The following is a 204,018-nucleotide window of genomic DNA, read 5'->3' as shown; positions in this document are numbered from 1 at the left end:
TAATTTTTACAGTCAATTATCTAGGGACATGGCAGCTGATATAAAGCGTGTGGCCAAATCAACTGGCTGTACAAGACCAACTGGACTCTCTAACATCAGTAATTTTACAAAACCAAAGAGAACTAGATTTAATTACAGCTAATAAAGGAGAACTGTGCTTCTTCTCAAATGAAGAATGCTGTTTTTTACGTAAGCCAGTCTGAAATAGTCAGATATATAGCCCAACAATTAAAAGAGAGGGTTACAAAAAGGAGATAAGAATTATCTAATTCATGGAGCATTTGGAGCAATCTTTGGAGCTGGACTTCTTGGCTCCTACTGCTGGCTGGACCCCTTCTCCTGATCCCCCAGCACTCCTGCATTCTTAACATGCTTACCCAATTTGTCTCCTCCCACTTAGCAGCTATAAAATCCCCAGTGGTTCTCCAGAGTTACGAGCGGCTTCGTTTGTAGGACATAGACAGAGGTGATGCCCCTTAAAGGATTTATGGGGGGGCATCAGAAGTGGGGATATGTAGTGGGTAACTGACCCAGGTCTGGATATAAAGTAAATTGAGGACACTGCCCAGGAGAGAGCTGCCCTTCCCCTGTTCCCACCAGCTGGGCTTCAGGAGAACTAATTAGCACCATTTACTCCTTCCTTTTAGAATGTAAAGGACTTTCCCTGGGACCTAACCACGTCCCTTTGAAGTGTAAATGCCCCTGTGAAATCTCAGAGCTCAAGGCTAGAAATACAGAAGACCTCGTGAGCCAGCTTCCCTCATCGTGCAGTCTGTTTTTGTAAACAGTTTCCACTCTGAGACCCTTATACCCAATCATGTTGTTTTTTGAAAACTTGTGTCCAATTATGTACTATTTTCAACTAGAAAATTTAGCACACTAGACAGCCTATAAATGCTATGAAAAATTGGTCAGCGGGGCTCAGAATTTTGGAGTGCTAACCTCCTCTGGGCCCGCTGGTGTAAAATAAAGCTTGGTTTCTCTGCTGTCTTGTTTCCACAACAATATGACATGCAACATTTTTCTCCACTGATCATTATGGAGGTGGCCATTTCCAGGTCCAGAAACTTTAATGCCAATAACAAGAAATTCCCAGACTTTGATCTGAAGTTGCTCTAAGTGCAGTCTCTAAATAAGAGTCCTCACCAATAGTTTCGTCATAGAGGTTTGCACCCACTTAGTTGGTTAGAAGGTGCCTCTGCCTGGCTTTGTGTAGTTTCATTAGAGAAAGGCAACGCTATATGGCTATTTTCCTCTCTCTGATTTCATGTCATCATTTGCTGTATCTTTGTTTGTGTTGTCTCCTGGTCATGGACATGGATGGATTTTATAATTGTTGGCTTTTGTTTATGCATGTCCTAGGACAATGCTATGGTTTGAATATACTGTGTCCTTACCAAAACTCATGTTGAGGTTTGTTTCCCTGTGAGGCAGTATTGGGAAGAGGATCCTGGCAGAAGATGTTTGGGTCCATGGTCCTTTGTCACATGGTTTCCTTCTTCCGGGATTGGATTGCTCACCAGGACAGCAGATTGTTATAAAGGGTGTTCCTTTTCCTTGTTTTTTTTTTTTTTTTTTTTTTTTTTTTTTTTGTTTGTTTGTTTGTTTGTTTGTTTGTTTGTTGTTTTTTGTTGGTTTGTTTTTTTTTTTTTTTTTTTTTTTTACTCTCTTCTGGACACTCTCACTTGTCCTTCTGCTTTCCACCCTGAGTTGAAGCAGCACGAGGTTCTTTCTGGTACCATGCTCTTGAACTTCCCAGTCTCCAGAACCATAAACCACAATAAAGCTCTTTCCTTATAAATTGGGGTCTCGGGTATTTTATTACAGCAATAGAAAATGGACCAAGACAGTTTCCCTAGAAGCAGAGCCTGGAGCAGAATTTTAGAGGATAATTTATTAAGAGAGTGTTCTCAGAAGAAATGAAACAAAGGAAGAAGGATCAGGAAAGGGAACTGAGCAAGAATGTGGTCTTGTCTGGAAGCAAGCTTCAGATCACCATGAGTAGTTCTGGAACATCAATCATACCAAAGAGTTGAAACTACCTTGAGGTAAGGAAGCAGCATTTTGAACACATCCCATGCTCATTTAGCAGTCAACACTTATAGCACCAAGAAGGATCCAGCATAGAAAACTTGGGAGAAGTTCCAGCAGTATATTTTTGTGTGTCTACTACATATAACACCTGCTATATATCAAGCATAGAATTTTGCCCTGGCAAGATCTGATTGGCCATCTGACCGTCCCCAGTCCTCGTCAAGCTGTTTTTGCACTATCTGAAACATCAACATGTCTCAATGGTCTCTTTTTACTTTAGTCTACATGGAACCATTCAGGTCTCTGATTATAGATGTCAGGAGCTCACTAAGCAGGCAAAGTACTTGCTGTGTTGCCTGTGAAAAAGGTTGAACCTTGAAGTTTGGAACAAGCAATTGGGAGGGTCCCAAGTAGGCATTAAGCTCTGTCAGAAATTTTATTGGGTATCCTGTGCGAGGGAAGGGTCAACTTAGAAACATAAGTTCCCATCTAGTCCTTGGCAGGTTCTAAGGGGACGTATTTAGGAGTCATTGATCTGAGAGTGCAGGATTAGCCCCTTGAGGTGTTGACAGAGATCCCAGGGCCCCACAAGTGTAGGAAGTGGCCTTTAAATCAGTTCAGAGGACACAGTCCAGAACTGAGCTCATCAATTTAAAATAGGAGAACTTGAAATTTCTATTGGATGAGCTAAACTCATGCCCCTTCTTCCAAATTTCTACAATAGAAAACAAAAAGGTTTTCTTGTATATAGATAAGACATCTTGAAAACAGTAAGATTCTTAGAAGGGAGATGGCCTTGCTAAATATGGCCATGAAGAAGGACTTCAAATTAGAAGTCCCCAAACTGAAGTCATCTTTTTGGATAACCTCCACCTATAAAGTATACTTAAAAAAAATAAAACCCTCTTTGCTATAGTATAACACAGATGCAGGAAGGTGAAGAGAGTCATACATATACAGCCCAATAAATATTCATGAAGTAAACACATCCAAATAAGCAGCACTCAGATCAAGAAATATGACATCATCAGGACCTCTCTGCCCCACTCCCCGTCACCAACTCCACAAGAGAACAACTCTCTTGACTTCTTGTACAATAGATTGGTTTTTACCAGTTTCGTTTTGTTTGTTTGTTTGTTTACTTTGTGTAAATTGAATCCTACAGTATGGATTTTTTTGTGTCTCTGGCTTCTTTCACTCAGCATTATATTTGTGAGATTCTTCCATATTTTTGTACATAGTAGGTATTTATTTTCATTGCTATTTTCTATCATATAAAAATATAAAAACCATAATATGACAAATTACTGTTTTATTCTATTGCTGGTGGACACTTGGACAGTTTCTAGTTTGGAGATACTATGAATATTAATGTTATGAACAGCCTAGGAATTCAATACAGGTCTCTTGGTGCACAATATAGCCCAGCGGTATGCTGATAGCTCACTGGGGACAGAAACGCCCTCATGTGTGGCATTAGTTGATTTCTATGGTGTAAATATTCCCACCATGACCTCTGTCAAGCTACCAACATGTCATGGAGAGCAGATTGGGAAGAGTGGTTCCCAAGCAGTGGGAACCAGTGCCAGCACTGAGTGTGCCTGGGAGGTCCACTGAGAAACAGATGCCAGAACAGAATTAGACATTGCAAGAGATTTATTAGGGGAAGCGTCTGTGAAGGATAAGAGAGAAGGAAGCCAGAAAAGCAAAGAGAGGACTCAGACTGGAATAAATATCTAACAGCTGTGAAGGAAAGGAAGAAGGAAGGAAGTGGCACACACCTGCAATCCCCGCTGCTCAGGAGGCTGAGGCAGGAGGATTGCAAGTTCAAGGACAGACTGAGCAACTTAGTGAGACCCTGTTTCAAAATGACATTTTAAAAAGGGTGGGGGATGTAATTTGGTAGTAGAGCACTGGCCTGGGATGCAAGGCCCTGGGTTAAAACCCACTACCACACATGCACAGACAAAAAGCTCAGACCTCAGAGCAGGTCCAAGAAAGTCTCTCCCCAGCCAATGTAGAGTCCTAGAGTCAAGTAGCTAGTTGGAGCAGTCCTGTATCTCTGGGAAATCAGCCTGCATTAGCACAAAAACAGTGGCAGAACCAGAGGAGCTGCAGCTGGTGCTGCCAATTAAGCTCCCCACAGCAGGAGGTCTGAGCAATGCATTGTACATTGTCACCCTCACCCTGCAAACACGGGATGGTTCTCAGTGTCCCCTCTAGCTTCCATTTTTCACAAGTTAGATGACACTGGCTTGGCTAACTTGTTTTCAAGCTGAACTGGCCACTTAAGATGGAATAAGTCCCAGGTTTCTTGGGTCATTCTGTAGAGAAGAGAGGGGATTCAGGAAGACACTGAATTTCTTCCTAAGGAGCACAGGTTGGCATTCTAATGATTAAAGAAACAGGAGTTGACCATACTACAGGCATGTGTTGGTTAACCACAGGGTATCTTCTGAGAAATGCATTATTAGGCCACTATGTCATTGTGCAAACATCCATGTGCAACTGCACAAACTAAAATGGCTGTATCACTGGGTGATAGAATCTTATGGACCACCATTGTAGTGTGGTGCATGATGGGATATATATATATATATATATATATATATATATATATATATATATACACGTATTGATTATTTATATCCCTAATTGATTATCTTACCTTATTTTCATTTATTTATTTATTTATTTAGTGCTGGGGATCAAACTAGGACCTCACACATGCTAAGAAGTACTCTCCCAGCCCAATTGTTTATTTGATTATATAGGAAAAGCAAAGACAGTGGAATGAATTTGACATAATTTTCCCATGTACATATATATGAAGACAACATAGTGAATTCCACTATCATGTTTGTCCATAAGAATGGGGTCCTAACTAGAATAAGATATATTTCATGCTTGTATAATCACATCAAAATGGATTCTGCTGTCAGATATAACTAAAAAGAACCAATGAAGTTTTTGAAAACTATTCAGAAAGAAGAAAATTACCCTGTACATACCATTTCTCTACCCTGTATTACACTCTTTCCCTGTTGCATGTTAGAGCTCTGTTCTCTTGAGTGGAGGAATTTGCTCTGGACAGTTTCTTGAGGCTTTAAAATGTTAATACTGTGTAGGTGTTTAAAAAAAATAATGAGGTGGAGTGGTCACCCCTGTAACCCCAGCGATTCTGGAGGCAAAAGCAGGCTGATGACAAGTTAAAGGCCAGGATCAACAATTCACTCTCAAAATTTTAATTCTCAAAATTAAAAGGGCAGGGAATACAGCTCAGTGGTAGAGAGCACCTGGGTTCAATCCCTTGGTCTCCCAAAATCAGACATCAGACAAGATTTCAAAATGATCCTTTGAGTACTCAGGGGACCCTAGAGATGAGAGATTGAGGCCGCTGGCCAGCTTAGAGAGGGATTTCCAGCCTGTATTAAGGTGTACCAGTGTCACTCCCTGGGCTTCTGGATGGCTTCAGTTCTGGTAAATAGCAGGCTGACCTTTCAAGCCCTTTTCCTTAGACAGTGTGGACCCTGAACTGTATGAAGCAGTGATCCAATCTGAACCAAATCACAGCTCCACCAAAAGGAGAATGATTTTCATTTATGAAATGAAAAAATGATAAGTCAGTAAAACAGGTAGAGAAGTCTCTTAAGAGATGCTCATGTGGGCTGGGGTTGTAGCTCAGTGGTAGAGTGCTTGACCTAGCATGTGTGAGGCAATGCATTCAATTCTCAGCAACACATATAAATAATAGAATAAAGATCCATTGACAACTAAAAAAACTTCTTTTAAAAAAGAAAGAGATGTTTATTTCTGCCCCATAATTTTTGTCATTATTTCTAGTTACCATGGTGGGTTTGTTTCCTTTAAGGACAAATGTCATTCGATATTGTGAACAAACTATCCTTGATTGTATCATTAGGAGTTTTCGTTTGTTTTGTTTTTTATCACGCACTTTCCTAATGATACCTAGACAACTTGAACTCAGGGACCTTTCTTTTCTCCAATTATGTGAAATTCTGTGCACAAATTGCTTGGATTTCTGTTTTTTTCATAAATTGTACTTTTGCCTACTTCATGATAAAAAGCCAGTTTCCAAACTGACCATTAGAATCTGTAAGTTTGTGTCTCGGTCATGTGGGTTCGTTCATGGATCCATCTGGGGAGAAAAACAGCGTGGAGTGGTGAGCACAAAGTGGAATGGTTTGGACCTCGTGGATTATAGGATGGGATGCCCACTTCATGTGCTGGGATTTGGTTAAACTGCTAGTTAAAAGTAGTTCTTTGGTAGTGCAGCCACTCTGGAAAGCAGTGTGGAGATTCCTTAGAAAGCTTGGAATGGAACCACCATTTGACCCAGCTATCCCACTCCTTGGCCTATACCCAAAGGACTTAAAATCAGCATACTACAGAGATACAGCCACATCAATGTTCATAGCTGCTCAATTCACAATAGCCAGACTATGGAACCAACCTAGATGTCCTTCAATTGATGAATGGATAAAGAAACTGTGGCATATATATACAATGGACTATTACTCAGCTATAAAGAATGATAAAATTATGGCATTTGCAGGCAAATGGATGAAATTGGAGAATATCATGCTAAGTGAGATAAGCCAATCTCAAAAAACCAAAGGTCGAATGATATCACCAATAAGTGGATGGGGGGGGGGCTGGGGAGATAGCTCAGTTGGTAAAGTGCTTGCCTTACAAGCACAGGGCCCTGGGTTCAATCCCCAGCACCGCTAAAAAAAAAAAAAAAAAAAAAAAAAAAAAAACAAAAAACAAAAAAAATAAGTGGATGAGGACACATAATGGGGGGAGGGAGGGGTTAGTGTTAGGGTTAGAGTTAGGGTTAGGGAGGGGGGCAAGAATGGAGGAAGGAAGGACTGTATAGAGGGAAAAGAGGGGTGGGAGGGGTGGGAGGGGTGGGGGGAAGGGAAAAAATAACAGAATGAATCAAACAACATTACCCTATGTAAATTTATGATTACACAAATGGTATACCTTTACGCCATGTACAAATAGAGAAACAACATGTATCCCATTTGTTTACAATACAAAAAAAAAAAAGTAGTTCTTTGGGGAAGCATCTGCAACCACTCTAATTATAAACCCGACATCTCTTCTAACAATCATTAGTAAAATGCTACCTGTTTATCAGGCAGTTATGATGGAAAACCTAATGAATGGTTCTGAAAATAATTTCATAATCCCAGATAATGTAGTTTCCCTTTCCAGAACTTGTGTTATAAAAAGCCCTCTAAGCCCGATGTGTTTTAATGTATGAATTCACTCTTTTAGAGCTATCATTTCTAGAGAATAAAATTCCTTTAATTAAAAAAAGAAGAAGAGGGGCTGGGGATATAGCTCAGTGGCTTGCCTAGCACGTGTGAAGCACTTGGTAGCACTACATAAAAATAAGGAATATAAAGGCATTCTGTCCATCTACAACAACAAAAATTTGTAAAAAGAAGATAATTGAGCAAGTTGGTTAGAAATGAAGCTGGAAAGGATTTCATAATCCATGTTACAGCTGGCTATTGAACTAAAAGCACGGTGGTGCTTTTTTTTTAAAGTTCCCAAATTCTTTGACACTCCCTTAGAAGTTGAAGTTGAATTCCTCCCCTCTATAATATAGGCCAGAATTAGCAACTCAAGTCTAACGAACACAATGTGGTGGCATTCTTCTGTGTGGCCTCTGAAATAAGGTCCTACAAAGGATAACTTCTACTTCTCTCTCTCTCTTCCCCATCACTTTCTTTGGGGAAAATAGCCACCATGATATGAGGACACTCAAACAGCCTGTGGAGAGGTTTAGGTGGGGAGGAACTGAGGCCCCCCACCTAGAGTCAGGACAACTTGCCAAGCATGTGCGTGAACCAGTTTGGAAGTGCATCCTCCAACCCCAGTCAAGTCTTCAGATGAGCGCAGCCCAGGCCGACATCTTGACGACAACCTCAATGAGAGACCCTGAGCCGTAATCACCTAGTTAAGGCACCCATGAATTCCTGATCCACAGAAACTTTGGGGATAATAAACTAATGTCGTTGTTGTAAACTAAATTTTGATGTCTCACAGTGAAAGAAAACGAATACAGGCACCAAGAATTTTGAAGTGACCGTACCCACACCCCAGTATCCTAGCAGGAGATAGTACCACTGAAAGTATATGGCAACTCCATGGGAATGTTCATTCCCTCATTTTCTGCTTTGGCTCATTGAAAAGTCCACCCTTCTCCAAGATGATTCCCATCAAAGCTCACTGTCCTGGCACCACCAGAATCACTGTTTCTAGTGCTCGTCCAAGGCCCTGATACAGACCCCTGCCAGGGTTGCCACCTTTTGAAAAGATACAGAGGCCCTAGGACAGCATGTCTTACTTCCGACCCACCCCTCCACAACTTCTGATGGAGAGCTAGAAATGGGTTTGGGGACCAAGGAAAAGTCTAGGATATAAGGAGATAGGAAAGAAGTTCCCAAAGATTATGCTTGTTTGTTTGCTTGCTTTGCTGGCAGGGGCCAGGACTAAAGTGTGGAATAAAATCTGAAAGGCAGGCCTCAGGAATCTCTGCCCTCCACAGAGCTGCATCTGGGGAAAACAGGAGACACAGCCAGGCTCCCAGGACAAAGGTTTCTGGGTGTCCAATGTGACTCAGCCTCCCCTGGTGGGAGAGGTTGGGGACTATAGGACCTTTACTCCTTTGCTGATGGATTTTTGGGGTGGAGGATGTACCCAGAATGCCCTAGCTCTCAGGGTTGGGAACAACATAGCAGAGGTAACTTCTGATAAGGCTTTAGGGTCCTGGAGTAGGTGGGGCAGAGCTCAACTGGCAGAAGAAACTAAAAGGCTGCAGAAGGTGAAGGAAATCACTCAGAGCCTTCTGGCTTTGCCCTTGGAGTCCAAGTTCTTGGAGTGATTGTCAATGGTCACTTGTCTTTAATTCTTATCTTAGGAGTCACCTCTCCCCAGACACAGGATCTCGGTTTCTGGACTTATCCTGCTGAGAATGGAATGGAGGAACCGGGAGTTATTCCCTGAGGGCTAGGGCCCCAGGCTACATGTCATGAGGGAGAGACACCCTGTCTTCTCTCAGTGAGGACCCATGACCCAAGAAGAACCACAGCTTTTCCTGCCCCTACCCCAGGGGCTTTCAGCATCCTGGTCTCCATGCCAACAGCTTCTCTGAGAGGTCTGTCCCTTTTCCATGTGAACCCAAGCCCAGAAATCTGTGTAGGGAGTATGAAGCTAAGGGAAGAAAGAGGCAGGTGCTAAGTAATGGGCATAGCGTCAGGGTCCCCACCTACCTTAGGGATCAGGCAGGGCGATGGGATACAGGCTTCTCAGAGTGGCTGTTGGGCTCTGGCAGGGTCACAGGGTCTGGGAGAATGGTGGAGGATGAATGCTAAGAACACAGCTGGCAGGAGTCCCTGTGGCTGGGGCAGGGACTCAAGGTGGCTAGGGATTAAATGGAGAGGAGGTGGCCTATCTAGAGAGAAGCAGAGAGCAGGAGCTCACTCCTTCACTTCCCTCCCCATGTCCCCTGCTGCTTCACTCACCTAGGACCTGGGACTCTCCAGTGGCTGTGGGGCCCAACTCCATGGGGTCAACGCTGTCCAGGGGGTTGTCTTTGCATGGGCCATCTTTGGGCCTGAGCACCAGAATCAGAGGCCAGGAGGTTGGAAGAATGACCCCAAGCAAGGGACCCAGGAACTGCTTCCCCACAGCATGAAGCCCAGCTGTAGTTCTGCATTGACTGTGTTCACCCTTCTGCTCCAAGCATTCTCTCTGGCTCCTTCTTGCTCCCACCTGAGAGGAGCCCATGGGCCCCAGGATTCACTTGGAACCCACGCCCTCCAGGTCCCCTTCTCTCCAGTCCTGATGTTTCTTCCAAGCTCTGGTGTCATCCCAGCCTCCTGGAACCCTCTAGATGTTGGCATCCTTCATGTTCCATTGAGGACTGGATGTCCCCTGCCCCTGCCCAGTGGAAGCTTGCCTGCACTCCTTGCTGGTGGGGGCCTTGCTGCCCTTTATAACCCCAAGCCATCTCCCAGGGTCTTGCCACTTTGTTTGCAGTGCTCATGCTAGGTGAATGTTCAAGTGGGACCTAATTGGTGCCCTGCCCCTACCAGGGTGCCCTCTGCCCTGTTTAAAATCCAAAATCTGCTGTCTCCTTCCACTGCTGAACTACACCACCAGCCCTTGCCACTTCCTTTGATGTCTCATCTGAATAGTCAGTCACTGCCCTCAAGGCCACACCCTGGCAATGAGATGCAACTGCCACCCCTGTGCAGTGCCCCTGACATGCCAAGCTCTGCCCACTTTTCTCCTCTGCCCACAGGCCACGGTCAAGGCCCTCTCAACTGGTAGTTGGTACCCTGCCCCTGCTGGGGATGCCCTCTGCCCCCTCTCCAATCCAAACCCTGCTCTCTTCTTCCACTGGTTCAGAGCACTTCGAGGTCAAGCTATGTCAGACACGATACTGGATCCCAGCAAAGGGGCAGCCCTAGGTGGACCACGCTTAGTGTTATGCAACCCTCCTCCCAGATCACAGAGAACTGGATTTGGGGCATAAGAGCAGACAGCACCAAAGCTGGCCAGTGGCATGGAGGGCAAACGTGTGCAGACCAGCACTGGGGAACTTGAAGGGAGTGATAGAAGTGATATGGGCAGAGGAAGTAGCAGAGGACTGAAAATTCAGGGGACAGAGAGCCTGGAGAGGCCTCCAGGGGCACGACGGAGCATGAACTGTGGGAGCTGGTGAGAAAATAAGGCAAAGTCGAAGGTAAGGTAACTACCTGGTGGGCGAAGCTGAGGATGTGGCCAAGAAAGGCTGTTATGGAGGGAGGATGGGAGGGTCATGCCCTGAATGCTGGTGAGAGCAAGGATTCACACCCTGGTCTTGCCTGGAAGGCCAAGATTTCTTTCCAAATGACTCAGATATCTCTCTGCACCTGCGGACAAGGCTGAGGCCCCTGCCTAATTTCTCTGCAGCCCCAGCAGAATTCCGAGGAGTAGGAATCACTGAAGTACCTCAGAAGGAAGAACCAGAACCCTCAGAGACTGGGTACTCAAGAGCCTACCGGCTGCACCGGAGATTCCTCCTACAGTCCCAGGGGCACTGCTGTAGATGGAATCCTGGGAGCCGGTAGTAGCACCAGGCCAGGCCTGCCCCAGGGAGCAGAGGCAGTAGAAAGCTGAGGAGCATGGCTAGCAGGAAGGCATCTGTCTCTGCAGAGGACAAGGGCGCTGAGTCCTGAGCAGGTGCACCATCCCTGGCCCTATCTGCCAGCCCCCCAACCCCACTGGCATACTTTCAGGCTGCACAGGGCCACTGTCCACACTACCACCAAAGCCTGGTTTGTCGCAGAAAGGTGGGGCCCAGCCTGGAGCACAGTGGCAGTTATGGTTGCTATTGCAAACCTGCAAAGGAGAAGAGGAATGAAGGAGGGTCACCAGGGATCAGGGACCCCAAGGGCACCTCCACCCCTCAGGCTACTCACCCCTCGGTTGTGGCAGGCAATCAGGCAGCCCTCCAACTCCTGGAATGTAGCATTCTGGCAGCGCCTGTCCTGACACACCTATGGGCAATGTACCAATTGGGCAATGAGTGGGGGGGGCGGGGCTTTGGTTTGCAGGACTCAAGTGGCCAGGAGGTGGTGGGATGGGCAGGGCTCACCATTCTAGGTCCACACTGGGTCCCCGCCTCTACTAGGCCCAAGTCAAGTAGGTCCAGCTGGGTTTCTGGAAGTGCAAAGGCTCCACGACAGGCCACCTCACCATCCTCCAAGGGAACCATGGAGTCCACGGGCACAATGTGTGGCACCCGAGGACTTGGATCCCCACCTTGGCACTGCAGCTTCCCACACTGAGCATCCCTGGGGAGGAAGTGGAGGATGGTCAGCAGTGTGGAGTTTCCCTCTTCCCACAATTTACTTCGCAGCTTTGGTTGCTCCACTCCACTCCTCACTTCTGGGCACAAGACAGGAAGCGGCCCTCGCTGTCCTGGCCACAGTTCCCATGGGCATCTCCTGCAGAGTTCACCACCTGGAAACAGGCCTCTGGGGCTGGGCGGGACCCTGAAGAAGAATGGGCAGGACAGGGCTGGCAATCAGGTTGCCTCAGTATCTCTGCCCTGTATCGTCCCCACAGTGAACAACTGGGCAGAGTCCAGGAGGGATCAGGGTGAGGGCGCGCGCATGGTCTTACCAGGCCCCCAGAGCTGCTGGCACTGCTGCTCCAGCGTGGGACATGCGCCGTCCTGGCAGTAGCCTCGGCCATTGGCGCAGGGCGAGCCATCCAGTAGGTAAATGTCCGGGGGACAGTGTGGGGAGGTGCCCGTGCAGAATTCCGGGAGGTCACAGTGGCCCGCAGCCGGGCGGCACGGCGTGCCTGCTGGCTTCAGCTGCCGTAGGTAACACAGTTAGGGAAGCGCAGAGAGACACTAGACCGTCAGAGGACCATGCCAAGAACTCGGCTCAGAGTGGAGGACCCGGCAGGAGATCCAAAGGGACTCACACAGACAGCCAAGCCCTCTGCACCCAATAGGGGAAGCAGAGGGCACCAATTAGCCAAGACCTACTGGCCGGCCAAGCACCCCAAGTGGTCATTCCTGGGCTTTCCATTCTCTCACCAGGCAGCGCGCGCAACAGTCCCCGTGGGCGCACTGGGCCCCTGCACGCAGCGAACAGTTATGCGCGATGCAGCAGGGGTCCGGGCACTCCTGGGATTAGAAAGGTGAGAATGGAACAGTGAGGGCACAGCGCCCCATACCTCGGGGGAGGGGACGAGCGGGGTCCAGCCTTGGTCCCGCGAGGCCGGGCAAGAGAACCTGACCTGGCTGGAACCACAGTCGCACTCTTCGTCTGCCTCCACGAAGCCGTTCCCGCAGCGCGCCGACGGCACCAGGTGCCTGGGATCCGGGGCATCCGAGAGGCACGAGCCACCTCCTTTTCGGAAGAAGGCGCGCAGCTGGCGGCGGCTGCAGGAGCTGAACACACGCGGGAACGGATGCCTACGGACCGAGAAGGGTGTCGGACATGCGAGAATCAACCCCACAAAAGCCGACTGGAGTTGGATTCTTACCCCTGGAGTTAGCCACAAAGCTGCCAGATGCGCCAGATGCGCAAACATCTCCTGATCAGTGGGAGGCCTGAATCCTCCAGAGTCTGAGTTCAGAAAAGGGAAACCACTTGGGCCATTTGGCGGGAGCCTGATTCGGGAGAGTGTGACGCCTAGAGTGGGTAAGCCAAGGACCCATGATGGAATAGCGACCCAGCGGTGCTATTCCAGAGTTGGAGTAAACTTGGTAGGTTGTTCCAAAACTAATCTTTATATATTCCCGAGAAACCACTTTCCATTGAGGCCTCATAACCCCTAGGGGCAGGTAGTTATCATCATCCCCATTATACAGCAAAGGAAACTGAGGGATAACCAAAGAAACGCAAAGAGAAACGTGCCCAGATCCAGCGGCTCCTGCCCTACGCGCGTACCCAGTGTCCGCTGCCATCACGCAGCCGCCCTCGTCCGCCGTGGCCTCCACGCAGCAACCGTCCGCGTCATGGCTGAGGCCCAGGCTGTGGCCTATCTCGTGGGCCATGGTGGCCGCAGGGCCAATGGGGAGCTCCGAGTGGTCCTGGGAGAGTGTGGGGACATCATTGTGGGCCGTGATCCTGACTCCCAGCAGCTCTGCTCTCCTGGGTCCCTGGGAGGACTCACTGTGCTCACGCCTCCAGAACTTTCGACGCAGCACATGCCCTTGATGGGCGCCAGGCCCACAGTGGTACCCTGGAAGGTACGGCCCCTGAGGGTGGAGCACGGCGTGACCCTGCGGGACCGTGAGTCGGGATCTCCCGGCCCGCGATCCGCAATAGAGTTAGGGGCGCCCACGTGAGCAACTGCGCAGAGTCGTGGGGCCGCCGAGTCCACAACCCCCGGCGCCACTGCAGGAAGGCCCAGAGCGTGGCGTTTGCGTCTGGCGTGATGGGGCTGTGGTCCTGCTCAGTCCACACTTCCAGGCCTGTCAGCACCACCCGAAGGTCCAGAGTCCTGAGAATCTGAGGGTGGAACGGCGGGATTGAGGGCGGGAACCAGGCACCAGTTTTCTTGGTGGCTGCGACCCTCTCCTCCCGCTCTACACCATGCTGCCCTGTCCCCGCGATCCCCAACCTGGTCCACATAACTGGCGACCTGCAGTAGACGCTGTTTGGTGTGGTTCAAGTTCCGGTGCTGGATCAAGAACTGGGAGGGCAGAATTGCCCTGGAGTGAAGGCTGAGCTGGCCTCATGCCAGGCCCTGCCAAACCCCTTGGGTCTCCCCTCACCAGGGTGTGGTCAGCCACTGTGTACAGCTCCAGGTACCTCGGATTCCTGCGGTACTCTCGCCTCTCCTACGGAGGGACAAATAATGAAGCTAAGTGACAAGATGGATGCTGGGCTTGAGTCGTGACCACTGACCCCAATTTCCAGAAAGAAGAGTTTTTAAATTTTGCTAGGATTTGTTTCTTCAGCCTCTGAGTTAAAATATCAGGACAGGTGGCCCTGGTCTGGGCCTACATTCCTGTCTCCTCTGAATTGGAGTACTACAGATACTGCATTCCCACTTCCAACTGGATCTGTGTCCCTGACCCTGCTCTGGGGGGCAGGAAGAAGGCTGGCCATTTCTAGTTTATCCTTGAGTTCCCTGTAGCCACAGGCCCCTTTCCAAGTGAGCAGTTGATCCACGCGGAAGATCTTGTGGGTTGAGAGGTCCTCAGAATCCCCAGGTGGCCAAGGATGCAGATAGTAGCTGGCATTGCTGCTGAGCCTGATCAGGCCACTAGGGTACAGAGGGGTGCAGAGGGGGATGTGAGGGAGCTCTTATTTCAGCCCCATCCCAGTCCCCTCCCCCAGTGCTGCTCACCTCATCCCAGAGCAGGTGCTGAGGACTACCCAGGAGTGAGGGAAGCCTCTCACACGCCCATGGTAGTGACAATGATCCTGGAGAGGAAGGAACCCAACCCCACATCTCAGCCAGGGCTGAAGCAGGAGGAGCAAAGGGAAGGAAGAGAGGAAAACTGGCTCCAACCTTCCTTAGGAATGGGAATTGGGGAATGGGTAGGAATAGCAGCACATCCCCAGCACCCAGCACCCTGTCTTCCGAGCCCCTGGAAGCATCTCACCGTGTGGCTGGGGATGAGCACCACTGGCTGCCCATCTGGGCTGTAGTGGGTTTCTGTGTATCCAGGGGCCAACAGCCTGCTGGGAAGGGGTGTTTTAGGAATTAGCCCACCTCCTCAAAGTTGCCCTCCACCATCCTCCCCGAATGCTAATTAAGCAGCTCTACAGGGTGCACCCAGTGTGTGTGTTAGGGAAGGGACAGGAGAGGCTGTGCATTGTCCAGCTCAGAAAAACCCTGAGCTAGAGAGAAAGGTGAAGGTCAGGTTTCATCGTGGCTTAGAAGTGGGAGGTGGGAGTATGGAAAGCACCAGGGAGGAACAGGCAGAGGAAGGGTTTGTGGTCCTGTGGGGCCTGCAGCAGGCAGCTGGATCTGTAGGTCAAAAGGGGAGGATTCTGGAGACACTGCTGCGGAGGTAAGACTGGGAGCCAAAGAAGTGTGGTAAACTCCCTGAATACCCCTGCCTCTGCCTACCTTGTTGGCCATCTAGTCAATCCTCTTGCCTCCCTCCGCCCTAAATTCTCCAAATCTTCTCCTCAAAAGGCCTCCAGACCCCACATGTCTCCCATCTGTCCCTCAGTGATGCTCACGTCTTGCTTCCAGAGGAAAAAGAAATCCACCTGCCTATATCTGTTTCTGCCCTGACCACCTGGGTAGGCATCCCCCTCCCCACCTTCTCCAGACCCTATTCCATGAGGACAGATCAAGCATAAGCCAATCATTCTTCTTTAAAAAAAATCCTTGATTCCAACCTCACCTCAACCTCTTTACCTGCATTCTACCTCCAAACACCTGTCATTCCTGCTTTTCCTACTCCTAGTCATTCCTCCACCTTCTCCAGCTTTGCTCCCCTATTACATATGCACACACGTGTGCCCCCCCACACACACACACCATTAATAGGTAGGGACATTGAACCCCAAGGTAACTGTGGTTTGGCATGGTGGAATTCGAGTTTGTTCCCAGTCTGACTCCACTGGAGAAAATAAAATATGTGTAGAAGGCTCAGAACCGTCAATGCAATGAAACTACTACTCACTAAGTGATATCTATTGAAAATATAGACTGAAGGGTTCCAAGACCCCGCTCTCCATCTTGGACACCCAGCCCACTCAGCCAAGGGCACCATCCTGAGCCCCTCTCTGCCTGATAATTCACCAGCTCAAATTTTTTGGCTCTTCATATGCAGGACACAGCAGGAAATTGCCTTTGGTGATTGGCCCTACTGAGAGTCTCCACATTCATTTCCCCCTGCTTTCTTCCCTGCAGATGGAGACTGTCCAGAAAGTCCAAATTGCCACCCCTGAATGTGCTTTGACTCCTGTAGCCATTGAACCTTTGTCCCTGCCATCTCTTCTACCTGGAATGCTGTCCCATCTGTGGAATTCTAAGATTCTTCTGGCTCCACACGTCCTGGGAATCCCCACTAGGTGGTGCTCATTCATCACCAGCAGGGAGCTGCCAAGCAAAGCAGCTCCTGAGGTTGGGACACATGATATGCCCACAGCAGGGCTGACCCAGCTTCAACAGTCCACCTCAGTCTCTTCCTGTCACCGGTACCCCTTCTGAGGCTCTCTCTCTAACTAGTTAGTTCCTGTCCCCAGGACTGATCCCCTCCAGAGAAAGTGTCTGTTTTTGGCTCCCAAACACCCCTACCAGGTACTCACTGGTTCTTCTCCAGCTCAAGCAGGAGCTCCTGGCCTTCAGCCTCCAAGACCACCAGCCCTGAGTTGAGTTTCAAGATCTGAGCAAGAAGGAGGACAGGCTGTGATGGAGGCCTCTGAGTCGCCTGCCTGCCAGGGAGCAGGTAGGGGTTAGAGCTGGCTGGTGAACGAGTTCATGGGTACAGTAGACCCCGTGGGTCATGGAGAATGTAGAGGGTGTGGAGTGGGAACATATAAAGATATTCCCAAACTGAGATGTTTGTTGATGTGACAACAGCCACTCAAAGGTGCACAAACCTTCCAGGGCACACCATGTCATCCCTAGAGATGAGGGGACCCAGAAAGGTGCCCTGCTTCTCCCACAGTCACTGGGCCTTCCCCCTTGATCTTCCCTCTTCTTTCATTCCCAGGAAGCATGAAAAGCAAAAACAGGCATTGAGTAGCCGTGGTCTGGGTCCCCTCACAGCCCCTGTGCTATCTGGGGGTTTGTTTCTGTTTCTGTTTCTGTTTCTGCTGGGAATTGAACCTAGAGCTCTATGCATGCTGGACAAGTGCTCCATCACTGAACTACACCCCCAGCCCCTTCTTTCTGTATCTTGCTGCCCCTCGTTTCCTGTAGAATTCAGACTTTATTCCTCCACCTCCAATTCTGGCAAACTGCCCCCATCTTTCAAAGTTTTTCGTGGCTTCCAGCAGGCCTGCCTCATACCTGAGCTCACAAAGTAAACATGGACTCCATCCAGGCAGAGAGAACTCTGACTTTCTCAGATAGATGTCAGGGGTTGCGGGGCTGGCCTCAGCCAGCCAGCCCTCCTCCCCTTCCCCTCACCCTCTTCCCCCCTTGAACCCCATGGGAACACCCCATCTTCCCTCCCTTGTCTGCTCAGCCTGGCTGGGGGCCCAGAGTTGGACCGAGTCCAGGAGAGTCCTGGGGGGTGTATCTTCAGAGTGTTTTCCCCCACCCTGCTGGCCCTCCCCTTTATCCTAAAATGCACTGGGCTGGGGCCCTGGCCAAGGAACTCAGAGTCTTGGAGGCAGGCTCTTTCCCTGCAGGTGGGGAGCAGATGGCCCTCACTTCCCCAGTCACAGGCTCCACAAGGACCCAAGCATGAGCTCATATGGCTGGAATGCCACTTGCTTTATTGGGGAAAGGTTTGCACTGGGAGAAAGGCTGTGGCCCACAGATGGAAGAACACATTGGAGGTCCCTGCCCCTCTACAGCCCCTGCTGCCTTTGCTTCTTGCCCTCCTGATGATATTGCCCACCTACCCTGTGCCCCATCTACACCCTGAAATGTGAGTGTGCCCTGACTGTTGAAGAGGACACCCTGTCAAAGCTTAGTCTCCTGTCCTGAGCCATCCTGGACTGGCAGGCTTCCTGGGGGCAGAGGCCAGAATCAGCTAAAGCAGGGCCCTATGGGATCCTAGTCTTAGTCACAGCCCAGGACAGACAGAGAAGGAAGCCCACAGTCAGGGTGACCCCAACCTGTGTCCAGCCTTCACCTCCACCAGGTATCAACAATCTCAAAGTGCAGGCCAGCACTGTGCTTGACCTGTTGAATGGGGGCCCTGGAGGTCTGTGGGACCCAAATGAAGGCCCTGGGTTGGGAGTCACTGGCCTTCCAGTAACCCCAACCCACATGGTAGTACTCTCCTTAAACAGTGGAGCTGCCCTCTCTTGCCTGGAAATTCAGACCTCTGTGCTCTCTAGGCTTGGGTGGGGGTGACCAGTGGTCTAAGGTCTTTCAGACCTTAACTGGTCTTGGCCTATCTGACCATGGATGATTTTCTAACTTCTCTGGGCTTCAGTTTACCCTTCTGTAAAATGGACATATTGAGGCTACTAGCCTCAGTCTGTGGTACAGATGTTGTGGCAACAGATGGGAGATGATTATTCTGGAAGATACTATGGACAGAGGTTGGGAGGAGGCCAGGCAGAGTGTTCTGGAGAAGCAAGATGGGATGGGCTTGCATCTGGAGGTACTAGGAGAGTTGGGGCCCCTCAGTGGCAGGGTCCTGGGAGGAACAATAAGCAATGTATCTACAGAGTCACATGTTCTGGTAAATTTGGCCAAAGGAAGATATTTTGTTTTCTTCTTAAAGCAGTTCCTGAAAAGCTTCAGGCCCCACAAACTCTGGACCCATTTCTGCCTGGTGGGGGTGGGGGTAGCCTGGATAATACGGGGAGGGAGGGAAGAAGGAAGGTGAGGGAGGAAACTGAAAATGACTTCCATGTGTGCAGGCTCAGCCATCTAGATATCTCCCACCCCACCGCCTGCCTGGTGGGGAGGGGCCTAAGGAAGCAGTAAGTTGATGGTTCTGAGACCCCAGGAAAATGGCCATGCTGCAAATGGGGGAAGGGCAAAACGCTGGGAGACCCGGGCCCCTGCTGAACATGCGGTATTCTGGCACTGACCGGCTCTTCCAGGGTAACTTTGTGCCAGGGTCGTCCATCCAAGACCCACTCGGGGGTAACAGGCTCTCCACAGGTGTTTCCTGGGATGAAGACAGAGCACAGAGTGAGGGGGACCTGAGGTGTCTGGGAAGGAGGGAGGGGAGGTCCTAGGGGCAGGCACCATCTTCAATAATCCTGGGCTCAGCCTGGGGAAGAAAGAGTGGGCACTCATGGGGAAACCCTGGAACTGAGGAGCCACCAGAGAGATGGCAGGAGAGAGACAGAGGAGCCTGGGAGGGAATAACTCAGCTGGGGATTTGGGAGCTGCCTGACCCGGGGGTGGGGGGGAGTCAGAGGTCACAAGGAAGAGGCCTGAAGTACAGAGGGGAAGGGAAAAAAAGGGAAGGAGGAGGCACCCTCTGTATTTTTAGACTGGGCAGCAGATGCCTTTAGGATGAGAGATTTGTGAGAAGAGGCTGCCTGTGTCTCCCCCACCATCTGAGAAAAACAACAACCAGATGTTGGATCTCACAAGGTCCACTATGCCCAGTGTTCCCTTAGGGTCTTGGTGACAGGCACAAGGACCCTGGCCCAGAAGTCCCCTCTTTTTGTCTTCAAATAGAAAGCCAGGGGACAGAGCCTCAGTGCTCCTGTGGCAGTGTGCCTAAGGGGGCTCTAGGAGGAATCCCAGAGCCAAATATTACTCAAAGGGTGCCTGGAATTCTCCCCTGGAATGCTCCCTCCCCTCCCTTCCCCATAACTGGCCTCAGCAACTCTCACCCAACCAACCCTGCAGCAACCACCCAGAGCCAGCAGCTGGCCCTCCCACCCTTCTGATCCTCAATCCCTAAGGCAAGCCCATCTCCTAGAAAAGCAGTCCCCTGTTTACCAGCCCTGGCCCTAATCCTGCTGCTCAAGCTGATGGTTGCTTATGGAGGTGGCTCAGCTACTCCCAGGCCACCCCAACTTCTTCCTCCTCCATCTCCTCTCCTAGACTGCAGACATCAAAGACCTAGAGCGACAGCAGCTCCAGGAGCAACCTTTCCTTAAGAAACTTTCTTTAATTGATGACCAAGTTGCCATCAGGCAGATGGCAGGTTTGGGGAGAGACTGTTTCAGAACAGAGGCTAAAGGAGCTAATTGTAGGGAGGGGTTGGGTGAGAAGCAGCATTTTTCAGCCCAGAGAGAGCTTAACTGGTATGGAGAAACAAGCTTTCTGGTTCCAGGCCTCGGAAGGTGCAATGTATAGAAGTGGGTGTGAGTGTTAGCCATGTGGCCTGCATACACTTGCTGACCATTTGCACATCGGCAAAGCAAAGATGGAGCTGGTGCCTGGGTGCATGGGAGCAGAAACCACGGGATCATGTCTGAGCTGAAGAATAGAGCCCCTCTCTCCAGGAGTCCCATCACCATTCCCTGACTCCAGGCTAGAGCTCTGAGGGTAGACAACAGTGAAATCCCTAGGGCTTGTTCCCAAAAGTATGACAACTGTTGTCCCTTTCTTTCTGGCCAGAACAGAGCAGGAGCAATACCTCGGGGGTCCCTCAGTTCAGAGTTGTAGAACCTGAAGCTCCTAGGCTTCCCATTCCAGTCTTTGGTGCTCCCAACTGCTCCAGTTGCCAGTTCAGCCTCTTGTTAAGCACTTGTACAGGCTCTGAAAAATTCCCCCATGTTCCTGGAGGGACTATTGTGAACAGCCCATACCTACAGGGAGCTTGCAGAGGTCTCTGGGAAGAGAGAGCTGCAGTCTTCCCCAGGCACTTCCATTTGGAGAAGTCCCAGTCTCTCTGACCAAACTAGGCAACTCCATCAACAATATACACACTGCCCCAGTCCCTGGGAGGAGGGGAGGAAGAAGCGCGATGGGACCAGCTGGTTCTGAGGGCACAGCAGGACTCTAGGGACACAGCAGGACTCAGTGGGCCTAGGGGCTTCTTGGAGGAGTGAGACCTGTTGACCCTGGAGACTGGAGGCACAGAAGCCAATCTCCTTGGCAGTTGGGGACTGGAAGGTTTTGAGAGAAGAGAATTCAGGCAAAAGGGGTTGGGGGGCTGGATGTCAGCAGAGGGAGGAATTTAGCTTGCCCCTCTGCTTTACAGGGTACGAAGTGTGGGCAATTTGGGCCCCGAGGCCACCCCAAGCATTCAGAGCCTCTAGACAGGTCTCGAGACGCCTGCCTAAATTCTGCATTGTCCTCTTAGCCAGGTGGTCTCAGATTTTCATAACCTCCATCTGCTGACCAGAGCTGGATGGACCCATCACCACCAACTACCTCATCTGCGCCAGGGGCATACCCCCCATGCGTCCTCACCTGGAAGCACCAAGGCATTTGGCACTGGCCAAGGCGATAGCAGCAGGAGCAGCGGCAGCACCAGCACCAGCGACCCCCGAGCTCTCGGGGACCCCCAGCCCATGGCTGAGAGCGCCTGGGTCTCCAATCTCTAGCAGCTGGCTGCGGGCTCCGCCCCGGCGAGATAGAGGCCGACCCACGCCCCGCGCGCAGCCTGGCCCTCAGCCTCCCAACGCTCCCGCGCGACCTTGCGCGGAGCAGCCACCGCAGCGGATCCTGTCCAGACGCAGTCTCGGGGGAATCGACCTTGTGCGTGCCGGGGAGCCAGGACGACCAGCGCGGGGAAGAAGCGGCCGTCGAGGGACAGAGCCAAGCCGCGCCGGGCGGAGGCAGGAATCCAGCCCGCGCGGTCCCTCAGCGTCCCTACTCTTGGGGGCGGGGGGTGGGGATGGGGCGGGAACGCGGGGAAGGTTCTCCGAGGACCGCAGCTGCTCAGGTCGGTCCCGAGACGCCCCTCTCGGTGGTCTTCTGGGGTCGACCTCTATCCCCACCCTGACTTAATACGTGTCCTGCCCAGAGGCACCTAGGGGAGAACCCCCGGGAGGGTTCATCCATCTGCGCCGGGTGCCCCCAGGGAGAGAGGGACTGTCAGGTGTAGCTGCCTCTGAACTGCAGTGGCTGCCAGCCTCCGTCCCTGAGGCGCGCTGGCGGGGTGGTGGTGGTAGTTGCAGGGCGTGGGGGGAGTGGCAGAGGCTGTGGTCTTGGGTACGGAGCAAAGGCGACACTTCAGGGCAGGCGCAGGTTGGGGCACCTTTGTCCCAGGCCATGGCCGGAGGAAAGAATTGTACAAAGTCATAGACTCCCAGACGCTGGGGTGGGGATGTTGGGGCGGGGGAGTCACCTTTCCGTGTCAGTAACATGTTTGGGGGCCGTGGATCCTTTTGGTGTCAGTAGCTTCTAGTAGAAAGACTGGTTGGTTTGAGTACTAGGTGTACATTCAGATAGGGAGGGATGTTAACTTTTAAACCAATCTGTTTCCAAGATTTTGGAGTTAGTAATGTAGTCAGTAAAAATTCCAGCTTCGAGAGAATCCTACATTTGTATGATTCCAGCATCAAAAAGTATAATGGATCCTGGCACAGTGACTCCCATCTGTAGTTGCAGCTACTCAGGAAGTTGAACAATTACTTGAACCCAAGAGCCTGATGCCAGACTGGACAATACAGCAAGACCCGGTCTCAAAAAACTAAATAAATAAATATAAAAATTAAGGAATGATAAAATGCTTAGGAAAAAGTCTTTCTAACTCTTCTGTCTCTATCCTTTCAACCCTCATCAGCCAACAGGAAGCTGCTATTAGTTTCTTATACAGGTTTTATACATACCCAGACAGTAAAGACATTTCTTGCTTAACCTTTTTCTGCAGCTTGGTTTTGTTTTCTTTTTAATATACCCTTGATGTCAGAGCTCTGAGAAGAGCTATGTCCAAGTGCGTCAGAGAACTTTTCTGCCAAAATCTCAGAGCAACTGTAAATTTACTTCTGAATTTGCAGAGGAGGACATGAAGGTGTTGGATCAAAGTTGAGGGAGGTGGATCCTAGAAAGTCACCAATCAGCCCAGTGTTCATGTCCAGTAATATGGGAAAGATAATTTGTCAAATGATTTGTTGGTGTTTCTCTCTGAGGAGCATCGGGAAGTGTCCTGGAAACAAGATAGAACAAGTGCTTGTGGTGGGTAACATTCACAAACTAACAGGACTCTGCCTGAAAGAGTGATCCAGCAGAGGTTGTCCTGGAGAAACACTGCCAATTCCACTCACCCACATGTCCAGGGTGGCACCTGGAGATGCCAGGCCATGGTTGAGTGCATCAGAAAAAGCAATGCGTGTGAATGGAGTATCCCAAAGTCACAGTCAAGGCACCATCCCTGACACCCTGGTACAACCAAAGGGAAATATACTGTCCCTTGATAAGGTGAAGGGCTTGCTTAGAAAACCGATTAATCAGCCAGGATTCGATTTGGGTAAACTGATTATCAAGCATAAAAGGTGGGAGTTTTCTGGTGGTAGTGGTGGTGGGGTTTTTGTTGTTGATGTTGTTATTGTTGTTATTTTAAGAAAATGGGGTCTCGCCAGGTGTGGTGGCCCATGCCTATAATCCCAGCAACTCCGGAGGCAGAGGCAGGATGATCACAAGTTCAAAGCCAGCCTCAGCAACTTAGGAACTAAAGTAACTCCTTGAGGCCCCGACTGCAAATAAAATACAAATAAGCTGATAATGTGGTTCAATAGTTAAGCGACCCTGGGTTCACTCCCCGTACCAAAAAAAAAAAAAAAGAAAGAAAGAAAGAAAGAAAGAAAAAAATGAGGTCTTACTGTGTTGCCCAGGTTGGCCTTTAACTCCTAGATTCAAGTAGTCCTCTAGCTTTAACCTCTCAAGTACCTGGGACAAGTACCCACCACCATGCCCAGCTAAGTGGAAGATTTCTTTTAAACTTTCTTACTGAAATATAACATATATTCAGAAAAGTAAGCCATTCAATGAATTTTCACAAAGTAAACACCCCCATACAACATGCACCCAGACCCAGACAGAGCACATTCCCAGGCCCCCTGAAAGCTCCTTCATGGCCCATTTCAATCATTTCCCCCTTTGGTAACCACCATTTTGACTTATATCACCATTAATTAGTTTTGCCCATCCTTTAATTTCACAAAAATGGAATCACACGGTGTTAATGGTTTGGATCTTCACTGTCTGCTCCAAAGTTCCATGTATTGAATGAAGGCTTGGTCCCCAGTGCAGTGATGTCCAGAGGTGGGGCTTTGGGAAAGTGATTGGATCACAAGGGCTCTTACCTCGTGGATTTATAACTGGATGACATTATTAAGAGGTGGGACATAGTTGAAGGAGTGAGTCCTTGAGGGTGTGCCCTTGGGTACTCTGTCTTGTCCCTGGCCCCTTCTCCTCTCTCTGCTTCCTGACTGCCAAGAGCTGAGTTGCTTTCCTCTGCCACACCCTTCTGCCATGATGTCCACTTTGCCTCCGGGACAAAGCAATGGAGCTAGCCAACTTTCTAGTGACCAGAACATCTAGTGATGTTGTAGTTTTGCATTGCTGTGACCAAGAGACCTAGCAAGATCGACCTTACAGGAGGAAAAGTTTATTTTGGCTTATAGTTTCAGAGGTTCAGTTCCGGGTTGGCTGACTCTATGTAGCACTGGGCCACAGGTGAAGCAGAACATCTTGATGAAAGGACATAGCACAGGAAAGCAGCTCAGGATGTAGCAATCGGGAAGTAGAGAGAGCTGTGCTCACCAAAGACAAAATAAAACCCCAAAGGCACACCCCTGTGACCCACTTCCTCCTGCTGCCCCTACTTACCTGAGTTACTGCCCAGTTAACCTAGCTATACCTTTCATAATCTAGTCATTTCACTTCTGATAATTCTTGCATTGTCTCCCACCTGAGCGTTAGGGGGACACCTTAACAACAACCGTGGACTGAATCCTCTAAAACCATGAGCCAAAATAAATCTTTCCTCCTCTAAGTTTTCTTTTTGGTGTTTATTTATTTATTTATTTATTTATTTATTTATTTTGGTACTAGTGATTTGAACCCAGGGGCATTTAACCACTGGGACACATTCCCATCCCTTTTTATTTTTCATTTTGAGACAGGGTCTCCCTAAGTTGCTTAGGTCCTTGCCAAATTGCTGAGGCTGGCTTTGAATTTGCAATCCTCCTGCCTCAGCCTCCTGAGCCACTGGAATCTAAGTTGTTTTTCTCAGGCATTTTGGCCACAGAGACAGAACTGATTAATGCATACAGCCTGTGTTCTTAGCATCTGGCTCCTTTCGCTGAACATTGTTTGAGAGCATCGCCCATTTTTTTCCTGCTCACTGTTATAATATTCCATTTTGTGAACATAGCACAATTTTTTTAGCCACTCCACTGCTGTTGTGCATTCATTGTTTCTAATTTTTGGCCATGAGTAGTGTTTATGTGAACATTCTAGTACAAGTCTTATGGTGACATAAGCCCTCATTTTCTTAAGTAAATACCCAGGGGAGAAATGTTAAGGTCATGGGAGGGATATTTTAATCTCAATAGATATTTTCAAACTGTTTTCCAAAGTTGTCACACACACTGAATGATATCATTTATATAAAGTTCAAAAATAGGCAAATCAAATTTATGGTGGCAGAAATCAAGATAGTAGCTGCCCTTGGAGAGTACAGAGGGGCCGTGGAGGGACTCTGGGGTTCTGGTGATGTTCTGTCTCTTGATCTGACACTGGTGGCATGTGTGTGTTCACTTTTGGAAAAGTCACTGAGCTGTACACACCTATACTATGTGCATTTTTCTGTGTGTATGTTATACTTCAATTACAAGTTTATTTCAAAAGTCTAAGAGGGGGCTTCAGATCACTAGGGATGGACCCAATAAAATGCTCTGAGCACTATGCAACCCAAGGTGGACATGCATCCCTTGGAGGGACACAGAAGCAGATGAAGACTCTCACATTATATGTCCCCAGACCCCCCAGAAGTCACCCCTCACCCCTCCTGCAGCCATCTGAGGTTCTCCCCTCTCTCTCTCTCTCTCTCTCTCTCTCTCTCTCTCTCTCTCTCTCTCTCTCTCTTCCCTAGACAGCCCCCAAACATCTGGCTGCATTTGGTTTTCTCTCTCCCTCTCCCACCTATGGATTTAGCCCATTCTTTCCACCCTCCTACTCAACAATAATTCAGAAGAAACCATGCCAAGCACTGTGCTGGTGACCGGGGGTGAACATCACATAACCAGAGCCTCAAGGAGCAAGGAGGGACAGAAATTGTTTCAACAGAAGGCAGTTAGTGATAAGTGTCATGTGATGTGCACTCCCTGGCCACCTCGCTAATATTCCCCAAGAATAAAACCCACCAATGTTTGAATCCTCTGTGTTCCAGCCCAGAAGTTTGAGTTACAAGAAACTCACTCCAGTTGCATCATTGGATGGAAGTTTATTGGAGGGACATGCTGGACAGATTCCAAGGAAGAGTGTGGCAATCAGGCACAAAGAAATGGGGTTTGGAATGAGGGTGGGTGCAATGTCAGCTGCACAAAGCTTAACTGGCATTCAATTTCTTTCCAATCTGTTAACCCCCATGCCAATGCCCCACTATTTACCATGCTTTCTAGCCCAAATCCTAGGCCCAGATCAGTCCTTTTACTTCTCCCACTCTCTGATACAGGCTACCAGGAGCAGGAGTCACCAGCCCACCTGAAAACTGGTTCCCCTCAATCCCTGATTTCCCAAGAGCACTTTATTCCTTCTTGGTAACCCTCATTCACTTCAATGTGGTACACAAGCCCACAGGAAAAGGACAGGAGCTCACTCAATCAAGAAGAGGGATGCACCTGTCAGCAACAAAGATGCTGACGACATCTGTCTGCGCCTCGTTCATGCTTGAGAGAGCCAGTTAAGCAGGGCCCGACCCCTGGAGTTGGGTGGGAATGGAAGCATCTCTTCTTCCGGGGGCCAGATCTGTTACAAAGATGTCTGTTCAGGCACCCTCACAGCCTGGCATGTCCTCACCATAGGGACCACCAAATCTTGCTTTCCTCAGTTCTGAGAGCCGAGAAGGACTACCTCCTCCAGGAAGCCCATGACAAGAATGGCTTGGGTCACTGTGACAGAACTGGCCTGCTGCCAGCATTTCCATCAATGTCAAAAGTTCCAGGCATGAGTCATTAGTTGGGAGTCCTTTGGAAATAGACGTTCCAAATGTACTTTGGACTCAGAATAAAAACTCCATTGCCCAGGCTCCCTTGCAGCTTGGAGTGGTCACATGACTAGCCAATGGGAAGGGAGTGCAATTGACATGTGCCACTTCTGAGTTTGATTGACCAAAGACCTTCCATTTCCATTTTTCCCTCTTCTCACTGTAGGGCTGTAGACACAGTGGGGCCATAGTGAACCTCACAATCATAAGACAACCTTTTAGGGATGGAGAAAAGTAAGATAGAAGAATCTCAAGCCCCAACACCTTATATCACCATAGCATACCCAAACTAGTATGCAAGAGAAAAAATAATATCGTATCATGTTGATATCACAGTATTTGATCTCTTATAAGAGAAGCCTGAGTTGTATTCCATCTGGTACAAAGTTTCTGGAAAAGTCTCTGTGGTCTCAGATACTCTTCTATTCTAATCCATCCAAAAGGTCCAGGGTGGGGTTTGAGAAGAAAGATGTGAAGGAGCAGTGCCCCCTTTGGAAAAGAAATGGAGAGACAAAAAGAGACCCAGAGAAAAGATAGAGACAGAGAGAGAAGTAGACAGCATGATCAACTTGATTCTCTTCAGAATCCCACAGAGTCCACACAGTCCTGGGGTAGACTGGGTTTCATCATCACCTCTTACCACCCATTTTTCTTGGGGGCAAGAGACTTGGAGCTAGTCATAGAAAGTCAGAGGTCACTGCTCTATTTGCACAGAGGTAGAACGCTGCCTCCTTCACAGTTCCAGATTCGTTACAGATGCCAGCGACCTCCTCTTCCTGAGGGCAGGTAATACCACGGGTCAGCTCAGGGGTAGAGCACAGGATGAAGTTCCACATGTGGCTGCATCAGGATCAATGAGCTTCTCACAAAGAAAATCCCGGTCACAGGACTGTGGGTCCATTCCCCACCCCTAGCCCCCAGCCCTTGGTAGGAGTCCCGAGGGAATTGGTAGGAGTTTTGAATGACTGAAACTGGTTTAAGAGCTATGACCCACCAGATGGGTCATCAGAAGAAGGGGCATATCCCAGGGGAGGGGAAACAGACTTTCACCCTTGATCAGGTGACAGGCAGACTCAGGAGGTGGGAAGAGACCTCAAAACAAAAGTCAAAGAATCTTGGAAGTGGGGGGTAATGCTGCTTAGTCCAGTCTACCAGAATCAGGGAGCCAGTCACCCAGGGAGCCAGTTACCCAGGGAGAAAACACGTGGCAACTCTTAACCCTGATTAGAACCCTGCTCTCCCCATCTCCCAAGGGATCCTGGTTCCCGGTACTCCCTCCCCAACTCACCCTGGGTCCCAGGCACCATCCTATCAATGAGCATAGCCTCCAGATGCCAGCCAGGCACTGTGGCCCAGACCTCATGCCTGCAGGTGCCTGTGTGTTGAATAATTACCTGTGTGGTGTCTTTCTGAGGAGCCATCTCCACCGAATTCTCGCCCACATTCAGTTTATCAGAACGCCTCCTCCTACATGTAGGAATGGAGTCAGAGAGGCTCCCTCCTCCCCACCACCTGCCCCCAACCTCCCTCCGGTCCCCACATGCTGGCCCAAGACTGCCCACTATACAGAGGAGGGGAAGCCCTGGGTCGCATGGGACACCTTATCTTGCTTCTTCCCCAGCCTTTTCTTTAACCCAAACAGTGTAGGGAGAAGGAAAGAAAAAAGAAATATGGGTGTAGAGGCAATTCTGGAAGAGATCTCCAAGTTTGGAGGAGGTGGGCTAAGAAGTATGTGGCCTGTGAACTTGGTAAGAGGAAGGTTCCCCTAAAGGATATGGGGCAATGTTGGGGGAAAAGGGTATAGAAAGGTGGCCAACCCTCTCTTGCTCTGGACCCACCTCCAATTATGGTAGGCCCCCAGGCCCAACAGCAGGCACAGGCAGCCCACCAGCAGTCCCAGAACCCAGAGGAGCCACTGGAACAGATGTAGCCTATGTAGAGCTGGAACGTGGAGGAGGTAGTCAGGGGGAGGCTATGGCTCATAGCCCCATCGCTCCCTCCAAACACATTGGCCCACCCAAGATGAAACCTTCTAGTCTAACTTTCATTTCATTTCCAACCTCCCAACCCTGGCCATGCAAGGGAACTCTAAGCAATCTGTTTAGACTAGAAAGATAGTCTGTATGGTAGCCAAACAGATTCAGGGAAGGCAAACTTTGGACCTGAGAACTGTGCCTTTCTGCAGAGTGGCCTGGAGATCAAGCCCCCTCCCCTCACCTCTGACCCCGAAGTAGGTGGAGGCAGAGGCAGAGCCCAAGGCATTGGAGGCAGAGCACACATATTCCCCCTGGTCACTGGGCCGTAACTCCTTGATGTCCACCCTCAGGGCATTAGGGGAGGCTGAGACATGGATGTGTGACTCAGTGGGAGCTTCCTGAGGTTTGCTGGAGGCCACCAGTCGGCTGCCAAGGTGAAGGGTCAGGCTGGCAAAGGGCTCACTGTCCACTTGGCAGTCCAGGATGCCCTGGAGGCCACCCTCAGGCTCCACAAAGACTGTCATGGTGGGAATCTTGGGAGGGTCTGTGGGGAGGTAAAGAGTATGGTGAATGTAGGAAACGACCACAAATTCCACCCTTCCTGCACATAAACAGCTTATCTGCTGCACATCTCATGAAGCGGTAGAGCCTGTTTCCTAACTTTTTGACTCTGTAACTCATTTCAACCAATTAAAAGCAAAAGTGACATTGTGGGACTTCAGAGATAGACCTCAAGAGACCTTGAAGCGTCCACTCTGCCTCCTGAAATGCAACCATGTGGGAAGCTCAGGCCAACATGCTAGGCACATGTAGTCTAATCACAGCCATGAGTGAGACCATCTTAAACAATCCAGCTTTAGTGAAGCCACTGAACAACTACAGCACATAAGGCGAGAACAGCAGAAGAACTTCCCAACTAAGCCCAGCTCAAATTTTTGACCCACAGAATTATGAGTTTGGGGGTAGCTTGTTATGTAGCAGTAGCTGACTGATGTAGAGGTGGCTTGTTACACAGCAACAGCTGACTGATGCAGCATGGGTGCTGGTAAAGACTGGAGTGGGAGACCAAGGCTGACAAGGGTACCCTGTATGCCAGGCACTCAGAATATGCCCCATTTCACAGATGAGGAAATCATGGCACAGGTGCACAAGGGCATACAATCAATTGATGGAAGAGCCCAGATTCCAACCCAGGATTCCATTCCTGTAAAGCCTTTGCTTTTGGCAGATAGAAGAGGAGGAAGACCAAGGCTGATGGGAGGGGATTCACACTCACAGAGCACACGAAGCAAGACTGGAGCAGAGGTTGTGGCCCCAGAGGGGAGGTCAGCCCAGCAGTGGTACAGCCCAGCCTGGGCACGGGCCACGTGGGTGAAAGTGAGAGTGGGCACAGACTCAGTGTGTAGTGGCCGGCCATTCCAGAACCATGTGAAGGTGGAGTTGCTTGGGAGCCCAGAGCCACCAGGGAGGTGGCAGCTCAAGTTCAGTGCTGCACCCTCAGGCACATCCAAGCCTGGCTCAGCTACCACATGCACACCTGTGGGCCAAGGATGGGAAGGTGGTCAGGGAGTGGTATCCTGCCTCTGTGCATTACAGGGAGGTCACAATCTATCTTGGGATCTGGTCCTTGCAAGGTGGGACTGTCTCTTCCTTCACAATGAGGGCAAGGAGAGGGCCGTTCTACATCCATACTCTGGGGCTCCCAGGACAGGGCTGTACCTCCATTATAGACAGGCTCTCTGATGCATCCAATCTGAGAATAAGGCTCTGTCTCTCTCCCTGCTCCAGGCTTTCCCAGGGCAGGTCTGTCACCCCAGATTGGGCTCTATGAGGGCGGGGTTATCTCCTCTCCATTCCCACTTCCCTTGGGCATTCCAATACCTCCCCCTTGCTGTATCCTCACCATCAGACTGGGCAACCCCCTCCATTGGTCTAGACTTCTCAGGGCAGGACTCTCTTATACACCTTCAGGCCGGACAGCCCCCTCTAATGGAAATCCTAGTCCCTCACATAGACTCTGGCCTCATAGTGCCCAAACTCCAAGCCCAAGCTCTGTTCCTGCTCCAACTTTCCTACTCACCTTCTGCCTGCAACTGCCCAGTGGTGCTGACTGAGCCCAGCAAGTTGCGGGCTGTGCAAACGTAGACATCATCGCCTGCATGCACATCTTGCACCTGCAGCCGCAGCATGTTGCGGGTCACCTGCACGTGGCCCATCCCTGATGCTGAGTCATGGAGCCCATTGCTGGTGGCTAACACCTTGCTGTTGTGGGACAGGGTCAGCTCGGCAGCAGGTTCACTGTCCACAGTGCACTGTATCACAATCATGGGTCTGGCCCTGGAGTCCCGGAAGGAGGACAGGACGGCATCTCGAGGGGCATCTAGGGGTGAGGCAGGGCACAGTTGGGGGCCTTGCCTGTGCGCTGCCCATTGACCACCTGCCTGATGTTATTGAGGCTGAAGCCTCTGGACAAATGGTCACTTCCTAAAACAAACACCTTCTCAGGAGTCCTGCAGGCAGAGTCCTGCAGGGCCATAGGGTCTCTTTGCTCGTTACCTATATCCTTGTTTCCCCAAGTGCCCATTCCTGAGCCCACCACAGTCCCATGCCCTCTCTCACTGGATCCCAGAAGCACCTCCCACCACCTTCGTCCTGGGCAGCCCCAATCAGCTTCTCTCACTCACAGAGGACTTGCAGGGCCGTAGGCCGGGAGCTGCGTGTGCCCTGGGCATCCTGCACCTGGCAGGAGTAGGAACCCGCATGAGCCCTTGTGGCCATTGGGAACTCAAGAGTGGTGCCTGGCCCCTCCTGAAGCCAATGGCCATTATGGTACCAGATGTAGAGACTGGGTGGGCTGGCTGCGGTGTCCTCACAGGTCACTGTGATGGGATTCCCCTCAGGCACAGTAGCCGAGGGAATGAGTGTCACCCGTATACCTGAAACAAGAAAGTCAGGGTCAGTTGGGGCCAGCCAGACACCACAGCTGATTCCCACACCTGTGGCCCCAACCTGGCCCCGCTCACCCTCTAGCTGCAGCTCCAGGGATGTGTTGGCCTGGCCCAGGGGGCTGTGGGCAGAGCAGCTGTAGAGCCCCTCATCTCTTGGCTGTGGCTCCTGTAGTTCCAGGCGTAAAGTGTTTGGGACAGAAGCAACAGTTGAGGAGGCCAGGAGGCGGCCGGCGTGGCTAAGGGCCATTTGGGCAGGTGGGCGACTATCCACAGTGCACAGTATCAGGGCCAGCTGTCCACCATGGCTCTCTAGGAGGTAGGTCAGACGCAGGCTGCGGGGCGCGTCTGTAGAGACCCAGGAGGCAGACAAGTTTAAATGACAGCCTTGCAAAGGCTAGTTTGCAGGTGCATAGGGACTGAGGAGGGCCCTGCTCCCTGCCCCACAGGCCCTCTAATTATCCAATCTGGGGCACTGCTCCTCTGCCCAAAAAAGACCTGTCCCTATTGCTCCCCGCTCTAATGCCCCTTGTCCAGCACTCCATCAGCTGGCTGGGTATTGAGTCCTTGGGCTAAACCCCTGTGAGACTCTGGCCATTCCCTGATTCCTGTGAGCTGCTATCATTCCTTCCAAGCCCACCCTGCATCCAGCCGGACTCACAGAGGATGTCTAGGGTGGCAGGTCTGGAGAGGCGGGGTGCCTGGCCAAGGAGCCCTACACCACAGCGATAGGAGGCAGCATCTGTGACCGTGACGTTGGGCAAGGAGATGGAGCGGGCGCCAAGACGCTGCTGCCCATCTTGGTACCACGTGTAGGTGAGCTGGGCCAGGTTGGTGGCCCACACAAGGCAGGTCAGGTTCACCTGCTGTCCCTCCTGCACCACAGCCTTGGGCCATACCTGCACGCTCACAGCTGGGGAGAGAGGGAGGGCACAAGGACACCAGTGAGGGTCTTGAGCTGAGCTTCAGAAATAGCTCACTATTTCTTAGGTGGTCCCTAGTGGAGCTCTGCAGAGTCCTAGAAGGGCCCAAGCCCCTCCTCCCTGACTCTGGCGGGAGGCAAATGGGGTGAACACTATAAATCCTACACTGTGGTGGTTTCCCCTTGAGAGGCCCTTTCTGATTAGTTTTATCCACTGGGCATCCATGAAAAATTCTGTTTAAAAAGGCTCTTCAGTGAAACCTAAGCCTGAGACCACTGGCCTCAGGCAGGATGGGAATGGGAAGCCCCCTATGTTCCCAGGCTTCTAGAGCCCTCTCCCTCCTTCTCTCCCCAGTTCCAGGAGACACACGTGCACAGACACACACAAATGCACGCGCACACACACACACACACACACACACACACACACACACACTGACCCTGGGCATCGAAGTTGGCCGAGGCTGAGGCCTTGCCTAGAGTGTTGGTGGCCTCACAGGTGTAGATGCCCTCATCTTCCAGCACTGTGTTGTGAATCTCCAGGCGCAGAGTGTTGGGGGCCACAGCCACCTTCAGCCGAGGAGAGTTGCTTGCAGGTTCTGCCACACCTTGTAGTGTGGAGGCCACAAGGCGGTCCCCGTGGAGCAGCCGCAGCTGGGCTGGAGGGTCACTGTCCACACGGCAGAGGAGGAGGCCCAGTCGCCCCGGGCCCGTGTCCATCAGGGTGGTGAGTATGGCCTGGCGTGGAGAGTCTACACCAGGTGGGGAATGGTCAGGATGTGGCCCTGGGTCCCTCATCCAGGGCTCTGTCATGGTGGCAGAGTCCAGGACCAGGGAATGCATCCTCTCCCCCACGTGTGAATGGGAAAACACCCTTACAGGACACACGGAGGCTGACTGGAGTGGCCAGGCTGGTGGTTGCTGAGCCTGGGGCCTGGGCTTGGCAATGGTAGGCCCCAGCTTGCTTCAGAGTTATGGCTGCAAAACGGAGTGTGGCAGTGTTCGACTCCTGGAGAAGCTGGCCATCTCGATACCAGTGATATGAGGTCCCTTCAGGGACCCCTGTGGGCACCTGGCAGCTCAGGACCACAGCCTGACCCTCCTGGAGCTCAGGCGATGGTGAGACCTGGACCCAGGCACCTGCAGAGAGAAACCAAGGTCAGATGAGGGCTTGCCGACACCCACGCAGTCTGGGACCCCCCACAGTCTGGGACTGTTTATATCTCTGCACAGGACTGCACGACCCTACCCATACATCTGGGAGCCATAGCTTTCCTCCAGACCACTTCCCAGGATCCACCTTCAGCTCCATGCTTCTGCTTTTCTACCAGACTTGCCTGCACAAGCTGTATCCTGGCATTTACCACCCACCACCTGGAATTATGGTTTTGCTCTGTCAGTCAATCTTGCCTACCAGAGCGTAGGCCTCATAGGAACCAGGCTGGTGTGACCTATAACCCCATTGCCAGGCATAGCACCTCATGTGTCAGCTCTTGACAAATGTTGGATTGACCCATGAAGCACTGAAGGAGCTTAGGTCATGGCGAGGGACATTGTCCTGACTGAATGGGACTGTGTGGGTAGCCGAGAACTGGAAGGAGAGGTTGGCAGCTGTGTGACCTTGAGTTCTTTCTGCCATCTCCAGCCCAGTCCAGCACCCAGGCTCCAGGTCACAAGAGTCCAGGTACTGGGCAGTGAGCAAAGGTCAGTTTCTTGGCAGTCCCTGGCTCTAGAGCAGGAGACCAGGGTGGGGGTGAGAAGGAGGGACAGCTGGGTTGGTAACTGAGAGCAGAGGCCATATCAAGACCAGAACCAAGTTGGTCCAGAGTTCAGGGCCCACTAGTCATACGCCCATGATCAAGCTCCTAAGACTCTGACCCTCAATTTCTCTGCCTATGAAATGGGTATAATAACTAAGAAAATATACACAGAACCAAGGTCCAAAGTAAATGCCCCCAAATTGCTGCTGTTTGTCATTATAGAAGAAGAAACACTTATTTTTCTTTGGGGCCTTTTCTTTGCAGGTATCATCTTTCATTTTTTCTGTTTTATTTGCCTAGGGAGAATTTTTATAGAGAATATTTACATACATACATACTTATATAAATATGTATACATGTATATGAATAAAGAATATGAATAGGAATACACACAGGTATGAGTATATGTGCATGTATGCATAATACACATACATATTCAGTTTCGTATGAGAATACCTACTATGTAACAAAATTATAGTATTACAATAAAGTGCTCCAACCAAGCAAACCATCTTGTGCAATTGCCACTGCCTCCTAGTGGTTGCTACAGTTATTACAGGTGAAAATATTTAGTGGAAGCCAGGCATGGTGGCACATACCTGCAATCCCAGCTATTAGGGAGACTGAGGTAGGAGCATTGCAGTTCGAGGCCAGCCTCAGCAACTTAGCAAAATTCTGTCTCAAAATTTTAAAAGAACTGGAGGCATAGCCCTGAGTTCAATCATTAGTTTCAACAACAACAACAATAAAAACCTAGTAGGAGGCATTCTGCTGGCTGGTTGGAAACTGTCCCCTAACCAATGCTAAAAGACACATTTCTGTACAAAATTGATAGCTCCCAGACCCAAGTCTGACCTAAGTAGCCTTCCTGGGCATCAATGTCATTCACTCTGTGAGAGTACTGACACTCACCTCGGACCTGGAAGAAGAGCGAGGTGTTGGCTGATCCAAGAACATTTGTGGCCTCACAGCGGTAGCTTCCAGAATCCCCAAGACCCAGTTCTCGAATCTCTAGCTGTAGGGAGTTGGTCGTGGCCTTGGCCTGCAGCCTACCATGGGATGGGAGCTGTGGTCCCAGACTGCTGACCAGGAGGCGCTCCCCATGGAACAGGGCTAACTGAGCCAGGGGACGACTGTCCACAGTGCAAACAAACACAGCCATGTGGCCCTGACCCATGTCCAGGAGGGCTGACAGCTTTGGTGGGTCTGGGGGATCTGCAGGAACAGGGAGAACTCAGGGACTGCAGCCCAGCTCACCACATTCCAACTGCCACCCTACGGTCCCTTCTTCTGGCACACGCACAGCCCAGGCCCAATCTGGCCCATGGCCAGACCAGGCTCTCGCCTCCCCAAACCCTAGTCCCAGCCCTTTTTGCCCCTGGGACCCTCCACCCTGCAAGCCCCCGGCTGCTCGTGGCCAGCACTCACAGAGCACACTCAGGATCACAGGAGCAGAGAGCTGGGCACCATCCTCTGTGATGAGGTGACAGGTGTAGAGGGCAGCATCGGTTCTGGCCACGGGCAGCAGTCTCATAGTTTCCACGGGGCCCTGGGCCCACAGTGCCCCATTTCGGAACCAGGAGAAGTTGGCAGGGCTGCCTGTGGTTTCCCGGCTCACATTGCAAGTCAGGTTGGCCTCTGAGCCCTCCCGAAGCGTGTTGGATGGTGCGATGACCAGGACGGTGGCTGGACAGCAGGCAGCACCAGCTCATTGGAGACAGGCCTCACTTTGACCACCCCCTGCCCTACCCAGGGGCCTGGAGCAGGGAGGGAAGAAGACCCCCTGGGGTGCCCACAGTGTGGGGAGGAAAGCAAATGAGCTCACGAGAGAGCCCATGACAAGTGGGTCCTAGAGGACATGGGACCCAGGTCAGAGAGGCAGGGCGTAATAAAGGAGAAAGAAGATAAGACAGCCCTACTGTCCTTTGCTCAGAGATCAACCTCACGGTTCCAGGCCTGTCCCTTGACCAAAACTGAGCATGGGAAGGACCTGAAGCTTTGGCTTCCCTCAGTGTGGGGGCCCCGGGACCCCCTCTTCTGTCACTGGGAGCAGCTTTGCCTCCCACTGCTCAACAGGAGTGGTTTTGCCTGATCAGCCCCTCCCCCAGCAGGGGAGGTGGAGGTGGGAGCTCCACCCCAGTCCCCCGTCCACCTGTTCCCTGCACCCACTCACCCTGGGCATTGAAGGTGGCCGAGGCTGAGGCGTTGCCCAGTGCGTTGCTGGCCTCACACAGGTACACGCCCTCGTCCTCCAACACTGGATTGTGGATCTCCACCCGCAGCAAGTTGGGGGCTTTGGTGACTTTTGCCCTCTGGGAGCAGCCCCCACAGGTGCTGCAGCCACTGTGTGATGACAGGGAAGTGGCCACAACATGGTCCTTGTGGAGCAGGCGTAACTGGGCAGGAGGGTCACTTTCCACGCGGCACAAGAGGAGGCCGTGCCGTCCGGCCCCAGCTCCGGCAGCACTGAGGTCCAGCTGGGCGGTGAACAGAGGCTGGCGTGGAGGGTCTGTGGGGAGGAAGAGCATGGCCACTCATCCCAGGGCCCCAGATCCACTCCAGGCTGGCTAGGCCTCCAGGACACACTGAACAATCCATGTCCCCAGAGTGACCTCAAACACCTGTGTACATTGTGCACTGCACGAGGGCAACCAGACCAGGGTGGGTGGGATTCAGCCCACGCTCCTGGCTCTAACCTGTACCCTGGTACTGTATTTAATCATCCCCGAAGGAGAGACATTTGCTAGCTGGGGCCAAGATGCCATATGGGCTAGAGACCACTCTGTATAAGTCCCATCTGCTTCTGAGCCCAACACCCTCAGAGCAGTCCCTTGGAGTCTTGATTTTGGTTCCATTGAGCGTTGCCTCAGGGTCCTTCCTACCTCCTCCCTGATCTCCAACCAGGCTCCCGTGACATTGGATAATGCCTAAAAAAGCCTCTTCCTAGAGGTTTCCCATGACAGCTATCAGTCAATACCCCGCACCTGACCCCCTCAGAAACCCCTGGTAAGGTGCTGCCCTCACAACAATCCTGAGACATTGTCCCTGCACACACTGGGCAGGGGAGATTTTCTGGAACTTAAGCATGCTCTAAATATTATGCAGCCCCTCCAGATAATACGGAGCATCGCCTCTTGGTGGGGTATGGAAGGGCTGGTGCAGAGGCCCTGAGGGGTTCTGACCTAGAGTCTACAGGAGCCTGGGAGGGCTCAGCCTAGGGGGTATGTGCACATGTATAGGAGTACAACAGCCCTGAGTCACCCAGGAAGGCAGTTTGGATATGGGTCCATGGTGGCTTTGAGAGTAGGGGCAAAGGGATTGGGATTGGAGGGCAGGACTCAGGAAGCAGAGGAGGTCCCAAATCATTTCCCCAGTCCAGGGTGGAGAGGGCCACTGTGGCCAGGCCTGTGACCACTCTCCTGATGTAGATCCCAGGGCAGGACTTGGGGGCAGCTGGCAGTCCCAGTGGGTTGATCCTCCCCACTGCAGGCGGTGGCTGGTGGCAAGGCTACTCACGGAGCACGGTGAGGATGACAGGCAAGGAGGGGCCGCTGGCACTGTGGCTGTCCTGGGCCCGACAGTGGTATGAGCCGGCATCGCTGCTGGAGGCAGCAGGAAGCAGGAGGTTGCTGCTGTGTCCCTCGAGAAGCAGGACTCCGTTCCGGTACCAGGAGAAGCGGGTGTCCAGAGTCGGGCTCAGGCCACTTCTGCAGCTCAGAGTCACGGCCTGCCCTTCCACCACCTTGGCTGCCGGACTGATGGTGAGGCGGGCCGCTGGCAGGAGGAGGAGAGAGGAGGCTTGGAGAGGCTGTGAGGTCCCCACCCCTCCACGTCACCTGCTGCAGGAAACCCTCCAGGTTCTTTCCCCACATGACTGTGGGTAGGTGTGAGCTTTGTGGTGGATCAGGAGGACTTGGCCTTGATGCTGCCACACAGTTGAGAAGGTCTCTGAGCAAGAGCCCAGGCTTGTGTCAAAAGCCTCGCTTGATGAATTGGCTACATCTCCCATGGCCTCAGAAGGGAAAAGCAGCATTGGGAAGACCTCGCTTCTCTATTTCACTTTCTGCATCTTAGCACAGAGCCTGCCCCAAGAGTTTAACAAATAAAAAAACAAAGAAATGTCCATAAAGGACCCTCCAAGTTCAGAGTCAGAGTGTAATCTGCAAAAGTAATGATGTGCATTGCCACATTTCCCTTTTTGCCTTGGCTTCTAGGACTCTCTAAGGTTGGGATGACCAGATAGCTCAGGTTTTTGATAGGACCTAACAAACTAGTTCAGCCTCTCAGTTGAGTCCGCTAGACTTTTAAGGGAAGAAGTCAGAGCATGCCTCCTTTTGAGGGCTCCCCCTCCCCACTCTCCTGCAATCTGTGCCTGTGTTACCATTGGCTTGGAAGTCCAAGATGGAGGTTGAATTTCCAAGGGAGTTGGTGGCTGAGCACTCATACTCTCCACTGTCAGCTTCTTGCAGGTCTTGGATCTCCAGTCGCAGGGAGTTAGATGCAGAGGAGATGCTGAAGCGGGGGTTGTAATCCCTCTCCCCAGAACTGGAGGCCAAGATGTGTCTGCCATGTGACAGCACCAGTGTGGCCACTGGCTCACTGACCACGGAGCAGTGGAGGATGCCCATGAGCCCAGCCTGTGTCTCCAGGAAGGCGGTCAGGTCTGGAGCAAGGGGTGGGTCTGTGTGGAGACGAGAGGTGGGCCTGTCACCCTCAGGGGGAGAAACCCTGTTATAACCTATGTCCCTGCACCCTTTTGGCCCATAATGGTCCAGGACAAGGGGCAATCCCAGAAGCTCCTGAGCACCTGCCAAATGCCCTTTTGCTCCTGGGTCAGGCAAATCACTCTGTTGTCCCAGACAGTCCTCATGGTAAAATTGCAAGCAGGGACTGGGGCCCCACTTCAAAGATGAAAAAAAAAAAAAAAAAGATAAAGACCAGGAGGTGGACAGCGCCCTAACCAAGCCATTGAGAGGGACATTACCAGCACGGGACAAACTGACACCAGGTGCCTCCCAATAGGATGCACGGGGACTGGGGAGATAGCTCAGTTGGTAGAGTGCTTGCCTTGCAAGCACAAGGCCCTGGGTTCAATCCCCAGCACCGTAAAAAAAAAAAAAAAAAAAAAAAAAAAAAACAATAGGATGCACGGGGGTTGACGCAGCATCACACCTGCGACCTTCAGCCCAAGCTCAGGGTCTCAGGCTGTTTGAGTCAGACAAATGCAAACTGAGGGACAGCACAGAACAACTGTCCTGCGCTCTTTAAGCTTCAATGTCATGAAAGATTAGGGAAGACTGAGGAACTGTCCTAGAGAGACACAACAGAAAAATAAAGAGACATGTATGACAACCAAATGCAATGTGTGTGCCCAGATCTTGGACCAGAAAAATATTTGCCATAAAAGACATTGTGGAGTCAATCGCTAAAATTGGGATATGGACTATTGGTTAGATAATCATCTTGGATCAATGTCACGCTTTCTGATTGTGATCTTTGTACTGGGGCTACATAAGTGATTGTTCTTAGGAAATACTCACTAAGAAAGTGGGGGTAAAGAGATATCATGTTTGCAACTGCAGCGATATAAATCAAGATGGTCCTCAATTTACAATTAGTCCAACATTATAATGGTGTGAAAGTGATACACATTCATGAGAAACCGCATTTTGAAGCTGGGTGCAGTGGTGCACACCCATAATCCCAGCAACTCAGGAGGTTGAGACCGGAGGATCTAGAATACAAAGCTAGCCTCAGCAACAGCAAGGCGCTAAGCCACTCAGTGAGACTGTCTCTAAATAAAATACAAAAAATAGGGCTGGGGATGGGGCTCAGTAGTCAAGTGCCCCTGAGTTCAGTCCCCAGTACTAAAAAAAAAAAAAAAAAAGAAACTGAACTTTGAATTTGGAATTTTGATCTTTTTCCAACCTAGCAATTTTGTGGTGTGATTCTTTCTCGTGCTGGGCGGTGCAGCCCCTAGTCAGTCCTGAGACCATGAGAGGAAGCTACTGACACCCTACCATATGCTGTGTGGCCAAAATTTTGGGGATACAGCATTCCATTAATTCCAAGAACTAGTCAACACTTTATTATAAAGTAGGATTCACATTAGATGTATTTGCCTAACTGTAGGCTAATTTGTTTCGAGCACCTATGTTGAAGGTAGGTGAAGCTAGAAGCTAAGCTACACTGTTCAGTAGCTTCTTGACTTCGACATTTTCAATTTATGAAAGGTTTATTTGAGATGTAGCCTCATCAAAAAGTGAGGAGCATCTGTATGAAGGTGGATAAATAGCATATACATGCATTGTGCATGTACTTGGAGAGTGCATGTGTTTACATAGAGAGTAAATGTGTGTACGACATGAACATATCAGTGCATACATATTTTACATATATATATATATATGCATGTGTGTGTGCAAAGAGAGAGAAAAAGATAAAGTAACATACCCAAATATTAATAAGTGGGGACTTGAGGTTGAAGATATATAATTCTTTCTACCATTCTTGCAACTTTTCATAAATTTGAACTTTTTTCCAAATAAGACATTTTTTAAAAGTAGGAGGAGGGTGGGGAGAAAGGGAAAAAAATAACAGAATGAATCAAACAACATTACCCTATGTAAATTTATGATTACACAAACAGTATGCCTTGACTCCATGTACAAACAGAGAAACGACATGTATCCCATTTGTTTACAATAAAAAAAAATGAAAAAAAACGTAGGAGGAAACTGAGGCCCAGAGAGGTCAAAGCCTTGCCAAAGTCAAGGTGTGCAGAACTGGTATGTGAGTTCAAGGCCACTGAGCTGTGACCTCAGAGCCCCAGGCCCACGACCCCAAGCCTCCCATGGGGCTCCGCCCTCAGGGTCTGCCCTGGTAGTATCCAGTGCTACCCAACCCTGGCCACTTACGGTTGACCACAACACTGACAGGGCCAGAGCGTTCACTGCCCTGGGTGTTGTGCACCTCACAGAAGTAGAAGCCAGTGTCAGCCCTGGTGACTGAGGGCAGCAGGAGAGTGGGACTTCGCGCTTCCTCTAGCAGGATATTGTTCTTGTACCACGTATAGCGGAGCTCACTGGGCGCCTCTTTGGGAGTGCCACAGGACAGCGTCACAGTCTGGTTCTCCAGAATGGAGCCTGCTGGGCTCACCTTGACCTCAGCCACTATGAGGGAAGCAAAGGGCATGCTAGAGCGACACCCAGCCAACTTGGAGCCCCAACCCCTCAGAGGTCCAGATTGCAAGTCAATCAGCTTCAATCTCTACAGATTCTACTGCACCCCTCCCCAAGCAGGGAAGCCTCCTGGAATTGTCCAGCATCTCTGTCCTATTGACGGGGGTCCTCATGACATCCCACCCTGTCATGTGTCTCACAGTGAGGCAGAGCTGGGATCCACACGTGCGTCCCAGAGGCACAGAGCTATGCCAGCCTCTAGATCTGCCCTGGCCTGGCTCTCCCCAGTCCCCTGCCTAGACCCCATCCCACCCTCTGACTAGATCCAGCCTCACCCAGGACTCACTGAACACATGGAGGCTGACTGGGGGTGAGACCGAAGAACCAATGCCGTTTCCAGCTTTGCAGGTGTAGACGCCAGCATCGCTCCAGGCTGCCTGGGACAACTGCAGCACGCGACCATTGGCTTCCAGGAGCACCCCGTCCTTGAGCCACTGCACAGAACTGACCTCAGGGTAGCTGCTGTTCACTTGGCAGGTGAGTGTGACCAGATCACCTGGAAGGATGTTCCGCCCCGCAGGGCTGAGGCGGACCTCCACGCCTCTAGGGGCATCTGCAAGTCATGATGCAGGTGTTGGTAAGGCAGGGGGTAGCGCACCTCTCATTTCCTGTCAAAACTCTGCTTTACGGAAGGTCACCCAGAGCAAACATCGGTCCCAAGAGTTCCCCTGTCCTGTCCTCCCCTATCCCAGACTCCCTTCCTTTTCCACTGAGACTCTAATAATGTGATGCTTGGCCTGGCGTCCAGCTTATGCTGCCTTCTAGGGTTTTCTGCTTCAGGATAATGCCTGCTGCCCCTGTTCTGTTTGGGGGTGAGTTGCATGAACAAGGTCATGGACACCACTTTGCTTGCATTAGTGGCCTGTGGTGGATGTTGGTGAGGGACCAGTTACCTACTGGCAGGAGCCAAAGGGTTTGTAAGGAAGGAACCAGCCATACTTAGAAACTACATTTCTTTAAATCTTGTTCCAAGGTCTCTTTTTATGTCAACACACTAACAAATGCTAATATTTCAAGTGCCCAGCACTCTTCTAACTACATACCTGTGTCAGCTCCTTTCATTTTCGTTCAATTCTGTGAGACAGGAATGAGGTATTAGCTCCACTAAGCAGATGAGAAAACAGATGGGAAACAAGTGGCTGGCCCAGTGTTTACTCATCTGGTGGATGGGGGCCAGCGGCCCGGTGCCTGTGCATAGTAATTGTTCTAGAACAGCTGCCCCATTTTATTGAGATGGGATGATGCCTAACCAGTGGAAACCCAGGCTTTCCCCGCATTGATTCAGCCAGGCCCCTGTGATACCCTGTTCATCATGACCAGGAGCAGCTTAAAGCAGAGAAGGGGTAGACTCCATCTCACCAGCATCCTCCAGAGCGGAACTGAATCCCGGGGCTCTTGTCACCAACCCCCAAAGCCACATGGAGGCTTCTGTTCCTTGACCTTTTGTGTTTCCCCTTCTCTGCCCAGTCTGGCCTTGAGGATAGACCCTTCTGAGGCCAACAGAGGTGGAAGGGAGTCATTAAACGTGGCTCTCAGAGCATAACACTCTCTCCATCAGCACTGCCCTGACTGTATGCCTGGTTTTGCCCCAGGGACACAGTCTCTGTTTTTCACTGGGGAGCCACAGACGTGGGCTCAGTAACGAAGGTATGACCCCTTGCACACTCACACTGCACTTGGAGGTGAATCTCACTCTGACTCCTGAGGCTGGCCACTGAGACCTCACAGCGCAGTGTCCGGCCATGGTCCTGCTGTGACAGAACCATGTGAAGCGTCTCCAGGTGGCCAACACCATTGGGTTCAAGCTTCTGGAAGCTGGTGATGACAGAACGAGCGGGGTCCTGGCCCTGCCATGTCAGGCTGACTGGCTCCTGCAGGCACGAGTAGGGCGTGGAACAGTTGAAGTTCACTTCCATGCCTTCTCGCAGCTCCATGGGGGAGGTAATGACGGGCTTACTGGGCTTCTCTGAGGACAGAGACAGGTGGGTTCAGGACTCCCCTTTGCCACACCTGAGACCTCTTGCCCTGGAAACCCCAGCTGAGAGAGGAGACTAGATTAGGGGACTTAATGGCAAAGAAAGGCTACTTTCAACCCCTAGCCCTACTTTGGTGAATGCAAAGTGTGGCTGGGGCTCAGACCAGGTTGGGGGGCTGGAACAGAGGCTGAGAAAGGACCAGGGCAAAGTTTAGGACAAAGTCTGGGGCTATGAGCCAGTGGGTTCAGATGCAGCTTGGAAGTTCTTTCCAGGCAATAGCCAGACTACCCTACTCCTCACCTGTCACAGAGACCAAGGTGCCTGTGGCATCTACCCAGCTGTTGGTGACACTGATCTCAAAGCGGAAGCTGTAGGTGCCTGAGTCCTCAGGCTGCAGGTCCTTCAGCAATAGGTTGCAGACGTTGCGTTCCACATTCCCCAGAAGCTGGGCACGGTCGCGAAAACGAGCCTCCACCTTCGCGGGCTCCGCAGAGTGAGTCACCACCTGCCGCTGGCCCCGGTATTCAAAGTACCAGATGGCTGTGATGCCATTAGGCACTTCCACATCGGCAGGGAAGCTGAAGATGCAGGGGATGAGCAGGCAAGACCCCTTCACTCCCTGCGCAGTCTTAGGACTAGAGACACCCCATGAGGTGTGGCCTGGGGGGAGGATGGGAGAGTGACATAGAGGAGGGTGATACAGGCCTGGGGACACCACATGCCCTACCATTCACCCCAGAAAAGATGCCTCAGGTAAATCCCCCAAACCCTGTCCTGCCCTGCCCTCACAGTGCCCCCATAGCTCAGGCCCACTCAGTGCCCTAAGGATGGGGGTATCCCTTGAGGGCTGTCAGAGGCCCGGCAGGGTGACTTCAAGAGAAAACTTGGCCTCCTGGTCAGCATCCTGCCACTGCCTGCCTGTGACCTCCCTTGATCTCAGCAGCCAAACTTGACCAAGGCATAACCAGTCTTCAGAGGCCTGGACCTTCCAAGGCTGGGCCCTGTGACATAGGCTTACCTGGTGGGAAGAATGAGACCAGAAGGAGCAGCCAGAGCAGGAAGCCCATAGTAGGTCCTCAGGTGGGTTCCAGTGCCTGAGAGGTGGTACACAGGGATGGCTGAGCACTCAGGGGCACCTCCGGGCACCGAGGGTCCAGCCCTGTGTCTCTACCTGCTGTGCTTACCTGCCTAGGGAGAGGACAAGTTTCCTAATGATGTCTCAGGTGGCCACCAGCAGGGAGCCAGGAGCCCACGTTTCTGGTCCAGGCTATGCCCACAAATATCCTCACTTGGTGGCGTGTCCAAGAAAACTTTCTGCTCCCCTTGGCTCAAATTTAAGTTCTGCTTTTCCCCGCCCCTCAAGGATCAGGGCAATTGCTGGCAGATGAGCAGCTGTTTCTCCCTCCTCCCCTACTTCTCTGCACCATCCATGCCACCCAAAGTATCAGGAACTAGAGCCCAGAGAGATCCAGAGCACCCAGTGAGAATGAGAGTTTTTGTTTGTTTTTTTCACCTGAGAGTTGTCTCCCTATCACTAGCTTTACCAGCTCCAGGCCATAATGGGGTTTGATTGAATTTAACCTAAGTGCTGCCTTTAAGAATCATTCCTCTGTTCAAAAACCTTCTGTGGCTCCCAATTGTCAGCAAGATGTGAAAGGGACCCCTTTCTTGCTTACTGCTCCATCCTATTCCCTCTTCCCACAGACCCACCCTGGGGTCAGTCCTTCTGCTCAGTGGCTCCCTAGCTACCCAGTTCTATCTCTACCACAGATGGTCTTTGCCTGCTGAAACCTTATTCTGCCTTCCATGCGCAACACCCGTGGCCTTTACACTGGAACTTCTCCGGGGTCCTTGTAGTCACCTGAGCACTCTCTCTGTGTCTGCCCTGTTCTTGGCAGCCTCCATTTGGAAATCCTGGGATTGAGGATATGTGATCCACGGCAGCACAGAGCCCCCAGGCACACAAGGATCCCCCTTAGTTGGTGAGAAAGGTCCTTAGGGGTTCGGAGCAGAGGCAGGGAGGTGACAGAGCAAGTCTAGGTATAACAGGTGGCACAAGGGTCCTACATTACACATATCCCATAAATATGAGTTAAGTACCTGCTGTATACTATGCACAAGAAGGCAGGCTCTGTGCCATGGAATGGGAGAGAACTCCAAGACACCAGAAGTTCTAAAACTCTTAGAGAATATAACATGGATGAAAATCTCTACCACTTTAAATCAGTTTTTGAGAATGTCATCAAAAACACAGGGGAAAAAAAAAAAAAAACAGAAGCTGGGTATGAGGGTATGTGCCTGTACATCCAAGTTACTCTGGAGGCTGAGGCAGGAAGATCATGAGTTCAAGGCCAAGGCCAGGCTGGGCAGCATAGCAAGACCTCAGTCTTGAAAAAGAGAGAGAAAAAGGAAGAAAGGGAGAGAGATGGGGGGAGAGGGAGAGAGAAAGAGAAAGAGAGAGAGAGAGAAGAAGGAAGGAAAACAGACAACTTAAACTTCATCAAAATGAAGAAATTTTGAGGTGGGCATAGTGGGTCATGCCTGTTGTCCCCACTACCTGGGAGGCTGAAGCAGGAAGATCAATTGAGCCCAGGAGTTTAAGGCCAGACTAGACAACATAGTAAGATTCTATCTCAAAAAAGACCAAAAAAAAAAAAAAAAAGGAATAGAGAAGAAAAAAAAAGAAAAACTTATGTACATCAAAGGGCACTATTCATAGATTAAATAATAATAATAATAGAATAGGAGAAAATATTCACAAATCATTGCTTATCAGGGATTAATATCCAGACTACATAAAGAATTCTTACAACTCAAAAGAAAAAAAAACTAACTCAGAAAATAGACAAAGGACTTGAATAGACATTTCTCCAATGAAAATAAGCACGTAGGGGCTGGGGATATAGCTCACTTGGTAGAGTGCTTGCCTTGCAAGCACAAAGCCCTGGGTTCAAATCCCCAGCACCAAAAAAAAAAAAAAAAAAAAAAAAAGAAAAGAAAATAAGCACATGGAGCTGGGCACAGTGGTGCACACCTACAGCCCTAGTACCTCGGGAGGCTGAGGCAGGAGGGTTGTGAGTTCAATGGCAGCCTCAGCAAAAATGAGGCACTAAGCAACTCAGTGAGACCCTGTCCCTAAAAAAAATACAAAATAGGGTTTGGGATGTGGCTAGGTGGTCGAGTGTCCCTGAGTTCAATCCCCAGTACCAAAAAAAAAAAAAGAAAAGAAAAGAAAAAGAAAGGAAGGAAGGATGGAAGGAAGGAAGGAAGGAAAGAAGGAAGGAAGGAAGGAAGGAAGGAAGGAGGAAAAAAATAATAAGCACGTGGTCAATAAACAGAAAAAGATACTCATCATTAGCCATTAAAGAGATGCAAACCAAAACCACAATGAGCTACCAGTTCACATCCATTTGGAATGGCTATCAATGAACCAAGAAAGCAGAAAATGAAAAATGTTGATGAGGATGTAAAGAAATTGGTACCCTGTGCATTATTACTCGGTGGGAATATAATGGTATAAAAAACAATTTGGAGTTTCTTCAAGAAGTCAACAGGGGGGCTGGGGTTGTGGCTCAGTGGTAGAGTGCTTGCCTAGCATGCATGAGGCACTGGTTTCGATTCTCAGCACCACATATAAATAAATGGATAAAATAAAGGTCTATCAACATCTAAAAAAATTTTTTTAAAAAGTCAATAGGGAGTTACAATGTGGCCCAGTAATTCCATTCCTAGGCATATAACCAAAAAGCATTAAAAACAATTCAAACCGGTACTTGTACATCAAGGTTCACAGCAGTATTATTTACAATAGCTGAAAGGTAGAAACTACCCAAGTGCCCATCAACAGAAGAATGGATAAACAAAATATGTTTTGTGCATACAATGAAATATTAATCTATCATAATAAGGGATGAAATTTTGACACTTGTTATAACACACATGAAACTCAAAATCGTTACGTTGAGTGAAATCAACCAGACACAAAAGGGCAAATATTGTATAGTTCCACTTACGCGAAACATCTAGAAAGCACAAATTCCTAGAGGCAGAAAGTGAAATAGAGGTTACCAGGGGAGGAGGGAATGGGTAGTTAGTATTAATGGATACCAAGACTCTGTTGTGGATGATGAGAAAGTTCTAGAAAGACACAGTGGTGATGGTTACACAACATTGTAAATGCCACTGAATTGCACACTCAATGAATAAACTTTATACTATGTATATTTTACCATATACACTGCTGTCAACTCTGCAATCCTCCCTAGTTCCTGCTGACTCTGCAGAGTGGCAGAAGGGCCTGGGGAGGTTGGACATGGGGACAGGAAACTCATGACCTCTCCCAGCCCCCAGTCCATCCGCCTCAAGGATTGGGTGCTGCTGACTCTGCTATCTCCAGGGGCACACCTGGGGAGGGCTGAGCAGATGCCCAGGCCTGGACCAGTTCTGAGTTGCCATCAGGATGCCCAAGCAGTACTCAGCTCAGTGCAGAAGGCAGAAGGGATGTTCCGGAAGGTAGCACAGCAAAGGGCATGGGCAGGTCAGGAATTCTGCACCCCAAGAGACCCAGGTCATTTGCACTGATCTAACATCTCGTCCTCAGTTTCTGACATCCCTAGACCTACTCCCCTTCCAGGAAGATATATCTGCAGCCTGTATAGGAGATGGACCCAAAGGATAAAATAGGATAGGATAGGACTCTGAGGCCCAAAGTTGTACTTCTCACTTGGAGAAAAAGCAACCTACTGGGCACATTGGGGTAGGCATGGCCAGACCTACACAGGGTGTCAAGGTCATTTCTCTGCAGCAGGGGACATTTGCAAGTTATGTCCATGTTGTCCCTATCACTGGCAGCCAAGCCAAGGAAACTACCTGGATTCCAGCTAGTTGGACTTGGCCATCTACCCACATACATGATGTAAAAAGGAAAAATGAGTGTAATGATGTTTTATCAAACTGCAGAGAAGCAGCTTATTCTTATGCAGGTGGACAGCTGAGTCTAGCCAGCTGGGGTCAGCTGCAGGTAACATCCCCAGTTCCCTGGTTTTTCCCATTTGGGGTCCTAGAATGGATAACACTGAACCTCACAGAGGAATGGTAGGATTTGGACAGGTGGAGAATGTGGGAGAACCTTTCTGGACCCACCTAGCTCACATCCTGCAGATGTCACCAGAACGTAGCTCAGCCCTTACACCAAAGGCCAGCTTATTGGCTCAGTTGGTCCATTCCAAAAACCAACCTTGGCCCAGAGAACTTTCCTGGAAAAAAGAAAGAGCAGAAACAACCCCAGAAAGAAAGACCCTCATCTCTGTTTGAAAGGCTGGTATGGAGGAGAAGGAGCCCCCTGAGCTTGGAATGGAGCTGGTTGGCCTAGTGGGCACCTAGTGCCCCTGGTGGTAGAGGAACCATTTCAGTCCTAGGGAAGGGAGCCATTGATGTACTGGAGGACAAGGAGCCCTGCCGCTCTGAAAAACCTTCTCTTGGACGAGGACTCTTCTGGACAGCACTGCCCTCCAGACCGAAGTCCCTGATGTTCATCCTTGTGTCTCCAATTCTTGGGTGCTCCAAGGGCAGGGTTTTAAATCCCCAGAACTGGCATGTGGCAGGTTGGATGGACTGGTGCCCTGTAGGCACCTGTGTTTGCTGCATGTGAGACCAAATACCCAAGGGTAGACCAGGGCCCCAAGCCCCTGACCTCTGATCCCAGAGGCAAGTCTAGTCAGAAAGAAAGGGCCAAGCAGTTTCGCTATAGGTAGGATTCAGTTTCTGTTTCCTGACACCAGGCCTTCCCCCCAACTTCCCTCTTGAGCTGTGAAAGGGGGGACAGGGGGTGATAAGGCCAGCTGGAGGGCTCTGGCTCAAAGAAAGGAAGTCAGGGTACTGTCGGGCAATTCCAGGAGTAGCTTATTCTCAAAATAGAGAAAAGTTCAAAACACAAGTCCAACATTAATTCTACAAGCCACAGATTTCATACATAATATCCATGGGCTTTGATGGGAGCATTAGAAATTTCACATTTTGGGGGCTGGGGATATAGCTCAGTTGGTAGAGCGCTTGCCTGTCAAGCACAAGGTCCTGGGTTCAATCCCCAGCACCGGAAAAAAAAAAAAAAAAATTTCACATTTCATTCCTTAAGCTGGCTCTAAATGTCCCCAACTGGAGCCACCCCTTCCTGAGCTGCTACCGACAGTACTGAGGGTCCCTCTTGCAGTAGATGAGGTGATGGAAGGAGTGGAGTGGGATTGGGTTAGAACAAAGAGGAGATTAAGACTGGGCTGAGCTTGGATGGGGATGGGGGATGATGGTTGGGAATTGGAATGGAATCCGGGCTGGGATTGGGGTTGCCAGGTGAGAAAGGTGTCTGGGGTGAGGGTGAAAGGTGGAGATGGGTACAGGTGAGGTTAGGATGAGGCGACCCCTGGGTTAGGATGAGGGTGACAGGGTTGGGGTTATGATGGTGGATCATCTGAGATTAGATGAGGAAGATGACTTGTGAATGGTTGGGGTTGCCACGCAAGAGAGATGAGGTTGGGACAGGAACTGAGGCCGTGCAGGCTTAGGGTTAGGGCTGGGACTGTGCTCTGCATTGCGGAAGATTTAGGGTGGTGGAGGGATTTGAGTTCTGATTACAGCTGTGGTTGGTGTCTTGGGTTTGGGGTGGTTTGGGGTCTAGCACTCATACCCAGATGACCCCAGTAAGTCTCAGCCTCTCCCTACTCCCTACATTCCCACTCCTCCCCTCTCCCCGCCCTCCAGGCCCAGGGTTGGGGAGTACCTGCTCCACGGTAGGAAGTGACTGCGGGCTTGGCAGACCTGCCAAGAAGAAACGGAAGAAAGACCAGGAGCTCTTGGTGCAGCTGGTTCCCCTGGGTTCTGCTACCCCAAGAGAGGAGGATCCAGTCTCTGGGGCTGCTTCCTCTTTCCCAAAGCCCTAGGCTCTTCTCCCCAGCCCAGAATTTGGCCAGGGAGGCAGCTGCAGGCCTTGCACAATACCAGGACAGGAAAGACCTAAGCAGGGGAGGACCCCAGTAGGCCCAGGACCTAGAGGCTTAAGCAAGCAGAAATGGGACCTTGGGCCACACTGGTGACTCTTCCCAGGCAAAGTGAAAAATGGGGGTGGAGTTTCCTGTTCACCAGCCATGCCCACACCCCTCTCTCTGGGTCAACTAGCCTTTGGAGGGAGTCAGAGAGAGACCAAGGGGAGTGGTCTTCCCTGATGACCAGGAAGGAAGCGATCTGGCCTGGGGTGGGGCAGCATCACAAAGTACCCAGACCAGAGCATTTATTCTCCAAGCCCTTTGGGAGATTCTCTGTACCCCACTGCCACCTGGATACTCTCAGAGCTTCCCTAGAAGCAGGCCCTAGTTGTGGGGAACACAAGCTCCAACATCCGGGACATTCCACAGGCTGATTCCTCTCTCTCCCTCACTGTCCTACACCCTCACTCCCTGAAGACAGAAAAGGAAAGACCCCACCAATCCTGGTTCTAATACTGGAGTCCATTTTTGAGGGCCTACTACGTGCACCTGAGATATGGGATAGATGCTAAATGCTTCAAGAAATCTCAGATACACTTTTTTTTTTCCCATTTCTCAATTCAAAGTCAATTCAACTCAGTCCCTGCCTGCTGTCTTGGTGGGAAGCCCAGCTATAGCAGATGAGGTCCCTGTCCCTGTACACAAACTTGCATGTGCAGATCCAAAAGGAGGTGAAACCCTAAATCAGAGCAGATTCGAGATTCCAGACCATGGTGACCCAGAGTAGAGGTCTGGTGACATTCTATGCGAAATCCTCAGAGATTCATTCTCTGTCACTCTGTCCTCCATTATGGTTCCTCTATCTACTCCTAAGCTTGGGTAATTTCCTCTTTCAACCAAAGGGTTCGTGCCATTGCTTCCTTCCTTGACAACTGGTCTGGGGACTCCAGCTGTAGGCCTAAGGGATGGTGACCTATTGGTACTAACCCTTCAGTCCTCCAGAGACTACATATCCATCTGCCCCACTGCTTCATGGTGGAGAAAGCACATTCCCCTGGCCCTGGATTTTGGCCTTAGCCCTGTGACTTACTCTGCCACTGGAGGTAAGTGGACAAGACGTAAGCAAGGTCTTGAAATGTACTTATGTGCTTGACCTTCCCACATGTGTCTCTGCTGATGTCATACAAAGGACAGACTCCAGCTAGCCAGCAGGTCCAAAGAGGATGAGAGACACACGAAGAGGACCAGAACCACACCTCTAGCCTGGAACAAAGCCCCGATAGGCCCAGCCTATATCAGCAGACCTGAACCACCCTAGATGTACAGGCTTATCATTGGATGCCCCTGGGAATTTTTTTTTTTTTTTTTTTTTTTTTTTTTTTTTTTTTTTTTTGTGGTGCTGGGGATTGAACCCAGGGCCTTGTGCTTGTGAGGCAAGCACTCTACCAACTGAGCTATCTCCCCAGACCCCTGGGAATTCTGTGGTAGTTCATTTTACTGCATCAGCAACTTTATGTAAGACCTAAGTCTTACATAAACTTTATGTAAGACAACATGCACAGAACTTGCTTACCTCTGTAGGGTAAAGAGATTTGTCTACCTTGCCCAGTCAGGGAACACTGCTTTTCCTCATTTCTTTCAGTCTACAGCAGCCTTACTAAATTTCAAAAAAAAAAAAAGGTACACAGAGATTTCTTCATAAGTAACATTACTACACATACATTTAACCTTCATGAGCACACTCTGTGAGGTGGGTACTATTATTCTCACCCTAGATATAAGAAACAAAGTATAGAGAGGTTAGAGAATTTTCCCAAAGCAAAACTTTTGGGATGCAAAAAAAATAAATAAATAAGTTTGACTACAAGTACCAAAACCCCAAAATACCAGTGGTGTAAATAAAATAGTAGTATACCTCCCTTCCCCTCCAGTTACCATTGGCATCAAATATCGATATGGCTACTCCATGATCATTGTGAAACTAATGCTATTACATTCATAAAACAAAAAGAGACAATTAGAAAAGGAAAGAAAAAAATTCTTGGAAATTTAAAATAGAATTTCCCTTCCTTTTGCCAGTCATCAGTAGATTGCTTCTACTCCTAGTCCAAGATGGATGCTTGAGCCTCAGCCATTATAGCTGGTTCCTGCAGGAGGGAGAAAGGGGAAAAGGAGGTCATGCCTCCTGCTTCATGATAACTCCTTCATTTGCACAGTTTTGCTTCTATCCTACTAACCAGAAGTTAGTCACAAGGTCTTATGACTTTATTCTAATAAAGGGTGTGTACTGGTAAGTACTGTGGACTCATTATTGAGAAGCAGGGGGAAATGAAGGCCTGCCCTCATATGGAGCAACAAAGATGCTAATGAAGTCATTTATTCTTTGAACCTACCTGGATTTCAATCCCAAGCCCCTGCTCACTCTGCAGAACCTCCTATCTCCTCCAGAGGGAGCCAAAGTCCTCTGCTTCCTCTGCCTTTAGACACACACACACACACACACACACACACACACACACACACACACACACACACACACACACACACACACACACACACACACACACACTCTTCAGGACTATGCTCCAGTCATGTGGGAGCAGAAGAAATCATACAGCTTGATGGTTAAGAGGCTCAGTCCTAGTCGGGCATTAGCACACATCTGTAATTGCAGCAATTCAGGAGAACGAGGCAGGAGGATCACCTGTTTGAGGTCAGCCTCAGCAACTTGGAGAAGCCATAAGCAATTCAGCAAGACTCCATCTCAAAATAAAAAATAAAAAGGGCTGGGATGGAGCTCAGTAGTAGAACTCTCCTGGGTCCATCCCCAATGCTGCAAAAAGAAAAGAAAAGAAGGATTGATTAATAAATGAATGGCAAATAGCTATTGAGGACGTACTAAGGGTTGTCTCCATTTATAATAAAATGAGTCGCAGGCAGGTAAAGTAACTTGAGAAGATTTACACAGCTATTAAGGGACAGAGAGATGGAATTTGAATGCCAAAGCCTGTTTCCTGAGATGTGCTCTGAATCAATCAACTATGCTGCACCTCTCATTGGTTGGTTGTGTGGTATTGGGATTGAACCTAGGGCCTCCCAAGCTCAACCCTGCTATCTTCTTTTTTTTTTTTTTTTTTTTTTTTTAAGGTAGGAATATATTTATTGTATTTCACCAAGATTTTTTGTGATTTTTCATAAAGTTTGGGTATGTGACAGCAAGATTTAATTGTTGGGAAAATCTGTCCCCTCACGGAACCAGATAAGAAATCCAGCGCTTCACAGGCTGGATGATTCTTCTCAGCTTCTCACAGTCCTCCTGCCTCCACACACTGCTCAGAATCAGACACCCCAGCTGAACCTCAGGAAGGGAACCTTGAGTTGCGTGAACCAGAAGATACTGGGGGAACTTAAACCCAAACTTTCTTTTTCAGGAGTAAGGTCTTTCTTTTTTTTAATTTTAAAATACAGTTTTTAGATGTTGCTAGACCTTTATTTTATTCATTTATTTACATGTGGTGCTGAGAATCAAACCCAGGGCCTCACACATGCTAGTCAAGTGCTCTACCACTGAGCCGCAACCCCAGCCCCAGGAGTAAGGTCTTTCTAATGAATAGATTTCATGCTTCGGATCATAAATAAAAGTTTATTTATCCCTCGGGTCACGTCCACTTGTGGATGGAGGTGGCACTGCAGTCCCGGTTGTCAGTATTTCTCCCATGGCTCAAGCTCATTGATGAAGGCTGTCTAGTCAGACTTCTAGAACAAAAAAGCTTCTCCATCAGTTTTTGAGAGCAAATAATCCTGGAAGTCATTTGCAAGAGAAGAAACAGTCCTTAGTCCCTCCTGCGTGGCATGGCATCAGACTTACCCACCGTAGTTTTCACATAACCATCGTTTCCGTCCTCACTCATTGTACTTGGACAGTTTTAACCTGGGGATGATGTTCATGGACTGTAGTTCCTGGAAGAGCAGCTTGCAGGCATACGGAATGCGGAGGGAAGACATGTGGCACGATGACTTGCAGTAATGGCACCAGTGGGAGTACCCCAGAAGTCCACACTGCCCACAGACATCAACCTCAAAGGCATCACTTGAAATCATCAGTCTCTCTAGCAGAAGCATACTGGCTCCATAGCCAATTAAACAGTCACGTTCCATTTCTCTAAGATGCAAGCCACCATCATGAGATTGCCCTTCAGTGGGCTGCCTAGTAAGGACGGCTCATGGTTCCCGGGCCCGGGCATGCATTTTATCCAGCACCATGTGTTTCAGTTTCTGATAGTACACAGGGCCAAAATAGATGTAGGCTTCTAAGGGTTCGCCTGTGATGCCAGATGTGACATAGTCCTTCCCTAAGTAGTTATAACCATGGCGAACGAGGTCCTCACACACGTCCTTCACTTTACTCCCTCCGAATGCAGTGCCATAGTGGAACCTGCCATCTAACACACCCACTTTGCCGGCCAGCAGCTCAATTAACATTCCCACCGTCATTCTCGATGGGAAGCCATGTGGGTTCATTATGATGTCCGGACAGATGCCAGAATCACAAAATGGCATGTCCTCCTGGGGGACGATCAAACCACAAACACCTTTTTGTCCATGACGACTGCTGAATTTGTCTCCGATCTCTGGTCGCCTTGTCTGTCTCAGCAGCATTTTAATCAGAAAGGCATCTTCAGCATTGGACGATATCATCACCTTCTCAATGTATGAATCTGTTGCCCCTTTGTAAGTTATGGGCACATCTTTGTACTGTGGTTGCTGTGGCACATTACTTCCTTCCAAAGGAATCTGAGTCACTGTGGGCATAGACTTGTTTACAAGCACTTGTTTGTTTTCTACTTTTTCACCTGGAGAACAAATACCATCTGCATCTAAAATTTCATGTCGCCAGATGGGCTTCCTTGTAGCAGCATCCAACATGGGTCCCATGACTTTATCAAAAGTCTGATTGGTGTACCGTTTCAATGTGCACTTAGCATTTTTATACACAAGGCAACGTCCAAAGCCTCTGTCCAAGGAGGCCTTGTTTAAAACAAGTGCATCTTCAATATCATAACCACTGTAACTCATCACAGCAACTGTTGCATTCTGTCCAGCAGGCAATTTCTCAAATTCTATCAACTCAATAGTTTTTGTTTTAACCATGGGCTTTTGTGGATATGCTAGCAGATACATGAGAGTATCAATTCTGTTTCTCTGGTTGTATCCAATGGTACCCATGGCTTGTTTCCCCATGGCACACTGATAGGTGTTTCTTGGGGACTGGTTATGATGAGGATAAGGGATCAGGCCAGCACAGATGCCAAGAAGAGTGAAGGGTTCAATCTCCAAGTGGGTGGTATCTTTATTAATTGTATGTTCATAGAGTGCAATGTTACATTCGTTTTCTTCATTCACATCTAAATATTCTACCAGACTCTCATGTAAGAAATCTTCAAAATTCCTGTACCCCTGAGCCAGCTCTTCCATGTGCTTGTTCGTGACTGCTGGCTTCTGTTTCTTAACAATTATGTAAGGTCTGCACAGCCTTCCTCCATCAGAGGATATATAAACACACCGATCTGTAAGATTTGTTGAGATGGAAACAAATTCATTGATATATCCTGCTCTTCGCATCAGTCGGAATGTATTCACTAGCTTTTTATGATCTCGAATGACACCCAACATGTTACCATTGAGAAAAACAAGAAACACATTTGGGTAAGAGAGCTCTTCTCCATATAGTAAATTCACATCTTCCACTCCCAGATTGCTGGCTAATTTAACAATGGGTCCATCTTCCATGTCGGTTGTGATATATGTCATAAGGGCCAAATTTTTAACCAAACCACAGGCCTCTCCTTCAGGAGTGTCCGAAGGACAGAGCATTCCCCACTGAGATGGCTGGAGGGAACGAGGACCACTCACTTTTCTGGTTTTTTCAAACTGGGAAGAGATTCTTGTCATCATGCCCAGTGCAGATATATATGATAAGCGAGACAGGACTTGGGTCACACCTTGGCGGTCCATTTTAAATCTCTTTAGAAACCAATTTCCGGTGGAAATGGCATTCACCATGCCATTGGTAATCTGGTCTTGGCGCATGTGTTTCACAACATCAAACTGGGCTGCTCTTTGTTTAGGAATCACCTGGTCTGCAATCTTCTTCATTTCAGAATTAAATTTTTTGAACAAATCTTCAAAAAGAAGAGATAAAAGCTGTCCTGCCAATTCCAACCGCTTGTTACCATAATAGTCTCTGTCGTCAACTTTATTATCACCTTGGGCCAGAATTACTCTTCGCACCATCACTGCAGTATAGATACATTTGGCTCGAAAATTGAATTCCTTAACTGGCACATGGGTCAGGATGGTAGAAGCCAGGAGCCCTCTTGCTTCTTCTATTTTGGTTTTCTTTGGTCCACCTCCCCACAGCCTTTGCCTTCTTACTTTATTTCCTATGTATTTTAATGCCTGCATCTGTGTGAAAATCTGAGCTTTCTGGCACTCCTCCAAACTGGGCCCAAATGCAGCCATCACGTGCTCCTCTGTTCCAATCATCTGCACAATTTCCTGGTCACTCTCAACACCCATGGCCTTAAATATGATGACAATGGGTATATCCTCGGACAAAGTGTTAAGCCTCAGGTAAAACCGCCCCTGCTCACAGCCATGTTGGTCCTACTTTTCTTCTCAGGGTGGAGCTGGTAACGGAAGCTCCCACGGCCCCTTTCCTATCCGCCTCCACAATGATTCTGTTCTTCGATAGCTGCTCTTGGATAAAATGACTTTTTCAACTCCTTTAACAATGAAGTAGCCACCTGGGTCTAATGGACATTCATTCAGTTTGGCAAATTCTGCTGGTGTTTTCCCTGTAAGAACACAATTTGAACTTCGAAGCATTATGAGCATCCTGCCAATGGGCAAGGCATTTAGGATGATCCTTTGGCTGCCCCGGGTGTACTCAATATCCACCGTAATGGGGGCAGAATAGGTCATGTCCCTCAAACGGCACTCATGAGGAGACACTGGTCTGGTTACATTGAAGCTTTCTTCAACATCAGGAAGCCCAACATAGATATTAAGATATTTTAAGTACCACATGGGGTCAGCATAACTTGTAACTTTTTCATTGGCTTTCATTATCTTCTTTATCTCTACATTAATGAAATAGTTAAATGAGTCTATATGCTGTTTCACAAGGCCTTTCACCTTTAAAAATGCTGGAAGCAGCCTCCATTTTTCCTCTACAGTCGGGATCGGCGCTGCCGGCTGCTCCGGGGTTAGGTTTCCAAACTCCTGCGCTAGCACCTCCATGCCGTTCACGACAAAGGAAGAAGCAGACAGAACTCTCACGCACGCCTTGACTGCCCCAGCAAGCTGCAGCACCGCTGTCTTCTTAATAAACTAAAAGAAGGTGGGCAAACCAGTCCTAGAGGAAATAAGAGAACTATATAGAGAAAAACACTCTGATGCTATTACATTCATAAAACAAAAAGACAGTTATGAAAGGAAGAAAAAAATTCTTGGAAATTTAAAATAGAATTGCTAGCATAAAAAACTTCATAGAGATGTGAACAAAAAAAAAAAAGAGAGAGATGTGAACATTTGTGGTTTGGATCTTCAAAATTAATTCACTCTTCTTCTACTAAAAAAAAGAAACCTGATTTCTCTCCTGTATGATTTCCCACCTTGATGGGTGGGATTGACTCCTGCCCGGTTTACAACACAAGAAGATCATGCTGCTCTGATAGTCCACTAGGAGGAGCCAGGGGACAAAGACAACACAGGGCAGAGGAAAGGTACATAGGGACCCTGGATTCTTAATAACATCATTGAGTCCCTGGATCAAGCCTTACCTGAAGCTAAAGAGTGAGTGCTTCACTTAATATCCACTGACTTAATCCCACAGAAGGACTCAAATTATCCTTTAGTTGTGTCCAGCCCTCAGATGAATCATCATCAAGATAAACTGCCAGACCTTGGTTACAAGATCCCCACCGAGTTTGCAACTGGGGAAAAACACCTAAATCACAGTATTAGACTAGGAGAGCAGAAGTTCATGAAAAGAAAGGGGAGGAGAAGTCTGGGGTGTAGCTCAGTGGTACAGTGTGTGCTCAGCACAGCCACGCCCTGGGTTCCATCCCCAGCACCAAAAAAAGGGGGGTCATGGGGGGGCAGGGGTAGGAATGCTGGATAAACCCAACAACAGCTCCATCATCTCACTTCACTCACAAAGGACCTGGCATGAGAAGGTGCACATGGCAAATAGGCTTTCTGGTGACAAAATGGAGATGACATCTGTTTCTTCTCTCAGGGGGAAAAAAAAAAAGAAGAAGAAGAAAGAAAAGCAATTAGAAAACCAGAGACAACAAAAGTCTATTCCAGGAACCAAATATGAAGCAACACGTGTGAGGCATGATTTTGAGCAATTAGTGTAGTATAAGAAGAGAGAATGTGATCGACCTTGACTTTGGAACAGCAACTATTCTCCTCCCAGCAGCACTGGGTGGAGGAAAGGGAATTAGATTTCCTTCTCAAAGGAGCTCTCTCATTACTTGGTGCTGCAGTAAATAATGGTTATATAATCAGGGCATTGGTTGGCTTTCAACTTTCCAAACCAACCTGAAGACAGAGCGTGGAGGATTTCATTATGATTCCAGAACAGGATGTCATTGTTATAAATGTTGACCATGGCGATGTAAAGAGAAAACCAACCGAAATTAGAAGGTGGGGAGAGGGGTGTCGGGTGGCATGGGGAGCTCTTTTTTCTTACCTAGCAATCGAGCTCAAGAAATCTTGTCTGAAGGGCTTGGGTAGAGCACCTGCCTAGCATGTGCAGGGCCCTGAGTTCAATCCCCAAAGCTGCAAAAACAAATAAATAAGGAACTTCCGTTTGAAGTTGATGAACCAGGAACTAAATTTTAAATTTTACAGATTGTTTAGAACTGTATGTAACACCAACATAGAACTGCAATAATACAGCAAACGAAACTGAGACAGCAGACCTGGGGGGAGATGAGAGATAATGTGATTTAAATCCCTTGCTCAGCCAGGTACACTGGAACACATTGACCTGTAGTTCTTGCTCCTCAGGAGGCTGAGGAAGGAGGATCACTTGAATCTAGGAATTGGAGGCCAGCCTGGGCAACACAAGACCCCATCTCTTAATTAAATAAATTTCTTGCTTAAATAATGAGGTATCCGCGGGTAATCTCTCAAGTTACTAAATCAAGAAACAGAGGGAAAGCATATTTAAAACCATGATGTTAAAATTCCAGAAAATCTAAAAAAGGACAAAGTTCTGAGGAGTGAGGCTGGAAGTAGGAAATTTTGCTTTTCACTTCATCCTGTTTTGTAATGGCTGCATATCTTTACCTCCATGTCCCACATCACACCATCAGCCCTCCCTCCATCCACAGGGCTCTACCCCTTGTGTTTACATGAAAAACTGAAGGCTGGGCATGATGGTGCATGCCTGAAATCCCAGTAACTCAGGAGGCTGAGGCAGGAGGATCGCAAGTGACAGGACTTCCTTGGCAACTTAGTAACGAGGCTGTTTCAAAATAGAAAATAAAAAGGGGTCAGGGGGTTGGGGTTGTGGCTCAGTGGTACAGCGCTTGCCTAGCATGTGCGAGGCACTGGGTTTGATTCTCAGCACCACATATAACAACTGAATAAAATAAAGGTCCATCAATATCTTAAAAAAAATTTTTTTTAAAGGGCTAAGGATGTAGCTCAATGGTGAAGCACCCCTGGGTTCAATCCCTGATCTTAAAAAAAAAAAAAAAAATTGACACTCAGGATTCATTCCCACTCCTTTTAGTTTGTCTTCCTGTGTTGCACAGGCTGGAAAACTAGATTTCTATTTCCCAGACTCTCTCCAGCTGCCTAATGCCATCACGCCATCCAGTCATAACTAATTTCCCACATCACTAAACTAGTCAAATAAGAGTCTCCTGGAAATTTGGGAGGCTAAGAGATTGTATTTGGGACAGTATTTGGCATCTTTGAGTAGCTGGAATCAGGCAAATAGATTCAGGAGATGTGGAATGATTCTATTCACAGAGAAGAACAAATAAATTAAAAATGCAATCTGTGAAGAAAATGAACAGAGGAGTCACAGGTGGGGGGCACATTTGCAAAACACAATTCTGACAAAGAACCGTCATCCAAAATAGACAAAGTACTCTTAAAACACAAAAACAAATCAAACAACCCTATTAAAACTGGACAAAAGCCAGGCTTAGTGGCACATGCCTGTAATTCCAGCAACTCAGGAGGCTGAGGCAGGAGTAACTCAAGTTCAAGGCCTGCCTGGGCATTTTAGTGAGACCCTACTTCAAAATAAAAATCTAAAAATGGCTGTGGGTGTAGCTCAGTGGTAAAGCACCCCTGGGTTCAATCCCCAGTACTTGATAGTAATAGCAATAATTTTTAAACTGTGCAAAATATGTGAACATATACCTCACCAATGAAGAGATACGCGTTGTAGGTAAACATTAAAAAAGATGCTCAATATCATATGTCATTAGAGAATTGCACATGAAAATGAGATGCCACTAAACCTAAAATCCACAACACTGAAACCACCGAAGACTGATAAGCATGTGACACAGAACCTTCATGGATGACTGGTGAAAAGGTAAAATAGAATGGTCACTTTTGAAGACAGTTTGTTTCTTACAAAACTAAACATAGTTTTATCATTGAACCTAGTGATTGCACTCTTAGATATTTATCAAACTGAGCTGAAAGCGTCCACACAAAACACTGCAGAGGAATGTTTACAGAAACTTTATCCATAATTACTAGAACCCTGGAGACTACCAAGATATCCTCCAGTGAGTGAATAGATAAAATGGAACATCGACACCACAGAGTAGTAGTCGGCAGTGAGAGAGTTGTCCAAAAAAGACATGGAGAATCTCAAATGTGTATCATTAAGTGAAAGAAGCCAGTCAAACAGGTATATGCTAAATGATTCCAACTATTTGACATTCTGGAAAAGGCAAAACTACAGAGACAGTAAAAAAAAAGCAGTAGGTCCCAAGAGTTCTGGGGACAGGAAAGGTGGAGCACAGGAAATTTTTTAGAGCGGTGAAACTATTCTATATGATACTGTAGTGGTGGTTACATGGTATTATGTATTTGTCAAAACCCACAGAAAGTACGACACAGAGTTAACCCTTGTTAACTCTGGTATAGTGGCATGTGCCTGTAGTCCTAGCTTCTAGGGAGACTTAGGCAAGAGAATTCTTTGCGCCCAGGAATTCAAGGCCAACCTGGGCAACATAGTGAGATCCTGTCACAAAAAGAGAGGGGAAAGGAAATGGGCAGATACTTCACAGGAGAAGATATACAGGTGATCAATGAATATATGAAAATTCTCATCATCTCTAGTAATTAGAGAAATGCAAATTAAAACCACCCTAAGATTTCATCTAACTCCAATTAGAATGGCTATTATCAAGAACACAAGCAAATAATAAGTGTTGGCGTGGATGTGGGGAAAAAGGCACACTCATACATTGCTGGTGGAGTTGCAAATTGGTGCAGTCACTCTGGAAAGCAGTATGGAGACTCCTCAGAAAGCTTGGAATGGACCCACCATTTGACCCAGCTATCCCACTCCTCAGTTTATACCCAAAGGACTTAAAATCAGCACACTACAGGAATGCAGCCACATCAATGTTCATAGCTGCTCAATTCACAATAGCTAGATTGTGGAACCAAACTAGATGCCCCTCAGTTGATGAATGGATAAAGAAACTGTGGTATATATACACAATGGAATATTACTTAGTCATAAAGAAGAATAAAATTATGGCATCTGCTAGTAAATGGATGAAGTTGAAAAATATCATGCTAAGTGAAATAGGCCAAGCCCAAAAAACCAAAAGCCAAATGTTTTCTCTGATAAGTGCATGACAATATATAACGAGGGGGTGTGATGGGGGGAAGAGAAGAATGAAGTAATTTTGGAAGGTGTAGAGAAAAATGGAGTAGAAGAGGATAGAGGACAGAAAGATAGAATGAAACAGACAGTATTACCCCATGTATATGTATGATTACATGAATGGTGTGAATTATATTGTGTACAACCACAGAAATGAAAAGTTGTACCCCATTTGTGTACAGTAAATCAAAATGCAGTCTGAAAAAAATAAAAAATATTTTAATAATGAAAAAGAGGGGGGAGGGGAGAAACTTCATTAATGAAAGCTATAGACTTCAGTTAATAATGTATCAATATTGGTTCACTAATTTTAACAAATGTATTATATCAATCCAAGATGTTAAGAGTAGGGGAAACTTTGTGTGAGGGAAGAGATGCATGGGAACTGTACATACTATCACTTAATAATTTTGTAAATCTAAAACTGTTTTTAAAAATAAAATCTAGGAGCCTGATGTGGTGGTTCACACCTGTAATCCCAGCAACTTGGGAGGCCGAGGCAGGAGGATCTCAAGTTTGAGGTCAGCCTCAACAACTTTGCAAGGCCCTAAGCAACTTTGTGAGATCCTTTCTCAAAATAAATGAAAAGGATTGGGGATGTGGCTCAGTGGTAAAATGCCCCTGGGTTCAGTCCTATACTAAAACAAAAAACAAACTTATACAACCTATTCCATACACTTCTTGTCCTCCCCCCACCACCCCCTCCATTCAATTCCACATTATAAAAACCAAAAAATATTCTAAGAAGACAGAAACTTCTTTTTTTTTTTTTTTTTTCTTTTAAACTGGGGACTGAACCCGGGGTACTTTACCTCTGAGTTCATCCCCACCTCTCACTAAGTTACACAAGCTGGCCTCTAACTTGCAATCCTCCTGCCTCAGCCTCCCCAGTAGCTGGGATTCGAGGTGTGCACCACCCCGCCAGCTGGCAGAAGCCTCCTTGTGTGATATTGGAAGGTGGTGGATGAAACTGAGTGGACAAAGGCTCTTTCGTGGGTAAGAGGAGACAGTGCAATGGCAGAGGGGAGCAGGCCGGCCTCCTGAGCAGCCCTCATCTTTTCTCTTTCATACCACACACTGCCTGAGTGAGCTCATCTATCCTTATGTCTTCAATTTCCACCTCCTTGAGAATGGCTGCCAAATTTCTACCCACAACCCAAAACTCCACTTTGAGCTCCAGTTCCATGGACCAACTGCCTAGTCAACATTTCCCTGTGGTGTTGAATTAGATAGGATTACATTCCACTGTGAGTAATAGAGACCAAAATGCAGTGTCCTAAACAAAAGAGTTTCTCTTACATTTAAAAGTCTGGAACTACCCAGTCTGGGGCTAGCATGGGGACACTGCTCCAGGGCTCAGTCTCCTTGAAGGTCACTGCTTTTCTGTTGTTCAGGTTTGTCCTTTAAACTCATGGTCCAAAGTGGGGGTGAAAGCTCCAGTCATCCCATTGACAATCCAGGCTACAGGATGGAGCAGAGCAGGAACAAGGATCAATGGGCACCCAACCAGTTGTTTCAAGGAAAAATTCTGGAAAAGGCCACAAAACAGTTCTGCTTACATATCATTAGCTTAATCATGTGGCCACAGTTTGCAGCAAGGGAAGCTGGGAGATATATTCTTTGTGCTGAGTGAGAGTAGGGATGAGGATGCAGCTCAGGAGTAGAGCTCTTGTCCAGCATGTGCAAAGCCCTGGGTTTGACCCCTACACAGCTAGAAAAGAGAAAGAAAAGAAAAACCGAGAGTTGATATTGGGGTAGGGAGCAACCAACATTGACCAGTCCGCAGCCCTGCAATCTCCTCAGGGGAAATCTCATCTTCTCCAGTTTCCTTTTCCCTTCATCTTGCTCTTTTTTATACTGCCCCCACCCCTGACCTCAGAGAAGAGCAATTCTGTGGGGCAGGGGCTGGCAAGAGGAAGGTCTCACCCAAACTAAGTTGAAGGATTGGGCAATGAAGCCCAACTCCTAGGGTCACAAATGGAAAGAGAAGACCCCCCCCCAACAGAAGACACTCAAGTGGAACAAGTGGGATTGGGGGTTCTGTGCGAAGACCAGAATGCCCGTGGGGTAGGAAATGGGTAGGTCTGTAATCAAAAGCAGCAGGGACAAGAGCCCAGCTCTTCATCAGGCTGGTTGCCAACTACGTCGACTCCATTCTGCCTCCGGCTGGCACCGCCCGCCATGCCTCTGCACTGCCTCTTCCCCTTGGAATACCCTTTCTACTTCATGTGGCTCTCAGTCACCCTGTGGGGCTCAGATCAGAGACCACCTCCTCCAAGAAGCCTTTTCAGTGTCCCTGTGGCAAGCTCTAATGCAGCATTGAGAGAAGGACTTGCAAGTGAGAGGGGTCAGTACAGAGTTTTGGAGGAAAGTCCATTCCTGGTCCTTTGGGTGCCATTTGGGGCAGGGCAAGGGGAGGCTCAGCTGGAAGATGGGACCCCAAGTCTATCTTTTTATGAAGAAGGAGGCACCAGCTGCCAACAGCAAGAGTCACCAAGGTTTAGCCTGGAGCTCCCAGCCACCAACCTACCACGAGCAATGGAGGAGGGGTTGGGTCTCCCACAGGCCCATTTCCAGTGAGGAAAATGATGCTGTCCGAGGTCTGAGGCTGTGGGCCAGGGAGAGGAAGTTCATCTGGGTGGGGGCAGGCAGAGTAATTCCTGGAAGGAAGCTCACACCTCAGGAATCTGGGAGAGGAACATTCTAGAGGTCTCTGTCCCAAGAGCTGCTCACCTCCCCATCTCCAGGACCAAGCAGGCAGAGCTGGGCAACCAAAGGGAGCGTATCACCTGAGCTGGGGTGCTGAGGTACCAAGTCCCATCTCCAGGCCCCTTCAACTGTGGCACACAAGAGCACAGGCCGGGAGGTGGCCTGTTGAATAAGGTTGGGCAATTTCCCATTCTCTCTCAGCTTTCTCATCCGAGAGAAGCAGTGAGGCCTTCTTTCTATGAGTGTGCTGAGGGTAACTGAGGCTGCAGAGGAAGGTCCCCAGCTTGGCACCTGCCCACCATGTGATTCATTTAACTGTGAAAAAGCCTTGTCTGCTCTTCGCACACGCATGTGTGTGTGTGTGTGCGTGTGTGTGTGTGTGTGCCCCAAGTTCTGGGACACAGGCAGGAGGTGGAGGGGAGACTTTGAAGTCCCCTCCACAGCCCCCCAGCATCAACAGGCTTAGGTGGCAGGATGGCACATCCTAAAAACTTTACCCTCTGCCCTAAAGCCACCTACTGCTCTCCATGTCCTGAGTACCAGGAAAGGGGAGTCTACACCTTCCTGCCTTCCAAATCCAGTCTCCTTGGATCCCCACCTGGCACTTCTTAGGGTTGGGGACTTTCTAAGCAAACACAGCACCCACAATAGGGTTCAAGGAGCCAGTTTCTCCCAAAGGCCTGAGAAGGGAAGGATGCTGACCAGCAGATCAAAGCTGGGGGCTGGCCAAGGTGGAGCAAAGGTTCAGAAGGTCAGAAGGGAAGCTGTGCCACAAGGGCAGGACAGACACTGATGGTTAGGGCTGGGAAAGGGAGTTTGAGAGGTCAGCCAAGGACAGTCCAAGCACTGAATCATTCGGCTCTTCTCTTGTAGGTCCTGGGCAGCCATGGAAAGTGTTGGAGTGGAAATGATGGGCCAGATTTCACCTTCGAAAATCTCCAGTTACACACTAGAGATGGCCTGAAGGGGCAGGGCTGGGGGCTAGGGCATCCCCCGGGAGGGGAAGGCCCCAGGCAGAGGACCAGAGAAGGGAGGTTCTGCCTGGCAAGAGGCCGTGGCTGGGGAGGACACACTCGGGCTGATCTTTGTTTGTGCTTTCCCCACCCGGATAGAGGGAGGAAACTCGGTGAGGTCAGTGGGTGGGCCCACAGTGGCACTGGAAAGGAGCAGGAGGGAGACTTGAGACCACAGAGAGGCGAAGGGCAGAGATTCTGCAGAACCCTCTGGGGCCCAACTTTATGTGGTAATTGAACTTCCTCTAACATGGATCAAGGATTCACTGGGATCATTTGCTGTCCTTCTCTTGTCGGATTGGAGGATGCCCAAGGGTGGAGCCTGTGACTCCTGAATCAGACTGAAGGGGGCCTGATGTTGCGAGAATCAGGGAGCTTCCAAATAAGAAGGCATCCTCAAGTCCTGCTTGGAGCTTGCTGCTGTGGCATCAGAGACAAGCCCATCCTTGGGATTGGGGGATGGAAGTGTAAGGCAAGAATGATAAACAAGGGGCGCGCGTGTGCGAATCCATCCTCTTCACCCGCTGCCCATACACTCACTACACTCGTACTTCAGTCCTTCCTGGCTTGACTCAGTCTCAAATGAGATGGAGGTCTGCTAGCCCCTGATCAAGGACTCCTGTTACACACTCACAAACACGCACAGACACAAGGACACAAGACACAGTGACACACATACACAATACACAGATAACACACTCAGGCAGCCAGTGCAGACTGCTCTTTAGATACTTCGCTGGCTTGTCACTGACAAGCACTGACATCCAGAATTGTCGGTGCATTGCAACCCCCAGTGTGATCTCATTACAAAGGTCCTCAGGCTGAAGGCAGTGGTGCCTGCCTATAATCTCAGCTACTCAGGGGGCTGAGACTGGAGGATCTCAAGTTCAAGGCCAGCCTGGGCAACTTAGTGAGCTCTCTCAAAATAAAAATAAAAAGGACTGGGATGTAGCTCAGTGGAATAGTGCTTACCTAGCATGTGTGAAACGCTAGATTTGATCCCCAGTACAGAGGGAGGTGTGTGTGTGGGAGGGGAACACCTCTGGGACAGTAGCCCTGATAATAAGGAGAGGTGATACTGTAGCTGAGAGCATTGTGGCTGGGCAGAAAGCAGGCCAGGGAAAGTAGTCCAAGAGGGAAAATAGCCCCTGCCCAAGTTTTGGGTTGGGGAGAGCATAAGTGGTGTTCCCTGAAGTGCGGGGTCTTGTCTGATGGGGCAAGAGGAGCAGACACAAAGAGACATAGATGGATAAGCTGCCAGGCACAATGAGAGGAGGCAAGGGGTCTAGGCCCTGCCAGGTCCAGGAGGGTAAGGCAGGGGTAAGTCAGCTGCTTATGAAGCTCCATAAGGGGCCCAGCAGAACCAGGTCTCAGCTCCACAAACTCCTTATTCAGAAGCCACATTCTGGCATCCCTAAGAGAACCTGGGTTAAGACAAGAAGGCAGGTATGAGCTCCACTTAAAAGAGACTGAGTGTTGCGTGTTGCTGAGACGGGTTGAGTTCTGAGTGGTTCCTTGACCAGGCAGGAGTGGGGCCCTGGTAGGTGAGAGGCCCTGCCTTGCTGTCCCCAATTTAAGCAAGGACGGGACTGGGTCACAGTGAGGGACCTGAGGGCCTCCTCACCCTCAGTTCGGCCTCTTCCAACACGGGAGACCCGGCTAGGAAACTGCAGACTAAGCGGGGGTCTGCTTCTGGGTCTAGACACTGGAGGGGTCTGGGGCGGAATGCTCCCTCCGCTGGTGCTAGGCCTGGACACATGCAGATGGGCTGGCCAAGGCTGAGCCCCAAGGTGGGCTGTTGGGGCGGGGCCGGGGAGCCGCAGGAGGCCGACGAGGGGTCTGGAATTCCTCTTCCCCTTTCTCCTCCGCCCTCCTCGGCCTTCTCCCACCCCCTGGTCTGCGGGCGGAGCGGGGGAGGCGCCGCGGACCCGCCGACCCGCCGCTAAGCGCAGGAGGGGCGCAGGGAGGGGCCCTGGACGCGGCGGGGCTGGGCCCCTCGGCAGAGGCCCGCGCAGGCAGGCCCCGCCCCGGCCTCGCACATCTGGGCCGGGAGCGCGGCCATCCGGCCTGGGGGAGGGGGCGCGGGCCAGAGCAGAGCCGGAGGCCGCTGGCCGGGCGCACGTCGAGGGCTGCGGCAGGCACTGCCGTCCGCTGCGGGTCGGGATCCAGGCGGCAGGACCCGGGCCGAGCTGTCGGGAGGGCGGAGGTGAGCAGTAGGGCGGAGGCTGCTGGACTCCTGGAGCGGAGAGAGGCGCAGAGGTTGGCCTTCCCGGGCTGTCTGCGGAGACCCCACGAGAACGGCTCCTGACTCCGGTGAGACAGTTCTGCAAGCCCTTATCTCCAGCGGGGCCGTGGTGAGCGGGCTCCTACTTGGGCTGTAGGGCCCCACACCGCTGCGCGGAGGCTCTGCCAGGAGGATTGGAGAGACTCCTGTGCCTGGGGGCTGGCAGGAGAGCCAGTGTGGGCTGGGGCCTGCTCTGGGGAAGCAGTTGTGAGGACATGGTGCCCAGGCCTGGGATGGAGACTGGAGGTTAAATGTAAGTGTGTTTGGGGAGTTGCCTCAGAGCCCCCAGGCCCTGTGGTCTGGGCTGCAAGAAAGTGGCTGGGTGGTCAGGGTTCTGGTGTCCCGGCCTTGGGTTTCTCTCTTGAGGTGGCATCTGGGCTCCCATAGGGGTCCTGGGGCTGTCTGTGGAGCAAACTTGTGTTGGGGAGAGATGGGAAGAAGGGAAATCTTAGCCAGGACTCCAGGGAACAGACCCACCCAGGAGTTATGGAAAGTGAGGGATGTGATGGAGACTGATGGAGCAGAGATGGAAGGACTTCATGATCCTGTGGGACAGGGGTTGTTTGTGAACTGACTGTTCCCATGATGAGGACCCAAGGGGGTGGGGCAGGTGGGGCAAAGTTGAGGACAGGGAGGTTTTATGGGAGGCCGTTTCTGTCACCCTTGCCCAGGCACAGGAGGGGGCAGCCCCTTCACCTCACAACCTCCCTATAGTTCCCTTCTTGAGTGCTCCTCTCCAGATTCAGGGTGGGGCAGTCTTTTGGGTGCCATTTCTGATCTGACCCTTGGACCCTGGTTGGTTGGCCCATTCTGTGAATTGAATAAATGCCTGTGGCCTCACTTAGCCCGCTGACAGAGTCCTGTTCCATTAAAGGGCCTGCAGTATGCTGAGCAGGCAGCAGTGGACAAGAGAGGTAAGGTCCCACGGAGGAGGGAAATTGTAAAGATGTGGAGGGCTCTTTGTCCTCATGGACACTGTGTGGATTCCTGAAATCCAATATACCACACAACTGCAGAGATGGGGGGCGGGGGGCATAGGTGCCCAGACTAAACACCCCTAACACAGGAAGAGACCCTCAGAGAATTCTTTCCATCAGGTAAAAAAGGCCTAAGCTACTATGAACCTAGGGAGCACTCTAGGCAGTCTCTGGTGTAAGTCCCTACTTGGCCACACCCTGTCCTGGTCCCCAGTGACTGATAGAGCATGGCTGTTGGGTAGAAATCAGGACCAGGGGTGAGAGAGAATCTGTAGATTAGAGGTCAATATGAGACCAAGAATTAGGAGTCATCCATGAGCAAAGTGAAGGGTCTGTCTATGGGTAGGGTAGGGATCAGATTGGGGCCAGAATTTGGCATGTGCTTTCAGCCAGGAAATGGAGGTACTTTCTGTGTAAAATCAAACTGTCCCAGCCAAATATTCTCAAACCCATAGACATCACTCTTGGAATTGTGGGCCCCTGGAATAGGGGTCTGCCTCCCTCATTTTCAGCTGTAGATTCTGTCTAGACCTAACTTTTGGGAACTAGATTGTCCTGAGCCTCCTGGTCAGCATTCCATTTAAATGTCTGGGTGCATTTGCATGGTGGGAGGTCAGTGGGAGGTCCCAGAGACACATGGGGCATGTGTGCATGTTTTATGGCTGCCATCCTCTTCTACCTACAACTCTCAGGGAATCAGTAGGAAACTCCTTCTTTAGCACAAATTGATTTGGTTCCTACCTCCTTGACAAAGAACTCAGGATGACTAAATAAAATTCTCAGTAAGACTAGAAACTTCTAAAAAGCCAAAGTTCAAAATTTACATGGAGCTATGAAAGAAAGAACACTGCTCATACATGCCCAACTCTGCCTTTATCAACACCTTCCATACCTAGATTTATTGATCCTCTGAAGTCCCCCGTGTCACCCATTTTATAGGAAAGTACATTGAGGTGCAGAGAGGTGACATGACGTATTCATGCAAGGTGCCATGATGTACTCACATCAGGTACTCAAGCCCCTGCCATCCCTGAGAGACCAGTGTAGGGGCACTCCATGCATGACACTCTCAAAGATAGGTGATAGCAAACTTCAGAACTGAGGAGATTATAGGCACATGGTTGGGGAATGAAATTCAGCTTAGAGTGATGAACAACTCAGTTTTTTTTCTTTTTTCTGAGTTCCTGGTTGTTTCTTTGGTTCAAGTAGCATTGATCCACCCATCCATCCATCCATCCATCCATTCATCCATCCATCCATCCAACAAAGTGGTTCCCAACACTTAGCACAGAGACTGGCACAAAGAAACACCTAATATGTATTTTCAGAAGACCCAAACATGCCAGGAGTGATGGTGTATGTCTATAATTCCAGAAACTCCAGACTAAAGCAGAAGCATGGCAAGTTCAAGGCTAACCTCAGCAACGTACCTAGAGTCTTTCTCAAAATAAAAAAAATAAAAATGGCTGGGAATGTAACTCAGTAGTTGAGAGTCCCAGGGTTTAATCCCTACTATTGCAAACAACAACAAAGACCATACAAATGGGACTGCCAGCTTCTTTATTGTGCCTGGATCCAGTGAAATGCTGGTCAATGTTTTACAGTCAAATCTCTGAGAGGGAGAAAAATCTGATTTTGTAGTGTTTGCCAATTCCCATTGTATAAATATTCCCACCATGACTGATTTCAAGCTACCAACATGATATCAATGAATACAAATTGAGAGAAGAGACACAATGTCAGCTCTGGGGAGCTTGTGGGATCCAGCTCTAGCATGCCACTCTGAGCTGGGCTCCTGTCCCTGGTGATCAGGATTCCTTTCAATGCTATCTATTGGCTTTCCCTTTTCTGGTCATCATCTGGCCACTACTCTGCAAGTGCCCACAGCCAACCCCAATCATTCCCCTGATTCAGATTCCTGGGTATCCAACTGTGTACCTCCAGTGACATGGAGGACAGCAAGACTGCATGGTTCTGGCCATGCAGGAGTATCCTGGACATGCAAAAGGGTGTAGGAGTCTGGGTGTCTGTTCCCTTTATCCTGGGTTTGTCTAAACTTTGCATGATTTAGGGTGTGTACATATATGTAAGGGCGTGCCAGTGCCAGCTGTGTGTTGGCTTGTGTTCTGTTAGCAAAACTTCCTGATTCTACTAATGGCTACAGAGAGGGAGTGGGCCCTGGGCAGCCCCCACCTTTTTTAGTGGGGAAATCAGGCCCACAGATAAGGACAGTAGCATCCAAGATCTGCAGGCTATTGAGACGGAGGGACACTTGAGCAGCACTTCTCAAACTTTAATGTGCATCCAAATTACCTGGGGATCTCTTCTTAACATGATCTCTCCTTAACATTACAAGTCCTAATTCAGTGGGTCCAGATGGGGCCTGAGTTTCTATATTTCCAACAACCCCCTGGAGATGCCAGGAAGATGCCCATGCTGCCATGCTTTGAGTAGCAATGCTGTTGAGAATTTGGAAGGTCCTGCCTATAGCCTGGCTCCCAGAACTTTGTAGACACAAGCTCGAGTTCTTCCCATCTTAAGAAATAAAAAAAATATCCTTCCGCCCTTCCCTCCAGCTACTGCCCTGTTCCTGATCTCAGCCAATCTTTTAAGATGGTCTAGCCCAACTGCCTCCTGCTTTTGGTCATACTTGGACTAACCTGCCTTGGACCATTAAGATAGATGCTTGCAGTCTCCTCTAAGGGTGGTTTTTTGGTTTGGTTTGGTTTGGTTTGGTTTGGTACTGGGGATTGAACATGAGGGCCTTCTACCCCCAAGCTACATCCCTGGCCCTTTTTATTTTATTTTGATGGTCTTGCTAAATTACCCAGGCTAGCCTCAAACTTGTGTTCCTCCTGTCTCAAACCACCCAAGTAGCTGGAATTACAGACGTGCAAACCATGCCCAGTTAGTCTAAGGATCTCTTAAAGGCATCTACCTTCACCCTCTTATCATAGTCTTCATGAAACCACAGGAAGCTTCTTGGTCCTTCCGCCAACCCATCTTGCCCTATTCAGCTTTTAAGTTGCTTCTCCTCTCTTCCCTTTCCCCTCTACTTTTTGCCAGGCCTCCCATAAAAATGACTCCCAAACACATATCTCCAACTTGGATTTATCCCTGACCTTCCGATACATATCATCTGACTTGTTGGTATGTTCTCTTAGTTCCAAATTCTGTCGCTTCTCCCCGCCAACCTGCCCCTTCACTATCTAACTCATCTGTCTCAGCTTGAGCCGGGCAATACCACCTTGACTTCTCCTCCCTGACCATCAGCTCTATTAACCACTGTCTCTTAAATGTCTCCACCCTTCCCAAGGCACACAGATGCCATCATCATCCATAGCCTGCAGGGCTACAGTAGCTCAGTTGGTCTCCTGCTTCCATGGTCTCCTACAATCCACCTCCCCAGGCAGCCAGAGGGACATCTCAAAGTGCAAATGAATTTATGCCACTTCAAACCTTTCAACCTAAGGAAAGGTCCACAGGGGCCTGCCTACAAGCCTACCCCCTCCCCATCTGCTGTGTCCAGCTGCCACATTCACAGTCCATTATTGTTTATAATCTCAAAATTGCTTGCCCTGATTATCAGATTATGATCATCTCCCTCACCAGGCTGTGAGTCCCGAGGGCAGGGACAGGGTCTTTCCAGATCACTGATGTCCCCCAGCACCTGGCACAGAGGTGGGCACCAGAAAACACTGAGAAGGATCCTGAGTCCTAAAAAGCAAAGCCATTTTTAAGACAAACTGGGCCCGTGAGACTGAGCTTTAGATGAGATGAAGGAATTGCTGTAAATTTGGTTAGACATAATAATGGTGGTGTGATGATGTATTTCAAAATGTCTTTATCTGTTGGAGAGACATGTTAAAGTGTTTATAGGTGAAGCAACATGCTGACTGGGATTAGCTTCAAAGGACTCCAACCAAAAGTAAATAAATAAAATAAATAAGCATTCAGTGGAGGAACAAAGGAACAAGTAAATCCCATTCTGCTTGTCTGTTCCTGTTGACAGCTACAAGGCTGCAAGGATGCTGGCTGTCCCAGAGATGGGCCTGCAGGGGCTGTACATTGGTAAGACCCCCTCCCCCTGCCTCTGGCTACTCTGCCTTGACCACTACCCGACTTGCCCTGCCCTGAGACCCCTCCACCTGCAGGTTGTCCCCAAGTGCCTCTCCTAGCAGAGGTTCTTGAGAGCCATTGTGTGCTTGTGTATACACATGCTCCATCTGGTCACAGAACCCCTCTGTGCATACACAGGTGTGAGTGCAGAGAGGGTGTGTGCACACACAACTGTCTTCATGTACACGTGTTTTGTGCAGATCATGTGTGCACAGGACCTTGTGTGTTAGTGTGTGTGTGTCTTCATAGGACCTGGGTTGGGGGGTAGTCTGAGGTGGGCACGTGAGTACAGAAGTCTGTACTTGCCTATGTGTCTGGCCTAGTCTAGGGGCAGGCTCTGGGCTCTCTGCAGGGGTGGGAGGCTAGCAGGCAGGAGGGACACTCCTCAGGAAGTCCATTCACAAAGACCTGGCGGGCTGGGCCCTTCCTTCCTGCCTCCCTTCCCAGGCTGGGGCCACAGCAACTTGGCCTCTCATGCTGGAGCTGGTGGCAGGGCCAAGCCTGTGCTGGATGCCTGAGGACGGGGAACCCTCAGAATGTGAATACCATGTCCCTGCCCCTCTGGCACTCAAATAGACTACAGCCCTGTTCAGGCATTTCCCAGAATTCCATTCAATCCCAACCCCTACCCCTCACATGTTCCTGGGTTATCCCAGGCCAGTGAAGGCTGGGACTTGTCTCAGGTCACACTGCCAGACTGTGGCTTAGGGACCTGTCTCAGATCCCTTCCCTGGCTCAGCATGCAGCCTGACAGACCTGCCTATTTGTCTGTAAATCTTCATGCCAGGTCTCTCTCGGCCTTTCTGGACAACCTCCTTGTCCTCATCCATGGAACTCAGGACTGCCCCAGTACTTCCCACATGACCCTTAGCAATGTTCTGTAATGATGGTGACCAGCTGCCAACCCACACCTGTGAGTGTCCAGCCAGGCAGGCCCTCCTGCCCAGTGAGCTGCCTGATCTTTCAGGGAAAGCCTTGGGCTGCCTCCTGGGGGCTACTGGTGACCTCTTACCTAAGATCCAGTTCAGTCCCGAGCCTGCAAAGGGGTCTCAATGGAACCTCCTGCCCCTACATGATAGCTGGGGTGTGTGTATTTGTGTATGGGGGTGTGTGTTTAAAGGGTTGGGTGATCTGACTTCCTAGTGCTGTGGACATGCCTAAACTCAGGGCTGGACTGGAGGGAGGTGCTGGCCTCCCCATCCTGATCCTCCCTAGGCCTGTCGGTGGCCCAGATGATGGGGGAGGGAAAGGTCCTCAAACCCTGATTAGAACCATGTGGCACAACTTTAGGGTAGAGGGGAGCAGCCCCACTTCTAGGCCAGCTATGCTACCTCCCAGTCACTTAGATCTACAGTTCCCCCTTCTTTTGTGACTTCTCCACCCTCCATCCCTACCCTATTAGCTCACCTACCCACCCTCTCCTGCCCTTCCATCTCTGGATAGTGTCTCCCCACCATATGATGCATCGCTGTCTCCTCTCCTCCCTAGCTAATTGTATCTGAGGGTTGCTGAGGGAGTCAGTGAGCCCAAGTGACACATAGACCACCCCCCAGGGAAAGATTGCCTTCAACTGATAACAGGCCCTCAGCCCCTGCCCCTGCCCCTGCCTCAAAGCTGTCCTTCCTACTACTCCCTTCCAGTCCCTCATCCCCAACAGAACCTCCTGGTGATGGAGAACCTCCTGGTGCCAGGCCTAGAACCCTGCTGAACTGATCATGCCAGAATGACTTGCTCTCTCTTCTCTGCAGGTTCCAACCCAGAGCGATCACCAATACCCAGCCCACCTGGCTCCCCAAGGACCCAGGAGAGCTGTGGCATTGCCCCTCTCACACCCTCACATTCTCCAGTAAGCCCAGATCAGGGACTGGGGCTATGGGAGGCCTGGGTGGCACAGAGGGGGTGGAACCTGGCAGAGTTATGGCAGGGCCTGGGCTGGGAAGGAAGAAGGGGCAGGCGCATTCCGCCTCGCCCTGCCCCTGTGCACTCTAATCACACACCCCCAGGAGGATTAGCCTTGAGTGGCCTTGGGCTACTGGGCAGGTAATTCCCACATAACTAACTCCCAGCCCTCCCTGCCACAGGATGACACCCAGGGGCCACTGCAGCTGGCTGCGGTGGGTGGTGGGGCAGACATATGGTTTTGATAGGTTCTCATAGCACTAGGGCCTTTCAGAGTTGCTCCACCTCCTGCCAACCAAAGACCCACCTTACTTCAAGACGCACTGGAGGAGGGGAAGTAGGTTGCCAAAAAAAAAAAAAAAAAAAATAGTTTGAAAACGACTAGTTTGAAGTTTCTAGGAAATAGCCTTCTCGCCCCCAGTTCCCTGAGGGTCTTGACCTGGTGAGGCCTGGCCTGGGAGAAGTCTGTATGAGCATGGGTCCTCTCCTCTCTGCCACAGAATTGGACAGAATCTGATTTGTGTCGCTGTGGCCACCAAAAGAGTAAAAGGGTAAAATATGCACAGGTCCATGTAAAGCTGTAAAACTGCCAGAGGAGCAAAATGGCTCCTAGCTGTGCCGAGACTGGTGTAGGCAGGGAAGATGGTGTGAGATGGGGCTGGACCAAGGCAGTCCAGGCAGTAGCTGGGTGAAGAATTGGAAATGGGAAGGCAGCTGCTGGAGCCCAAAACCACAGGGCCACCTGAGAAACCTCGGGCTTTCTGAGCAGTTGGTATGCCCAGGCCTCAGCCTGGAGCCAGGGAGGGGAGGGGAGCCCTGGCGGGCAGGTGGGCAGGTGGAGCTGAGCCAGGCTGCTCTGGACCATAGCTAGCAGAGGGGGCCAGTTCCCTGCTGGCAGCTGGCCAGTCCCTGCTGGCTGCTCACTTACTCTGGGTCTTGGACTTGCAGAAGCCGGAGGCCCGAATCCCTCAGCAGGCCTCCTTCTCCGTGGTGGTGGCCATTGACTTCGGTACCACATCCAGTGGCTATGCCTTCAGCTTTGCCAGTGACCCCGAGGCCATCCACATGATGAGGTGACAGTGGCTGGGATGGGAGATTGAGGGGAGGGGGATCCCCAAATCCTGAGATGACCCTGAACCCAGAAATAGTCACTGAGACATGGGGTCTTCTTAGAGCTGCTTCCATCCCTAGTCTAGGCTCCCCACTGGGACAAAAGGTTGGAGGATGGCCTCACATCTGGTCTCCAGTCCTCAAGTGGAGCACTCCCCCCTCGGCCTGAAATGTGGGACTTTAATTTCATTTTTAAGTATTTATGTATTTATTTACTTTTACATCATTGGCAATGGAACCTGGGGCACGTGCTAGGTGCTATACCACTGAGCAACACCTCTCAGCTCAGAGGTTTGTTTGTTTGGGGCAGTACTAGGGGAATTTATTTTCAACTTAAAAATTTCTGTTGAGATATAACAAACTTGCAATAAAACACTTTTTATTGGGTTATACACAAACATATATATCTAATATATGTGTTTTCAAGATAAAAGCTATAATAAAACTTGCTTTATTTTATTTATGTATTTATTTATTTTTGTGGTACTGGGGATTGAACCCAGGGGTGTTCTGCCATCCCCAATCCTTTTAATTTTATTTTGAGACAGAGTCTTGCTAAGTTGCTGAGGCTGACTTTGGACTTGCAATCCACCTGCCTCAGCCCCCCGAGTCTCTGGGATTATAGGTGTGTGCTACAGTGCCAGCTCTCTCTTTCTTATAAAACCACTGGGATTCAGTCATGGGGTCTTCACCTTAACAGCCTTATTTTAGTCTTTATCTCTTCCTGAAGGCCTCACCTGTAAACACCATAAATGGATTAAATCTTCACCCTCCTAGTACCTCACAATGGGGATTAAATTTCAACAGATGAAACCTTAGGGGACACTTAAACCATATCCAAGCCATAGCAACTCCTCTCTGGATCTCAAGACCCTGATCCTTTGAATGTATCTTACTAGGGCTGCCACCAATAGGTGAAGCTATAGAAGACTCCAAACTCTCAACCCAGACTAGTATGGGAGATACAGGGGAGCTTCACAAGACCTGGGAAGCTGTGCGGAAGGGTAAATGGAGAGACAGAGACCACTGACCCCAAAAAACATGAGACTTGAGCTTCCTGTGAACCGGGACTGATTTTCCCCTTTCTCTGCTCCCTCCTCATGATAGGAGGCCACAAAGGCACTTAGAACCCTCTAGGAGCATACACAGCTGAGGCCATGCCAGGTCCCATGAACACATGAAGGGACACTGTCCCATGAAAGGGATGGTAACAGAAAGAAACTGAAGAACATCTTGACGTCCCAGGCCTTCTCACCACCAACAACCACCAAGCCCCATCATTTCTAGGCCTCCCTAATATCTCTGGCATACCCATCCACTCCTCTCCATGGCCACGACTCCAGCTTAAGTTCAGCCCCCATCCTCTCTCACGTGCCCTGCTGCAACATCCTCCTTCCTGGTGTAGCTTCTGCATCCTCTTTTCCCTCCAATCTGCTCTACACGGGGACCAGCGACCTCCCTTTCCAAAGGTAAATGCAGTCATATCCCTTTACTCCCTTACTTAAAATCCACCAAGATAGAATTCTGGTATGACATTTAAAGCTCTTCCTAATCTAGAATTCCTGTATTTGTCTTTCCTGCTGCATATTGAGCCAATCTAGAATTGGTTCCCCTGCTCTTTCACACCTCTAAGCTTTTGCACATGCTCCTCTCTGCCTGGATGCCCAATTCCTTCCCCCAAAGGGCTGCAATGGCAAACTTGGCCTGAAGGGGTCAGGGCATCAGAGAAGGAAGAGGAACGGGGAGGAAAGGATTTGCCAGGGAAGAAAGTGGGCAGGGAGTTCTGAGTGTAGGTCCAGAAGTCCCTGTAGACAGGGAGTTTCAGAATCCCAGTCAGAGTTTTGGGACCTGCCAGAGGTGCAGTCTCCTAAGGTATAACTGCTGAGGTGGTCTTGAAAGACTTTGAAGGAGCTTGGCCTTGGAGGATGGCCTCCAGGAGGGCAAGGTGGCTGGCTGGGAGATGGCTTCTGCCAGTGTTCCAGAGATAAAACATCAGGAGACCAGATCCAGGCCAATAGATGGTGGCTTTTTGCTGCTTGAAGGGATACAAAGAGGAGAGGTCAAATGGTGTGACTTAATGGAAGAAACAGGGGTCAGATGGGACCAGTGACCCCCTGGATAGGGAAGATCCCATCAGTAGCATTTATGGAGATTTAAGTAGGTGCCATCTATTTTTCCCAAGAACAAATCTTCCCTCATTTACTCTTCACAAGAACCCTAAGAGGTAGATACCATCATTATACCATTTTACAGAAACTGAGGCTCAGAGTTGTGTCCTGCCTGAGGTTACACAGCTGGCCGCAGAGCCAGCACCCAATCCCATGAAGGATGATTGCCGCCAAACCCACTGACGACACGCCCTGTGCCTCCACAGGAAATGGGAGGGCGGGGATCCAGGCGTGGCCCACCAGAAGACCCCTACCTGCCTGCTGCTGACCCCGGAGGGATCCTTTCACAGTTTTGGCTACACTGCCCGTGATTACTACCATGACCTAGACCCCGAGGAGGCGCGGGACTGGCTCTACTTCGAGAAGTTCAAGATGAAGATCCACAGTGCCACTGTGAGCCACATTCTGGCTCGGGGCAGGGCTCGGGGCAGGGCTGGGGCCAGGGAGGCGGGGCCAGGAGGGGAAAGGACGGGGTAAGTGAAGGGTGGGGCACGGCTAAAAGGAACGAGGAGGAGTCTGATGGAAGGATGGCTAAGGGGCGGGGCTGAAGAGAGCTGGTCCAGGAGGTGGGCGGGGCTCATAGGTTGTGGGGCGGAGCTAAGGTGAGCGGGACTCAGGGTCAAGAAAAGTTAAAGGAGGAGCGAGGCTAAGGAGAAAGAGGTCATCAGGGAATGGTGGCAGACCTTTGGCTTACGGCAGAGTCTCCCTGTGTCCCTGCCAGGATCTCACCTTGAAGACCCAGCTAGAGGCGGTAAATGGAAAGAAGATGCCGGCCCTGGAGGTGTTTGCCCATGCCCTCCGCTTCTTCAAGGAGCACGCCCTTCAGGTGTGCTGCCACCCCATTCCAACCAACTGGGGAAGGGACTCCCAGGCCCTTCTACTCCTTCCTTTCCTCTTATCCCACGCGGTCCATCAGATGGATAGTTAACTACTGCCAGATATTATAGACCATCTTCTCTAGTCCCCTGTCTTTCTATCTGGTCTGATAGGTGGAGGAGGGAGAGTCTTCCAACTCATCCTGGAAATCCTTCCTGGGATTTGGTTAGCTCCCCCAGATCCCACAGAGGGCTGAAGATGCTCCCAAGCCAGCTGTTCCCCTCACCGCTCCCTATTCCTCCAGGAGCTGAGGGAGCAGTGCCCATCTCTCCCAGAGAGGGACACTGTGCGCTGGGTGTTGACGGTGCCTGCCATCTGGAAACAACCGGCCAAGCAGTTCATGCGGGAGGCTGCCTACCTGGTGAGGAATGCAAGCAGAGCAGAGAACGCTGCTGCGGAAGGTCCTGGGCTGGCCCCAGACCCTCATCTCCTCATCGCCCCTGGGACCACAAATCATTGTGTAAAGACCTCCAGCCTTCCCCCAGTGGGAATTTTGGAGGGCCATTACCACCAGGAAAGAAGGGCTGTAGAAACAGGAAGCAGAATGATGAGAGGCCCAGCCCAGGCCAGTATAGACAGAACCCTTTTTTTTTTTTTTTAATATGGAACGCTTCATGAGTATGTGTCACCCTTGTGCAGGGGCCATACTAATCTTCTCTGTATTGTTCCAATTTTAGTAGATGTGCTGCCAAAGCGAGCACTAGACAGCATCTTGAGTTTCCTAGAAACGGAGCTCAAGATGGAGAGTCTTATGTGGTTTTCTATTGAAAACAAGCTCTCAGGAGAAAGGGAAGGGAGGAAGCAGGACAGGAGAGAGCTGAACAGGGATGTGATCTTGCAGGAGTCTAGCCTCAGCCTGGTCTCCCAGGGAACTCCAGAGGGAGAATTATAGCACTGAGTTGGCCACAGTGAGGAAAGGGCCCATGTCAGTCAGTGACATGTTGCTGGGGGAATGTGAGGGATGCCTGTCCAAGAGAGGCTGTTCCCATTCAGTTGAGGACAGCTGTCCAGAGAAGGAGCAGCTGTGAGCCAACAGCAGCAGACACAGCCGCAGGCAGGGCACCACGGACATCCACTTTAGTTGGCATCAGTACTTTCAGGAACACCCCTGCCTTTGCCCCAGCCATTGTAGGTTCTTGAACGGAGGGAAAGGACTATGAAACTATGAAGGGAGGTGATTCTACCAACGTATGCCGGTCTTCCTACCACGGAGATGTCCAAAGGCCTGGAGGAAGAGGAGGGTGCACAGGCACTACCCTATCCAGTGTGAACAGAGAGGGAACCCAACCTCACAAAGCAAAACTCATTGCTTGGCCTTGCCCTTGGAGTTTTAGGGGACAGATCCTAGAACACCCAAAAGGGATCTTGCCTATAGGCTCCCCGGGGATATCAGTGCCCCCCCACCTCCACCCCTGTGGGCCAGGCATACTGTAGGGGCCAGGTCTATAGGTATCTATGCTTCTCACTGTAAGCCAGCCCTGAGCAAATGGGCATCTCCCCTCAGAGATCAGGATGGAAGCAAAGCTGTCTGCAGCAAGAACACCCTCCTGTCCTAGTGTCCCTCTGCCCATTTACCAGCCCTGCTCCCTCCCACACTGCTCCCTGCTGCCAGCTCAGAAAGGGCTGACCCTGTGCAGAAAGTCTCCATCCCTACCCATGTGCCCCTCCTGCATCTGGTCAGAATCTGAGGAACCCCAAAACACCTAAAATACTTCCCAAAGGGATCTCCTGTCCTAATGCAGGAAATAACAAATTGCAAGTGTTTTTCTCCCCCCACACTGGCCTATCTTGGTGCCTGGAATTTCACTGTTTCCTTCCTGCTATATCAGATTCTCTGGGAACAAAGTTCTCCTGGGAGTGGGGCAGCCTGTGGCCAGTGTCTGACACCAGCCTGGTGAGCCCAAGGGGGCCCCCACCACCTCCTCTGCTCTACCACACCCCAAACACTGGGCTAGAGTCTGCTAACACCCCAGCTTGTGCCTGCAAAGGGGAACCTTGCTACAGTTCTGTCATCTTCCTGTTGGGAAACCCCTGTTTTCCTTTGGCCATGGCCATGGCCTCCAGCCTGGTCACAGAGTGGCTGTGAGCTCTACATTTGTGCAGCATGAAGGGGTCTGAGGGGCCTAGCATGGGTGGGGCGTGACCAGGGTAGAGGTGGGGGCCCCCTGGTGTCCATTTTATGTGTGACAGCCCATAGCACTGTCTGGTCCTGCCCACCCTCCACCCACAGGCTGGCCTGGTGTCTCGAGAGGATGCAGAACAATTGCTCATTGCCCTGGAGCCTGAGGCTGCCTCCGTCTACTGCCGAAAGCTGCGCCTGCACCAGCTCATGGACCTTAGTGGTCGGACCCCAGGAGGTGGGCGCCTGGGTGAGCGCCGCTCCATTGACTCCAGCTTCCGTCAGGGTGAGCAGCCTCAGGGACCTTGCCCAGCACTGGGTTGAAGACAGTTGCTCTTGGAGTGTTGGGGTCACTGAGGCCACAGGCTCATGTCCAAGATGAAGGAGAAGGAGCTCCAATCTTTTTTTTTTTTTTTTTTTTTTTTTTGTAGTTGTAGATGAACAGAATGCCTTTTACTTTATTTGTTACGTGGTGCTAAGGGTCAAACCCAGTGCCTCACCTGTGCTGGGCAAGTGCTCTGCCACTGAGCCACAACCCTAGCCCCAGAAGCTCCAATCTTGAGGTGGCAGGAACATTCCTGGTGAAGTTCAATTGATAGAGGGAGGTGCAGCCCTGCTCTTGGAGCCATCCCCTAGTCTGGGAGGTGGAGGGATTGAGATTTCACCTTGCCTAGAGGCACATAGTCCGAGGAGAGCAGGACTCATTCAGGCCTGAGACAGAGGTTGGAGGTGGGGCACAGCCCGCCCTGGGGCAAGTTGCTCAGGTGGGCACTGCCAAGAAGGAAGTCTGCCCCCACCCTCATCTTCAAGAGCATTCCCTTAAACAGAACCAGGCACTGAGGCTAAGGACAGCTATGGATAACATTGATCATCTTCCCAAATGTCATATCCCATGACAGGAAGAGGCCCCAAGTTCTGAGCTCCCCTAGGACACACCCAGATCTCTCTGACCCCAGCTCCTCCAAACCCTTCTAAGTCTGATTTTGCCTGGCCTGGTCCCTCCTGGGTTAAATAAAGGTCCTGTGTCCAGATATTGCCCTCTCCCAGTATGTGTGGGTAGGAGTTTCGGGAGCACTGTCTGCTCCAGGTGCTCTGGAGGGTCCTGGCAGGGAAGATGGGGATGAACGTGGTAGCATAGTCTGATTTCACTCTCCTGCTGTCCTCCAACCCCTAGCCCGTGAGCAGCTTCGAAGGTCCCGTCACAGCCGCACATTTCTGGTGGAGTCGGGCGTGGGAGAGCTCTGGGCAGAAATGCAAGCAGGTGCAGTACAGGGGAGATGGAAGGACACTTATTGGCCCCTTCAGGAAACCATATACTGATTGAAGGAAGGACACACCTAACCCGGCAGTCCCCTCAGTCACTGGCACCTTCCCTCTCACAGCTGCGCCCCTAACTCCCACTTCTTCAGAGTTCTCTGGAGGGGTCAGTGGAGTTGCAGAGCCTCAGCAACCATTTCTCTCCCACACCCTGTGCCCATATTTGGTGACCTGAGGTTCAAGCACTTGAAGGTCCTCACATCCCTCCCCACACCCTGGTAGTGGCAGAGCTGGGGACCTTGGGTAGGGCTGGAGACTGGGCAAGGCTGGAGGGGGAGCAGGATTGAGGGTTCAAGGCAGACCATGCGTGTTTGCCTGTGCCGACTGTTGCAGGAGACCGCTACATGGTGGCTGATTGTGGGGGAGGCACTGTGGACCTGACTGTGCACCAGCTGGAGCAGCCCCATGGCACCCTCAAGGAGCTCTACAAGGCATCTGGTGAGTAGCCAGGCAGCACCCTTGCTATGAAGTGCAGGGCCCAGCGCCCGACAATGGTCCCTGGTGGGCCGGTGGGCGCTGACACCCCTTCCACCCTCGGGCTCACTGTAGGCGGCCCCTACGGCGCGGTGGGCGTGGACTTGGCGTTTGAGCAGCTGCTTTGCCGCATCTTCGGTGAGGACTTCATTGCCACCTTCAAAAGGCAACGGCCAGCGGCCTGGGTGGATCTCACCATCGCTTTTGAGGCCCGCAAACGCACCGCGGGCCCGCACCGTGCGGGGGCGCTCAACATTTCGCTGCCCTTCTCCTTCATTGACTTCTACCGCAAGCAGCGAGGCCACAACGTGGAGACAGCCCTGCGCAGAAGCAGGTGGGTCCAGGGGCTCGTCTCAGGCGGGATTTGCTTTTGGGGACTGGAATGCCCCTGCCAGAGACGGTCGTGGGCCCCACAGGACGGTCGCTGTCCGCGTGGACTGTTGGATTACAGAAATCTCGGCGGGGCAAGGGGCGTAAGTACCCAGTGGAGCAGCCCAGGAATCCAAACCCCAAATTAGGCAAGAGGAAGAATAAAGAGTGGGTGGGGGGAGTTCGGATGTGTATCTTCTCCTGCCCTCCTCTCACCTTGCCAGCCGGCCAACTAATGTAACGTCCCTTGGCTTCTCTGCACCTAGTCAAGGGGAAGCTCTTCTCCTCGAACCTCTTGCCTAGGGCTGTAGAAAGCTGCGGAGTCGGGTGGAGATTAAATGCCAGCATCTATCTGGTCAACCCTTTACGTTCAACCTGCAGTCAGCGCCCAAACACATCCCCCTGGCGGCAGAGATAGGAAATGAAGAACACAGATTCCAAACTTCCACAAGCATCCTGACCCTGACTCATGGGCCTGTGCCCTCTTTTACCACTTACAGTGTGAACTTCGTGAAGTGGTCCTCACAGGGGATGCTCCGGATGTCTTGTGAGGCCATGAATGAGCTTTTTCAGCCCACGGTCAATGGTATCATCCAGCACATAGGTGAGTGCCTAAGCTCTGTCCTCCATTCACTCTGATTACAGAATAATTCCCCTCATCAGTGCCTGGTAGCCACCACACATCCATTCACTGGGATGAGACCCAGAATCATCTGAAATACCTGGAACATGCAGTGTGGCAGCGATTATGAACTAGAAGGATGATATGTATCCCTGCCAAGTTAAAGAACCTCTGGGGCCTCAGCATCCCCATTTATAAAATGGGGTGATCATACTAAGTTCCCTCAAATGCTATCACAGGGATTAAATGAACTGAAGTGTCTAGAGAGAGGGCACGCTGTCTTGCACAGTGAATAGGTGTTTGATACTGTAAATGCTGGTCCCGATCCCTTACCCTCCATGGGGTGGTGGAAAAGAAGTGGGTGATGATAGAGTGTTGGGGAAGCAAAATCCATGAGGACTGCCAGGAGCTCTCAGTGAAAGTGCTCAGTGTTTTTATCAGGACGTAGTTCAAATGGCTCGTTTTTAATTGCCTGAAGAGCACAGGTGGGGGAGAGGTGCCAAGTTACCATGAAGTTGTTGCCTCAGTGGCTCTTTCTCTCCCCTTCCCTTCCCTCCTCTTCATCCCCCATCTGCCCTACAGAGGCGTTGCTGGCGCGGCCAGAGGTGCAGGGTGTGAAATTGCTGTTCCTGGTGGGCGGCTTTGCGGAGTCTGCGGTGCTACAGCATGCAGTGCAAGCGGCGCTGGGCGCCCGTGGCCTGCGCGTTGTGGTCCCACACGACGTGGGCCTCACCATCCTCAAGGGCGCGGTGCTCTTCGGGCAGGCCCCGGGCGTGGTGCGGGTGCGCCGCTCCCCGCTCACCTACGGCGTAGGCGTGCTCAATCGCTTTGTGGATGGGCGCCACCCGCCTGACAAGTTGCTGGTGCGCGATGGCCGCCGCTGGTGCACCGATGTCTTCGAGCGCTTCGTCGCGGCGGAGCAGTCGGTGGCCTTAGGCGAGGAGGTGAGGCGTAGCTATTGCCCAGCACGCCCGGGTCAGCGGCGCGTGCTCATCAATCTGTACTGCTGCGCCGCCGAGGACGCGCGCTTCATCACCGACCCCGGCGTGCGCAAGTGCGGCGCGCTCAGCCTCGAGCTCGAGCCCGCCGACAGCAGCCAAGACAGCGGCAGCGCGCCCCCGGGCCGCCGTGAGATACGAGCCGCCATGCAGTTTGGCGACACCGAGATTAAGGTCACTGCCGTGGACGTCAGCACCAATCGTTCTGTGCGTGCCTCCATCGACTTTCTTTCCAACTGAGGGCGAATCGGACCCGCCCTCTTTCGGTCCCTCGGTCTGGAGAGTGGGTAGGAGCAGAGGAACTGACCAGTTCTGATGTCAGCGCCCCATTCCCAGCCCTCCATCCTGGAGAGATGAAGTCTAGAGGAAGGGTGGGTACATATGGAGACTCGCTTTGGGACTGCTCTTTGATTCGCGGATTGGAAGGCCAAAGGGCCCGAAGGGCCCCCACCCCACCAAGTACCAAGAACTTCTGAGAGGTTTGCAAGATGGGAGGGCCCAGACTGGCAGGGGGTGTGTGAACCCTTAGGGAGAATTCGACATAAGACCAAGTCCTGACCTGAACATGGGTTGAGGGAGAAGCAGCAGCAAGATAGGCTGCCAGGTGCCAGTACAGGAGGGAGGTTGAGGAGGGTCTGGGCCTGAAGGGCCACAGTTCACTAATTGATGGGCTGCTGCCACAGGGGAGCCAGGCAGAGCGACCCCAAGCCACAGGTAAATGACAAGTGGACATTAAAGGGACAGGTGTTAGTAACGACTTCCTGGATATGCTCACCACCCAAATATGACTCTTAATTGTAGAAAGGGCAGTAGCTGACTAGTGGGGAGTAAGGCACATTATTATGGTGAAGGCAACTGTGAGGGGATGTGAAGACATGCTCCAGAACCCAAAGAGAGCCTGTGAATGACCCACCCCACTTGCACTGCTTGGATGGGCAGCTGAGGGAGGGTAAGGAGACAGAGGAAGCACTGGGGGATGGTCCCAACTCTGCCACTGATCCATGTGCCATCAGAACATTCCCTAACCACCCACAGGCCTGCTTCCCCAAGTGTGAAATGTCAGGTATCTCCTTCAATCATGACATGCAACACCCCACCCTGAGGCTCACACTAAGATGACAATAAAGCATTTATGCTCAAGGGCAAGCCACAGCCTGCTGGTACCACACAAGTGGGGACCCTAATAGTTGGAGTACTGTGGGAGGCATGAGTGCTAGAGAGAAGAGAGAAAGTTTTCAGCTGTGCACAAGGCAGGGAATAGGCCATAGGGGGGTGCTGCTGTCTTCTATCAAATAGCCCAAACAGACCTCTCCCCACTCCTGAAGACCTCTCCCTGGCCAGGGCAGAAGGCCCATCCTCAAACGAACTGGAGAACTAGCCTCTGGCCTAAAATGCCACACCACCTGTGCACAGCTCTTCTGGGGCTCTTCTCCACTGGGTGTGTTTGCCTCCTGAAAGAACTAGTTACCCAAGTCATTCCCTGGCCCATCTGTGAGGCACTGGACAATCTTGAGACCCCAGAGAACAAAAAAAGCATTGGTCTCTGGTATCCACTGAAATTTTTATTTCTTATGGGTTCTATCCCAACCAGTCATTTAAAAACCAAGTAACACAGACCTGAGGGGCAGGGGCTGGGAACTGCACCTCCCTCCTACTCACAAGGGTAGCAGTGGGGAAGAGGGAGGGGCGGGAGAGGTGGCTGAGGCAGAGAGGCAACAGCAGCAGCAGCAGCAGTAGTAATGGGGCATTGGCGTCACAGAGCCACTCAGTCCTCTCCCAGACCCTGACTGGAGCCCACATGGCTTGGGATGGAGAGTGGATACAACCCACCCCAGGCTCTCCCCTTCCCCTCCTTGGATAGCCTCCTTGGGGGCTCAACCCACTTCTTCTGGCAGGAGACTGAGGCACACGAAGAGGAGGAAGTGGGAGAGGAGAACACAGGAGAGGTGGGGTGGTGGCAGAATGAAGGCAGAGGTGAGAGGTGTGGGTGAGGCCCCAACACCATCCCTTCACCCACCCTGGGGGAAGGGCGAGGAAGCCACATCATCACGCAGGTGGGGTTTAAGGCTGAGGGGCCCCAAGGCAGCTTGGCCAGGTGCGGGGCTCAATCAAAGCCGTGCCAGTCGCTGTGCTCAGAGTCATACTCCAGCTCTGCACCCACGCACTTGACACCATCCAGGAGCATGGGCGTGCCATGGTGCCGGTCTGCAAAGCAGGCATGCAGGTTGGTGTGTCCCTTGTGCCCTGGTCCCACCCCTAAAGATCTCCTGTCCCCTAGGGATCAGGGAGAGGGGACTGGGAGGACCTGAGCCAAGAGGTTGGGACCCCAGGCTGGACAAGGATCTCCAAGGCTAATCTTGCATCTGCTCCCTTCCAGCCAGATTTATGCCTTAACACTCACCCATGACACGTGCCTGTACCATCACGCGTACACAGGCGCCTGTGCCACCCTCGCAGGCTAGTAGCATCTCCTCTTTGAGGACGCCCTCCTTGTGTGCTGAGTACTCGCACTTGATGCTGTAACCTGCCCAAAGACAGGGACAGGTGGGCCATTAGCACTTCCCACAGCTTCACAATCCTGTCCCCAACACGCATAGTCATCACCCATCACAAGACATGCTAAGCCTCCTGGAGAATGGGGCAAGGATGGCGCTCCAGAGCCCAGAGACTTAAGTCTCACTGCTAAGATGGGCCTACAGGCCTAGGAATCATCCCTTGAGATTGATATGTCTCTGGCCTGCAGCCACACCCAGCATGGCTCCCAGGATAAGGCAGACTCAAACTCAGGCTTCCAAAAGAAAGAACAGTGTATTTCACACAAAGGCAGGCAGTGAGGGGGGTGTTGGAGAACAAAGGAGGCAGGGAGGCAGACTGAGCAGATTGGTGGCAAGAGCAAGGCAAATGCCTGAGGCACATTGCTTGAAGTCAACTGAAGGGCAAGGTCATGAAGAGGTAGGGAAAGGGGGATATGAGACTGAAGCTGGGGTTTGTGGGCAGCACAAGAAACTGACACCCTAGCCTCTACCAAGCTGAGGGTAGGGGATAGAGTAGGGCCTGAGGCCAGCAGGGTTGGGAGAAGCAGTGTGAAACCTAAAACCTGGGACTGGTGGGTGCTAGAAGTTAGCCACACAAAGTTCCTGCAGCTCCAGCAGGTTATTCTTAAGGGCAGGCAGGAGGGAGGGTTGGAGGCCCAAAGTCAGTGGCTCCCATCTTGGTGTCTTCCCCACTAAGGAAACCATCAGGCAATGGGCTGATGCAGGCCTGCAGGGTGAGTTCAACAGCTTCTGTCTAAGAAGGGAGGCCTGGGGCATGGGAACTACTAGGTTATCACTGCAAGCTCATAAGAGGTACCATGTCCCTGACTTGAAGTACCCCATATTCTCAATCCCACTCACATCTGGGACCTGCTAGAGGAGGACAAGCCTCCAGAACCCCAGGAAGGGACACACCTTCAGGGATGGGCATGACGCTGAGGAGCTTGAGGTGAAGGCTGGGAACAGGTGCCTCACGGATGTCCTTGCTCAGCCTGCGCACAGGGGGCAGAGTGAAGGTAATCTCATACCTGTGCAGGATCTTCAGGAAGCCAACCTGTAGTAGAAGGGATGAGAGGACAGGTACCTCCAGTTACTGCTTCTCCTGGCGCCCACCCAGGCCATGCTGCCTATGATCCTTGTGGACACCAACACTTGTTTCTCTGGAAGCCTGACTCTTTCCATCACTCTAGCTGGTCTCTACCCCAAGCCTGATGGCTCCAGGCCCTTTGGCAGAATCAATTCCCCTGAAGGCCAGCACAATCCTCATCATCTGTCAAGGACCCCACATTCCTCAGTGGCCTATTTTATAAAGATGGAAGTCAGAAAATGGTTGGCTGGAGATCACATTATGTGACCAGGGAAAAGTCCTTCCTAGACTTCTCAGCCACTCTTGCCATGTGTAGCACAGAAGACACTAGCCACTGCCCTCTCCACAAAGGGAGGTTCAAAGTTCTATAACTCAGACCATCTACCAGGCCCCACTACTACCAGCACCTGTTCAGAACCAGTAGCCCAGGGTCAGGGATGCTGGTCCTCCAGTCCCTAATTTGGAAACACCAAGCAACAAAAAACATCATGGGATGAGGGATAGGATGGAATTAGATAAGTGGACACCAGGGAGTAGGGGTACAGTTCAGTGCTAGTTCACACTTAGCATGTGTGAGGCCTTGGGTTTGATCCTGAGCACCAATTAAAACCCAAAACGAACTCCAGACCAGCTATGTCACTCCACAGATGGCCCACAGACCTGGCTTCTGCCTGCCTTGCTGGCATCAGGTACACCCACCTGCTCACTCAGAGGCCCCTGTCCATGGCCCATGGAATTTGTTGTTGTTTAGTACCAACCCAGGAATTAAACCCAGGGGTGCTCTACCACTGAAATACATTCTCAGCACTTTTTATTTTTTATTTTGAGACAAAGTCTCACCAAGTTGCTTAAGGCCTTGATAAGGTGCTGAGGCTGGCTTCCAACTTGCTCCTGCCTCAGCCTCCTAAGTAGCTGGAATGTCAGATATGGGTCATCATGCCTGCTTGCATATTTGTTGTTTATATACAGTGTTTGGCAACCAACATTGTCCTTCTGGGACAGATGCTATCCTTAGAAACTCAGTGGTGTGAAGTGCTGGGGAGTGAACCCAGTGTCTCATGTATGCTAGACAGGCACTCTTCTGCTGAGCTACATCCCCAGCTCCTTATATTTTTCTCTCATAGATATGAATGGATTTTGCAATGAAAGCAGGGAATTGTTTTTGGTTTTTGTTGTTGTTTTACTTTTGTTTTTTAAGCTTTGGTTCATTCCATATTTTTCCCTGGGGAAAAAAGGTCAGCTGTAGGAGAAAGAATGAAGATGTTAGGGTTAGACACATACAAACTTGGGCCCCTTTCTCAAGGACCAAACCTCTGCACCCCACCACAGGGCATTTCTGCTCAACTCTGGATCCTGAGTTTATTGACCAACCTGAAGATCTCAATCTGGCCCCTCCAAAGATTCCCTCTTGCCCTTTCCAAGTGAATAGGGGACCTAAGAGTCTCTTAGCAGTTGAAGGAGCCATGCTGGTGCATGTGTGAGACATGGCCATGAGAAGGGAGTGCTCCACCAAGTAGAAAATGTGGGGTGAAGCAGGATATGGTTCAGTGATAGAGTATATGCTTAGCATGCACAAGGCACTGGGATCCATGCCCAGGACCAAAAAAAGAAAACATGGGGTAATAAATATCATTACAAAGAGCCCAAATCAGTCAGAGGTTTGGCAAACAGTAAAAGGTCACACTTTGTTGTCATCAAACATCTCCATCATATACTTATATTCTTCAATTTTCATACCAACAATATGGGGTGTGAACTGTCTCCACTGGAAGGAAAATAAATGGAGATGACCTGCCTAAGGTCACAAAGCTAGAATGGCAGGTCTAGACCTGAATCCAGGCTGTGGCATGACAGCCTCAACACTAGCCTTCCATCCCTACTGTCTGGGCGAGGCCAATGGCAACAGCTCCAGTCACCTGGTGATGCATTCCTCTCACTGACCTGCCGCCACCACCACCATTTTACAGATGGGGAAACCAAGGCTCAGGGAGGGACAACGGCATGCCTGTGAATGCCACTGAGGAAAGGGGGCAGATAGTCCCAGGAAGCTGAGCAGAGTCAGAGAGGAAGTAGAGTGAAGTGGATTCTGGGGGAAATGTGAACATACCTTGACCAGAAAACTGCTGTCACCCTCCTGGGTGACCATGACCACTGAATCATGTAGCTTCTCATCAAAGTGAACGTGGCTCTGGGACCCTTCAGCATCATGGCCTGCTGCAAAGCGGATACTCCGGACTCTGGGCTTATTGCCTAAGAAGAGTGGGAGAAGAATCCAAGGGTGGCTAGCTTCTCCTACCCCCAGAAAACTGTGTCCCCCTTATTCACTTGCCATCCACAAACTTTCCTTGATATCACCCAGCACCCACTTGGTCAGGCCAATTTCAGGACTAAGTTCACTAGAAGTCATGAAGCTTGAGATCCCCTACTTCATTTCTACCTGCCCGTCCTCTAACAGCATGGTTGTGGGTCCCTTATTTGGAGGGGAGAGGCTGTCACCAGAGACAGGAAGACACAGATTCTCCCCAGGTGCTCAGCAATGTAGCCCAGGCCTCAGCACTCCTTCACAGTGCCACGCTCCCCAACCCTAGAAGCTTCTCTCCCAGGTCTGTCAGTGCATGAGACTCCAGTCTACTCCCCCTGATGACCTCGAGCAACCTGGGGGCCAGAGACAGAAGCGGGTTCTAGGTGCTCTACTTGGAGATAACAGAAATGATGAGGGTTAAAAACCACACTCTATCCACCTAGGAGAGGCTGCAACTACCATTAGTGCTCACTGATAACTGGCAGGTTCAAGAAGAAAGAAGCTGGGGACCCTCCTCACCCTCCCCATGCCCTTTCCTTCTCTGCTTAGCCCTTGTCAAGGCCCTTGGCTGTCCCCAAGCTGGGTCTGGTTCTCCGAGGCCTAAAAGATCAGGGGGTTGAGAGGGGAAGAGTGGTGGGGAGTCAGGCCAAGTGCCTGGTCTGAATGGTCACTCAGGCTGGGGGAGGCCAAGGGCATGAATCCAGTCCTCTCTGACACTCCAGCCCTAGACCTCCTAACAGCCCTGTCTAGAGTCCTTTGGTGGGAAGGCCTGGGTCAGCCTTGGCCTGGGTTCTTAGACACTCAGCAAAAGCCCTGGGGGCTAGCCTGGCACATCCACAGTTCCTGTTGTACTCCATTAACCTGACCATAAGATTTTACCCTTGCCTAAAACTCTCCAGCAGCCCTCTGGATTCAATGAAATCCAGATTCCCTTTTATAGCCTGCTGTGACCCTGCCCCTCTCCTCTCCCACCTTCAGTACTTACCACAAGCCCCTCATGTCTCCGGACCACTAGCAGTACAATAGAGGGGCTCACACGAGACACAGGAGCACACACCTCCAGAAAACAGCAAACCAAGGAACCAGTAGGGGCCCCTGCTAGGGCTTGGGTGATCTCCAGGACCTGGCACACACACTGACATATTCTGAATGACATTCATACACATGTGCATACAAACACACACACACAAAGAGCTGAAGCAGGCCCCCCAAGCAAAAATGCCCCCTAAGATCTCATGCATACCCACAGGCCAGGAAGACACTCACCCTTGTTGGCCGCAGCCATGGACGCCCTCCCTGCCACCAGGTGAAACACACAGCTCCTGCTGTACACCTCCGCTCAAGCTCAGCAGCCTCCCATGCTCCAGAGACACAAGCAGGAGCCTGAAGGATGGGGGATGGAGAGGGCAGCAGTCAGGACCACCCATAAGCCCATGGTTGGGGGAGAGCAGAGGACTTTCCTTTAGGAAGGACTCAAACTGCTGCTACTCTTAGCAGCCCAAGTGGGGCCTGCATCCCCTAGCACAGGGGTCTGTCTGACATATACCAAGTGCCCTCACCCCTTCCTGACCCCTTCTGACCCAGGGCCCTGCCAGCACAGGCTAAGTTTCTGGTTGCCAAAGTGCCAGCATAGGATAAGCACTCAGTCCACCTGAGGCTGGCCGGAAAGGTAGCCTAGAAAGAAAGGGAACTTTGTTAGTAATTTTTAGGGGCCAGTTCTGGCATTGCTGACCCTAAAGGGTATGCCCAGGGGTCACATTATTCATGTCACATATCCAGTGCAGCTAAGTGCTGGTCAGTCAACAGCATGCTTGGAGATGGGAAAGAATAGGGGATCACATGAGATACATCTATCCTTGGAGCTTTCCCTCCTGGTGGTCAGTCAGAGCCACATACTGAACAGCAGCCCATGGAAGAGATATTAACCCATCTGAACCCACCATCCTGACCCTACCCTGAATCTCAGGAACCCACCATCCAGACCCTGTCCTGGCTCAGCTCCCAAGGGCTGCCTCAAGTGCAGAGGCATGTGTGAGGTGTCCTAAGGATGCCTCTGATGGACTGAGCTGGCCCCATATAAGCATCAAAAAGAATAAGAAGCACAACTGATGGAAACAGATGGAATACATAAAATCAGAGCATTCACAGAGATTACAAAAAAAGAAGAACAAGGAAAGTAAAACAAACACAAACCCTCATGTGTCACCACTGATGGCAGCAGTGCCCCTTAAAGAGAAATAATACCACCTGTCCCTCAGCCTTTCTTGCAAGCCCTGGTGGTTGACAGAAAGCTCTTCTTCACTGCAGATTTCTTACTAATAAATAACAAACAAACAACCAAATGTCAAGCAATTCTACAGTGCCTAAAGAAACAAATGCCAGAGGCAACAACAGTGAGAAGATGCTGAACCACGAAGGAAAAGTGGATAAAAGCAGATACACACAGATGCTCAAGTTCCACGGATGAATGACCTGGTGTTCTTAATGGGGAATAACACGAGTTTGCAATGAGGGGATGTGACACCAACAGGCCACACATGGGTCTGTCCCCCTCACTAACTACAGGACAACCTGACACACTGATGCCTCCTGAAGTGAGGCAGGCGAAAGTCACAGCACCACTGACAAGGGATCCTTGCCAAAGATGCTTCACCTGGATCTGACAGGGCCTCTAGCCCCAACTCCTCAATTACTGAAAACCAGAGGACAGCAGAACAAATCAAATGATGCTATGAGCAGACAATGAGACAAACCCAGAAGGCTAAATATTCCACAGGACGAGTGACCTGTTTTGTTTTGAAGGTGCAAGAAAAAAGATACAGAAAGATTGTTCTAGTTAGTATTGGCAAATTATAGCCTCTTAGGCCACCACCTATCTTTTGTAAATAAAGTTTTACTGGAACACAACTGTTCTCATTTATTTACAAATTGCGGCAGCTTTTGCACGAAAACAAAACTACTCTGAGCAGTTGTGACAGAGACCATATGGCTGCAAAGTCTAAAATATTCACCATCTAGCCCTTTACAGAAATGTTTTGCCAACCCCTGTTCTAGATTAACACATACTTAAGGGACAGAAAAATCTACAGGACAACTGACCTGGTTTTTTCACTCAATCAGCTGCAAAAAGGACATGGGGGAGGGGGTTTCTAACTCCCTATAAAAAGACATTTGGGGGCTAATTAGGGAATGTAAGTGAACAGGATAGTAGATGACACTAAGAAATTAGTTGACTTTGTTAGGTGAGATTATAGAATTTGTAGATGCACATAAAGGAGTACATCTTTATTTTCTCAGAGAAACACTCTAAAGTGCTTAGAGATGAGTGACCAATGAATGACCTTGGCTAGTCCAGGGAATGAAGAAAAACCATGGGGTGGCCTCATAGTCAGGGGCTGGGCCTGTTAAATGCATGACTTGAGATCCCTCAGGGGCTGAGCCAGACAAGTCCACCCAGGTCCAAGCTGTGTATTCACAGTTTGGGTCCCAGAAGTCCCCTGGTAGGAAGCCTAGAGATGCAGGGAAGGGCAAGGTTCAGACCTGTGGAAAGCAAAGTAGGTTAGAGCAGCAATAGCCCCTCCCTTGGAGGCTAGTTCCCAGGCCTAACTTGCAAGGCCTACTCACCTGTGGCCAGGACTGCTCTGGGGTCAGCTTTCCTCTAAGGAACCTGGCCTTGGAAAGCAGTCTGTCCCAACCCATCCACTCCAGCGTCCCCGCCCCAAGCTAGAAACTCAGAACATATGACAAATAGCCAAAAGCAAGGATGCCAGGCTTCCTTCCTTCCTCAAAGAGGCTGTTCCAACCATGCTTCTATAGCCATGGAGGAGTGACAGTCCAATGTCCACAAGCCTCCCCTACCCTGGTACCCTGAAGTTCCCTGCTAAAACTCTTAACCAAAGAATGATGAGCAAAAGCTCCTAAAGGCCCTCTTCACTAAACACTCAGACCTAGTATGTGCAGGACCCCTGTCTTCCCCCACCCCACTGCCTGGTCCCTGCCTGCTTTTGCCCAGCCCCCCTTTTCACTTCTGGGATCACTTATTATCTATCTTCTCCACCTTAAAAGGGCACTAACTGTGGTTTTGTCCTGAGCACAGCACAGCACCTGACAGGGAGCTGCTGCCTTCAGTTCATATCTGTTGAATGAATGAATGACCACCCTGAGGGGAGCCCAAGTATGGGCCTTGGCCAGACCCTCCAGGCAGACATGGTGTGGTCAGGGACAGCAACTCTCAGAGCAAACCTCTGCCCTGAGGGCACCCTTTCCTGCACAATGTGGCTTCCCCCAGGACTTCCTTGGCCTTGCTACAGTAAGCCAGTTATCTGCCCAGGCCTACCTTGAGATGGAAAGACTGCTCAAGGCAGAACCCACATCTTCAGTGTCAGAACTCGTGACAGTCCCTGAGCAACTGCCTGTAACCCTCCATGAGAATACAAAACAGGAAGGCAAGTGACTTCAGGGGCCCAAAGAAGGTTGGAAAAGCCAAACCACTTTTCACAATAGAGAACCTGCCAGCAGCTGTCCTTTGGGAGCTAGACTCTCATCCACACCATTTCCTCATTAGAAGCAGGAATGAGGGCAACAGACCTCCCCTGCTGCAGCCACGTCCACAGAGAACTGCTAGGCCACCTTGCAACTCCTAGGGTAGCCCTGCCTCCAATCTCCTCCTGTGCCAATTCCTCACTGTGGCCTAAGACACACAGTCTCCGAGAGGCAGCAGTCCAGGTTTAAATTCAGGTTCTGCCCTTGCTGGCTGCATGGGATATTCCTTTCACTTCTCTGATATGCAGGAATAAGCAGTGGCCTTTTCCTCCCAGGGTATGGTGCAGCTGTGCCTAAGATCTGTGAAAATGCACACACGCTAGACCTCTGTAAAAGTGAACCCCAAAGGCCTGGTTTCTAAAGCAACAGCAATTCACTGGAAAAGAAGCACTGGAGGAGAGGCACTTCAGGTCAATCCTGGAGGAGCCAGGAGTGACCCTCTGAGTGGACCCCAGGGACTTCCGCTTCTTGGAAAACAGCTCAAGGGTTAAGAAGACCTCCTCCCTCCCTTCTTCCATTCCCAGGGTAGCCAGGCCCCCAGGGAGGGCCAGAAAGAAAGTAGCTGATAGCCCCCTATCTGCCCCTCCCCACAGGAGCTCAGAAAGATGTGGACAATGTATATGTTAGCTCTCCTTCCATGGCAAAACAAATGACCCCTCCTCCACTTTGGGTGGCTGTCAGCAGGTCAGGGGTGAGACTCTGGACAGTCACAGGATAGGAAAGGTTGGAAAGTTGGGACAAGGGCCTTTGGGACTTCTTTGGCTTTCAGTTGTTCTCAGGGAAACAGGAGAACTTTCCATCTGGGGGACAGAGACATGCCATCCCAGATCCCTCTTGGCTTTGGAAAGAAAGGCTTTTTTGAGGCTACCAGGGACTAGCAAGCAGGCAGACAGCCGGACAGCTACTCAGGAACCCAGTCCTGCCCCACAGAGTGCTGGTTGCTGCTCCAGGTTGCCCCATGCTATGGCCCAAGCTTCAAACTGTCAAAAAGGTCAAAGACAAGTCTATCCATGGCAAAGCAGGGCTCCTGAACCTACTATCCTCTTGTCCCCAATCCATGCAAACTCTCTGCCCCAGAGGGAGTCCCCAAACTCGCAGGTGTCACACAGCCAGCTCCAACTTGACCTTTGCTGTGTGGCTGGGGGTATGTCCCTGATCTCTCAGGACCTCGTTTCTCAATAACTCTTTAACCCCTAACCTCAACCTGGCCCAAGGTCTTTCTCTGTGCCAGGCCAGACAACCTTTCTTTCTTCCTACCACTTCCTCCCCTACATCCTGGGGTTCAGTACTAGTTGAAGCACTTAGTGCTTCAGCCTCCCAGTGAAGCTCAAGCCTGTAAAATAAATACCCAATAAGATCTTGAGATTGGGCAACAATGAATGCCTACTTCCTAAAACCTGACACATAGCAGGATCATATACTTACAGCAAGGCAAGGCTGGAGGTCAGGTGAGGAAGCAGCCTCCCATCAACTCAGCCTTGACCTAACTTCATTTCCTCCTCCCTCCAGCAGGCCAAAGATGTGAAGGTTAAGTATGGTTTTTGTTTTTATTTTTCCTCTCACAAACAGTGGAGCAAGGGTTGAATTTGGAAAGGGACTCCCACCCTCCTTCCTGTCCCCTAGACAAATATTCTCCTCCCCTCAGTAACCCTGCCCTCAGCTAGAGGGTACTGAGACCCCCCTAGCCTACAGACCACCTGACCCACCCTGACTTGGCCCTGGAGACCTGAAGCACCCAAGAAGCAGAGGCCAGTCTGCATTCAGGGGGCGACAGATACTCCTGACCTTTTCCAGCTCTCTGGAGTAGAACAATGTCCTATCCCCACTTCCCAATGCTAAGATTCAACAGGAAAGGCAAGCTGAGAAGCCCTTTTCAGTCTGACAGGGTCTTGGGAACACTGGTCCAGAATCTAAATCAAATCACTTCAGCTACATGACATCAGGGAGGCCAAAGCAAGTCTCCAGAGGTGGTAGGGGACCGAATGTGGGACTCTGTATCCTTTCTTATCGCCATCCCCGTGGGTGTGGCACCCTCATCCTCACATCATTCTCATCTTGGGAAACAAATGCTGCTCGATGTACCCCATCCTACCCTTCCTGAGCATCAAGGCGGCGGCTCTGTCGGAGATAATCGCCTTCGCTCCTCGCCCTCACCTCGGCTGACGCAGGAGTCTCCGGAGCCCGCACTCCTAGACATTACCGCCCTCCTCCCCGAGGGTGCCGGGCACCAGTGGTTCAGAGAGGCTACCCGCCCAAGGTCAAACTGCGAAATGGCAGAAACAGCGGGGACGCGGCAGAAGGCGATGCTAACCCCCACCCCGCCTTACGCCCCCGCCCTCGCTGTGTCACTCTTGCCCCGCGACAGCGCCCCGCGGAAAACATTCCTGCTCCACCAGCTAACGGTCACCCGCGTCTCCAAGACCTAACATCTCCACACTCAGAAGTCGGGAAGTCCCTCAGGCCCGGTCCCGACAGCGGAGTCCCCTGCTCCACCCCTCCTAATATCGAGGGCGGGGTTCAGGAACCGACTGTCTAGGACAGGGACCCCGCCGGGAGTGGAATCTCGGTGAGATGGGCAGACCCCGGAGGCTGTGAGAGGAGGGACAATCTCACCTTGCAGGCGCACCTCTGGGATGGGCCGGGCAGGGACGACCGCGGTGGTGGCTGCGGTGGCTGCGGTGGCTGCGGTGGCGGCGGCAGCAGGCGGCGGCTGCAGCCGGGGCTCAACGCTGAGCACGAGGAAGAGAGCCCCGCGCCCGGCTGCCCGCCTCACGGCACGCCCCCGCCTCTGCCCATTGGTTGGCCGGGGGGTGGGGCGAAAGGCGCTTCACACCAATGAACTAGCTTCAGAGAACCGCCAACGAGCGATTAGCTACCTGCGTCATGTACAGGGGGCGCTGCGTCTGCGCCCTGTGATCCCCCAGGACCCGGCGAGTTCTCGCGATGAAGGCTGCCAGGCTGCCCCGCAGGGCAGGGTCTAGAACCCGACCCAAGGGAGAGAGGGTAGGAGGAGCGCCTCGGAGTCTCCGCCTCCGTCCCGGTCCCAGCCTGAGGGTTTGTACCTCCCACTTTGGCCTCCACTTGGGCGGGGCTTCCCCTGGGCTTTGCCCCCTCGGGCGACCGTGAGGCGGGATTGCTGGCTAGGTGGAGCGCCCAAAGGTGGCCTTTCTCGCTCCAAGTTTCCACGTCCGCACCATCAGTCTTACGAACCACGCTAGTCCTGTTTAGTAGTTAAGCAGCCATCCGTCCGGCTCTGCGACCCTCGGGCTTCTGCTTTTTCCCTTTCTACCCCTTCCCCTACGTCGGAGGAAGCGCGCCCGCGCGGACCGGAGACGCGTCCCGAGAGCCCGGCCCAGCCCAGATAAGCTTCAGAACAAAGGCACGCAGCGTGGGGGGTTGGGAGAGACTTTTCAGGCGCCCCCGGGGACCGCAGCCCCTGCTCCCAGTCTCCATGGAAGCGGTCGCCATGGCAGCGAGATGCGCCTCGCTTAGCCCGGCGGGGTAGGATGTGGGCGCCTCCACAGAGCTGGGGAACCAGAGGCGTGGTCCCCGGGTCCTCAGAGGTTCTTGCCGCATCTCTACCCGCCAGTCGCTGAACACCCTATTCCCATCTTCGTTGACGGGGATACGTTCCCTAAAGTGCCAGCGAGGGAACCGTCTAGAGCACGCAGCTTTCTCCTTCCAACATAAGTAGGGGAAAGGGCTTTAACAACTGAGGGCCAGTTTCCTTTCCGAAGGGCTGGGGTCGTTGCCTTTGAAGAATCCTCAAGAAGCCCACTCCCCGCTGGATCCCTGAGGCCCCTAACTTTCCTGGTCTCTGGTCTGCACACTTTTGAAAAATAATCTTTTTGAGCTATTGTTTCCATCGGATCTTCCATTCTTCTAAGACGCTCTGTGCTCCGGGACTGTCTCCAGCTGAGCTTCACAAACTTTAGCATTTTGGGTGATTCGTGCGTGCGCTCTCTGGCGTTTGAGAACACTGTCTTCCAGAGCAGAGTCTGGGAGTTTTCCACATTCTGATCTCAGCCCATCCATACCTTCCCACTCGCTACCCACTCCCACCCTTCCATGGGCCCCAATATCTGTCTCCACCCCACCTCCCTGCAATGTATTCCTATATCTTTCTTTTCTCTAACTCGTCAGACAGTGGGCCCAGAGTAGTCTGCAGATGTATTTTGTTTAACCTACATGAGATTTTAAAAATAATTCTTCCTCCCCTCCCCCTTACTCCTTCCCTTTCTTGACAAAGGAATCTGATTTTCAGGCTCTTGAAAAATCAGAAAATCTAACAACATGGAGTTATTTCAGCTGGCACCAAATTCTGATGCTGAGTGGTAGCTACCTCTTTAGGAGTACATCAGTTTACCACCGTAACCCCTACCAATTCCTATTTCCCTTGTTTATTTTAACTCCTGAGTCTGTGTAGACATTTGGTTTCATGAATCATTTCCCCTCCTATGGTACTCTCCCACCTGGAAAGCCATCTCTGGTGTGGACTCTCCCAAAAACAGACTAGCTGCTGTCTACTGCCAGGGGCCATTTCCTCATTGTCAACTCCTTTCAACAAATATTTACTGAATGTATGATGAGCAAGTTACTGTGGAGTGGAAGGCACCCCCAGCTTAGTGTGGGAGGGACACCACATAAAAAGAACTGTGGTTTCCTGTTCCTGCCAAACACTCCTCACACCTCCAGACCCTGGACTGTCTGGGTAACTGGGAAGACCTACAAAACAGACCTACCCATACTGGGAGATACTACATGCTCCTGGGGAAGGCCACACAGTTCCAGAAAGTCATCAGAAGAAAACAAAACTCGGTGCCAGAAGGAAGTCAGGGTAGAAGTTACATGGCTGCACCATCTCCACCCAATGGGCCTGTGTACCAAGAAGAGGATCTGCCAATAGCAGAGTGGTATCCGGGTCTGAGGGCTTCCTATGCAAAGGGCCTTACCAGAGCTAAATGACTCTGAAAAGGAAAGCCACAGGCTCCTACCAGGCTCCCTGGAGATGGGGGCACTATAGGAAGGAACTAGGAGCAACTCCAGGTCAGGAGAACAGATGAAGAACATTGAAAACACCTATTCTAGCTCCAAAAACATAGTAATTCTAGACTGGTGGTAGGGATCGAACCCATGGCCTCACCTGTACTGGAAAGTACTCCATCACTGTTATGGTTTAGATATTAGGTGTCCCCAAAAAGCTTATGTGTGAGATAATGCAAGATAGTTTAAAAATGAACTGATCAGATCTTGAGAGGTTTAATCAGTTCATTAATTCCCTGATAGGATTAGCTTGATAACTGAAGGCAGATAGGGTGTGGCTGCATGAGGTGGGCCCCTGGGAAGCGTGCCTTTGGGGCATACACTTTGTCCTTGGTAAGCAGAGCTCTCTGCTTCTTGGTGCCATGTTCCCAGCTGCTTTCCTCTTCCACCCACTTCTACCATGATGTTTTGCCTCATCCCAGGCCCTGAGTAATGGAGTCAACCATCTATGGACTGAGGCTTCTGAAATCCTGAGCACCAAATAAATTTTTCCTCCTCTAAAATAGTTCTTGTCAGATCTTTTGATCACAGAATGAAAAAGCTGACTAAAACAATCACTAATCTGTGTACCCAGCCTAAATTCTATTATTTTTAATAGAAATTAAACTATGTCCTCCTTGGAAAGCTGCTTGGCAGACTCTAATAAAATTGATATATGCCCACCTTTACCCAGTAATTTCTCTTTTAATTATATGCCAGAAGACATGTATACACATATTCATGGTTGCATTTACAATAACCCCAGAATGGAAATAACCCAAATATATATCAATAACAAAATGAATAAATTGCACTATATTTGTACAATGGTATATTATCCATCAGCGATGGCATCCTACTAAGTAGATGCAGCAACATGGATGATTCTCATGATATTGAACAAAAGAACAAAACATATTATATATTGTATAGCCTAGTACATGTCTTTTGGTAAATGTACGTGTGCATTTCTCTTGAGTATATATCTAGAAATGGAATTGCTGGGACTTAGCTGTGGTAGTTTTATAATATGTCAATTTAGCTAGAGTAAACTGTTTCCCAAATTCTCTATAATGTATGTTTCCAATTAGGGTGGGCCACAACAGACATTTTTGCATGAGATTTGAAGAGAGAAAGAAAAGCTGCAACAATACCGGATTTGACATTTGCAAACTCCAGACTGGAGCTTTGTAGCCCACGCACATTGTTACTGATTTGCAGCTTATCTCATTGACATGGGACAGCAACTAGGCCTGCAACTGTTACACCTTTCCTAGATCCTCTTTGACTTCTCTGACTCCTGGGCCAGATGACAAAGGGGGCCAGTGCTTCTGCAGTTCACTCACATTATCCAGATTAGAGGCAATGAGAACTGACATGAGTTCCAGTTTGTCCTCAAGGCTTGCAGCTTATGCTCACAGATTCCAGTGTGTTCTTTCTGTCCCCTGCCTTATATTCATCTTCCCAACTGCCTGATTGTAGACTTTAAGCTCCAGCATTAGATGCAAAAACAAAAGCATTACAGAGACTGTTTAACCAACTTCCACAATTACTAAAAGTCAAATCCCTGTAAGAAATCCCTTCTACCTCTCTGATTAAACCATAAATGATAACATAGGCATCTGTTTAATTTTATTAGAAACTGTCAAACTTTTCTGAAATGTTTTAAATATTGACACTCCCATTAGCAGAGCATGAGAGTTCTAGTTGCTTCACATCCTCATCAACATAAAAATTAGCAATTAAATTTGTAAAAACCCTACACCATGCAAGTCAAAGCAAGGTAACAGGTCACCAGTCTTCAACCTCTGTTATGAGCCATGTCCTTGTGCAGGACAATTTCATAGTATCAAGATTACCAATGCATATATTCTTTTTTGAAGGGAGGGATACTAGGGATTGAACTCAGGGGAACTCAATCGACCACTGAACCCTATCCCCAGCCCTATTTTGTATTTCATTTAGAGACGGGATCTCACTGAGTTGCTTAGTGCCTCGCTTTTGCTGAGGCTGTCTTTGAACTCATCATCCTCCTTCCTCAGTCTCCCAAGCAACAGGACAAAAATGCATAGTCTTTAACCTACCAATCTAGAATTTATCATACACATATACTCATGCACAATGCTAAATTATTGTATAAGGTTAATCATTGTTGTATTATTAATAACAAAAGACTGGAAATAAATGCCTTCTGAAGTAGAGGACGGACAAGGGAAATTTGGTAAAACAAGAAAAACTTTTTTTTTTTTTTTTTTTGGCACTGAGGATTGAACCCAGGGGTGCTCTATCACTGAGCTACATCCACGGATCTTTTTATTTTTTTTATTTTGAGATAAGGTCTTGCTAAGTTGCCCAAACTTGCAATCCTCCTGTCTCAGCCTCCTGAGTCACTGGGGTTATAGGTGTGTGCCACTGCAACTGGCTTAACTAACAAAGTCTGGATACCCTTTACATGCCTTTCTCTCCCACAGGATTGTGAACACTATTTTATACTTTTCATTGTGTTCCTGGCATTTGCCACATCATATACATTCAATAAACATTTGAGGAATTAATGAATGAATTAACCAGGGGAAATTAGAATTAGTTGGGGTCAGAAAGGGGAGAGAGGCATGAGGAGGGGATAGAAAAATTGCATTGACTGTCCAAGGGAAATTTGGGGAATGAGATATTTAAAGAAGAGTTAAAATAGATTTATAATGTAAGATGTAATCTACCTTAATATCCCCCCAAAGACATTCAGTAAAATCCTCCAATTGCTTCTGGGATTTGATTTGTGGGTCATGGAGATATGACTGTGGGTTGGTACAATCTCAGGTATATCATGATAACAGGAATGGAGGGGTCTCAAGAAAGAAGAACCTGGGCCAGGGTTTTAGCTCAGTGGTAGAGCGCTTGCCTAGCATGTGTGAGGCACTGGGTTTGATTCTCAGTACGGTATATAAATAAATAAATAAATAAATAAATAAATAAACAAATAAATAAATAAAATGTCTATCAACAACTAATATAAGAAAGAAGAACCTCCAGGACTCAGTCCAACCTCTGTCATGTAGACGCCAACAGGTTCTTGAGGGCACAACCCCAGTCCCTGAACTTGTATTCTGGGGTGACTGTGCTCCTGCTAGGCAGAACCATAATCTGCTCCAATTGATGGTTCTCCAGACTTCTTCATATAAGCCATTATTACCAGTATCACATACAGGAGCCTAGACATATGGTTACACAATTGAAAGTTTTAGAGAATAGAACTCTGGACACCTGACATAGACTACAAAAGAGTTAATGGTGCTAGAGCTGTGGTCAGTGTGTGGGAGGAGCTAGTGGTTTGATTAGGTAGAAAATTAATGTTAACCTAAGACCAGGCTGAGCATAGGGATGGGGCTCAGACCAAGGTCAGGAGTAGTCATCAATTTGATTTTCATTTATTATTGTTTTTTTTTTTTTTTCCAGTGCTGGGGATTGAACCTGGGATCTTGCCCATGCCAGGGAAGTGCTCAACCACTGAGTTACACTCCAGCCCTAAATATTTTTAATATTATTGAATTTGGCTAATTATAATCCTGATTCATGACACTCTTCCTGTTTGTCCCTAAAAAATACACATGTGAATACCTATCAACCTCCTCTAAGAACTAAACTATTACAAATAACTTATACCAACTCCTATGTTTCTTCATCTCTTCCCTCTGCTTCCTCTTGATATTTGTCCCTTTGTTACCACAAGGAGGAAACCTGGTTCCCAGTGATCCCTGCCTGGTATTCATACCTATAAGTACCCCTCCCCTTGAATGTGAGAGGGACCCAGTGTATTGCTTCTAATAAACAGAAGTCAGCAAATATGATGAGATGTCACTGCCATGGTTACATTTGATAACATTGTAATTTCCATCCTGCTAGCTCACTCTTTATTCTCTCCCTTGTTGGCTTTGCTAAGTTAGTATGCCAGAGATAGCCATAAGGCAAGGAAATGGGAGCAGCCACCCACCAGCAACCAGCAAAACACTGAAAAGCTCAGTCCAATAGCCACAAGGAACTGGATTCTGTCCAGTCAAGTGAGCATGGTTCCTTCTCCAGCTGACCCTCTGGCTGCACCTGGAGTGCAGTCTTATAAGAAACTTTGAAGCAGAGGACCCAACTAAGCTGTACCTAGACTCTTAACACAGAGATAAATGTGAGATAACAAATGTGTTGTTTTAAATTTCCAATTTAGTGGCTATTTGTTATATGATAACTAATATAGGTTATTTTTTGCTCTTTTGCCATTAGAGTTTTGCTATGATCATTGCTGTAACTTGTCTCTTAGAACACAGAACACAAGAGTTTAAGTTTCCCCTGGGTATGTGCCTAGGAATGGAATCACTAGATCTCAGGATTTACAAATGTTGAACTTTACTGGTAGTCAGCAAGTCATCAGAGTTAAGGTCATACCAAGGCCCTGGTGTCTTGGTCAGTGTTGAGAGTAAAATTAGCCTCAGTCCATAGAACTTGAGCAGTATGTGGGCACAGTCAGGAGTCATATAGAAAGTCAAGTTAAGGGTCAGTCTGTGGGCAGGGTTGAGGGCAAGGGTGTGGCCACAGATGGGGAGATTTGAGGCCTGGGTTTATTGTTGGGTTTGGACAAAGTTGCAGGACACTGTGAAGGCAGGTTTGGGGGTCCATCTAAGCCGCGATTAGAAGTCAGGCTGTTATAGTTCACAAAACCTGACCCTGGTGATATCATCAATATACCAAGCAGTGGGTACATGGGGCCCATCACCCACAAGATGAGACCCATTCCAGGTTTTAAGGTTCTTTCACTGAAGGGGACTGGGAAGGTGGCAGAGTGGAGGACAAGGCGGGCAGGATTTGCTGGCTTCAGGGATCCAGGCAGAAAGAGAAAACAGGCACAGGAAAGAAAGCACACCACCACCTTTAATGAGGGCTGCCCTGTCACAGACACACCCCAGGCACACCCGACAGTACCCAGTGGGCTGGAAGGGAGATTGTTATAGGCACCCATGGATCTGTCCCCTATTCCTGGCTGGTCCCACCCCTCACACCTTCCTTTCTAGCTGCTGCGGTCGCCAGCCTCGAGATGGGTCCCAGGTGAGCACCCAGGAGGGGCTTGGGAGCCACTCGGTTTCCGGGGGCAACTTCCCGTGTGTCTGAGGGCATGGAGAACTAGTCTGTATGAAGACATCACTATCCTTAGAGTTGGGCGGTGACCTGGCTCTGGGAGTGTGGACTGAGTCAAGGGACCTCCTCCTAGGACCCAGCGCCTGGGGTTCCAAGGCGGGACCCCAGGTGACGGGCACTGCTTTGGTGGGCACGCTGGGTCTCCGCACGGAGCTTCTGGGCTCTGGAAAGCGATCCATTCTCCTGGCCCGGGTGGAGTGTAAGGAGGCGGCTCAGTCGTGGACTTCGGTTCCGAGGGCTCCGGTCCTAACGCCCCCATTCTCACTCCCATCCCCTAGGAGAGAGGCACCAGGGCCGAGCAGCTGGCTCCGCCCTCCCAATCTTGCGTCTGGTGTTGGGTGGGTGGGTCGCGACGTCTGGGCTCTGACCGGTACTGGGACGTCCCGGCGCCAGGCGCCGCTCACCGCTGCTTACGCTCCGCCTGCTGGAGCCTCCGGGAGAGGTCCTCGATGCGCACGTTCTTGAGCTGAAGCAGATGCTCCAGGCGCCTCACCTTCATCTGCAGGACCTGGGCAGCGCCACGCAGAAGTCAAACCTGGCTGCTGGCTGTCCTGTTCCTGCCTCTGCAGGTCCCAAGGCCCCCCACCCGCCGCGCCTTCCCAACGCGCCTTCACCTGCACTGTCTCTTGCGAGGCCAACAGCTCCTGCTCTTTTTCAGCGATTTGGAGGACGAAGCTTGGGTCGCCCTGGAGCGCCTGGCTATACCCGGGAGGCCGGGACGCTGGCAGCCGCCCCGCCCTGGGATAGGAAGCATCTTAGCCGAGGCCTGGACTTCGGGCTCCACCGTCACCCTTCTAGTGTCCTCGGCAGGGCGTTCACTATTCCCCTTCTCCCCTTTTCCGCCTCCCCACCTTCCCAGACCAAATCACTGCCTTCCGATCCCCCAGCCCGTGTGGGGAGTTGGCCTGCCTGTTGAGATCACGCTGCTCCCAGCTTCTTTACCTGAGCTGCTCTCCCCCTTGGGGTTCTGGTGCACCTTCCCCTCGGGCCTTCTGGGACAAATCTGAGACAAGGCAAATGGAGAGTGACATTGCTGGAGCCCTATTCTGTTTCTCCTCCGATTCTGCAAGCCATAGAAAGGATAGGAAGAAAGCTCCTCCTGAGGGGAAGAGACAGAAAGGCCACCTTACCCACATCCAAGTAGCCACTGCCATTGGCGGGAGGCAGCTCCTGAAAGAACCCCAGTGGTCCACTGTGAGTCTCGGTTCACCCATATCCCAAGAAGCCCCTTGTCCCTTCTGCAGTCCCCCAAATCAGGTTCTCTTAGCCAGGCACCCCTCCCCCACACTCATGCTTTTCCCTGCCTGGGAACCTCCCGCCACAAAGCATCTGGAGAGGTTCCAAACGGGAGCCACCTGTAAGGAGCTGGCACCCTGCTTTCTGCGTTTCTGCCGCTCCTCCAGGCGCTGCTTCAGCGGGATGAGCACCAACTCCACCACACCCGGGGCACACTGTGCGATCTTGCGCATCACATCGTCTGGTACCGAAAAGTTCAGCTTATTCAGCACCTTCCTATAGGACAGACAAAGAGGTGGCGGACTGGGTCCTGTGGGGAATAAAGTGAAAGTAGTGGGGAAGAAGGGAGGGGGCACAGTTGTCTTAGTCCTGAGTGTGCAGCCCCGGGGGGAGAGGAAGGGATTGCCATCTAAGCCCTGCCCCCACTGCCACCAACTGGGTGTCATCAAGGTTCTTTGTCTCCTTCCCAACAGAAAAGTTCCTTGATTTTATTACCAGATAGATTCTGTCGTGTTGGCCCTCACCACCCTACCATCAAAACAGTCCCAGCTTGGACAGTTAAGACCGAACAACATGCCTCTTAAGAAATTAAAAGCTCAGAGATCATAAACAATCACAACAACAACAACAACAAATCCCATAGGAGATGAAGAGGCTGGGGCAGCCTTCCTGGGAACTCAGTAGGGACTGAAGAGTTCCACTCCAGCACCCAAGTATTCTATTACCTGTTCAGGTGACCCCAGTTGCTGAGCTTCTGCTGGAGAGAGTTGGCAGGTACATAATTGTGCATCTCCACCATCTTTGGGAAATAAAATTTGATGACCTCTGCAACCAGGACTGAGGGAGTAACCATGAAAGCAGACATGGAAGGTGGGAGGATAAATAAGGGACAGGGGATGGGAGAAGAGAAGGATTGGGTAGGAAAAGCAACAGGGTGATAGAACCCAGTGGGGAGGAAGATGCAGAAAGGGGAAGGATGATAGGGAGGGAGACAAAGAAGAGACAAAGATCAGCAGTCAGACTTAAGATTCAACTGCATTTCTTCCCCATTAACTCAGGGCATAGGAAAACAGAATAAGTCTCTAAGAGAGCCCTTCAGGAATAAGGGACCTTACCCTAGGAATTCACATGGACACACATACTCCAAAACCAAAGTTCCAGAGAGAATCACAGACTCACACAGGCAGAGACATGTGATAAGATCCCACTACAGATATACACATAGCACAGAATGTGTAGACATGCAGGACAAAAACACAAGCCAGCTGGGTGTGGTGGCACATGCCTTTAATTCCAGTGGCTCAGAAGGCTGAGGCAGGAGGATCACAAGTTCAAAACCAGCCTCAGCAACTTAGCAAGACCCTAAGCAACCAGCAAGACCCTGTCTCTAAATAAAATGCAAAAAAGGGCTGGGAATGTGGCTCAGAGGTTAAGTGCCTCTGGGTTCAATCCCTGGTACAAAACAAAAACAAACAACAACAACAACAAAAATACAAGTCAGATACACATAGGTGCACATGTAGAACACACATGTAAGTACAGAGACACATATGTACATGGCCTCCTCAAATATGCACATACAGAAAAGCATACTCCATCACTGAAATCCCAGAAGACATTACTGAAATAGATACCTACATAATCACATGGAAATACATACACTACACAAATACATACATAGATACACATCTTAGTGATTAAAGTCCCTGGAGGGAGTCACACACACACACACACACACACACATTACATGCACACCAGGTAGAACAAATGGATATACACATGGACACACATTGCTCACACATAGATACAAATAGAAAACGCACACACAGGTGCACTCTTCCACAATTGAAGTCCCAGGAGGTAGATCTCACCCATATACACACATCCACACTCACCCAACACCAAAAATATAGTATGCACACAGACCCCTTACACATGTACATACAGAATAAGTAGAAACACACAGGAGTGCACACCTCCATCACTGAAGTCCCGGGAGAGATTTCTCTTGGGCCTGGACAGAGGGATGTTGTCTACCCACAGGTACAGCTGGTGCAGGGCTTCCTCATCCACACTGCTCGCCATTGGGGCTCTCGGCAAGGTCAAGCCGTCCCAATCGTGCAGGGTCCAGACCCAACCTCACGACCCCTCAAACGTCACTGCGGGCTTCCAGACCTGCCTCTGCCTCCCTAACTCGAAGACGCATGTCCCATTTGGGAGCAGCCATATTGTTTTCTGAAACCATGGCAACCATTGCCGACTCGCCTGGGAGCAGGGGCTTCTGGGAGTTGTAGTTCTCCCACCACCACCACCCTTTCCTGGGCTCCAGCTCCAAAAAAAGTATCACCTCTACACCCACGCCACCTGCTGACCCACTCTGGGATCTGCCAAAGCTGAGTAGCTCCCAGAACCCTTTCAGCAGTATCTCCAGGGCTGGGAGCCTTCTTCTGTGCCCTTTGGCTGTAATCCTAAATGAAGGAAGCATCCCCATAATAATAATCAGTCCTATTTGGGAGTACATTGTTAATAATCTGCTACCCATCTGAGCTGTGCGATTGGCTTCTGTGTGAGTGCTTCCTTGCTGGTTCCCTCCCAAAGTTCTCTACTCAAAGGGCCATCGCCACTTCCTCATCCCACCAGTGTCTTAGTGGGGCATTTAATATGTAACCAAAACTCCCAGGGAAAGAACCAGAGTTCAAGGTCAGTACCTTGAGCAGGTCATTGAATTCCAGCACTGTATTTCCTTCCATTGAGAAATGGAGACAGTTCTCACCTACTTGTCCTAATGGGGTAGTAGGAAAGAACTTACAAAATGGAAAGATGTTAATATTTACAAAAGACCTGTATTTGTATGATAATTGGGGGTAATGGGATTTGGTTATAGGTACAGAAGCAAGAGCTACATCTATCTGCATTCCTCATCTCTCTTCAAAGAGCTATTCAACCATGGATTAGCAACTGATTTTAGAAAACAGCTCCATTTCAAAACAATACAGCCCTACAAGAGTTAGGAAGATGGATCCCTCATTAATGAATGGGTACAGAGTAGCAGTAAAGGTGTACTTCTAGGGTCAGCCTGGGGAGAAAGCTTGCTTCTTAACACAAATGTGGCTTTGGGTACATTACCAAAACTCTCTAGGCCTGTTTGTCATGGTTTTATTCCTATCTTGTAGGGGTTCTGCAAAGTGTTTAGAATCTGGCACACTGTAAGGCCCTATTAGCATTAGCAGTGTGATCTTTAATGAGATCATCTCAGTTTCCAGCAAGAGGTGTTCTTGTTGGCAGAAAACAGCTGGAAGTGATTTGCCTGTTGGTACTTGAGGTGAGGGACCTGAGTTGGCCAGGGACACTTGGGGAGAAGACCACTGTTCCTTCTTACTCCAGAGCACACCCCAGAGGTAGGTTAGGCTTGATTTTGGCTCCGTGGTCTCCTCCTCCAGATACAGGAATGGGAGTGATGCCAAGGGAAAATCCCAAGTCCTTTTGGTTGTCACTTTGTTTCAAAGCCTTCAAGGCCTGGAGGGGAGTGCCAGAAGTGCAGAAGGCCAAAAGCGGAAGTCACCCCACCTTCTTGTTTGAAAGTGATGCATAGTGGCCTTGCCTTTCTGTAAGGAACCACACCCGGGGGCAGTCAAAGGACAAAAGACAACCTGGATAGCCCCCACCCAACATTCCAGGGTGGGGTGAAGAGGAACTTGGTGGAAAGGGGTGGTGAGGGATGGGGAGGGAACCCTAGAGGTGATGTGCCAGTCCCAGACAGGGTAGGAAAACCGGTTTGAGCCCCAGAGCTGCCTGTTCTGCTCAGGCTTAGGCCCTCCCCTGGCTGGAACCTCTGGGGCCTGAGGGCCTCAATGAGGGAGGGTTATGGAGAAAAAGGGCTAGGTCCTGAAAGCAGAAGGGGTAGGACAGCAAAGAGCCTGTCCTCCCCTTTGGACAGGGGAGTCCCTGGAGGGCACCGCATCAGCTTCTTGGTGGTGAAATCTGTTCCTAGCAATTTCACCTTCCTCCTGCCACTGTCTGCAAGGGTGGCCACCAGGTTTGCAGAGGGCAATCAATGAAGGCCTAAAGGGCTCCCTCTTAACCAGGTGCCACCAACATGCCTATAGTCCTGACTACTCAGGAGAGTGAGGCAGGAGGATCATTTGAGCCAGGAGTTTGAGAGCAGCCTGGACAGCATAGCAAGGCCTCGAAAACCAAAATGAAACATCTCTTTTAAGGCACCAAAGGCAAATCAAAGTGTTCCCCATATGCCCCTCCAAACTCTGACTTGACCCACAAGAGCTGTCCCAACAATCTTTCTATCCTGGCCCAAACTCTTGCAAGAATCTTCTTTAATCAGGCTTGGTGGGCCTAGCTGTCAGGTGCATATTGCCTGATTTGGCCCAACAGACTGTTGCTCCCCCCCCCCCCCCCCTTCCTGTCCTCAGTCAAGTTATCAAGAGCTTCTCTCTATCCCCAAACCAGTGCAAGTATAAGCTTCCTCAAATCTAACCCTAGAGGTACACTGATCACCTCTTCTTTCCCAAGCCTCTGTAACACTTAGACATGGACGTTGACCGCTCCTGCTGCTCCTCAACCCAATCAGGGCCACCCTCTCAACCCTTGCTTCTAATGTCCCACCAGAGCAAGGACCAAAGGGAACAGGGAAAGGATGTGTCCCCCAAGACAGACGCAAGCCCAGACCATGAAGGATGCACCCTTGGCTGTTAAAACGTTCACCCCCACAAAAGGGGAGTGGACAGATTTATTGAATTCAAACTGGGAAAGGAGCAGCTGGATGGCTGGACTCAGGGCCCAGCCCCAGGCCCCTCTGCCCAGGATGGGGCCCTGCCAGAGAGGGATGAGAGGCACAGGGCCTGCAGCTGCCCACAAGGGAGGTACCCAGTGTCACTCCCCTGAAGGGCCTCTTGGAAACCTCCAATCTGAAAAGAAAACCAAGGGCCAAAGTCATAAGGACTGGGCCAAAGGAAGGGATTAGGGAGGTGGAAAGCAGGCAGAGGCAGGCTCAGGAGCCTGCCATGAGTTAGACTGTGCTTCTTGAGGCGGCCCAAGGGTGGGGGTGGGGCTGCCAGCCTTGTGGGGACCCAGGCTGGACCTTCCTCTGGAGCCCTTCCCAGAATGGCTTTGAGGTCCCCCCCCGCCGAAGACCTGGTGTGGACGGCAGGGGGAGAGGCACTCTCCGGCCGGGAGCTTCCAGGGCTCATCCCTGGCTGCCACTATGGTCTAGTCCACTGATGGCACGGTGTGGTAGCACCGGACAGCTCCCCACTCACCCCACCTGGTCCCCCAGCCCAGGGGCAAATGGGGAGGAAAGGATTCTGAGAAAGAGGCAATAGCAGGCAGTGAGGCAGACCTCAGTCCCTGGGCCTACGGCAGGGCCAGGAAACATTACCAAAGGCCCTGGGGCTCCCCCTCTGGCTCCATCCACAGTGGTTGCACAGAGTTCTCTGCCCTAGGGCGGGTGCTGCCCTTCTGGGTCAGGCGCATGGCTATGCCCAGGGGCTCAGCTTTGATGTCCAAGACCCCGAACTCCCGCCTGCCTGGCGTGATTCTTCCTAGTCACATGGACCAGATCATGTTCCAAGTGGAGGATGTGGCTCTGCACACGGTCATCAATGGGGAAGGAGGTCAGGTACCTCTTAACCATGGCAAAGTAAGCCATGGCCTCCCCAAAGCTGGGTACAGGCACCTCATCACTATCCTCATCATCATCTTCGTCGTCTTCATCCTCCTCATCCTCATCCTCATCTTCCTCCTCTTCCTCACTGTCTGACTCAGAGTCTTCCCCACCTTCCAGGAAATGGAGGGTAGGGCACTGGGCCTCCTCCTGGGCACTGTAACCCCCAAAGCTGCCTCCAGCCTCCACTACTCCCTGGGCCCAGTCCTCGGTCTCCAAGCCCTCGGAAGAGCTTTCCTCCTCTTCCTCCTCTTCTTCATCACTGTCATCAACATCACCCTCCTCCTCCACCTCCTCTTCCTCCCCCAACTCTTCTCCTTCCCCTCCTTCCTCCTCCTCCTCCCCTTCTTCTTCCTCCTCCTCCTCCTCTTCCCCTTCACCCTCCTCCTCCTCTTCTTCCTCCTCTTCTTCTTCTTCCTCCTCCTCCTCCTCCTCCTCTTCCCCCTCACTCTTGAGGGAAGTGGTGATGGTGGCATTAGGGCCACCTCCAAAGCCAGCCTCCCGAAAGCAGGTGGCTATGTCCGAAGGCTCCACCGCCTGCCACGCTGCAGCCACAAAGTGCAAGGCCTCCATGAGGCCCAGCTGCAGGCCTGAGCGATCCTGGCCCTCTAGGGCAGCCATGGCCTTGAGCAGCATAGCCTGGCGGTAGTGGCCTTTCACCTGTTGGACCACTCCCCGCTCCAAGGGATGCACAGTGCCCGGAGGGAAGAAGGCCAGCTGCACGTGCCTCAGGCCTGAGGTGTCCAGGGACTGGGCAGCCAAGCGGCCAGCCAGCAGCAGGACCCGGCGAGACTCTGCAGCCATTCGGGTGTCCAGGGCTTTCAAGTACTTGGCCAGGGCCTGGGTGGTGACACCACCCTTAGAGTTGGCGGTGTAGTCGCAGGGCAGGCCACCTTGTCCCGCACGAGGCTTAGCTGATTTGCCTGCCACCAAAGGGGGCAGCTTTTCGCTGCCATCGGCGTTGGCGCACAGCAAGACGCTTAAGCGCTGGGTGGCTTGGCGCGCCCTTCCATCGCTTCCGCACAGCCCCGCCGCCTGGTCGGGCAGAAAGTCGTACCAAAGACTGGTCTCAGTGGCGCTGAACACGTCCTGGGAGGCGTATCCCTCGGCCACCGACGGCGGTTGCTCCTCCCGGGCGCGCCAGCCGGGCGTACTCCCACCACTCCCCTCCGAGGGCACCGCAGCCGGGCTGGCAGGTGCTGCTGGGGTCCGGGGAGCACTGTTTCGTCCCCGGGCACGGGCCACGCCGCTGCAGGACACCACACCATGGCGCCGGCGGAAGCGGTCCAGCCAGCCGTTGGAGGCGGTGAAATCGTCCATGCCCAGCTCCTCGGCTATACGCAGAGCCTTCTCCTTGAGGATGATGCCCTTGACCGGCAGGCCAGCGGCGCGGATCTGCTGGAACCACGCTATGAGCAATCCCTCGAGCTTGTCGTAGGGGGACAGCTTGTTGGTCTTGCGGCAGGTGGAGGCCACACCGTACTTGCGCTCCGACGCCAGGATGGCGCGCTTGTTCTTCAGGATGGTGCTCAGCGTGGACGGCGGGATGTTGAAGCGCCGAGCGATCTCGCCCTGCGCAGGTCCGGGTTCTCCTCCACCTCCTGGATGATCCGCGACTTCTCCCGGAACGTCAGCTGCCGCCGCTTGGGGCCCATCCCGGCGCGCCCCCCGCCCCGGGGCCCGGCACCGCCGCCGCCGCCCCGGGCGGGGGGCCCGGGCCCGCGGCGGGGGGCACCTGGCGGCCTCTCCCCGCGCGCCCCGCCCGAGACAAAGCGGCTCGCGGGGCGGCGGCGGGGCGGTGACCCGGCCGGGCCGGGGGCACCTCCTGGGGCGGCGCCGGGCGGCTGGCGGCAGGCGACGGGCACGGGTGAGAGTGGGAGGCGCGGGCGCAGAAGGCAGGAAGTGCCGCGGCGCGGGGATCTGGGAGCGCGGCGATCGGGGCGGAGCGGGCGGAGCGGGATCTCGCGGGAAGCGCGGGGACGCCCGGCGCCGCCTCCCGGTCCTCGGCGCCCACCCCTTCCCGCCGCCCCGGACCTGCCACCGGGGGCGCTGCGGCCTGCGGGACCCGCCAGTGCTCGGGCCTCCGGGTGACCCGCGGGTAACCGGACGGGCGAGGACGCGCAGCGCCGCCACTGCTCTGGGTGGAGAGCGATTTGCTGTATAAAAAGCAAAATAGCTCCCCTCGCCGCCTTAGGTTTAGGGTAAAAATGACCCACATTTTTTTTCCGGAAACTGAAAAATACCCGAAGCTAAATAATCGCTTTTCACACCAGCACCTGGAGAGATGCGCAGGTAACATTTTGATACATTTCCTTCCAGTCTTTTCTCCAGGCACAGGTTTTTTGTTTGTTTGTTTTAAAATGGATTGTATAAAACGCATCAGGCTATGTGACCGTATATCTGGCATCTCATACTGTTTTATCTAGAATCAAGTGATAATAATTTTACCATATTGGTAAATGTCATTGCGAACAATGCTTTTCTAAGAGTTGTACATAGTTCTAAGTGTGGATGAACACTAACACACGTAACCTATTGTTACACACTTCGATTATTTGTATAGACAACACGACAGTTTTGAATCTATTTGGTGGTGCTAATGACATTTAAAAAGTTCTAGTAACCCCACAATCTGTAGATAAACACTGATAACATCTCAGTGTTTCACTGCCTGGAGTTTTCCACACACATAGCCATAAATGCATCTTTGCACCTATAGAAAATGAATTGTATAAATGAATATACATATGAAAATGCTTATTGAAAATGAATTGTCTTGAATATACATATGCATTTATACACAAAAATCCATGAAACCTCCTCCTCCAGCACCAAACACATAAAAATCATGAGTTCTTAAAACAATTTCATTGCAGTGTTTTTAAAAAGTCTGGCAGAGCAACAACCCTAGGAGACAGGTTGAGGACCTGGTACTGGAAGAAGGTTCCAGTGAATGGGTGTAGATGCGAAGAAAAGAAGACCAAAGACAGTGCCCTGGGTGCTCCAAGATTAAGGGCCCATGGACAGAAGCATAAGGAGCAGCTGAAGCCACAAGGGAAAACCAGGCCAGTGTGGTCTAAAAGCCAAGGGAACCAAGTACAACTCATTGTTGTTTTAATGTATATGTTTATTGGCATTTGAGTCCTGTGGGTTTTTTTTTTTTTTTTTTTTTTTTTTTTGGTACTAAGGATTTAACCCAGGGATCCCTATTCCTTTAGTTTTTATTCTGAGACAGGGTCTTGCTAAGTTGCTTAGAACCTTGCTAAATTGCTGAGGTTGGCCTTGAAATTGCCATCCTCCTACCTCAGCTTCCCAAATTGCTGGGGTTACAGGTGTGCCCCACCATACCTAGCTGTGAATTTTCTAGTCCTATCCTTTGACTGTATTTCTTATATTTATCTTTCTTTTCTTTTTCTTCTTTCCTTATGTATATGGGTACATGTGTGTGCTAGGAACCAAACCCAGCGCCTTATGCATTGCTAAGCCCATATTCTCCCACAGGTACACTACCAGCCCATCTTTTCTTCACTTTTAGGAGCTCTTCATATGTTCAGACACAAGTTGTTTTTTGTTTCTGTTGTTTTTTTCCCCCCACTAGGGATTAAATTTAGGATTGTTCTACTACTGGGCTACATCCTCAGTCCTTTTTATTTTTTTATATTGAGACAGGATCTGGCTGGCCCAAAACTTGTGATCCTCCTGCCTCAGCCTCTTAAATTGATGGGATTACAGGTTTATGCCACCACACCTGGTCCGTGTGTATTGTTTTTAATGGGACACATTCGGTATACTACTTGTAGCCCATTTTATAAACATATTTTCATGTTAACAAATATCAACATAAGTGAATTTCATGCTTCTTTTACACTAGGAAAAGTTCAAAATACCATTTTCCAAGCTGGGCACAGTAACACATACCTGTGGCCTCAGGGACTCAGGAGGCAGAGGCAGGAGGATCACAAATTTGAGGCTAGCACATCAATGTTCATAGCAGCTCAATTCACAATAGCTAGATTGTGGAACCAACCAAGATGCCCTTTAACTGACGAATGGATAAAGAAACTGTGGTATATATACACAATGGAATATTACTCGGCCATAGAGAAGAATAAAATTATGGCATTTGCTGGTAAATGGATGAAGTTGGAAAATATCATGCTAAGTGAAATAGGCCAAGTCCAAAAAACCAAAGCCCAAATGTTTTCTCTGATAAGTGGATGACGATATATAACCAGGTGGGGTGGCAGGGGGAAGAGAAGAATGATGATGTAGATAAAAATGGATGATGTAGAGGAAAATTGGGTGAGAGAGGGTGGGGGATGGAAAGATAGTAGAATGAAACAAACAGTATTACCCTATGTATATTTATGATTACATGAATGGTGTGAATTTACATCATGTACAACCATAGAAATGAAAAGTTGTACCCCATTTGTGTACAATGAATTGAAATGCAAAATGCAGTCTGTAAAAATTTCAAAAATTTAATAAAATTAAATAAATAAATAAATAAAAAGTGGAAAAAAAATTGAGGCTAGCTTGAGCAATTTAGTGAGACCCTAAACAACTTAGTGAGACCTTATCTTAAAGTTAAAAATAAAAAGGGCTGGGGATGTGGCTCAGTGGTAGAGCATCCCTAGGTTTAGTCCTCAGTACCAAATAAATAAATAAAACCTCAAAATATTTTTAATTGCCATTTTCTAGGAACCCAATATGTAATCATTCAATAATTGACATTTTGCTTATTGAGCCCATCAGATGTCGGGCATCTCTGCTCAAATGCCTGTTTTGGGGGCTGGGGATACAGCTCAGTTGGTAGAGTGCCTGCCTCACATGCACAAGGCCCTGGGTTTAATCCCCAGCACCACAAAGTACTGAGGATTGAACCCAGTACATCCCCAGTTGTTTTTATTTTAGGGTCTTACTAAGTTGCCAAGGTTAGCCTTGAACTTCAATCCTCCTGCCTCAGCCTCCCAAGTGCCCCTTCTCTTTAAAGTCTGCAGATATTGTAGATACAGAGAAGCTACCTTCTGTATTGAAACATAATGACTCAATACACATATCTCCATGTACACTTTTATCCTCTCCTTAAATGAAATCCTTAGAAGTGGATTATTAAGGTCAGTGACCAACCTTGGTCTTGGATCTATGAAAAATGCCTGGAGACTGGAATAGGTGAATGACCTGATTCCTGTCCTTTCAATAGCTCAGTTTAAGGAGATAAGTGAGGTTGTGGCTCAGTGGTAGAGCATGTGCCTCGCATATGTGGGTTCGATTCTCAGCACCACATATAAACAAGTAAATAAAATGAAGATCTATCAACATCTAAAAATTAAAAAAAAAAAAAAAGACTCAGGAAAAGGGAAAAGGAGATTTCAATACAAAATGCTATTCCTCCCAATAGTCCCTTCTTAGGAATTTATTCTATAGATAAGCAGCACACAGGCACCAACAGATGTACTTGCTGTAATCATTGTCAAAGCTAATAACCTAGTCAGGTGAGGTGGCACACACCTGTAATCCGAGCTGTTTGGGAGGATTTCGATTTCAAAGCCAGCCTCAGCAACTTAGTGAGGCCCTAAGCAACTCAGTAAGATTCTGTCTCTAAATAAAATACAAAATCTGGAGATAAGGCTAAAAATGTTCAGCATTAGGGACTTGAGTAAGCACAGGTCATTATGGTACTAATATGGATCCATCTCTAAGTAAAGAGAAGAAAGAAAGGTATGGAACAATGTTTCATATATTGTTTTTGTAGGTTTTTTTTTTTTTCTTTTTTCTTGGTACCTGCAATTGAACTCGGGGCATTTAACCACTGAGCCACATCCCCAGCCCTATTTTGTATTTTATTTAGAGAAAGGATCTCACTGAGTTGCTTAGCACCTCGCTTTTGCTGAGGTTGATTTTGAACTCGCGATCATCCTGTCTCAGCCTTCCAAGCCACTGGTATTACAGGCCTGTGCCACCTCAGCCAGCTGTTTTTGTAGTTTTTTAAGTAGAGGCATACATATGCTTGTAGACATATATTCCTGCATTGTTCAGTAACTCCATGTGGCTATGGAGCCCTTGAAATGTGGCAAGTTCAAGTTGAGATATTCTGTGAGTGTAACATGCATACTGGATTTTAAAGATATCCAGATTTTAAAGCTACCTATTGGATTATTATATTATATAAAATATAATAATTATTGACACGTAGACATACTAAAAGTAACCTCCCATGTTCCTTTTTACTTTTTTTGGTAGAAGGGATTGAACCAAAGGACACTCAACTACTAAACTACATCCCAGGTCCTTTTTATGTTTTATTTTGAGACAGGGCCTCTCTAAGTTACTGAGGCTGGCCTCTAATTTGTGATCCTCCTATTTCCACCTCCCAAGCCTCTGGGATTACAGGCATGCTCTACTCTCATTTTCCTTTTTTTTTAAAAAAACATGGTTACTACTGGAAAATTTTAAATTCCATACTGGGGCTCACATTCATGCCTGCCATTACATTTCTTTTGGCAGTAGACTATATTTAGGAGAATATGTAACAAATTTACAATAGTAGCTGCCTCTGGGGAGGGGTCCTAAACACTGGTTGCAGGGGAACTGACTTTTTCCCTGCCTTTTTGTAACATTTAAATATTCACCTTTGTCTGAATCTGTGGTGCCATGTAACCATTTTTGAAAACCATTTGACATAGCTGGGTGTGGTGGCCCACGCCTGTAACCCAGCAACTCAGGAACCTGAGGAAGGAATATCACAAGTGGGAGGCCAGACTGTCAAGACTGTGTCTAAAAATAAAAATAAAAATGACTCAGGAGGCTGAGGAAGGAGGATCACAGGTTTGAGGCCAGCCTCAGTAATTTAGCAAGGCCTTAAGCAACTTAGTGAGACCCTGTCTCAAAAATTTAAATAGATACATACATACATACATACAAAGGTGTGGGAATGTGGCTCATTGGTAAAATTCCCTCTGGGTTCAATCCCAGTACCAAATAAATAATTAATTAAATAAAAGAAGGGCCGGAGTTGTAACTTGGTGAAGAGCACTGGCCTAGCTTGCAGGAGACCCTAGGTTTGATCTTTAGCACATATACATACACACACAACAACAAAACATTAAACATGTCATGAGCCAAGACAGAAAAACCCTGGGGGTGGGGGGCATCCCACAAAGGTTATGCTGTGTGGGAGCTGACTTGGAGAATCAGAAGGGATTATGGAAACATGAAGAAGTATATGCACCAATTAAAAACTGTGGAAATAATTTTTAAAAAATAGTATCATAGAGTAAAATAGCATGGCACTCTTAAAGGTAACTGACAAGCTTAAAAATGATTTATTTAGTAGCATTAAAGTTTTCATTACAAGTCAAAACAACACCACCAAGAAGTATGTTTCCTGCTCTTCTGCCCAGGCCCCAGGGGGCACATCAGATGTTCTTGAATGAATCTAGAGTTTGATGTGCTAAGACCCATGGTGTTTGCTTCCTTGGGAAGATGGAGCCTTCTATAGTCCTCTAGTGTTCTGAACAGGATGTGGCTGGATTTGGTCCTTACTATGCTGGTTGTGAATGTTTCTTTTAACTTATTTTTATGGACTGGCTTTTTGTTTTTTGTTTTTTTAATCGAGCACATACTCCATGATCTAATTGGCAAAAGGAGATTCAGCTAGACACACAGAGCTGATGTATGGGCCTCCACCTGTGGGATACCAAAGGATTCCTGGGATTTGCAGAATCCACACAACAGGTTTCCCCCTCACATACCCTGTGGGGATGTGTGTGGGGGAGGTGGTGGGGAGGTGGAGCCCTGCTGTGTGGATTCTCTAACTGAACCCTCAGGGCCGGTTTCATTGCTAGTCGTTGGGGTGGGAGTTCTCACAGTGCATTCCCCTCCTCCTGGAGCTAAGGCCTTTACTGTACAGAGGAGCTGAAGATTTCTAGCTTGAGACCCAGGGAGAATGAACAAGAAAAAAGGTATTGCCAAGGATAAACAAATCTATAATAAAAGAGAGACAGGAAGTCATTTAGAGGTTAGTTATATTTGTGGAAGGGTTGGGTATGGAGATTGGACAAAACAGAGAGTCATTGAAAATGAATAGGACATTTTTTTGTGGGGTAAAAATGATCTAAAATTGTGATGATAGTTGCACAACTCTGGACACACTAAAAGTATTGAATTGTATACTTTAAACGAATAAATTAAATAAACCCCCCTACACACACACACACACACACAAATAAGGTATTCCGGAATGCCTCAGCAGTATAGTGCCTAGCATAGTGTAGGAGCTGGGCAAAATACTGAGAAGGAAAGGTCACAGTTCCTACCTTGGTCCCTCCTCTCAGAGGCTAAGGTCTTCCTTCTCACATTTGGTGACCCACCTGGTGCCCACTGACCCCACCAAGTCCTCCCTTTTGTCACCTCCACCTAGTGCCCTAGGACAAATAGTTGGGACTGCAAGGGAAAGTGTGCAAAACTGTACTCAACTCCAGCTTTCCCAGCTCCCAGCAAGGGGCCGCCTCTTCCCTGAGGGGATGGGATGCAAAAGCTAGCTTTTGGGTGCCCTCCTTCCAGGCAAATGGGCTTGGCTGGAAGATGATTAGATAATTAGAAGATGATCATTCTAAACTAATGACAAATTCAGCCTCCCTCCTCATCAAAGAAACTCCAATTAAACAATATGGTGTCATTGACACCAAATTAGCCAAGCCATTAATGAGATGAGATACTTCTTTGGTCGCTGACACCCCCCAAATTCCCGCGGCATAAATTCAGGCCTAAACCGAGCGCTGAGGGTTTGTAATCCCAGCTACTGGGGAAGCTGAGGCAGGAGGATCGCGAGTTCAAAAACAGACTCAGCAACATAGCGAGATTTTGCCCCAAAATAAAAAAATAAAAAGGGCTGGGGATGTGGTTCAGTGGTTAAGCGCCCCTGAGTTGAATCCCTAATACCAAAAATAAAAAAGAAAAGAAAGAAATCCATGCCTAGTCCAACTGTGAGAGATTTCTCTGGAGTTGCCAGGAAAAAACTGGGTCAGGTCCAACCTGGGGGTCTCCCCCAAGTGCGAGTCAGTTCCGATTGAGTCCCCACAGCCTGCCCACCTCCTGCGCAAAGGGCTCGGTCTGCGAATTACGCTCTGCGGCTGCTTGGCGTTGAGGGTTGCGTGGACAGGTAGGCTGCTGGGATCAGAGGCTCCTGGGAGGAAGCATATCCTGGCTCCACTCGCCCAATCGTGTGACCTTGAAGGAATTAATGAACTTCTCCATGCCTCAACGCCTCTGTCCCTAAAATGGAACAGGGAACGCAGACCCTCAGCACAGCTGTGTTTGGCAAACTTCCTGGAGCCAGGTGGAGCATCTCAAGGTTCCTCCGGTGATCGTGCGCAATGTTACACCGCTGCGGGGCGGGCGGGGGGGGGGGGGGTCCTTCTGATGCCACCCTAGGAGGTCGGTGCTTCCTCTGGGGGTGTGTTGCTCCACACCTTGTCCCAAGAGGCGCAATTCTGGAGATCAGGATCCTGGTGCCCCCGGGCTGGGGATGAGTGGGTGTGCCTTAAACCCCAAATCCTGTGCCTCACCCAAAGCCTGGAAAGTGGGCGGGCTGGGTTTGTCCAGCCTAGGCGATGCTCACCCGGCGGGCCCCGCCCTCGGTCCCGCCCTCCTCTAACCCGCGCCCCCATTGGTGGCGTCCGGCGGCGCGGCCGCTGTTATTTTTCGAATATATAAGGAGGTGGAGGTGGCAGCTGCAACTAGAGGCTTCCCCGGCAGCAGCTTGAGTCCTGCGTCCCTCCACCCCTCCCCACCCTCCCCGCATCCCTCTCCCCCTGGGCTCCCTCGCTCCGGGTCCCGTTGCTCTTCCTCCCTCCCTCCCTTACTCCCACCCCGGCCTGCACCCTCCCTGGTCCCGGCCAGCTGTGCTGTGCGTCTGTTGGCCGTCCTGCGCCGGGCCCTGCAGCCAGCCTTCTGCCCGCCCCGCAGCGATGGAGGTGCCCCAGCCCGAGCCTGCGCCAAGTTCGGCTCTCAATCCTGCCGTAGTACGCGGGGGCGCCCAGCGTCCAGGCCACCTCCCGGGTCTCTGGCTGGGTACTCAAGGCCTCTTGGGGTCCCCGGAGCGCGCTGCCTCTTCCTCTCCGGTCACCACCCTGACCCAGACCATGCACAACCTCGCCGGGCTTGGCAGGTAAGACGCCCGGAGGAGGCCGGGGCTAGGATCCTGGGACACTGGGCACGGGAGACGAATCCACAAGGGAGTGGGGAGGCTTCCGGACAGAGCAGAGATACCCTTGCCCCTGCTTCTGGAGCCCGGGGTAAGGGCGCTGAGACAGATTGTGGCTCACACCCTCCAGGTGACCTGATAGGACCCTCTTTTCCCCTCCCCCTCCCTCGTTGTGTCTCTACCACGCTGTCTCCCTAATCACTGTCCCAATAGCCACCATTTTGCCCCAGGCAGGGAATCCCGGACCTGGAGGGGGAACCTGAGGATGGCAAAGCTCTGATTCTCAAAGGTTCAACCCTCTGCTTCCTGCCACCCCCCCCCACTCCCATTTTGCCCCCAGGGATAGCGATTAAAGAAGGATCCCGCTCCCTAAGCAAGCCTGTAGGGTGTCGGGAGGGTGCAGGCTGGGTTGCCAGCAGCAATAGAGACCCAGGTCTTGGCCCTTCCTCCGGGAAGGTGCTTGAATGGGTGCGGGTCCGAGAGCCGGGAAGGTTCTCTAGCGCTGCCCCTCTCTGACCCCCAGGCTGGTGTCAAGCCCAGCCTCCTTGCTCTTGTTCCTGGGCTCATCTCTCCCTGCACCTGGGAGAATCTTTCCTAAACCAGTCAATCCAAACAAGACAATTAATAGATGGAGCTTTGTTGACCTGAGAGGAGTGGTAGATCTGAGGGGATTACCTCCCACAAGTTCTTCCCTCAGCAAGCCTGTTCTTCCCTGACTCCCTGGGACAATGTGGAGGCTGGGTGGGCCCTTCAGAGGTGGTGGAATGTGGGAACGTGGGCCTACCAGCCCTTGAGTCCTACATTTACCTTTCTCCTTCCTTGGGTCCCTTCTTGGGTCCCTTCTCCTTCCCCAGCGAGACCCCAAAGAGTGTCCTAGGGAGCCTGCCCTTTCGAAGTCGTCTGACACGCCTATCCCTGTCAAGACGGGCATCTGAATCTTCTCTGTCATCAGAGTCCTCTGAATTTTCTGATGCAGGTGAGACCCGGGGTCTCTGGGGACCTCTCCAAGTGCCAGGAGGGTGGGGGAACCGCCTGGGCCTCTTGCCTTCCCTGTCAATCAGATTAACATCCTTCCGACAACCTGGTGGGCCTAGCAACCTCCCCCACCCTGCCCACAAAGCTGGAAGACACACCTCTGGTGAGGCTCACCACGCCCAACCCAGTCAGTGGAGAGGTGGGAGGGTGGGGCCTTCTGCAAGGTGAGATCTTACCTATTTAAAACCAGGTGCCAAGATCTCTAAACCACAGCCCCACCTGGAAGGCATTTACTAAAAGTTGGTCTTTTAGAGCATTCTTTTATAGTCTAGAATATTTTTCTAAAAAGCCACTGTGTCTTCCAAATTATTTTAAATCAATTTAAGAAAAGTGCTTGGAAAGCACTGTGATCTTAAAAACATGCATAGAGGAGGTTCCCATAGGGAGTGAAGCCCTGTGTCTTTTGATGGGCAGTGTGTCACCCTCAGGAACCATGTGTAGGTTTTTGTTTTGTTTTTAAGGTGTCCAGATTTAAAATAGAAATAGGTTTCTTTTTCTTTTCCTTGGATGCTGTGGGGAAAGTATACAGAAAATGCTACTTTCAGATCAAGGTGCTCTGTCCCCTTAGGTCTCTGCATGGATTCCCCCAGCCCTATGGACCCCCAGATGGCAGAACAGACGTAAGTAGAGGGGGGGAGATCCCTACTACAAGGATTCACCACTTACCTTTGGGAATCCTAGTTCTAACAAACTCAGTGGGGAGTCCAGGGAAAGTAGCCAGAGCCCTCAACATATGTCTGGGCTGGTTGACTTTCCTAGGCCTTGGGAATCTGTTCTGTTTCAGGGAAGGGTCTGCTCTTATGGGAACCAGATGAGAGTGGGCTCAGGGGTGGTAGGGACGGCATTCCCTGGGAGCAGAGGATGGCTCCCACTAACCAAGTCCTGTTTTTCAGTCCAACCCTATATGTTACTTCCCCCCCCCCCCACCCCATATACCTTTTGTATGGGCTGTAGAGGGACCTAAAAGTATGGTCCCTCTAATTCAAAACTTTAACGTGCTTTAGGCCAAATAGAGCACAGTTGGCTGCAGACTGATTTGGCCCTTGGCCCATCAGCAATCTCTAGTTTCATGACACTTTACTCTCTGGCCAACCCCTGGACCAAGCCCTTTGCTAGAAGAAGTAAAGAGCCGGTGGGCTCTGCTCTGGGCAGATATCTTTCCCTTTGTTAAGGGGCATGGGTAGTGCCTTCCAGAGCACAGCTGTTCCCATCCAGCTGTTAAGGCCCAGACAGATGGAGCAGCTGCCAACCATTACTGGGGGCAGCTGGGTATCCCCAGCCTGGGCTGAGGGGACTGTGGCTTTGGGTTTAGGGCAGTGATATTTCCTCCCTTAACTTTTGATCCCACTGGGCGGGGTGCAGGGTGTGTTCACAAACAGGAAACAGAATTGAGTGGGGGTGGAGGGGAACTGCAGGTTGTTTTTTGGTGGCAACACAGAGTTGCTCTTGTCTTACCCCTAAAGACCAGGTGCAAATTGGGAATGAAGCCAGTTAAGTTGGTCATGCCTGATGCCAAGTTGGCTGGGTACAGCCCTTTCTTGGGGGGACAAGGATACCCCTTGACACTTCGGCCCAAGGGGCAGGGGGCCCACCTCTGCACCTGCTCTGACGGTTATAGTTTCTCAGAAAGAAGCTGGTGTGTGTGAGAGCGTGTGCACACACACATGCACAAAAGCTCCTCGTGGCAGGTGGTCTCCAGTAACATAGCTGGGAGGCGGGGCCTATATACAGAAGCTTATGTCTCAGCCTCAAAAGGAACATCTGTTGGAATTCCTTGCCTGCTGGCCTCTTCTAAGGCAGGAGGAAGGGGTGGAACAGAGGCTGGGTCCTGGAAAATTCCATAGGAGGGAGGAAAGGATGTGACCCTGCACATTTGTCACTAGGGGGTCTGCTGTGGCAGACTAGGGCTGGCCCAGGGAGCCATTAAAGCAGGCCCCTGTCTTGGAAGGAGCCAGACCAGCTCCTCACACGGGGAGGAGAGCTCAGCCTTGCTGGCATTCACCCCTGAGTAAACTCATATTGCTGGATGCCCGTGGCTGTCATCACAGGGTGAATGGATGCCTTCCCTGGCAGCCATATGGTCCTGCTTAGGTGATTTGCATACAGGTGGAAGGCTTGCGTGCAGGCTGGCGAGACTGTTGCCTTGGTGACGCCTCAGTGACCCTGTGACCTGCCCCAGCTGTCTCCATCACTGCTTGTCTCTGGGCCCTCTTGCATTCAGGGAAGCCTTTAAAATTCCAGGCTGCCTCTCATCTCCCCCTCCCCAGTACCTGGGCCCCACTGGCAGTGGGCCTCTTCCTCCCCCTCCCTTTGCCTTGGCCTAAGCCCTGGTCCTTGGGCCTTATGATTTGGGGCCTGGTGCTGGGGTGGGTGATGGGCTGTAAAGGAAGAGGGTCACATCCTCTGTCTCCTAGGTTTGAGCAGGCCATCCAGGCATCCAGCCGGGTTATTCGAAAGTAAGTGTTCCTGACCCTCTCTACCCATGACAAGCTGGCCCCCAGTGATGTCAAGGGATCTAGGGGAGGGATATCCTACCTGCCTTTAGTCCCTGTCCCCAGGGACTTTCAGCCCTGACCTGTCCCCATTTCCTTCTGTAGTGAGCAGTTTGCCATCAGACGTTTCCAGTCCTTGCCGGTAAGTATTCCCTAAGACCCAACAGAAAACATACAAGTGCTGACTGAGTAGGGGCAGAGGCATCTCAGGGTCGCCTCCCAGTTGGCCGGTGAACATGGGGTTTCACAGGTGGCTGAGCAGGCCAGGGGAGTTGGAGGAGGGGCAGAAGAGAATAGGGTCTAGGCTGGTGGCCAAGAAATGCAGCCTTCTGTACCTGCTGCCCTTCCTGGCTCCCTAGGTACGGCTGCTGGGCCACAGCCCTGTGCTACGCAACATCACCAACTCCCAAGCACTGGAAAGCTGGAGGAAGAGTGAGGCAGGTGGCAGAGCTGCCAGCAATCCTGGGGAGGACAAAGAAAATGTGAGCTTCTGGAAGGCCTGAATGGGAGAACTCCAGGGAGAGAGGAGGGCACACCGGTGCTTCTCTAGCATCCAGTGATGCCTCCTCTCGCATCTCACCCACAGAATGGATTTGTCTTCAAGATGCCATGGAACCCCACACATCCCAGCCCTACCCATGCTCTAGCAGAGTGGGCCAGCCGCAGAGAGGCCTTTACCCAGAGGCCAAGCTCAGCCCCTGACCTGATGGTACATGAAGATGGCTGACCCTTTGCAGGGCCCTTAGGACACAGCTTGGGGAAGGAAAGGGTGGTGTGGGACCCCCCTAGGCACTGAGGATCTGTCCTCAGAAGGAAGGGGCTGAGGACTGACTCTGGTCCCCACCCCTGAATAAGCTGTGCCTGTTTGTCACTCTGGCAGTGTCTTACACCTGAGCGGAAGATAGAAGTAGAGGAGCTGAGCCCCTCAGCTCAATCCTGCTTCTCCCTGACCCCTGCTGAGGTGGCTACTGAGGAAGATGATGGATTTGTGGACATCCTGGAGAGTGACTTAAAGGTTAACAGTCTCAGCCCGTCCAGTCCCTATCTCTTTCTCTCTGGGCTGGCCCCCAGGGGTGTCAAAGGATCTAGGGATCATGCAGCAAGACATGACCTCATTTCAATGTCTGAAGGAGAATTTGAGGTAACTAAGTCACAGCCTGATCTCTGGCCAATCAGAAGGGCAGATGACTGGTGCCACAGTGGAAGGGAAGCCGGGCAGGGTGAAGGGACATGCACAGCCCAGTGCAAGCCCCAACAGCAAGTAGGTTCCTACAGCTTTGGGGGTCAGGGGTGCTGTTCTGGGTAGAGAAACTTACCAGGGTCTAGGAGGGCTGCTGGCCTGGTGTTTGCAGTGGTGGGGTGGGGGAGGCAGAGAAGGCTGTGTTGGAGGATTCAGGCCTGAGGGCTTTGACCTGTGCCTGTGGTTGTGACTGTGTCCTTGCCGATTTGATTTGATCTTAGGATGATGATGCAGTTCCCCCAGGCATGGAGAGCCTCATTAGCGGCCCATTGGTCAAGACCTTGGATAAGGAAGAGGAACAGGTGTGCCTCTGGGGTGGCCCCCTCAGAACTTACAGGGGCGAGGCCCTACCCTGCAGTGGGATTGGGGGATTGAGTGTTCTGATCCCTGACCTGCCACCCTTGCCAGGACCTCATCATGTTCAGCAAGTGCCAGCGGCTCTTCCGCTCTCCATCCATGCCCTGCAGTGTGATCCGACCCATCCTCAAGAGGCTAGAGCGGCCCCAGGACAGGGATGTGCCTGTCCAAAATAAGCGGAGGAGGAGCGTGACCCCCCTGGAGGAGCAGCAGCAGCAGCCTGAGGAACCTGTGAGTACCGTTCTCCTGGGACTAGGCTGTCACTATCACCTTGATGCCACTATCACCTGGGATGCCACCCTCTCGGCCTGGTTCATGGCAGAGGGTAGGGAACTGGTGGTGTCCTGGGCATGGCAGCCAGATAGGGCACTGAGAGAAGAGACAGCCTCGCTCCTGATCCCTGCACCCTTCTGCCTTGCCTTCCAGAAAGCCCGTGTCCTCCGCTCCAAGTCCCTGTGCCATGATGAGATTGAGAACATCCTGGACAGTGACCACCGCGGACTAATAGGAGATTACTCCAAGGTACAGGGTGGCATGGGGACCCCTTCCCTGGAGCTGCTTCTGTTCCTCCTCTCCCCCCAGGGGCTCCCTTTTATTTTTCCTTTGTTATCTTTGCGTCCTTTGTTCCCATGCAGACTCCTCCCTCTGGCTCTTCTTGGTCTCCTTTTACCCCAGATCTGTCCAGGCAACCATTGTACCTCAGCCTTAGAAAATATTTCCAAACCGATCTAACGTGTCTCACTCCTAGGCATAGCAGAACCTATGGAACAGGAAGCAGAAAGTTCATGTTTTCTATTACCTCCTTCATTTACTTCCCCTTAGAAGGTTGTTCCCTGGGTATCAGCCCCAGGAGGCGCCTCTTGGTTGCTATGGGAACCAGAGCTGAATTTGAAGGCCAAAGCAGGTGTGGCCTCTGGACTTGGGAGCAAAGCTCCATCCTTTTCAGGCTCCTGCTCTTACCAATTTCATTTTCTCTCTTCTTTCATGCCTTCCCTTCAGGCCTTCCTTCTACAGACTGTGGATGGCAAACACCAAGACCTCAAATACATCTCACCAGAAACGGTAAGCAGAGTTGAGTCATCTTCCAGGGGTCTTTAGACTGCTCTTGGCTGTGATCTCCCCTGGGGATGGGCTACATGAATGGCCAACAGAAGGATAAAGGCCAGCCCTTGGCTGCCAGCTTGACCTTGTAGCACCACTTCCTACAGATGGTAGCCCTGTTGACCGGCAAATTCAGCAACATCGTGGAGAAGTTTGTGATTGTGGACTGCAGATACCCTTACGAATATGAAGGAGGACACATTAAGGTGAGGTTGGGCACTGGGCAGAGGCCTGAGGACCACACCCGGCTCAGGACTCCTGCTGCAAGTCTCCATCAGTAGAAGGCCCATGTGTGCCTTCTCATGGTGGGGAACTTGCCCAGCAAAGATAGGGTATCCTGTCTGGGAACAGCAAGGGGGAGGGGTCTGCCTCCCAGACGCAGGGTCTGTGACCTCATCCCCAGCATCTCTGACAGACCGCTGTGAACTTGCCCCTGGAACGTGATGCCGAGACTTTCCTGCTGCAGCACCCCATCATGCCCTGTAACCTGGACAAGAGAATCATCCTCATTTTCCACTGTGAATTCTCATCTGAGCGTGGGCCCCGTATGTGAGTCCCAGCTTTGTCTGCCCATCTTGCTAGTGCCTGCGTGTCCTTGGCCTTTCCTGTCTAGACTTGTAGGTGCTAGAGCTGTTGGAATGACCAGAGGGATGAGCCCAGCCTTCAAGCCTGGGGCTCTTGCCCCATCTGATGGCCTGGAGCTTCTGACCTCTTTCCCTCACTATGAACAGCATTTGCCCCTTACCTCTCTGGCCCTTACCTAGTCTGCTCCAGGAGCCCCGAATGTATCTCTTGAATTGTGTCCTCTCATCACCGCTCCTGCTTCTTCTTTCCTGGTCTAGGCCACAGATTTCTCTACTGAATACTGTGCAAAGGTCTTCTAAAAATAAAGAGGTCACCACCTCCCTCCTGCCATCACCCCAACCTCTTTTTTGCCCAGTAAAGACCATCAGACTGGTCCTCTAATGGCTGACATTCCCGTGCTCAAAAGATTTCTGTGACTTTCCCAAGGCCTTCAAGGGAATGGGTGCAGGGAACCAGCCCCCTTATGTAGACCCCACCATGTGTCCAACTCTAATCCCCCTCATCCCCTCCCATGATGCTCCAGGTGCCGATTCATTAGGGAACGAGACCGTGCGGCCAACGACTACCCCAGCCTGTACTACCCTGAGATGTATATCCTCAAAGGCGGCTACAAGGAATTCTTCCCACAGCACCCGGTACCATGAGTGGGGGTGGTCACAGCTTCTGGGTGACAGACTGCAGGGAAAGGGCTTGGCCAGGTCATAGACCTAAGAAGAAGGAAGGGCTGGCTCCCCCACAAAGCTACCCTTTCCTCCATGTTGATGGACCCCTCCTTTCCTGCCCTAGAACTTCTGTGAACCCCAGAACTACCGACCCATGAACCACGAGGCCTTCAAGGACGAGCTGAGGACCTTCCGCCTCAAGACACGCAGCTGGGCTGGGGAGCGGAGCCGTCGGGAACTCTGTAGCCGGCTGCAAGATCAGTGAGGAGCCAGCACCCCTCCTGCCACCATCCTCGTCTCACGAGGCCCTGGTGCCTGCTGTACCATGGGCCCTCTGGAGGCCCCAGGTGCTATCTAGGGGAAAGACAGCATGGGTGTCCTGTCTGTCTGCCCCTGTCCCTGATTCCCCTCGTCTCACTGCAGTCATTTTCCATATCCTGGTGCCAACATCACCCATGGAAGAGCCCAACCCGGTGGGTTAAAACCAGCTCAGAGGAAGCATTTTGTGTTCAGCAGGAACCTTTTTGCTTTTCTTCCTTGTTTGGGTTAACTCTTTGTCTTCTTGGCCAAAAAAGCTCCTTTGTGTGTGTGTGTGTGTGTATGTGTGAGCTGAGGCTGCAGGACAGCCATGCACCTGAGCACGAGGATGGGCCAGGGCTGCCCCTGCCTCTCTGCAGGAGTCAAGGGTGTGTCTGCCACATTGCCTTTCCTTTTTCCTGTCCCTTTGTCCAAGCACCTCTCATGTAAACGTAAGCTCTTACTCTTTCCTGTTGCAGTATTACCTGCATGCTTCATTTGTTTGTCTTTTACCTGTCTGAGGACACAATCACTGACTGTGTAGTCTCCCCTTGTCCAGTTGGGGTTAAAGATTCAAATGTCATTTACCCCTTGTCCTGGCTTTCATTGCCCCAGAAAGGGATGTTATTCTTGGAAGTCCCTGGGGAAAGGGCTAAGGACTGAATCGGGAGCCTACTGGAGGCCCCACTGCTGTGAACCCTGGGGCCTGACTGGTCAGAACTTGCTGCTGTCCTGTCACAGATGGATGGATGGATGGATGAATGAATGGACGGATGGATGGCCATGGATGCATGGTGCCTTGCACACACATGTGCTTATAAATTGGAAGCATTTTGGTGAACATGACAGCCTGCGGCAGGAATGTATGTGTGAACAAAAAAGTCTTTACACTTAGCATTTGGAAATATTCAAGAAAAAATGTGGAAGCAGCTAAACCAAGGACCGAGCAACCTCTGGATTCTGAATCTCAAGGTGGGGGAAGGGTTGTGCTTGAAGGCCCAATGAGACATCTGTTAGGGTCTTGGTTCAATAAAGCACTAAGCAAGTTAAGAAAGCATTGTGATCTCTGGAATTCTTGGCAAGACCACAGCAGACCTCGGTGGTGGGACTGGAGTGAGAAGCAGGCCAGGAGAGGCTTGAAAGCTTCCTGGTGAGATATAAAAAGGGATGGGGATGTGACTCAGTGGTTAAGCACCCCTTGGTTCCATCCCTAGTATTAGGGGAAAAAAATATTAACAGGTCTGGGTGTAGTGGTGCACACTTGTAATCCTGTCTGTACTCCAAAGGTGGAGGCAGGAAGATCACAAGTTCAAGATCAGCCTCAGCAATTTGGTGAGGCCCTGTCTCAGAAAGGCCTGGGGACAGCTCTGGTAAAGTGCCCCTGGGTTCAAGTTCCAATTTAAAAAATTGTGGGTCTGGACACAGTGGCATACACCTATAATCTCCACAACTCCACAGGTGGAGGTAGGATTGCCAAATTTGAGACCAGCCTGGGCAACCAAATGAGACCCTGTCTCAAAATGACAAGCTGAGAACTCGGCATCATACTGAGACTTGTCTGCCCCACCCTTACTCCTGGTATCATAGGAAGGCAGCTGGATGCAAGTCGCACAGCAGATAATAAATAGCAGGCATTCTAGTCTGCCCAGGATTCCCACCCTATACCTCCCACCTTGGTCCCATAGTGGCCAACGGGGCTGGAGTGCTGACCTCTTGTGAGTATCCTCTTCCTGCGCTCTCCAGATCAGAACACTGAACAGGAAGGAGCGTGGACCCAATATCTACAACACCAGGCCTGTGCCATGTGCTAATGTCCGTAACCACATCTGTCCCCATCATGAACGATCAGAGTCATAGCTGCAGTCATGAGACACTTGGTTATGCTGCAAACACTTTTAGACATATGTCCTCAACCTCTGGAGAAGGACATTTAGCTCATTTTGCCAGAGAGGTGGGAGGTGGTCAACAGGAGCACTTGGTCAAATTGGGAGAAAAAAGTCCCCCCCACCCCCCAAGAGAAGGCCAATATGGGTACTGGCATCCACTTTGAGGGAAGAAGGGGCCTGGGCAAGGGGTGTTATGGTTTGCCTCTTGGCTTCTGACTCAGGCCAGGATCCTGCTTCTTGTGGAAACTTCGGGCAGAGGGGCACAGTGCCCCATCTCCCTTCCCCCAGCAGGGAAGCTTTAACTTTCTTCCTGGATGTTCTTAAAGGGAAGCAGATCAGGCAGAGAGGCTGTTTAAAATCCTGGGCTGCCAGCCAGTTTTCGAAGGTTGTTTTGCTGGAGCCGGGGCGGGGCAGGAATTCCAGCCTGCCAGAGCCCAGGAGCAGCCACGTGCTGTGCGTTCACATGGTTAAAGAGCTGTGTGGGGTTGGCTGGGCACTAGGGCAGGGAGCTGGCCCGTCCTGGCCTGGCCAAGGCAGCAGGCACCAGTGGGGTGTAGGGGGTGGGCATGGGGGAAAAAAATCTTTATCTGATTCATGGTCTGAATTGCACACCCAGTAACTTATTCAATGACAACGTTTAAGGACATTTTCCTTTTAAAAGGAAGAATGTTCAGATTTCATCAAAATCACACGTCATCAGCATAGACTGTAGACCTGAAGAACCACCACATCAGGTAAGGATATTTCTAGCATTTTAGGAGGTCCCTCATGTCCCTTCCCATGACTCCCACTCCAGAGGTAACCCCTATTTTGACCTCTATCATGGTAATTTGGTTAAATGAAATCATACAGTGAGTATTCTTCTGTCTGACTTTTTCATTTGGCATAATGATTTTGATGCTCATCATGTTCTCATTTAGCAAGAATTTGTTCTTTTTCATTGCTGAATAAGTACCTCATGATATGGATATGCATCCTTCAATTGTATTAGTTCATTCAACTTTTTTTTCTTTTGTATTGATTTTATTTGCAGGATCAAACCCAGGGTCTCACACATGCTGGATAAGTGCTCTACCAACTGAACTATATCCCAAGCCCTCTTACGTTTTGAAATTTTTTTAAAAGTTAAAGTATAGGTGGGTGCAGCAGCATGTACCTGTAGTCCCAGCTACTCAGGAGGCTGAGGTAGAAGGGTTGTTTGCATCCAGCATTTCAAGGCTGGCCTGGGCAATACAGACCCCATCTCAAACAGGCAAAACAAAATACAAACAAACAAAAGAAGAAAAGGGGAACACATACACACACACTCTCTCTCCCTGTCTTTTGCCATGTGATGCCCTACACTGCCTCAGGACTCTGCCAATAAGAAACTATCACCAGATGTGGTCCTTGACTTGGACCAGAACCATAAACCAAAATAAACTCAAAAAAGAGAGAGAGAGAAAAAAAAAAAAAAATTAACTGAACACAGTGGCACGCTCCAGCAATCACAATGATTTGAGAGGCTGAGGCAGGAGGATGGCAAGTTTGAAGCCAGCCTTGGCAACTTAGGGAGACCCTGTCTCAAAATAAAAAATTAAAAGGGTTGGGATGTAGCTCAGAGGTAGAAACCTCTGGGTTCAATTTCAGTACTGAAAAATAAAAAAAAAAAAGAAAAGAAAATTTAATGTTGATTTATATGTAGTAAAATTCACCCTTTTGAGCATATAGTTCTGAGATTTGTTTTCGTATTTTGTTTACCACCGAGATACATCTGAAGTCCTTTTTATTTTATTTTGAAACAATGTCTTGCTAAATTGCTTAGGGCCCCACTAAGTTACTGAGGCTGGCCTAGAACTTATGATCCTCTTGCCTCAGCTTCCCTAGTCACTGGGATTACAGGTATGTGCCACTATGTCCAGCTAGTTCTGTAAGTTTTGACAAGTGCATACAGTTCTGTATTCATCACCACAATCAAGATATGTGGGACACAACCCAGCACGTCCTGGAATCCCAGCAATTTGGGAGGCTGAGGCAGAAGAATCCTTGGCAACTTAGTGAGACCTTGTCACAAAATTTAAAAGGACTACAGATGTAGCTCAGTGATAGAATGCCCCAGTACTGGGTGGGAAAGATATGGAACACGTTCATCCTACTCTATTGGGAATTGAAAACTGTGCTGGAAATACATCCAGAAGTACAAGGTGTTCAGCTTTAGTACTTTCCCCACAGTTCTCCAAGGTCCTTACACCAAGTCACCTTCCCACCTGCAATGTCTGAGGGTCTTGTTCCACATTCTTGTCAGTCAAAACTGGCAAACTGTAGCCAGGCACAATGTCTCATGACTATCATCCCATGACTGGGGAGGCTGAGGTAGGAGGATCGCAAATTCAAAGCCAGGCTCAGCAACCTAGTGAGGCCCTAAGCAACTTAGCAAAATCCAATCTCAAAATAAAAAATAAAATGGGCTGGAGATGAGGCTCAGTGGTTAAGACCCCTGGGTTCAATCCCTGGTTAAAAAAAAAAAAAAAAAAGGTTGGCAAATTGTAATTTCTGTCTCTCAATGAGAGAATGTGATTTTTGTATATAGCAAAGAACTCTGGTAACTCTGAGGGCTGAACCCTTATACTGTCATGTGGCCACAGCAGGTGTTTGAGTGATGCAGACCCAGTCCTTTTTTCTGACTCCTATATTGAAAGATATAGGCAATATTTGCCTTACTCTTGATTTTTTTTCGGGGGGGGGGGGTGCTGGGGATGAAACCCAGGGGTGCTCTATCTCTGAACAACAATCCCAGCCCCTTTTTTATTTTCTTTTTATTTATTTATTTTTTGGGGTGCTGGGGATCGAACCCAGGGCCTTGTGCTTACAAGGCAAGCACTCCACCGACTGAGCTATCTCCCCAGCCCCCCCTTTTTTATTTTCTAATTTTAAGACAGAGTCTCACTAAGTTTTTAAGGCTGGTGGCAAATTTGCAATCCTCCTGCCTCAGCCTCCCTAGTAACTGGGATTATAGACATGTGCCAATATGACTTGCTTTGATTTTTTTCCTGTCAAGTCAAATTCTTTAAAAATCAGTGACTTAGCCAGGCCTGGTGGCACATGCCTGTAATCCTAGTGGCTTGGGAGACTGAGGTAGGAGGATCACAAGTTCAAAGCCAACCTCAACAACTTAGCAAGGCCCTAAGCAATTTAGTGAGACCCTGTCTCTAAATAAAATATAAAAAGGGCTGGAGGTGTAGCTCAGTAGTAAAGCATCTTTTTTTCAATAAAAAGGAAGCAAAAATCAGTGACTCTCTAGAGTTAATTAGCTCTGTGTTAAATGGCTTGAGTCCTCTGTTAACAATAGCCCATGACAATCTAGAAAACATGATTTCTATAAAGTCTTCATCCCTGATCCCTGAAATTGAACAGAGGGACACCCTTCTTTCCACAGGCAATAAAACTGTTGGTGGTACAGAAAGAAGTTTAGACAGGAAGGTCCATGGGCACACAGAATCTGGAAATAATCAGGAGACGACAATTGAGTAATGGAGAATTGCTGCTTTGCAGCTGTGAAAGTCATGCCTGGAGAGAATGTTGCACGATGTGAGTATTCACAATCTAGTGTTCAAAGAAGACAGTCGATTGTGGGACAGAAGGTAAGAAGCGTCCCCACCCTCCCCACACGGGAGTCTGTGTGGCCGCCAAGGAGTGTCGGGAGGGTGGCCCCAGCCCCACCCAACCCGCACTGGCATGCACTCCCCGAGGGGGGTGACCACAGCTGCCAGGCTCTGAGTCAGTGGAGCCTGGGGTGACGGGCAGGGGAAGGGGCCTCACGTGGCTGGGCCCACACTGCCTCGTGGAGCCTCTGGCTCTCAGCCCTGCAGGAAGCGTGGCTGTTTGAAAGGACGAATCACACATGGCCTGGTCCTCCTGGGGCCCAGCCAAGGCCACTTCCCTGAAAGGAGGGATGCAGGAGGGGGGCCTCCTGTGTTGAAACTGGGAGTATCAAGAAAGGAGGCTATCCAATCCTGGGGAGGGAGGCGGCTCCCGGGGTTGGGTTGTAGAGGGTAAGCAGAGGTGGGCTTGGGGAAGGGTTAATGACCTCTAGAGATCTGAGGGGAGAGGGACTGAGTCAGCCCTGTGGTAACCATCACCGGATGTGGGAGAAGGAGACACACAGGGGAGTGCAAGGGGCAGGCTGAAATCTATAAGTATGTACACGTCCCACAACACGAGTGCAATATCAGGAAAGTTACTTCATTTCACTGGGCCTCTACTTCCTCGTCCGTAAAATGGGGATAATAAAGCCTGCATTTCAAAGGGCTGCAAAGTGGATCAAATGATTTGGTGTAAGTAAAGTACTCAGAACCAGGCCCGCCTACAGGTGCCACAGAAAAGTCTGCTATGGCTGTTACTACCCAGGGCCAGTGTGGGATCAGGAGAGTTAAAAGCACAGCCCCAAAACATTTAATTAAAGGGGCCATTGTGGAGGTTACTCCCCTTTCTGCATCTGAACAAGTCCCTGGGTGATGGGCTACCAGAGAAACCCATCCCACCCAGTGTGCAGGAGGCAGGCAGCCTGGTCTCCAGTCTAGGTAGCAGTTAAAAAGCTATGGATGGATGTTTTGGGGAGACAAAGGATGGGAAAGCTGTCTGAGAGACCTGTAGGAGGCTCCCAGCACAGGGTCGTGCCAGCTCTGAGATGGCCCAGGAGGTAGGGTGGAAGGAGGGACAAGGATTGTCTGACTTTTGTTTCCTTTACTTAGGGCAGCCACAATCCACCCAATTTCAATCTGTCTTGATTCTCAAAAGAGCACATCCCCTCCTGCTCTTAGTTTCTCACAGTTTCTGTCTTACTCTCTGAGAAATGGCTAGTCACCCTTAACAGGGATTCAGTCAACAAGTCTACTGCTGGGCTGGGGGTGTGATCCAGTGGTAGAGTGTCTGCCTTGCGCGCATCAGGCCCTGGGTTGGATCCCCAGCACTGGAAAAAAAAAAAAAAAAAAAAAAAAGTCTGTTGCCTTTGGCAGGAAGATTCCACCTAATTGTTCTCCCTCCATCCAGAGGATGGTGGCTCAACTAACCTGGCCCAAGGTCTCAGGTTCTGTAAAGCTCATCAATGAGGATTCCCAGCTGTCAAGAACTAACAGGGCTGCCAGGTGGGGATGCACACCTGCAACTCAGGAAGCCAAGGAAGGAGGATCGCAAGTTCAAGACTTTCCCCAGCAACTTGATGAAACCCTAAGCAACTTAGTGAGACCCTGTCTCAAAATTAAAAAGGGCTAGGGATGTGACTTAGTGGTTAAGCGCCCCTTCTACTCTCCACCTACTCAAGCTGATAGACTTGTCAGTCTTGATAAACTCTGCTGCTTTTCCCAGATCAGTACCAACTTCTAGGTCCAGTTTATTCACCTCTGCTCCTCTTTTCTTCCTCGCTCTCTCCTCTCTCTCTCTCTCTCTCTCTCTCTCTCTCTCTCTCTCTCTCTCTCTCCCTCTCTCCTCTCTCTCCCTCCCTCCTCCCCTCCCTCCCTCCCTCCCTCTCTCTCTCTCTCTCTCTCTCTCTCTCTCTCTCTCCTTCCCTTCCTGGTATTGAGAACTGAACCCAGGGGTGCTATTACCAGTGAGCTACATCCCCGACCTATTTATCTTTTATTTTGATTTTTTTGTTTGTTTTGGTACTAGGGATTGAACCCAGGGGCGCCAGGTTCCAAATGCTGCAAGGAAACGGCACCGTTCCGGAGCCCAGGTTGCGGCTGCAGAAGCAACAAAGTCCGGCTAACCTCGGCCTCACCTCTGCCGCACCGGGTGCTGGAGTCGGATAACCCCGCCGGGCAACAGCGGACCGGGACAACAGCAGACAGAGTAGCAGACGGAAGACCAGAAGACCAGCGCCATATTGTCTCCTTCCCATTCTTGACTCTCTTGGGCCTTTCAACGCCTGTTTTTGGCTGTTCCACACTGTCTGTCTAGAGCCTGCCCCGGAAACCCTTGAGTACCCAGAGGATGTACCCAGCAGAATGAGCAAATGAGCACATGAATGAATGAAAAGTATGGTTTCCTTATATCTCAGGCCATTACTGTGCTTTGCAATCTTGGTCAAATTCTTCCTCTCTTGTGCCTCCAGGCTGGCTGCTATGGAGAGCAGAGTTCGTGCCTTAAATAAATGCTTTCCACTTGGCACTGTGCTGTGTGGCATGGACCACATCAAGGAGTCATTTAGTCATCAACTAAATGAGAGGCTGTACTTAAGGTTTCTTTTCATTGTGCTGGAGATGTACCTCAGTGGTAGTGCTCTTGCCTAGCATGCATGGGGCCTGAGTTTCTATCCCCAGTACAGAAAAACAAACAAACAAACAAACAAACAAAAAACATGTTTTAAGTCTCCACTTTGCCTAACTCAAGCCTTGCATTCTTCTGGTGCACAGGAAGGATTCTATCACATTCTTAGATCACTTGAAAACCAAACTTCAAAGAAAATATTTTAATAGAATTGTCACCATCTATGAGTCATATAAAAATGAGAACTATATGAGGGAAGTGGATCTACAGCCCTAAACTGGCTGAAGTTTTCATTTTTACTGACATTTTTGTTGAATTAAATATATGGGAAAGTGCTCATATCTTGTGTCCAGTTTGGTTAATATTTGGAAAGTGAATGTGCCCTTATAATCACTACCCAGATTGAGGCACAGAACGTGACTGTTTCCCAGAGCTCCACGTCCCTCCAGTCATTATCTCCCGAGGATAACCACCATTCTGACTTGTAACTGTGCAGAACAGCTTGCCTAGATTTGTACCTTTTTTTCCCCCTTTATTATCTTTTTTCTTTTGTGTGTGTTGCTGGGGTCTGAACTCAGACCAGAGGCTCTTGACCACTGAGTTACATCCCTAGACTTTTTTTTTGCTTTATTTAGTTTTTGAGCCAGGATCTTGCTAAGTTGCTGAGGCTAGCCTCAATCTTGCCACTCACCTGCCTCAGTCTCCAACATTCCTGGATTAGAGGTGGGTGCCTCCATGCCTGGCCAATTTGTACCCTTTCTGCTAAATAAATCATATGGGGTCTACCTTTTTTTTTTTTTTTTTTGACCAGGAATTGAGCCCAGGTGTCCTTTACCACTGAGCCATATCCCCAGTATTTTTTATTTTTAATTTTGAGACAGTCTGGTTAAGTTGCTTAGGGACTCACTAAATTGCTGAGGCTGGCCTCAAACTTGCAATCCTCCTGCCTCAGCATCTCAAGTTCCTGGGATTATAAGCATGCAACATCATGCCCAGCTGGTGTCCACATTTTTGTGACTAGTTTTTTTTTTTTTTTCTCAACATTATGACTGTGAGGTTTGTCCATATGTTCTTTTTCATTGTCATAGAGTATTCTACCAAACAAATATACACATGCATTTATCCATTCCATAACTGACAAGTATTTGGGTAGTTTCCAGCTTGGAACAATAAGAATAAAACTATTCAGAACATTTCACATGTGTCTTTTGGTGACTAATGACCCTCATTTCACCCAGGTATGTATCAGGAGTAGAACTGCTGGATCACAGCAGTGTGGCTGGCTGAGTAAGTATTGCTGGGCTGGCTGGTTAGATGTTTCCATAATGCCCAACAGAGTCCCTGAAGTGTGTCCTGGATCTAGAACAGGTCAGTGGCCAAGGAGAAAGGATCCCCCATAAGCAGCCCTCTGCAAAACCATCAGGTGAGACTTCCACCAGGCCGAGGAAGCTTTTCATGGTGTCAGCTCTTTTGGGTCCTCCATAGTCCTCCAGAGTAGCAAGTGGTTCAGGCCAGCCTGTTACTACTGTCTCCTCCATGCACCTTATATAAGGTCAGCCTCTGGTGGTCTGCAACTTGGTGTAGACTCACTGTCTAAGGGGTGGACAGAGGTCAGACACCTGTGTTCCAGATGTCAGGTTCCTCACCCCCAAACTTAAGTCCTCTGCCAGTTCTCTGCTGTAATCAGCTGGCAAATATGAGACCTGGCTGAGAGTGATAGGAACTGAGGATCAGGAACTCAGCCAACAACACTCAACATCACTCCCCAGCCTTGTGGCTGAGGCCCCACACTGCATCTGGGCCCATCCCTCCACCTACAGATACATTTAAGTGTTATACCCATGGTCAAAATGCCCACATGCCTTGGACAGCCCCCCTCCTCAGGGTCCTATGCCCAAGGGCTCAGAATGTACTTTCTCAGGGGATTCTGTCTTCAGGATCCCTGCTTGGGACTCTCTGCCCTATCTTTCATTTCCTATCACAAGAAGTGTGTTCAGGTCTCTTCAGTCCTGCCTTGTTTCTGCCCTTGAAGTGAAGAGGGACGTCATAAGCTAGATGTACCCCATGGGAGATATCACCACTGCTGGAAGACCTTCATAATGGTTCAAGAGGACAGCTGAATGCCAATGGGCAGCCTGAGCAGGAAGCCATTCCCCTAAGGTTTGGGCCTGAATACATTTGGAATGGGGGTGGAGGTGAGGTGATTCTAGACTAAGGGAATCTACAGCCAGTGTAGAGGGGCTCTGCAGCACAAAACACTGAGACATACCTGGGGAGGCTCAAGTAGTTCACCTGCCAAGAAGTGAAGGAGTGTGCACCTTCAATTGGGGGGAAGACTGCAAGGCAGGCAGTAGGCTCTGGCAGACTTCATGGGACCTGTTTTAGTCAGCTTTTCCGCTGCTGTGACTAAAAGGATCTGACCAACACAACTGTAGAGGAGGAAGAGCTTATTTGAGGGCTCACGGTTTCAGAGGTCTGAATCCATAGACGGCTGGCTCCATTCCTCAGGGTTTGAGATGAGGATGAACATCATGGCAAAAAGTGTGGCAGAGGGAAGCAGTTCACATCATCAGAAGCAGAGAAAGTCTCCACTCTCCAGATACAAAATATATGCCCCAAAGCCACGCCTCAATTCCAATCTCCTCCAGCCACACCAAACCACTTCAGTTACCACTCAGTTAATCCCTACCGGGGGATTAAATCCCTGATTGGGTTAAGACTTTTACAACCCAATCATTTCTCCTCTGAACCTTCTTGCATTGTCTCACATGTGAGCTTTTGGGGTACGCCTCATATCCAAACCATAACAGAATCCCAAATATTTCTGGACCATGTCTCTAGGGTGAGGTCTTCACCTGGCTCTGGAGGCTGGTATCTAACAGTGCCCATTTCAAGTTTAATGTATAAATCTCTTCATTGTACACTTGATGGCCTCTCTCCAAGGAGTCAAGCAGGAATCCTGCTCGAAGTGTGCCATGGAAAGAAAAGAAAAAAAAAAAAAAAAAAAGTCTTACTAAGCGCTGGACCCGGCTGTCACTATATTATGGAACTTCACTGGGGCCCAATGGAAGCTGACCTGCCAGAAAAATACAGTTGTGACAGAATTGGGATCAGAGTTCAAATCTTTCTATGCCAAACTCTGCCCCAGACTTAACTGGCTCAACGAACCCACAACTCCGGAATCCGCGCAAAATTGCCTATGTATACTTATTTCCCCGTAAAATCATAATTTTCAGGGCCATTGATCCTCACACAGTGGCCAGTGTATAAAGTCAAACCAGCAACCTCGGGGTCACAGAGACGCAGAGGTTGGCAGGCGACTAGGGAGTCTGCACTCCGCGCTCTCTGCGTCTCCTGGGAAAGCAAGCGCACTGGTGGCTGTCGGGGCGCCGCGCCCCCTCGCGGCCACCGGGGTCGGTGGCCAGGGGCGAGGCTGGGTCAGGGCTTCCAGCCTGGCATCGCATGCCCGCACCAGTGCTCGCTTGCGTGGCTCCCACGGAGAACTCAGGCCGCCGGCTCGTTGGGAAAACTGTGAAGCCTGCCCGCGCCCAGGCGTGAGGGTCGTAAAACACCGCAGAACCCAAAGCAACCCACTGTACGCAAGGGCCCCGCCCACTCCGGCCCGCGGCGCTCTTGCTCGCGCCCGCCCCCGGCGTGCGCAGGCGCCCACGGATCGCGAGTCCGCCATTGTACGCCCACCGCCGCGTTGGGCTCCCAGTTAGAAGTCCGCAGCTGGGAGGGAAGACTGAATGCTACGCCTCGACGACAGCGTCCTAGTACTGCAGGGGCAGCACATTCAGAACTGAAAACCCGCTCGACGCCAGGCTGATTGGAATAAGGAACTACAACCCCCAAAGTGCATTGCGCTGCAGGGTTGCGGGAAGCAGTGACGTAAGGCGTATTGGCCGCTACCATTATTCTGGTGAGGGGCGAGCGGGGGGACGCGGTGGCTCAGGCTGATGACGTGCTCTGCCTGCCGATGGAGGCTCGCCGGTCAGCGCTGGGGAACGAGGATTCAGTTCTCCAAGTACCTTTGCGATCCTTCTGTTTGACCATTTCAAATTGACTTTCTATTTAGCGTTAAGAATGACTACCTGCTGATTGCACCTGCTGCCTTTCAACCCTCGGGCCGGCCAGTGAACTAGCCAGATATTATTATTATTATTATTATTATTATTATTATTATTATTATTATTATTATTATTATTATTATTATTACTACTACTACTACTACTACTTATTTTGAAATATTCGAGTCCCATATACTCTTGTTTGTTTGCTTTGGTACTGGGGATTGAACCCAGGGTCGCTCTACCACTGAGTTACATCCCCCCCCTTCCTATTTTTCATTTTGAGATAGGGTCCCCCTAAGTCGCAGAGATTGGCCTTGAACTTGTGATCCTCCTGCCTCAGCCTCCTGAGTCGCTGGGTTTATAGGCGTATGCCACCTCACCTAGCTTCCCGTACATTCGTTGATAAGACCCACCTGTCTTAACATCTTTTGTCCCATTTGCTTTATCATTTATTCTCCATGCACCTATTCTGCCCGCTGCTCCCCCCTTTTCATTTAGCTGCAGGTGGTGCTTCTTTACCTCTTTATTTAAAGGTATGTCTCTGTGTATTTTTTTCTAAAAACAAGGACATACTCCTACATTTAAAACCAGGTAACATTGACCAAGACCATTTTCTAACCCATAGTCTATATTTAAATGTTTCCAGTCGTCCTAGTAATGCCCCATGTGGAAATTTTCTTTTTCTTGGTCCAGAATGCAGTTCAGGAGCCTGTGTTGCATTTAGCTGTCAGTTTTCTTTAGTTTCCTTCAGTCTGAAGTGGCTCCTGAGGTTTTCCTGGACTCCCAAGACCTTGACTCTTTTGCAGATTCTTGGCCAGTTATTTTGAACTAGGTTTGGGGTATCTGATTTCTTCACCACTAGATCCTGTTATGTGATGCTGACTAGGCATCACAGTGGCTGGGGTAGGTGTTGGGTGGGTGAGGAGGATCATTGTCCGTCCACACTGGCCTCTGGGACCTACTCCCAAATGCTGCTAGGTACCTTCCCAAACTGGGTTTTCTCTCTCTCCCAGGTCTTTGGCTTTCCTGAAGCACCCACCACAGAGCCATGGTCCATGCCTTCCTCATCCATACCTTGAGGGCCCCAAATGTGGAGGATACTGGCCTTTGTCGAGTGCTCTATTCCTGTGTCTTTGGTGCTGAGAAATCACTTGATGATCCTCGACCACATGGTGCAGAGAGAGACAGGCTTCTCCGCAAGGAGCAGATTTTGGCAGTGGCCAGGTAACCACATAGCCCAACTCCAGGCTTCATCGAGCGCATGGCTGATTGTGAAAGGCACTTGGGAACATGCAGCAACACAGGAGGGCTAAGAAGTGATGAGAATATTTTGGAGTGTTTTTCTCAGAGTCTTCCACAGTTGTTAAAAGTGTTAATATGAAAGAGGGTTGAAGAGGGTTGGGAGTTATAGCTCAGTGGTAGAGCATTTGCCTAGCATGCGCAAGGCCCTGACTTCAAACCCCATCACTGCAAAAAAAGAGAGGGAGGTTTAAAGAAATAATAATAATGCTATTATAACCATTATTATAGTTAGCATTTATTTAGCCTGTATGTGCTAAGCATTTGTTTTGCACATTTCACAGATATTATTAATTCATCTAATTGTTGTAACAGTCTTTTGAGTTAGCTACAGTTGTTACCGCCACCTTACACATGAGTTAGCTGAGGTACACAATGTTTAAGGAACTTAACTTGCCCAAGGTTATGCAGCTGGAAAATGGCACAGCTGAGATTTGAGTGTAAGCAAGCAGACCACAGTGCAGATTCAGCACACTTCGTAGTGCAGGACTTCTCAGAACCATTATTGTGCCTGTAGACTTTATGCATCTCTAAGAAAGAAAGAATATGGTACTTGGGAATTGTTTATACTAAGATTCTTCTGAATGTTTGGGTTCAGAGCACAGTTTGGAAAACAGTATTCCAAACTGAAGTGGCTATCCTTGGACCTTCCCATCCCAGACCAGTTACCAGAGTTTCTGGCCCCCTCTGCATTCCAGGGTGGAAATTGCTTTTCTGGGTTACCTTTACTGATTCCTGCCAGCCTCTTGTTCTTGACCTTCCCCTCCCTCCTTGTAACACAGAAAACCAAACAAATGTCTTCACTATTTTATTATTTTGGTCCTGGGGATTGAACCCAGGGCCTTGCACATGCTAATTACATACTCTGCCACTGAGCTATACCCCAGCCCCAACAAATTCCTCTAAAACCAGACTGTGCATGACCCAAATTAGAAGGCAATTCAGGAAGATCATAGGGAGTTTTCTAAAGCCTTGACCTCAAATGGAAGGCTCCTTTTTACTTGGAGAAGGTTGTAGGATGGGTGAAGGTAGAGAGGTTGGGCAATGGCATTTATTTTCTTTATCAAGGCCTCTGTGAAGCAGGCAGCTTCTTCCCCTGGGGCCCTTTTTCAGCTGAAGAAGCTGTGTGGCTGTCTCTTGGCCACAGTGTAGTAAAATGTTCCAGGGCCCAGAGGCTGGGCCTGGATTCCCATGTGAAGTCACACTTCCTTGCTCTGTAGCACTGGGGAGGTCACTTAGTCTATCTGTACCTCAGTTTCCTCACTTGAGATATGGGAATAATGGTAGTTCCCAGCTCCAGGGTAGTCATGAGGATGACAGAAGTTTGGCCTCACAGACCTGTCACACACCAGCCTGACCTGCCTCTTCTCCCCAGGCAGGTGGAGTCAATGTGCCAGCTGCAGCAGCAGGCTTCTGGCCGACCTCCAGCAGACCTGCAGTCTCAGTCCTCAGACGAGCCTGTGCCCCTACAGGAGGCCCCACGAGGGGCCTTCCGCCTGGCAGCAGGGGACCCTTTCCAGGAGCCGAGAACAGTGGTGTGGCTGGGCGTGCTTTCGTTAGGCTTTGCCCTGGTGCTGGATGCCCATGACAACCTGCTGCTGGCCGAGAGTACCCTCCGGCTTCTGGCCCGCCTCCTCCTTGACCACCTCCGGCTGCTGACCCCTGGCACCAACCTCCTGCTGCGGGCCGACCGCATTGAAGGCATCCTTACCCGCTTTCTACCCCATGGTCAGCTGCTTTTCCTTAATGATCACTTTGTCCAGGGTCTGGAGAAGGAGTTCAGTGCTGCCTGGCCCCGCTGACCCCTCATTGGAATGGGGCTCCTGAGAGGACAGGGAAGGAATACAGTGATTAGACACATAGCCAGGGGAAGCTTGGCATCTGCCTCCTGCCTGACCTGTTTCTTGCTCTGATATGCTGCCATACCAGGACACATGAATGGGATAAGCTGGCAGAAAGGGGACTGATGAGAGGGTAGAAATGGGACTGTGCCTGTTCTCAGGTCACCAGAATCACAGAACATCCTGAGCCTAGAACTGCCACGTGACTTACACAGACCACTGAGGTCAGTCAGACATGTCCTAGACCCTGCCTTCCTCAAGCCTCATTAGCTGCCTGAAACCTAGTACACCTTCTCCTTTGAAAGTTCCAGTCATTGCAGACCCTCCTCATGGTGGGGAAGCTGGGCCCACACCCTGGCAGGCCCTGGCCCCTTACCTTTGCACCTATTTAGGCATCATCATTGGAGATTTTGTTAGCAAGGGCCTGCTCTCCATCTAGCTCCACCTCAGTTCAGAAACACTGTTCAGCAGGGGCATTCTATAGCCCCCTGTGTGCCAAGTCCTAACCTATCAGGTAGAGTTAAGATGCAGCATTTGGGCTAGGCACAGTGACTTGGGAGACTGAGGCAGGAGAATCACGAGTTCAAAGCCAGCCCAAGCAAAAGCAAGGCCCTAAGCAACTTAATGAGATCCTGTCTCTAAACAAAATACAAAATAAGGCTACAGATGTGGCTCAGTGGTCGAGTGCCCCTGAGTTGAATCTCCAGTATCCCCCCCCTCAAAAAAAAAAAAAAGATAAGGCATTTGGGAGGTCTGGCTTGGTTGACCTTGTCTTTCTTGTTTTGTATTAAAACTGTTGACTGTGTGACCTTACTCTTTGTGAGTTTTAGACACATTCTGCTCCTGCAAGTGAGTGCCTCTCAGGATGGCCTGTGAGCTGGGAGTCTGCACTTCCTGCTCAAGGAGCTCCCAAGAGGTTCCTTGACAGGCTCTATCTCTTGTCCCCCTCTTCACCTGCACCCTTCACTAGTGGCAGGTCAGTGTGGGCCTGAGGAGAGCCTGAGACAAGTAGGTGCAAGTGACATATGAGAGGTGATCCTAGGAAAAGGAATGGGAGGCAGCCCATCAGTCACGACTGGGTCGGGAGTTTAGTGCTTAGTATGGGGGCCAGTGTACAGCAGTCATCTCTGAATTACCTCATTTGAAGGGTGGGGGCCATGGGTGTTTGCCCACTCCCTTTAGTCTTCACTTGTCATCTGAAGGTGTGTAAATTCCTTGGCTCTTTCTGCCCTCAGATAGTGGAGCTGAGCCTGCCTGCACTGAGGAGGCCCAAAATATATATGGATGAGCCACCAAACACCAGTTGTTAGGAGGTCTTTTTAATCAGCAGCTTCTAGCAATGGCCTAAAATTATTCAGTTAAATAAAGAAAAATAGTTAATTGTTTTCATGATCTGCTTGTTGCTATAAAGACAAAGCTTTCTTAGTGTGGGCAGAACGGGCCTCTTGAGTGGTCAGGGTGCAGATGACCCTGTCCATCTCATGCTTGCCATGCATCAGTTGCCCTTGGCCACCCAGGATGAATTCACCCACATGCCTTTAGGAGCAGACATGATCAGCCCTTCCGAGTCTGCAGCCAAGGCCACCAGCCTTGCTATCTACTTCCACTGTCACCAGTGATAATCTTGGTGGAGTGGCTTTATTCTCACAAGAACAGGGCCTCTGGCCTTGGGGGAAGATCCCAAGCTTGCCTGATCTGAATTGTTTCTATTTTTCAAACTGAACTTGGAGAGATTGGGACCCTTCTCCCTTGGAAGTTGATGTTAGGTGTGTTTGGTGACCTTGGTCCCCATCCAGTGGAGCAAACTGATCCATAGAGAATGGTGGAGACACACCCTAGGTCTACTGAGCCCCTGGTTCTTGTTCTGGCTGCCCAGTTACTACCAGGGTTTCCGTCACCCCCTGAGCTTACCCATTGCCCTTTCTGCATTTTCACAGCATTTTTTGGTCAGGGAGTTTGTACTGGAGATTGAACCCAGAGGCATTTTCCCACTGAGCTACATCCCCAGCCCTCTTTTATTTTTTGACCTCACTAAATTGCTGAGGGTAGCCTCAAATTTGCAATCCTGCTTCATCCTCCTGAGTTGCTGGGATTACAGGTATGTACAGTGCTCCTGGTTCTTTACCACTTTTGCCCCAATGCCTCTGGCCAGGTTTCCACCATAACTTGTGCTCATCTCACGTTTATCAGGTCTGCCTTGGGCCTGGCACCCTGCTAGGTGCTGGGCAGGCTGCAGAGATGCCCCCAGGTTCCAGGTGAGACTTAGAGCAGCATGGGATGATGCTCAGAAGTGCTTTTAGGGCTGGGGTTGTGGCTCAATGGTAGAGCGCTCGCTTCACTTGTGAGGTGCTGGGTTTGATTCTCAGCACCACATATAAATGAATAAAATAAGGGTCCATCAGCAACTAAAAAAAATTTTAAATGCTTTTAAATATTCAAAGGAGGAAGAGGAGGGGGCACATTTTAGTGTGAAAGACCTAGTGAAGGAGTCAGAATTTAAAATTAAGATTGCTACAGAAGTAAACTCGCTTCTCCAAGCCTCCTGCCTGTCTTCTTCCTGTCCTAGGAACCTGGGTCAGACCCCACACCCCTTGACCTCTTGAGAACTGGAGACATTGAGCAGCTAGTATTGAATCCAGGGTACAGTGAATCCTGTGACAACAGGAAAATGGCAGCAGGGAAGTGGAGCCCCATATGGAGAAGGAAGTCACTGCTTTCAGGCCAGGACACGGTGTGACTGGGTAGTGTGGATCACTGGAGGCATAGGGGATGTTTGACGGTCCTGGATCATCACATCTCCTTCAGGACAGTTATTTTTCCTAGACTGGTGACAGCAGACTACTGTCCAGCAACCCCCAAGACTCAGTCCTTTTCTTTAAACACTTGTTCGTATATTTTATTGTAAACACAGATACTGTTTATCAGATGCAACATTCAGTTACCCCTTAATTAAAGCTCTGTATATTTATGCAATTTAAGTGACCTTGATTTTTTTTTCATTTTTGAATAGATTTTTTTTAAATGGGATTGAATCCAGGGCCACTTTACAATGAACTATATTCCAAGTCCTTATTGCTTATTTTGCTGAGGGCCTCACTACGCTGCAAAGGCTGTGTGGTAACTTGGGCTCCTCCTACTTCAGCCTCCTGAGTTGCTGGGTTTACTGGCATGTGCCATCATGCCCAACTAATACACTTTTCTAAGAGCAATTTTACATTCACAGCAAAATTGAACAGGAAGTACAGAGAGTTCCCACATATTCCCTGCCCTCACACATGCATAGCTTCTCATTATCAAGTCCTGCCTAGAGTGGGTACATTTGTTATCCTTATCGAGCTTGCCCTGACACATCAGCATCACCCCAAATCCGTAATTTACATTAGCATTCACTCTTGGCATAGTGCTTTCTACACTACAAGTTTTGACATGTGTGCAGTGACATGCATCCATCATGTAGTATACAGCGTAGTTTCATTGCCCTAAAACTGTCCAGTGCTGTGCCTGTCATTCCTTCTTTCCACTAACTCTTGGCAACTTCTGATCTTTTTACCCTCTCCTTGGGTTTATCATTTTCAAATGTCATGTAGTTGGGACCATACTAGCTTTTTCACATTGGCTTCTCTCATGTAGTAATATGCATTAAATTTCCTTCATGTCTTCTCATGACTTGTTAGCTCATTTTTTAAAATTGCTGGCTAATATCCCATCCTATACATCAACCACAGTTTATCCATCTGGCTACCAAAGGACTCTTGGTTGCTTCCAAGTTTGGCAATTACAAATAAAGCTGCTCTACACATTCATTTTCGTGGGAATATAAAATTTCAGTTCATTTGAGTGGATACCAAAGAATGTGATAGTAACAGTATGTTCAGTTTTTTTTTAATTTTTAAAAAATTATTGATTGACCTTAATTTATTTACTCACATGTGGTGCTGAAAATCGAATCCAGTGTCTCACACATTCTAGGCAAGTTCTCTAGCACTGTGCCACAACCCTGCCCTGTGTTCAGTTTTGTAGGAGATTGCCAGATTGTCTCTGAAGTGGCAGTACCATTTTGCATTCTTATCACTGACAGTACCAGAGGTCCTGTTGTTCATCGTCCTTGCCAGCATTTGATGTTGATGTTGTCAGTGTTTGGACTTCGTCCATTCTAATAAGTGTGAAATGATATCTCCTTGCTTTAATTTGCAATTCCCTAATGACATAATGTTGAACATCTTTTATGTATTTAATTTGCCACCTGTATACTTTTTTTTTTTTTTTTTTTTTTTTTTTTTTTGCGTTCAAACAGCATGTTTATTTGTCAGGGGAGGAGACAGCCAGAGTCTATCCTAAAGGATTACTTCTCAAATTAGGGACAACCAGCAATTTGAAGTTCCAGTAGCCTGGCCCCGGGGGAAAGAACCAAGAGCATTTATCAGCTGCCTAACACCAAAAACCTAAGCTACAGCTGTGAAAATTCCTTCTTTTTGGACAGAAAGGTTATTAAAGAGCTGGAATCACCAGAAGTCCAGCTCAGTGGTTCTCAGAAGGGAAGCAGTATGGCCCCCTGCTGGTGTGCTAGGAAATGGGATGGAAGGGATATTTTGGGTTCTGGGGAACACTATTAGCAATTAACAGATAGGGTCAGGGATGCTCAATATCTAGTAAAAACTGTCCTACCCTAAATTCCAGTGGTGTTCCTGGTAATCTTATTTGCAGCCCCCTCTAGCCAACACTGATGGCCTGTCATGAGGCATGAGCAACTGTCCAGAGCCCCGAAACCAGAGGGTTTCAGAGACATAAAAGCTAGCTACTGTCTCGAATCCTCACTTTTGCTGAAACAGGTGAGCTGAAGCTAGTTTATGGTTAGCACATCACTTTGGATCTCTTGGCTTATCTGAGTCTGTAAATCACTCAGCTTCTTCTTTAATCCAGAGAGGGCCAAGAGGACAATGGTTTCAGGGTGCAGAGAACCACAGGACTCCACGTTGTAGTAAAACCTTTCTGGCTCACCATTGGGGTCATAGGGAGCCTGTGACTCATCCTCATCCAGCTCTGAATATTCACTCTTTGGCCACTCCTCAGGCTTGGGGTACACTGTGTGCCTCAGGGCATTGTCTGGATCATATTCAAAAGCCACCCCTGCAATGGGGTTCCACTTGGCATGTTCCTTGCCAAAGCCCTTTTTGGCATAGGCTCGAAGTTTCAGCTCCTGGCCCTTTCTCAGCTTCACGATGAAGATGTCATCCTGCTCCACATAGTCGTTGGGGTCATTATCTTGGTTCTGGGATGTTACTGGAATGACCCAAGGGCTGTTGGAGATGATGTGCTGCGTCTGGTCTTCATTGCACCACAAGTCGAGGGTGACCTCCACGGAGCACTCAGGGCAGAACTCGTCACACGTGCAGTCCTCAGAGTACCACAGCTTGTCCACAATGTCATCACTAGTGAGGGGAATTAGTCCAAGCCTGTGAGCAATGAACTCATCATGAAGGACTGAGGAATTGGCATCAGTCTGAACCCAGTCAATAGCTATTATGGGCACCTCGGCGATGAAGACTCTCCAAATAGAATTGGCCACTGCCAAGTCAGTATTCTCAATGATGAGCTTGATGTTCTTGTCTGTGAGCTCAGTGATCCGCACTGTGGGCTGGTTGGCGGGCGGCATAGCACCTCACAGCAAGTTGCCCCCTGCGTGGGCCCCGCTGCACACCTGTATACCTTCTTTGGTGAGGGGTCTGTTTGGTGAGGGGTCCTTTTTGTTGTTGTTGCTGTTTGTTTGTTGTTTTGTTTTTGGTACCACGGATTGAATTTGGGGCTCCTTAACCATTTGAGCTACATCCCCAAACCTTTTTATTTTGAGACAGGGTGTCTCACTAAGTTGCTACGGCTGGCCTCAAACCTGCTATCCTCCTGCCGCAGCCTCACAAGAAGCTGGGATTATAGGTATGTGCTACCATGCCTATCTCTTTGGCCTAATTTTTAATTGGGTTGTTTGTTTTCTTACTGTTGAGTTTTAGAGTACTTTGTATATTGTAGATAACAGTCATTTATCAAATATCTCTTTTGTAAACATTTTCCCCAGTCTGGGGCTTGTCTTCTCATTTTCTTCACATTGTCTTTCACAAAGCAGAACTTTTGTGTGTGTATATATTTATATGTGTGTATATATATACATATATATAAATATATATATATGCTTTCATATTTATTTATTTTAGTTGTCAGTAGATCTTTGTTTATTTATTTATTTATTTATTTATATGCAGTGCTGAGAATCAAACCCAGTGCCTCACATGTGCTAGGCAAGTGTCCTACCATTAAGTTATGACCCCAGCCCCAAGCAGAACTTCCTTTTTTCTTCTTCTTCTTTATGTGTGTGTGTGTGTGTGTGTGTGTGTGTGTGTGTGCACGCGCGCGCGCCCGCGCACTACCAGGGATTGACCCCAGGGGTACTTTACCACTGAGATACACCACCAACTCTTTTTTATTTTTAAAAATTTTTTTGTGGTTGTAGATAGACATCATGCCTTTATTTTATTTGTTTATTTTATTTTTTATATGGTCCCAAGGATTGAACCCAGTGTCTCACATGTGCTAGGCAAGTGCTGTTGTGGGGCGCAACTTAAGAACAGACCGATCACCACTGAGAAGTCCAAATTTGAGAGTCTTTATTAAGCTGGCCGGCTGACTGTCTCACACAATGCCCAAAAAAATGGCTATTGGGAGAACAGCCCCAACCACAGGGTTGTAGGGGTTCTTATACTAAAAATCACATTAATCGTGTCTGTTGCTATGATTCGAAATTACACATTAACATCGTGAGATCATCAACAGAGGGGGAAGTGGGTCAAAATGACCCTTACCTAGGTACAAACTAAAGAATGGTTACTAACATCCACACAATCACTGTTCACATGGTACATTGTTTAGGAGCAATAGGGATCAAAAGAGAGCAATGTTTCTTTACATAGGAATTATCATTCTGTATTGTTAAACATGTTACACTAAGTAATTGTTGATGGGTACAGAGGCGGGGTGTTCCCATGGGAGAAGCTTATTTCCTACATAACATGGAGTCTCAGAGCAAAATGGAGTCTGTTTAGTCATTTCCCTTAGAGTCTGGCCTATAACATTCTCATGGAGCCAGATCTGTTAGCCCATCATAGTGCTCTGCCACTGAGCTACAGCCCCAATCCCAGCCCCAGTTCCAGCAATCTCTCTTTTTTTTTTTTTTTTAATACTTTTTAGTTGTCAGTGGATCTTTTTTATTTTATTTATATGCGGTGCTGAGGATCGAACCCAGGGCCTTATACATGCCAGGCAAGTGCTCTACCACTAAGCCACAACTCTGGTCCAAGAACTTCTTAATGTCATTAAAGTTCTTCCTTTATGGACCATATCTTTGGTGTTTGGTGTCTAAAAAGTCATCTCTAGGGCATGTGGCTCAGTGGTAGAGTGCTTGCTTAGCATGTGTGAGGCCCTGGGTTCAATCCCCAGAAAACGAAACACAACAAAACAACCTTAAAATTGATCATTATATATTTTGTTATTAGTCCATTGTTTTTGTTACTATAATGACTATTGTGAGGTCAGATAACTTTCTCAAGAAAAGAGGTTTGTTTATCTCACAGTCTGAAGGCTTAGGGTATAGTGCTGGTATCTCTCTTATGAATTAGATCTGAAATGTCCCCCAAAAGCTTGTGTGTTCAAAGCATGGTCCCCAATGCAGCAAGGCTCAGGGGTGGGGCCTTTTGGGCAATGATTGGATCATGAAAGTTCTGCCTCATCCATCATTTGGATTAATTCATTAATAGCTAGAAGGACTATTGGAAAGTGGGATCTAGTTGGGGAAGTAGGTCACTGAGGATATGCCCTGGAAGGGTTTATCTTGTCCCTGGTCCCTTCTTTTCCCTCCCTGCTTCCTGGCTGCCATGAGCTAAGCAGCCTTACTGTGCTTTTCATTTTCTTTTCTGTTTTGTTTGGCAGTGCTGGGGATCAAACCCAGAACCCTGCACTGAGCTACATCTCCAGCCCTGATGTACCTTCCTATCCTGCTTCTGTCTTAGAGCTGGTCAACCATGAACTGAACCCTCTGAAACCATGACCCGAAATACATCTTTCCTCCTCCAAGTTGTTATTGCCAGACATTTCAGTCACAGTGATGAAAAGCTGACCAACACAATCTCAGCTCTGACGAGGCCTCATGTGGATGGCACCACAGTGTGGGAGTCCAAGCAAGAGGGAGAGATCTTGTCTCCAGACTGAAACCAAAAAGCTGGGAGGGGCCAGTAATGAACTTCCAGTAGGCCCCACCTTTTAAAGGTCCATCACCTCCCAGTATCTCCACACATGAACTCATGGGAAACAGTTCAAACCATATCCAGACCATGAGACCCCTGAGTCTCTTGATATCCCCCTAAGGGGGTTTTCTCAATCCTAATCCTCATCTGGGGTTCAAGTTATGTGTTAATCAGCTTTTTGTTGAATGTGACTGAAATCCCTGACTCTTTAGAGGAAATACCTCACTATTTTTAAAGGAAAGATTTATTTGGTCTAAGGTTTCAGAGGTTTCAGTTCATAGTTGCCTGGCTCCATTGGTTTGGGTTTGAGGTGAGGCAGAATGTCATGGCAGAAATGTGTGGCAGAAGAAGACTGTTCAGCCCTTGGCAGCCAGGAAGTGGGGAAAGAGAAAGAAAGGTTGGGGAGGGAGGGCAAGAGGGGCCAGGGACAGAAGTAGTCCCTAAGGGCAAGCCCCCAGTGACCTGCTTCCTCCATCTGTGCCCCACCTGTCTACAGTTTCAGCCACCTCCCAGTAGACCATTAAGCTATCCACTGATGAGGTCAGGGCCCTCATAATCCAATCACTCCCCAAAAGCCAAATTCTGAATATTGCTGTATTGGGGACCAAGCCTTTGATACATGAGTGTTTTGGGGATACTTTATATCCAACCCATAGAATGTTATAACTTCCAGGAGAACTTAATGTTATATTTTGTTTTCTGCATTATATAACTTGTAGCTCATACCAAGCATACAGTGTATATTGAACGAATGGATGAATGGATAAGGTGACTTTCAGGAGACACCAAAAAGCCTTTTTTTAAGTTTTTAAAAAAATTTTTTGTAGGTTTGGGGATTGAACCCCATGCCTTGTTCATGATAGGCAAGTGCTCTCCACTGAGCTATGCCCCCAGCCCCATGTAACCAACTTTTTCTTTTTCCTGGGATACATATAGAAACAACAGACTGTCTCTTATCTCTCAAGGATGATACTCCCAGGACCACAAGTTCCAGCAAAGGAGACACTCATGCAGCATCTGCACATTCCCTGCTGCAAGTGGCCTTACACCAGGCTGGCTTGCTTTCTGTGCAGCTCTTTCTATGCCACATAGGAAGGGCCTCCCCCTCAGTGTCCTGGATGAAGTTAGAGCTATGATTGGGGATTACCACAGGTCCATGTTCCTGCCCCAAGGGAATACAGGTAAAAAGGTGACCGGAACTCCTCCCCTCTCAGCAAGTCATCCCAGCTTAGTCTGGCAGAGGTCAGAGTGATGCTCTCTGTGTTCACCCCAATTAGGGCTTGGACGTGTTGATGGTCCACAGTGTTTGCAGTAGCAAAGACTCCACCTTAAGCTGGGGAGTGGGAACAGAGTGCTAGATTCCTGGGCATTGCTTGAGATTGACATTTTGTGGTACTGGGGATTAAACCCAGGGCCTCATGCATACTAAGCAGGCACTCTGCCACTGAGCTACACCCCCACCCTGGGATTGACTCTTGATGGAAAACAAAAGAACATTAAAACTCTTTGACAGCCAGGTGTGGTGGCTTGGGAGACTGAGGTAGGAGGATCACAAGTTCAAAGCCAGCCTCAGCAACTTCGTGAGTCTCTGAAGCGATTTAGCAAGATCCTCTCAAAAAATGGTTGGGGATGTAACTCACTGGTTAAGTGCCCCTGGGTTCAATCCCTGGTACCAAAAACAAAAACTATTTGACAGGGGCTGGAAGTATAGCTCAGTGGTAGAGCACTTGCCTGGCATGCACAAGTTGCTGGGTTTGATCCCCAGTAAAACACACAGACAAAAGTCCTTTCTAATACCCTTTGACAAGTCTCTGACTCTTGTGGCCCTGGAATGTCCATGTGAGTGCTCTACCACTGAGGTACACCCACAGCCCCATGTAACAATTTTTTCTTTCTCCTGGGATACAGAGAGAAACAACAGACTGTCTCTTATCTCTCAAGGATGATACTCCCAGGACCACAAGTCCCTACCAAGGCAAGTTCTATCTGAAAGAGCAACTTCTCCAAACTCAGAGAGTTAGGTGATTGACAGAAAAAAGGGTATGCAAAAATCAGTAATTTCCTGTGCCCATGAATAGGGAGTTAATATAATGAAAAGAAAGATCCCAACTAGGGTAAAGACCAAAAATACAAAATACCTGGAATCACACATAATTAGAACTATGTAGTACAGAGAAGACCAACGAACTATTCTAAAATGCTGAAACTGAAGAAAGAAGGGATGATGAAGAAGCAGATATTCGCACAGGCTCAAAGGACCTTGCCATAATTACTTATTAATTAAAAATGGGGAAGTGAAGTAGGAAGTTTACAGGCAGAAACCTGGGAGGCTCCACCTACCAAGTGATCAAAGGGAATATCCGCAGTGGTGGGACAGGCGTGTATTGCCAATCTGATGTGCAAAGGACATAGCATTACTTTGGGTGTCCAAAATGCTGCACCTGAATCTGATTGGGAGGAAACCTCAGACAAACCCAGACAGAGGGAAATGTTATGAAATATCTGGCCTGTATTCTGCAAAAATATCAAAGGTGGAGTCTTTGCTACTGCAAACACTGTAGACCCTCAACACAGCCAAGCTCTAATTGGGGTGAACACAGAGAGCATCACTCTGACCTCTGCCAGACTAAGCTGGGATGACTTGCTGAGAGGGGAGGAGTTCCGGTCACCTTTTTACCTGCATTCCCTTGGGGCAGGAACATGGACCTGTGGTAATCCCCAATCATAGCTCTAACTTCATCCAGGACACTGAGGGGGAGGCCCTTCCTATGTGGCATAGAAAGAGCTGCACAGAAAGCAAGCCAGCCTGGTGTAAGGCCACTTGCAGCAGGAAATGTGCAGATGCTGCATGAGTGTCTCCTTTGCTGGAAAGACCGAGGAGCTGCCTCAGATTAAAGGAGAGTACAGAAACCTGACAAGTCAAAGGAACTTGGATTTGGGACGATGAGACCTGGAACCCACAGACTATCTATTCTATCCATGGACAGAATTCAGAGGACTTTGGAAACTTGGATGGGGTTAAAAATCGCATCTTCTTTTATATTAATCACTAAATGAAATTAACATTTCTTTCCTTTTTTTTTTGGAAAATGTTTGCAACTTTGAGGGACAAATAATTGGCACACAATGAGCTGCTGTAAGGGTAAATAAAATGAAAGTTTATTGTTTGATAAAGAGGAGGTAGCTGCATCTCCCCTCACCTAAGGTGTCTCTTTAAAAGCTACAATAGGCCTTACTTTTTTGCCAGGAACTAGCGAAATCCCAGTCTCCAGATTTTATAGTCCTGGGTCACAGCCTTCTTACTAGAACTCTATTCATGAACTTCCCACATTAACTCAGGAGTCTCTTGTGAAGCGGATGGGAGACTATCAACAAGATGCATTCATTTGTCTCCCGGGAGATGAGAGAAGTTTCCGTTGTCTATCTTCTACTGAATAAAATGTGTGCTGAATAAAATGAAATGCTGCCTAGACTCTGTAGCCTCTTGTGAAGCACTTGTATGCTTGTTCCCCGATTGCATTCTAAATAATGCATTGTTATCTCTCTCCTGTATATTGGTGCATACGGTTCTTTTTGTTCACAGGATTCTTTTTTTTTTTAGGTACCAGGGATTGAACTAGGGTGCTTAACCACTGAGCAACATCTTCAGCCCTTTTTATTTTTAATTTTGAGACAGGGTCTCCTAAATTGCTTAGGGCCTCATTAAGTTGCTGAAGCTGGCCTCAAACTTGCAATCCTCCTGCATTGGCAGGATTCTTTATTCACCCACTACTACATATAAAGTATGCAATTTAATGAGATTTCACACGGACACACACACACGCACACACACCCATATATATATATATATACACATATATATACACATGCATATATACATACATGGTCTCCATGAAAATATTACCAAAATGAAGACAATGTATCTATCCATATGCCTTTCAAATTTTTGTAGTTTCATTTCTTTTTAAGGCCACCCATGAATGACAAAGTTGTTAGCAGAATCTGAGAACTGGTCACCAAAAGAAATCACCAATATTTTCCTACTATGTTACAGTTTATACAGATGAATTAGATTATTGTTTATATATGATACCATATGAATATTTTATTTATTTACAGAAACATTTAATAGTTTAATAATATTATTTCAATATTATGAGTGTTTTTGGTAACCTTATATATCTATGAACTTAAAAACATTATTCTTCCAAGTGCCATGGTACACACCTGTAATCCCAGCTAATTGAGAGACTGAGGCAGAAGAATTGCCAAGTTTGAGGCAAGCCTCAGCAACTTAGATCCTGTCACAAAATTTTAAAAAATTAAAAGGGCTATGGATGTATCTTTGGGTGGGGCACTCCTGGGTTCAATCCCCAGTAAGGCAAAAATTTCCCAAAAACAGAAACAAAAAATTATTATTGTGAAGGCCCATCCCTCTGAGGATCTGTGTGTGAGAACCAGGCCAGAGTAGACCAGGATTCTTCTCTGAGCCTGGATCAGTGTCATGGCCACCATCCACTAGTGGTTATTGGGCCTTTGAAATAGGCTCCTGTGGTTACAGAAGGGATTTTTTAAGTTTTATTTGTCAATTTATTAAGTTTAAAAACCAATGCAGTGCAGGTTTTTAGTATTACATGATGAAGCAACAGTATTTTTAGTACACTGAATTAAATAAAGTGTGTTACTGAGAAAAAATTAAAAAAATAAAAACATTATCTTGGCTTGTGGACTTTACCAAGGAGACACTAGCCCAAACAAAGTTACACCCATGCTCTAAAGGAACAGAGCTGTAAAAGATCCTCATGTTCTAGCTTGCGGGGACTATTCTACAGGCTGGTCCCATGTGGTCTCCCTAAAGCAGGCCAGCCAGCAGAGGCACACACAACTCCTCAAGGCTCCCTCTTCTTTCCTCCCCCGCCCCCCCCCCCCCCCCCCCCCCCCCCCCCCTTCTCTCTCTCTCCTTTCTTTGCGTGGTTCTGGGGATTGAACCCAAGGGCACTCTACCAGTGAGCTATATCCCAGCCCCCGCCCTTTTTTTTTAATATTGAGACAGAATCTCACTAAGTTGCCAAGGAACTTGAAATTCTCCTGCCTCAGCCTCCCAAGTCACTGGGACTAGAGGTGAATGTTACTGTACTAGCCTCCTCAAGACTGTTTTTAGCTCATTCTTTTTCTTTATTACTATTTTTCTTTTTTTTTTTTTCAGTGCTGGTGATTGAACCCAAGTTCTTGTACTAGGAGCTAGGCAAGTGCTCCACTGAACTATAACCCCATCCCTGTTGCTTCATTCTGAACATGAACAAAGTGCATCTGACATTTGGGAAAAGCCTGCAACAGAAAGGGAAATAGATAAGCAAACAGGGAAGAAGGTTTCAGTGGATAAACATGCAGGGAACAAATGAGAACTTTAGAAGGAAAATAGAAGAAGATGAGTGTGGTAGCACACACCTGTAATTTCAGCTACTTGGGAGGCTGAGGCAGGACTATCCCAAGTTCAAGGCCAGCCTTGAACTTAGCAAGACCCTGTCTCAAAATAAAAAATACAGAGGGACTGGGGATATAGCTCAGTTGGTAGAGTGCTTGCCTAGCATGCACAAGGCCCTGGGTTCAATCCCCAGCACCACCAAAAAGAAAAAAAAAAAAAAAGAAGGCTGAGCACCCCTGTGTTTAATCCCTAGTACTACAAAAAACATTAAAAAATAAAAGAAGAAAAAGCTATCTAATTACTTCCCTCAGAAATCAGATTCAGGATGATATCACATCGATGAAACCTGCTGAGCCATCATGAAAAAAAGACCACATGGAGCAGAGATGATCCATCAGCTGAGCCCATCCTAGAGCAGTTGTTCCCAACAGAACTGGCAACAGAACGACTGCAAAGGCATGAATGAACCCAAACAAGATCATAAGAACCACCTCGCTGAGCCCAGCCCCAAACACCAACCCACAGAATTGTGAACAAAATAATTGTTGGCTATTTAGTTAATTAATTAATTTATTTATTGGGGGCACTGGGGATTGGACCCAGGAACACATGACCACTGAGCCCTTTTTAGTTATTATTTTGAGACAGGGTCTTGTGAAGTCACTCGGGGCTTGGCTACGTTGCTGAGGCTGGCCTTGAAATTGCACTCCTCCTGCTTCAGCCTCCCAAGTTGCTGGTATTACAGAAGTGTGCCACCACTGCACCTGGCTGTGTGGTGGCTATTTCAGTTTGTTACATTTTGGGGTAGTTTAAAAGCCAACTAACACAATGTATTCCCTCTACCTCCTTGTAGGATATTTTTCAATATATTACAGAGGGAGAGAATTCATGAAATAAGGTCTGATATTTGAGGAGAGGTCATCTTTCTGCTGTCACTTTTGCTGACAACAGGACGTTATAATGCAAGGGTTGAGAACCAGTTTCAGCAGCTCGACTCAGCATCTTTACACCCTTTCTCCAGCGTCACAGAGGGTGGAGTGAGGTGGCAGCAGTGGGCTCCTCATTTCCAATTGTTTGTGAAGATGTGTTCTTGATCTCACTCCTAGTCCCTCCCACAATTTTGCAACTGACTAATTCCCTGTACTGAATTACTTACTGTGAAAAAAAGCCCCAACCATGTTAGGTGTTGGTGAGGATTGAACTGGAGTTACTGGAACTTGCAAAACACCGCTAGTGGGAGTGTCGCATGGTGCAAACACCGTGGAAGACCTCTTGGGAGCTTCTGAAAAAGCTAAACATAACTTATTGTCCAGCAATTTATTCCTAAACATATACTCAAGAGAATGAGTGCATGGTTCTATAAAAAAGTCTTATACATCAATGTTCATAGTGACTTTATTTCTGCTAGCCCAAAATCTAGAAAGTTCCCGGTGTTTAATCAAAAATAGAATGAATAGCCAGGCATGGTGGCACATGCCTTAATCCCAGAGATTTCGCGAGGCTGAGACAGGAGGATCTCAAGTTCAAAGTCAACCTCAGCAACTTAGTGAGACCCTGTCTCAAAAAAAAAAAAAAAAAAAAAAGGGCTGGGGATATAGCTCAGTGGCTAAGTACCCCTGGGTTCAATCTTCGGTAGCTAAGTAAATAAATAAATAAATAAATAAATGTAAAAAATAGAATGAATAAACAGGTATATCCACACATTAGAATACTACATAGCAATGAAAGAATACATTTGTGATACATGCAATAACATACGTGGATGTCAAAAACATTATGTTGAGTGAAAGATGCCAGACACAAAAACTGTATATATTCTATGTTTCTGTTAATATCAAAATCAAAATTACAGTGTTAGAACAGTGATTGGATAGTGATTGATAAAGAAGGAGTGTGAGGGAACTTTCTGGGAAGATGGAAATATTCTAGATTTTGATCTGGGTGCTAGGTACACAGGTATTTACTCAGCTATAATTCAAGTCTTATACTTAAGATTGATGTATTTCACTGATGATAAATTATGCTCAAGAAACCAAACCTGCTCATGCATAAAATATCTAGAATAATTTGTTTTCCTGCATTAAACACCTGATCCTGGGGGAGGGGCCCTAGAACAAGCAAGAGGGGATGAGAACAGGTAGGGCACATCAGGGAGGCAGGAAGCTGGGTCCAAGGAAGGATGTGTCTGGGGAGAAGTCCCATGCATTGGGGGGATTATTTTTTTCTATTATTTTGGAGTACTGGGGATTTAATGCAGGGGTACTTTATCACTGAGCTACATCCCCAGTCATTTTTATTTTAGGCAGAATTGCTGAGTTTCTGGGACTGGACTCAAATTAGCAATCCTCCTCTCAGCCTAGCGAATTGCTGGAATTTCAAGGTCACTACACCTATCAAGCATGTGAAGTGTAGTAACTTATTTTTCTTTTCTTTCAGTAGAAGTTGAACCCGGGGCCTCTTTACCACTGAGTCCTTTTCATTTTGAGACATGGTTCACTTAATTGTTGAGGTTGACTTCCAAGTTGCCATCTTCCTTGTCATTCTCCTGCCTTGGCCTCCCAAATTGCTGGGAATTCGAGTGGGTGCCACCACAGCAACTCTTGACATTTAATTTCAACCACATATCCTGCCTATGTGCTCATTTCCTTGCCATCCCTGCAGATCCCTGGCAACCATCTGCTGTCGATGTCAGTGGTTCTCAAGAAGGAAGGATGAGTAGCAGCCTTTGAGTGGCACGCTGCCAGTAATACAGTGCCCTAGGAAGGCCTGAGGAGGAGTCCATGCTGACCACAGGGGCTTCACAGCCCCAGAGGAGGAGCCAGCTGTGCCAGGGACCTATGGGGAACCCACATGAGCCAAGCCTGCTCCTTCTGTTTCTCCTGAGAGGTAAGGAAGTCTTCTTCCAGATCCTGTTGTATCCCAGATCTTGACTTGACCCATCTCACAAGCTGGTCAAGGAAAGGATGAGCCCAGGGAGACATGAGACTCAAAGATTCTGTACTGTTGAAAAGAAAACTCTAGAAGAAAAGACACCTGCTGGTTTTGGTGGTGTATGCTTATAATCCCAGTGACTCTGGAAGCTGAGGCAGGAGGATTACAAGTTCCAGACCAGTCTGGGCAACATAGACCTCGTCTCAAGAAAAAAAAAATAAATTAATTAATTAATTAATTAAAAGGGTTGGTAGTGTAGCTCAGTGATAGAGCATCCCTGGGTTCAATCCAAAAGAAAAAAGAATAAGACACCAGAGTGTCTGTCACCATCGTTACCCCTGAGTGATGGCTCTGAGTACAGATTTTGGTTTTCTGCTTTCCCCACCTTGCTGTATAAAACATATATACGTATGTGAGCGTGTGTGTGTGTGTGTGTGTGCGCATGCACATATGTATATGTATACATATATAGGTAAAATAACAGTATATATAAAATATTGACAGAATGAAAAACAATAGTTTAAAGAACGTGAAACATTTGAAAGGAAGTTGTGAAGCCAGGGATTGTTTTGTGTTTCATTCCGGGAGAGTTCCCTGAAGGGCTCAAGCATGAGAACATGGCCCTTTTGGGGCCCTCTGGCACTATCTTTGGGCCTCTGTTCTCTGGGGGAAACGTGAGCTGGTGGTTGCTGAGTCACCAGCTGTATAGGTCACAGTTCTCCTTGGAGCACTGACCTGGGGCATAGATCACTCTCTGGACCCGTCCTCCCATTAATAAGTAGACAACAATCAACAAATTATACCTAGGAAGTAGGGTGGAATACGGTAAAATATACGAGATAAAGTAATATAAATAGCCAGGTAGAATCAGAAGATTATTTTATTTTACTTTATAATTTTGAAATGTTTTCAGACTTAAAACACAGTTGCAAAAACAATACAAATGTATCTTACACAACCAGGACAAGGATCGAAACCAGAACATTAACACTGACAGAACATTGTTAAACCAAAAGCATTGTTTAGGCTCAGTCTGGCGGCACATGCTTGTAATCCTAGCTACTCAGGATGCTGAGGCAGGAGGATCACAAGTTCAAAGCCAGTCTCAGCATCTTAGTCAGACCCTGTCTTAAAATAAAAAATATGAAGGGACAGTGATATATCTCAGTGGTAGTGTGCCTCTGGGTTCAATCCTCAGTGCCCAAATAAAACAAAACTAAACATTATTCAGATTTCACCATTTGCCCCACTAATGTTCTTTCTGTCTCAGGATCCCACATTGCATTCAATAGTCATGACACTTTGGTGTGCCCTTTACTCTGGAACTATTTTCCAGTCTTAACGTGTCTTTCATGACCTTGACATTGTTGAAGAGTTATTCTGTAGATCAGCATTGTCCAACATAACATTCTAGGTTGATAGGAATGTTCTGTATCTGTGCCGTGCAACATGATAGCTGTGAGACAGATGAATTGACATTTGAAATGTGGCTAGTAGGATTCAGGAACTGACTTCTAAATTTTATTTAATTTCAGTTAAAATAGTTACATGTGGCTAGTAGCTACTGTATGGGACAAGACAGTTGTCAGATGTCCTTCATTTGGTGTTTATCCGTTATTTTCTCATGATTTCAGATCTGAGCTTTTGGTAAGAATACCATAGGCATGATGTTGAGTACTTCTTTGCCTAGACTTTTAAAAGCTGTTGACAGGTGACAGAGAATCATCCAGGTCAGGGAACTGAATTGTTTTCATGCTCTTCAAGGTCCAGCAAAGACAGGGAGGACAACTGCATTTGGAAGCTTGTCCCCACACTCCCAATGCCCTTCCTGCAAGAACTAGATAGGAGGCCACAGGGGTCAAGGTGAGCTGCAGGCACAATTAGTTACTGAAGTAATCAGCACGCACCCTCTCTTAGCTACACAATGTGGAGCTGGCTTTCTTACAGCTGGAGTGTGATTTAGAACACTCTGTAAGTGCTGAAGGTTGGGCTACCAAGTACAGTAATAAAATCTCACCTGATAAGTGTTCCAATAACTTCCTACAATTTGGTTTGGAAGCACAGGCTTTATAGTCAGAGCTTTCTTCAGACATTTGCATGTGATCTTAACCAAATCTCTTATAAATGTTTTAACTCTTGTCTTTTTCTTTCTTTTCTCCCCTGACCTCTGTACTGGGGATTAAAGCCAGGGGTGCATTACCTCTGAGTTATATCTCCAGCACCGTCACCCCCCTACCTTTTTATTTTGAGATGTCTCACTAAATTGCTGAGGCTGACCTTGAACTTGTGATCCTCCTGCCTTAGCCTCCCAGGTCACTGGGCTTACAGGTGAGTGCCCCTGTGCCCCTCCCATTGATGTTTTTTGTTTTTTGCCTCACTGGAGATTTAGTCTAGGGTCTTGCACGTGCTAGGCAAGCACTCTACCACTGAGCTACATTCCAGTCCCCACTAATGCATTTTTAAGTGTGCATAAGCTAGTGTAGTCACCACTCATGTCATGTAGAACATTTCCAGCCCCTAGAAGGTGTGCCTCTCTCCCCTCCCCCAGGCAATCCCCAGAGGTAACCAGTGACATGATTTCTATTTATGTACATTAATTTTACCTGTTTCTGACCTAGAATTAGGCAGCATATGTTTTTCTGTGTTTGGCTCCATTAGCTGAACACTGTTTATCCATTCATAGGTGGAGAGATCCATTCATGCCGTGTGCAGTGCGCACCCATTTGTTCTTTTCATTTCTGTGTACTATTCCATTGTGTTGAGTACGCTACAGTTTGTCTCTTCATTCATTCTACTGATAGATATTTAGATTGCTTTTACAGTTTGCCTATTACGGGTAAAGTCACTACAAACATCTAATGTGTATGCTTCTAGGAAGATGTACATTCAGGAATGGAATTGCGGGTCATAGAGTTAGCAAATGTTTAACGACAGTAAGACTGTCAAACAGCTGGGTGTGGTGTCTGTAATCCCAGATACTGGGGAGGCCAAGGCAGGAGGATTCCAAACCCAAGGTCAGCCTGAGCAAATTAGAGAGACCCTGTCTCAAAATAAAAAAGGGTTTGCGGATAATTTAGTGATAAAGCTGGGTTCTGCCCCCAGTACCAAAAACAAAACAAAACAAAAACAACCAAAAAAACTGTCAATTTCCCCAAATATTTTAAATCTCTCTTTGAAATAATAAGTATAAGCCTATTCTACCTGATTATTGTGAGAATATTTAATGAGCCCTTAGATATAAGGCTTTAAGTCTTATACCTGGAATACAGTGGGGGCTCTATAATTGCTGGCCTCTCTCCAAGTGTCCTCTGTCCAAGCAGACTAAGGGCACCACTTACGAAAAATACTAAGGGCCCAGACCCTTAGGCGGCAGAGGCCTCTGCCACACTGCAACTTGGCATTCCTACCCGGCAGTTTCCCGCCTAGATCCTGCTCCCATGGGCTCAGCGTGCGAGTCGCCGGGCTAGGCACTAGCGTCCCTGTGACCTTTGCTTGTCATCCTACGTTTATTGAACACTAAACGAGCGCCAGGCCCGTGAGGCGCTGGAATGAACCACAGGAAGACCCTCGCCCCCCAGATCATCCGGCTGGAGGAGGGGTTGCTTCACTTGGGAAGGGCGGGGATTGGGTTCCAGTTCCACCAAGGACTCCGAAGTGAACAGTCCTCCCCTGGAAGTGGCTCAAGACAAATAAGGGAAGAAAACAATCTGCTCTTCTTTGCCCCCTGCAGGAAGCTAGGTGCGCTCTTCCGAGCGCTTTCAGGCCTCTTCACCAAGGCCAACAGCCGGCCTCCGCCGCACCAGCACCACGCGGGCCCGCGAAGCCCCGCCCCCTGCCTAGCCAATGGCCGCACGGGTCTTTCCTCGACCGGCCCCTCCTCGTGGGCTGGGTTCCTTGCTGGAGACTGCAGTCAGCTGGTCGCTGGGTCTTGACTGCCCTAGGTAAGATCGCGTCCCGGGCGCTGGGTCCTCTGGGCCCTGCATGCATCGATGCCCTTCCGGGAGGTGGGCTGCAGCGGCAGGAGCCAAATGGGTCTCGGAGGCTGCAGGGGCGCGCAGGGGGTTCGGGGGAAGACCCTGCGCGCGGAACTCCGGGAAGAGCAAGTGCCAAGCACACGGGGTTCGGGACACCAAGGGCTCCTCGCACCACCCGAAGAGGGGGTAGATGGCGCAGGGCATCTGCTCGGGCTTGGGGAAAGGTGGGACGGAAGGAGATGGACTGAACTACTCCCGCGGCCTGCAGGCCCAGGGTGACCCTCAGGCAAGGCTGGGCCCGGGTGCGCCGACCTGTGGCAGTGGCGCTCGGGAGTCGGCTGCAGTCTGCCCCTGGGTCTTGATAGTTTTGCGCGGTGGCATTTGCTCCGAACAGCCTCCCTGCCCTCCGCGGACCTGGCCCCACCCAGGAATCCGATCCGAAGCTCGGAGGCCTGTCCCTCGGGAGGGTGGATATTTCTTTCCGCAACGCACTCAGAAGCTCTAGGGCAGTCAGGTCGGAAACTTTGTTCTGGGGTCGGGAACACTCTGCCACCTCCTCCCTTTCTCTGATATCGAAGTGCCAGAGAAAGGATGAACATGAAACCAAGCAAGAACGACGTTTCTTGTATGGATGCTACGAAGCTTCAAAAACATCTTGTAGGACAGTCAGCGACCTGGGAATTGAGGCTGACTATGAGTGCAGCCCTTTCTCAAAAGATTTCCTCTTCTACCAAGAGAAGAGAATAATGTTGCATCCTCTCATGTGCATCTCCCCTGGCCACCCTCTTTCTGCCCCACGGTAACCTTGGCCTCTTTGCAGGAATAGAGGTAGAGAGCTGGCTATGTGGTCCTCACTTCCTGCAGGAGCCTATGGGCCATGTAAGGTATATGGCCAGTTGCAGTGAGATAACTTATCTTGGGTTCAAATCTTGTGTGGACCCCTGGCCAGCTGTGTAACTTGGTATCACTTCTTTCCTGGGATTGTCAAGGATCAAGTGAAAAAAAATCTCGGGATATGCCTATGTATAGTAAGCCCATGATAAATGTGAACAAATATGGGCTTCCATTCCTTATGGTGAGGCCACATCACCCTGTCTCCCCCAACTGTGCTTTAAGGACTGAGACTGCGCTGTGGAAGAGCACCTCACAGGACTCCCTCCTGGTGCTCTCCTAGGTGCCATGGAAAGGCAAAGAGAAGGGGTTCCCTAAACCTCCACAGATTGTCTTTGTGCATTTCCTGAAATCAGAAGACCCCTACCTTCCTGATCTCTGGATCTTCCATCACTAGCAATTGCCCCACCGGGAGTGTGGATCATGGTTGACAAAGCAAGTCATGTAACCTGGGGCTGTGAGGCCACCACATAGGATTGCTACCTCATGTCCTATGTGGTGAGGGCCTGGCACCTGCAGCAGCTACAGGTACAGTCTATGCTGCAACACTGTCTCTTGGAAGTCTCCTGCACACTGAACACCTACTTGGTCCCCTATCCGCTTCCTTCCCTCCCTACAATGCTTTTGGAGTCCAACAGCATCTTAAGCTTCACATGTTCAAAACAGACCTCTGGAGTTCCCTCTTTACCAAGGCTCCCCTCTTGCTCCCCTAGCTTGGTAAATGGCACTTTTCTACTCAGTGCCCAAGGAGTCATGCTTGATCCTCCTCTTTCCTTCACCTCCCTCATCTATAAACATCAGGAATCCCAACTTCCCCTTGCCACCTCTGTGGATATCATGTCCATCATGTCTCCTTGAATGTGGCCTAACTTGTCTCCTTGCTCCCGTTGTGGCCCCTCCACAGTCCGCACAACCACCAAAGAGGACTTTAATGTAAATCAAATTCTCTCCTTTCTCTGTTGGAACCTTCTAAGGGAGTTTTCTGTTTCACTCCAAATAAAACCCAAAGTCCTTTCCTACAGGGTGACCCCTACCAACTTCCATGACCTTGATCTTTGCCCCTCCCCACAGCTTTCTAAACATCTACCACACTGACCTGCATTCTATTCTTCAAACATGCCAAGCTCATTCCCATCTTAGGACTTTTGCATTTACCCTCCACCTGAAACTCCAATCTTCTCACAGCCGAGAACTGTCCAGCTCAAATGTCTCCATCAGAGGGGCTTCCTGATTACCCCAGTTCAAGTAACATGACCTTCTCCAGGATGTATCTCATTGCTCTGCTTTATTTTCTTTATAATTTGTATTGCTTTCTGGAATTCCCATGTAGGTATTTGTTTACTCTCTGTTATCTGTCCCACCCCAATGAACATAAATTGGATGATGGCACAGACCTTGTCTCTCTTATCCCCCGCAGCACTCCCTGATGGGGAGGCAAATAAGAAACAAGCAAACAAACACATCTATAATTGCAAATTGTGGTAAGTGCTACCTAGATAACACTTGCTTGTATTTGGAGCATTTTAAAACTTTTAAGCTTATATGTCTGAACTGAATTATATTGTCAACACAAGCTCCCTGAGCCATTTTAAGGAAAAGGCTGGTAACTTGCCCTAGGTTACACTGTGGTGTTTAGGGCAGTGAATCAGTCTCCTGCCATAAGAACACATATAGCAAACTTTAGGGGTGAGTCTGCAGGCATGTTTTGAAAGAACCTGGATCCTATAGACCTCTTTCCTTTGCTCTTCCAATAACTAGAAAGCCCCTTAATTTCTTAGTAACTTATTGTCTTCATCTTTATAGTAAAATGATCCGTGTGTGTGTGTGTGTTGGGGGGTGTTAGGTCTTGCTAAGGTGCCCAGTTGGCCTTGAACTTCTGATCCTCCGGCCTAGCCTTCCAAGTTGGGATGGATTATAGGAGCCAGGAGCGTGCCACTGAACATGGCATCCTATTGTTATTATGTAGGACTTTTTTTTTTTTTTAATTTCAGTATACCCAAAGGAAGCAGTACTTGTAGGTGACTGTCTTGCTATCCTGCTTAAGAGTCAGGAGGGGAACCAGTATATCCTCAGTCTCAGCAGCTAGGGGGACATGCAGACTCTCCTCAACACTGACCAACTTGCAGGGCAGAAATGGGTCCTAGATCTTCTGTATCTGGTTCTTTCTAATCATCAATTCATTTTTTAAGCTAATTATTTGAGAATCTCTGAGACCTAGGCAATACTAACATAGAATAGTTTTAAGAAATAAAAGATAAAAGGGGGGGGGGGAAGCAAAAATTCCAAAACATGGAGAAAGAATTATGATTTGTCCAACCCTGTTGCCACGTGTAATTCCATTTCTTCCAGTCTTTGTACCTCTCCCTCAGTCCACTCTCCCTTCCCCGGGCCACAGCCCTATCTCTTTAGAAGCTGAGCAGCCATGGCCTTTGCTGAAGACGAGACCTATAAGTATATTCGCCTCCATCACAGCAAGTTTTGCTGTGTTAATGTTCTGGAGATTCTGCCTTATCTGCCCTGCCTGACAGCCAGTGACCAGGTGAGCAGGGAAGTGACAACTGGACACTGGCTGGGGTCAGGCTGTGGAATTTCTAAGCTCAGCCCCATGCCAGTTTTTCACCCAAGCCAGGGCCAACTCCTTTTTCTCAGATTCACTGTGTCCTGCTTCTTGTCTTCTCTGCTTTTTAACTTTTAGGTGAAATGTGGTTCAGGGTGGCTTTTCTAACCTCGCCGAGCTCCCTCTTGTGTTGTTTTTGTGTAGTGCTCAAAAATATGGCACTGACTCTGGTCCCCTCACCCATGATTTTGTAGTTCCTCTTTCCTTCCCTGATTTATTTATTTATTTATTTTTGATTTTTGATTTTTTTTTTTGGTACCAGGAAATGAAACCAGGGGTGCTTAACCACTGAGCCACCCACACCCGCTGCACAGCCATTTTTATTTTCTATTTAGAGACAGGGTTGCTAAGTTGCTGAGGCTGGCTTCACACCTGCAATCCTCCTGCCTCAGCCTCCAGCTGCTGGGATTATGGGCATGAGACACTGCCTGGCTCAGTTTTGAGAGTTCACAGGGGCCAGATCTATCTGCCCCATCAGGATTTGCTGCAGACCCCTTGAAGTAACTAGCTAGTGAAATGAATGATTCCCTTCCAATTTTAGCTGCTCCCAAATGGTATCCCTGTGCTCCCAGCAGATGCCTATGGGCTCTTTTGGCACCCAAAAGACTTATGTCCTCAAGTGTCTCAGGAGCATCATTGCTTCCTGTGTGTCCTCCTGTGTAAATACCATTAGAGCACAGGCCTGGGGCATATGGAGGTTTTGTTCCAATTTGTATCAATGAACTTGTGGGCATATCTTGTTACCTAGTTTGTAGTAAATGTTTTCTGTGAGTTTTCATTTCTTCTGTTTGCTTTTGCGTTTTGTTTTTGTACCAGGGATTGGACCCGGGGCACTTAACCATTGAGCCATATCCCCAGCCCTGTTTTTTGTTTTAGTTTGAGAAAGGGCTTTGCTAAGATACCAAGGCTGGCTTTGAACTTCGATCCTCCTGCCTCAGCCTCCCAAGCCCCTGGAATTACAGGCGTGCACTACCGTGCCCAGCTAGTTTTTTGTTTTAAAGGAATTTGGATCATTATAAAAACTGCAGCTGCTGTCTTCTTTCCAGAGTCTCCCCAGAACCCTCATTTCCCCTATTTGATCCCCCTTCTTCTCGTCTTTGCCTCTTTTCATCTGATTATTGCTACACAAGTTTTCCTTCTGCATCCATTCAAGCCTTTCTCTTTGCTTTGGGGGCTGTCTAAACCCAAGACTTTGCCTCAGATTAACTGGGTTTGGATTCCTGTCTGCTCTAGGCTTGATGCTACTTTGCTTCTGCTAATGCCTCAGTTTCCTCATCAGTAAATAGGGATAATAATAGCATTAAATAAGAATTCATGTAAAACCTTAACAGAGAGCCTAAGACACTGTCCACTGTCGCAGCCCTTTCCTGCTAGCTGTCTTTATTGGTTGCTAATTTCTCTTTCTCCATATTTGAACTCTAATCCTGGTCTTGTTCTGGCCTCTGACCCAGTTTCAGATGGCTGACTCCTTCTTGTGGCTTTCTTGCTGCCCCTTCTGCAGTGGCTCCCTTCTGGGTGGGGAAAGAGTTGGGGCCACCTGGCTTGAGCAGGGTGACTGCACTGTGTCTTCCAGGATCGACTGCGGGCCTCCTACTCAAGTCTGGGCAACCAGGACACTCTCTGGGAACTCTTCAACCGCCTCCAGCGCCGGACCGGCTGGGTAGATTTCTTCATCAGGGCACTGAAGATCTGTGAGCAGGTTGAGCTCGCTGATGAAGTGGCTCGTGTTTATCAGAGCTCACTGCTTCCTGGTGAGCCTCCTGTCCTAGCTCTGTACCGCCTCCTTTTCCGGTCACCCTGCCCCCATCATCCCTGAGCAGTGTACACACTCGAGTGTAGATCATGGCTGAGCCACTTACTACCTGTGTCCCTTTGACCTAGTTCCTTTATTCCCCTGAAACTCAGCCTTCTCCTCTGCAGAATGGGGCTAATGGCAATGTCTGTCACATAGGGCTGCAACAGACAGCACAGGACGATGCCTGCTGAATATTTAGCTGGAGCTCAGCACCTCCCATGTGCTCAGTGTGGGGGACCTCCTTTCAATTTTGTGGCTGTGGTATTTGCCTCCTTGTTTCCTCTCCTGTCTCCTCTTCCCCCATCCATTTATTCACCATCCCTCTCTCCACCTCCCTTAAGCTGACCAATTATTCCTTAACTACTCTCAGGTTCCCTTGCCAGCCTGAGTGACCAGAGGGAATTTGGTGGGAGGGAGTCAGACACAGAAAGAAAAATTGAATCAGCCCGATTTGAAGTTCAGATTAGAGGCTACCCCTGAGACCCCAAGCAGATTTATAACTTGGAACACCCATCTTCTTCCCTTCTTCCTTCCTTCATCCCTCCCTTCCCTGGGGATTGAACCCAAGAACACTTTACCATTGAGCTACATCCCCAGCCCTTTTCATTTTTTATTTTGAAATAGGGTCTTGCCAAGTTGCTGAGGGCCTTGCTAAATTGTAGAGGCTGGCCTCAAACTTGTGATCCTCCTTTCTCAGCCTCCTGAGTTGTTAGAACTACAGGCATGCATCATCATGCCCCTCCTGGCTTCTTTTCTTTCTCCCCCCGGCCTTCTCCCTTTTTTACTAACTACTCTCTTCATTTGTGGAGATTAATAGTGATCCCCCACCCGATACAAATGGTTGTGGTAGTATCTGGGGCAGGATGTGGCAGTTAGGGGTAACAGTCCTGAGGAGAAAAAATCCTGGGGACAGAGAAGGAGTGACTGTTGACACAGCCTGGGTGGTTATGAGACTCCCTGCCCAGCTCATATCTTCCTCCTCCCCAGCTCTTCTCTCCCTCCTGCCCACGATGCTGGTCACCTCTGAGGGTGCATCCCACATTAGGTCAGTGTTTAGAGCCATGGAGGGAGGACTGGAGGCCCCACAGCACCCAGGCCTCACCCCTCACCCCTGGTTCCTTCCTGATATCACTGTATCTTTGTCCTCCAGGGAACCTGACCCGCTCCCCAGTCCCACAGGCAACACCTGCAGCTCCTTCTAAGGTTCCAGGGCCCTCTGCACCTGCTGTGGCCCACGTCCCCCACAATGGCTACAGAGAAGAGCCAAGCTACCCCAGGCCTGTCCAGGACACACAACCACCGAAGTCCCCAGGAGCGGTAAGTCCTCACAGTTCACCCTAGGCTGGTTGTTTTTGTGTTCTTTTCTACTCACCCCTGCACCCCAGCCTCTTGGAAGTCCTCTCCTGACTCCCACAAATCATGCCTGATCTCTGTTAAGAACCCTAGCTCCTTCAGTGGGGACCTGCTTCGCCCAGCTCCCAGACTGCTGACCAGGCCTGAGGCAGCCCCCAGCACTGTTATCAACCAGCTGGGAGACCACACTTGCCGAGGTCTTTGCAGTGGTCATGCGAGATGTTGAGCTGGGTGAAGAACCTGGGGCGTGACCAGGCTGGGGAGTAGGGTGAGGGAAGTGGAGGTCTCGGTTGGATGGCAGGGCTGTAGTTATCACAGAAAAGTCAAGTGTGGGGAAAGATGATCAATTATATTGAGATGTGGTGAGTGGGCTGTGGGGATTAGGAGACACCAAACTGTGGACCTGAAGCCACAGGGCTGTGCAGAAATCCCCTGAAGAAAGTGTTTTGTGCAGTGGAGACCTCCACAGGGCCAGACAGATGAATAGGGACCCCCATGGGACTGTGCGTGTGCGTGTGCGTGTGTGTGTGTGTGTGTGTGTGTGTGTGTGTGTGTGTGTTTTAAAGTTCTGAGGACTGAACCCAGGACTTCATGCATACTAGGCAAGTGCTTTACCACCGAGGTATATTCCCAGCCCCCGGTATGTTTTCTTTGAGGTAGATGTAAGATCATCTGTGGACAGAGGACGTGGCAATGACCAGAAGTAAGAAAAGAACACCTTTAGAAGATGTCCTTAGCTGGATGCGGTGGCACATGCCTTCAATACTAGTGACTCAGGAGGCTGAGGCGGGTAGATTGCAAGTTTGAGGCCAGCCTCAGCAACTTAGCAAGGCCCTGTCTCAAAATATGAAGTAAAAAGGACTGGGATGTAGTTCAGTGGTAAAGTGTCCTTGGGTTCAATCCCTAGTCCCCTCCCCTCAAAAAAAGGAGATGCCCCAGGAACATCAGCTGTCCTTTGCCAGCTCTTGGGAAAAGCAACTGTTTTATTCCCATTTTTCTCTCTCTTAGAGTTCAGAGCCAGCCGCACAGACACCCAGTTCCAGGGCAGTCCCAAGGAGGCCTGGCGGCTCCTTTGAGCCCTCCTCTAACCCAGCAGCCCTCAGCCCTCTGACCTTCAGCAGGCATCAGGAGCAGGATCCAGAGCTGGGTGGTACCCACATAGCAGGTATGCATGGGCTATGGTGTTATAGGGCCTCTTTGACTTCTCAAGTGAAGGTTAGGATTCAAGTTGCCCCTTGGGCTTCCTTGGATGGGAACAAAGTGGGAATAAAGTGCATTTACCTGAGGTACCAAACCAGTTCCTTACTGGGTTTATCAGTTAGTGTTTGTTGTGTAATAAACAGTCTAAAAAACACATTGTTATAAGTATCTTAAAATGCAAACTTATTTAGCATGTGGCTGACTCAGCTAAACAGTTCTTCTGGTCTTGGCTGAATTTCCTCTCCTGAACGCACTGATACATACACATATTCTGCTTCTTCCTATTGGATGGGGCACCTTTATTCTCTTCCGTGAGGTCTCTTATCCTCTAGCACACAGGCCCTTTCCATGGCAGCTGGGCAGGGCTCTCAGTGAAGAAGAAAAGGCTCTTGAGGCATAGACTCAAAACTGGCACAGTGTCCCTCCTGCCCCACTCTATGGGCCTAAGCAAGTTATAAAGGACAGTCCAAGTTCAAGGAGTGGGAAATCAACTCCATTCTTAGATGGGAGGCCTTGCAAAGGTGTCTACACAGATGTGTGTAGGTGGGGAAGAGAATTAGAGTTATTTCTGTACTTTGCCAAAGGGACCCCATAGGGATCAGACAAGGCCTAGAGGATGGGGAAAGAGTACAAATCTGGAGTGGCTGTTGGCAGGGGAGCCCTTCAGTACTGCCCTACTGCAAAGGGGTCCCCAGTTCTCAGAAAGTCACTACAACTACTCATCCCCCAGAGGAAGTATGGTCATCATCAGCCAGGTGCCTGGATCCTACACCCGATCTCAGTGCTCCCCCTCAGGGGTATGTAGTAGACCTGACCTGGCATGTCTATCCACTACTTCCTGAACTGTATACATGTGATACAAGGGCCTGGCCAACCCTCAGAACAACCTAGAACAGCCACAAGCCATACGGATAGTTAAAAGTTAGAAGCCACTTACGTCCTCCACTCTTGTCACCTCCAAATGGCCCTGAGCACCTGTTTGCACTTTACAGTCATTTTGTCGTGGAACACCTTTCAGGATATGCTTCTATGGACCATAGAGGCAAAAGGAACTTGATTTCAGTGCATTGATAGGCCCAGGTCCCATGAGCTTCTGTGGTGTTAGATTTAGGGGAGGGGACGAGGCATCACTTCTTTTTTTTTTTTTTTTTTAATTTGTTCTTTTTAAGATATGCATGACAGTAGAGTGCATTTTGACATATTATACATACACAGAACATAACTTATTCTAATTAGGATCCCATTCTTGTGGTTGTACATGATGTGGAGTTTGAGACATCACTTCTGACCTTTGTCGGCCTCGGGGCCTTGTGTGTGCATCCTCAGAGTTCCATGGAGAATCCTGACGCCACTGCCTTTATGGGCTGTCACCACCCGCTACTCCTTCCTTTCCCCTGGGTCAGGCCCTCTTCCTAGGGTGGCTTTGCCTTCCCCTTGGGAACTGGCCAGCCTCTGGTACCACTTAACTGGTGTGAGGGATTCTGCTTGAGCCATCCTGTTGTCCCTTGCCCTGATCCAGGGTTGCTCCTGCTGGGGGACGTGGGGGACAGCAATGAGGGGAGCATCCAGGATTTTACCAGCTAGAGAGAAAAAGGCAGAAACAGGACAGGGAAGTGTTCTTGGTGGGAGAAACAACAGAAATAGAAAGAATAATTTAAGATGATCTTTAAGATCCTGGATATAGTTAGTGGGAAGGACCACATCAGTCTTGTGATAGGACAGACTTGGGTATACAGGTCAAGAACTGAAGGCAGCAGTTGAGTCTTCAGGCCTGAGAGCAATGACCAAAAGGACTATGGAGTCTTCTCCATGCACAGGTGATTGGGAGGCCTGCTGCCGTAGGAATAATGTGATCTGAGACACAGGGACCTTTCCCCAGCCCTACAAGTAACGGTCCTTAGGGCTTATGTTTCTACTTTTGCTACCTGCAGGTGCAATTTCCAGCCCCACATCAAACCGTGGGCCTGTGTCTCCGACTGTCTCCTTCCAGCCCCTAGCCCGTTCCACCCCCAGGGCAAGCCACTTGCCTGGACCTGCGGTGTCAGCTCCGCCTGCTGGTCCCTCCTCCTCTACTGGCTTGGCTTCTGGGGAAGGGACTGGTGACCATACTAAGACTACCATCTGCTCCAGTGATACAGAGGTACCCACTAATTCAACGACTACCAGCTCACTGCCCTCCAAAGTGCCTGCCAACTCAGCACCTGTCAGCTCGGGGCCCTCCAAGTTGCCTACCAGCACGAAGCCCCCTGGTGCAATGCCATCTAAAGTGCTAACCAACCCGGCACCATCCAAGTTGCCCATCAACTCAACACGTGCTAGTGGCATGCCATCCAAAGTGCCCACCACTACCATGGTGCCCACCAAGGTGCCTACCAACACAGTGCCCTCCAGTGGGAGCAAAGCCAAGGTGAGTCCTGGTCCCTCTTAGCAGTGCCTCAGGCCCCTTCCCTCTGGGCCCTGTCCTTGGACCCTTCCCAGTCTCCATCCTATCTCCAGCCTGGACAAGTCCTTGACTTTTCCTTAAGGCTATGGGGGCAAGCTGGCAACCCGCCTCATCCTCTAGGAGGAATGACTGTCATGAAAGCCCCTAAGTATGGTTGCCTCAGAGAGTCGGGCATGGGGGGCCACCCTACTGGTCTCATGATTTATCTCACTGGGAGCTCACGGCCCCCAGTTAAGCTTAGCAACATCTCTGCAGGTGAGGAAGTGGTGATGGGTGAAGTGGGCACGGTGGCCCACTTGCCTCCATGCCTTGCCCTTTACTACCACATGTCCAGCCTGTCTCTCTGACCAGGTTTTACAAACAGCTATTCCTGGCCAGCCAGCCTGGAGCAGCTGCCCTGACCCAGCAGCCCCCATAGCTGCCTTCTCCAAGGCTTCACATTTAACCCCACTGTTGCTGTCTGCTTCGAGAAATCAAGTTCCTGAGGCCCCAGGACCCTGTAGCTGCCCTAGGACCCTAAGGCCCCAGCAGCAGGGGCTTGCTGTCAAGGGCTCCCCTGGAGTGAGCTCACAGGCAGACCAGTGAATGGGGAGAGGGCTGCAGTGGGGCCATCAATGAAAGGATACTACACAGCCTTACTGCCTTCTTCTCCCTCTTCCTTCTGCATCACCAATGGACGGGTCTCTAAGAGTTGGTGTCCTGGGAGCCAGGATATGGGCAGGAACTGAGAAGTTTGGGCTTGGGCAACTATTCATGCCCTGACTTGGGAACAGGGCCGTCCCTTCTCTCTGGCTTATCTCCCATCCCCTTCCAGCACTCTCCTTTCTTTCCCAGGAGACCCCGAGGGCTCCAGCACCCACAGTCACCACTGGAGGCAGTTCTCCCTGGAGGGATAGCAGCTCTGGGAACTTGTGCTCTGGGCCGGAGCTGAGCAAGCCTGGCATCCTGGTATCGAGGGTTGACAGCCAGCCATTCTCTGGCTGTTCCGAAGACCTTGCCATCAGCAGCTCCCTGGATTCGGAGCCCAGCCAAGGCCCAGAGGAGAATGAGTACATGTCCTTTAATATCCATGTGGCTGAGGGTCCCAGTGCTGACCTGGAGGGCAGCCCTGGACCACGTGAGGCCTCACAGCCCCAGGAGGAGGGAGAGCGGTCAGGCAGAGCAACACCCGGGTCCTGTGGTGGCTGGGGTCTGCTGCGGCCGGGGGCGGTCCTGGCGGTGCTCTGGTGGTACTGTGCCGGCGGCGCCCACTGCAGTGAAGCCTCCGCTGCCCACTGCACCATGCACCTGCTGCATCCCACGGTGCCCTTTCCCCAGGTTGGCAAGAGCTGGGTCAAGCAGGGGACCTCAGGGACTATGGACCTGGAGGAGGAGTGAGTCGTGAGGACAGCATTTCCGTCCTAGCTCTTGCCCTCTGCTTGTCCGTCACCATCCTTGGCTTTCTAGGCTCTAGGTGGCCCCTAGTGCTTCAGATCTACCCACCTGGTAGGCTCCCTGTGTGCTCCTAAAAAGGTTCCCTCCACCAGGCTTTGTCCCAGTTTGCCCAAGCCTGCAGATCAGGAGGTGCCCCTCATTCTGCCCAGGTCCCTTGAGGCCCAAAGAGGTATGCTAGGTGGGGATTCCCACAGGACCTCGCTCCCACCCCCAGCAGCCCAGCATCCAGACGGTACCAAGTTCTAGCATCCAGGGAGCCAGCTGCTTTGGGTTCCCTGACCCTCTGGTCCTCCTCCATGGCCAGGCCACTCTGGAGGGAGGTCTGGAGGTTCCAGTGGACCCCAGGGAAGCCCAAAGCAGCCACTGGACCTGAGGAAGAACCCTGGAGTCCCTCTCCAGCCCTGTTACCCCTGCCTCCTGGTCTCTATTCTCTTTGGTTTCCTAAATGGGTTGGGGAAGGGACTGCCTAGTGGCAGAATTCAAGCCAGGTTTAGATTTCAGCACTTCCCTTTCTGGGCTGTGTGACTTTGGCAGATGTTCAGACTCCCTGGTCTTGTTTCCTCACGTGGACAGTGAGTCTCTAGCTCATCTTTCAAGGATGTGGCATACAGGATATGGCATCCCTCCTGCCTAACCTGGTAGTGCTGAGGGCTTGAGAGTTAGGGTGCACTCTGCAGTGAGGGCAGCCTCGGGCTGCATCCTCCTCATCATCTCACTAGCTCTGTAATCTCAGGCAAGATATTAACCTGTGTGCCTCACTTTTCTCACCTGTTAAATGGGGTGAAATACACACACACACACACACACACACACACACACACACACATACACACACATTCTAGTGTTGTTCTGAGGATTAAATTAGTTTATCTATGCAAATCTTCGAATGAATCCCGGCATTTCCTAAGGGCTGGTTATGTGTTATTATTGCTAATTAAATGGACAGTGAGTGCTTGTCTAAACTTTAGAGGTAAGCCCAGACCCTGCTGCCTTCCCCTTCCTTATATCTGCCTCTTACTTCATCCAGTGCACTTAAGAGTTGTTGGGGAGGAAGGATAGTGGGAAGGTGTTCTCCCCATCCCCAGTAGCCAGGTATGTTCTACCACCTCATGGGTGGGAAGATTAGCTGTATTTACACCCTACACACTTTGAGGTGCATTGGGGTATCCTCTTGGGTTCTTTTCAGGTGGCCTTTGCTGGACAAGGGGTAGGCACAGGAGCCTTCTCCATTTCTGGGCTCTGCAAGGGGCAGGAACTAGAGTCCTTGGAGACATTAGGGGTGGGGCTGGTTGTGTTCCACTCCCAACCTGTCAGCCTCTAGGCAGCTTTACCCTACACTGCCCCAGGGAACTTCAGCAACTAAAAACCTCTACTTCTGAATTTCAGCCCCGACTCTCAACCTCACAGCCTGTAACTTGAATCCAGGTGTGGTCTGTACCCAAGCTGTCCACACCACTTCTCATCGATCCCTTGTTCTTAACCAACCACTAAGTTTCCCCCACCTTCACCCCCAGGTGCCAGCTAGCCAGTTTGTACACAGGTACTGTTTTTTTTTTTTTTCTTCTCATTTGAGCGGCCGGGGATTTGTTTGTGCATGCTAGGCGAGCGCTCTCCAAAAGGAGCTATTTCTTCAGCTCCACAGGTACTGGTTTTAATGTGCTTCTTTCCCAGGGTATTTTGGGAAGAAAAAAAAAAGTCACTGGGTGTGGTAGCCTACGCCGGTAACCCCAGTGGCTTGCAAGGCTGAGGCAGGAGGATCGGGAGTTCAAAACCAGAACCAGCCTCAGCTAAAGTGAGGCCCTAAGCAACTCAGTGAGACCCAGTCTCTAAATAAAATATAAAATAGGACTGAGGATGTGGCTCAGTGGTTGAGTGCCCCTGAGTTCAATCCCAGGTACCCTTCCCACCACCCCCCCCCAAAAAATTCAAAAGGGCTGGGAGGTAGCTCAATAGTGAAGCACCCCTGGGTTCAATCTTCAGCACTCCCCTCCCAAAAGCAAAAGAAAAAAACATGTCTCAAGAAGGCAACATGTAGTCCCAGAGAGTCATTCAACTGGTGGGATTTCTTTTTTTCTTTTCCTTCTTTTTTTCGGTGCTAGGGATTGAACCCAAGGGCACTTAACCACCTAGTCACATTCCAGCCCCTTTTATTTTTTATTTTGAGGCAGGGTCAGGGTCTTGCTAAATTGCTTAGGCCTACTAAGTTGCTGAGACTGGCTTTGAACTTGATAGTCACCTGCTTCATCTTCCTGAGCCACTGGGATTATAGGCATGCACCACTGTGCCCGGCCAACTGGTGGGATTTCAACCACAGTAACCAGTCACTGTGGGCAATATCTTGGGTCCAGTGTGTAGGAGGTGTCCAGGCCCTCCCAGCACTTTGCAGATTACACCACTCAGAATCCCTGACTTGGCCTGCGTTTAACACCATCCCCATCTCAACTAGGATCAACCTGAAGACTTCTCAAATGCCACCTTCAGGCAGAAGCAGGAATTGGCCAGAGTCCAGTCTGAGGAATGCTGTTTCGGGATGTGGCTTTCAGCTGCAGGAGGGTTTCCATAGGAGGGAGAGCCAGGAAGGTCACCTTCACAGCCATGGCCCAGACAAGTAGAGGCCAGAACACAAGGAAGGAAGGGAGGGAGGACTTCCACCCGTAGAGGGGCCTGGCCTCCCATACTAGGGGACTTGAGAAAACACCCTTCCCCTTGGGGTCAAGGCTGGGTAATTCTGGAGGGACCAATGCCCTCCTAAGTGCCTGGGGGCAGATCTGGCAGCAGAACCCCTGTCTGCCTTCCCTCCCTGGCTGAAGCATTTCCTGAAAGGCCCAGAACTGTTGTGGCTTCTGTCTCCCAGGGAAGTACCCATGGACTCCTAACAAAGCCGGAACAGTGCCACTCCCTAACCTTCTCCTGCTGACTGTCCTCAGGTTTAAGGGACTTCTTGGTCAAGGATGCCCTTTACCCTGCCCGGCCTTGGATTATTAATGCCTTCTTTTAGAAAATATTTATTATGGGCCGCTTTCTGACACATGCAAAAGTAGAGAGACTAGAATAACAAACCACCATGTGCCCATCTTTAATATCTTGGCCATCTTGTTCATCCCTGCCTGTTGTTCCCTCCCTCTCTCCCTCCCTGCCCACCTTCTTTCCTTCCTTCCTTCTATTGTTTTCTTTTTTTCCCTTTGGTACTGGGGGTTGATCCCAGGGACAATTATCACTGAGCTACATCCCCAGTCCTTTTAATTTTTATTTGAGAGAGGTCTCACTGAGTTACTGAGGCTGGCCTTGAATTTGTTATCCTCCTGCCCCGCCTCCCAAATCACTGCAATTCCAGGCATGTGTCAGTGCACCTGGCTGCCCCCTCATTTGGATATAGGTTCTTTGTATACGTCAGAGTTGAAGGGTTCAGAAGCCAAGGGACAGACATAGGCTTGTGATACTGCCTGTAGTCTGGGAGGGTTTTTTGTGCCTAGGGTCATCTGTCTTCTCACAGGGCAGCATTAGGTAACAATGAAGCATCCACTTTATGGTCTCTTGGCCTCTGAAGGTGACTCCTTGAACCAGTTTGAAGTGCGAACAGCACTGGACCCCACCTTAGGAGGAGGGGGCAGCAAGGGTCCCTCCACTGTCAAGCTCCTTGGAGGTGCCTGCTATTGCTCCTGTCTCTGACAAGTAACAACACATGTACCCCATTGCACAGCCCTTCCAGCAGGCAGAAGTTCTCATGATAGGAAAGATTCAAACTCCACAGTGTCTTTCTGCTCCTGTCTCCTATGAATGGAGTCATTCGGGTGTTTGAGGTTCCATGCTTTCATGGGTGCACTATCATGGCTAAAGGCCAAGCCCCACTTCCCCCTGGGAAAGTAGATGCAGGGTCCTTGGTCTGAAGCATCTGTGCTGGGATTGATACCACTCCACAGAGGACAGTCACATGCTCCTTGTGCTCACCTTCTTATTTTTTCCCTTTAGCCCAGGCCTATGAGGTCCAAAGGGGACTCTGGGCATGGTCACTGTGAGCATTCCTCTCTTGGCTTGCTGCTGCTAACAACAATGGCAATAACAATAAAGTTCGCCACTTACATCTTACTTTCATTGCATGACAGGCCCTGTGCCTCATTTAATTCTCACAAAGACCCTAAGAAAGAGACACCATTAGGGACCTAATTTACAGCTGGATTACAGGAGTGGGAGGGAGGAAAGACCAGAGGGACAATAACCCCTAGACCCAGAGCTAGATGCTTCTTGTGTCCATGGACCTCAACTGACCTGGTATCTGGAGCAAAGAAAACCATTTAAAGTGAAATCTTTACACCCTCACATCCTTGCCCAGGATGTCAGAATCTGCCACTTTATAGTATAACACTCAATCTATAATTAATGTAATCTCAGGGGTGTCCTAATAATATGGTTATATCATTTTGTGTGTGCGCTCAAAACCCTGAGGATGAGTGAGGTGAGGCAGGCGCCACAAGCCTAGAGTGTTAGTGTTCATGAAGCCAGTTTGATTTAGCAGACATTGTTTAACAGAGTCACTTGTGCCAGGTCCAAGGCCTGTGAGGGTGCCTTCATGTGGTTGGGGATGTTCACAATGTGTGATACAGACAAATAGACCTCCATGTCATTCTTTCATACAATTATACAGCACATATTTTGTACCTCCCGTGTTTAGAGCATTATGATAGGTCTTGATGACACAGACTAATAAAGACCTCACTCTAAAAGGCCCCTCCCACTCGACACTGTCTTCAGCACAATAGTGAATGGTCTAATGGAGTGCTTCTGGAGCATGGCAGGGGCCAGTGAGGGGGAAGGACAAGTGTTTTGATCTGTTTGACCACTGAGAATTATAACTAAATTTGGAGCGGAGCATAACCCTTAGAGCCTATGAGAAATAAGATCAAATGTTCATGAAAATATGAAGCAACTGAAACTCATAAATGTTGGAGGAATGTAAGCTGGTTTTATGGTCTGAATGTATATGTCCCTGCAAAATTCATATGTTGGAACTTAACCCCAAGGTGATGGTATTAGGAGGTGAGGCCTTTGGGAGGTAATTAGGTCATGAGGGCTCCACCCTTATGAATGGGGTTCATGCCCCTAAGAGGACCAAGGGAGCTGGGTGTGGTGGCGAACATGTGTGATCCCGGCAACTTGGGGAGGATCACAAGTTTGAGGCCAGCCTCAGCAACTTGGTGAGACCCCATTTCAAAATAAAAAATAAAAAGTACTGGGGGTATAGCTCAGGGTAGCACACCGAGGGCTGAAAAAAGAGAGGGTTGGGAGCCCTTAGTTCCTTCCACCATGTGAGGTCAGAGAAGTTCGTATGAGAAAGCAGCAAGCATATCTTTGAAGCCGAAACTGGACCTTCCCCAGACACTAAATTTGTTGGTGCCTTCATCTTGGACTTCCCAGTCTCCAGAATGGAAATTTCAGTGATTTTCAAATTACCTAATAAAAGGCATTTTGTAATAGCATCTTGAATGAACTAAGTCAGTTGGTGTTACCTTATTGGAAAACTTGTAGTATCTACTAAATGCAGACCTAACATATGACCCAGAAATTCCACTCCTGGGTGTGTTCACAACACAAGAGCATATGTCCACCAAAACATGTGTGCAAGAATGCTTCTCAGGTGCTCAAGTCCCTTGTGTGGTTTTGCAGATAACCCCTGCACATTCTCCCATATAGTTCAAAACATCTCTAGATTGCTGGGTGCAGTGACACATGCCTATTATCCGAGTGACTTGGGAGGCTGAGGCAGGAAGATTGCAAGTTCAAGGCCAACCTCAGCAATTTAGTGATATCCTAAGCAACTCTGTGAGACTCTGTCTCAAAAAATAAAAAGGGCTGGGGATGTGGCTCAGTGATAAAGCCCTTCTTGGTTCAATCCCCAGTACAAAAAAATAAATATATATATATAAAAAGCTGCTAACCACCACATTGTCATATTATCTCCGAAATGGGAACAGCCCAAATGTCTATTCCCAGTAAAATGGATATACAAGTTATGATAAATTCACACAGAATACTATTATATAAATGAGAATATTGCAACATACAACATGGATGAATCTCCCACACATGATGCTGAGCAGGAGTTAGTATACACCAAAAAACAAATTTTATTTAGCTTAAATTAAAAAAAAAATCTCATTTATGATGTTAAAAGTCAGGAGAAAGATTAACTCTGGTAGGGATGTAGCTGGGAAGGAACATTCTGGGGTGTTGATCTACCTCCTGATCCAGGTATTGATTTCATGAATATTTTTAGTTTGTGTCCAGTTCCCTGTTGGAGATGTGAAAACAAAAAAGACCATCCAAATGAGGACAAAAAAGCCATTTAATTAGAGTTTGAGAGGCAGTTAGCTATCATAATTTGCATTTGGCAGGGACTCTAAGGCAGGTGGGGATGCGAAACTGTATGGAGGGGGGGTGGGGAAGGGAAGGTTCAGGTGTGCTAGATTGGATGATGTCAGCATGGGGTCCGCAGAGGTGGGCTAACTAGAAGAGTGGCATCTAATCATTGGTTGGGGAGCCTATTTGGCTTCTCTGGTTGGTCTTGAGCTGTAAGAGCAGCGGGGGGGGGGGGGGGGGGGGGGCTGGGGTGAGGAGGTGGATGGAGGTTGGGAAGAAGCTGTGGTCACTGACTAAGTTCTCCGCCCCAACCCCATACTGGGAATTGAACCCAGGATCAATTCATATTGAGCTACATCCCCAATTCTCTTTTTTTGGCGGGGGTGGGTACCAGTGATTGAACTCAGGTACTCTCAACCACTGAGCCGCATCCCCAACCCTATTTTGTATTTTATTATTCACTGAGTTGCTTAGCACCTTGCTTTTGCTGAGACTGGCTTTGAAGTCTTGATCCTCCCGTCTCAGCCTCCCAAGCCGCTGCGATTACAGATGTGTTCCGCCACTGCGCCTGGCTCCCAGTTCCTCTTATTTTTTTATTGTGAAATAGAGTCCATGTTGCTGAGGCTGGTCTTAAACTTGCTTGCGGTCCTTTTGCCTCAGCTCTCAAATTGCTTGGATTACAAGTGTGTGCCACTGTGCCCTGCTCACTGGCCAAGTTTTGACCATTCTGCATAGATGGAAGTTTGGCTTCTGGGGCTTCCCAGGCTGCTTGCTGCAAGAGTTTCATTCACTTCAAAGTTCTGTTATCATATATGGTCAGTCATTTCCATTTTCATGTTCAGTGTCTCAGAAGGAAGAGCATGGGCTCTGAGGGAGCGGCCGTGCAGGACTGGTGGGAGGCATGTCCACACTTCCTCCAGCTCCCCATCCATCCCTGGGATCAGAGGTGCCTGCCTCTGCGAGGGACCATGGCCAGAGGGTTTTGCTCCCAGCTGTGGTGCAGCTGCTACACCAATCCTTTCTCTTTTTTCTTCCAGGCTTTTTAAAAGTCCAACCCCTACAGAAAGGCTTCTTTGATTAGATCCCTCTGGTTTTAATAAATGGGCTTCTTAAATTCCCATGGCTCGCCTCAAACTCTGCTTTTATAAATTATGACCTCCTTGCCTACATTTTAAAAACCTAAACCAGACACCCTGGTGACGCTCGCCTGTAATCTCAGTGACTCTGAGGAGGACTGTGCAAGCTCAAGGCCAGGCTCAGCAACTTAGCTAGTCTGTCTCAAAATGAAAGGGGCCGGGCTGTGGGGATATAGATCACTGGTAGAGTACCCTTGTGTTCAGTCATGAATATTGCAAAACAACAGCAAAAAATCCTATACTGATTATCTTTCTCAGTGATTTTTTTTTTTTTTTTTGGTACTGAGGATTGAACCCAGAAGTACTTTGCCACTCGTTACATCATAGCTCTCGCTTTTTTTTTTTTTTTTTTTTTTTTTTTTGCTTCTTTTACTTTTTTAAAAATTTTATTTAGTGTTGATGGACATAATACCTTTATTTTATATGGTGATGAGGATTGAACCCAGTGCCTCACACATGCTAGGCAAGCGCTCTACCACTGAGGTGCAATGCCAGCCCAAATTTCACAGGTTTTGATTTGTTTTGTTTTGTTTGGTGGTGCTGGGGATTGAACCCAAGGACTTGTAAATGCAAGGCAGGCACTCTACTAGCTGAGTTATGTCCTCAGTCCACTTTTGTTTTATTTATTTTTATATATATTTTACATGTGATGGACCTTTATTTTATTCATTTATTTATATACCATGCTGAGAATTGAACCCAGTACCTCACACCTGCTAGGCAAGTGCTCTACCACTGAGCCACAAACTTTTTATTTTGAGATAGATTCTCACTAAGTTGTTTAGGGCCCCTGCTACGTTGCTGAGGCTGGCCTTGAACTTGTGATCCTCCTGCCTCAGCTTCCCAAATAACTGTGATCGCAGGCCTGGGCTACTGCACCTGGTTGATTTCTTTCTTTTTATTTTTTGTGATGCCAGGGATTGAACCTAGGGTTTGTGCATGCTAGGCAAGTGCTCTTCCCAGTGATGATGTGTGTTACTGGGGAATGAACCCTGGGGTGTTCTACCACTAGCTGTGAAGGGCACTTTCCTTGTCTACAGCTGTTCCCCCACCCTCCTTCCTGCCATGTGTGTGCAGGGAGATGTCTGTGGTAAATTGGAGCTTTTGTCATTTAGAAGTCCAGGCCTCAGCTGGAGGGAAGGCAGGAATGGAAAATGGGGAGAACACAAAAGGAACTCACACCTGACCCCCACCTGACTAAACTGGCTGTCCCCAGTACAATAGGCCCCAGGGAACTTCCCTACCTGCCCTGCTGTTCTCCATAAATGAGCCTGCCATAAGTAATCAACTCATCCCATGACCTAGCTCTGCTGAACCCTATAAAACTCAGGCCCTTGCGGTAGCCCATGCCATTTTCTGTCCTGAAAATGTGCCACTCCACTGCTTAATAAAAAAACATTGCTGATCCATTGAGATCTATCCCCATTTCCATTATTTTTGCTCTCAAGTTACATCCCCAGCCCTTATTTATTTATATATTTATTTTATTTAGAGATGGGGGTCTCACTAAATTGCCCAAGCTGGCCTCGAACTTTCTATCCTCCTGCATTAGCCTCCTGGGTTACTAGGATTATAGGCATGCATTACAGGATTACAGTGCCTGGGTGTTTTTTATTCAAAAAACAAAACACTTGCAGGGCGTGGTGGCACATGCCTGTAATCCTAGTGGCTCAGGAGGCTGAGGCAGGAGGGTCACAAGTTTGAAACCAGCCTTAGCAACTTAGGGAGGCCCCAATCAACTTAGTGAGACCCTGTCTCAAAATAAAAAAAAAAAAAAAAAAAAAAAAGGGCTGGGGATTTGGCCCAATGATTAAGCCCCCCTGGGTTCAATCCCCAGTGCCCCAAGAAAACCAAACAACAAAAAAACATTCCACAACAGTCAGAAAGGAGGGGGAGGGGTGAGAATAAACTGAGGAGAGAAAGCTGAGGTAGGGGTAGGGAAACTGAAGGGGGAAACCCTGAGTCCTAGTCTTGGATAGGCAACCAGCTCCCTCATCCCTCACCCTGTGGGACCTGCAACCCATGAGATTGGACCAGTTTAACCATCAGACCTTGGGTGTCCTTGGCTAGCAGCACGAGCAAGCTGTAGCAGCTCCCTCAACCTAGGTCTCCTCCCTCCTCATTCCCAGGTGCCATTACCACACCATCTGAATGGCTGATTTCCTAAGCAATCAGACACAGTCTTCTACGTAATCAGTTCGATTGATTGTATTTAGCATAAGAAAAAAGAAAAATCCTTTCGTTATCATATGCAGCTGGAATCACTTTCTTGCAGGAGGTCTGTCCAGAGGAATTGTGGAACAGAGAAACTGGTAATTGCTGAAGGAATTACTTAATATACCCCCCTACTTTCTGTCTTCATGATGTCTTCAGAATTCTGAGCCAGAGGACAACTCCTGCGCAGTCAATCCTGCTGTTATTATCTGTAGAACTTGGAATGCTTTAGCTCTTTTTTCATTTAACCCAGAGTTATGAGGGTGTATACTGCCAATTACCTGCTTATAATGAGGCTGCCGAAATAAATGAAAACACAACTTTCAACCTGGAGGGTTGTCGGGACATCTTCCCGGTTTCCCTCCTGCCTTCCTTCTGGGTTAATGGCGGGGCTGTCTACTCAGAGAAGCTCTCAGCTCTCAGAGGGTGTGGCAGGCTGTCACTTTCTGGGCTGGCTCAGTGGATTCCTTCCTTGTCACTTAGCCCAGGGCGGTTGGTCTTCCCACCCCTCCAAATTTTCACCTTACTTATAATCTAGTCTCTTTAAAAACTATTGGTTTTAATCACACAGGCAATGCATTCACACATGTAAAACAAAAATTCTAAACTGCAAAAGAGGACACAGGTCAGAGTTTGGACATACACAAGATTCTCTGGGGTACTGTTAAAATATAGGTTCTGATTCACTGGGTTTGGGGTGGGGACTGAGACCTTGCATTTCTAAGGGACTTTTCTAAGGAAAAAGATCAGTGACTGAAAATGCTCTTCACTTGCCTTTCAAACCCTGTTTCCTTTTAATGGACACCTTTCCTTGCCTTTCTTCACGTACTTCTGTGCCATTTTATGGCCCTGACCTAACCTTATCCTTGGCTTGGGAGTAGGGGCTCTTTCAGAGGTCCTGTCTGTAAGAACCCAGAAACTACTCCAGACATGGGAACTCACATAAGAGGGTTTATTAAGCAGAGTGTCTCCCTGCAGGGTAAGAGAGAAAATGAGAAGAAAAGAGAGAGAACGCGCGCAATAGAGAGTGTGAAAAGCAAGAAGGAGAGAGAAAGTAAGAGAAAGCATGAATGTGAGGAGAAGAGAGAGAAAATGGCAGGGAGCTATCCTTAAGCAGTCAAATTCTGTGGGTTAATGGGACCAATAATGGAGAAGGATACTTGCAAGCTGACTGACGAACCAATAGCTAACTAGGATGTTCACAGACTGACAAGTAGTTGGGAGGCGGGGAAATGACTGCAGCAGAAAGGGCGGGGGAACAGCTTTATATTATATTCCATTCCCCTGTTTTCTGTTTTTATAAGAAGAACTTTTGTTCTCCAGTTCTCTCCCCCCTTATCTCTCCTTCCTGCCTATGTGACCAGGCCTGGTTTTGTAGGTGAGATGTAAAAAGTCCATTCTCCCAGGGCAGGGGCAGTCTCCAACTTCCAGACTTACAGAGGCAGATGGCTTTCATGGACTTCATTTCCTCGATTTGACTGATCCCCTATTTCTACACTAACTGCCTGTCACCAATTCTGGCTTCATTTCCCCCTCTAGTTTTAGGATCTCCTTACTGCTGTAGGGAAAGGGGGCAATGACCATTCTGGCTTCTTTGAGCTGGAAGGGGATGGCATGGGGCAAGCAGTTTGGAGTTCCCTTTTAGAAATCAGGTCAATCGAGGGGTCCGTGGTAGAAGTCTGGTTGGGAAGAGCAGGTTGTAAAGGCATCTAGGGGTGGGTGCTTCTATGAGAGAAGAACAAAAAGAAATGAGTACTAAAATGAGGTTAGCACAAGATAAATGTTGCAGAATCTGGAACATGTCAATGAATATCATGAAGATGACAGAAGTCAATAATCCCTCACCAGGGGGGTGGAAGAACTGAGAAGTTGTTCCCATAACAAAGCCTAACAAAGGCTGGAGAGGACAAAGTCTTTATTTGGGAACTTCAACATTGTCCAGTTTATCAGGAATGTAAACACAACATTTAACTCTTAATGTCATTGATGTCCCCAGAAAATATAGTTAAGCTACTTTATTGGTATAACCTGTGTTTAGTAGAGATCTCTATATTTCTGTTACTAGCAAACATAGATTAAGCCTACCTGTGTCTGTAGGCCTTAAACTGACTAAAAACTTCTGACTCTGGAAGTTTCTCTTGATAGTTATCAGGCACATTTGCCTCAGAATCTCTCTTTTGTAGCTTCCAGTCTTTATTCTAGTGGGCTACATTTAACTATTGTTTCTTTTAAATGCCCAAGAATGACTATATTTTGGTTTTAACTATTTTGCTAGGTGTCTAAGATCAATCTGGTCAAAGTGACCTGTTCCTGTCTGTTAAAGAGTCAGCTGAGTTCCCACAGGGGTCACTCAGAGAGAACTTAAGGGCCACTTCTTAGCTCTGTTAGTGCTGTCGGTTAGGCAGGGTCTCCTCGATGAGGTGGCTTCCCTTGGAAGCACCAGGGATGTCTCCCTTTTTCCATGACCTGCCTCTGCAGCAGGTGCACTGATTGGCTTTTCATCCTCTAGTGGCCTCAGCAATCTCCCTGATCTGGAGGTCATGTGACCCAGAGTCCCAAAGTTCCTTAGAAAAGTCTTCTTGTTCCCTGGATTCAGGCTGACTGAGGGCAAGACCCAAATACTGGCTTTTCTTGGCCTCAATCTCTAAGTTTGATCTTAACCATCCAGCAAACCAGTCTCACCAGTCATAAAGTAAGAGTGCTGGGCTTTAATTTCAATGTCTATGACTTTACAGTTATTTACCCCCTTTTATCTAATTGGGGTCTACATTATCTGTCCTATAGGTGATGGCTTACTATTTATTTCAAGTTAATTTATGGTGTTTGCTCTTGAAGCAGTACTTCTGCAAAATATTAATCAGGCAACAGTTAGAGTTTACAAGGAAAATACAAAATGGAGTCACCAACAGTAAAACATTCAGTTTGTGCAATAGCTATCTTGAATTTTGGCTGAGTTATTCATTATATCCCCTGTTTGAGATCACAGTAATCTTTATAACAAACATCAAACTTTTGAACACAACTTTAAATGAGTTGAAGTCTGGCTTACTTTGGAGCCATTCCAACATGCAGCAGGGTGAGGCAGAGATTTATCTCAAGTAAGGCGGGGCTCTTCACAAATCTTAGGTCCTATAATAGAATATTAGATGATAGAAATAAATCTCCAATAACATTTTACCATTACAGACAAGTTTAATTTGGAGAATAGCAGCTTGATAAATTTTCTGCTTTAAAGGCTTGTATACCTGGAAAATATGAACACATTTAATATACCAACCCATGAAAACACCAATAATGTTTAAGTATGTTACTGCATGGAATTTAAGGAGTTGAGAGTACTCGATGTTATTTAATAATTAGCATTTTAACTTTGTAAATTAATCAGATGCCTCTAACAAACACATTTGAGTAATCCCATACATTTCAACTTTAATTCAGTCATCTTATTGTTAAAAAAAAAAAAAACAAGATATCAGACAAGTGTACAACAGTATTTGCTGTTTCTTTCCTGTTGAAGAAAAGTCCTAGAAAAATTGATGTTAGACATTTTATAAATATCAACATTTTATGAGTTTGACCACCTAGAGACTTGTGAGTTTACTCAATTTAAATTAACCTTTTAAAATCATGTGAATTAAAAGTATTTGGATCCATTTTTAAAAATTTTAATTTTATGCACACTTATATTTAACACAAAAGCAAAGGCCTTGTAATGTTTATCTCCATTGCACTATAACAGATGTTCAAAAATAACTCTAGAGTTGGATAAAGAACTGATCAAAAATCATTAACCTAGGTATGTAGATCAAAATTGTGAGCTCAGAAATATAGCATTTAAGAAAGCAAGAATCCTAGAAGAAAAATGATAATGGCCATTAATTATAGCATGGAAGAATGAGAAAGAGAAGGTCAGGGAGAAGAGGTGAGAGGGAGAGATAAAGTGTTCTGTGTTGCAGCCCAGGAGAAATTTAAAATGGACACTTTTTTTTTTCTTGGGTTTGAGACTGGTCTCCCACTGTGCCTTCTGGCTTCCTCCATTTACATTTCAATGTAAGCCTTTACTGAGACCTGAAAGGAGCTAACAGGTTCTAGCAGAAACTTGATGCCTAGGGCATTTTAATCCTTTTTCCTGGTTAGTAATCAGTTCAGGTTTGGATGCAGAAAATTGTGAAACATTATCTCCCACTACTTGTGAGGAATGGGGCTGCTATATCATACTCCTTACTGGGGGGACATGCCACTGACTATCGGGCTGGTTACTCCCTCCACACCGGCCACCTCCTGTAGGGGGGACTAGAATATGTATGCAGGACCTCATGGCAGGAGGACTAGGTGGACTGGGCAGGGGAATGGAAGCAGAAACAGAACAGGGTAAAGGAGATGGAGAAGCAGGGGCCGGAGAGGCCTCTGTCACAGTGGACCGGTATTAGAGTGGTTTGTTAGCTGAGTCCGAGTAAGAAGAGGAGGAGGGATTAAGAGGGGGAGAAGAAGCCAAAAGGAGTCGTTTGAGTTTGCAGGAAGAGCCAAGAAGCACAAGAAAGAAGAGACTTGAAGATAAGGAATCCCTTTCCATCTGCCCGCTCGCTCACAGAAGCTGTGTGCCATTATGTGGCCATTTTGGATTGATTATCTAAAGGGTACACAAATGAATAAGTTTTGATGGCTTTAAGTCGGGGGTCAGGTGAAGGGTTCTAAAGTTGTCTAACAGACATCCCAGGAGTGAATCTGCTGAAATGGAGGACCGAGATCCCATGGTGGAGACTAATACAGTCCAGTTAGTGACCAGGGCATCCCGAGGCCACAGATTAGTCGGCTGGAGACGAGAAGGCAGCACAATGATGGGGTCATCACACAAGCATCAATGTGGGCCAGGCAAAAGCCGAGAGGGTTGAGGACCTGACATCAGGGTTTTCAAGAGTGAGTGCAAGCGTGAAGAGGGGTCTCAACCCTGAGAGAGAATCTCCATCATAAAATCAGGAACCCACCCAACAGATAAGACTGACTAAGGGGGCCAGCCGTAACTATAAAAGTTGTGGCTGGGGGTACCCCCACCCCTCAGCCACCTCGAGGGCCCCGGACACTCAATGGTCACTTCTCAGGTCAGCAGAGGAGTGTTTAAGTCGGCCTAGGGGAACCTGCCTAGGGAACTCACCAATCTGAAGTTCGGTGATGAATGCAGAGCAGAACTGAGCATCTGGGCGAATGGAAGTTTAGGCTATGTCCAGGGAGCACTCGGGCATCAGATGGGGTTCCACTTGCTTAAGAGACAGTGGAAGAATCCATCCGAGTCACAGCACCAATGTAAGAACCCAGAAACCACTCCGGACGCGGGAACTCACATAAGAGGGTTTATTAAGCAAACAGAGTATCTCCCTGCAGGGTAGAGAGAAAATGAGAGGAAAAGAGAAAAAAGAGAGAGCACATGCAAGAGAGAGTGTGAAAAGTGAGGAGAGAGAAAGAAAGCGAGTAGGAGAGAGAAAGCATGAATGTGAGGAGAAGAGGAAAGAGAAAATGGCGGGGAGCTATCCTTAAGCAGTCAAATTCTGCGGGTTAACAGGACCAATAATGGAGAAGGATACTTGCAAGTTGACTGATGAACCAATAGCTAGCTAGGATGTTCACAGACTGACAAGTAATTGGGAGGTGGGGAAAATGACTGCAGTGGAAAGGGTTGGGGAGCAATAAGAAGTTGGGAGGTGGGGAAATGACTGCAGTGGAAAGGGGGGGGGGGAGCAGCATTATATTATATTCCACTGTCCATAGTAAGATGCAAGGCCTCCAGCCTCCTAGATAGATAGCTCCTTGTAGCATCCCATAAAGTACTTTGCCAAGCTGAATAGGCCTTTTTTTTATTTTTTAGATGTTGATGGGCCTTTACTTTATTCATTTATTTATATGTGATGCTGAGGATCAAATCCAGTAGTACCTCACACATGCCAGGTTAAGTGCTCTACCTCTGAACCACAACCCAGCCCCACGTCTTTGTTGAATTGAATTTAGTTCATATAATAACCTTAATGATTTGGTCACTGTTTCAGGTGGTTGAGGACCTTTTGGTTCTATACTTTTTTCACTCTGTGCAGGATAAGCCACCCAATTACTGTTGAAATGGTGAAGAGGGCAAAGTTAGAGCGAGAATTTCACAAGATGCTATTTGAAACCACTGGTCAACTGACTTCATTAGTTGGCATCATCATGAATTGATTAGTACCTTCTCACATCCATCTGACAACATACCTAACACAGCTTGTATGAAGGTTGTATTTGTCAGCTTTCTGTCATTATAATGAACTACCCGAGGCAGTTAATTTAAAAAGATAAAAGGTTTATTTTGGCTCATGGTTCTGAAAATTCAGTTCAAGGCTGAGTGGCTCCCATTGCTTTGGGCCTCATTGTGGCAGGAACATATGTTGGAGCAAACTACTCACTTCATGAGGCAGAAAACAAAAAGAAAGAGATGGGGGTTTCACAACCCCCTTCAGGGGCAAACCTCCAATGACCTACATATAGCTCTTCAATGAGACTCTACCTCCTAAAGGTTCACAGCACCTCCCAACAGTGCCACTCTGGGAAACAAGCCTTTGACACATGGGCCTTTGGGAAATGGTCATCCAAAACATAGCAAAGGTATATCTGTTAACCATATGCTGTATGAGAAATTATGTCAGAATTTTATAGCTTTAAAAAAATAGCCATGTGTAGTGGTAAAGACCTGTAATCCCAGTGCCACTGAGCCACAACCCAGCCCCTCCTGAGGCAGGAGCATCACATGTTCAAAGCCAGCCTCAGAAACTTAGTGTGGCCCTAAGCAACTTAGTAAGACCTTGTTTCAAAAAATAAAAAGGGTTGAGGATGTGGCTCCGTGATTAAGTGTCCCTGGGTTTAATCCCTGGTACCAAAAAAAAAAAAAAAAAAAAAAGAAAGATTCCAGGTGTATGTTAGCTGGGTCCTCTGGCCTAGCTCAGGGTTTTTCTAGGCCTCTTTGACTGCATCACCACCTCATGCCAAATAGCCCCACAGGATGGGAGCCTGTGAGAGAGGGAGTGATCACGTGGCAAGACAGGAATTTGGGGTGGAGGACAATGCTGCTACCTCCTACTTGGCCCACCTGTTAACAGTCTCATCTCCTCCCAATACCACCACCTTGGGAAAGCTTCCAACAAATGAACCCTTTGGGATAAACCACATTCAAACCACAGCAGTTACCTATAGAGAAGGAAGGAGGGAGGAAATAGTGGAAGTTTCCAGGATGGAAGCCAGACTTCTCTGAATGTAACTTATTTATATAGAGAGTTTATGTTGGAACCATATAACTATTTTACATAAATTATGTAACTAAATTAAATTTAAAAATTTAAAATTCCCCCAAAATTGAATCAAAATGGAAAACAAAAAAGGACTCAATTATATATTGAGTTGATGGCTGACCTACATAAAGAGGAATTATTTCAAATGACTTTAAAACAGGACAATTTTGGTTTTTCATCCCTATTGCAATATTTTCTAAGGACAAAAAAGAACTGCAGATAACTTGGTAAGATCTCATCTCAAAATAAAATAAAAAAGGGTTGGGGCTGTAGCTCAGTGGTAGAGCATTTATTTGCCTAACATGTATGAGGCTCCGAGTTCAATCTACAGCACTGCAAAAAACGAAATATTTTCTAGTTCTATCTTCCAAAAGAACCAGAAAAAATTAACAATCCAGTAGCAATATGTACTCCTACATGTCCAAATTGTGGCCTTTAAGTGCCATTTCCCACTGAGAGGGTCCATTACACGTGGGAGAAATGGCTGATTCAAGATCTCGGTAGGGAATTTTCTTTTTCTTTTTCTTTTTTGTACCAGGGATTGAACCCATGAGTGCTTTATCATTGTGCTACATCTCCATCCATTTTTAGTTTTCTCTTTTTGTACTGTGGATTGAATCCAGGGACATACAATCACTGAGTCACATCCCACATCCCGTTTTTTGTTTTTTTTTTTTAATGTTTAGACAGGGTCTCACTAAATTGCTTAGGGCCTAAGAATGTGCAATCCTCCTGCCTCAGCCTCCAGAGTCTCTGGGATTACAGATTTATGCCACTGTGCCCAGCTGAATGGGGAATTTACAGAGTTGGCATACCAGAAAACAAAGAGGCTAATGAAGATGGAGTAGTCATGTTTACCTGACTCAGAAATTAATCTAAAGGGCTTCTATTGGCCAAACATGAGACAACTTGAACATAAAATATGTTAGTCAGGTGTTGTGATGCGTACCTTTAAGTTCCAGCTACTTGGGAGGCTGAAGAAGGATGGACTGAGCCCATGGATTTGAGGCCAGCATGGGCAATGCAGATAGTGAAATCCTGTCTCAAACAAACAAACGAACGAACAAACAAACAAACAAAAACCTGGGTGTGATGGCAAATGCCTGTAATCCCAGCACCTTGGGAGGCTGAGGTAGGAGGATCTCAAATTCCAGGCCAGCCTTAGCAACTTAGTGAAGCTGTAAGCAACTTTATGAGATCCTGTCTCAAAATAAAAAATAAAAAGGGCTGGGGATGTGGCTCAGTGGTTGAGTGCCCCTGTGTTTGATCCTTAGTACCAAAAAAAAAAAAAAGGAATAAAGGCAAGCTGGGCACGGTGGCATAAGCCTGTAATTCCAGATACTCTGGGGCTGAGGCAGGAGGATTGCAAATTTGAGGCCAGCCTGGTGAGATTAGTAAGACCCTGTCACAAAAAACTGAGATGGGTGGTGGGGATGTGGCTCGGTTGTGGAGTACTTGCCTAGCATGTGCCAGACCCTGGGTTCTATCCCTAGGACTGCCAAAAGAAAAAAGAAAAAAACAGACTTGTGCACATACTTTATTGCATCTTTATTTTATTCATGGTAGCCAATGGCTGGAAACAACCCAAATATCCACCAGCTGCTGAATGAATAAAGGAAGATATTTCCATATAATGGAGTACTGTCCATCAAGAAAAAGAAAATCCAACAACATGGATAAATCTCCAAAGCATTATGCTGAAAAAGGCAGACACAAAGAGTATATGCTGATTGACTCTATTTACATTAGTCCTTGGGAAAGACAAATAAAATCAGTATAGACAGAAACTGGATCAGTGGTTGTCTGGGAGCAGGACTGGGAAGGGGCATAAGTGAATCTTGTGGGGTGTTGACAGTTTTTGATTATGGTGATGGTGGTTTTACTTATTAAAACTCATTCAACTGTGCACTTAAAATAGATGCATTTTATTACATGTTAAATGATACCTCTATAAAGTTAATTCTAATGTAATTGGAGGGCTGGGGTTGTGGCTCAGTAGTAGAGCACTCGTCTAGCATGTGTGAGGCACTGGGTTCAATTCTCAGCACTGCATATAAATAAGTAGTTGTCCATCAACAACTAAAAAAAATTTAAAAAATGTAACGAGAGAGCTGGGGATGTAAGTTAGTGGTATGTGTGAGGCTTTGGGTTCAAAAAGAGACAAAAGTGCAATTGGAATAGAGAGACAGCAAATTAAAAATAAATGACCAGTGCGGGCATGGTGACACATGCCTGTAACCCCAGTGACTTGGGAGGCCAAGGCAGGAGGGTCACAAATTTGAGGCCAGCCTCAGCAACTTAGCAAGGACCTTAGCAACACAGTAAGACATGGTCTCAAAATAAAAAATAAAAAGGGCTGGGAATGTGGCTCAGTTTTTTAACACCCTGGGTTCAATCCCCAGTACAAAAATAAAATAAATAAAATAATTAAAATAAGAGGAGGATAGCCAACGTGGATAAGTGGCACTAAACAAGGCAGTAGTGAGGGGCTTTTCTGAGGGAGTAGCAGAGTTCTAGCCAGGAAAAGGGTACAAAAAGGGGAGGGTGAAGATGGATCAGCTGGGGTGGGAGTGGGGAAGGAGTTCTCCAGGCTGGAGGGAGAGCAGATGTGAAGGCCTTAAGGAAGGGAAGCGCTGTGATAATTATTTGAATGAAGAATAAACTGGAGGTATTTTGTTACTTTAAGCAAATTGACTACCATTCTTCAAAACGTCAATGACTTATAATGAATCAACCTCTTCTACACAGGTCCCATGATGATCTCTTGATGACACATTGAAAGTCAATGTTCGAGGGTACAAGAGTAATATAAACAATATTTCATGCTGACGATATAGCACATCACGTAGGGTGCCTGCCTCCCATGCGCAAGGCCCGGGTTCGAGTCCCCAGCACTGTGGGATTGTGGAAATAACGAACGAACGAACAAAACAATATTTCATGAAAATGACTTGGAGATTGGTATTTCTTTCAGTGAATATGACCAGGGAAGGGGTTCTGAGAGGGCAGCAACATAGAGAAACTTCTATAGTTGCTCCATTTGGTAAAATAACATAGACAATTCTTCCTTTGAGAGTTTTAGCCTCTTTAGCTGCCTCACATTTGAGGATCCTTGAGAAATGAGCTCTGAGCCCTTATGGTAGAAAAACTATAATTCAGGTTTTTGGATTATGGAGAGGACAGGATAAGAGGACTTGATAATGAAGGCTGGTCCTCCATGATGGTTATTTTAAGACTTGGTTCCAAGTAAAGGAAGGCAGTGTAAGCTAAATTAAGAAAAGGGGGAAGACTTAAGAAATTTATTTTAATGTTACAGGGAAAACCCACGGAACCCGGATGGAAATATATTTAGGCCAGGGAAGACAGAAACAGGTAGAACGGGGAAAGCTGGCCAAGCAGTTTACTTCTGTGTTTTGTTCTCCATCTATTCATTTTATTTTAAAGAATTTAAAAAATTTTTCAGTTGTAGATGGACACAATACCTTTATTTATTTTTATGTGGTGCTGAGGATCGAACCCAGTGCCTCACACATGCATGACTCTACCACTGAGCCACAACTCCAGCCCCCTGTTCATTTTTGAGTTTCCCTGCAGACCAGATCGCTTGGCTTCTTTGCCTGCATGGGAGATGTGGCACCATGCTTTGAGAGGTGATCCCTGCTCCAAGGTGATGGGGGGATGAGGTACAAAGATGGCTGCTGGGGTCTAATCTGTGATCTGTCAGCAGGGAGGACTTCTTAGAGAATACAGAATAGTTGGTAGCTGGGCAGATATGGAATACTGTCCACTACAATGTTGGGTTGTTAGGTTATAAAGCTGCTATTGTCACTGTAGTCACTAGCTGCCATATTCTGTGTGTGTGTGTGTGTGTGTGTGTGTGTGTGTGTGTGTGCACATGTATGTGTGTGGGTGAATCTGTGCTTACTCTGTGAAAGGTCCTTTTGGGGATGTGAAGATGCAAATTCTTATTCTAATAGCTTTCATAATCTAGTTGGGTCTATAAAAAATACACTAAGACTTCTAAGTCAAAGAAGTATGTGAGAAATGCCATGAAGAGTGACATAATGTAGGGTCTGGTGTGTAGCTTAGTGGTAGAGTGCTTGCCTAGCAGGGTGTGAGACCCTGGGTTTGATCCCCAGCACTGGAGAAGGAAAAAAAAAAAAAAAAAAAAAAAAAAAAGGCTGACCTAATATAAAAGGTCAGAAGGTTGATAGCTAGTGGGGGTAACCAGTGAAGATGTTCAGGAGGAGATATCACTTCACTGTCCCATGGAAGCTGGGTTGGATTTTGATAAGCAGAAGGAATTTGATAAGTGGAAAGGAATTTCATGTAGAAACAAAAGATGAACTGAGGTTTAGAGCGGGGTCAGAGTAAAGCCTATCTGGAGAATCTGAGATTTGTTTTGTTGGAACACATTATGCAAGCATATGGGAAGTAATGGGGAAAAGTGGGAAGATGCCAAAAGTGGGGTTCCTTGGATGTTAAGTTGTTTGAACTTCACTTTGTAGGAAAAGTCACCAAAATCTTTTCAACAAAGATGGGATTATAAGTAGAACAATCTTTAATCAGACATATTTAGGAGTTTGAAGAGGAGCCAAACTAGGCACGATAACCATTTAGGAGGCAAAGGAAATAAATTACTGATGAGAACTTTTTATCTGGGATGGCCAGTATACACATGTGGCTATTAAACACTTGGAATGTGACCAATGCCACATATTGAACTAGTATTTTGGATATGCTGAATTAAATAAAATATAATATTAAAAATAATTTGTTTCTTTTTGCCTTTTCAAGCATGGCTACAGAAACGTTTTAAGTTACACATATGGTTTGCATTATATTTCCTCTTGCTGGATTCAAGCAAATGAGAGGAAGAATCAAGTTACAGCAATGGAATGGGCAGTACCATTAAGAGAAGTACAAAAGCATGGGAAGTGGGAAAGTGGAGTGGTTTAAGAGAAATCAAGACAAACTTGTTTTTAGGGGACAGATGCTTCTATGAATAGGTTTATTTTGGAGTGAAAATAATTCCAGTCATCAAGTTTTCACAATGGAAAGAAGCATCACTTTAAGATAACAGGCAAGCGATTTTTATACTCAGAGAGGAATGGCTCAAAGAATGTTCTGAGGAGTAAGCTCTGTGAAAAAGGGTTCTGTAGTTAATTACTTTTGGGAAACAGCCACATGCCCTCCACACCCAGACTCTTCCTTAAGATTCATCATGCCTTTCACTCAGCATGTTAAAAACTTTAAGAGGCTGCACTTAAATTTTCCTATATTTCTCAGGTATTTGGACACAGATTGCTTCTCTAACTACTACTAAAGGATGAGACTATTACGATTATCTAGGAGTTAATAGTATCTGATCAGGGATATTTAATCAAAATAAGATAGGCCTTGAGCATGAAAACTAATGAAACAGGGTCAACCCTTTTCTTCTTTTTTTCTGGGTGCTGGGGATGGAACCCAGGGCCTCATGCATGCCAGGCAAGTGCTGCTCTACCACTGAATTACATCTCCAGTTCCTGTTCAACCCTTTTGATACTTGGGAAGGGATTGGATCTTTCACATCTAGAAAATTCTAGTTGTTCTAAAATTATATTTCATCTTGAATTTTCTTCCTCTATTTGCTTGAGACTGTTTTTGTGAAAGCAGTCAATGCTTTTACATTGCCCGTGAGCTGAGGTGGCGTCACCAAACTTCCACATTCTAGTTTGTATGTGTGTACGGTGGTGCACACCTATAATCCTAGTGACTTGGGAGGCTAAGGCAGGAGAACTGTAAGTCTGAGGCCAGACTGGCCAATTTAGCAAGACCCTGACTTGAAATTAAAAATAAAAAGGCCTGGGGGTATAGTCAGAGATAAAGTGCTCCTGGGTTCAATCCACAGTACTACAACCCCACCCCAACCCCCACCACACATCTCTACCCTTCTTTGGTAGTGAACTCTGGGCTAGCATCCAAGTCTTAGAAAAACATCTAGGGGCTTAAGAACTTCATGTTTTTCATATCTTTGGGACTGAGGGAGGGAGATGCCTGTGTATTTTTACACTGTAGAATAAAGGACCTGGGCTTAAAAAAGGTCTGATCTATACCATGTCCCTAGCACTACTAGAGCCCACTGAAAGGTGAAAGAACTTGGTCTGTAAACCTCTGTGGCCTCTTGCAATGATATCTTAATTTTTATTCTCCAGTGATGCTCTACTTTAGCTGAAATGCAAACTCAGATAGGGTCTGTACCCCGGCTATTAGAGAGTAGAAAAATGAAATGAGAATGTGAATCACTGCGTGCCAAAAGACAGACTGTTGGGTCCAAGATGTCACCAAGGGTCCTCTCCCTTGTGATATTCACATCTTTGTAGTACTAACCCATAATGAATAGGGCTGACCTGTGTAAAAGGATATTGCATAAACAATGGAGGATGATTTCCCAGGCTAGGTCATAAAAGACACTGCAATCTACCTTGTTTTCTCATGGATCACTAGGTCTGGGAGCAGTCAGCTTGCTATGTTGTGAGGACACTAAGTAACCTTTTGGAGACTCACCTGGTGACCTGAGACCTCCTGCCCACAGCCAGTACTAATTTGCTAGTCAGATGGCAATTAGGCAGGATCCTCCAGTCCATTACATCTTCAAATGACTACCACCTCTTAAAAGTCCCTGAGCCAGAACCTCCCAGCTAAGTCACTCCTAATTTCCTCTCAGAAACTGAGATAATACATAAATATATATTACTGCTTAAGCTGAAGTTTGGGGGTTATTTTTACCCAGAAACAGGCAACTAGCATTGTAGATGAGTGTGTTTTGTATGATGTTTCATTACAGAAATGGTTCTAGATTTACAAGTCATTCCTTTAGAATATGTTTAGTTCCTCTGAAGTACTATGCTTACCATGTCCATTTGCCATTTACTCTGCAACCAGAAAATGGCTTCTCTTGGAGTGTGATTTAGAAGAGTGAAAAAGAACTTAGTAACGTTATTTAAAACAACAACAACAACAACAACAACAACAACAAAAGCCTATTATAATAACCTCAGAGAAATGAAAATTCTTAATTGTTACTTTCATTGTGAGGTAAAATAGAAGAAATACAAAGAATAAGTAAAAAGGAGACAAAAGGAAGGACAAGGAAATACAATTTTAATGTGAAGCTCTGGAGACTTTTCCAGGCCTGTCATTCCCCAAGTTAGTTCTCCTAGGTCTCAAATTTCTGGGAAATCTGTAAATCTTGGGAGTTACTCAAAATTCATCCAGTTATGAAAATTACCTGGGCACTGTTAAATACAATGCAATATGCAGATTAAGCAAAGAAATAGGGTATTTTAGGAAATTTATAATCTAGGGTACTTTCCAATGTTATCTATTGATCAAACAAGAAGACCACCTCAGCCTAAGGATCCTGAGCCTGTCAAGTGCACCATAAGCCATATTTTGATCAGCAGGCTGTTATTTCCACATACCTTACCATGCTCACCCCTCACCAAATTTCCTTTAAAAGAGCCTGAGAACCCCAAAAGTATCTCTCAGTCTCCAAATGGTCACATTCTTCCTTAAACATATATTCCTTGCTCTCCTAAATTAATCTCTGTGCTTTTAACTGACACATCCTTAAATTAATTTCTGCTATATTTGTTAAGAAGCCCACTTGTCCTGAG

The 204,018-nt window shown here is 48.8% G+C and overlaps 11 protein-coding genes and 1 long non-coding RNA gene across 32 annotated transcripts; 5 read left to right on the top strand and 7 right to left on the bottom strand.

Annotated features, from left to right (window-relative positions):
• Positions 1-8,375: 8,375 nt before the first annotated feature.
• On the bottom strand, positions 8,376-21,974 carry ADAM33 (ADAM metallopeptidase domain 33). 3 transcript variants are annotated; one of them, XM_079127859.1, is made up of 23 exons: positions 21,562-21,974; positions 19,272-19,351; positions 16,860-16,936; positions 15,197-15,275; positions 14,938-15,014; positions 14,664-14,853; positions 14,360-14,425; positions 14,206-14,277; positions 13,927-14,093; positions 13,756-13,840; positions 13,530-13,672; positions 12,874-13,051; positions 12,671-12,760; positions 12,247-12,442; positions 12,008-12,116; positions 11,884-11,915; positions 11,717-11,781; positions 11,541-11,618; positions 11,352-11,460; positions 11,121-11,268; positions 9,597-9,688; positions 9,180-9,285; positions 8,376-9,037 (listed from the first exon to the last, which is right to left on the bottom strand). In XM_079127859.1, the coding sequence occupies exons 1-22, from the start codon at positions 21,662-21,664 to the stop codon at positions 9,191-9,193; spliced, it is 2,331 nt and encodes a 776-aa protein (XP_078983985.1). In that variant the 5' UTR covers positions 21,665-21,974; the 3' UTR covers positions 8,376-9,037; positions 9,180-9,190. The 3 variants fall into 3 exon arrangements, with proteins under 3 accessions (XP_078983985.1, XP_078983984.1, XP_078983983.1); XM_079127858.1 differs by having other exon boundaries at positions 11,717-11,915; positions 15,197-15,272; XM_079127857.1 differs by having other exon boundaries at positions 11,717-11,915; positions 21,562-21,973.
• A 472-nt stretch (positions 21,975-22,446) lies between these two features.
• SIGLEC1 (sialic acid binding Ig like lectin 1) lies at positions 22,447-51,175 on the bottom strand. Of its 5 annotated transcripts, none has more exons than XM_079127854.1 (22): positions 50,897-51,175; positions 45,143-45,218; positions 44,425-44,784; positions 43,818-44,114; positions 42,435-42,701; positions 41,825-42,079; positions 39,289-39,588; positions 38,424-38,681; positions 37,081-37,416; positions 36,336-36,593; positions 35,820-36,122; positions 34,027-34,287; positions 33,588-33,899; positions 32,887-33,138; positions 32,304-32,573; positions 31,965-32,216; positions 31,361-31,660; positions 30,557-30,817; positions 29,522-29,824; positions 29,143-29,245; positions 28,699-28,771; positions 26,506-28,080 (listed from the first exon to the last, which is right to left on the bottom strand). In XM_079127854.1, exons 2-22 carry the CDS (start codon positions 45,189-45,191, stop codon positions 27,982-27,984), a joined length of 5,169 nt encoding a protein of 1,722 aa, XP_078983980.1. In that variant the 5' UTR covers positions 45,192-45,218; positions 50,897-51,175; the 3' UTR covers positions 26,506-27,981. The 5 variants fall into 5 exon arrangements, with proteins under 5 accessions (XP_078983981.1, XP_078983980.1, XP_078983978.1 ...); XM_079127852.1 differs by having other exon boundaries at positions 45,143-45,312; positions 50,897-51,174; XM_079127853.1 differs by lacking the exon at positions 50,897-51,175 and adding an exon at positions 45,309-45,476.
• A 3,091-nt stretch (positions 51,176-54,266) lies between these two features.
• LOC306655235 (DNA-directed RNA polymerase III subunit RPC2-like) lies at positions 54,267-58,471 on the bottom strand. Its single transcript, XM_079129635.1, is given in 5 exon segments — positions 54,267-55,319; positions 55,323-57,748; positions 57,751-57,780; positions 57,783-57,866; positions 57,869-58,471. Coding segments are annotated over 5 exon segments (3,390 nt in total). The 5' UTR covers positions 58,401-58,471; the 3' UTR covers positions 54,267-55,001.
• Positions 58,472-68,767: 10,296 nt separating this feature from the next.
• Positions 68,768-87,490, top strand: HSPA12B (heat shock protein family A (Hsp70) member 12B). 3 transcript variants are annotated; one of them, XM_079127848.1, is made up of 13 exons: positions 68,768-68,970; positions 74,038-74,096; positions 75,893-75,990; positions 76,992-77,116; positions 79,528-79,714; positions 80,043-80,147; positions 80,442-80,558; positions 82,428-82,602; positions 83,491-83,577; positions 83,967-84,071; positions 84,183-84,441; positions 84,977-85,080; positions 85,681-87,490. In XM_079127848.1, exons 2-13 carry the CDS (start codon positions 74,054-74,056, stop codon positions 86,334-86,336), a joined length of 2,061 nt encoding a protein of 686 aa, XP_078983974.1. In that variant the 5' UTR covers positions 68,768-68,970; positions 74,038-74,053; the 3' UTR covers positions 86,337-87,490. The 3 variants fall into 3 exon arrangements, with proteins under 3 accessions (XP_078983974.1, XP_078983972.1, XP_078983973.1); XM_079127846.1 differs by having other exon boundaries at positions 68,829-69,077; XM_079127847.1 differs by lacking the exon at positions 68,768-68,970 and adding an exon at positions 69,084-69,301.
• A 146-nt stretch (positions 87,491-87,636) lies between these two features.
• On the bottom strand, positions 87,637-99,831 carry ADISSP (adipose secreted signaling protein). 3 transcript variants are annotated; one of them, XM_079127850.1, is made up of 6 exons: positions 99,175-99,831; positions 93,286-93,402; positions 91,825-91,967; positions 89,546-89,684; positions 88,498-88,620; positions 87,637-88,301 (listed from the first exon to the last, which is right to left on the bottom strand). In XM_079127850.1, the coding sequence occupies exons 2-6, from the start codon at positions 93,302-93,304 to the stop codon at positions 88,201-88,203; spliced, it is 525 nt and encodes a 174-aa protein (XP_078983976.1). In that variant the 5' UTR covers positions 93,305-93,402; positions 99,175-99,831; the 3' UTR covers positions 87,637-88,200. The 3 variants fall into 3 exon arrangements, with proteins under 3 accessions (XP_078983976.1, XP_078983975.1, XP_078983977.1); XM_079127849.1 differs by lacking the exons at positions 93,286-93,402; positions 99,175-99,831 and adding an exon at positions 93,005-93,258 and having other exon boundaries at positions 89,546-89,622; XM_079127851.1 differs by lacking the exons at positions 93,286-93,402; positions 99,175-99,831 and adding an exon at positions 93,005-93,140.
• Positions 99,832-106,479: 6,648 nt separating this feature from the next.
• Positions 106,480-112,929, bottom strand: SPEF1 (sperm flagellar 1). Of its 2 annotated transcripts, XM_079127873.1 has the most exons (7): positions 109,974-112,929; positions 108,723-108,834; positions 108,117-108,273; positions 107,892-107,931; positions 107,704-107,764; positions 107,376-107,499; positions 106,480-107,269 (listed from the first exon to the last, which is right to left on the bottom strand). In XM_079127873.1, exons 1-7 carry the CDS (start codon positions 110,080-110,082, stop codon positions 107,162-107,164), a joined length of 711 nt encoding a protein of 236 aa, XP_078983999.1. In that variant the 5' UTR covers positions 110,083-112,929; the 3' UTR covers positions 106,480-107,161. The 2 variants fall into 2 exon arrangements, with proteins under 2 accessions (XP_078983999.1, XP_078984000.1); XM_079127874.1 differs by lacking the exon at positions 107,892-107,931 and having other exon boundaries at positions 107,704-107,824.
• Positions 112,930-112,971: 42 nt separating this feature from the next.
• On the bottom strand, positions 112,972-115,609 carry CENPB (centromere protein B). Its single transcript, XM_079127860.1, is given in 2 exon segments — positions 112,972-115,248; positions 115,251-115,609. Coding segments are annotated over 2 exon segments (1,827 nt in total). The 5' UTR covers positions 115,330-115,609; the 3' UTR covers positions 112,972-113,500.
• Positions 115,610-115,746: 137 nt separating this feature from the next.
• On the top strand, positions 115,747-132,728 carry CDC25B (cell division cycle 25B). Of its 3 annotated transcripts, none has more exons than XM_079127863.1 (17): positions 115,747-115,966; positions 123,647-123,848; positions 124,739-124,860; positions 125,488-125,539; positions 127,334-127,375; positions 127,517-127,553; positions 127,771-127,893; positions 127,998-128,120; positions 128,292-128,426; positions 128,873-128,953; positions 129,060-129,239; positions 129,435-129,530; positions 130,008-130,070; positions 130,217-130,315; positions 130,525-130,654; positions 131,218-131,329; positions 131,481-132,728. In XM_079127863.1, the coding sequence occupies exons 1-17, from the start codon at positions 115,882-115,884 to the stop codon at positions 131,512-131,514; spliced, it is 1,716 nt and encodes a 571-aa protein (XP_078983989.1). In that variant the 5' UTR covers positions 115,747-115,881; the 3' UTR covers positions 131,515-132,728. The 3 variants fall into 3 exon arrangements, with proteins under 3 accessions (XP_078983989.1, XP_078983987.1, XP_078983988.1); XM_079127861.1 differs by having other exon boundaries at positions 130,525-130,658; positions 131,481-132,727; XM_079127862.1 differs by lacking the exon at positions 127,334-127,375 and having other exon boundaries at positions 130,525-130,658; positions 131,481-132,727.
• Positions 132,729-132,954: 226 nt separating this feature from the next.
• Positions 132,955-138,751, top strand: LOC306654388. Of its 3 annotated transcripts, none has more exons than XR_013761953.1 (3): positions 132,955-134,273; positions 136,955-137,159; positions 138,568-138,751. It is a non-coding gene; the product is annotated as an uncharacterized lncRNA (long non-coding RNA). The 3 variants fall into 3 exon arrangements; XR_013761955.1 differs by lacking the exon at positions 138,568-138,751 and adding an exon at positions 138,270-138,530 and having other exon boundaries at positions 132,956-134,273; positions 136,955-137,106; XR_013761954.1 differs by having other exon boundaries at positions 132,959-134,273; positions 136,955-137,106.
• A 4,489-nt stretch (positions 138,752-143,240) lies between these two features.
• Positions 143,241-149,968, top strand: AP5S1 (adaptor related protein complex 5 subunit sigma 1). 6 transcript variants are annotated; one of them, XM_079127878.1, is made up of 3 exons: positions 143,241-143,680; positions 144,869-145,079; positions 146,530-149,968. In XM_079127878.1, the coding sequence occupies exons 2-3, from the start codon at positions 144,904-144,906 to the stop codon at positions 146,954-146,956; spliced, it is 603 nt and encodes a 200-aa protein (XP_078984004.1). In that variant the 5' UTR covers positions 143,241-143,680; positions 144,869-144,903; the 3' UTR covers positions 146,957-149,968. The 6 variants fall into 6 exon arrangements, with proteins under 6 accessions (XP_078984004.1, XP_078984003.1, XP_078984001.1 ...); XM_079127877.1 differs by having other exon boundaries at positions 143,241-143,704; XM_079127875.1 differs by having other exon boundaries at positions 143,242-143,673.
• Positions 149,954-152,663, bottom strand: LOC306654384 (DNA-directed RNA polymerase II subunit RPB3-like). Its single transcript, XM_079127872.1, has one exon. The coding sequence runs from the start codon at positions 152,646-152,648 to the stop codon at positions 151,836-151,838; it is 813 nt and encodes a 270-aa protein (XP_078983998.1). The 5' UTR covers positions 152,649-152,663; the 3' UTR covers positions 149,954-151,835.
• Positions 152,664-170,903: 18,240 nt separating this feature from the next.
• MAVS (mitochondrial antiviral signaling protein) lies at positions 170,904-184,831 on the top strand. Its single transcript, XM_079127870.1, has 7 exons — positions 170,904-171,043; positions 172,695-172,872; positions 174,067-174,233; positions 175,278-175,434; positions 177,401-177,876; positions 178,747-180,886; positions 180,989-184,831. Exons 1-6 carry the CDS (start codon positions 170,927-170,929, stop codon positions 179,287-179,289), a joined length of 1,638 nt encoding a protein of 545 aa, XP_078983996.1. The 5' UTR covers positions 170,904-170,926; the 3' UTR covers positions 179,290-180,886; positions 180,989-184,831.
• The last annotated feature ends 19,187 nt before the right edge of the window (positions 184,832-204,018 follow it).

This window comes from Sciurus vulgaris (genome assembly GCF_902686455.1).
Source record: "Sciurus vulgaris genome assembly, chromosome: 2".
In the NCBI taxonomy this organism is placed as follows: Eukaryota; Metazoa; Chordata; class Mammalia; order Rodentia; family Sciuridae; genus Sciurus; species Sciurus vulgaris.
Note: the sequence above shows the minus strand (reverse complement) of the source record. Positions and strands in the feature narration are given on the sequence as shown.

Excerpts from the sequence above, each read along its gene's own strand:
- ADAM33 (XM_079127857.1), bottom strand. The coding sequence starts at position 21,664 with ATGGGCTGGGGGTCCCCGAGAGCTCGGGGGTCGCTGGTGCTGGTGCTG. Across the intron at positions 13,841-13,926 it reads GACTCTGCGCAGTTGCTCAC|GGGCCGTACCTTCCAGGGTA; the intron begins GTGGGCGCCCCT and ends CTCCACCCTCAG. Across the intron at positions 9,286-9,596 it reads TGGAGAGTCCCAGGTCCTAG|CTTCATACTCCCTACACAGA; the intron begins GTGAGTGAAGCA and ends TTCTTCCCTTAG.
- SIGLEC1 (XM_079127854.1), bottom strand. The coding sequence starts at position 45,191 with ATGGGCTTCCTGCTCTGGCTGCTCCTTCTGGTCTCATTCTTCCCACCA. Across the intron at positions 42,702-43,817 it reads GATTCACCTCCAAGTGCAGT|ATGCCCCTAGAGGCGTGGAG; the intron begins GTGAGTGTGCAA and ends CATGACTTGCAG. Across the intron at positions 34,288-35,819 it reads GCTCTTCTTCCAGGTCCGAG|GTGCCTGGGTCCAGGTCTCA; the intron begins GTGAGTGTCAGT and ends TTCTCTCTGCAG.
- HSPA12B (XM_079127848.1), top strand. The coding sequence starts at position 74,054 with ATGCTGGCTGTCCCAGAGATGGGCCTGCAGGGGCTGTACATTG. Across the intron at positions 82,603-83,490 it reads TGACTCCAGCTTCCGTCAGG|CCCGTGAGCAGCTTCGAAGG; the intron begins GTGAGCAGCCTC and ends TCCAACCCCTAG. Across the intron at positions 85,081-85,680 it reads TGGTATCATCCAGCACATAG|AGGCGTTGCTGGCGCGGCCA; the intron begins GTGAGTGCCTAA and ends TCTGCCCTACAG.
- ADISSP (XM_079127849.1), bottom strand. The coding sequence starts at position 93,175 with ATGTCATTCAGAATATGTCAGTGTGTGTGCCAGGTCCTGGAGATCACC. Across the intron at positions 91,968-93,004 it reads GGAGACATGAGGGGCTTGTG|GCAATAAGCCCAGAGTCCGG; the intron begins GTAAGTACTGAA and ends CACTCTTCTTAG. Across the intron at positions 88,302-88,497 it reads GGTACAGGCACGTGTCATGG|ACCGGCACCATGGCACGCCC; the intron begins GTGAGTGTTAAG and ends CCTGCTTTGCAG.
- SPEF1 (XM_079127873.1), bottom strand. The coding sequence starts at position 110,082 with ATGGCGAGCAGTGTGGATGAGGAAGCCCTGCACCAGCTGTACCTGTGG. Across the intron at positions 108,274-108,722 it reads AACTGGGGTCACCTGAACAG|GAAGGTGCTGAATAAGCTGA; the intron begins GTAATAGAATAC and ends TCTGTCCTATAG. Across the intron at positions 107,932-108,116 it reads AGGGTGCCAGCTCCTTACAG|GAGCTGCCTCCCGCCAATGG; the intron begins GTGGCTCCCGTT and ends GGGTTCTTTCAG.
- CDC25B (XM_079127861.1), top strand. The coding sequence starts at position 115,882 with ATGACCCACATTTTTTTTCCGGAAACTGAAAAATACCCGAAGCTAAAT. Across the intron at positions 127,376-127,516 it reads TCCAGCCGGGTTATTCGAAA|TGAGCAGTTTGCCATCAGAC; the intron begins GTAAGTGTTCCT and ends TTCCTTCTGTAG. Across the intron at positions 130,659-131,217 it reads TCTGAGCGTGGGCCCCGTAT|GTGCCGATTCATTAGGGAAC; the intron begins GTGAGTCCCAGC and ends ATGATGCTCCAG.
- AP5S1 (XM_079127878.1), top strand. The coding sequence starts at position 144,904 with ATGGTCCATGCCTTCCTCATCCATACCTTGAGGGCCCCAAATGTGGAG. Across the intron at positions 145,080-146,529 it reads CAGATTTTGGCAGTGGCCAG|GCAGGTGGAGTCAATGTGCC; the intron begins GTAACCACATAG and ends TCTTCTCCCCAG.
- LOC306654384 (XM_079127872.1), bottom strand. The coding sequence starts at position 152,648 with ATGCCGCCCGCCAACCAGCCCACAGTGCGGATCACTGAGCTCACAGAC.
- MAVS (XM_079127870.1), top strand. The coding sequence starts at position 170,927 with ATGGCCTTTGCTGAAGACGAGACCTATAAGTATATTCGCCTCCATCAC. Across the intron at positions 172,873-174,066 it reads TCAGAGCTCACTGCTTCCTG|GGAACCTGACCCGCTCCCCA; the intron begins GTGAGCCTCCTG and ends TTTGTCCTCCAG. Across the intron at positions 177,877-178,746 it reads CCAGTGGGAGCAAAGCCAAG|GAGACCCCGAGGGCTCCAGC; the intron begins GTGAGTCCTGGT and ends TTTCTTTCCCAG.